The following is a 288358-nucleotide window of genomic DNA, read 5'->3' as shown; positions in this document are numbered from 1 at the left end:
TAAGTTTGAGTACGCTGTCTCACAAATTGAACAGCTGCATTTATGGACTGGACATAATCCGGATATTAACATACTAGGGAATTCTTTTGCTGACCTATGTTGGTAGTCCTGGAAATCACGAACATCAACATCATTGGAAAATCATGTGGAGAAGTTGTGCTGAGGGCATGCATATATAAAACCGAGCCTTGGCATTCTCCATTTCCCAGTTCCTCGTCAATACCTTAGGGGATCGCAGCTGTGGAACCCCGAATCTGGAGTAGACTGCCTCACCTTATACCCAACTCGGTCTAATCTCTTGGCTGGGGTAGGAGCCCTGTTGCCACACAGGTGGCGGCTTCACGGTAGGGCTTCTCTAGTCCTGATGACAAATCTCTCCTCGTATGATTTACAAAATTAACGTCCATTTCCTACGCCTCCGTCTCCTCATGGTTCCCGGTAAGGGGAATACACCTGAGGTCACCATTGAGAGGACATTGCTTTTCACGTAGCATAGACTCAGCATAACTAAGGATACTCAATTCCAGTCCCCCAGCATAAGCCCACCGCCTTGTAATCACCGTTAATCAGATTACAGGAAAAAGTAATTAAAAAATAACAAATATTCTCTTTGAAGACAGTCTCTAAATACTAAAATTCTTCTTAAATTCTAATCTTTATTTTTTTATCTATTCACTAGGTACCAATTATGTGCCATTTACCAGCATAAGACTCAGTCCTCAGAATGCGAATAGTGAGGAATAAGGAAGGAACGTTTAAAGCACCTGAGCAGCCCTCTTTCTTGCATTCTCCCCTCCTCATGGTCACTGGAGAGGCCGGGAGCCCACACTGTGAGCTCCTCCTAGCCCGCACAGTGCCTGGCTTACCCTGGGGCTACGGATACTATCCAGATGAAGTGAAAACCCCACATCCCTTCTGGTCTTCTAATACATCTTCCTGGGAGAGCTGCCAGCCACTGCATTCATCCACGTTCAACCAGGTCTTCAAGCACAGAGTTATTCACTGTCCCTTCAGGACACATGGGGACCTCTCATACCTGTGCAGCCTGCTCTATGAGCTCTGCCCTCCTGGCTACCCTGAATTTGACTGCTCAACTGAAAAAAAAAATGCAATGATTGACAGGGGTTGAGAGGGGAGGATCCTATCACCGTCTTCCCCACAGCATCCTCTGGTGTTCCTTCCCACTTCTTCCTTGAGAGAATCAATTCAGCCTAATACATGTAATAAAACACTTCTTAAAGGAGTGAGAGAATAAATGTTTATAAGCAAACACTTTTTTCCAGAAATCATAGCCACAAACCCTAGCTCACTGTTTTATAAATAGGCTCCTAGCAAAACATTTGCACCATATTTAAAAAAAAACAAAAACTTTAACTGAATAGGTTTTTGAAAGCAGAGCCATTTGGCTGAAGTCCAGACCATCCCCTGTGGCTTCCCTCCTGCTCTCTGCTCCCCTGAAGTGCCCCTGAAACAGCTGCACCAGCATGGCCAGTCTCACGTTGGGGCTCTGGGCCCACCGGTCACCAAGAGGATCCTGCCCATGCTCTCCGGCTCCATGAGGCAACCCAGCATCATAAGCCCTATTATGGGGAATAACAGTACACGGCGATGGCCATTCGTTTTACTTAAAAATAAATAAATTGCAATAATCTATTAAGTGAGTCAACATATGATATTTCCCAATCAAATATAATGTCTTTTAGAGTTTTATGAAGACTCTCAATGCAGTATTCTACCAAGAACTGTGGCCCCGTGTGCCTGGTAAAGCGGGACAATTCTTGTAGTACAAGTATTCTTACCGATAATTGAAGTTCCTACATGGGGAAGGATGCTTTCTTAGGTATAAAGCATCAAGATTGTTATGAGTTAGTTGTGGCTTTCCATTACTAGCACTCCTGCTTTTTAATTAAAAAGTGCTGTTAATTGTCCTCTGCTATTGTCAGTTTGTTGTGGGTTGTTTGATTATCTCCGTAAGGTACGGTGGTACTCATTTAAATAAACAATAATTTGACCTTCAATTTGTCTAATGACGCAATTTACAACACTACTTTCACTGTGATTTGTTCAATCACAAAATATTTCCCCAAGCATTTGCTTTGGGCCAGGCCCTGTTCTGAGTGTGAAGATCCAGCCTGGAGGGACACGGGCCAGAGTCACAGCTCTTGTGGGGCTACTGGGAGTCATCCTCACCCCATAGCTAAGGCAAATGTGTAACAACCTCTGCTAGTGTTTGCTTTTATTTTGCCGTCATTTTGATAACCGAGTTCCTTCTCAACTGGAAAAACACGATGGTATAGGTGATGTCCATGGAACTTTTCTCATCAAATTGAAATACAATCAAACCAGTTTGACGATTCAGTGCTAAATGATGTCAAAGTTCCTATGGTTCTTTTCTTCAGGGATGCCGCCCAGGGATCTCTTTTGGACAAGATACTAGAACCGCATTATTCAAATAGATGAATTAAAACCACAAAATTCTGCCTTATCACCTGCCTGGACCTGCTAATGCAGACCCAAAGCTCCCTTGATAAACTAAACTGAGCACAGCCATCACACGACCCTGCATCGGCAATCCAGCTTCCAAACTCCCTTTCAGGCCTGTGCCGCCTCCCTCTCTCCAAAACCCATCTGGGCTTTTGTTTCCCACTGGGCACTTTAGCTAAAGCCTCACTGCTTGTTCTCTGGGCAGCAAATGCAATTCCAATATGGGCAAGTCAGCTCGGTGGAAATTTACTCATATGGTTCAGCAAATATGGGTTGCACAACAGAGGAATAGGCTTTGCAATCATTCCATTCATTGGTCCGAGCTGAACTTCTGAGAGGTAGTGGTAATGAGGCTGTCTGAGTCACTGCTACTCCCCAAATTACCCAGGCATCTCAAGGTTGGGGAAGAAGAGAGGTTTTTCCAAAACTGATCCACTGTTTTGCATATATGCAAGTATGTTTTAATTCCCAGAATCCATTTTGTATTGACTGAAGCATCATTCTCACAACACAAGCTGGGAGGCTGGTAACATCTTTCCATCAACATTCCACTTTGGTCCATCTGACATGAGACATCCTTACTCTCTCTGCTTTGTCCTACGTAAAGTGGGGAAATTTATACCCATACTATAGATTTGGAAATGAGAGATAAACTAAAATTTCTAGCACTTAATTGGCACTTAAGTGGGTACTCACGACACATATTACTTGTTTGATAAATGGTAGTTTTCTGCCCCTTTGTTTCTGAATTTGAATAAGCTTCAAGTCTGTCCCATTTACAATAGATTAGTATTTAAATGTAATGTGCATATATTTATGTCAAAAACTCAGAAACAAAAGGAGCCTCATAGATTAGGTAATCTCATGGCTTAATTTGGCTAATGTACAGGATGTTTTCTTTAATTGAAAGCTCCTTCGATATTCTGATATGAATAAATAAAAGATGAGCTTTGCTGGTTGCAACAGGAAACAAAGCTTAAAATTGCATTTCCCCCAGAACTGAGCCAGAAGGACTTCCCTGAACTTCTCTGACTCCATGAAGCCTAATTTGAAGGCTAGTAACCACATTTTCTATTGTATAGATGAGGTAATTTAGAACCAGAGTAGACAAAAAGGATTTTCTCTGGATCAATAGACACTAGCTAGGATTAGAATCTAGGTGTACAGCTCAGGGGCCAAAGCTTTATATTCATCTTTACCTATTTCATTCCTTCAATAAATTGAGGGCAGACCATTGTGCCAGGCAATGTGCCATGTTTTGCAAGAATTAAAGGTGATAAAGTCTTAGCCCTGCTCTTGAGCAGATGAACTAAAGGAGAGGCCATCGACAACACGCTCAAATAAGTTCAAGGTGGAATAGGGGGCGATTCCGATAGAGGGAACACAAACTATCACAGAGAAAGAAAAAGAGGAGCAATTTGTGTTATGCTGGAACAGGACGGTGTGGAGGCCAAGAGCAATTGCTTTCAAGAGAGCCTTAAAAGAATAGAATAATCATCAGGCAGAAACGCAGAGAGAACATGCCAAGAGTAAGATGAAGGATGGCACAAAGGCATGGAGTCAGGAAAGTCTCTTCTAGGAATAATGAATACTTCAAGTTTGGTGGGAGTGTGAAAAATAAGAATTCAATTTTAATTTTGTTCAGTGTTGTGGAGGGTCTCAAATGTGTGGCCAAGAGGCTTGGACTAGATCCCACTCACGGTGAAGAGCCATTCAGAGATGACGAGGGCTTGAGGGAATTATTTGGGGCTGTGTTCCAGGAAGGCTGTTCCGATGCTAACTTGGAGCAAAATCTGCTTTTAACAACCTAAAAATAATTTTGATGACTCCGTTATCTGTTTGAAAGCATATAGTCTAATGAGTTCAGTTTTCAGTAGCCCGTATTTCTTGTTCTCTCCGCCAACTGATCACTGCATGTGCTTTAAAAAATAAAAGAAACATCTTAGGAGAAGAGAAAGATGCCACAATTTATTGACCATTGACTACCTAATAAGTGCTACTTTTTTTCAGTCTTCAAATATTTTTTTGGAAGGCCCTGCATTGCCTTCATTCATTGTATTTCAAATCTCTGTGCGTTCACTTTTGTGAAAACACTGCCTGCATTTTCTAGTACAACACACACACACACAAAAACCTCTAAAAATTGTTTTGGGAATGTAGAGAAATATCCAATGTAAATAGGGAAAAAGTACATCACAGTTACTGCTACACTGCAGTTGTCTCTGTATTTCCCATGTTTCTTCACTCTCTTGTCTGATAACATGCAACGTAAGGAGCAATTATGAAAAGCAGACATTTACATATACTTCTAAAGTCCTAACGAGAACGTCCTGTTGGCACTGGATAACCAGTCATGGGCACAGCTGCAGTGGCAGGAGATGCACATACCTGCTGGTTCATACCATCGCACACGCCATCACTGCCATATTGCTGGGTGCTATCATAACCATTCTGGTGCGTCCCTATTGCATGACCAGTCCTGAAACTGGTCTGTATACCAGCAGACACTTACTCTATCAGCTCTCAAAGCAAGAATCATACCCGCAGTTTTCAGATAAGCTGGTGATGAAACGTGTTGTCCAAGTCCCATGGTTAGTAAGGGACAAAGGTGAGGGTCTGTGTAATTCCAAACTGAGTACCTCTGCTCTGTGAGTTTCTAGAACAGGCCAGCAGTCAGAGTCACAGCTGTATCAAGCAGTGTGTGGATGCTGATAACTACCTGGAGGTGGGGGGACAGATACTCTCTTGATACGGAAAAGGTTTCTTTACCAAAGGGTAACAGGAGCGCTCAACAGTTAGTCACTGAAGATTCACACCCTTCTAATCCTGTCTTGAGGTTGCATCGAGACCTGGAAATCGATGCAAGGCCTTGAAAATAACCTCCAACTAGCCAAATGGATGGAGCCGAAGGCAAGGGAGGCTTGAGAGCAAAACAGAAGATACCCTTGAGGACATGCACGCAGGGAGACTGGCCCCCTAACAAGTTTGACGATACTTGAGTCTGGACCACGGGGTGTGCCAACATGGCCTGAGTTAGTCTGTTCAGGGATTGGGTGAAAGCATGGGGTGGGAGTTACTTGCACTTAAACCCCTGAAAAGAGAAACATACAAGCTCATGATCCAGGACCACTTCTTTCTCAGCTCATTCATGTCTCCTGCAAACAAAATTTCATCTATATAAACAACCTGAAACACTGAAATGTAAAATTTTCCACGTCAATATATACACTCACACTATACCAGCATGGGATATTCGTGAGACCAAGGGCTTGTTATTCTGATTGCCTGAGTTCCAAATCGGCTCTCATACTTTCAAGTTACATGATTTGGGGCTTATTAATTAACTTCTTTTGTCCTCATTTTCCTCATCTGTAAAATGGGATGCTAAAACCATTTACCTCATGGAGGAGAATTAAATAAATACATATAAAGGCTCCTAAAGCATTTCCTGGCATGTAGTAGGCACTATATAAAATATATGTTATTATTTTACTATTATCATTGCCACAAACAATGTTAGGATGATAATGACGCTGACGCTGATGATGTATTCTCAATGCCCAGAACACTACTGCATACGGTAGACACTAAACATTTGTTGAGTAAATGGATGGATTAATGGAAGTTCTACCAAAGTAATTTCTACCAAATTAATTTCTAGCAGAAATTTAATTTCTACCAAAGTAATACCAAACCACAAAGATTTGAGGATTGACTGTTCACTGAGCAAAGCTAAGCATTCGGTAAATTCAGATTCTTGGTACCCAAGATGCATGGTGATTAGGATCCATGTTCTCCAGGCACTTCGTAGAGCAGTTAAATAAAAAGTGATGTTTGAGATTAGCACCACAAACAATGGTGCGCTCTACGCAACTTCTGAAGGTATTCTATGATGACCAGAATTTTTTTTAAAAAGTGTAGTGTTGATTTAGCACTGTTAATTAGCAACAAAATCCTTAAACGGCCTTTTTCCTTTGATCCAGTCGTTCCATTTATGAGATAAAATACACCCACAAAGCAAAAGAAGTTTTATGCACAAAGATGTGCGTAATGTTATTTGTAACGGGAAAAACTCAACTCGCTAATGATCTACACACAGCCAAATGAATAAATAAGTTGGCAAACACACCGAAAGAGGAATGTCAGCCAGACGTAGGCTAACAACGCTGGTCACGTCACTCAAAGTTCTCTTAGAAGATATTTGTATCAATATGTAAGAATGATGGCCAGGTTCCTGAGGGGGATTGAAACAAAACATACATCTAGATCATGTTTGTTTAACCTAAGGTTTATGAAAAGATCCATAAGTTCTTTGAAACATCTGAATTTCATATGAAATTCTATGTAAGTGTAGCGTCCATGGTTTACATTAGATTCTATGTCAACAAAGATGTTCCCCCAACGAGGTAAGCACAGTGCTTGGGAATGCCTCTGAGTCAGCCATAGATCCATGCATGTATTAAGAGAAGACAAAACATATCTGATATCGAATCTAGAGGCACACCTCTCAGGGGCTCATACAGATAGAAGCAAAGTACAACCGGCAGGGTGAACCTGGTCCATGCCTTCTTCTGTATGGCCCATCGGCTAAGAATGGGTTTTACATTTTGAAGGGTGATGATGGGTGGAAGGGAGTAAAACAGAAAAATATAGGAGATTATGCGTGGCCTACGAAACCTGAATATTTATTCTGACCCCTTAGAGAAAACATTGGCCAATCTCTGTGATTTCAACAATGCCAGGATGCAGATGAATTTCAACAGACAAACCCAATTCTGTCCTTTAGTTTTGCACATAGAGTGAAAATTAAAATAATGTTTCTCAAAGTGGTTTGAACTTGTTAATTTGGCAATTTGTAAACCAGAACTTCAGTAATGATATTAAAGGCTGCTGAATGGAATTTTCTGAAGTTAAAATTTCCCAACATAAAGTTCATTGAATTTTAAAATAGAAAACAAATGGGAGAAGATAAAGAATAGCGATTATTTACATAAATATAAATCTTCCATGGACGATGAAATTGGGTCTTTGGTGTAGGCCTAGTACAATCTTCATTAGGTAACATTGCAAGGATGCTGAAGGTTAGTGACTATGTACAGTTGAAAAAGTAAGAATTTTACTTATATTTAAACATTGAGCCCTGATTGGTGTAGCTCAGTGGGTTAGGCGTCATCCTGCAAACTGAACGATCACCAGTTCTATTCCCAACTGGGGGCACATGCCTGGGTTGCAGGCCAGGTCCCTGGCTGGGAGTGTGTGAGAGGCAACTAATTGGTGTTTCTCTCACACATCAATGTTTCTCTCCTCTTTTTCCTTCTCTTCCCCACTCTCCAAAAACAAATACATAAAATATGGACTAATTCAGTCTAATTTATTACTTATCAAGAAATTTGAGCCTTTTCCAAGAAAATAAAAAGCTAAAGGAGTTCATCACTACCCAACTTGTATTACCAGAAATGTTAAAGGGACTTTTTTAAGAAGAAGAAGAAAAGATCCAAACTATAAATAATAAAATAGCAAATAACAATGATATATACCTATCAAGACTACTTTAAATGGAAATGAAGTAAGTGCTCCAGTCAAAAGACACAGGGTGGCTGAATGAATATGCAAGACCCTTACACATGCTGTAAGAGACCCACTTCAGATCAGAAGACACAGACCAAAAGTAAAGGAAAAGACATACTATGCAAATGGAAACAACAAAAATAGCTGAGGTAGCAATACTTGTATCAGACAAAACAGACTTTAAAACAAGGCTACACCATGAGACAAAGAAGGACCCAGCCACCATTCCACTTCTGGGTGTTCACCCAAAGAAACCCACAACATTAGTTAGAAAATACATATGCACCCCTATGTTCACTGCAGCATTATTTACAATAGCCAAGATATAGAATCAACCTAAGTGTCCATCAATACATGGACAGATGAAGAAGTGGCACATCTAAACAATGGAATATTACTCAGTCACAAAAAAGAATGAAATGTTGCCATCTGCAACAATATGAATGGACTGACAGTGTATTATGCTCAGTGAAATGAGTCCGACAGAGAAAGACAAATACTGTATGATTTCATTTCTCTGCAGAGTCTAAAAAAAAAATAAATGAACAAACAAAACAGAAACACACTCACAGAGGCAGAGAACATTTTGATGGCTATCAGACGGGAGGGGGTTTAGAGGGATGAGTGAAAAAGGAGATGGGCTTAAGATGTGCAAAGTACCAGTTATAAGAACAGTCACAAGGATATCAAGTGCAGCATACGGATACGGCCAATAATACGGTAGTGACTATGTGTGGTGTTGGATGGGCACTAGACACGTTGGGGCATCGCTTAGTCGGTTATACAAATGTCCGATCACTGCGTCTCGCAATGTAATAGTGCATGCCAACTGCAATTTAAAATGTAAAACTTACTTTAGAAAAGAAGTATGACCCTACTATTTGAGAACACATTGGTGCTACAGTTCAATAGATCGCTATTTGTGTCTTTCACACTGAAGGGTCCTCTCCTGATTCTAGGATCAAGCTTTAGTTTGGCTCAAATATCTTATCTTGATAGGCCTTCACTGATTCACTCAAATTAAGGCAGCTTTCCTGAATTTGGCTAATGAAAGTCTATGCAGCCTTGGCACAGCCTATGAGTTCTGGTCTACTTGTCAAATGTGACCGGAGGATTCCTACAGACTTCAAGAGGGAGAACATCATCACCCGATGGTACAATCTGAAGGGTATTTCAGTAGAAGGCAGAGTAGTAAGTACTGGGGAAGCTCTGAGACTGGTTTCTCTGGCTTCGAGGCGGTCTGAGCTCCTCATGCCGCACATCAGTGCTGTGGGCATTCCTTCAACAAGCTGGCCTCCCCCAAACTGACCCTGGAAAATGTCATATTTGGCCATACTCCCTGAGGTCTCTCCTCTTCAGTCCCCTCCAGCCCACATCCATTCTCTGTTTAGACTTTTCCTGAATTGTTTTATAGATGTTAAAAATACAGTCGATCAATCATTTATTCACTCAATTGAATACTTTTGAAATACCAAATCATCAGCACAGTGTAACCGACATTCATTTTTGTCTCCACACCAGGCGTCTAAAGACTCGAGATCTGCCCTGACGCTGGCCTCGGGGCGACAGGACCCATCCCACCTACTCAGAGTTCAGTTCCACGCTAACCTTGGCTGCAGCTGACCAGCACACTGTGCCAGGTGGGGTTCCCTCACCGCACACTGAATTAACATCGCATCACAGTACCCTATAACAAAACACCACCTGAACTTCAAGAGTAGTTGCTCTACTTCATGACGGTCATCCAAGGTCACCCCACATATGTTTGGTTCTTCCAGTCAAATACTCTCTCTTCACATTGTTCTTTACTTCCCCAAACCTGCTTCTTGGGCTCATTCTGCTGTTTCATTTGAATGTCCACTTTTCCAGTCAACAAGCTCGCCAACGTAAGAAATTAGTTGGCTACGCATGTCCTCTGAGTTACCACAGTGTGGCTGGTCCTGAGCATGTCACTGTCCCCACAGCTCTCCCTAACACAGGACAGCAAGGACTGTGCTCTCCCCCATGCATACTGCTCCAGATCTTTCTTCCTCACCCGTAGGTAAAGCCTCGTCTCAGCTGCAAATCATACATGTTTTTCCAAATAGATCCCACAAAATAACAACTAGAGTTTAGTTGCTCTTAACTGGAGAGTCACACTGGTTATTGCAGTTTTACCAGAAGCTCAGATTAATAATTTAATATCTCTCTGTTAACACAAATACAGGAATACAAATCATTACATGAATAATAAACTTCGCTTGGCAGAGCTTTAAAAAAATTCATGAGGGGAACGACTTAACAAAAACAGTTCTTAGTGGTGAAAATTTGGGCACCAGAAACTTCCACTTCAGCGTATTTACCTATTGCAAGACCACCTGGTGCATAAAGATCTATTCACCCACACGGGCAGAGTGCTTCAGTTCTGGAAGGGCTGCCAGGGAGCTTGGGCAGGAGCCAAGCAGGGGCGGAGCTGAGATTCTAGGCCAGGAAAGATACCAATCAGGCCAAACCTGCCTGGCGGGTCTGACTTCTGAAAACCTCCAGGGCCGATGGTCAGCACAGATACAGGCACCGCACTTTTCTTTTTTAATCCAGAACTTTGAGCGCTGGTGAAATGGTAACACAGAGTCAAAGTAACTGGCTTTTTACAGAAGAGAGATTTGATGCTGAGAGAGGAGACATGATGTGTTCTATGTCACCAAGTCAGTGTGTGGGCGAGGAGAACTGGAACTCAAGTCCCTTGTCATCCTGTCTATTTCTGCTCTGCAATGTGGTGATGGGTGAAAACAGAAAGTTTAAGACGACCGCCATGGAAGAGGCGAAAATAAGTCACTCAATCATTAATTAAATAATGACTAATATCATAGAGTCTACCTAAGTGTTTATCACATACAAAATATATATGGTATAAAATATATGGTATATAAAATAACAAGTTCAGTTATATATAAATAATAAACAGTAAATTTATTAACCATAACAGATTCTTTGCAAAGATAATTAAAAATACATGTGTAAAATTCTCATAAGGGGGTATGCCCAAAACCCAGAATTAATTTATAGAAAATTGTATACTTATTCTTACATGTTTAAACTTCTGTCACCTCCCAAGAATTCTCCGTCTGATGCAATGCAGCCAGCATGATGTTTTTTCCACTGTTCAGACCAGACTTTAAACTCATCAATTCTGATGCCCTTTAGTTCTTCTGCCATTTTTTTGTTGTTGTTTTACCTCTTCCACATCAGCAAAATGTTTCCCTCTGAGGACTTTGTTATTATGGGAAACAAAAAGAAGTTGCTTGGGGTGAGATCAAGTGAATAGGGAGGGTGGGGGATGGGAGTCAGACCATTTTTGGTCAAAAACTGCTGAACACTCAGCACAGTGTGGGCAGGTGCGCTCATAAATCCCCCATCATGAAATGGGCAAACGTGTTGCAAGAGACCTCAAAGAAAATTCACTGGAGCAAATGCAGCCTCTCACAACAACGCCAGCTGGTACACTGTATGGGTTCCTAGAACACTCACCTAGCAGAGGAAGCCTGGACTACAAGGGGCCCATCCTTTAGAAGATAATTCTGTTTGGGGAGTCTCCCCCCTCATACATAGGTCTGAAATTTTCTGGTAAACACAAATGATTTCCTGTCAGTATTGTATTTGTAGCCTATCTATCACAGTAAGTAAACACTAAGCCTTCACAACAGGAAATCATCCACATTAAATCTACATGTCCACCTGTTTAATCATTGTGGATAATGGAATCCACTGATTTGCTGCCTTAAAAATTGGAAAATGCCTAGTTGTTCATCATGCTATAGATGCCATCAGAGTTCTTAACTTATACAGTGGAACCTCAGTTCTCCAACATAATTCGTTACAGAAAACTGTCCAAGAGCCAGTTTGTTGGAAAACCATGTCTTTGTCGCCTGAGAGACGTGTGGCTGATCGTACAGGTATCAGCATGAAAGGGTTGTTGGGTACAGAATCGAGATCCCAAGTTTTGTTAGACAACAGAGGCGTTTTTTCCATGAACAACTTGGTTGAGAACCAAGTGGTTCAAGAAGTAAGATAGTTGAGACCAGAGGTTTGACTGTCTTTCAACTGAGTTAGGTAAACGAAGACCTTATATCAGGATCTAGAACTTAGGGAAAATATGTTCTAAAAAGCTCTCCCAAAGAGTTCTCAATCTGGTGGTCTGGTGTGGGAGAAGGCACAGCAGACCACTCCACAGTCAGGTGTCCTTGCTGGGACAGTGACATGTACAGGACATAGGACAGAAACGGCTCTGGTTGCACATGTGAGAATAGATGACATCAAGGCAAAATAATGAATTTAATTATAACCTGCCTTTCAAAGTTCCAAGGGAAAATACTATGAATCATATCTTCCCCAGAGTACCCAAAAAAGGAGAGAAGTTGCACACGTGTATTAGATCATGGGAATCGCAGCAGCAGAATCCAGTGAGGGGGGACTGCAATTAACAAATAAGAGGAGAAGTCTCTTCTTCCCACTGAGAGGATGTATCACAACTCCATACTCCGACTCCCTTTCCCAGCCTACTGGGGAAAGTGGAGGTGGATGGTGCGACTGTGTGTGCCTGGGAGGAGGGTGTCGGCTCTGTTACTGGCACTTGAGATGCGGGGGTTGAACCAGGACATGCAGTGACTTAGTGCTCATGATCGCCCAGCAGCCTGGCGAAGTGGAAAGAACAGGGGGTGCAGAGCCAAGAAAAGCTCTACAAAAATAGTAGCCTTTTGACTTGAAGGACATTATCATGCTCACCCAAGCTTCAGTTTGTCTTTAAAGTAAGGCTGATGGTGTCTACTATGCAGAATCTCCAGAAGTTAAAAACAGGATCATACATGTAAGGTGTCTGGCACCTCATTGGCTCTCCTGCTCTCTTCCCTCATCTCTCATTAGTGAACCAATGAAACAGCCCTCCCAGCTGGGCACTATTCCCTGCTCCTCCATCACCCATGACCAGTGTTCCTCAGCCAATGCTGCCAACTGCCATTACCCTGACTAGGAAGGAAGGAAGGAAAGAGGGACAGAAGAAAGGAAAGAGGAAAGGAAGGAAGGAAGGAGGGAGGGAAGGAAGAAAAGAAGGAAGGGAGGGAGGGCAGGAGGGGGAAAGAGGGAGAGAGAGAGAGAGAGAGAGAGAGAGAGAGAAAGAAAAGAAAAAGAAAGCAGGACCAGGTGTAAATGCTTATGAAAGCACTTACGGCCCTGCTGATCTGCCTTTTCCACCCCTTTCTCACTCTTCCCTTAAAAGGCCTCAACTGAATCCAAACCTACTTAGGGACCGATGTGGACAGGTATGCAGTACCTGTTACCTAGAATACCCTTCTTTTCCTCCTCGCCCCCTTCAAATTCTCCCAATGTCTTTAAAGTTCAGCTTATACATTCACTGCTTTCTAGAACATTCCCAAGGTAACTGTGGCACATAGTGATAGCACCATCTTTGGAAATATTAGGGCATCTACTGTCCAAGCCATGAGTTTAGCAAATTCTCTTTTACAGCCAAATAATATCAACTTCTTTAATGTCTTAAGCCACTGTGGTAGATGCCTTAAATAGCCCTGGATTTCTCAACACGAAAAAGTGCCTTCTGCCCAATTAGACGGTAAGTTTCTCAAGGACAGGAACTAGTTAGCAAACATGTCTAATATCATCCATAGAATGTATGAAGTGGTATGGTCTAGAGGGGAAAAAAAACAGTATTCTTTTTGAAACAGTAAGCACGTGTTTGAGAATGCTGGTTATATTTAATTTAAATGGTGTCTATTAATAAATAAAGCAAGCATGGATTTTCTCACCTCCAGCTTCTTGGAGATAAAGTGGATGGGTCACTCAGAAAGGACAGGAATCTGTCATTTACGGGGTCATTGCTCACCATCTTCCCTTCCAGTTGAGCATGCACAGCAGCTGAAGGAAAAGCGAAAACAGAGCCAACCACTTATTTCAGTAAAGCCTGGACAAGCGGGTGTGGGGACCAACCTTGTCAGTTCCCAGCACAGTGTCAATGGACTTGAAACACAATTGAAACTGCGGAGATGGTGAATTTCTGGTCTGACTACTCACAAACCTATTCTTTGATGCTTCCCAGGCCTCCTGAAACTTACCATCACACCTCCCACGCTCTATAGCTTTTCCCAATGCCTCCCAGGAACGCCAGCACGTCTCGCCTGCCCCCTGGAGCTCTCTGTGACTGTGTGGGCCTTTCATTTCACAGCCCTCTTGGAAGTGTTATTTGTGAAGCTTCAAGAATGTGAGCTTGCAGCGGGAGGAGACAAGTGCTTTGGAGAAAAGAGCACGCCAGGAAGGCCGCATCGCATTGTTTCTTCTGGGACACATTTTGTTCTGGGAAAATGTCCTAATAGCCTCTGATTGCAGTGCTCCTGCCTATCACAGCACTGTGCCTGGGAACACACCATGACATTTTATATGATGATACTGTAGTGAAATAATAGACCTTCAGTACCACAAGCAGCAGATTGACATACAACATCGATTAGAAGCAGTGAGCAGCGAATATCGAATCTACCAAATAGCCCCGTGCACAGGATGGGTCTCATGCAGGGCAGGGGGCGGATTTCCTACACTGAGGCCATACACACAGCAGCATGACGTCAGCTGCTTTCTTAGTCCAACCCAAGCACAGAGGTGCGGCCTGGCAGGGAGATGACAGGACAAGGTGCACAAAGCACAGGCTTAGGTGGCAGAGACCTAACCAGGGACAGAGGCGACATGATTTCTGGGTGCTGCACCTCTGGGTAAGTCACTGGGCTCCCTCATGGTTCAGTTCCCTAATTTTTGAAATAGATCTAACACCTACTTCCTACCATTTTTTTCTTTCTGGGGAAGATTTGAAATACTACTGCACAGCTCCTGAAGTGTACTCAACAATGAACAATCAGTATTATCACTGATGAACTGCAGCCGCTCTCCTCTCCCTCACCACGGTCACCGACCCTCACCCACAGGGAAAGCGGCCCTGCGACAGGCCCCGTGCACTGTCGTGATGACTGAGGGCTCTTTGGCTCTTGCTGCAGCCTGCTGATAAGATCAAGGTAAAGGAGAGGACACAAACAGGCTCAGGGGACTTTAGGAGCGTCTCCAGAGACCCGGCCCCTTACCTCACAGGCAATTTTGTGTAACTACCCACACAATGCCTTGTAGCCAGAACGCCAGACTCCTGGCCACCATAAACCCAATTCGCATGTGTATGAATTTTCTATTGCTTCTGTACCAAATTACCACTGCTTAGTGGCTAAGGACAATTTACTATTAAGACAACATGTGTCACTGTGCAGTTCTGTCCATGAGAAGTCTGACAAGGGTCTGAACAGACCATGGACAGGGTGTCAGGAGGGTCGCATTCCTCCTAGAGGCTCCAGAGGGGACACATTTCCTTGCCTTTTAAAGTCTCTAAGAAGTCACTCACATCCCTTGGCTCGTGGCCCCCTCTTCCACCTTCAAAACGAGTGACACTCCGTCCCTCTGCCCCTGCTGCTGCGGTCCTGCTTGTTGCTCTGGCCCTCTTCTGCCTGCTCTTCCACTTTTAAGGAAACCGTGGTTACATGGAGTCCACTGGCATACCCCGGGGTAATCTATTTTAAGGTCATCTCATTAGCAGCCTTAATTGTACCGCCCCCTTCATTTCCCTGTGCCACGTACACTAACAAATTCCCAGGGTCTGAGGACCAGGACTCGGCACCTTGGGGGCAGCTGTTACTCTGCCCAACGCTCCGCTCCAGAAAGGAAACAGCCTCCAAGCACCAAGTGTTTCCATCCTCCTCGAAAAGGCAGCCCAAACATTTCCTGAGCTTATTATGTGTTGTTCACTTTACATGTGTCAACTCATTTACACCTCAGGACAACCCTCTTGGGTGGGCTTCTAAAGGGGGAAGCGTTTACAGGAACAATTATAAAGGACACGTGGGCAATAACAAGGGGGTTGGAAACAGGGGAGGGAGGTGGGGAGGGTAGGGGTGGGGGGGAGAGGTGGGGGAAAGGTGGAAAACTGTACTTGAACAACAATTTTTAAAAATTTTTAAATTAAAAATTTTAAAAAATAAAAGAACCTGCTTATCTCTCCCTCCCCATTCCTGCAACCTTGGCAGAGATCTTCACATGTACAAGTTCTAAAATCCCAGCACAAAAGAAAATTCTATGAGAGAACAGAAATCAGTGAGTCTGTGACTGAGGTGGTCAAAAAATATTCGTAAATGAGAAGTATTACTTCTAATATTTATTAATCAAGATATATTTACTATTTCCTAGGCTAAATACTTCTCATTTATCCTTAATTGGCAGTATTATCTGTATGTTAAAGAATAAACAAGAGTTCGGTAGTTAGAAAAATTGTTTAAGGATACATACTAGTAATTGGCAAAATTATCATTTGAACCCAATTAGCCTGACTTGAAAATATGTGTGTTAAACCATTATGCTCACTGTCTCCGGTATGGTGGGACACAGGACATCTGGTACAGACGAAAGCTTGAAAGGATTTTAATTTGAATTTAAAGCAACGGAGTGAAGCTATTTCTGAATCCGTGACTATCTTCCAATGATGTTTCTTTGAAGGAAGAACCACTCCTTGGGAAGGGTGAACCCAGGATGTTCACGGGGGGGAAAAGGGCCCGTGGCCCAGATGAGGGGAGAGGCAAGCACTTGGGAAGGGGTGATGACTGAACGACCAGGAGCAGCAAGGACAAGTGTGCAGACAGAGTAGCATGTATACAAGCAGCAAGGACAAGTGTGCAGAGTCGCAGAGTAAGAAAACATGCATATTCTGTGGACATTGGCATCTCTGTGCCTGCAGGGAACTGGAATGCTAGTCCTCATGGAACATAAAATGTGAGAAAGGCAGTAAAAGAGGACAGGCAGACAGAGACCAAACCCTTTAGGTCTGTGTAGGCCATGCTAGGGTTTGCAAGATTCTGCCAGAGAATTACCTTGACCAGATTTGTAGTTAGAAAGAATGTCAGACGACTGTGACAGAGGGAGCTGGGGCTAGATGTCAGGCAGGGACCTGTTAGGTTGATGTCAGAGCCTAGGGAAGAAACATTAAGGTTTGAGCAAACACTAGTTGGTAATGGTAGCAAGAAACACCAAGCCATGAAACATTCAAGAAGCTCTAGAATCGCAGCTCCTGAGTCAAGCAGGCACTCCCTGAAATCGGTGGGCTGCTCTGATTCTGCGCAAGGCCCAGTGCCTGCATCAAGGCACACCGAGGGGACCACGGAGGTCGTCCCCTTTTCTCCGAGACTCAAATTGACTTGCTTTGAAATGCCAAGCCTCCTCTGGGAGGGCATAATCGAGAGCCTGTCTCGTGTCCACGGGTGCTGCGCTCAGCCCTTCTGGAGGAAGCTTACACTTTCCAACTGCAATCGGTCAGCAACGTTTAGGGTTTTACAGTAGATGCATCACGGAAACCCTGGTGATGTGCCTGCCCTCTCCGTGGGCCGCACACGGTACACACTGTGCTTTTGTTTGTGTGTTCAGGGAGAAGCGCATCCTTGGGCTTCCCTGTGGTGGGGAGGGGGGAGGCACACACAAGAGACTCACCTGTGTGTGTGTGTATGTGTGTGTGCGCGCACACATGTTCCCTTGCTAATGGCTTGGCGGTGCTGCACAGGTAGATAATAAAATGTGAACCAAAAAAAAATTTTTTTTTCACTGAAAACAAGAGGATAGGCTTTACCCTTCAGCTAAATAATCGTGCCAACCTACCACTTGAAAATTTCTCTGAACATGCAATTAATGTAATCACTGCCTAAGTTCACGGTAAATATTTGCCAAACAATTTCTTCAATAAACGAACATGTGTTGGCCCCCTCCATGAACCAAACTCTAGAAAGAGACTCAGTAGTTCCATGGCTACACCCCCCATGTGACTGGACCGCTCCAGGTTCCAGTTCCTCTTCCATCAAACGGGGATAGCAGGAACTGATGTAGCAAACAATGTCAGACAGACAAGACTAATCAGTGATGCACCTAAAGCAGCCACACAGGGCAGGTCAAGGTTGAAAGAGAAAGTTTGATTTAAATATTATTGTACAAGAAGGATCAAGGCATTAACTTGGTGCTCAGAGTTTATTTCTGTCTAAAAGAAGAATGAACCCCCTTTAGACCCAGAACACATAGCAGCAGATCATAGTGCAGAGCATTCAAAGACGAAGCGGGAGCTCGGGGACTTTGCCGTGGTGAGACTTCTTTCGTAAGTTAATGAACAATGAAAGACAAGCATTTATAATTCTCTTTGGAGAGGGTAGAAATAATGATGTGATTAGCAACACGCATATGTTGAGAGCTTTCTATATGCCAGGCACCATGCTAGATGCTCCTCCTACAATGACCTGAATTTCCAACTTCAAATGCTTAAAGTAATGAGGACTGGTTTCCCTACTTTATGGATAAGAAAACTGAAGCTTGGAGAGGCTGCCTGCTGGTCCGATGCTGCACAGCCAGTGTGCAGATAGGAGTCCAGCTCACGCAACCTTAGAGTCTGGTGCTCACCACATTCTGTCATGCGAGCCTTAGACCTGTCTTCGACTAGGCTACAAAGCCTACACATATTCTTCCAGTGATGCCCAAAGGTGAAAATAAGTTCACACAGAGCTACGTGGATTAGGAACTATATGAAATGCATGTAAGAGAGTCAGCACCACTGGACAACACCAAAAATAAAGAAAAAGAATTTTCTTAAGAGTTTTCTTCCATTCCTTAGCAAGGAGCTCTTTAGAAAGTGGTAACAGAATATAACTTCATAACAGATTGTGCGTCTCTGTGCAGTGTGTGATTATGGAGCAAGATAAATATTTCAAAGGAGATACGTGAAACCAGGCCGATTGCTGAAGCTTCCCCGTTGGACAATTTGGGAGTCAGTCTCTGAACAGTGAGAAAAGAGCATGGTCAATTTCACATCTTTGCATTCATGATGACTTATGGGGGAAGAAGAAGAGACACAGTCTTCCTAAGTTGCAGGTTAGCTAGGCTGCTGAAAGCTGAGGAAAGGGGTTGCAGAGCAGATTCATGAGCCATTTGGAGAACAGGGAAAGCTAAATTCTCTATGTAAAAAAAAATGATGCGGACTGAACTGCAAGACAGCTTTAACAAGAAGTGGGGACCCTGAGAGTGGCTGGGTCCTCCTACCCTGAGAAAGGCAGTGATGGGAAGGATGTCCAAGAGGTGAGGCACCAGGACAGGCAGCTCACACAGGATGCATTAAGGATAAAATATATGACACAAAGTGAAAGTCAACTTCAATTTTGATTCTACTTCTGTATTGTTTATAATGAACTCTAGCGACTATATTCTCCCTGTGATTAAGTTTACATGTTTAATTTTATGGTTACTAACTAATAATTAATTTTATGTTGTTCACACTGCTACAAATTAAAACCCAATCACTGCCCCCCAATCTTTAATAAAGTCTGGTTTAAACACACAAACATCTTGAAGAGAAACCACAGAGCACGAATTACACTTGACTCTTAGATGGAAGAGAACACAGACAGGGCACCTGAGAGTTCAGTACGAGCGGAAATCTGGGCCCACTGAGTCCATCTCTCAAAGGACAGATGAGCACAGTGAGATCCATTGTCCAGGGGAATCACACTAAAATATCTAAATTACATGATCACAAGGACAAAATCAAGGGGGAAGGTAGAGGTGAGGGAGGGATATGGGACTGGCTGGGGTGGGGTGGAGGGAAGGAAGAAAATGCAGACAATTGTAACTGAATATAAATAAATAAATAAATAAAAATAAATTACATGATCAAACTTCATAAGCACTGGGCAATTCCATGGTCCCATGCTCAAGATCCCAGGCAGAAGAAAACTCCCAGAAATTATTTTACTCGGGTATCTGGAAGACAGCCTACTTGAAGAAGTGAATGAGAGGCAGAACCTCTGAAGTCAGCCCAGAACTGAGCAGGTGCACTTGGCCGTCCTGGAACCTGGGGCTAGTTATTGAGCTGCTCGCCACGTCAGTCCTGGCGCTGGCACTTCCTTCACAGGGTCATCATGAGAGGTAAGTGACATAAGAATGTAAACTATGTAAACTTCAGAGTCAAACATATTCAAAGCACTCACCCTAGAGAAGCACCGCAGGGCAGTCTGACACAGAGATTGGAGAAAATCGAGGATCGGCCCTCAGAACAGAATAGAGCCCGAGCCAGCTGTGTGCCCAAGTAACACTAACTTCCAATGTGCACAAAGCACGTCATGCATGTAAATGCATTGTTGACTCTGAAATACTGTAACTGTTCATGTAGCTCTTTTCCAGACTGAACTGGGCTATACCATAAAATCCTTCGGACCTAGAGCCACATCTATGTTGTTAACCAGGAGATAGCCAGAAGTATGGACTACCCAGGAGGTACTTTTTAACTGAATAAAACTAAAAGGCAAGTATCTTCAGTGGGTAACGGTGGCTGAATTTAACATCTCTCCCAGGCTGTCGAAAAGGCCTGAGTGAAAGAAAAAATATCACAAAGCACTTAGAGCACCATCAACCCTATAGAGAAGAAATATGGGATGAGGTTTTCTGGAAGAATTGCCCTTCACGGTCCAGAATGATGAATGACAAGGCTTCAGGCAGATCAGATAACCTGAACCGAAGAGAGTGGGTGCAAGCCATGAGGGTTCATTAATGAGCCTGCGGTCCCATTGGCACAGCATCACATGTCATAGGGGACTTCACAGGTCACAAAATAGTGGCCCTTGTAATTTCCCACTGGGACTGTATTTATCTTGAATTATTTACCACCACATTTCCTGATAGTGGGAATAGACTCATTATGTGGGTTTCATATGGGGATGGGGGTCCTCGAATGGTAATTAATCCATCTCTAAGAGACCTAATGGGTCTCACAGAGCTACAGCCCATAAATTACTACAATTAGTGTCTTTATAGGATCATGCAAGTTTCATGGCACGAGAAACCACATTTCCAGAAAGAACAGTGAGTGGAAAACACTTTGGAATAGATTGCCTCTGGTTCCTGTAAGGTGGCATTTCTTTCAGGCTACATTAGGTCCAATCATTTCCATGAATACTATCTGCTGGGGGAAATGGATGACAGAATTTTAAAGCAGGCAAACGCGAGATGGCTTTTCATCAAAGGCTGCGTTCTAGCCCCAGCAACCACACATACCAAAAATGGCTACGTGAGAAGTAACTACGATTTGAATGTGCAGACTCAGTAACTGTGACCTTTCGAAGATTCCCCTTGTCACCTTTGGAAGGGGGTCCAAACCCTTCAGCATAGCAGAGAACGCAGTCCCCACAGTAAGCTGGCTCCTGCCTCCTTCTCCAGCCTCACCTCTTTGCAGCCTCCAAAACATGCCATGTTTTGTGTCTTGAGGCTGTTTTTCTCCCATCTCCTGCACCTGGAATTCTTTCTTTCCCTTCTGCCTGGCAGACCTGAATCCTCAGTGGTTCCACTGGGATGCTGCCTCCTCTGCAGGTTCCTCCCGCAGGCAGGGCCGCTCGCTCGCTCGCTCGCTCCTCCGTGCTTGCAGGTGCCTCCTCAGTTACCTCTCTTATAATGCCCAGTGCCCTGCACTGTGAGTGTCCTGTGTCTGCAATCAGGACACAGGCTCCTTTAGGACAAGGACAAAGTCTCCGTCTTCCGTTTTCCCCCCAAAGCCTGCCAGAGGGGGAGGCACATGATGGGCACCCTAACAATGTGGTTTTGATGGAGAGAGGGGAGGCCACACATCCAAGCCACTCGCAAAATCTGCATATCCGGTAAACCAGATATGCATTCCAAGCTGGGTGTGAAAACACAGGGTTGATTTTGCCACGACACAAAATGACAGCAGATGCCACAGAAATCTGATCTTGTCCCGTAGGGTTTGAGCTGGTCACTATAATGGACAACAGTGCAAAGTATTGTGTCCTGAACCAGTTACACATGTGTGGGTACCTTGCTCCTTCTACCTGGAATTTTCTCACCTCCAATGTCCAAATTTCATCCTTAAGTCAAGGTCTGATTCACCTACCAGCTCCCCCTGTCTCACCTATCTCTGAGTCCCTATAGTACGATAACTGCTTTTCCTCTGTGGCACATGTGATAGTCCCTCTTACATCGTAATTACTTAGGTAATTTATGTAAGTTATTAAAACAGATGTTTCTCACTAAATTAGAACTTGAAGGCAGAACTCCATGTGTTTGTTCTCGTTATCAATTTCTGTATAATAACCCCCACCCCAAGTATCTTAAAACCATCGTTTCTCTCTCGTGATATCGGGGGTCCAGAATTGAAATCGCTCGGTTGAGAAGTTCTGGCCTAGAGTTTCTCATGCTCTCATAGGCAGACGGCAGTGGTTGCAGCTGGGATTGTGGGGCGGGTGGGTGGTGGGGGGGATGTTTTCTCCATTGGAGTTAGTTTGGCCTTCCTCACAGGATGGAACCCTCAGACTTCTTGAGGATCAGGTCAATGCTCCCTAGTCAAGAGCACCAGAAGCTGAGTTGTATTTCCAGCCTACCCACAGAAGCCAGGATGGCTTCATCCTGTTAGTTAATGCAGTCACAAAGGCCTGAATAAGCTCAAGGGGGGAGGTTAGAGACTGTACCTCTTTACAAGGGAGAAGGAAAGTTGTGGGAAGAGCATGTGGAACAGGAAATATTGTGGTCATTTTTGGAATATGCAATCTGCATTATGCATATTTTCAGTCTCATTCCCTAACTCTGGCCCTGTGTGCCTGGACTTGAGCTCAGCAAATGTTTTTGGAATGCATGAATCCATGATTGCTGAATTACAATAACAATGACTGGTACTAAATATTTGAGCCAACATTCTTCCCTTATTGGATCCTTGCTGCCCATTGGCTGCTTGTCCAAAGGAGGGAGGAAAGCAGGAGATTCATGTTTCACTAGCCCTAATGATTAAGAAGAATTGAGCACATATTACTCTTTCCAAATAAACTCCAGTCAGACCAAGCACATGTCAGTTTTAATTACTTTAGTAGTTATCTGGGTCCTAATCAGAAAAGTACTTGGTTATTCTTCTGACTTCCCTAAGAGTTTTTTATTTACAGCTCTATGATCTACCCAGTTGGTACAAGGTTCTAAATATTTCAGTAATTTTTAATTACTTAAGGTGAGTATTGCTATAGCCCAGCATGTCTGGATGTGCATTAAGTACTTGTATGTGTATGTGTGTGTTTAGCGGTGGTCATTACTCTCAAGGCAGACTTTCTTCCCCTGTCTGTGGCAAGAGTAAAGTTCACTGAATTCAAGAATGTTCCACACGGCTGTTCTGCATTTTGAAACACACTTGCATGATGTGGTATGTGTGGGTGTATGTGCATTTGTGTTTCATTCTTGAGTCAAAGAAACATATTAATGCACACTGCGTACATTTTGAGCAGAAAACCCAAAATAACAACCTCTTGTATTGTTTACAAGTTCTCTGCCCAAGTCAAGTAGTTTGAGGAACTTACTACCTTTTACCAGAAATTTCACTCAAATGTTATCATCTCTCATAAAATGTGAGTATCTTGAGTGCAGGGATCATGTCTGATGTTTACTGTAGCCCAAGCGGAGCCCCCATACTTAATGAGGGATTAGCTGTAAAACAAGCATGAACAGTGGAGAGACCAGCAAAACCCCATGGGGCACACAGATGGGTACAGGCCACGAAATCCAGCCACGGGGTCCTGGTGAGTTATGACAGATGAAGCCTGCTTTACCATTGAGCTTTGGGGCTAGAAGGTAAATGCAAACACAATACTGTATTGCCTGAATTTTTAATGTATTGTAGATTTTTTCTTGCCATAAACATCATGAAAAACTATGTGAAATTTAGGGCATGAACATTTAGACCTACACAACCTGTTCCAGAAGATTCCAATTCCTTCTACAAGGAAGTAAAGGAGAGGCACCCTTCAGGATTCTGTAAGTTGACATTAAACTGAGCCTCGGTCTTCAGACTGGTAAAACTATCTTGCATATTCGACCTCTAAGGTAATCTTCAGAAATGAAAACATACAATAGCTGTGAGAGCACTTTAAATGTCATTAAGCATAACACAAATGTAAGAGATGACTGCGAAGGGTTAAAGTTTACAGTTGTCCTATACATATTTTAGGGACCGCTAGCTAACATTCAAGACCCTCCACAATGAGACCCAAATCAACCCACCTAATTTTATTTCCACTCCCTCCCAGCATAGGCTCTAACTTCAATTAAGCAAACTGAACTAACTATTCCCTCCCACATGTACCAAGTCCATATCCAAGTTCCAGCCCTCCCCTCCACCCTTTCCTCAGTTTTTACTATCTGGGATCTTCTCCCATGTATTCCACATGGATGGAAATTGTATTAATTTTACCAGTTTGTTAAGTCCCAACTGCAATTTCATTTCCTCCCACATATTCTCCTCTTATGGATTGTAGAGTATAAATAAGTGGTATAGTGTAAATAACTAGGTATCAGGGCACACAGAGTTAACTGTACTGGGGCAGTTTGCTAGTTAGAGTCTTTGGTCAGAACACCAAGCCTCCCTCATGTAAAATGGGGCTAAGAAGCATCCCTCACTGGGTCTCCTCTAACCAGATCAGTCAGTCGTCAGTCAGTCAGTCAGTCCACCCAGATACTATAGTAGAAACTGTGGGAGATAAAGATAAATATGACAAAGTCTGTGCTCACCGAGATAAGCCTCCTAGGAGAGACAGATAATGAAATGAACAAGGACGCCATTGAGTCCTGGGTATCCCAGGCTCTGGAAGGACAGATTGACCTGCCAGATATTTTCAGCAAAAATATTTATCCTCCTAAGATCCACACACACAGGAATGTTTAGATAAACATGGAAGGTCTGAGTCCACTTGCCCTCGGCAGAATACCTGCCGCAGGCGGAATGCAAAAACAAAGGGGAAGCTCTCTCCGCTCAGGGTGGCACATCAGTGTGCCTCTCGTCTCCTGCATCAGGCCTCGAAGGGGGTGAGCTGCGGATTCTGGAGGAGGAGGTGGGGGGCGGTCAAGATCATGTGTCTTCTGAATGATGAAGACAAAAATCACGCCAACTTCCCACTTGGAAAAAGTGGAAGCAAAGTGAGTGATGTACCTTGTTGTAATGCGAGCAGATGGCAAGGTCATGGGAACTCGTTTAAAGTATTAGTGAATTGTCTCTTCACATTAAGGACTTTTGAGAATTCAAACAGTTCTGAGAAACTCCCATGACTCAGAAGATTGTATGTTCTCACTGAATGAGCAGCCATCTAAGCCCATGAACATGAAACCACAAGGAATATACAAAAGCATGGTTGATTGCCTTGAGGAAGTGCAGGTACTCAGATTCACGGTAGCATGTGGTGACAGGGCTACAATGAGAGACAGTGACAATTCCCATTGAGCTGTCGTTCACTTAATGGAATCACAGGCTTCGGGGACTCACGGAGCTAGCTGGTAGAAATACGGTAAGAACTCAAAGTGAAAAGAGTTTGAGTTATGTTTCAAAGTTTCCTGAACTTATACAATACATTTGGAATTGCAGCATCCTGAGATATTGAAATGATTAAGCATCCACCCCAGAAAGTACAACTTAGCTCTAAAAGGAATTAATTGATCTAAAATCTCCTGAGCTCTGTGCATATATATATATATGTATATATATATGTATATATGTATATATATACACACACACACATAAATATATGTATTGAAAAAATAAAAATATAGATTTACACATAAATACACATGTGTTTGTATACAGATATCTATTTGAGTCATTATTAAACAGACAAATACAATAAAATGGCAAATTATACCTTTGTTTGGACTACAGAAGCCACTGTTTACCCTGTTAGAAAAGTAACTTTACATTGTGGTCTTTTATAGTAACCACAAAAAGATAAGAGAGATCCAAGATATTTACATTAAGTCATTGTGTTTTGCATATTTTATACAAGAAACTTTTAGATTGGCAATTTGGAGTTAACATGAAAAATAATGTTAGACCTGAACAGGCCATTGACCATTAACTAATTCAAATTCGGTTTGTTACAGATGAGAAAACAGGAGGTCAGACAAAGGAAGGAAGTCTTTAGGCTATGCAGCAATGGCTGATAGAAAACGTAACAGAAGTTAATATCATAGAACAGATGATTTCAAATCCAGGTCTGTTATTACCTAACTCAAATTACACAGCTTTTGCAACCCTTCATATCCTTATAAGATAGGCATTTTGTATCTGTTAATGTGTCTATTAATACACAATCCACTAGTTTAGATTTTTAAAAAACATTGTGACTAACAAAGAGAAAGAAAAGAAATCTAAACTCAATTGGTTTTCTTTACTGAATACAGTAAACCAAAAACTGGCTTCAATTATTCAGAAGCTAAAAGAATCCTCTACATGAATAATATAAAAATTAAATTCTGGTCTAATTCTAATTATTATCACAATCTTACCATCTGGAAACCCATGTTCTCTAAGAGAATTTTAGCATGAAATTGAAAAGTCTATAGAAAACACAATAGCTACTTTCTTAGTCTAAAAGTTAAGATCAATAGCATAATTTCATAACATTTCAAAGGAAAAATAATCCTCAATCTTAAAATAATTCAAGTCATTTCATGGATCCTAATACCCTGTACTTTAAGACTGAGCCACAGAAGTTGGGTATGTTCCACTCCTCCCGAAAGCCTCCTTGGTTAGAATACAGAACTACACAGAGAGAAAGAGACAGCACACCCTCCCTTCGAAGGGTCTTCCTCGGCAATGGGAACCCAGGTAGATGGGAGGACAGAGCCCGAGGAAAGGGCCACCTTCAGCTGGCAGAAAGCCCAAAACGGAAACTTCAAGCATCAATTCAAATGATGACCGAGGGGCATGTTCCACAGAGAACCTAAGTGCCAATAAAGAACCACAGAAAATGGGTAGGGGCTTCAGGTTGTGAGTTGTTTCCTCTTTCCCACAGGTCCAGTGGCGGCTGGGGACCTGCACCCAGTGCCTTGGGAGAGGAAGTCGAATGAACACAGAAGAGTGTGTGGGTTCCAGTTTAGCAGCCCAAGGCTCAGAATATAAAGCTCTAGCTCAATCAAGTCAGGGAAAGGCTTCCCTTGGGAAAAGCAGGGCGGTGCTCCAGAATTACACATGCACTGGGGGATCTAAGAGGCTCTCCCTAAAGAAAGTTACCAGATTTGTTACAGAAAGAGGGTAAAGGGAGCAGGTTATGAAGAAAGCCAAAGAAAGAATGCAAGCAAGTGAAGGAAGGAGGGAGAGAAAGAAATCCTTAGGGAGGGAGGAGAGCAGAAAGAACAGACCTTAGAAGTTCAAATACTCCTGCAGCAGATTGGACAAGATTATGAGACTCTCAAGATCTATGGGGCGCTCGGTTCCCACTCCAGGAGTGAGGTGGTGCGTGCAACTTTCAGGGAAGATGGAGTCCTCGCTCAGGCACTTACTCCATGGATACCTCGGAGGGTATCCCTCTGTGCCTCAGTTTTCTCTTCTGCAAAACTCAAATAAAAATACTGCATTCACAGGCTTCCAGTGGACACTGAGAAGTAATGCATATGAAAGCATGTGGTAAATCCACAGGGCCATCATTATGCCCCTTGCAGATCGCAGGTTTATTCACACTTTCCTTCAGGGTGCTTCTTTCCAAAGCAGTTACTAAGAGGGGGTGGTGAACGGACAGCCGAGAACCGAGGGAGCTTCTCACAAATCTGTGGCTGGTGCTGGTTAAACATAAGACAGCTGTGAACTTCAGCTGCCCTGAGCCAAACCTTCCCAGCAGGGATGATCGTGGGAAGAACATGGGCTTCTGCACCGCATCCCAAAGGGCTGTTTCTCGGGAAACATCAGACCAGGACACACAGTTTTGCTTCAGAGTTTGTTCCACTTTGTTCTGGTGACTACCCAGATGCCAAGATTTCATGGCACCTGTCCGTCCACATCACCCTGGCCTAACTTCTTCCAGGAGAACCTGATGTCCAGCCCCCAGGTTTCATTTCCTGGACCCTCCAAAACCAGCCTGAAGGAGGATGGAGAATATATAGGGTAAGAAATGGCTCTCTAATAATAGTTGTTTTAGGGTTGTTTGTATAAACAGTAGCCCAAGAACAAATTCTCAGAGGTCTTGAAGTTCCTTGTAAGACTTTAAAGAGTTTCCACATCACTGATAAACACATAAAAATTAAAAATACCATCTTCTGCCGTTACCAGTATGACTGCTTTATTTCCAGATCTTTTCTCATAGTTCAGGTATCCAACTCTGAATTGCATTTGCAAATGAACCATCACCAGTCCTACAGGGCTACTTTAACTGTCTCAGGCTAATGAGAGGAGAACAGAGACAGATATGGTAGCAAATGATGAATTCCTGCCACATGAACACCAAGTGACATCTGTGTGAAGGGCAGGGACGAAGGTTCTGAAGTGGCGAGGAAAGTGACTTCTGCCCTACAGAGTAAGAAAGGCGAGCTAAAAGCAGTCCCTACCACAGCCCTGATGCAAGCAACTATTTGAGTTAGCCAAATTGATTCCTCTTCACAATTTGCGTCTGCTTTTGTAATGTGTTTGGCTTCAGTTTGTTAATTTGTTTGACTTCAGAGTAGCATGCATTAAAAGCATAAGGTGTTTAGACCTAGTTCTAATGTAGGGTATTATTTAGACCCTTAAATAATGCGAGGATGAAATGTGTGCTCTAATTCCATATGGCAGTGTCAGTGAGAATGTTTACCTTGAAAGGACCTGCATGCACTGGAGTCGGATTCCGACCCACACGGCCGCTGGGCCCCCATGGTTCGGGGTGGCTCCCAGTCTGGGAGAGACAGCCAGCATCTGCTCCCAGGGGCCACGGAGGAGAAATACATGGCAGGTACCACCTCGCACAACTCCACTGGCATTTGAGAGATTTGTTTTAAGTTGTTAATCTAATTTTTTTATTCTCAGACTACTGTGAATGTTCCAATTAAGTAGAAAATGAGGAAATGAAACAGAGATGTGTTTTTAGTAAATTGAATTTCCATTTGGGCTTTATTAAAATCACCATGGAAATTATCATGGAAAAGTTTGTCTCAGAATATAATATCCATTGTTTCTCTTCTTGTGATTAGAAAAAGCAGCAATATTAGGTGTGGTGCTGGTCCCCGTGCAGACAAAACACTGAGCGGCGCCACTCAGTTGGGCACAATCCGAGGACGGGAATGATTTTGTTCCACTATGAGCTGCTGTCACCCCAGACAGGTCCTAACACGTGACAGGTATGTGCTTGTTAACTTCATTATGCTGCCGTCGGGACTCTCAGCTGGAATGCTCCCACAGGCTCAGCCCCGCCCAGAAGTTTAGGGCCCAGTGAAGCAACCCTAATACAAGAATTCACAGCTCAGTTTCAAGTTGGCCTAAGATGTGTATCCTGGTGACTTGTCTCCGGGATTCTGAGCCCCCAGTTCAAGAAAAGGGGCCCTACACTGAACTGTCCAGTGTGGCCAGAGGCCAGTCAGTGCTCTTCCCCTGAATCTAGCCCCCCGTGGAGAATCCCCACAGCCAGGTCGTTGGGTGCCAGTCACCTCCTGCCTCTACCTCTGCCCACTCTGCCACCAGATCAGCCATCACTTGTGGAGGAGGTGGTAGACAGAGAGGTTAAGACTGTGGGCTGAGCCGCCACACAATGCATTGTTCAGCTATGGAGACAGCTTTACACCAGTCTCGTCCTGGCCGAGTTTTTCACCACTCTACGGCTCAGGTATTTCATCGGTAAGATGAATACAGAATACAATTTATAGAACAGTTAGGAAGAAGAAATGAATTGATTTTTATAAAACCTTTGGAACAATGCCTGACTCAGTAAATATTCAAAATGCTGGCTGTACTTATTTATTTGTTTCGGTCTCTCATACCCCAGCACCCATGCCAATACCCCTGGCACTGACACGCTTTCCCCTTGCAGGGCTCTTCAGCCACCAAATTGTGGTTTTCTTACTGACTTTCTCCTACTTCCTTGGGTTAACCTTTACATGCTTCCCTACCAGGGGGTCCCTCCAGTCATCCACAGCATCACTGAACAACATCTAAGTACTATTTTTTAGTCTTTAATCCTCACAGGGCCCTAGGGCAGGCTGGCTCTCCCCTGAACAAGATTCACTCCGACACTAACCAGTTCAGGTGCAGAAGTCACGACTTCCCTACAACGGATGCACCCCTACCTGGTGTGCAGGCTCGAGTCCGCTAGGCCCTAAGTACGAATCCTCATCTCCTTGTAGGCGATCCACTGGGCATGAGGATATAGTCACAGACACCACACGGCCTTCCTGTGAGACATTGGCATTGAGTGGAAAATCACAGGTGAAGGTTTGGAGCAAAAGACAAGAGCAGCACAAGAGAAGGCTAAGAAAACATCGTAACGACAGCGGCAATAGGAGAAGCTCGCCTTCCTCCTTTCACAGAGCTTTACGTTTTACAAAGGACTAGATTCTCTCCTTTCAGCCTCGTGGAAACACAATGAAGTGACAAAATGTGTTCAAATGACTGGGACAGTGCTTGATACAATTTCACCTTTACAAGTAGCTGATATGCCAACAAAAATGAGGTTCAAAGAAAAAAATCACAGAAAAGCAGCTGCAGCTTTCTGCACTTTTGCTCCTGAGTTTAGCCCTCGGGGCCCTTGCTGATGACTTGAATACACTATAATCTTCTCCACCAATAATTTTTTTACTGTAGAATTCAGTTCTTGCTTTTCTGTCTGATTCTTTCAATTCAGCAGTCTCCTTTTTGGAGACTTTTTCTACAATAGCCCCTTTGATTCCTTCTATCTCGACTTGCGATCCTCCTCTGGAGCCCTGCGATGTGAATTTCATTTAAAATTTCTCTGGATAGACTCTAAGGTGACCCCCCCAAAATCACCAACCCCTTAATGTTTGCATGTGTATGAAAATGTCCCTTGGGCGTGGGAGGGGCCTGTGATTTGCTTCCAGCAATAGCAAAGGGCACAGGTAATGGATTTTGAAAATGTAATTAAGGCCTCCAATGGGTTGATTTTCAGTTACTGAACAGTGAGTATTTTCTGGGTCAGCCTGATATATGTAAAAGCCCTTACTGAAGCGACTGGGCCGCCCTCAAGGTGAGAGCTTTATCTTCCCCTGCTCTTTGATGAGAGGGATGAGGTTGAAGAAGTCCATCTGGAAGAAACTGCAGGCAGCTCTAAGATCTAAGGTGGCTGGCTGCCTTCCCTCAGTGAAAAGCTCAGGTCCTCACTCATACAGCCACAGGGAAATTAATTTTGCCAATAATCTGAACGAGCCTGGAAAGAAGATCCTTCTCCAGTTGATTTGATGAGAACACAGCCTGGCCAACACCTTGAGCACAGCCTTATGAAAACCAGACCCAAGGATGAGGCTCAGCCATGCTGGACACCTGACCCACAGAATCGACCGCAGTCATAGCAGCTGATCGACCACATCACGCTTCTTTACAGAAACTACAAAATTCTACCAAACTGAAACAACCGAGGTGACAAGCCTTAGGGGAAAACCATAATAACAAAATCACCAAATTCAAACTGAATATAGAGTGGCCAGTTCAATAAAATCATGTTGAATTTAACTTGAGGTTAAGAACATGTGACATTTTGAGTGAGTTCTCAAATTCCTCACCAAAATGTATGACTCTGTGCAGCTTATTAGAAAAACAAGTTGGAGCAGCAGCCGTTATTGACAGGCAGGCAAGTATTTTAAACTAATGGGATCCCAGTGGGCACACGAGAATTCACTGGGATGCAGAGAGTACAAAGGATAAGTGGGCGCGATCCCATGGTGGTTATCGGGAGAGCCAGGCATCTCCGTAGTCCCTGGGGGGGTCCAGAAGGGGACTGTTTGTGGAAAGGCAGAGACACTGGGGAAATATCACTGAAAGACCCTCTTTGCCTCTGCACACGTTGAAAGAACACACACACATACCTCAATACTGACAAGCTCCTCTTTGTTCTTTTGCGATGATTTCTCATGGCATTAAAAAAAATAGGGCTGAAATTAAGCAAATGTATGCAACTTTAGTAAACACAGCACATGAGAAACTCTGAGTTTGATGTTTATTAATATTTATAAGGTTGGAATTGAAAACTTAAGGACAAATTTACTTGAGGGGCCCCCATCAGTGGCCACTCCGGGGCTCCCCTCTGTGCCTCTGGGACAGACAGAGAAGCAGCAGCAAGGCAGAAGCTGCGTGCAGCCCAGCGCCTGTCTATCACAGCAGAGCTATATGTATACAGTCACCATAGACAGAGAATTCAATGCCAGGTGGGATCTTGTGTTCTGTCCTCCAGTTTTTATTACTGAGCAAGAAAATCTACCTACTTCAAACCCTTGCAACGGCAGCTTATGTCACGGTTGCTCTTGTTCTTAGAATGTTTATTCCTCTTGTTTGTTTAATCACTCTCATTCCAGACCTATATTCTGGAATGATTGGGAACTATTCACCACCAACTTCCACAGAGCAAGCATTCCACTGTGTAAAGATAGTTGTCCTTGTCACTGAGTATTCTAATGTCCTCTTGGGGTAGAGAACAGAGTTGGAAACCTACTGCCTGAGGTCATAACCCTGTCATTAGGCTAAATGCTTCTCAAGGTTCTCCTGCTTCTTCATCCTGATTCTGATCCTGAAGATCAGTATCTTCTGCTCCTAGTGGCTGAATCAACTCAGGATAACACATGAGAGCCATGATGCTCAAGCTATGCTCTGAGGAAAAGAGGGAGCCGTGGGCAAGGCGCGTATGCAGAATTCAAAAGAGAAACTCTGCTTTTACGTGTTTACAGATTGAACTTCTATGCAAAGTTTCTTTTGAAGAAAGTGTTCACCTATAAAAAAATATGTTGGAAAACTACCACCTTAGTCCATTTGTAAATTCTTTATCCTTATTAAATGTCATCTAATTTGTACCACCCTATTGCAAACTGGACTCAAGCCAGGAAATGTGCATACTTGATTAGAATGCGAAGATTTAGATGAGCTATATATAGAATAAAGAAGTCACACCTAAAAGTGACAGACAAATCAAAATTAAAACCATGGGCAGAGATTAAAAAAAAAAAGGCAGAAATCACATGTGTAAGCTTGAATATAAAGAACTACTTGATAGAATTCCATTCACTAAAACCAGAAAACACATCTGATATTGTATTGTCTATGATTTTATTTACATGATATTCTTGAAAAATCAAAAATTTATGGACAGAAAAATAGATTGATAGTAGTCTAAGGGATTTTGTTAGGATAAAAAAATTGTTCTACTTATATGTGTGACCCATGGACATGAACTATAGGGGGGGGAATGTGGGAGGGAGGGGGTGGACAGGATGGAGTGGACTGAAGGGGGGAAAATGGGACAACTGTAATAGCATAATCAATAAATATATTTAAAAAATTGTTCTATTTCTCGATTATGGTGGTAAATACAGGACAATATGCATTTGTCAAAACTTACAGTACTGTACACTAAAAGGCTGAATTGTGTTGCATACCTACCACATGATACGATTTTGTGTATAAAAACATAACATTAATTTCATCAAATTTAAAAACTTTGTGCTACAAATACCACCACCCAGAAGTGAAGATATATGCACAATACAAGAAAGTATTTGCAAATCATTTGCATGATAATGGACCATATCATGATTACATAAAAAGTGCTTTCACCTCATTAATAATAAGATAAAAAGCCCAATTAATAAAGTATATGACTAGACATTTATCCAAAGGTACACAAATGGCTAATAAGCACATAAGACAATAACCATAATTAGACATTAGAGAAATGCAAATTTTAAAAATGAGACAACTGTAATAACATAATCAATAAAATATATTAAAATTAAAAAAAAGAAAATGAATGAGAGAATTATATTTAAAAAAAACCCACAATGAGACAGTATTTTATATCCATAAGGGTGCCTACATTAAAAAAAAGAAAATAACGTGTTGATGAGGATTTGAAGAAATTGTAATCTTCATACATTGCTGGTAAGAATATAAAATGATACAACTGCTGCTTTGAAAGATGGTTCGGCAGTTCCTTAAAGCGTTACATACAGCGTTTCCATATGACTCAGCAATTCCACTCCTGGGAACGTACCCAACAGAAATAGAAATACGTGTATACACAGAACTTGTGCATGATTTTTTTTCTGTTTTTATTGAGGTAAAATGCACATAACATAAAATTTACCATGTTAACCACATGTAAGGGTACACAGTCCTGTAATATAAAATATAATGCTATGCAACGTAACCACTATTCATCTTCAGAATTCTTTCTAATCTTGTGCAACTAAAACTATACCTAGTAAATGATCTTCCCCATTTCTCCCTCTCCCCAGTCCCTGGAAGCCACTGTTCTACTTTCTGTCTCCACGATTCTGATGTTGCTCAGTGTAAGTGAGTAAAGTTCCAAGAGCTTGCTGCCAAAGTCGAGGAATAAGGAGCTGGGGCAAGGACAGTGACTTCATTTGGAAAGCCAGCAAGCCAAGCAGATGGGACACTAGTGTCCTCAAGAACCATCTTGAGAAAGTACAGAATTCCAGCTTTTTTTTTTTTTTTTTAAATCTCAGGGGAGGGGGAGTGGGAAGGGTTGGGGGTCAGGAGATGATGATGACAGGGACATCTGGAGGTCAGCAAGTGTCCCTGTGGGACAGTGAAACTTCTTTTGATAACCCCTCATGCATTTTGTACATACCTTCCTTATCTGCTTGGGGCAAGGAGGTGGTTTCAGTCACTCCGAGGCTAAAGGGCAGATTTCTTGCATGATTTGCATATCTAACTGCAGGACTGAGCAAGAGTTGCTAACTGATGTGTTAGGGGAACAGGGCAGGCTTGCGAATGATGGAGTCAGAAAGAGTGATTATCTTATTCCATTATGTATCACACAGAAGTGGAATCATACCATGTTTGTCTTTTAGTGACTGACTTATTTCATTTAGCATAACGTCCTCAGCGCTTATTCATGTTGTAGTGTGTATCAGAATTTCCCCCCTTTTTAAGGCTGAATAATCATTCCGTTGTATGTATATACCATGTGTGGCTTATGCATCCATCCTTCAGTGGGCGCTTGGGTGGTTTCCACCTTTTAGCTATTGTGAGTAATGTCGCTATAAACATGATGTGCAAATATCTTTCCAGGACCCTGTTTGTAATTCTTCTGGGTATTTACTCAAGTGGAATTGTTGGGCCATGCATGTGAATGTTTATAGCAGTGTTGTTCATACTGAACCCTTATTAGCCATGAGTAGAAATAATCCAAATTCCATCAACGGATAAATAAAATGTGGCATATTCATAAAATGGAATATGATTCCACAATAGAAAAGAATGAAGTACTCCCACACACTACAACATGGACAAACCTCGAAAGCATTAAGCTAAGTTAAAGTAGTCAGCCACAAAAGACTGTATGATTCTATTCATACGAAAATTTCATAGTTGTCAAGCTTATAGAAACGGAAAGCAGATTAACGCTTGCCGGGGACCAGGGTGGGGAGAGAATAAGGAGTGATTGCTAATGGTTACGGAGTTTCTTTTTGGAGTGATGAGAATGTGCTAAAATTAGATCATGGTAATGATTGAATTAATCTGTGAATGTACTAAAATTTATCCAATTGCACATTTTTAGTAGTGGCTTGTATGGCATGTGAATTATATATCAATAAAGCTGTTAAAATAATTATACTTCAATAAGCCTAACTTAAGAAAAACAAAATTTAAAACTCCCACATCCCAAAGAAAAGAGGGAAGAACACATCAGCAGGAAGTTTCTCTTAAATAGCAATATAAATTACCAACAACCACATAAAAGGATGTTCAATGTACCAACTGTCAAACAAATGCAAAAAAACTCAAAGTGAGATAATATTTTCCCCAATAAAATTAATAAAAATTAAAGATTGGCAATACCCAGTGTCGGTGAAGTTATGGTTCCATAACCTTCCCACCCTTGGGATTTACAGATGTTCAACTGAAGAAGATTTTCTAGAAAGAGCTTTTGCAACGTATCAAAATGAATAGCATACATCACTTTTTTATCCAACTTGAAGACCCTAGTAGAAACGGTTTTGTAATCAAACATTCAGAACTGTTAACAGCAGTGCATGGCATTCAAGTGAGCCGCATGGTGACCTGAGGGGACCCAGCTAAGTCAGTCATTGACCTTGGTTCCAGGCTGTGAGGCAGGTCTGAGGGGTCCTGGAACAGAAGCACAGACAGCCCAACGGGCTGAGACTTGAGGCACACAGTGGTCTTACTGTAGTACCAACTGGTCAGTTGTGTACAATCTGGTATAAACCGTCTGTGTTCTAACAAGCAGTATGGCCTTACTGTGAATACTGACCAACAATTAGTCCTATGAAAACATGCATGTTGAAAAATGCATGCAGCAGACATTACCAGTGTGTTCAACTTTAGGGGACTGGTTAAGAAAAATTCACGGTATATCCAGAAAATATGATGGTCTGTAGCCATTGCACACGATTTGAAACTATATACTTGTTCACATGCAAAAGTATTTGCAATCTAATAGTGAATGAAAAATTATGGAACTAGAGGGATAGTGAAAGTATAAAAGTGTAAAAGCATGCACACATATGTGCCTCTGTGAAAGCATAAAGAACTACCGCCCATGAGGCTCAGTGTACCTCGTCCACAAAGCCTTTCCTAATCAAGACCAAGCCCTCGGCCATCACATGGCTCCCATCCCACTGTTGTGGGAAGGAAAGTGGAGAGAGTGCGTTTGTGGAAAGGCCAAGCAATAACAAAATAAGATGATTCAGAAAATAAAAAGTTATGTGACTAAAATTGAGGTAAAAAAGGAAGGGATCTAGGAGTGATATTTAGCAAAGATAGTTGAGGTAGAACTCCCTGAGGAGGTGACATTTAAACTGAGGTCACAATGATAAGAAAGAGCCAGTCATGTGAAAATGTGGAGCAAGGGGTTCATGCAGAAGGAACAGTAATTCTACAAAGTTTCAGATATGGGGACGTGGGCGGTGTGGTCCAGCCACAGAAGGGCAGGCCAGGGAAGCAGGGGGGCAATGCACCAGGCAGGAGAGGCCGACAGAGACCCAGCCACAGGGACTCGGGTAGGTCTTGTCAACCGCAGCAGAGAAATTTGTTTTTTTTTTTTTTTTTTAAATAGATGAAAATCCATTGCAGAGAAAGAAATGTCAGATTTACTTTTGAAAAGATCACTAGGCTGCTGGTTATTGCTTTTCTGTAGGGAGGCATGGGCAGAGAGTAGAAGTGAGGAAAACAGCCGGCGTCATTCCATGAGTAGGGGCAGAGGTGCCGATGCAAAGGGAGGTGGCAGCTGCAGCTACAAGAAGAGAGCGAGAATTGTTCAGGTTTGGGTGCATTTTAGCAGCGGTGCTTACCGGGCTGCTGGTGGGTTGGATGTGGGGGTGAAGGAAGAGAGAAACCAAGGCATTCTGCCACACGTTTGACTAAGAACACCACAGTAAACAAGGACAGTACCAACCAGTGGGAAGCGGATTGGGGTGGCAGGTGGAGTTTAAAAGTTCCCGCACGGAATCACTAAATTTGGGGCACCTATTATTTATCCAAGGGGAGAGGCTGAGGATGCCGTTTGATGTTTGTATCTGGAACTCACAGGGAAGGGGTTGGAACTGGTCACATAAATTTGAGTGTCATCGGCAGGGAGATGGCAGCTAAAGCCAGGAGACTGGCTAAGATCACTTAAACAATGTGGCTAGAAAGAAGATGAATCAAGATTGAATTCCGGGGCCGCTAAAGCCAGGAGGAAAAGGATCTGGTGAAGTAGACCAGCAATGCGGAAAACTTTCTTTCTATAAAAAGCCAGGCAATCGACATTTTCACCTCTGAAGGCCACGCCGTTTCACCCGTGGCTACTCGACTCTGCCATGGTATTGTGAAAGTGGCCATAGACCACAGGTGGCAAACACAGGGCCCCCAGCCCGAATCCGGCCCTTCACTTTGTTTTATCCGGACCAGCTCCTTGTTTCTACTGGGTGGCAGCACCGAGCTCTTGCCTCACTGTTAAGGAGTAGTTACATTCATACAGTCCTAAAGTTACATTCGGCCCTTTGAAGGCAACTGCGAGGCTGATGTGGCCCCCTGTGCAAATGAGTTTGACAACCCTGGCACAGAAAATGTAGAAATGAGTGGGTGTGGCTGCATGCCAAGGGAACCTTATTTACAGGAGACAGCTGCAGAATCCAGCCAGCCGCAGGGGTTCCGCCTCTGGAGCAGCTGAGAGGAAACAGTAACGCAGGCTGACAGAAAACAGGCGGTCTGTTGTGTTGCAGGAAGCTGGAGAAGGTGCTTTAAGACAGAGAGAAGGGCCCATCAGGTCACATGGAGCAAACGCAGCCTGAGCATGGAAGGTTTCCAGCTGCACAGTTCTGTGTGATCTGCTGAAGGCACTACTCTTTGCCACAGTGTCCTGGGATACAGCGCCTTCTGCCTGTACTACCCTCCACCGTAAAGCACCCCCATTTCATGACCATTCCCTCACCCCATAGGTGTCGGTAACACCTGACTCCAGCAGCCTTCTGTAGTAGCCAGAATAACAGTCCCCCCGCCCAGAGAATTCCACATCCTCATCTACGGAACCTGTGGCTATGCCACCTGTCACCGTGCAGACACAACTACACAAAGGGCCCTACAAAGGGCGAGCATCCTGGATTACCTGGATCGGTCCTATGTCATCGGGGTCCTGTTATAGTTTGCACCGTGTCCCTCAGAATCCATACATTGAAATCCTAACCCAAAGTACTGCTGAATATAACCTTATTTGGAAATGGAGTGATTACAGCTATAATCAGTTCAGATGAGGTCATACTAGAGTACGGTGGTCCCCTAATCCAGTAGGACTGGTGCCCTCATTGAAAGGGGGTCTCGACATGAGCGAACAGATGCAGGGAGAACACTACGTGAAGATGAAGGCAGAGTTGGAGTGGTGCTTCTACAAGGCAAGGAATGCCAGAGATTGCCAATTAACCACCCGAAGCCAGAACGAGAGCCCGGGACAGCCCCTCCACCACAGCCTCAGAAGGAGCCAACCCTGCTGAGACCCTGATCTCTGGCTTCCAGCACCCAGAACTGTAAAACAGTAAGTTGCTGTTGTTTAGTCCACCTGGTTTGTGACTCGGCACTGTGTTAGTGCAGCCTAAGCCAATTAATACAGGTTCTTAAAAGTGAAAGAAGGAGGCAGGAGGAGAGGCAACCGTGGCCGAGAGGGAGGAGGACCCAGGCCCAACTTTGAAGACGGAGGAAGGGTCCAGGAGCCGGGCAAGGTGGGCGGTCTCCAGAAGCTGGATTTCTCCCCTAGAGCCTCCAGAAGGAATGCCCCACAGCTGGCACCCTGATTTTAACTCGGTGGGGCCCAGGTTGGACTTCTGACCTGCAGACCTTCATTATAAAAAATCCACATGGTTTGAAGTCACTAAGCCAGTGGCAATGTGTTACAGCAGCCACAGGAAAAAGAGTACGCCTCTGCAGTTTCCAATCCTTCGCACACACTCGCCGCTCAATGTTAATTCCTGTCACTCCAGCTGAACAAGGGGTGTGTCAAAGACAAGTGCCGGGCTTTATTCATATTCTGACCTCCAACACGCAGTAGACGGTCAGTCAATAAACGTAGGTTAATGTGTGTTGAGTGAGTATGTCTCTCGCTGCGCTCTTCACTGCCTTTCTAGCTGACTGTAAGCACACTCTAGGTTTAACTTTCTGGCCTTGAAGCTCATTTTCTTTACATTCCTTAATGAATTATATTGCATTTAATTGGACTACTGTAAACGGCCTTAAGCTCTTCTGAAATTCAAGAACAAAAACAAAAGGAGACTTTGAAGACCCAGCAAGAAACAGGAGCCATCAGGAAAGTGTCTTGAGCAGAAGGCCGGAATGTGAAGTCGCTGGAGCTAATCTGCTGAAAATCAGTCCTGAGTGATTGCAGTGGGCAGCCCTGGATGGGCAATTTCATAGGAGGAGACGAGCTAAGCTGATCTTGGCCATCTGCAAATCTATTTAGTTTTATAGGTGGAATAATAATACATTTCATTAAGGTTTATTGGAAACATCTTTTCAACAAGTATAGATATATTTATGAAGTCATTGATTTTTTTTTCTTATGTTGGAACTGAAAGTCTAGTTATTCATGTCCTTGTGCTAACTATTCCAAAGAATAAAGGAGATTCTACTAAACACTGAGTTAATTATGGATACTCCAGGATGCCCCTAAACACAGACTCAGCAGCAGCCTTGCCGCTGAGTTAAAATGTGTTTAGAGTCAAACTCGGTAACAAAAGGACCCCTTGTTTCAGACAATGGAGAATGGGCTGACAGTTACAATTATGTCAAATCCAACCAGATAAAACCTCAATTGTAACAAGTGCTGAACTCCTTCATGTGGCTGTAGCTCAAACACATTTTAAAGTTATCACATGGGCTGCACTGCACCTTTATACTGTATCTCATTGAATCTTCCCACAGTATATGAAGTAGACATTCTTATCACTAATATGCAGATGAGGAAACCCAGGCTAAGCATGTTGAAAAGACTCATCCAAGGTCACACAGAAAGTAAACAGTAGTCTGAACCCCTTGCCGGCACCTCGGATGAGAGAGCCACTCACTTCTAATTAAGGGGAGGAGAGCACAGATTCCAAGAGAAATAGTGACCTCATTCCCCTATTCTGAAATGACTGCACTCTATCAAAATCGTAGGCTCTTGCTTTTCAGATTCGGAGGAGACCTTTGATAGATCCTCCCACACCCTGGGCAGTGAGCTACCTCGCCAAGGAGAACCCTGGAGCGTGCCATAGGTTATTGAAAAGGAGAACTGAAGGCAGCACTCAGATTTTCTGTAACCTCACCTGATGGCACGCACAGATGACCGGGTCTGCAAAGAGTGACAGCAACCTCACCACCCAGGCAGAAATCGCAGGATTGCAGTGTGCTCAGAGCTGGCTGCGGTAGACCCAGGAAGGACTCCTGGAAACAGCAGGCTCAGCAGCAACCAAGCAACCAAAACAAACAAACGGAAGGGAAGTCACAGATGCAGATGACAACGTGTGTTTATGACCTGTATATGGTGCCGGGCCAGCCACATCCTGGCACAGTGCCGCAAGGGGGGAATGGCAGGAGTCGAAGTGGGTACGACAGAAGGAATCTAGTGCCAACTCCCAATTTAAGACTGACCCAAAGCCATCTGGGATGCCCCTGTCCTCTGTTCTCACAGCCCCTTCTTTTCGCCCCGTTAATCCTTGGTACCATGGCAACCCTGCATTTTCTTGGGGGGCGGTGCAGGGATGGGGATGGTGTGAAAACCTCTGATGAACTTACTCTTGAAAACAGTATAGGTACTTAAAATAGGCTCCATCTCTGCCCATTGCAATGTTAAAAGATCCTCATGGGGGTGGGGGCAGGAGGGAGTGATTAACCCCAATGAATTCATCCCCAATGATGACATGTCACTCATCAGTGAGAGCAGTGGTTTCTTTCCTGGGCCTCTCAGATGACAGAGCAAAGGGCACCCTTAAACCTCATCCGTGAATAAGGTGGCAGAACCCCCGGGATGCGGGAGTGTGTGCATGACCCCTGCTGAGAGGCCCGTGGGGAACCTGGAGGCATGGGACCGGACTCCAGTCTCAGCCCCACTGTAAGTTTTCTGGAGGCTGCAGACAGAGTGCATCTCCTCGCCAGGCTTTGGTTTTCTGTCTCATCTAATGGGAAGGCTGTGCAGGGCCGCTACGGCTCCTTGAGGTCCTGGCTACGTGATCCCAATGCTCCTCCCTAATTTGGGAAATTTCATTTGTTTGTAAAACTAAAATAATAATAGCACTACACTGATGGCCTCGTTGTGAGAATGAAACAAGGTGCTCACAATATAAAGGGCTTAGATGAGTTCCTGGCACGTAGCCAGTGCCACTGGATGTTGAATCTGCATCAATTTAAATGATGATGAATGATGAATCTCCCAGTTTTCCACTCCCCTGGTTTTCTCTATCGGGGATGACCCATGAGATTATTGTTTGCAAAGTGCATATTAAGTCAACGGATAGTTAAATTGGGAAGAGTAATTCCCTTGAAACAAATTGATCATATACAACATCCCCTCCAATTATGTTAAAAATCTTTAGACCACTCTCCACTGCCCCTGAGATAAAGTCCATGCTCCTGGGTTGTCTTGGGGTCTGGAGCTTCCCTTCCTGCACACAGCCCCTGAAACACACCCTATATTTTATACACACATGTATTTGTACAAGCAGCTCCTTCTGCATAGAACGCACTTGCCCAATCCTCACGCCTTCTGCCTACTGCAATGTCATTCATCCTTCAAGACCCAAACTGAAGGTCATGTTCTACATGAGCCTCTACTATCTGCCCTTGGCAGAGAGAAGTCTTCCTCCTCCTCATCCAAACTGTTTGCTTCTCCAGCAGAGCAAGCATCTCAGTGTCCCTCAACTTGTATCAATGAGTGAGACAGGTGTTCTCTTCATGCAGGACTCTTGAGGGCAGAGATTCTGACTTACTCATGCCCTGTGATCACCTGCAGGGACAGGAGGAGGCAGGATGAGAGGTGACCCTGGAGGCAGTGAGCGGGGAAGTCTCTGAAGAAGCGGAGGAGCAGACAGGGTATTCATAAGAAAGAAAGTCCTTGATCGACTCACCAAGCTGGGGAAAAAAGGTGGAAGTTGGAGCCAGGTGAGATAGTGATGGAGAGGAGATTGTGGTTCAGCTTAACCATGTGGGGCAGAAGGACAGTGTTAGGAAGACTGACCTGGAGCAAGTCGTGTGGTTGGTGAGGCCAGGTGGCCAAGAACAGAAACACATAGAAAATGGGCCTAGGTTGACAGCTCTGTGATGTTTCTGAGATATGCAGCTCAGACATAGTAGGAGCAAGACAGATACTTAAGAGATAGGTAGCGACCTAGTCACTACCTATTACCTAGTCACCTTGAATCTCCCCAGCACCCAGCAGGAGATGTTTTCAGTACATGCTCTAGTACCTTCAGTCCGTGGATATCTTCCGTCCCTCCTTCCTAAACCCCCAGTGAGCCCAGCAGACACAGGCACTCACTCAATGTCCGTCTTTCCTCTGTTTCTGATGCGTCCCCATTTCGGTCATCTCAAACATGCCCATCCCACCTCCACCCCAAAGCCTTTCTGGTCCTTGCTCCATTACCTGCAACACTCCTAGCAGGTACCACATGGCTTGCACCTCCAGTTCCTTTGTGGTTTTCCTCAAACACACCCCTTTCAACAAAGTCTTCCCAAATATTAAAACGAAAAAGCAAATCTTCCCTGTATCCACGTCCCACCTCTCATTTCCCTTACCCTGATTTATTTCTCAACCTAGTCATTGTATCACATGACTTTCTACATATTTACTTACTTAGTAACCCACGTCTGTCTCTTGCCCACTAACATGTATGTTTTCTAAGGGCAAGGACCTGTCCACTTTGGGGTCTAATGTGTCCACAGGCCTACAGTATGGCTTGGGTCATGGCACTAAGTCAGCAGAAGCGGGGTAAGGAAACCAGCATGCTATATACTACATACTTCTAGCTACAAAAAGTTATCGTACAGGAAACTGATGCTTCCTGGCTCCACCTACACCCGTTCCTCTAACACCCCCTTGAATCTAGATGAAATTCCCTGCCTATCTGAATACAGAGCATGCTCAAATGCTGACATTTCAACCCTTCAGCCACTTCCAAAGCCCTGATTCAAACTGAATCATAGATTCCACCCCCCCTTCTGTATAAATTAGTCCCAGCGTATACTGCTGCTGGGCCGTCCAAGTGATTACAAAATGTGTGTGAAGCTCCCAGTATCTTTCTTGGTCCAAAGGAATTGAAAGGAAACAGCAGAAAGCCCCGGTTGGAAACCTCTCGTGGCATTCCTGTAGGCATTCCAGCTCCTTTTGAGTGGAAGCTGATAAAGAATGACTACCTTTATGTGGTAGCAATTCATCATACTTAAGAGTCTCCCTTTTGAACATCAATCTTATAAATTTACCTGGAGACGTAATAGTGTAAATATATTATTCATAAACTAGTGTGAATCCCCACTCACCACCATAACAATTTCAACAATAAATCATAACATGTAAACATATTTTTCTTCTTTTATTTTTTTCTCATTTGGAGACTCAACAAAATACATCTATTAGCAGAACAAAGAGCAGCAGAAAGAATTCTCTGAGCAGGAGCAGAAACTCATAAAGAGGAACTTGGATTAAATGCACAAACATGAGGGAACATAGCTGAGCTGCAATGTTTGTTTCTTTTCAGAGTCACTAAACCATTGCAGAATCTTTCTCATTGTACCTTTTAGTCGTAGGAAAAGCTGCAGTTATTCTATGCCACTGAGCATTCTGGGTAAAAGCTAAGTGCCTAATAATTCTCAAATGGTTAGAAGATACGTCCGCTGTTTATAAAAGCAGCCAGAGAAGTGGCATTTTAAAGTAGATATCGTGTATGTAGTGTGGGGAAGAAAAACAGCCCTGTGTGAGTCCTGGAGTTCGCAGAACTGAGTTCACAGTAGTCAATTTCTCAAGTTTCTTACTACTATTAGCAACAATCTTACAACTTACTTGTTTCTATGTGTACAGGAGAATCGTGCTATGTTTTATTCTTATCACAAGGTATATGGGAGTTAAATTAAGTGCACATAGACAGTTTTATGAGAAGGTATAATACAAATATGATAGATCACTAATACATTTTGGTGGAAGAATATAAGAAATTAATAGAGAAACTCTGACTTCATTAGTGACATATTTTGAGAAAGCTTGGAGGGAAACACGACAAACCAAGAACTGAAAATGTTAGGATGAACTGATTTACAACAATAAGAGACAAGTGGGGGGGAAGTGTGGATGGACCCAGGATAGAGATAGCTAATGTGAACGTTTAGTTTATTTTTGTAACTTATCTTGGAATATAGCAGCCATCCTAGAAATCAGATCAACAACTTTTTTAACACCTAGAGTTCACGTGCAAGTCAGAATATCAGATTCGTGTAATTTGACACTCTGTGGGGGTGATCCTGATAGGAGGCTCAGAAGTCACCTGTACTTAAAGACTTAATTTGGTGACATGTAGGCTGGGGAACTATGCTTTGTCATTGAAGGGAACTGAACTTTAAGAATCTGTTGGATGCATGAGATACTCTCTCTCTTGGTATGTGCGATGCTTCCAAGAAGAACAAAATCAGTACAAACTGGGCAGCCTCTCTGCCTTGTGTCCACCTTCTGTCAATTCCATTACATAATTCCCTCAGGGAAGATTACAAGTCTATGGAAATACAGAAGTAATTAAAGAAACTGTTAATATAATTCTCAAGGCATTAAAGAAAGACTCGAGAATTGAATTGTTGAATCCACTACTTACTATTTTCAATAAGTTGGGTGAACAATTTATTCTCTCTGAAACTGGGTTTCTTCAACTGTAAAATGGGCTGTAAAAAAGCTAAAATGTTAAAGTCCATTTCAGTGTGTTGGTTTTGGCAACATGACGTTCCCCAGAAAGTGTTTTGAACATTGACCGTACACATCATTAGTATACATACATCATACTAATAATGGTCAGTGTTTTACAAGCACTCAGCAGGTAGAGCAGGTAGACTAGTCATTTAAACTCTCTGTGCCCGAGGTGCATCCTGAGCAAAGGTGGAAACAACCCATGCCTGGCCCATTCTCAGGTAGCTGGAAAGGTCAAGTCCTATCCTATTTCTGAAAGTACTTTGTAACTCTAATAGCTCACAGGGTGGTTAATATTCCAGTACCTTCTCAGAGGCACTTTTTAAGAAGCTAAATTTTCCAGACCTTTCAGAGCCAGAGTGTCTGATCACAGCTTTGCCTGTCTCTCCGTTCATTACATATTTACTCGTCACCCACTCTGTATAATTAATTAAAAGCAAAACAGGCAGGAAGTAGACCACAAGTCAATGTTGCTTTTAGATGCACAGAACATTGTGATTTGGAGAGGAAAACAGATGGGAATTAACGGACTCGGTGCCATTTCATTTGCATAAGCCCAGAAGTAAAAGCTGAGGCCAGAATTCAAGCCCAAATTAGTCTCTCGGGAATCCGCACTTTGGAAAACATGAAGGGCCACCGTATCCTATCACCTTCTTTTGCGGGTCAGTCAATTGAAGATCAGAGGGAGAGACTGACTTGCCCAAGGTCACACAGCTGTGAAGAGCAGAGACTAAACCCCTAATGTGCTGACCTCGTCCCCTACCCTCAGTTGGTGTGCCTTCCTGTATGTACAGGTCTAACCCCGCTCCATGCCTTCTCGTGACTCACAATCTAGCTGCCTCCAGGTGAAAATACACCTCACGAGTGCCACTGAGGGAGGTCTCTTTCAACCACACCCCTTTCTGTATCATTTTTACCCATTGTCTGGGAGTGTGGGGTGGAGACAGTGGAAGCGAGGGCGAGATGACTCACTAAGTCTGAGGGGGAACCTGGTTATTGGTGATTTTTCAAACTCAACACATGATTCTGATGCGCACTGTCAGGGGTAATAATCACAAACGTGATTCTTTTTCACATATACTCTCCATACTTATTTCTTTTTTTAAGGAACTTTACATTTTATTTTTCAATTACAGTTTACATTCAGTGCTATTTTGGATTTGTTTCAAATGTATAGCACGGTGGTTAGACAATCATATACTTTCCAAAGTGTTCACCCCAATATTTCCAGTACCCAACTGACACCACACACAGTTATTACGGTAGTATTGACTGTATTCCCTATGCTGTACTCTCTGCATCCCTGTGACTAATTTGTAACTACCAATTCGGATTTTTTAACCCTTTCCCTTGTTCACCCAGCCTCCTAAGTCCCTTCCTTCCCCTCTGACAACCATCAGTTTTTCCTCTGTATCTATGAGTCTGTTTCAATTTTGTTTATTTTGTTCTTTAGATTCCACATATAAATGAAGTCATAAAGTATTTGTCTTTCTCTGACTACCTTATTTCACCAAGCACCGCACCCTCTAGGTCCATCCATACTGTCACACATGGTAAGATTTCATTCCTTTTTTTTTTTTTTTTTTTTTTTGGCTGAGTATTTTATTGTATATGTGTACCACAATTTTCTGTACTTATTTTTTTATGAATTAGTCTTATATTCTTAGCAAAAGCCTGGTCTAGGACTAGATGTCACCTTTTTTTTTTTTAACAGATCTGGAGAACAGTTGCATGATGTTTTTAAGCCACTTGCCAAGAATCACCCTGTGAGTCTGGATCAGAAAGGAGCTAGGACACCTTCTCCCACGGTGCCACCCCCCATTTCTTCCCACTCTGCCCCTGCTCAGGCCCCCGTCTTCAGTTCCTCGGAGAATAGTGCTCCAGATGTTAAAAGCTATTTCCTATTGTATAGCCATAGTATGCATTTCCCTCACCATTTCAGGGTCAGCTCTTGATTTATTTTACCCACAATGCAAAAAGAGAATCCATCTGTCATAGATAAACCTACACCACGTCATTTGGTTAATTTACAACAAAAAAACACAAGCATCCAAAAGAGCAACAGCTCACGTCTTCTGACAAATACTTTTTATCCTTGTAGAAAAGTTATGTGGTGACTCTAGTTTTAGCCAGGACACTTTTTTTTCTTTTTAATGAAGATTCAGAAGGAGAGGAAGTATTAATAACTGTCTAATCTAAGGTGTAAGTAGCATTAAATGATGACGGCCTGCTACAGCTGTGTCTACTACGTCAGGGACAGGCCGGACCAGGTGAACCCCTGACCTAGATCCCGGATAAGGCCGGCATGGGCACAGCCAGTGGCCAGACTGCTTGAGGGAAAGAATGGTCTCACGTTGCATCTTGCTCTACAGGAATACTCGGTCAAAGCCTGTCGATTGCTAGGGTGAAAAACTCCTTCTCAGGCATCCGGCCTCCACGTTTGGAAACCCTCTACACCACTTCCCTCTGAGTCACACACCCTGGCCCCAAGTCTGCTTCTTCCACCTGGCCTCAGTCAGTCCAGGCTTCTATGACAACAGACTGGCTGGCTGAAACGAAGGTATTTTTCCCATGTCTGGAGGCTGGAGGTCAGAGATCATGGTGATCACATGCCCAGGTTCTGGTGAGGGCAGAAAGCTGTCCTCTTGCTGTGTTCACATGGCAGGAAGGGGAGAGGTAAGCACTCTCGTTTCTCTTCTTAGAAGGGCACGAAAGTCCTCATGAGGACTTCACCTTCATGACCTAATTCCCACGATGTTGGGGGACAGAGTTTCAAAAGAGGATTTGAGAGGAGACACGAATACCCCCTCCACAGCACGCTCCTCTCCTCCTTCTTTCTCGCCCTTCACGTGATTTCACAGTTTCCACCGAAGCACTGCTACCTCCTTAGGTCAACAGCGGCTTCCAGGTTCAATGTCTCCCTTCTGAGTGTGCCATTTCCTCCACAACATACCCAAAGGATCCAACCTTTAGCTTTGCCGGTGGGGACTGTTTTGGAAAAGACTCAGTGGAACCAAGAAGTCAGAGAAGAGGAATCACACAGTCTTGCCAGGTAGTAGTTACTTCACTGTTTGTTAAGTAAAATAATGCTGGGGTGACTTAATGGAGCCTCATTTTAAATGAGAAAAGCTGCAATCCTTCAATAAAAAAAATCAGGGAATTTTTTTTTTCAGCAAATAATACACTACCTTTTATTTTCTAAGATCTCTATAAACAATGGACATATGACATGGCTATATTATTTGTAAGAAAATAATAAGCTATAGACATACATACATATGTGCACATATATGTTGCATTCAAATAAGTGAATCATTCAGTCATGACTCATTGAAGTATCTGAACGCTTTATATAGTTTCTAAAATAAAAAACATATCAGAAGCTATATGTTTTAAATTATTAATTTAAGGTATCCCTTAAGTGACTATTTCCTAATGCAGTACAAGAAATTGGTTAATATTTTAATAGAAAAAAGTAACTTCTAATTGACCTACATCTCATAGCTGAAGACCTCGAAGGGTGTCACGAGGTTGAATAAATGAATGAATAGTATATGAGGAACGTGGGGGGTAGGGCTGGCCTTCAGGGCAGGCTGTGAAATGACTGAAGTGGAAATACTCCGTTCGGGACTGGGTATGGCAGCTTCCCTGACATGGAAGAAAAGGCACCCTGGCGAGGCAGACATCAGTGAATATGCTAAAAGTCTGGAGCAAAAACTAACATTCGTTTAGCATCTACTATCCTGCTTGATCTCACAGCAACCCAGTGAGTAAGCAATATCACGTCCCTTTAAAAATGAGATATTTCACACAGCAGTATTTTCACTGATATGTCCCCTAGAGCAAGGGACATAAAGGAAAGAATAAACAAATGGGATCTCATCAAAATAAAAAGCTTCTGCACAGCTAAAGAAAACAGTATTAAAATAAAAAGAGAACCAACCGTATGGGAAAACATATTTGCCACTGATACCTCAGACAAGGGTTTAATCTCCAAAATATATAAAGAACTCACACAACTCCATTCTAAGAAGACAAGCAACCCAATTAAAAAATGGGCAAAGGGCTTGACAGACACTTCTCCAAGGAGGACATACAAAGGGCCCAGAGACATATGAAAAGATGCTCAGCATCACTATCCATCAGAGAGATGCAAATTAAAACCACAATGAGATACTACCTCACACCTGTCAGAATGCCCATCATAAACAACACAACAAACAACAAGTGTTGGAGAGGATGCGGAGAAAAGGGAACCCTAGTGCACTGTTTGTGGGAATGCAGACTGGTGCAGCCAGCGTGGAAAACAGTATGAAATTTCCTCAGAAAACTAAAAATGGAACTACTTTTTGACCCGGCAATTCCACTGCTAGGATTATATCCTAAGAACCCTGAAACACCAATCCAAAAGAGCCTATGCACCCCAATGTTCACAGCAGCACAATTTACAATAGCCACATACTGGAAGCAACTTAAGTGCCCATCAGTAAATGAATGGATCAAAAAACTATGGTACATTTACACAATGGAATTCTATGCAGCAGAGAAAAAGAAGGAACTCCTACCCTTCACAGCAGCATGGATGGAACTGGAAAGCATTATGCTAAGCAAAATAAGCCAGGTGGTGAGAGACAAATAGCATGTGATCTCACCTTTAACAGGAACCTAATCAACAAAACAAACGAACAAACAAAATGTAACCAAAGACACTGAAATTGAGAGTGGGTTGGCAGTAACTAGAGGGGAGAGGGGAAGGAATTTCAGGGGGAAAGGGTGAAGGGTTTGCAGGAACAATTATGGAGGACACATGGACAATAACGGGGGCTGGGGTGGTGGAAACGGGAGGGAAGTAGGGAGGGCTGGGGGGGGTGGGCTGGAGTGGGGAGAAAAGGCAGAAAACTGTACATGAACAACAATATAAAAAAAGTAAAAGGACTCATAAAAAAATTAAAAAATAAAAATGAGGAAATTGGGACATAGAGTAGAAGGAACTTGCTGCTTACTTAGAAAAGAAAACAACTAATCTTGGGCTTGAATCAACCCATCTGTCTGTTTCCCAATCTCACGGTGTTAAATACTTTGTTGACTACTGTTGTCTGTTTTCTGCTTACCCCCCAGGAACTACGTAGGACACTGCAGCTGGAGTGACTTGTTTTACAAGAAGATTCCCGACAGGGAAAGGAAATCAGTTCTCATAATTATATCTGGTTAATCCAGGAATGGAGAAACTCAGGTGGTGAGTAAGGATACTGACTGGTTATACCCCCTTCTAAGGCCACAAGCTGTCAGCATTTGCACTGTGATTACTTGGAGATTATAACTGTATTTAAAAACCTGGTTGTGACCTATTCAGAGAGATCAAAGGCAGCCTTTGTGATTGAGTGTTGTTTCAGAAATGTTAAGGGAGTGGCCCCTAATTAAGGAGCGAACTCTAAGCACCCAAGAAAGAACTAACAATAATAATGAGACCTTTGAAGTCTCTACAACATTCTTCATGCTTCATATCATTTGTGAGGGTCTCCCATGTTTCTGGAACCATGAGGGATACTGTGCAGGTGCTATGTCCTGGCTGTTCAGGGAGAGCAGCCAGTCCACGTCAGGATGTCTGTCGTGCCAACAATGATGTTGAGGATCAGAGAGAGAGTAGAGTGATGTACCTGCTCCCCACCCCATTCACTGCCCTTCCATGGACCAGCTGCCAAGAGCTGCCTACTCTTCTCTGTGCCTTCCCTAACTCATTTCTAATTCTAGAACTGATTGAAAACATGCCAGTTTTCAAAATCTAAAAACTGAACTTATGTCTCGCAAGTCTGTTTTGTTTCAACATGACTGGAATCAGTCTAAAACTGAGAAATTACCTAGGAACAGTTGGACACATTTCATAGGCAAGACTCCAGTGTGGAAATCAAAGGCAAAAGGCTGTCATGAATTCGGGAAGCTATGCAAAATCGGGGGAGAGGGGAATCTGTTCTCCATCCTAAGAGATCTAAGCCATATATGGAAGCAGGGAATGGGAAAGTAAATTAACTACTCAAAACAAACAAAATGGAAAAAATAAAAAATCATGCAATGCATGCTGGCTATGGGAAGAGATTGTACACAGTACAGGATTGATTTTAGAGACACAAAGAACTATCCCACTTCCCCCCAAAATGTCCTTGCCACCCACAAACATAGTCACAGGTGCAAGACATTGCTTTAATGTGGAAAACACATTTGATGATGCAGCATCATCAAAAACAAAACTGACTTTGAATGATATAGACCAACATGCCGCCTAAAATCTCTCCCTTACCGGTTGTGTGGATGTCTGTGAGTCAAGTAGCCTCATTCAGCCTTGATTTCCTCATTGGCAGCAACATTGCCCGCACTGCCTCTTCCATGAGGTTGTTATGACATTAAGAAGGGATAATACCTAATCACTAATCATCCAAAGGAAAGCAAAACCGGAGAGACTGTTCATTTTACAAGTGGTTCTCCAAGGCCTGCAACAAGCTCCAATTTTTAAAAGACTTGATTAGCTGATGGCACCATAAAACAAACACAATAGAAGAGGGTCAAGGAAGTGAAGAAGATGTCAAGATGTTTTTTGAGAAAAACATTTCTGGCCTAAGAATAAAGAATTTAAGTTTGGGAATAAGATAAACAAAGCTGAAGAGGGAACAGGCTGACTTAGGCAGAGGGTACTGTGTGAAAAATGACCAAGAGAAAGCAGAACGACTTAGAGCCCTTCCTGGGTCTTTGCCCCTGGGATTATTAAAGAAAACTTGATGTTTACCCATTAGAGATGTTGTCAAGAAAATTCCCACACTGTGTGAGATGTTAAGGACTATCACTTTTAAGTTGGCTCTAATTTTAACAGTCCATGGAAAAAGGAAGGTGGAATCAATTTCCAAAAGTGTGTATCAGTGACTCAGAAGTTTATGAAAAACCTCAAGTTCACATTAAATATATAGATGGGTTAATAATGTTCCTCATGATACTGAGAAATGATTGCTTGTATAGTACACAGTACAACATGGGGGAAAGGCAAGATCGTCATTAATTGGTTGCACCATCCTGGGAAGTGAATTAACCTAATAAAGCCTTGGTCTTCTGATCTCTAAGAAGGGGTTGGACTCTTCGGGATCATCTCTAAGTCACTCTAGCTCTGACATTCTATGTAGAATTCTATTATTCCACAAAGGAAAGCTGGCCAGAAAACAGAACTATTCCTTTGAAAGAAAAATGTTCTCTATCTGTTGAAGGAAGGTCACCCTAACTTTGAAGCCAAAAAAGGATGATCAAATCTCTCTTTGAAAATAACAACAAAAAGTTGGGCATAGAGGGAAAACAAAAGAGCTAAAAAGGAAGAGATCAACATTTATAGCTTTGTTGCCCTTATACAAAAGCAAATCATGTTAACTATCATTACTTTTAATGCTACCTTTAAAATTATAAGTCCCTAAATTATAGTGTTTAATACCCATCATTACCTACAAATATTACAAGACTCATTTTTTAACCATTGTCTTTTCATGTAAGACTCTGAGCTCCTCACCTATACTGACCCCAAAGTTTGATTTCCCCTGTCTTTCCCACGCATTTCTTTCTTTCCAAAATGTCCTTTCAGAAACCCCGAGTTCACCATTTGTATTTCAGCAAATCAGCCAATATGCTTCTACTCTGCCATGAGAGTCACACTTTTTCACTCCAACCCAAAGAGAGGGTTTTCTCTTCTCATGGCCTTTGAGCAAATGGACGATGACAATTCCAAGGCCTTATTGTCTAGACCAGGTGAGGATGGCTCCAGGGAATGTCTCTGCTCCCTGCCCTCTTCCCAACCCTGGGCCCTTCCCTTTCTGATCTTTAGCATCATGAAACCCAGTGCCTTCTCCTGTCCTGCGTCTACCTGCAGACAGGTAGCCCAGTGCAAGGTTCAGACAGGACACCAAGAGAGGAGCTGATCAATGTGTTCATGGATATCTAGTCAGTAAGGAAAGATCTGTCACTGAATTTCCTGGTGGTGATGAAAGAGTATCAAGGGAAGAGTGGGTAAAAAGGAAGGAAAGCAAATTTCTGTTGAATTCCTACTATGTGCCAGGCACCGTGTTAAGTAGTTTAGTCGTTATTCCATATTCTATTCACTCTAAAGTCAAGGTCCCACTGAATCAGAATAAAAACCCAGCGACCACTATGTGAGAACATGGTTTTAGGCACTTTAAACTCTATCCATTGATTCCTCACAATGCCCATTTCAAAAATGTAAAAGCACATTAGCCATTTGACTAATACCATACAGCTGATGACTGGCTAAAGCAAGACTCAAACCTTTTGTTTTTTTAATCCTCACCTGAGGATATGATTTGAGAATGAAAGAAGGGAGAGGGGGCAGGGGGTGGGGGAGAGAAAGAGAGAGACAGAAACATAGATGTGAGAGAGAAACATCAATCAGTTGCCTCCCATGCATGCCCCAGCCGGGGATTGAACCCATGACCTAGGTATGTGCCCTGACTGGGAATCAAACCCACAACCTTTTGGTGTACAAACAGCACTCCAACCAACTGAGCCACCTGGCCAGGGTTAAAATTGGGTCTTTCAAACTCATGTCCAATGTTACTGTCTCTCCATCCTAGTTGTCTCCAAATCAGGGCATTAAAGCAAAATTGATGTTTCATGGCTGCCCAGTAGTAAATGTGATCAACCTCCCACCCAAAATTGGTTTTGATGTTGAGACTGACGATGCTACACAAAAACCAAGATGGTATGAAAAAGTTTATTACTCACATAATGGAACTTTCTAGGGAGAGCAGGACAGGCCCCCAAGCTGCTGGGGAATAATTACTCCAGTGAAGGAGAGACAAATGGCTCCTGATTCTATGTGATTAGAGGCTAGAGGAAGGTGTAGGTCCTCTGTGTAGATGGCTCAGGAACTGCATGGTTTGACCCTCTCATAGAGTAGATGGAGGGTACATCAGGCTTTTTCACCAACGTGTCCAGACATGGAGCAAGGGGGACGAGGGCAGTGTAGAGCCTGAGAGTTGGCAGGGGTCAGATACCAAGCACTGAGTCAGACTCCATCTTTGCTATGGTAAATGAGTTCATTGGGTAGGCGATGCTCTCCAAGTCAAGATTAGGAAAGATCACCAAGGCATTGGTGTTTACCCCGGAACACTCTTTCCCTCATGCCTGAGGCAGAGTGACAGGGCAGAAAGGCTGTGTGCCTGCTGACACTCCACTGAACAGCCCCTATTTTGTGCTCCATGTCTCATGAGTCTACTCAGGTGGCAGCACCACTCTCAATGGAGAGTGTTAATCAACCCCAACCCATCAGGGGGCAAACTACGTGCTTGTGTGTAGTGGAAAGGTCTTAAAGAACCATTTAACATGAGGCTGTATAAAAACGCTGTCAGCCCAGAGGACTTGGAAACATCTCAACAACTAGCTTTAAGCCGAAAAAGTGAACTATTAATTGTGACTCTAATAGATGGCAAGTTAAATGCATTATCGTCCATTCACCTCCAATAACTAGCACGTGTGGCAGTTGTTCAAATCACAATTACAGCACAGTGATGCTTAGATGGGCTGCTGCAGTGCACAACTCTAGGGGGCACTGTTTTCACCGTGCTCTATGGACCAGTCTCCACTGAGTTTGTGCAGTGAGCTGCTGGGAAAGCTGTGCCCAGAGCCCCTGCTCAGAAAGATGAAGGAGCTTGTTCTAGATCAAGCTATATCTAGATGGCTGCCCTATAATTTGAACCCAAGTCTTTCTGACTCCAAAGTCCACATAATCAGTTCTACAATAAGGCATCAGAAATGGATCTTTAAAATAGTTACCTTGAGACAGTAGATCAGGGACTTCCCTTATGGGGTAGGGGGACTCTGGGTGCAAAATGGGTAGAGTAGCTGTAGCTCATCAGCAGGAACAGACTGGAAGGGGACTGCACTTAAAAACAAACTACTCCCTCGGGCAAGTCACTTCTCAGTCTTATCTGTGAAATGGGAATTGCAGCTCTGCCCCTGCTTCCCTAGCAGACTGCTGAGAAGATCAAAGGCGGTGACATAAGTGGAAGAACTTTGTAAGCAGAGAAGCGCAGACATTTGCCTTCGGCCCTCATTGGTCCACAGGCTCCCGACATCTCGGAGAGGGATCGCTGAGAAGGCGGCAGTCCTCCCGACGCCGCGGCGCTGTCTGGTTGCAGGCTTGATCACAAGCACACACACCATGCGTCCTCCCCTCCATTTGTGCCTCTTATCTCCAAATGTTGTCTATCCCCCTTCTCATCAACTGAACACTTTGATCAGTCTTTTGCCTTCTTGTTGAACAGATCTCTGAATTCATTTATTTGCAAACTGGTTTTACAGCCCAAATGACTCATGCATAATGTGCAAGCGTGTCAAAGCAAGCCTTGGGGGTGTGTTCACCTGGGAAGTAGCAGCAGGCAGCAAGACTATTCTTTGAAAACAGGATGTTTTCCTTGAATAAATATTCATTTTGGATTTGAGTCTCTCAAGAAGTGGGGAGGGGGGCCTCAAAGCATTAAAAGATCATTTCATTGGTTACAGATCCATTAATAATTTCATAATTAATCCAGAGGATGTTTGTTCCTCAAGTTAAATGTTCCAAGCAAGTTTCAAGGCTTTGCTTTTTACTGAGGTGTCAGTTGGCTATTTGCAGATGACAAAAATACACATTGCTTTCACCATGAAATTGTGTCTGCCACATAGAAATGAGAGGCTTTCCTTGCAAACAGTGCCTCCTCTATTTTCCAATCTGGGGCCCTGAGCAAATGGAACGTTGGCCCCCTCTCAGTGGGACCAGGCAAGTGAATTGTTCCAGAGGGAAAGTGAGAAAGCACAGGATCTGCCCACTGGCACAAGACACACCGGGAAGACTGACCTGTTGCAGAGATGAATTCTGGAAGCACATCCAGGCAAGGATATGGCAGTCTCCAAAGTGTGTAGGCACAAAGGGGAGTTTAAGTATGACACAGATGTCTGCACATGACATTGCACTATTTCATCATTTCTGTGTCTTTTTTTTTTTTTGGACGAAAAATGATCTTGGTCTGGGGAAAGAAGAATGACTTCAAGCCGCTCTATCGGTGTGGACCCAGAGCACAGTCTAGTGTCCGTTCTGGAACTGGGCCATAGCCCATTTCCAAATCCACTGTACATCTGGTCTTTGGACATGACGAGAGTTCTGTCGTCCTCTAGAGGAGGTAGGAATTGTAGGAAGGTAGAAGGGGAATTTCTAAAGAACGTTGGGGTGAGGACCCTTCACCTACAACCACAGAGGAGGAAGAAGAAATCCAGACTTCTTGTTTCTAAACTATGCCAGAACGAGACCTCATTTTCCCCAGGTGTCCTCAAGGGTCAGCATGAGTCTTCTTGGAGAATCCTCTATCATGTCACTGTTTAAACCTGAACCCCGCCTGTGCACCTCGCATCTGTAACAGGATGACCTCTACGCCATTTCTCTCTTAAGCGGGTTAGAAACCATCTTTGCTCGAACATCCTCCTGGGGACAATGAAAGATGACTGCATGATGCGAGGAGGCAGCGGAGAGTACGTGCACTTGCTTGTGGTTTCTAAACATTCTCACATCTTTTATCTCATTTGACTTTCACAACAACCCAGTGAGGACTCTCAAGTCAAGCACGGAGTTTGTCCAAGGTCAAAGTACTAATGAGACAGGGAAACCTGACTTCAAATTTCCGGGTGTCGGTTCCAATGCCCCAGCATGTTTTCTGACCCCCTCTTAGAAGAGGCTAATGCTGTAAGAATGACCAGATCTGAAGGATACATCTGTCCTAAAGTTCAAATAAGGGGACGTTGGAGCTACGGCCAGCTCTGCTCTCAAGCTCTCTCCTAGTCCATCCTTTTTCATCCTGAAAAGCTGTGTAAACAATTTACACTCAAATAGCCTTTCTTTAAAAGCTAGTAATCACTAGCTGCCATGAAGGCAGTTAGTTGTAATTAACTCCTCATTAATATACAAATAAGATGCCTGTCTCTCCACAACTAGCCAATAGCCAGAAATAAATGAGAACAGAAGCGATGAACCTACTCAAACCTCCAGGGTCAGGATTAGGAACCTCTACCTGAGACTTGTTAAAATGCTCTGAGCGCCTGACTCATAGACTTTTTTAAAATCACAAGGAGAACGCTTTGTGTGTAAGTGTATATGGTTAGTCTGCTTCCCATGGACATGGATGCAACAGGCAACTGTCAAGAATTTCAGGTGAAGCACTTTTGCTCCCATAGACTTCAGGACAGGGTCCAACCTATAAGGGCTATAGCCTGGTTTGGTCCTTCAGCACCATCTAATCCCTCAGGCACAGAGCCATGTCTTGACCAGAGATGATAAGTCATTTAGTGGTGCAACTCGGATGGGAGCTCCAGGCTCCACATTCCAAACTCATCATCTTTGTGCTCCACTCAGATAACACTCAGATGAACTCTCTAAAATCAAAGCACTTTTACCTGAATGTATCTTAAATCGAGAACCTGTGGTTGAAGCCTTTGTCTCTCTCCAAATCCTTATTTGTGTCATGATTTGCTCTGGAACTCGGGACAATCACAAGTCGGGACAATCACAAGTCAGGACAAGGAGGCAGAAAATTTAGGGGTTGGGGGAAATAAATGCTGAATTTCATTGGCATGTGTTTTATACGAATTCAATTCAAATACAAGTGAGCTTCTAAGGTCAAAGCATCATTAGGCAATTACAAGAGTGAAAGAGACCTCTTCCCCAGAAGCTTAGCGACACCAAAAAATGAACAGGAAACCTTACTGGAGAACAGAACTCAAGAAATTTCATGATGTTGCTAAAGCTGGACCAGGAGAAGAGGAAGGGCAAAGCATCACAGTGCCCTTGAACCCCAGGAAGACTGTAAATGACCATCTCTGGTGTGGGAGGGTCCATGAGATCTATTCACAAAGACCAGTATAGGGATGCTAATATTGCTTCATATTAGTTTAGTTCTATGCACCTTTCTCAGTACTTACTTATCTGTTTGCATCATGTGATTTTCCAGCCCGCTGAGACCCAGACAAGACTACCAGGACTGTCCATTTTGAAAAAGTGAGAAGCTTTGGGAAAGAATGAGCTGAGTTGGAGAGAACACTCCGATAGAAGCCCAGAGACATGGCTGCCAAATCATGGGGTTCGATCTGCACTGGATTTGGGGCAATGGCCTAATTTCACATGCTCATCTGTAAGTCCTCCTCCAAGGCTCAGTGTCTCTGAGTACACAGGCATGACAGGATTCAGGAGAAAGTAACAGTCATCTTCCAAGCAAAATGAATGTGCTTGTAGTGCAAACTTCGAGATGCAAGCATTTCCTAGGACAGTGAATGATAATTAAAAGAAAGAAAAAGACAGGTTTGGCCCTGGCTGGGCGTCTCAGTTGGTAGGAGCCGTGTCCCACACACCAAAATGTTGTGGGTCCAATCTCCCATTGGGGCACATACAGGAGGCAATTGGTCAATGTTTCTCTCTCACATCCACATTGCTTTCTCTCTCTCGTCAATAACATATTCTTGGGTGAGAATTTTAAAAAAAAGGACAGGTTTGCAGTTTTTTGAATCTGGAGTCATGACACTAGTTTCCATTCCACTTGACCCAGCACCCTGAGCGAGCTCCTTGACGATTCTGCATCTCACTCCTCCCACCTGTAATTAAGCCACCTTCCCACAGGCATGGTTTGAAACACTGGCTGGAAATGTTTTGTAAAATATTACTGCATCATACAAACATAAGGGATTATTTCTAATTTCTTACTGTTCGATTTTTGTTGTGCCTTATAAGTACCATCTGCAGAAATGGTAGGCATCAGAGATAACATCTGTTCCCATCATCAGCCCCTGAAATGCCTGCTTTCTGGAGATCCTGAGCACATTTAATGTAGGCCAAAGGAGTTCGTTCCCCCTTAGGTCCAGTTAATTTGCCAACTGCAGCTGCTGTACCCTGCCTTTTGCTGTATTGATAACACATTGCTTTGTGGGACGCAAACGTGCAGGCTCTTTGCACACTGGCAGCAATGAAAGACTAAACATCACTGCAGTGATCCTGTCTCTTGCAAACATACCACATCAGGAGCTTAGCTACTGACCTTTCATTTGCCTGAACAAATAAGAAAAGCCTGGATTTCGTTTTTTAAATATTTACTTGCCTCCCTTTCAAGACAAATTACATAAATAAAAACATCAGGCGCTTGTTTTCATAGTGTGTTTTGGAATCTCACCCTACTCAAGGCTATTTCCCTTCCTAGACTCCAGCTGTTTAACAGTTTTTCTGCCACCGGGGAATGAAATTTGTATTTAAGGTGCGATCTTCTGTAGGCTCAATGCCGGAGAGTGAATCTACTTAAAATTACCATTAAAGTAATTCCCCCCACCCTCATGAATTTCCCACAATTCTCCTGTCAAGACTGGGCTGGTTTTATTTACCTTCATTTGCAATGCTCTAATAATTTTTAAATAAACTTTCCTTCCTATGCACTACAGTGCCCAGATGGACCTTATCAATAAGTTGGAAATGCATGTAATAAGGGTTATTAATCGACTCTGTTGTGATTAGATAATTAATAAAAGGAAAGGTACTTGACAAAAAGAGATAGATTTTTAATTTTTAATGCCTTATGAATGAGTGAGTAGAATTTTAATGGGCAAGTCGGCTTCCCACTGCTGGATCTGCCTCCAAAAAAGGAAAGGCTGCTATCCACGCTGTCTCAGGCTGCACAGTGAGCTGGGACAGACCTGGCCTGGCAGTCAGGGGACCCGGGACCCAGGGCATCACCTGGAGCAAGTTATCTATCACCTATGGCCCTTGACTTACACATCTATGCTTTATTTTTTTTAATTTTATTTATTGATTTGAGGGAGAGAGAGAGAGAGAGAGAGAGAGAGAGAAGATTTATTTGTTGTTCCACTTATTGAAGAATTCATTAGTTGCTTCTTGTATGTGCCCTGACCAAAGGTTGAACCCGCACCTTGGCATGTCAGGAAGATGTTCTAAGTAACCAAATTGAGCTACCTGGCCAGGGCGCACCCATCTATGCTTCAGAAGGTACCAACAGTGGCTAATATCCCTTAGTTTCAAATTGCTTGATATCACTGGCCTGCGAACCAAGGGGTTGCTGGTTCGATTCCCAGCCAGGGCACATGCCTGGGTTGCAGGTCAGGCCTGAAGTAGGGGATGTGTGAGAGGCAACCACACAAATTGCTTGATATCACAAACTAATAAAATTCCATAACACAACCAGAGAAGGGGAAGGAGTCTGAGATAGGGTTAACAATTTTTATCTCTCCAAATAAACATAAGAAAATATTATTTGAATTCTAGATTCATAGAAAAATCAAAATATTCAGTTGCCCACAAACTCCATTTGGTTTTTTCCATAAAAGATACATTTTTCATTTTCACCAATAACTATTGATTTGGATATTTTGAGTATGTCAGCTATCTCCCACGTGGTATAACATTGATTCTTCTCAGTTAATGTCTTGATTTTAGAGCTATCAACTTCAACTGGTCAACCTGACTGTGGAGCATCATCCAGCGAGAAATCTCCAGCATGAAACTTTACAAACCATTTTTGACACATTTGATTGGTCACAGCACCTTCTTCATATACTGCACAAATCCTTTTTGCCTTCCAGTTGTGTCTTTACCTTTCTTGAAATAATAAAGCATGATATGCCAAAACATTGCATAGTTTTTTCCATCTTCAATATTAAAATGGCTACACAAAAGTTCACCAATTTTGATAAGCTTTATTTAAATGCATGCTGATATCTCAGCTGTCACAACACAGTCTAACAAAATTCTTCCAAATGAAGTTAAAAACAACTAAGTGTTGCCAGAGCTATTTATAGAAAAAAAACCAAATGAACTCTTTGGCCAACCCAATAGTAGTAAAATCTTTAAATTTAATATAATTGAGTTTATGAAATACTTAGTAGTTGATTTTTTTTCTCATTTATTGATGATTGATGAAAACTTCTTCATGCATCAGAACCAAAATATGACATCCTACTTGAAAACTCCTAGCCTAGAGATTTTCTAAACACCATTAGAGTACTTTGAAATTTTACAATATTAACAGATCTGAAAGAGTGTTTTTGACCTAAAAATCCATGGAGCTGTATACTTTGAGATGCTGACAACCCATATATATTTTTATTAGTATAGAGCCATTAAAAAATGGATTCCCTTAACTGAATGTTCTGTTTACAGAAGGTTGATAACACCACCTTCCGATGTGAAGGTCAGCTCATGTTTTTGCCAATGATTAGTCAAACAATCACCTGGGTCTTCAGTCGCTGCACTGCAATTGCTCTGCTATCGTCCCCAAGTGTCATTTCTCCTGTTACCAGATGCTTAACAAAACTTTATTCTCTTAAGAGTTCAGTTATTTTAATCTCTATTTTTAACGTGATAGTTGTGTGGAACTACAATTGATTAGCAAGCCATGAAATGTCACCTATTTCCCACAAAGTCAAAGAAAGACAGTTATCACCGTGAGCCATGCATCCGGTTCCATATTCCTGTGCTTCCCGGGAATGGGGTGAGGGGGCTGCACCCCCTATGGCTGCAGGTGGCTGTGAGGCTCACGGGAGACGGTTTCCTGAAATACACCTGTGATCTAAGGTGTTTTAAGTTATCTCCATTTTATAAAAATTGCTTAAAATCATAGGTAATTGCACAGCAAAAAAAAAAAAAAGGAAAAAAATCATAGCTAACTTTTAACTTTTATTTCAAAATGTACATGATATTATGATAAAATAGTCTATAAATACTTACTAAATAAATTTTAAAATGACATCTTTTTGGAAGAAAAATGGGGCTGAGGATCTTTTATCCTCAAGTTTATAGAAAATAAATATGTTGCATAAGGGGAATGACTTAACTTTATTGAATAAAGAATATTTCAAGAGTTGAAGGAAAATAAGATACAAATGACCCTCCCCCCCCCCCCCAGTAGGCAGATGGAACAGAAAGTGTGTGTTCCATGGGTTTGCCCAATAATGGGACTAGCAATCTGGCTATTTCTTAGTGCCTACCTTAAATCAGGACGCTCTAGAAGAATGATGGAAATCTAATAAGGGAACCTAAATCTGTCTTCATTTTTCTTGTAAGCTCTAAGAAATAGTACCATTTCTTGTTTGTTTTACTCTTGGAAAAAAAAAATGACCTAAGATCACAGAGTATTAGTACAGCAGGGATGGGCAAGAAATCATCTAGTCTTAGAGGTAAGTATGGTCTAGCCTGAGTGACTGGCTTCAAAACTGGTGAAGGATGGTGAAGCTCCCTCGGACCCTCTCAGAAGAAAGCCATGAACTTGTTTTTCATTTGCATGGCAGTTGTTTTTTGATCTTTATAGTGTACCAGGCACTGGGCCTAACCCAAAGTTGTCTGTGATGAAGAGGACACAGCCCCAGCCCTCACAGAGCAGGCAATTCATTGCAGCAAAATGTGACACTTTCCAAGGTAAGGGAAACACAGCGCCCTTTGAAAGCACATGTCACAAGCATGTGACCTAATCCAAAGCATCAGCGAAGCCTGGTTGGAAGAATTAAGATTAAAATACGACATTTTGGAAGTATTCACTAGGAAAACCACTGGTGTAAGGTATCCCAAAAAGCAGAGAAGAACAAAAGCAAAGGCAGAGAGGATCACGGAAGTGAAAATGCTATATGCCACTTAAAACACCCAAAGTAGAGAATAAGAGCCAGGGCCACCCATAGAGGGAATTTTTAAAATGCTACTTAGTAAACAAGATGTCTTCTATAGCTTCTACTTCCTTATTCTCCCTTATTCCTTGGGGAATAACACAACTGACCTGTGGAGCAATTGGGGTTTTTGTTTAGGAAAACATCTTGATGGATGTGTTGCTTCGGAAAGGGGAAGAACGAGGACTGCAGCCCAATGTGGGGAGGGAACACGAGCAAAGACAGCTGCACTGCTCTCTCTAGGAGATGGAACTTCCAGTGTCCATGCACAGCCCAGGTGAAGGAGTGGAGGAAGGCAATTGAAACACAGAATAAGGCAGCGAGACGTGAGGAGAGAAAGGGGTGGAGAAATGGAGAACGAGGCCAAATTACCTTTATGACAGGGACATAACATGCAATTTCAAGTCGTTCCACATACTACATGTAATCCCTAAGTGCCACCCGCCCCAACTTCAGTAAATACCAGTCACAGTCTTGTATTATAGTTCCTTTTAGAGGATAAAATTAAGTAAAAAGGAGAAGGCTGTCCAGAATAAAGCTGAATGTATAGGAAATAGTCCACAATCATAGGAAGTGAGCTGAAGATCAATCAGGAATTCAATAGGGAAAAAGAATCAGAGGACCAGAAAAATCCTCAGCCTCCCAAGAACTGTCAGAGGTATAAGGGAGAAAGATAAGTTTTCTGTGGACTAGGGGTTTGACATTTGTTGTGCAAATACTAAATTGACAGCGGGCTCTGGAATGTTACATGCCTTGGGCCCCCATGAGACAGTCACTGATGTTTCCCATAGTAAGGTTTTGGAGTGAATGGGGTGGGAAACATGAAGCCAGTAAGAGATTTCTAGTAGGTCAGAAACATGACCATTCTAAGTAAATTATAGGCACAGAAGAATCAGGTAGGAACCATTGAAGAGAATGGATGGGCGGTGGCAAGACTAGAGGTAGGGGGACCTGTCTTAAATTTATTGCAGTAACCCAAACAAAGGTTGGTAACGGCAAAATCCGTGTGTGTTGGGAGAAGGGAGGTGATAGGTATAGATGATGGAGCAGTCTGATTATAGAGAAATGTGGCCTTATGAATCTGCATTCATTGAACAATCAAGAATGGTGCCTACATGTGTGTTTAGGACAGCTGGGTGGATGTTGGTGCTAGTCGCTAAATCAGGAAGCAGGAAACAGCAGGTTCAGGAAGTACTAAGAAATCCCATTTTAGACATGTTGGCTTATGATGCTATGAGACATTCAAATGAGATATCTAGCAAGTGAAGTGACTAGGTGGATATGTAAGTCAGGAGCTCAGAAAGACAGGATGGTATTATAAATACAGACCTGAGAGTTTCAGCAGATAGAAGCCAAAAATATATAAGTAAATTAAAAAAATAAGCCAAGGAAATGTTTGAGATTACTCAAAAGGGTATGTAGAATATTAAGGGGGAAAGGTCTAGAAGATATAACTCTGGAAGTTAAAATACAAAAGCATAGAGAGAATGCCTGAATAAGACACTGAGAGTGAGGGGCCAAAGAAAAGAAGAAAACAACATAAATTCAAGGCAAGGGACTTGAAAGTCTGAAACGTAAGTGAATGGGCTTCTCTGTCAAATACTGCTAAGAGATCAAATAATAAAAGGTATCAGAAATATACATGTGAGTTTTATGTGAAAAAGATGACCGATGGATGACTTTGGCAAGAATACTTCCTATTAGCCTGATGCTGAACACAGACACGAGTGAAGAAGGGAGTTGAGTGACCCTAGAAAACTCTAGAGACACTTGGCTTGAGGGGGAGGAGAAACCCAAGGCAGTGGAGAGATGAAAAGATGACCTGAGGAGGAAGGTGCGAGCCTACTGAAGAGGTGATGAGAAGGTACAGCAAAGAGGAAGGTTTGAGGGGTGAGATGATGAGACACTAAATAAGGGAGAGTCCAGAGGAGAACTTTAAGGACAAAAGAGACATAGACAGGACAGACTGAAAAGTGGCTGGGTCCCTACCTTTCAGATGAAAGAAACAAACCCCCAGCCCATAGAAAAGCAGGACACCCCCCCCTCTCTTCTTAGCTTTTGTTGTGAAGAGCACATAAAACCAACCTTAATGGGTCACACCGGTGGCCGCTACGTGGCCAGCACCTTAGAAGCCATCTGGGAGCCTCTCCCCATCACAGTCCCCCTCCCTTAACTGTCTGTTTGTCCACCTGCTCTATGCTTATGTTTGCTTTCTTAGCCATTTCCTTTGGGTTAAATTATTTTCAATGTTATTTTTATTTACCCACAGTGTTTTTTAATACATCGCTCTGAGTAGGGTATTTAGTGGCCACTGGAGGCATCACAACATGTATACACAACAGTCGGAATCTGATATTGACATTTTACCCCCTCGAGTAGAAATACTTTTCTAAAATGCCTGTGTGTTCTATGACTGTGACCAAAAAAAAAAAAAAAAAAAAGGGAAAAGGAACACAAAAGCATGCTTGAATTGAATGGCGCTGACATGCCCGATATAGAGAAGCGTGAGCCTTACAATTGTCTCATGAGATAACTAGTTAAAATTAGCACTGCTATATGGCTTAATCACAATATGATTAAGGTAGTAGACGGTCAAAGCTGTCCAGTTACACCTGGACAAGTGAGGCGAGTGGGATGCAAATGTGAATAGAAAGTGCTACTCAAGCGTAGATGGATGGCCACCATGGCTTCCTCGCCATCTCCCCGATCTGTCTTACTCCCTCCCAGTTCTGAACCCTCACGACGCTGTCACGCGGAGGAGAAGCACTAAAATTCCCCGGCCTCCCATCCTGACTGCATACTACACGCAGTGCAACCAGAAGCAGGTTACTGGACCTCTCTCAGCATCAGTTACCTCTTAGATGGGGCTGCCGCAAGGATTAAATGAGATAATGTATGTAAACCGCTGAGCAGAAGTGGCCGCCATATGGCGATCTCTCAGTAATTAGCAGCGATTAATATCGCCTGATATTCTTCGTGATTTTTCCCACTGCGTCACACTTGCTTGCACATCTGTGATGGTCTTAGCCCCCTCTCACCACCTGGAACCCAGTGCCACTTCCCAAGCTGGGCTGAGATCGTGGTTAGACTCGTAAGTACAGGGTCCAGTTTTCACTTCCTGATGAGGTCAGCCTCACACAGGGTAGCCATAATAAATATTTGCAGAGGAAAGGCAGAGAAGAGGAAAAGAGACAAAAACCAATATTAAAACAGGTGAACACTTTAAAGTTATAAGAAATATGTCCATCAGGGGTTCTATGGATTATCAAAGACCTGGGTTGAGGAAAAGCTGCAGGAGCTCATACACAGATGTGTCAGCCCTCATCATTCAGGCATCACAATATGTAGATTAAAGTTACAATGTGTATTTTCCATCGAAGAGGAATTCAAAAACAATGAAAATCTATGGGCAATACTTTCAGCCTCTGCAATGTGGTCTGCTGAGTATGTTTTTTTTAACCCTCACCTGAGGATATGTTTACTGATTTTTAGAGAGAGACAGACAGACATCGATGTGAGATGATTGGTTGCCTCCTGTACACTCCCCGACCGGGGATCGACCCCACAACCTACATATGTGCCCTGATCGGGAATTGAACCCTCAACTTTTTGATGTACAGACAATGCTCCAACCAATTGAGCCACCTGGCCAGGACTCTACTGTGTAGTCTTGATCAACCCCAAAAAACTAAAGACAGCAGATAATGGGTGTCTGTACAGTTTTCAACAATAACAGAGACATACATGATAAGCAGGAAAAGCAATGAAATATATACATCATTGTCTGCACTAGAGTTTACAGTTCTAATTTACCACCTCACCATAGGACTTAAAGAACAAATATATATTCCTTTCTGATTTGAAAGCTAATTTATTTTGAATTTATCTGATACAAAATAAAAGCAATTTCAATTTTCACTTGGAACGAGTTTCTTGGACCTGCAATCTAAGTAAGCAATTTTTAAGATAAGCCAGTGTGGATGGTGGTGTAAAGAAGAGCTTTTGGAGGCAGACAGACTGATGTTAAAATCTTGAATCTACTGCTCTGGCCATTGTGGCTCAGTGGATTGAGCTCCAGCCTGTGAACCGAAAGGTCACTGGTTTGATTCCCAGTCTGGGCACGTGCCTGGGTTGGGGGCTAGGTCCCCAGCTGGGGGTGTGCAAGAGGCAGCTGATTGTTTCTCTCTTTCTCCCTCCCTCCCCCTCTGTCTTCAAAAAATTCCTGAATCTACTATATACTAATTATGCAGAGTGAAAGATGATAATGCCAGCCGGTAGATGGGTGGTTACGAGGGTTACATGAGATAATGCATGACTTGCTTAGATGGCGCCTGGCATGTTGTAAGCATCCAGTAAACAGTAACGATTTTTCTGCCACCGCAATTATCAATTATAGTGAAAGCATTCAGATAAATGGTGCTAAAGTCAGGCTTAAACAGGAATATTAACAAAAATAAAATACTAAGACGATTGTTAAAATGTGAGCTCCGGGAGGCAGAGCTATTTGTTCTGTTCACTGCTTTATCTCCTGAACTAGAACAGCCTCTGCCACACAGCAAAGCACTTAATAAATATTTGTCAGATTAATTAATAATGAGCTCTAGGAAATTACTTCCCAACAGAGGACCCTCCAGACCTGGGAAAGCATTATGGTGTCCGCTGTTCCCCGCCAGCCCCCCAGCGTGGTCTCTGCTGGGGGACTGGCCGGCTTGGTCATGGCTGTAAGGAGACAACACTGGAAAAAGGGATTCCTTAGGCTCTCTGGTCAAGGACCTCCGATGTCTTAAAACGACTGAATGATCTTTGTCCCTTGGATAGAAAGGGATGGGAGTGGCGAGAGCCAAGGACTCCATAAAGGATGTGGCTCTGGTCTCCCTTCAGTGTGCCATTCCCTGGCTCTGTGACCCTGAGGTCACCACAACCCACCAGTGAAACTCAAGCACTGATGCGCATTCCAAGGAGCCAGACATCTACTCAACGAGACAGGAAATGAAGTTATAAAACATTCTCCGAGTTGGGTGTTTTCTTCCCGCTAACGAGCAAAAAACCCTGACTTGTCTATACCCCAAGATTCCTGAAAAGATCCACGTAAAGCACTCGAAATGGATCACTCTACAAAAATATTTTTCTTTGTCCAGGAAAATACTACTTTACGCTTGCACTAGCTACAGCTTATTGTCAAGACTTTTTTTAAACTATTGGGGAAAGAAAAAAAGAGATTGAAATACCTGGCTAACTAGTAAAGAAGCAAACTGAAGAAAGCAACAATGGCTTCTACTGAAGACAAGAAGGTTTTAAAACGTATTTCCTTTCAAAACACTTTCTCAGGAACATAATTTGGCAATTGGGTTGTTGCAGCAACTAATTTTTTACATGGGGACCTGCAAGCAACACACAGGTGATCTTTCTGCTCACTTGTTAAACTAGAGTGAAGAAAAAAATAGGATGGGAGAAGAGAGGAGGGGGTCAGGCTATTCTGATTCTGAGTTTTGTCTAGAAAAAGGATTATAGGCATAGGCTGTTCCCATTAATCTTTTGTCTCTAAAAACAAAAACAAAATAAATGATTTGTAGAGGGAGTTCAAAACACCTTGTGTTATCAGAGGAAAAACTGGCTGACAAATATGCTGGAGTCAGAAAATAACAAACACTCGGCAGATGAGCACGGCTGGCCTCTCCTCCCCGATCTCTCCCTTCCGAGCACACCGTGCCTCCTGCCTGCAAGGTCGCCTGGCCCAAGAGATGCAACAAAATTGGAACAAATGTTCTGAAATACTGAGATTTGGTTTTTTAAAAGAAGGGAGGCGGGACTCACAGCGTGGCCAGTGCAAGCAGCCTGTATCAGGGAAGGTACCACGGCAGGGAAGCCCTGGGTGCCTTCCAAAAGACCCCTGGGTATCACGGGAGAGGTTTGAAGACAGTCATCCCAGCGAAAGGGCTAGACTGAAGATAACTCATTCACACTCACCACAGTCCTCAACAGCCATCTTTCTGGGGGAGTGGGAATCCAATACGTGTGTGTTTGATTTCCACATTTTCCAAATCTGTAACAAACTGGAAGTTCTTATAACATGACTAGCAAACAACAACATCATAGTTCAAAAATTTATCCCAATGACACTGATGAGATTTCAGTAGAAAGTGTTCTTTTTTAGCAATTTCATAAATGCTTTGTCTTCTTAGCGCGGATGTAAATGTCTTAGATCTGTTCACTAAATAAACTCCCTGCCCTCCAGCTTCCGCTGTAGCTCCTCGAAAACTTGATTAGGCCGCTTGACAGTTTTCCCAGGAAGTATTTAAACATGGCCTCAATGCATAAGCTACACTTCGCTGCTATCCGACTCCAAGGCAGATGATGATGATAATGAAGATCACAGCTTTGTGGGTTAGGACTCTGTAAAAGTGCGCACGTGTTTACAAAGCTGTGGGTGTTAATTTCGGCTGCAGCTCTGGTAGAATGAGAGACGTGTTTTATCACCATCCTTAGGCTTCTGCTTTTAAGGATTTCTATTTCCTTCCTAGGTGTGCTATGGGCTGTTGTGCCAATCACACTCCCCTTCCCCTCTATCCCAACGGGGTTTAACCCTTGAATGTAATTTCAAAGAACCAACAATCAACAGGGATCAATGTAACAGCTTTATTAACTTTAGAAAATGCTTAAGAGCCATTAGTATAGGGCTTCTTCATAAAGTTGGTTTGGAGAATACTACTTGGCCCTGAAAACAAGTAGGACCCCCCACATACACTTCACCCCATTTCATGGCCATGGACCTACAGGCTGCCTTTATCAGATCTTCCCATCCAATCATGAGCTGCAAAGCTGCATTGGGACAGTGGATTGATGTGGTTTTATTACACTGAGTCAGGAAGCAGAAAGGAATTCACTTTCTTTTATGGATCCACAAGGCAAGCAAAGACAGACAGAGAATGACTCAGTCTCCAAAATAGTGGAGACCCAAGAAGACTTGAGAGAGAATGTGAGACTGCTCACTGCAAGATCCCCACTCATAGGGAAGGGAGCAGAGTCCTCTTAGGCATGGGAAGAGAAGGTTGACTGTTTCTCCCCCTTCTCCCCGCCCCTGCCTTGCATGCTCATTAAGCTGTTGGGTTCAAAGGCCAAGACTTTGGTCAGCCAAGAGCATTGTTTACTTGGGGGGGGAAAGGTCATCAGGACACTGAGGGTCCTGCCTCTGGCGGTGAGCACAGGCCCACAGCCACCCCTCCTATAACCCCAAGGGCATTCTGCCCTTGTCCCCAAAGGCCCTTGGCGAGTGTCAGAACAGGACATCACAGGCATACAGGCACGCTGCATCCTGAGCCGAAAATCCTTCACCTGCTCTGTATTTCTCATTTCACAGTATGCCCGCCCACATCACCCAAATATTGCCTAACAAGATATACAACAAACAATAACATAAGTGCTTCAAATTTGAATGTGGGTCCCCCCTCCCATTACGTTCCGAGAAAGAATAAAAAAAATTAATCTCTGCCTTTTTTATTACGTTTAGAGGACGGAAGTCAAAGCTCCCTGCTCCTGTGTTAGTCAGAATAATGACCACCCCCCAGGCCCCCAAAGACATCCATGTCCGAATCCCTGGGACTTGTGAATATGTTACCTTGCATAGCAAAGGGTGGTACGGTTGCCGATGGTGGAATTCAGGTTGCTAATCAGTTGACCTTAAAAAAGGGAGATGATTCCGGATTATCTGGGTGGGTCCTGTGTAATCTTAAGGGTCCATCAAGGATGAAGGAGAGGCAGAAGGGGTGGTCAGAACCAGAGAGATGGTGGCGTGAAAAGGACTCGGCCTAACACTGCTGGCTCTGAGGATGGAGGACAGGGGCCGGGATCCCTGAATTGTGGGAAGTTTCTGGAAGCTGCAAAAGGCTCTTAGACCTCAAGAATGCAACACGGGCCCTCCAAGACGTTAGCTTTAGCCCAGTGAAGTCAATGAATTAATGTCTATACAGAACCATAAGATAATACATTTGTGCTGGTTTAAGTCATCCCATTTGTGGTGATTTCTTATAATAGTCTAGAAACAAACATGTCCCCTACTTCCTCACCTTGTTCTCCCTCAGTCAGCTGTGCCACTTGGAGGGCATTTGGGTTCCTTGTCAGAAGCTACACCTGAGCAACCTTCTCCCAGAATGGGTGCAGCTTTTAGCACCTCCAAAATTGAACATGGGCAACTCCAAGTTTCCCGTGGTTGCCATTTTTCCAGTCAGTCTGAAGGACACCTAAGATGATCACAGTACCGAATTCATGCCAACAAAATTTAGATAGCACCAGGAAATGCCCCAGGCTTGGGAGCACCTACGCACACAGAACTGGGTTTCCAGGTCCCAGTACATGGGCCAGAGACTAGTGCAGGCTCCCAGACTGTCTCCAGCCACCACCGAACAGAGGCCTGGGGCTGGCTGAGCAAAGGAAGAAATACTCGGGGCTTCAGTTCTGCCAGAGTACTGGTCTGTCTACTCCAGGGGTCCCAATCTAAAGTCAGCAAGGACAGATCCTCTACTGAGAAGTTAACTGTAACCTTGTAAGTCTGCGGGGGGAAGAATTCCATCTATCATGCAGCCTCTGTTCTCTAAGAGTGGCATTCGGAAATATCTAGCTTTTTATACGATTTAGACAATTACACTTAGACCCTTCCTCGTAGGAGCTGGCCCTCTGAAATTCTATCTCCCCTGTGAATTGTTACATTCCACAACTCAACCTTGGACTGCGTAGACTCTGTCTAGTGACATCGTTTCTCACGAGGTTTCCTCACATGTGTAAGGTTTTTAACAGGCAGCTCAGCAAACCAACTTCAGTGCCTTACTTTCTCTGTTCTGCTATCCCCTGCCCTGCCCCAGCAAGACCGGGGCGCCTTATTTCTGCATTGTTAATGGCCGCTGTTTCCACCTCCTGCTCTTCAGTCACACGGACTCAGGAAGCTTAGCACTGAGGGGCAGGCAGTCTTCTGGTTCTCTGCACTGGTCTCATTTCGAAATCACCTGCAGCAAATTCATGAATTTCCAAAAGCACATGCACCTCGGGGGGCCAAACAAGTATCAACATGCCCTGGACCCTGCATTCTCCCTGGAAAGCTTCCTATCCCTCTTCTTGTGAATCGGCCAGGGCTTGACCAACCTGTTCCATTTCCCTAGCAGCAACATTTCCCTCCTTCCTCATTTTTCTATCACACAAGGATACGTCTCTGAGTGCTCTCGTTCCTCTGGGTTCTTTCCTTCTCAGCCGGCCAAGTTTCAAAAAGTTTAACGTTACTAAGTTAGTTCTCTTTGTTCTCAAGCCCAGGAGGAGCTAGCCCTGTTTGCTGGATCACTGTTGGGCCAAGCACACACTTCCAGATCCGACCCTGTGCTGTCCCCAGCCCGATATGAATGCAGTCAATTGCAGTCTGCTAGAAATAAACACAGCTCAGCCCCCAGGGGGATCTGTTCCCAGCATTCCATAGGCCTAAGTTTCAAGTGTGTGGACCTTTCTGGCTGAAACTGAGGATGTCATCTGTCCTGAAGGTCCCCTCCTGGTACCTACCACACCCATTTTCACAAGTACCTGTGTTATCAACTAAGTAAATATGCTGAAAATCCCCAAGCAGTTCAGACAAATCTCCTGTAACCTCAAGTGACTGTCCCAGGTTTAAGGGTGGCTCTCGTTTACTTTTGTGATTGACCCCAGTCCCTCCATGCAGCTAAGAGGTTTCTCAGTACTGCCCCAGCCCGCCTTCCTGTGGGGAGCATGCTGGCTCCCCACCCCCAAGAGTGTATATTGCACTTTCTAATGCGGCTAAACTTCAGGGGGGAAGTCCAGTCTCTGATCTAGTAACCACTAAGGCATCTCCTTTGCTTTGTTTTTTCCTTAAAAGCAGGTAAATGTGGGTGTACACCCTCATGCAGTCCTTATCCGTAATGAGTCCTCAGTCTCCTGGTTAAGAAAAGTCCTTTTTGTTGCATTGCAGTCATCACAGTTTCCTTCAGGTTTTCATCGACTTTTCCGCTACTCCTCTCTGACTTGACAATAAAAACTTATTTTTTTAAAACTTATTCTGCTCCAACATAACTGACCAAACTTGAAAACAGCCTGTTCCAGACACAGGATGTTTTGATATTTGGTGGGTTTTTTTTTTTAATTTAATAGGCTTTCTGTCTCAACCCTCCGAGACAATATGTTGCTGATAAAGAAGGCAATCTCTATTTCATTGACTTAAAATGCCACATTTCTCCATAATCAATAAAAATGCAACATTGTCCTGTAATTGTAATATGGGTCTCTGAAACCCACACTTAGGCAGCGAACAATCTAGAAGAAACCTGAGACTCTCTGAATAACGATGACTCCACAGTGTCTGGACGCAGAATGAATCTAAGTCTCTCCAGTTCCTTCTTTCCCTGAATGAAATTAAAGACCAAACCGAGACAGGACTTGGGAAAGCTGACCTAGCACTCTCTGTCGGAGCCCTAGCATTAACGATCTGACTGCCAACATATCACACACCCGTGTGCTGGTGTACAATTTAGCAGCTTTTTGTTTTTTGTCATTTAAAGTCCCAGAAACTTGTCACTGCAATCCACACACAACCTACTGCAACCTTGTAGGCCAACGCTTGGCTGATCAGCTCACACCAGCAAATGCTCAGTTTCTCCTCAAGGTAACTTTCTTCCCAAATGGCATGAAAAGTAGAATGAGTGATGATGCCCAAGACCTAGTACTCACCCCTCTTACTGTCTTTCTTTCCAGAAATCCAGTGACTAGAAGCACCAAATGGCAAACTCAGAGTGGAGATGGCTGCGTGGGCCTCCCCCACTGAGGCCAAGCAGCTGGATTCACTCGCAGGCCCTGCTTATTTACACACGTGGTCTTAGGCCAAAAAGCAGGAGCAGGCAGCCTCCCCGCAAAGAAAATAGAACCAGCACAGCTGATATTAATTCATTGGACAAGAAAGCAAAGAACTCACCGAGTCCACCACCTGGAAGACTCTGGGGCAGCAGCTGAACACAGAGCTCAGGGGCAGTGGTTGGCGCCGACACGGTGGTTCTGGTCCCCGCGTCCCCTTGTTCCAGTCCCTCCCCCAACAGCATAGGCCTCCCGGAAGACCCTTGCTTGGGCCCCAGCATGCAAGAAAGGCCCCAGTGGCCGCAGCACTCCCCTCTCTGTCCTCGAGCACAGGCCAAAGCTGGAAGCATCTCCGCCTCCTAGCGCAGGATCTAGTCTTGGAGCCCACCTTTGCCTCGGCTTTGCCACAGAGCCCCCTAGCCGGGACCAGAGCCCACCCCACCCAGACACAGACACAGACCAAATAGGCAGTGGTGCCAACCCCTGACCCTCAGGTCCTGGTCTGCTGCATGACGTTGTTTTATTTAAAAACTCAAAGCAAAATAAAAACTTACTGTTTCATGAGGCTGCCAGGGAAAGGGAATTTCGTGGTCCCTGAAGGTACAGTACCAGCATCAGCATCAACTGGGAACTTGGAGGAAACACAAATTTATTGGGCCGCAATCCTTGCCCACCCAATCAGAGTTGGGGGCGGGGCCTAGCAGTAGGGCTCTCAAGCCATCAGGTGATTGCACTCAAACTAGGGAACCCCGGACTCAACAAGGTCATGACACTTTCTGTCGCTGGCTGCTTTTCCACCAGGGCAGAGAGGCAAACAAGCAGAGAAAGAGCAACCCACCCCGACCCTTCCCTTCCTGGAGCCAGAAAGAGAAGCCTGTCTTGTGTTCAGGGCATCCTAAGGTTTCCTCCCTACTGATGATTTCCCAGCAAAATTAAAAGATGAGAAATAGTCATGGAGAACCAATTCTGAGTTATTGACTTGCTCTTCTCACAGCTGCCTACCCTCCCCATTGCTACCAGGGTGATTTTTCTAAAAACCAAGTCTAGTATTCATTCCATTTTGCCTTAAGAGTGTGGTTAGCTACCTATTTCCTATGGAGTAAGCCTAAGCTAATTCGGCATAAAAACAAGGTCAGCCACAGACAGGCCTCACACCATTTTTCCAGTCTAATTTAAGCTCATATTAAATTCTCTGCATTAAAGGGAGTAAGCAGCTTCGAGTAAAGAAACAGAAGAGTCTCTCTCCTCTACAGCAGTTTCTGGTATCAGAGCCCCCAGGAAGCAGGTCAATGATGCACAGGTTCAGATCCACCCTCAGAGGATCAGCTACAGGCCCCGGACCTGGGCTTTTATGTCTGCATTTGTCAAGGGCCTCAGATGAGTCCACTGCAGCTGTCTGTGGAAACATCCTGGGCTACGTATTTGTAACACGTGCTGCCTGTCGAGTGCCTAGACTTGAAGCAAGAACCTATTAAGCGAGTGCCCCTTACCTGCTGAGTGGTGCCACAGTTAACAGTTTCTATTATTTTATTTTCCGATATTTCCATTTTAAGAAATGCTCTAGTCTCCCTTATCAAACCGTTCTGACATCTTACAGCATGCAAACAGTGTTTTGCCCATTTAAAACACACAATACATTCAAATAGATTCCACCTCCTTGTGACAGAGGTGTCCGGTACTTAAATGTCTTAAAACTTAAAAGGCAGGGACACCAGAGACAGGCCAGCGCGGCACGCGAAGGAGCCGTTGCGGACCTAGGTCTGCTCGCAGGAGTATCTCCTCCGGGCTGGGTGGCCAGCGAGGACGCCCATGCTTCCATGTCTGACTTGAGACAGCTGCTAGGGTGGCCCTGCCGAAATGCTGCCGTGGTCACTCCTTCTCTTAACTTGGCCATTAACCTTTTTGTTTTATCTGCAAAGTCCCAGAACAAATAGGTTATGTGCGTGAATAATGCACTGTGTTCCCAGATACAAAGGGGCAGTCGGAGTCACCCAGTTGCAAATGCCATTGAATCAAAATCCATTGCCACTGCTTTGCCTGCATCAGAGAGCTTTGGGCCCATTGGGGAAAAGCTTTCTCTTTTCCTGGTTAATCTTCTGAAATTCTTTCACTTCCACTCCCAGAATTTTAAATTCCACTTCAGCAGACCAAGCACACACTTTCTGGTGACGGGTTGGGAGGCAAAAGCCGGGAGTCCAGTTCTAGCTTTGCGACTAGTGACTGCATGACGGTGGGTGAAACATGTGACCCCTCTGAGACTCGCTTCTCCTCCCAGAAAACAGGGCCAGGTGAGGAGGATGGGGTGGTCCCTAGAGCCCTTTTGCTCTAGTTAGTGAAGAAAGAGACACTAAATGCTACAGCCCGGTCCAGGCAGTGTGAAGCCTTCTACTCGAACAGGGGCGGTCAGACGCCTACCTGTATGACCTGTCGATGGTAACTTCAGGCAGAGACTGGTGCAGATGCAAGATGTGAGGAGGTGAGGAAGAGGAGTGTCACAGTAGCAGAGCTATTTACTTGCCTGGGTCAAGGTTTTTAAGAATCGCCATGTCACCTGCTGAGCAGGAGTGGGTGGAGCACTTGGGACTGCGTCCTTGTGCTTCCCACATTCTCCTTTCAAGGGGGAACATGCAGGCTTTTCCCAAAGCCGGAAACTGTCAGCCTGGGATGGAAATATTACCATGAATTACAGCCCAGGGAGTCCGTGGTCACTGACCAATATTTGAATATTTGAATATTTGACTCTGTTTCTGCAGTTAATGGCAGATTGGAAGACCATGTGCAGGAACTGTTTTATTTTATTTTACCAGGCTAAACTAATGTCAGTAATTAAGAATCACTGCCTAATTAACTTCAAATGGCTATACAGAGAGTAGCATAATTCTGTTACTTTCTGAATATAGAGGTTTATCCATATAGTTAAAACAAAATTATGCGGAATCAAAGGTCTCACTATGCGTTCGTGTTATATCATTAATGATATAGCATTTTTTAAGCATTGCAGAATATTTATGCTGTGGCCTCTGTTTACTGAGAGAGGACAAGAGGGCCCAGAGGTTAATGACTCTGATAGGTCTCACAGCTAGTTGGTGACAAGGACAGGTCTCAAAAGAGCTCTCATGGTAGATTAGCGCTCTTCCAAATTAGTCATTGAAAGGATTCATTTTTAGTAAGAGAAATAATTTCTACTTCATTGTTCATGGTTTATTGAGCAATTTGGAACGAAGGGCATTTTTGACATTAGGCAGTGGGGAAGTAGGATGAAAAGAAAGGAAGGAGAGTCTTAGTTTTTTATTTGTTTGTCTGCTTGTTTGTTTCAAATTTACTCGAGTGCCATTTATTTATTTTTCATGATCTACCAACAAAACCCCAGCCCCATTCCTCATGAAAAGATGACTTTAAAAAGTCACACTTTAGAAATAAAGTCAGAAAATACACTGCCCAGGGTTTATTGGTTCTGAACAATTTATCACACAGCAAGACACAGTCAGCAGTGGCCCCTCTGGGATGCTGAGGGGGGGGGCTGGCCAGCCCCAGAGCGAAACTGCAGGACCCAGGGTTACACATGCACAGGAACTTCCAGAGGGACCCGGAGTGCAGAAGGACAAAGGGATCCGGTGCAAGCCTGGGTGTGCCCAGCATCAAGCTGGAGAAGCTTCAGTCACCAGCTGTGATAGATATGCTCCAGCCAGTAAGGGAAGACCCCGTCCAAATACCAGATCGTGGGAAATGTCGGAAATGGGGGGGGGGGGGGGGAATCAAGTTTATCAGATCCCAGGTCTCGAATGTCCATGGTTTATTTACAACCCCCTGGCCCTTGGGGTTTGGCATATGAATGAGTGGATAGATGGTGGCCGATGGTGGCTATGTGAATAGTGTTTCTTTTTCTTCTTTCCCACGAGAGTGTGACAAATCATGTCACAATATCAGCAGAATCAGAATGACCACGGAGTCCCTGGAGTGGCCTATTCACAGGGGTGTTCATGAGACTCATCCTCCTGAGAAAGAATGTCTGATGGGACCCTCGGGCCTTTCATGGATGGGAATGAAAAGCTCCTCCCTGGGAAGGGAAAGTGGGGGAAGATCTGGGTCCCTGAAGTAACAAATGCCTAACCGTGACTTTGCTCAGACACGTGGGAAGATAGCTGTGTTTGAAAACTAAGTTCACTCGTAGAGCTAAATTGCTTGCCTTCTGACCCAATAGCATGAGAGAGCAGCACATAATCGCCCCAGCAGTGGGCCTGTCTGTGACCTGGGTCAGCCATCGCTGCCTCCCCTCCTCACCGCTCAAGCCTTCTGTGGGAGAGACCTACCCCCCCCCACACACACACACTGTCTAACATTTCCAACTCCTCGTCCCAGTAAATGACAGTGTTACCACTGACCTGCCTCAGCCCAAAGCTCTGCTGAGTGACCTTTAAAATCCAAGTGCCCTTGAGAGTTTGATGGTCACCTCTCCCGTAAGCACAGCACTGGGATGTGGGCAGGCCCAAACTAAAGACAGGAAATGAGGATGTCCTGTTTCTGCAGCCACTGTGGAAGGGGACTTGAACCAGTTCCTGTGCTTAGATGCAGCTCACCAAGGTCACCTCCTTCTTGGCCACCAGCACCTCTTTGCCATGCATAAAGGAACCCCCCCTCACCTCCCACCCTTGCCCCCAAGACCCAGGACAAGGAGGAAGAAGATGCTATATGGGAGGACTGACGAGTTGTCAGAGCTTCTACTCATTATTAGTGGGAGAGTGTGTTAGAGGTAGGGGAGGATTGAACATCTGTATTCCAGAGACAGAAGGGGCATAGCTACCACTCCTCATGGTAGGGGGCACTCCTTTACCATGTAGGGAGCACTCCTATTTCACAATGAACAAATTAATTAATGGGTAACCCGATTAATTGTTTATAGGAGATTTGTCCTGCTTTAAAGGCCCTATCAGGACACAGTGGCCTTGACTTCAACCATTCCTGTTTCTGCAAGAAGTAACTTCAGCAGCACTAGCTACTGTCAGCCTTCACTATGACCTAAGAGACATTCAATCAGATGCAAGCTGATTTGGTCAGAGCCACCCCCCCAGCAAGGCAGAAGGCCAGACCTGTAGCCCCCAGTCCCTGTGAGCCTCAGACAAGCTCTTCTGAGGCTGGGACCGGTGAGGGCAGTCCAGCAGCCACTGGGAAAGGGAGTGTTGAACAAAGAGCATGTCCTCAATTGGCCATCAGAGGACCCAGGTCCTAAGGCACAACCCTGTTTACTGACCATGAGAGCTCAGTGGGGAGGTGGGAGAAACCTGTCTTTTGGTTTTTAAATCCTGAACACTTATACTAGGGCAGGAACTCTGTAAAGCAAAGCGGAGGGAAGAGAGAGCCAGGGACAGGGAAAGACCTGCGGGGTTCCCTCACAGCCTTGCTATGGTGAAGCAAACGCTTTGTAAACTGCACACTGCTTGTAAGTCTAAGAGTGCAGTGGGATAATAGTTAGCCCCCAAATGCCACAAGTCAAAGTTTGATGAAACATCTGACAGTCTCCTCTGGAAGGGCCCACCCAGGGCGTTTCTGTGCCAAGCAGGACGCAGTTTATGCTGCCCACACGCTGGGTCACAGCCCCCTTCTCTGGCTCTGGAACTGGAACAGTTGACTCCCTCAGGTGCCTAAGCCAGGCCCCACCGAGAAGCAGAGCTCTTTATGCTGCAGCATGTCCACAGGGGACCTGTTTGCACTGTCACGAGTAAACAAAGCCAGTGGCACAGGAGTGACAGCCGGTTGGGGGGACTGTGACTGGCAGTGGGAGGCAGGACCAGGCCGGGGGACCCATGACTAACTGCACTTACATCTTCAAGAGATCCGTATTCGTAACCATCTGTTTGGGTTCAGGAAGTGTGGCTAGGTGAACAGGAAACAGTTTCTACAACCAGGTGGCCTGAGTTCAAACCACGGCTTTCATCCTTTCTAGCTCTAAAGCCAGACAAGTCTCGGAACTTTTTGGCAGGCAGAGGTTTGATCACAGCACCTACCTTGTCATTTTACAGAGAAGGCACTCAGTACAGTAACGGCCACATACCATGTGCTTAGTAATCATTTGCTCTATGACTTCCTCCAGGTGTGCCCAGGTCAAATGCTTAATCTAAATGGAATGGTTGTCATGGAACAGGCTTTTGGTCAATGCTATCTCATGCAATCACGTATAGCTCAGACTTGACAATGACATCACAAGGAAGGAAATTTTCCTCATGAAAACCAATGTCGGCAATGCAGCTGACAGGTGCTGGAGTCTGGAGTCGACCCAGGTCTGCTGCTCGGAAAATGACACAAGCAAGAGCCCTGTTTGCTCACACAGACGTCACTCGAAATGGGAGGCTCTGTGTAGAGAACTCTGTGGTTTTGAAGGAGGTTCGAGCCTGGCTCCAACAGCAGGTAATGTAATAGTCAGTAGATCGAGACAAAACCTAATACGTAACCACAGAGGCACACAGAAGAGGCCAAGCCTTGGTCACGAGGTCTGGAAACTGCAGGCAGGGGGTTCTTAGGGGAAATTGAAATTGCTCCTAATCTTTAACAAAAGGCAGATGCTGAATACTCAAAGAGCCTGCAGTTTGAAATGTCCTTAGACTTTTGCCCAGCTGAGTGGGAAAATGGCAAATTCAGAGCCCTCGAAACATCTGGGGATGTCAGATTCTACTGTTTTTGCTGGAATCCAGGAAATGAGGGATCCCATCTTTGAGGAAGTTTGATGAAGTCTCTGAACCCCAGGCCCACAGGAGCATGTCCCAGCCAGGACTCTCTCCTTCTTGGACCAATGAGATGGCCAGAGACGGCCTCAGGAGCTTAAGAAAGAGAAGAAGGATTCACGCTCCCCCTTCTCTGTGTTCCACACCAGTTTCTCTGTGAAGCTCCCTGTGTGCCAAAGGGAGACGACACTTTCATTCTGTGTTCTACAGGCTTCTTCGACTCATAGAGAGCTGATGCAGGGAACCCCACTCCCCTGCCTTCCAGCTCTGCTAGACATGCACCAATTACTCTATGCTTCAATTCTATTTCTTTAATAGGAGGTAGATCGTTGCCAATAATGTAAATGAAAGCGCTTGGCAATAAACAGCAGTAAAGCATGATACAAATGTATAAGGAATAACGATATTCATTGTTATAAAAGAGATAAATGTTATGCAGCAAAGAAAAACAAGACCTAAATTTTAACAACAAAGAATAGTTAAGTCAACTGTGGCTTATCTATATGCTAGCAGGCCAAAGAGCAACCAAAAGTGATTTTATGAAGAACTCTTCATGATGAAAGATAACGTCTCTGACATAATATTAAATGGAAATTTACATTTTGTGCCTGCAGGTATTCTTGATGGGGGAGTGAACAGATGGATGGATGAATGGAGATACAGGCGATGAGAGGGAAGGGGGAGAAGGAAGAACATTATAGCAATATATAAACAGGATGTACCTCAGAGTAGCTGCACCTTGGATGTTTTATTTTCTCTTTAATTTTCATTTCTTTAGTTCTACCCTGCCTTGTTCTAAAAGCAATTTAAAGTTGTTCACAATGTATATACAAGATAAAATTAAGTTTGGGGAGAGCAGGCAAGGAATACGTAGAAGAAAGATCAGTTATCGCCGGCAGGTGGCTGGGATGTGGCGCGCGCTCCCTGACACCCTGCAGGTTGGAGAGAGATCAAGCACAAGGTCATCTGTAGGCTTTCTAACCACCAGAACACAGAGGGAAGCACAGTCGAGGGTGTGACTCCTGTAAACAAAGCAGAGCATTCACCGGAAAATAAAGCAAAAATGATTCCACTCAAGGAAACAGGAAAGTTCTCCCATGGGTCTCTGCTCAGGAGGACACTGTAGAAGCTGGTAGATCTGGCGGGGCAACATTTGTTATGTCTTTGGCCCATCAAGTCACCTACAGAAGATCCTGGGAGCCTCTGCATAAGCTGAGGGCAGAATGCCCACACACAAGAAGAACACCTACCATGTAGGGATGGGCAGTAATTCCCAGGCTCCGTGCTCAGTGACTCACATGCTGTGTCATCTCATCCCCATACAACCCTGCAATGTATCATCATCTCGCTTTACAGTCTCAGAAATGGCCTTGGAGAATAGCTCTACTTCACTTAGCTACCGAACGGTCCGGCCAGAACTCTGACCCCACATACCCGACATGGGTCACCGTCACAAATTTTGCTCACAGATCCAGACAAAAAGCAATGCTTGGTACAGTCCAATGGCACACAGGCAAAACGCAGTGCATTGTAAACAGCTCCAGAGAGGGTAATTTTTCTCTTGATACTTTTTAGTGTCCCCAAGGATTTGCCGAGGGTTAGGGTGACTTTTAAGTGATCCACTCTTTAGGGCTCCCTGCACCACTCAAGTCCACCTGTCCCCTACTACTTCCAATCAATTTTAAGAGTTCTTGAGGCACCTCTTTCTCTCTACCTGATGAGGGACAGCCCTCGGGATGTAGAGAATCACCTTGGCTTATAAGTCATCTCATCCTTTTCCTGCAGCTTCTAACAGTTCCAATGCCAAGGCCACCAATGAGCTACTTGTAGGAGGTGGGTTCTCAGAACTTAAATGAGCTGTGAACCCCGTACTGCACTCCCCCTGCACAGCCTGCCTCTTCCTCTCTCCCCTCATGAATCCTCACCCCCCCTCCCTGCATATGTTCTAGTAGACCCCATGGGCAGAGGAAGGCATTGAGGCCCAGGAGTTTTAAATGACATTACACTGACCAAAACAGCATTTGCTCGAGCTGGGAATGTTGATTGGAATAAGTGCACTTGTATATTCACATCTGGAGTATAGACAAGAAGGCTTCCGTCTTGAGAACAGCTTTATGAAGCACACCAACAGAGGTGACTATGTGCAGAGCTCTTGACCCAGAAATTCCACTTGAGTAGACTTTTCTAAGGAAATGTGTATAAATGAGAGCAAAATAGAGCTAGTGGGACATTTCTTAGCACTGTTTATAGTGGGGCAAGACTGGAAACCAAGTGTCCAAATATAATAGTGTCTTTAAATAACAGGAGCCTACCCTGTACCATGAAATAGCATGTATCCAGGTAAAACTATGCTGTGGAATGAACTATATTTATTGACTTTAATTTTTTTTTGGTTTTGATGTATTTAAATTGAGAAAATTGGGTTACAAACCAATTCGTGTAACATAATCTCATTTCTTAAATAAAAATTGTAATATGTGTGTGTAAGGAAAAAAAACCCGACATAAGGATCTAAGGCCCAGCTCCAAAATGTGAATAATCACTATTTCTAGGAGTAAGGTATCACCAGAGGCTTTTCATTTCTTCTTTATAACTACATGTATTTTTTAAAACACAGTGAAGATGTAGGACTCTGTGAAAAAGAAAAAAAGAATTTAAAAGCAAAACAAGCAAAACATACCAAAGCCTCAGTTTTGCATTGCTCTCTATCTGGGAGCAAAGCATCAAGATGCGGATGATAAGCCTGATAAGCCAGGCCAAAACACTCTTCTGTGTTTGGCTGTGGCGTCACCACCGTCAGAGCTAAAGAGTTAAGAATGCTTCACATCAGCTGCCCCTTGAGGCATGCCGAGCAGGGATGCCAAAAAAAAGTAACCAAAGCTTTTTCTCTCTAACGCTTTAAAGTTTCAGTGTAGAGCCATGGCTACCCAGAGAGATGGGAGTCAACCCAATTGTTATGTTTGTAAGAAAACTCCGTTTCCCCCAAACGCTCCCCATCATTGACTTCCCAAGAGCACACTTACCCCAGTGGGCCCAGCAGTGGTTTATTATTTATTGTAGCTTTCATGCCAGCAGAAAGCACATGGTATTTGAAGCTAATTCTGCTCCCACACGAATAAACACAGTCCAGACTTGTCTGTCACTAAAAGGCCTCGAAGGACGAGGAGACATAAATATCATTTTAGTCCTAAACACTTTTTAAAATATGTTCCAGAACGTTTAATAGCAGAAGGAGCTAACATCCATCAGCACTTCTTTTTCTGGAAGGCCGCTTCCCTGAGTTCCTGAATAGAAGGATAGGTCCAGGCCTTTCACCTGGAGTAGCATCCCATAAAGGGAACATTTTCACCCGCCCCTTCCCTTTTCCCCAACTCGGGGAAGCTTTCTTCCTCTTACACAGAGTTGTCAAGTGCCCACTAGAACACACAAGCATGACCTTCGCCTTGTGTCTGCTAAACAAGCCACCAAGTAGATTCTAAGCTTCCGTGTAAAATGTCAAGGAGTTTCAAAGCTTAAAAATGTTAGAAAGCCATTGTCCAAAGGGCAGGGGAGATACCAGGCCCCTCATAACCGAGCCTTCAATTCCCGCTCTCCATATTTTCTATTACTGACACAAATGATTGGATTGCTCCAGCAGGTACCTTGCTCTCTCGTGCCTCGCTGGCTTTCCACACTCTGCCCCCTCTCCCAGAACCACCTTCCCATCCTGACTGCCTAGGGACTGCTGACTCACTTGCTCAGACATCTCCCACAGCATGAAGCATGCAGTGAACCCGGCCCTTCCCACCTTCCCCAGCAAGGCCAATTATTCTGTGCTACTTCCTACACCTTGGAGAGAATCCCATTATTACGTAAGTCACACTCAGCTAGCACTGTCTGTTACATGTGCATCCTCTCCACCAGAAAGTAGAATTTTTGAGAGTGACGTGGAGACCATTTCTCTGTTTGATCCCAGAATTAGCTGAGTGCTCTTCTCAAAAGTAAGAACTCAGAAAACTTGGTCAACCTGGATGAAAAGACCACATCAGGTCATCAGATTAACTAAAGGAAAAGGGAAGAGGGAAGTGGGGGCAGGAAGAGAAGATGGAAAGAGGGGGGGAGGAAGGAGAGAAAGGAGAGCCAGGGGGAGTATGGGGTGAAATACTCAAGGATGTGAAGGTTTTAGGAACTTAAAATCTGAATTTTTAGGGCCCATTTTTTTTCTTGTATAACACCTATTATTTCATCCATGCCAAAAGTAAATAAGCAAATAAGACAGTGATATTAACATTTGTACGTTTGACAGCTACTGAGAAGGGCTTTTGAACCTTAGTGAGACAGTAAAGGACAAGGGGTTAGGGAAGAGAAAACAGCAGGAAGGCCAGGCTCATACCTGGTTCCCCGCCTTCCATCTCACATCCATCCCCCTCAAACCTCATATTAAGCCCCCTGGGCAAACTGTCAACAGAAGGCTTCATGGAACAAAGAAGCATTGCAAATAAATGTGAAAATAAAGGGCATTTTAGCTCAGTGAAGGACACTTCAACTCAGAAGGGAAATGCTTCCCATGATCGTTCCCTTTGAAAAAATAAAAATAAAGAAAAAGGAACCTAGAGTCAGTTCACCTGACACTAAAAGCAACCACCACGAGAGAGCGAAGCGATTTCATATATTTTATCACTCGGTAATTGCAGACAAGAGCCTGCGATATCCTGAAATGATTTCGGAGAAGTCTGAAAAAGGGAAGATGGGAAACTCACGAATAGGCACTCTGAGTTCTCATTCTAAAGCTGTCCCTCCAGGATAAGGACAAGGTTTGGGGCGGGGCTGTGGCGGGCAGATTGTGAAATTGCTAGGAAAAGGCAGAAAAGCTTCAGTGTGAGTCTGTTTAAGAATACCATTCCCGGGGGTGGCAGGGGTGGGGGAGAAACATTAGAGCTCCTTTGTTGGTGTTTCTCTGGAGGAAAAGGGCTCAGGAGCATTTGGGTTGGTAAAATTCTTCTGTTGTGAAAAATTTAAGAAAACGTACCTGGCCTCCAGCTCTCCCACTGCCTTTAGTCATTGTGACAGCCAGAAACACCTTCCTAATCCCCCAGAGCTCCTGGGAGAGTGGCTTAGTTCCCATTCGGCTCCCCCTTGAGACCCACTGAAGCCATGTCCTGGCCCTCCCCCCTTAAAGCCTATCTCATGTCTACAGATAAGATGAAGTCAGGTCCAGAGAAGAAACGTGATTCTGGACAGTCGTTGAATTGGTTGACAGTACAGCCTGGCTACAGTCCAAACTTCCCGACTCTCAATCCATTGCATATCATCTGGTGCTTGTTAGGAAGGGCAGCTCAGGACTGTAATACATCTCGGAGAAGCTGTGTAGATGACCGAGCCCAGCCCATGCGCTGGCCACTGCAGGGAGCTCCCAGCAATCTCCTTAACAGATGAACATCAGTGTCTCTGTCGGTCACAGGGGGTGGAGGTCAAAATTTTATTTCTGATGTTCAAAGGCCACTTAAAAATGTCCAGAAAAAAGTAAAGATAAAGCTCAATATGATCTCCAAAATAAATGATCGTTTTCAAGCATTAGAATATGTATTATTCAGTGTCTGCTTCATCTGACCAGTTAATCACGGAATCAACTTAGCCTTGAAGTCTAAGTCAACTTTGGATTAGCCTTGGATGAATGAAGCTTTGTTCAGCTGTGACTCCCAGCTGCAATACCCTCAGTAAGTTTCTGAAGTGAATCTTGCCATACATAACAGAATAAAAGAGAATCATGAAGATTTTCTGTATTAGGGCTGCACCACTACAGTTCTGCTACGTTTGAGAAGTTCTAGAAAATGCAGAAGCCTAGAGGAGGGGGAAGCATTATACTCACTGATATGGAATTTTTAAAGAGTACGTTTGGTTTTGCAAGCTGATTGATTGAGAAGTGCATTGGAGGGGATGTAAATCTCAAAAGTAAACCTTATGTCGCTAGCAGAGTCATTTTGGAGGTGAGCATACTGAGGGTCATTCTGGAAAAGTTAAGTCGCCCTTACAAAATGATGCCAACGGTCTGTATAGCAAAGTTGAGCAGTATTACAGTTAAGAAATGGGTCTTGACAGACTAAGAAAAGCAGGAAAGCTTTTTTTCGATCAAAGCACTATTCAGTAGCATATTTTTTCCCCTTCGTTTCTTTCGGATGTTTTTACATCATTGGTGAAACAGGTGGTGGTTGGTGTCCAGTCTTGTTTTTCCCTCTTAAAAATGGAGCAGGGAAGAAATCTAAATGAGTTGTTCAATGCTATATAAATAATGTCATGTGCTATTTGTTTTAGAAATATCCAGTTAGCCACATAGTAACTGGTAGTAAAATCTTGGCACCCCCCCACCCAAAGTTGTTTGTTTTATTTTGTTTTGTTTTTTGATGGGTTGGTTGTTTCTGCCCAATACGGCCCAACAATGTTTTCAGGTAATAATGTTGGGTCTCTACCTGAAGCAAATTTGAACATATATTTTGAGGACCTGTATTTCTGAGGAAGAGGGAGATCTTTAAGATACAGCAATTATTTCACCAAAACAATCAGGAAAGCAAGTTAAAGTAAAATAAACAAACATGTATTTCAAAGGATCAGAAAAGCAATGAGGAACCAGCTGTAAACCCCCAGAGGTGCGAGCCCCTTGCAGGTGGGCACTGAAGAAGGACTTCCCACTTCCAGCAGGAGGCACCTGCCAATCATGGGTGAGGGCTGAAGGCAAGAAGCTCTGCTATGAGAGCAACGCCAGCAGAGCTGACCATAGGGCAAAGGACTGCAGTGACAGAAGTGGGTGTGTGGCCTCAAAGAGATGGGTGTCACTCATGAAAGATACCCCAAATTCCAAGGGCAGGAGATTAAAGGGTTAAGTCAAATCTTTCAAAGAGCAGAGTGGGATTTCCTGAAGGCTCAAACAGCTGAGGTAACAAAACCCACAGAGGGAAGAGCCATGAGAAACACAGAGAAGAACCAAGGAGGGGCCCAGTCACTGATGTACCCACTGCTTTTTCTGGGGACAGTGGCCAATCCAGGAAGTCAGAGGCTGAGAGTCCATTCTGAAGGAGTTGATGAGACCAAGTACCTACCCAGGGTGACAGAAGCAGGAGCAGGCAGAGGGCTTGGGCCCCTCGGCCACCCTTCCAAACTTAGGCCATGCCATGTCTACTCGCCGGCCTTCCACGCCCAGCGGCTGCTCTGGTCCTCATCAAAGGAAGCAAGTCTTTCCTTTTCAGTCTCTTCAGTCATTTGTACCTTCTTTGTTTGTAACACCTGCCACACTATAGCGTCCTCTGCCCTGTGTCTTTCTCTCTTAACGGACTGCGAGCGACTTGAAAGTGGGTGTTCCATCTCCTTCATGTCTGCGCAGCCGAGGCTTAGTATGAATGCTACTAAATGTTTGCCCAGTGAATACAAGAAATGAAGAAAGATGAAAATATAACCTCTGTCCAAAAGGAGTACGAAGAGTCAAAATAGAGACCGCAAACATTGGTTGCAAACGGAAGCAAAACAGGAAAACAAGAGACAGGTATCCAAGGAGATGAACGAGCAGAGAGGTAAGTGGGGGATGAGAATGCGAGAGGATGAAGCCGTTTCACTGAGAAGAAAGCTCCATTACATTCCTGATCTGGGTACAGGTGGCACAGTGTGGGGAAGGGAGGCAGCTGACGGGGGGGGGGGGGGGGGGCAAGGAGAAAATGGGGGGTGGGCCACCCCAAACCATTGAATAGGGCCACTCTGGATGTATCCCCTTTTTCTTCCCATCATACTCTGACCTCACCAAACCCTCTGGTCTTCCAGCCCCCACACACAGTGGGCTCCTCAGGGGCCTGCTAGGGGCAGTGCCCAGGCCCACACGCACAGCTACAAGGCCGGTTCTGCACGACTCGGGGTTGCCCAGCCACGTGGCGTACAGGGGGATACCCAACCAGGCTAATGGAAGCTAATCCTTTAGGGCTTCTCACAGCAGCAGAGATTCTTTGAAACGCTCTTCCAAAACACTTCGTTCTACGTCGGGGAGGGCTCTCGTGTAATCGGGTCCACTCACTAATTTTTTAACTTTCAGGACTCCCTGTGGCACATACCAGATTGACCATAGGATCACAAAGCTGGATTAAGATAATAGTCTCTTGAGTGTGAGGATAAATCCTAGGTGCACTGTTCATGAGGGTTTATCCTTAGACAGAGTGAGTTTTCTGGGCCTCTGTGACTTTATCTACAAAATGAGTACAGTGATAACTACATGGCCGTATCAACCAAAGAGGGTTGTTATGAGGATCCAATGAAATGATATTCGTAAATCACTTAGTATCCTGCCCACCAAAGGTCAGCTGAGTCTCCAAGATGTACTTGGCCCAATCTCAGAGCAACATCACACTAAAGAAAATAAACAACCCAACTTACCGCGACCACCAACTACATATCACCGAGTACAGTACTTAAATCTCTACAACCTCTGAGAAAACGCCTCATGCCAAGTAAGTGTCTTCCACCTTCTCCTTCTCAATATGTGTCACAATAACGGCAATGCATTTTCAAAACTCCCTCGATTCTCCTCCTCAAAATACTCCCGACACCCACCACTGTGGCTGCTCTGTCTCTTTCCCCTGCTCCACCAACTCATTATCCATTCATTGATGTAGCAAATAACTGAGTATCTTATGCCGAGTGTAGGGTATGAATTGCTGAATCAAACATCCATGGTCTCTGCTTTTCCAAGTCTTCTAGTAATTTCTTTATTTTTCAGGTTCTCTTCACCCCTCTGTTCACTCTCCCAAAGGAGATGCTCATCTCTGGAAACTCTACAAACAAAGAACCATCAGCCTTTTTCTCATCCTAGTGCACCTGCCTGGACCTTCTGTCCAGGTGAATCGTTGCCGTGCTTGTGCTGCTTATTACACAGACAAAGTAACACACGTGGGAAATGATAGGCAGCACCATCATCACCGAAGATCAAAGCCACCGTGTGGCAGGCATGGGCCATGGAGCTGGAGAGGAAATGCAAGGTGTGTGCTGGGGGACATGAGAAGAGAGGGGAGGGAGAGAAAGATGGCTATGGAGCCGATGAGCCAAAGGACTGTATAGACCTCATTAAATGCCCCACGAATTAGCTGCAAAGGTTATATCATCTCATCATTAGTCGATTTCTCATGGGCCTATCTTATTTCTCAAACTCCCAGTAAACTGTAACCTTTTCAAAGGCAAGGTCTGAAACATCTCATATCACTGAGCCCTGCTGTGAAGGCCAGAAAAGTTTACAGAAAGAGAACGGAGTCGAGAAGGGGAGTCCTTGAAGGAAGGGAGAGAACAGCGAGGAATCAAAAGCAGAATGATACAAAAAGTTTATCCAGGCGTTCTTTTATCAAGGAGATGGGCCAAAGGCCATTTGAGATCTGGTGTGTCCACCGCGTACATGGCCTTCCAGGGCCTATCCTTTGATGATTGCCTTGAAAATGAGCCAGACACTCTCGGAGTTCCAGGAGGGCCTCAGCCCTGTGCCATCTGCAGCGCTTTTGTTTAGGGCCCCAAACCGGCCCCCATCCTTGTGAAAAGGCTGTGAGACTCCTGGGAAGATTGCTACACCTCAACAAGAAGAGAAATAGAAAGGACCTATTTGATGTAAAATAAAAGGCTCTTATGTATTCATCTGCATGTGTTGTTTTTCTTTCTCCTTATGCATTTGTTACAATGTTTCCTAAACTAATTACCTAATTACACAGGGTGAAAGCATTTAAAGGATTAAAGTGAGATCCCTCACATGCAATGTGGCAGAAGAGATGTTTATTAATTGCTCCACTGGAAAGTGTTCCCACCCTTTTCCCAGCGGCTGAATCATTCATGAATCTGCCCCCTTCACCCAGGTGTTTAACCAGCATTAGTCCACCCCCACCCCAGATACCACTGAACACCGCCAGTCATTTATTCCAAGCCCTTTGATTAATCACGTTAGCGGTCACATGTTGACCCTCTTCTCTCCCACATGCCATTCATGCAATTTCCTGGGGAAAGAACCAACTGGAACACACATTTCTAGCAATGGCTGCAAGGCACTTTGTAAGCAATTATTTCTTTAAAATTGTAGTTACTGATGTTTCAGGCAAGAGAGGTCAAAGTGTGGCTATTTTTATTGAGGCCTACAGATGTGGTTGACATTTATGATCTGCACTAAGTACAGGAGAACCAGAGGGAACCACAGGGAAAAACCGGCTGCTCCGAACTGCGGACTCTGCAAATCAGAGATCTACATAAACGAGCATGCCCATCTTTTTCAGCACCGGTGCCCTTGGGAGATGCATTTGCTGAGGGAAACCAGGTCATACCGCAGCAACAGACAACTCCCCAGACCTCCACAGTGTAACGTAAGGGGTGGTATGTCATCCGCCCAAATTGCAGAGGGGGTCTGAATGATACTCTCGAGGCTGCTCAGCAAGGCGATCTGCTTCCATCATGCGCGTGTGTGGCTTCACCATCCCAACACAAACCCTCCTGCCCGATGGGAGAAGAATTGCAGGCTGGGGAATTGCAAGTGGGCTCTTACTGTCTCAGCCTGGGTGACAGATGTCAGGTCCAAAACTCATCATATAGTCCTATTCAATTGCAAGGAGATGAAGCCATACAGTCTTTGTGTGCCGAGAAGGGAAGGGGAAGCTGATGACGGTAACACCATTCACATCTATCAAAGCAGAGTAAGCTCACCAGTCTTTATTTCAACTACTTATTGGGTATTGGTAATAATACTTTGCTCTGTTAGGGTGAAAGCTAGTTTACAAAGAATATTCCAATGCCTTATCTCATTTTTTTTTATTTTATCTTTTCCGTCTGTCACATTTTCCGCTGTCACATAACTGACAGACTAGAGCCTGAGCGAACAGGAATTTAGTTGGGAGGAGCCTCAGCTCTAGCACTCACACCTTTCTGCGTATCAGTTCTCACAAGGCTTCTTAACCTGGGTGCCATGATCCAGAGCCTATGAGCACTTCCTGAGGTGTTGTGTGTGAGCGACTTTCTTGTAGAGAGGGTCCATACTTTTCAGCGGACTCCACAATGTTTCCCTTCTACTGCTCTACTGACTTTTATAGAACAGACACAGTCTTAGCAATCTTCCAATTTTCTAGAGCCTTCGTCGAGTGTGTGGCGTGGCCGGATGGATGAAATAGATGATTGAGGAAGGAATGAAGGGATGGAAATTGGGGAGGAACGGGGTCCTGCCAGAGAAAATGCACAGATGGGGTTCAGCAACTGGAGGGATGAGATCTGGAGAGTAAGTCCAACAGGAGGTGACTGATGACTGGCAGAGGGGGAGGGAGGGACCCTGGAGCAGAGAGAAAGCACTACTGAGAGGAGGCAGATCCAGAAGACAGCCATTTGTACACTTTGCATTTAGCAAACAGCTAGGAAAGTCACCTTGCCTACCCCTGGATAAGGATGCTCCGCCACCACAGCCTGCTTGTCCCTGAGCTCCTGGTCTGGCTGTGCATCCAGACACATTAAGTGAATTTTCTGGAATGAAGGATTAGCATATACATGTAAGGTTTTTAATTGAGTCCCATGATTTACTTAGCATGTTGACTCAAATAAATACTAACTTTTAAGAAATAATCCCCCACGTTATCACTGTATTTTAAGCTGGAGCTGCTGTCTCTTGGTGGGATGAAAGGGTGAAGCTCTAATGTAGAAAGAGTTCACAATGTACATAGCAAACCAAATAAAACCGGTAAAGAGGAAATTATGTTAAAACAAATGCTACCCACAAAAGATAAAAAATCCACCACCAATTATTAAAGCTGTAGCATATCTCAATGTTTGGGGGAGGCTGGACTAACATTACATTTTTGATTCTAAAAACAAGAGTGTTGGTTTACTCTGAAATTCCAGGGGGTTCTCTGTAAAGCAACAGTGTTCTTGGTTTAAAGGAGACATGGTAGACTGAGCAGGTAAGCACACCTTTTCCCACGCATAGTAATATTGCCCTAAGTCTAAGCCACTGGCCTTCCCCTTTGTACTTCTGGGAACAGGTATTTGAAATGTTCTCCCCACTCTGCTTTGTCAATTAACATCCCACCTCTCCTTCAGGAGCCAGGTTAGAAACCCCCTGCCCTGTAGGCTTGCCGACTAGGACCTGCTGATAGCCCTGTTTATGACACCAACTTCTGCCATTTCTGAGGATGTGCCATGTGCATCCAAACTGCACCTCCAGGACTACAGAGGAGCAAAATCGGAGGCTGGACTTCTAGCACACTAAGGTACTGATCTGTCTGCATGTCCGTTACTCATGGCAGGTTTCTCATCCCCCCAAAGGGGGTAAACCCTCGCCATTTCATCCTTGGTTTTACACCCAGGGGTGCCGGCCACATGGCAAGGACCTAACAATGTCTGTTAAAGGGAACATGTGGGAGAGAAAGAGAAGGGAGGGAGGGAGGGAGGGAGGGAGGGAGGGAGGGAGGGAGGGAGGAAGGAAAAGAGAAAGGAAAGGAAAGGGAAAAAAGGAAGGAGAAGGGAAGGGAAAAACAAAGAAAGAGAGGATATTTTCCAAACCAGACCAAAGGGGAAGGCCCCTTCCTTCCCTCTTACCCAGCAGAAACTACTGTGCTATTATTACAATAATAATGCTCTTGTTTTTGTTTAGGTTTTATCTCCTGTACCCATGCATTACCTTACCTAATTATCCAAGTGCCTTAACTGGTAGGTGTGCATATGGACAGGGCATCTACAGCACAGAGCTCAATGGCCTTGCTGCCCCCAGGGGTACAAGAGCCAGAGCAGCCTTCCTGGAGGCAGGCAGGGTGCAGGGGGGAGGGTGCCAGAGCTCCAGCAACTGCCCGACTGTCCCATCTCACTTTATAGCCCATTTGGACCTGACTCCAATCATTGCCCAGAGCTCTGTGCTTCGCAGCTGCTAAAGAGCTCACATTCAAGATTTCTGAGTTCCGTGTCATCTCGCAGAGAGCACAGCGGGACTCACACTTACATCTGGCAACAGGCCTGTGTTCCAATCAAGGCCATTCAGCCGAGCTAGGGAGAGAAAAGAAGGCAGTGCCAGGCCACCCTGTATGCCCTCCCCTGAAGCACTGGCTTAAAGCACAGTTACTGGAGTGGCCCTGATGCTGCTTTATATGTGAACTAACTCATCATTTAAAAAGCTTCTTAAATCACAAGGTCAGACAGAATCTAGAAATCATCCTGTCAAATTTCTAAAACAGGAAAGGGCCAGAAGTTCCAGCTCAGAAAGGGAAGTGACTTGTTCACGGTCACATGCAGTGATAACAGCACAGGGTGGTAATAAGGGCAGGAAAACAAAACTCCTTTAATCGCGTTAAGCACCCGGTAGAGATGAGGGCCTAATGTTTTCACTCTCCATTCTGCCTGGCCAACCCAGTTGGTGCATACTCGGTTTTGATGAGCTTCTGGGAAGCTAGCCAGCTAACTAGGGATTTAGAGAAAGTCAACAGAAAGAGTTTCACTTTTTCCCCTAAGCCCAACTTTGAGGCCAGAGTCAAGTGATCCAGGCAAGGGTTGTGGGTCACTGTCCCCATAGCCACATGGTTGATCAGAGGCCATAAGAACTTACTAACTTACACTTATTGAAGTCTTCACACAGAGCTCCGTGGCTTACGAAACACTCTCCCACAGACGACCTCACGTGGTCCTCATAAGACTTCTCTGGGAAGAGCCAAGGCCGGTCATCTTAGTCCTAATTTTAAAAGAAGAAACTGGGCGTTTATCTGAGATCAAGCTAGGGGAGCCTAGGTGACCAGCCCCTATTCCATCACCGCACTCGGTGACAGGAGAGAAGAGAGGCTGGGCTCAGTGGCGCATGCTTCCTCCTTCACTCCCTGATTGTGCGACACTGAGAACTATTCCAAACAGCCCCAATTAGTAACTCTTTGTCTCAGTCACCTTTCAGGCATCTTTATATGCCCCCATCGTTGAAGGATCTTGGGGGGCATAATTTGACATAAACACAATTTTACCTGTAAAGAATGTTTTGAATCATAAACATCAGTCAAGTACGGCATTTTCCTAAAATGCCTGTCCTTGTCTTCCATCTACGTGAGTCAGCATGTTTGAGCTACAAGAAACTACAAATAAACTAGCCCGTTTCTCTCCCTCTGTGGGTAAAGAAAATGAGACTGAGGCCAAGGGGAAGACAACCTTCCCCAGTGACATAAATCTGTGGGAGAATGCCCAGACCTCCTGAGCTCTACTTCCATGTTCCTTCCACCCCACCAGTCGGTCCCAACTCTGCCCCCACCCACCTTACGTATTCTGGAGCAGTTCACAGTGAGTATTCTGTCAGGACCTATCAGTGGTTATGAATGTGTCTTGTTTATTGTAGCACTATCTCACAAAGCCACTATCTCCTTCATTAACCTTCCGCCTGACGCTTCCCCTCTCAGAGCCTGAAGTCCTCCTCTGGAAAATGCAAATAAGCCATGGACCTCTTCCTCATACTGTTGGGAACTATACACTGATATGCAAATAGTTTACTCCACCCTTCACTACTGCTGGGAAACTGTGGAAAGGGCCAAAAAAACCCCTGTCTTTTAAAAATAATCATCATCACTCCGAACAGACACGCGCATGCACACTATAGAACACACACACGGAGCCTGGTCAAGATGATGGAGGAGGTGTGGCCTTAGCTCTAGTGCGCCCATGCCCTGCGCTGACCCGTTTCTGCAGCCATCAGCCTCTCTCTAGTCCCCTGCCGAAGACTTTGTACTCTGGCCCCAGGATCCGCCCTCCCCCTCCCATCCATCACCAAAACTTTATGAAATGCCTGCACCCACAGGATGCTGGTTTATGGATTCATGCCAACCTGGTCTCCTGAAAAGCTCTTTAAAAGTGCCAATGTCTTAGGCCTCCCTCCTAGGTACTCCAATTCAGTAGGTCTGGAATGGAGTCCAGGAATGTGGGCTTTAAGGATGTTCTCTGATTGATTCTCATGTGTACTCCTCCTGGTTGATACCCAAAAAGAGTCCCAGATCTTACCTAATCCACACGATAAACAGAGGTCCCATAAGAAGTCATGTGCTAACTCAAAGCCACCCAGAGATTTCATGGCTAAGAAAGAATTCAAGTCTCTTGATTCCCACTCCAGGTGCAGGGTCCCTTCATTTGTTACAATAGTGTTGACAACAGGAAGGAAAACAAACTTTCTTGTTAGTTATCCTCCTTTCCTCTTTCCTTCCAGAAAGAACCCTCAGGAGGAAAAAATAAAAGAAGAAAATTGCAAATCCGTATAAGCATACACTTTCCAAAATCAGAAGAAAGAATTCAGTTTCAACATGCAACTTGCATTTAAACATGAAAAAACAAAAACAGAAAAACAGACAGTGTTCGGTTCACATTTTCTGTTGAAACAAGCCCTGTGAATTATTTGAGAGATTCTGCCTGTGCTTCAGCCTGGGAGAAGACAGCTTGAGGAGTTTATAAATAGCGACTGTCACACAGATGAAATTTCTCCTTTGCTTTTCAATCGTGTATTATTATTTGTAATATTTCTAAAATCACTTTTGAGATAATATACTTGAAAAATCACAGTCTCATGCTTGCATGGGATTTTATGACAAAATAAACACAGGGCAGGAGGAAATTGTTAGTGTCTCATTTTGGTTAAAATATCTCATTTTGATAAAGGTCCTCAAGGGCAGGGAGCAATATATACACATTTCAAATTGGTGGCATTACATCAAAACAGAGATGTTAAGGAAAAATGCAATAAAGATGTGCCATACACAAGTGGGCCAAGTGGGCCCAGTCTCATCGGTAGCATAGCAACACCTAACAACACTTTAGCTGAGGTCAGCATCCCTATGTCCCTCAAAAAAAAAAGTAATAATACAAGTACATGTTACTCCTTCTACCAAAGGTCTTCGGTAATCAGAAGGAGACAAGTTTAACTTTCTTTATCTCTCTTCTACTCATAAACACAAAGGGTAATTTAGTGGACTGTAAGTAAGAGAGATTCTCAAATTCTGATCAATTGAGACGATTCATTTTCTAACATGAGGAAACAGATTCAGGTACACAAGGCATTAAATGAAGAGAGGTATTTTTTTTTAAAGTGGAGAAAACAAGAGTGGCTATAAATACTGGATTATTACTTTATCTTCCACCTGAGAGTCTTTTTTTCATTAAATCATCAAACAAATGTTCAATTTCATTCTAAAGATATTTATTAAGAACAAAGAAAAGCACAGCATGAAATGACAAAGGGATCCCTGATGTGTTCCGACACCAAATATTAGTGGTCGCGTTGCCCGGGATAGACCACGCTTCACTGGGCTAACAAATTAATCCCCGAATCTTAGTAGTTTACCACGAGGAAGCTTTTGTTGTTTTTGTTCTTTCTGGTCACTCACAGAAAGTCTCAGTTAATGTCAATTTTCTCTCCTTGGCAAATTAACGTCAATTTATCTCTTCTCTACCCTTTTGGAATTCCTCCTTCAAAAGTAAAGACAGAAGAGACAACACCGGGAGACCTCCCAAAACTCTCAGCTGTCTCTGCATGAATTCCTATCGGTGAGGACTGGGGCCCATGGGGTTTGACCAGTAACTACAAGGAAGCTGGAGATAAGTAATCTCCCTACGTAGCCAGGACAAGATGCTGATGAGCACATAGCGTTGTATGTGCCACAGAAAACCAATGGAACGCGTTGAAAGATCAGACGGGGCAGTGGCAGAGCAACATCATTTTGTGCGGCTGGGAACGATTTCTAAAGCAGGTAAGATCAGAGTCACCTTCGAGGAGAGATTAGATGGGAGAATATAGAGCACACGTCATGTGGAACGGACCCTGTGATCAAACTCCACAGGCAGGTGGTGAGGTTGAGGGTTGGGAGGGCAGAAAGAAAACGACCCCTGCTGAACAATCCTTAGTGAATAATGGAAGACAGGTTTTGAGAAGCAGCTGGGGGTGGATCACATTTGGAAGAGTTGTGAGCTATTGCGAAAGGAACTAAAATACTTTTTCATGGAGCGGCACTGTGGTCTGTGAAGCCAGGCTATATAGGTAACCCCAGGTGGGACCCGGGTGCCCAGTCCAGAAAGCTGGAAGTCACTCAACTCCTCTCATTGTCCCAATTATCCAAGCGGTCACTAAGTCCTGTTGAGTCTACCTCCTATGGGTATCTCAAAGCTCCAGGTCCCTCTATGTCCCCACTACCTCTGCCTTATCCCAGGCCCTTGGGATCACTTACCTGGTGCTAGCAAATGAATGTTTGTGTCACCCTAAAATCCTTATGTTGAAACCCTAATCCCAGTGTGACAGTATTTGGAGATAGGGCCTTGGGGAGGTGGCGCCCTCATGATAGAATTAGTACCCTTCATGGGAAGAGACAGAAAGTTGTCTGTTCTCTCCTCCCACTCCTCCTCTTTGCCTCCTACTCTTCCTCCTCCTCTTCCTTCTTTCTCTTGCTCTCTCTCCCTGCCCCCTCTCCCTCCTCTTCCCCGCCACAATGTGCACAGAAAGAGGCAGTTGTCTGCACACCAGAACCTGATGCTGCCAGCACCTTGATCTCGGACTTTCAACCTCCAGAACTGTGAGATACAAGTGTCTGCTACTGAAGCCTCCAGTCTGGGGTACTTGCTCTAGCAGCTCAGGCTAAGGTTCCTGTGCTCTTGCGGCATCCTTGTCAATGATCGCCGCCTCTGGCCTCTTTTCCCTCCCGTAATACTGACACCACGGGGCAGAATGTCCTTCCTAAAACCAATTTCTAAAACGGTGTAACATAAGGACCCCTTTCTGACCTGGCCATGTATGTCTGTGTTACAATTTACCGCTACCAAGCTGCTTGCCTAAAAATATCATATTTTTCATGACTCTTGAGCATTTTATATATCTGCTCCTTTTAACTGAAAGGCCTGTACTCTCTCCTGCTAGAAAAATTGTATTCATTCTGCAAAGCCCCTCTGTAAGATAGCCTCCTCCTGAGTCCTCCCCTAGTTAGTAATTCCCTCCTCGCTACTAACTTTTACATGCTTTCTTATTGCTTCTATGTGTTTGCATTGGATCATGTCCTGGCCAACTCTCCACATACAACATGAGCCCCACTGAGAACAGACCAGCGTCCTCTTCACCTTCGACTCCCCAGGCCCAAGTCCCATGTCTGGTTCAGAGTACAAGCTCAATAAACTGTGAAGTCATTAACTTCAATCAAATGTGACATTCGTACTAATATAATGGACATTAGCTAAGGTATATTCTGAATCTATTCTGCAGGCTTAGCAATATGTGCTCCAGTGTAATAATAAATAATAATAATAGAATAATACAGAATATAATAGAGGAGGAATATGGAGAAGGAAAATGCTATGCACCCAGTAGGACAGAATTCTTTAATGATACCTAGTAGTTATGAAGACTTATTTTGGGCCAGATGCTGTGCTAGGTGCTATTAATATGTTACCTCACTTACTACTCACCAAATACCCTTGAAGAAAAATATTGTGAGTTTTCACATTTTAAACATGAACAAATCAAGCATCTTGCCCAAGGCCATGCAGCTGGCAATAGCGGAGCCAGGACCTGAGTGAATCCAGAAGCTCTCAAACAGAACCGATGCAGGAAGGCTACTCTATGATATGACAGCAAGCTTGGGTCTTAGGATCAAAGGCAAAGACACAGACAGCAATTAGGACAATGCTAAAGCAAGAGGGATGATGGAATGGGAACATGAGGATGTGCACACCTTAAGCGCCTTGCCCTTGGTAATTTAGAAGTAGGCTGAGTATGCATTAGTAGGAGTGGTAGTTAAGTACATGTTTTTAAATAGAAACCATACTTCGTCAACTATGTGCGATGCCTGTATTTAGATCTAAACATTTGACAACTGGAAAATAAATAAGTACCTCATTGTGATAAATACAATGACTGGACAAGAAAAACAAAATGAATCAGCAAAAAATGCACCGTGATACAAGAAGGAAACACCTTGAAGAACAAGGAAAAATGTAAATCAAAGTGACCATTTTACTCTTTACTGTTTTTAAATAAGCACTTTTCATTGTTTACTAAATTCTGAAGTATCTCTATTAATTATTATTATATATGTACCATAGATGTCCTGCCCTGTGGTGTAGGTTGTAGGAGAATTTCAGTGGGAGGAGGAAGGATGAGTAGAGGAAAGAAAGAGAGAAGAAGACAGAGAGAAAATGCCTCTGATTCCTGAGAGCTATTGCTATCAAGCCAATTGCATTCAACACCACGTATTCAAGTTCTGCCTTTCAGCCTGAAAAGAGCTGAGTGATGGGGATAATGGTGGGAATGTTGCAGTCCCCTCTCCTAAAGAGCTCACAGTTTTGTAGTGGATATCAACAAAGAACTAGGTGATGCCAATGTGGTCCAAAGGAACAGGGTGCAGAGGGAGCTCTGGGAAAGGCACCTAGGGCAGCTGTGGTGAGCCAGAGAAGGCTGCCTGGAGGAAATGAAATAGAAATGAAATCTCCCAGGGGAAGATTGGAGGAAAGAAACAGCAGAGGGAACAGAGCAGTAACACAAGAAAGAACATGGGCTGTCGAAGAAGCAGAGGAATGGGTAAAAACAAACCAATAAGCATTATCAGTAAGGCGGAAGCCAAGTAGTAAGCCCTTGAGTAGCCAAAGGGCGTAAGCAAGGGCTTGGTCGTGAACCAGCACATGGACCTTGGATGTTTTCCTAAAGTCAGTAGAGCGTGACTGAGGAGAGTGTAGAGAGTCAGGCATGGAAAGCACCCCTAGAATGTACATTTTAGAAATCGCTCTGGTTACAGTGTGGGAGATGGCCCTGGGAGCAACACTGGGGTCAGGGGTCACGATGAGTAAGCTCCTGCAGCAATTTCAGCGGGAGTTCCTGGCACCTGGGACTCAGGTGGCCACAGTAGGAATCAACTACAATGAACAGACAAGAAAGATATTTATGAGGGAGAAACAACAAGAGGTGGGCATGGTGATACTGGGCCTGAGGATGACAGAAAAGTGACAGAGAATGCCCAGGCACTGGCTCACAAAACCAGGAGGGTAGTGGAGCCTGTCCACACAAGGAAAGACCCAAAGGGCAGCATGTTTCCAAATCAAAGAAGACTTCGGCTTGGGACCTCCTGCCCTTGTGTCTGTGGAACAGCCACAAAGACAGGGCTTCCAGGCTGTTGGACGTTTGCGTTTGCAACTCAGGAGAGAAGTGGGGCCTGAAGATTCCCGCCAGGGAGTCACCACATGGAAACACAATGAAAGACAAAGAAGCAGACAAGATCTCACCATGGCAACCCATCAGGAAGAGAACCCGGAAACGGAACCCGAAGAAACCCAATATGGAAGGGACTCATTGCAGGAAATGAGCCCATGAAACATGGTAAGAGGAACATCCAGGGAAGCTGAAGGGAAAGCAGGAGAGTGCAGTACCATGGAAGGGGAGAGGAGAACTTATCTCAACATGGAATGAGCTGTCAGCTGCGCAATGTGCTTCTGAGAAGTCAAGTAAGGTGAGAACCCAAAAGCATCCATCAGGTTCAATACCAATGGCCTGCTGGTGCCTGCAGTAAGAGCTGTGCAGTGGGGCGACGGGTGCAGAAGCCAGGCTGCAATGTGCACAGGCACAGCGCACTTGACCGCGTTTAGCTGTGCTGTGCTTCCCAGACAGTGCGGTTTTCTACAAAGTGAAGGCTCCTGGCAACCCTTCATTGGGGAAGTCTATTGACGCCATTTCTCCAGCAGGCTTAGATGATAGTTAGCAAGTTTTGGCAGTGGAATATTTTTTAATTGATGTGTATACATTGTTTCTTTAGACATAGTGCTATTGCATACTTAATAGAGCAAAGCATAGTGTGCACACACCTTTATACGCGGTGGGAAGCGAAGAAATTTGTGTGACTCACTTCATTTAGGTGGTCTGGAACTGACCCCTCAGGATCTCCAAGGTATGCCTCTATGACTATTCTTTCAAGATAAGAGTGTATCGCAAAAGAGACGTATAGTCAAGATGTGAGAAGCTCAAACGTGTTTACATACAGCTGGCCAGCAGCAAGTTGAATGGGTAGAGTTATACATGAGGGTGAGGAAAGGGGAAATCGAGAGGACACCAGGAGATGGCATTTGGAGCACAGGGGGTGGGCTGGTCTTCGGCAGAAAGGAGGTCAGAAAAAGACCTGCAATGGGAGGAGAATTCAGAAGCGACACTAAGAGCAAAGAAGTTACATTGTGCAGAGCTAAACCTAGGATTTTCATTATCAATCAATCAACAAATGAGGAATTCACCACCTGGGAGCAGAGAGCTTCCTGTTCGCGCAGGTATTTGTTCTAATTATTATCAGCACAGCAGACTGGGGCACAGGAGTTTAAATAAGAGAAAAGAAAGGAAAATCCCCAGCCCTGTCGCACACCTAAAATGTGGCTTTTAAAAACCCTTGACCCTGCACACCTTTGAATGCAAACAGATACAATCACCAGCTTATATGAGCAAATCTAAAATGAGGCTTTTAGAGAGGAACCACATAACTCCCAGTATTTATTAGGGGCCACCCTACTCTTCCTGGACTGTCACTGTACCCCAGAAAATAAAAATAGTTTCTTACACTTCAGTAGCACTCGATCAACCATTACCACGCTGCATCTAGAATGCTTGGGGAGACTGTTCAACACGCAGGACCCTAGAACCAACCCATCCTGAGGTTACAGTCAATTACATCTAGGATAGAGCCTGGGATCTGCATTTCTAGCAGGGTCCCTGGTGATGCCAGAGGACCATCTGGAAGCCCAGTACTGTGTATCGCATAGCAAACCTCCTCACACGTCATCTCATGTAGCCTCAGGCTTGGTGTGGGAACAGCAAGTTGGCGAAAGCTGAAACAAGGACACGTGCTGACAGCTCAGTAAATAAGACCGTGTCCACACGTGCGGTGAACCAGACACAATGTATCTAATGAGTGCACACCACACAACAAACCCTGTTCTCCGCAAAGGACCTTACAGATTGGAACTCGATTGAAGGCTTTCCTCGGATGGTTCTTAGTCTGTTAAGAAAGGGAAGAATCAACCAATGATGCCTGTTCAGCTGATAAGTAGAACATCTGACGCATCTTACGACCAATATATATATGGTGCTTTGGGACCATAAAGGATGGTCTCAATTAGAATGGGTGAGGGGACAGACATGTGGAAGGGGTTATACATTTTGAGTCGAAATTGGTGAGGAAGGCAGGGAAAGACATTCAGACAGAAGGAAGAGCCAGCGGCATGTGTGATCATGACCCCAGACTGCCCAGAGCTCTCCTATCACTGTCATGTGGAAGTGGACCCACACAAAAGGCAGGCACTCTCCTGAAATCTGAAGGGAACACAGTGGGACAATTCATACTGGGCTGAGACACCTTTGTATAATCCACATCCAGGACAACATTCAACCAAGTGCCGAAGGTTATGCCCAGAACAGCCATAGGTCTGTTAGGTAGGATAGGCAGTCGACTAAGGCAGGGAGGAGGAGGGAGACATGCCTCACTCGTCAATCCAGCAGTCCTGAGCCAGGTCTAATAAGGTTGCCAGGCATTCCGACCATCACAAGCAAGATAGTGCAGGAGGAAGGGAGTCCTTGAAACTCTGTGGGAAAGAAAGTCTCTGTAGCAATTTCATTAACTGAGACAGAAGAGCCTTTACTGGCTGAGAAAGGAAGCCTTTGAAGCTGTACATTATTCCCAAGGTCTAGAAAGGGGAGAAGGAGGGGGAACCTAGAAGCTGACTGAAGTATGTAACTACTGGAATCCTAAGGGTCAGTGCACTCAGATTAGCTGAGTGCCCAACTGCAGCCAGGTGCTCAAGTGCATAGAACAAACTCACTAACAACTTTATTCCCTCTTTACATGGGGCATTCAGACTAGCCGGGTGCCTGCTTGCAGCTTTGTTTTATAAATAAACCTGCGATCTCATTTTCACTTAGATGTGTTGTCTCGCACTTGAATTTTTCTCTTACGAGCAAGACAACAACCAAGGAAAGGAGCCTCCTGACTCGGGTCTCCTGGTAGCAGGTCTTTAATGGCAAAATGATAAGAAGCCGCTAAAGCTCCTTTAATAAGAACATCCAGCTGTAGGAAAGAACTCAGAAAATGTGGACATGTGGAGGCCAAACTTGGAAGAGGGCAATTAAGAAATAGAAAGTTCAGGGCAAGCAGAGAGATTAAGGGGAAGCAGGGGGCAGGACTCTTTGATCTTAGCTGCCAGGAGTTGTCCCTGGCATTTTCGTGGTCTAGAAAAAGTAGAAGGCAGGTAAGATATTTAAAGAGCAGGGTAAGCTAGACACATGGAGGCTAATGGAAAATTACTGGAAAAACTAGGCAGGAGATATGGGTAGTTCCTAGTGGGGACATGCACGCATTGTTGTTTCTTTAATTTCCGGTGATGTAAATAGGTTGAGACACTGCAGGAGTTGCATCAATGGAAAGTCAACCTTAACAGTGAGAACAAACGCTAAAAGGGAAAGCGAGGGAGATAGCATATTGTTTGCTCCGAGTTCGTTCTAAAACAAAGGACAGGCTAACTGCTGTAACAAGTAGCCACAGAATGTTTTGGTGGCTTCACCCAACTGGATTGATTTCTTCCTCACATCACAGTCCAACAAAGCCTGCTTGGAAGGAAGAAACTTCTGCTCTACATGGTTATTCAGGAACCCCTGTCTCCTCCCATCCAGTGGCTCCTCATCTGGAATTCTACCATGGGTCCCTACCTATGGCCAGGTGGGAAAAGGGGGTGCATGGAAAATCATCACATGGAGTGTCCACCGAAAATCCTGTCAAGGGTTTCAGGGGCCAGCCTGGCAGCAGCTTACGAACCTTCCACCCACATTCCATTGGCCAGGCTCGGTCAGCTGTTGCTTACCAACTGCGTGTTGGCAGGGTCATGCAATTTAGCTGTGTGCCCAAAAGGGAAGGAAATGGGGTTGGTGAAGCCATTGCACGGTCTCTGCCTCAGATGGGTACAGAGTAGCCTTTGTCAGGGGTCAGGGTGAGTATATTGACCGCTGAAGGCAGTCAGGGATAGGAAAAGGGACAGTTTGGTAAAGGCTAAACGGTAAAGCAGGTCATGTAGTTAAAGGCAGCAAAATATTTTTGGCAAGCAATGATGTAAAGCGGTACTGAAAGAGAATGGATATTCATTTTGAACCCCTACCTTCAGGGACAGTTTTAAAGGATGACAGTTTGAGTCAAGGACTATTGAAATTTGGGAGAAAGCCTTTCTTATGGTGCTAAAGAAATAACCAAGAAGAAAAGAAGGAAGATGATACAACAGCTGGCACCAATAAAAAAACATAACATACATATAATTGACTCCCAATCACTTCTCTGCTAACCCTCCTCTGTACATGTTCCTTACACCAGAGAACTGTTGATTTTAAAATAATTCAAAATACTGTGGGACACAGAATGTGATCGGCCCCAAGCACTCACACACAAAAATCTACACCGAGTTTGAGACCTTGAATTAGTCTTAGGATAGACAGGGCTCTCACCACCTTAAGACAGAAGCAGTCGCACACTCCAGCCGGGGACAGCCTTGGACACCTCATCTAGGGCAAAGGAGAAACAGAACTGCAGGGCTGTCTTAACAAGTAGAACACGGGACCCTCTCTCCTCTCCCCTCTTCCACCAACACTAATAACAGGTCACACTGATTGAAAGCTCACTATGTTCCAGGTACTCTGCATGCACAAACTTATAACAACTCAGTGAGATCGATAGTATTTTATCCATATTTTACAGATGAAGAAACTGATGTCCAGAAAGGTTAAGTAATTTACCAGAGTTACCCTGATTAAAAATGTTGAAGTAGAATTTGAACTAGTTGGCTCCCAGAGTTTGCTTTTGATGAATATATTCTGCTTTTAGCAAAGTTGTGTTTCTTCAGTTCAAAGCCAGGTAGGACAGGGTGAGAAATAACAGACAAATAAAATAATTAGCAAACAATACTTTTGTGATGAAAATAAAAGTTAGGTTTTGCTAATATCACCACCCTTCCAGTTGATTGGCCTATGTCTTACTTTCTAATCTGTAACTGCCAAAAGCCTACAAAGAGTAGGTGTGTTTTCCTTAGTTTATGTTTAGCTCCTCTTTCCAGTGCTCCGTCAAGGCATTTTTTACCTCGTAGTTCAAAGGGAGGGAGGGGCAGCCCTCAGGTCATTTATTCTCCCTTGTGAGTACTCAAGCAGTAAAGCTTTTATTCTGGTAGGTAGGGGAGGGGATGGAAAGGAGATTCAAAAAGTTGCAAGTTGATATTTTAAACTTTGAGCACTGTGTTTTGAAGCCCAGAAAATATTTTATGGTAATTATCCTTTAGAATGTTGAGGAACAGCCTGTTTATTCTGTTGCCTGGAGCAACAGTACAGGCTAGGACAGGTAGGAGAGAACACAACATTCCAAGCAAACGCACCGTAAATGTGCACCAGATGGGGTCTGGAGATGCACAGAGGGGGTTTTCTTAAGGGCTATTCAACAGTGAAGCGCAGAACAGCTTGCAATGAGCTCCTCTCAGACCTCAGCAACCAACTCTTCCGATCCTCCCTCCCCGAGATTCCAGAAGTCGTGGTGGTAACCAGAGCAGTAATTCACTCCTTAATCTTTGAAACCATTTCTTCAAGGCTCTTGACTTCAAGGCCAAAATCTGTTTATTATTTAAAGCAAGTGTTTAAAAAAAAAAAAAAAAGATCATCACAACCAGTGGTCAGTTCCAAGAATGGCAACTTGCGTTCTCCCAAGTGGCATAAAGACTAAATCATCTCCTCAACTCTGAACATAGCTCCCAGCCACCTGTTTGTGGTCAACCCATGTTGACTGTTTCCATGTTTATTTCTGCCCGTGGAATCAGTTGGAATCAGTTGTCCCCTGGGGAACTGTGAAAAGAGGCCCAGAATGCAAAGCTGTGTAACACACAAGCCAATCCTCAAAGCGTTCACTTTGCAAAGAGGAATAAAGTCGACACAGCTTTATAATAAAACAGGGTAAGAGACCTAAGAGTGTGTACCAGCTGCCAAAGGGACACAAACAGGAGGAGGCCCCGTTCTCTCTGGGGAAAGAGTAGCCTTCACAGCAAAGCTGCTGGGGCATCTTGAAAGGGCAATCAGAACTCTAAGAACTCTTCAAAGCTGAATGTTATAAGCTTTATAAAACTGCAAATCTAGAATTTCATGTGTGCAAAAGTTACCTTTCTGCATCCAGTATCCAGTATCCAGTATCCAGTATTCATGCATGAACTTTCCATCCAGAAATGCAATCGTTAATTACCACTGGACACACTTCTCCCGCACAAGCAAACGAACCTCCTTTAGCACAGATAGTGCTGGGGCTTAGAAAACACTGTAATATACTACTAGTGGCATTTGTGATGCACCCCTTTTATAGACCCCTATTATAGACAAAAAATTGGAGGCTAAAAGCATTGGCCCAGTCAAGCAGCCAGGGCTCAGACTTTTAAACCCAGCACAAGCGCTTGGACAGAAATGAGCCTAACATACTAGAAACAATTTCAAAGGCGAACGTGCCTGGTAGAAAAAGGTGTGGAGAACCAGGGCCAGCCCAGGGGCCGCAGGGAACCCAGCTTCTGGGTGCCCCAGCAGGAACCTCCATGTGCCCGCCTCCGACAACGTTGCTCCCAGCCCCTGGCTGCCCTCAGTGCCTAGAGTACATTGGGGTTTCTTCTCTATCCCCAGATTCAGCTTCAATAGGCGGAGCCACACTCCCTGAACACAGACCACGGGCCAACGGTGCTCTTAATTACAGTCCGCCTGGAGGAACTCGGGGGTACCGGTGCCAGAGGGCAGCGGCACAGTGCAGAAGCGCCCCGCCTCTCACAGGGTACCCAACGCACTCACATGTCGCTCTTGGAGCAGCAAGGCGCGTGTCCGTGAGTCTGGGTGCGCGGGGCTGAGCGGGGAGGGGCGAGCGTGCGCTGGAAACCCCGCCCCTACTCACCTCCCCTCCCAGCGAGATTGACGGGGCTTGGCCACCTGCCCCAACCAATGAACGTGTTCCAGGGCGGGCCCTGGAACCAGCGACTCCAGCTACTTAGAGTCCTTGTCTCAGCCGTTGGAAACCAGAATCCAGTCGGGACCGTGCAGGTGGATCAGCCTCCCCAGCCAGCCTGGACGCAGACGCACCGGCACCTCACCTCACCAAGCGCTGCACCGCACCATTCTGCGCGGGCAGAGCGGAGCCGCAGCCCCACACGGCGCCCAGGACCCACTTGCCTCCACTGCCTCCGCAGCACCCATGGGGACCAGCAGACTTTAAAGGAGTTTGGGGTTTCGGGAGCAGGGCAATCACTGGTACGGAAAGGCCGCTTTCTTTGCCTTGGAGACGTTTTTTCTTCGACTGTTTGGACCTTGTGCCTGGTAGGAGGGAGATGGTTTGGGGGTTGAAAGTGGACCTTCCTACATAGTCCATACGCACACCCTCTCCCGCACACATGCACCGCACTGGCTTTCCCCGTCCTTCCCTTGCCTCTTTGTTAGGTTATTTTAGACAGAGCAGCCTCGCCCTGGCGCAGCCCGATTGACTCTGCTGGGGAGAAGGCAAGAGAAGTGAGGGGCAGAGCGCACCTGCCTGTGTGGCCAGGTGTGCCCGGGTGCGTGGGAGAAGGTGCATCGGCGTGTGTGCAAGTGTGGGGCTGGGATTCTGCGTGGATGTGGGGGCCTGCGTGTGTCATCGCGAAGGCTTGCCATTGTGTGCATATGTGACATTGTCACACCAGTGTACCAGCCTGTGTCTGGACTCCAAGTGTGCAAAAGGTTGCTGGTAGCAACTGAGTGCCTGGGAATGTGCCCGATTGTCATTGTGCGAGGCGCTTCAGGGCAGGAGTGCGACCTCGTGTAGAACTGAGAGGTGGGCGGGAGAGGGTGGGGACAGAAATGGGAGCGAAGCTCGCTCCGAGCTCTAGGGCCTGAGGCTCCTCTCCTCCCTTCCAAGGGACCCCTCCGCCCTCTCCTAGGAGTCGGTCTCCCACGCGTCTGCAACCAGTACTGTCCTCCCCGCTGGGACCCCGCACGCCTTCCAGCCCGCCTGCCTTTTCTCTTTGTGGGAGTTGGAGCGGGTCCCCGAAAAGGGTCCGTGGTGAGGCTGCGCGGTGTCTGCTCTCGCTTGTCGGACGGATAGGTAGCTTCTGTTCTTGTCCTGCCCCAGGGGAGGCATGGGAAAGTCAGCCGGCGAGGTGACTCCAGTGAGGTCTCGTGGGCGAGCGGGCGGGCAGGTCCCAGGGGCACTACACGTCCTGGGGAGGGGCAGCCTGAGTGTGATCGCGTCTCTGCCTTTCCTCTGACTCCGCAGATCCCCGCTCCTGGCCCTTGCCTCGCCGCGTCATTGATGGGCAACCAACTGGACCGCATCACCCACCTCAACTACAGCGAGCTGCCCACAGGGGACCCGTCTGGGATCGAGAAGGACGAGCTGCGGGTCGGGGTCGCCTACTTCTTCTCGGATGAGGAGGAGGACCTGGATGAACGCGGCCAGCCCGACAAGTTTGGTGTGAAGGCCTCCCCGGGCTGCACGCCCTGCCCAGAGAGCCCCAGCCACCGCCACCACCACCACCTGCTGCACCAGCTGGTCCTTAACGAAATTCAGTTCTCCGCCTTTCGGGGCCAGGAATGCATCTTTTCCAAAGTGAGCAGTGGCCCTCAGGGCGCCGACCTGAGCGTCTACGCGGTCACCTCGCTGCCCGCACTCTGCGAGCCCGGCGACCTGCTGGAGTTGCTGTGGCTACAGCCGGAGCCCCAGCCGCCGGCGCCCGCCCCGCACTGGGCGGTCTACGTGGGCGGCGGGCAGATCATCCACCTGCACCAAGGCGAGATCCGTCAGGACAGCCTGTACGAGGCGGGCGCGGCCAACGTGGGCCGCGTGGTGAATAGCTGGTACCGCTACCGCCCGCTGGTGGCCGAGCTGGTGGTGCAGAACGCCTGCGGCCACCTGGGCCTCAAGAGCGAGGAGATCTGCTGGACGAACTCTGAGAGCTTCGCCGCCTGGTGCCGCTTTGGCAAGCGGGAATTCAAGGCGGGAGGGGAGGTGCCGGCTGGGACGCAGCCTCCGCAGCAGCAGTACTATCTCAAGGTGCACCTGGGTGACAACAAGGTGCACACGGCCAGGTTTCACAGCCTGGAAGACCTGATCCGCGAGAAGCGCCGCATTGACGCCAGTGGTCGCCTGAGAGTGCTCCAGGAGCTCGCCGACCTGGTGGACGACAAAGAGTAGCCTGGGGGCGCCGCCCGCCCCTCCTGTCTCCCCGCGCGCCCCACTCCCTTCCCAGCACCAGGGTTCTCCGGTTGACAATTAACTGCCCTGGTCCCCTCGCCAGCGTCTGCCGCAGCGGGGTCCAGTGCCCAGCTGCACCCCAGCACCCCTCCAGCAAGTGGCAGGAAGTCTCAGGAACTGGCCTCGGGACTGGGACTGAAAGGGCAGCTGTTTGCGCCTGGCTGAGACCCCCAGGGGGCGGTAATCCTGTTGGGAAACCCAGCGTGCGCGTTCCCTTTTGAGTTATTACAGGGAAAGGAGGATGGCCTGAAGGGAGCAGGGACTCGACTCTCCTTGTGAGTCACTGCCCGGACGGAGACTATCACCCCACACTAGAAAGGCACCATCACCGCCCCAAACGCGCACACAAAGACGGGTCTGAGGTGAGAATTGATATTTTCAGGGCACAGTTCAGCTCCTGTATGGATGTGTCCCCAGACTGCAGGATTTCCAAGAAATCGAGCCTGTCCCTTATGCACTTGTGACTCATTCCATAAGGGAGCACCTTGGCGCTCCGGGTTATCCCAAGGCTGCCCACGACTGTTCCAGCTCTCCAGCCCCAGGTCTCCCTACGTTGTATCCCAGGCTCCAGGCTAAGCTAGATAGTGTATGCTTCCCCTTCTTTCCAGCGAGGGAAGAACGCCACCCCCTACCTCCCAGGCACAAGGGAAGCCTTGTCCTCCGGGAGGGAAATGGCACAGCTAATTCGGTGAGGAGCCCAGGCCCTGCCCCCTGCTTGGAGAAGGTTGCCCTGGTCTCTGGGAACTTGAATTTGTGGAGAAGGGCACTTGCTGTTCTTAACCCTAATTGTTCCCTCCTTGGGCTGCATTTCAAAAATAATCACATTTCTAAAGGGGTTGGAGGAGAAGGAGGGGAAGCTATGGCAACATTCCAGAAACCAGCACTAGTATAGCACCATAGCCAGTATGTTTAGTTTGGCTTTTCCTAACATAGAAATCTTGGAAGGTGGGGAAGTGGTAATAAAGTTTTAAAAATGGTGGGGCAGTTCCCCAACTATGTCAACAAGGCCTATCATGTTGATGTTTTTATTGACCAGTTTAGCAACATGCTAATAAAATTTCAAATTGAAATTTTTATTTTCATGGCTTTAATCCATGATAGTTTAAATACTGGGGGCCATTCAGGGTGGACTTAGCTACCAGCTTAGCTAACATTGCCTTTTCGCTCTGTTTTCTTCTCAAATATGTTTGAGAATTCTGTTTGTGAATATCGTAGTTAATTTGTCTGGCTTTGAACTGGCAGCCCTAGGCATGGTGGAGTTGTTAATGGGTGTGTATATTGTACTGAATCGCTGTCCGTGAAGGGGTTTACTGCTACGGTGGAAGGTGCTAGCAGGTTCCATGGTGTTTGTTTTTCTCTGTGTTGTAAACCATTACCATCCCACATTTCCATTTCTCGTTTTCTTCCTTTCTCCTTGAGCTTCTTACAAAATGAAGCTAGAGTTGGTGGCTTTTCCCCCTTCTCTGTGGCCAGTCCCACAATTCATTCCTGAACACCAGAAAGGACTTGTAAGATCCGGATAAGCGTGTATATTTCAAAAAATTAAGGGTGTTTGAAACCCCTTGCTTGGGCTGGGATCTACCAGCTTCTTTCCTTGGGCTGCAGCCCCAGCGTGACCGTAAATTCAGTGAGTGTCAGACATCGAGAGCATCGACACCCCTTTCCAGGGAATTTGTCAAATGATGGTATTTAGCTAATCATTGCAAGCAATTGCCAATCGACAGCTGTGATTTAGTTGGACAGCAAATATTATGGCCAAAGCCAGTCTCTTGGCATTTCAAAAATAATGCAATAAAAACTAGTCGAGGTTAGCTGAGACTGGAAATGCCTTTTTCATGGTAAATGATTCATTTCTGTTTTGTGTTTTGGTTTTCATCCTGGATTCATTCCCTGATCTTGAATCAAAATGTCAGATCAATGGAATATGAAGTAGAGTATTTTTCTTAAGCCTATTGAGTGATTTATTTTTTAAAAAAATGTTTAAATGCATAATGCTTTTCTTTCAGCACATAAAATGGCAAAACTTTTGTAATAACTAACTCACCTTTGCATGTATGGACGACTGAAAGTCATAGATTTCCCTCACTTACTTCCCTTTCAAATCGCAGATGGCAGATCACCAGCCATGATCCCTAATTGTGTCTGCACACCCCACATTCTTTACTGTGCCCTCCTACTGTATCTTGGCTCTCTGCTGTATTAAACACCATCCTAAGCAATTGTTCCAACAGGACTCCTTCTTGACATTTTGTCTTCCACCTGTCACTCAGAGGATGGGACTTCAGCAAACGAAATGAGTCTGTCTCTATCATACCTAGTACGACAATTTATTTCCTCTGATGGCACATAATCTGATTTGCCTCTTATGAACAGGGTCAGGATAACAGAGGAATGGCTTATCAGCTTTACACTTGCCCAAACTAGACTGGCAATAAAAATGAGTTTGGCAGCCAAAGGAGCATTCGTTACTATATCGTTCTATTAAGAATTGGGTTGATGATGATACTTCTACAAATTCACAACAGTAAATACTGCTTACAAAGGGAACTTAAAGATCTGGTGAGGTTTCTCATATTGCTATTGACATAATCACTGATTATCTGTCAGTCAATGTTAATAATAGCCAGTGGCAGACTAATTCTAATCATTATCAAAATATTATCTAATAACTTTATCCTGAAAAGTGTGTACATTTTAGGGTGTTATTCACAATGTGAGTGAAACCAAGAAGGTAGACGTTCCCTTTGGAGAAAGCAGGGGCACACTCGATTTTCGTAAGGAGTAACTAGAACGCCTCTGCGTTTCACCAGGGTCACCGGCATTGAGCCTAAAGCCTCCTCGCTGAATAGAAGTCAGGAGTGCAGTTTTGGTTTGAGTTGTCCTCAGGAAAAGAAAAAGGCGGTTCCTGGTAACTCTAACGATGCACTGAGTGTGGCTGAGCTGCAGGCTGGTCCTGCCTCCTCTCCAGAGGAGAGGAGAACTATCCTTGCACCTCCATCCTCTCTCTCCACTTTCAGAGCATGATTGGGAAAAGCAAACTGCTAAAAAATACATAAATATCTTGCTCCAAGGAGTGCTTGGCTATCTATTTTGTTATTAAAAATGGTGGGGGGAAGGAGGGCGGCTGGGGAAACTGAGTAAATCAGCCCTGAATGCTGTTGTTCCCAAAGTGTATTCCTTTGTTTCAGAAAGAAATCTGATAGAAGTAACATGCACTGCATTTATTTTACCAAAAAAGTTAAAATATGTCAATAAGCCAAGTATATATGAACATATATATACTTTTAAAGTTCCTCAATATTTAAAAATTCAAATACCTGTCAAGACTGTTTCATTTAAAGCAAGAGTAATGTACATTCACTCAGGGTTGGCAAACGCTTGTGCGATCAGAACATCCAACGCAGAAGCAGCTGGATGTCCAATGTTGTTGGTGACTTTACCAGATGCTAAAACTTTCGATGTTTATCGCCCTCTTTGTGTCCTCTTTCTAAGAGGGACACTTTTGCTGAATAATCTTTTTTTCCAGAAAAGCATGCCATTGGTGTTTACAAAATAATGCATTACCTGAATAATTAGGATACCCTAACAGTCTTCAAACAGTACCTTATCGACTTCGTTTAGTGTGTGCCTTCAGCACGGCCGGAGGTCCCGTCTCAGTCATCTTCACATGGGCAGGGTCAGAGGTCACTGCAGCTATGGCACCGACACCACAGAGCAGCAGACCCCTTTTCATCTACATGCGTATTGTCAAAGCTTTCTGCTTTCCCTTTTTGAAACAAATGAAGAGGACCTGGTTAGGTGTGCCTTTCATAAATGATTCGCCACGTGCATAGGGGCTGCAGGTGAGAAGGGCAGGCTCTCCGGTTTCTGGAAACACTAAGAAGTGTGTTTAGAAAGTGAACCCAGCTCAGTTTGGGTTGATAATTATTAACTAGTGGCAGTATGTGTATATCTATCTATCTGTACACGTAAACATTTATATATATGTCTATATGTGTACAATTTCTACCTGTAAAATTGTGATTTCATTCAGAAATATATAGATATATATATGGATATATAGATATGTACATGCCTACATACAGACTATTTTAAAACTAAATAGAAAATGCCTTGGGGTGCCCAAAAATGGGAGGAAAGATTTTAGGGGTCAAATAGCTGAGGAGGAAGTGGGGCAGCAAAGCAGCTCTGCCTGAAACTAAGCATAAACAACAAGAAGAAAATGTGGGACTCACAGGTAGTCTTAGTCTCAGTTTAAACAAATATGTTCCTTGTTTCTCTAAAAAGACATAAGATTCCAACAAAAGCTATAAAGATTAGGAAGTAATTGAAAACTAAGATGCAAGATGAAGTACGGAGGTGAGGAGACGATAGAATAAGCGTTTCAACAGGGAAACAGCTTTTCAACCTGTTTTCCCTTCTACCCAAAGACAGTAAAGCCCTTATTGCCCCAATATTTAATAATTTGTAAAATCCCCTCATTATCACAGCTCATACCTTGAGTGTTCACCTCATCGGAGCTTGCAATATAAGACATTTAAATATTCAAAAATGTTGGGGAAAAGGGAAAATGGTCGTGCCTATTGTTGCTGAGGGTGGGTTTTGTGACGGTTCATTCTCCAGTAGCACCCAGGTGAACAGTTCGCCAGGCTGTGGGCTTTAATCCGTGTCTGGCACATAGCAGGTGCTCACTGAGTATAAACTGTGGAATCCCTCTATTACACATGGTTCCCAGTGACACTTGATCACCAGGAAAACCAGAAATCCTACAACTCGGCTTATCTGTGAAGGGGGCCCTAAATTTCTCTAACTGAAATTGTTAGAATTTTCCCACCTCAGGGGGCTCCTGCACATATAACTTATAAGGCTTAAGGCTAATTTCAGTTAAAGGGTTATTGTGAATACCCTGCTTGCTTCTAGAAAAAAAAAATACTATCAAAGAATCCAAAGAGAAAATGTTCTCTTGTTATTTGGCCAAAAAAGGGACAGAAAACTAACAATTCTGAGTAGAACTTCTCACGACTTCATTTCTCATTTACCTCAAGGAGAGATATTCTTGCATGAAATCACAAAATTATTCATTCAGAAGGAAGATTATGGAAGCTCTTGCTAAAAATTTTCCTCAGTTATGTAGGGGAAAAGCTACTAGAATATGAGCTTAACTCTCCGGGAAAATTAGATTTGATGGAATTTAGTCAGGGGTGTTTTTCTAAATAAAAATTATTCATTCATGTATTAAAATATCCAAATAAGTGCTATGCCCATTGGCTGTGATAATCTAATTATTGTTCCTGTGAACATGGGCTCTGAACTTAATTGTGTCCAATGGGGGGAGGCTTATAAAATATTAGGTGTGAGTAGAGCCAAGGTCCTAAATTTCAAGCACAAAATAAATGTTTAACAAGTTACTGTGATCCACAGTTAGTGTTAAAAAGGATTAAAAAGAAAAAGAAAAAGATCATATAAGGCCTCTGTACTTCCTAAGGAAATGCTTGCCCTCAGTCTGTGGCAAAGACATTAATGCGCTACTCATGCTGGGAAACTTGAGGGCTTCTTTATTTCATGTATACTGGTATTTGCTTGAACAAATATGTTATTATTCTAAATTCGGTTATTTTCCCCTCCAGCAGTCCTGCAATATGCCAGCTCTTTGTTCAGTGCCAAGCCTGTTGTTTTCAGATTCCAGACTCTCCTGAGGAATGAGCGGATAGGGGGAAACCATACTGACAATGATTTTGTAAAGCATCCCCCAACTCCCAATAGCACAAGTTTGTCTCCTCTGGTCCTGCCTTCTGTTGCTCAGATGCAGTGCCTTCTGGGGGTCTGAGTCAGAGGCAGGCAAGACCCACGGGTAGGGTTGCCCGATTTGGCAAATAAACATACAGTACAGGTCACTCAATCACATTTGAATTTCAGATAAACAAGGAATAATCGTTTTCGTATATGCCACACAACACTTGAATCATAGATCACTTATACTAAAAGTAATCTGTTTCTCTGAAATTCAAATGAAAGTGCATGTCCAGTGTATTATCTGCAACCCAACTCAGGGAGAACCTTACTGTTTCTAAGACGCCAGAGACCTGTGATTTTGTAGAGCTGACAAATTAAGGACACACTCCCTACCCACAATGTACAAGTCTTATCAGATTGCTCATGTGTCTTCCAAGGCTAAAGCCAGATTCAGGCCCAAGGATGAGCACGTCCCAGGAGAAGCTTCAGAAGGAAGACTTCACAGGCTCCCTGGTCATTGAGAGAGTTGGTTAACTGTGTGTGTTAGTGGGGATGGGTGAGTGTTTCATGTGGCTCTATTCTTAAGCTCTTTTGATTATATTTTATAGGCCATGCCTTTCTCTACTCTGGGTTATAATGAATACTTTCCCAAGTATAATCAGAAAGACTCTATGCCACTGTTTTTAGTGCCTCCTATTATTTATCCCAGTCTGGGTTCTCACTTCACACCTGGCCATTCCACAATTTCCTCACCCATCTATGTCCCGTTGGCTGTTCTATCCAGACACATGCAGCCATAGGGATCTTTCTAAAAACAGACCTAACACTCACAAGATAAAGGCCAAGCTCCTTATAGGGGCAGTCAGGGTGCTCCATGGTCTGACCCCTGTCTATGACCAGCTGCATTTCTCTCAACCCTCAGCTGGTACCCAGACCACACGGAGCATTTTGTAGAACGTGTAGTTTTCATTCATGCTTCCATGACTTTCTACATGGTCCCCTTTATCCAACTGCCATTCTTGATTCCTGCGTGTAAAACCCTCATGTATCTACCCTTCATGGCCTAGCTCCAAGCTACCCCTAGCATGGTTTTAGTAATTCTCTTCTATATATTCACACTGAATTTGTTTACACCTCCCCCAGAATCTCTCATCTATACTAGAAATGTTATTCACATCTGTCTCTCCCTAAACTGAGTTGTTAGGAAAAGCCCTATGACTTACTCATGTTTGCGGCTACAAAGTTTAGCAATTGCAATAGGTGCTCGATTAGAGTCTATTGTACGAACAGAAAAAGACGTAGGGAAGGGAGAAGAATTGAGTCCTCTGTAGGTATGAGGCATGCTGCCCGTGAGCTCTCTCTGAGCCAAACCAGGCTAGAAACAGGCTAAAAGTGTCTATCAATGTACCTGTGATTCTCCCTAAGACCCACAGAGTAGAAAATTAGTTCCTATTTAGAACATAAGGCACAATTAGGAAGACTCTATATGCATTCTATCCCACTAGAAATGATGGGAGATTAGCCACATGCAATATTAAAGTTTTCTCTGTCCTGGTTCTACCAGTAGAAGCATTTCTTCATTAGAGAACTTGATGAATTTCATTACAGTGGAAATACAGATTTCTCTCGTCTTGGTAATTTAATTTCTACCTAGCCGAAATAGCTTTGAGAGAGAGCTGAGAATTTAGAAGGCAGCTGAGGGTGGACTTGCCGGAAGTGAGGGTGAGACAAGACATTTCCCATATGGGCCACTTTAGTAAATGGGTCCTTGGGATCCAGAGATGTTCAGTCAGTGCAGAAAGAGTCCACTGAAAACCCAAGTCCTGTTCACCTTTTGGAAGATAAAATGTCTCCCAATGTCACTACGAAGCAAATACACCTATGGCACATGTGGAGGAAGGAAGGAACCGCCTTGCCTGACATTCGGGGGGCGGGGGGGCATGCAGAAGAAAACCTGTCTCCTTTGCTTGGTGACATTTGGACCTCAGGCTGGGTGAACGGCCAGAATAATTTGAAATGCAATTGAGCACTAAAAATGTATCTAGATTAATGTCATAAAATATATATACTTTTATATTTAATATTTTCCCTGAAATGTCTAAGAAGACTATGCCATGCTTTTCCAGGAGGTTGTGATACTCTTAGTACCTCTGGACATTTAATAGAATTTAATCTGGTTTTGGTCATGGTTATGGTTGTCTGAACTTAAGAAAAGTCCGTTGAATTTGGGATTTTAAACCATAACATCCTGTTGAGAAAAAAAAATGTGTCAAAACTCAAGAATAGAGTGCTTTTTTTCTTTAGAACAAAGTATTATAACTAATTTGGGATGTATAATCCAGGTAAATATGGGCTATGGGAAAATATTGCTTTTAACCAGAGAGCAATTTCCAGAGGAGGTACCAGATTTTCATTATGCAGCCTCACCATTCTGATTTCAGAAACCAGTGCCCCTTGTGTACATGTGCCTTATTGGTGTGTAACTTTATGAGACAGTCTCTACACAAGGAAATGGGGGGAGAGGTAGCCACTCAGTCCTCTACAGACCAACACTTGTGCTTGACAGCCCAGCTCTGTTTTGCCTGTATTACTTCCTTGAAGCCCTTAGGAGCTTTCCATAAGTTGCGAGATAAAATCCAGACTCCATGGCATCACTCAAGTTCTGTCCCTTCTGGCCCCTGTTCCCCAACCTCTGAAGCTTCATCCCCTGACCCAATATTCTCACTGTGTGATCTGTACTAGACCACTGACCTCTCTCCAAAAGCCGTGTCATTAAGCTGTTTCATTGGTGTGGAACATCCTTCGTCCCTCCTCGGCCTATGTCAAAAGCATCCTCATCCTTTAGGACCCAGTCTATTTATCAGCTGTTCTCTGAAAGGTCTCCTCCTATGACACCTTCTACTTCAACAATATCAACAGGCCGAACTGATCCTTTCCCACAGAGCTTCTGTAGGTCTTTAACCAAATGCTTCACATTCACTCTCCTGGCTTAATATGTTAATTTTCAGCCCCTAAACCATGTCAAACACAAAGTTAATGGGAATCAGATTGTCCTCTGAAATGGGTTTTAGCCTGGAGGCAGGGACCTGCATTTTCAACTTTGGTTCCATAGTAGCTAGTGTCTGGTCATATCACATGGTCAACTAATGCTGACTTAATTCAATTCCATTAATTCCAAAGCAACTATCTTTCTACAAGAACAGTAAGTCCTATTTTTAAATTAATGTTCTAATGACAGATCAAATCCTTAAACATTTGTTTGGTCCCTATTAAAGCCCAGCCTTTGTTTTAGATCACAGAGGTACAAAGCACGGCGTAGACTTTAAGAACCCAATATGGTAAAGAAGACAGGTGCACTATTAGCCAAAGTTCACTACAGCCTGCAACATGAGTCATTACCAAGGTATAATTTTCAAAAATACTGTAAAGATCAAAGGAAGTAGCGCTTGGAAATGACATCCGCTTCAAGAAATGAAAGTCGTTGACTGGCATAAAAGAACTGAATGATGTTTTTAAGACAAATACACAATTTTGTTGGGAAAATAGACAATTTTTCATGTTATTTAAACGTAATAGCTTATCTTCTGTCATTTATATGCAGAATTTTTTAGAGTGAGTTTTGTTCTGTAAATTCTGTAGAAGTGATATTTAAATATATAATGTAGCAAAACCTTTTTGCCACGGAACTGTCAAGACTGGCAGGTCGTTAGCATTTAGTTTACCAATTAATTCACCTCCCAATATAGGCAAGATCTTTGATTGATAGATGCAGTGATTGCCTATGATTCTGTTCACAGGTTAAGGCAAGTTCTCTTCTAGGATGCTGTGCAGATTAGGGGCTTCTTGGAGTAGGGTTGGGCCCAAAGCAGGGATGGTCTTAGGTTATCAGAGAGAAGGTGCTCTCACTCAAGGAAAGAGGCCAAGGCCACAGACAGACTGCCAGGGACACAGGTCATTTCTGAGGGGCAAGATAAGATATAAAATAGCACAACCAAAAGTCAGAATCCATGAGGACAGGGGTCAGATGCTGGGGGCAAACTGTTTCCAGATTAAGATCACCTTGCCAAGGCAGAATTAGTAGTTGAGGTGGAAGTATTGCAAAGAGGAAATGGCAACTCTTATCTGATACTGGCTCACTGTCTGTATAAATATTTCAATTTTAAAGCATGTTGTGCTTAATTGCAAATGGCCTTTGGTAAAAAAAAAAAAAACAGGAAATCTATTGACTTTGACAATATTCCTTCAATACAAATTAGAGTATTTCTTTGAAGAACAACAAATCTAAGCCTCTTGTCTAAGGAAACCTTGAATTTGCCCAGACATCTGTAATGGCCTCTGGCATGATACATCAGCTTTCTAAAATCTGCTAATAATTTTACTAAATGCCTCAATGAAATGTAGCGTATAATGCAGACAAAATGTTCCTTTTTATGTGGTATTCCCATTTGCTTTAAAAAGGAGAAATCCTAGATTGTATGCAAAGACTGAGAAATAGTTTAACTATCCAGGTATACAGATGTCAGTTAGTGGATTGCAATTTCTAAGTGCTGAATCTCATTTTAATGAATTCCAAAGAAAAACAACTGACTTTATGAATTTATTTTAATAAGACTGTGAAAACAGTCCATTTACATTAAAAAATCCCCTTGTCTTTTAAAAACACTAGATAGAATATTTTAATAAATTTAATCTGTCTGCCTGTCAAATCTGTCAAATTGACGAGAACTCTCAAGGAGTATTGCTGATGCTGTAGTTCTGTTCCAATAAGACTGTATTTGGCATTTAATATGGGCTACTTAGAGGAAGACTCTACCCATCAGAGTAATTTTAAGTAACACATACTAATAATATCCTAAGTCTCCAACCTTACAGGGCCAGGGTGATTTTGTTTCCTTTGCAAAACTCTTTTATTACCTTTAATAGTGCCCTGAATATTAGATTTGTCTGTAATGATGAACTAATCTAAGGGACAAATGAGTCCACATCATCCGAAGAATAACTGCTGACATTTGCTCAGACATGGGTAGTTTATGGAGCCCTTGTCATCCTCACATCTAACCCGTTTCTGTCAGGTCTGACTGTCCCTTGTACAGATGGGGACACTGAGGCTTGGCAAGAGCAAACAAACACCCAGCTCAGTATTACATGTCTTGCATTTGGTAGAACCAACATTTAATTCAGGTGTTCTCATTCTGGGCCATTATATTTGTTTGCTTCTCATAATATTTTCCTTGAATAAGCAAATGTCTCTTTCCACCCTTTACTCATGGAGAAAATCCACTTAATGTTTCTAGCCAACATGCAAGAGTATTTCTATCGAAAATATGGTAGCAGTTGATGAATGAAGATGAACTCTTAAGTTTTCCAAATAATGTACCTAATAGAAGTAGATGTTAGGGTATTCAAAAACACACACCTCTTCAAACTCTGGGCCAGCTGTGTAACACATGCACTAAACACCTAGATTTAATATTCTGGCTCTGGGAATGAAAGTCTCAGAAGTGTGTCTACAAGTCAAAATGGAACCCAGCTTCAATGCTGACATTCTTCTGTTTTTCATTCTGAACTTTAGAAACAGATGCACTTGTTGGATGATATTCAAGAAATCTGGGTCTGTCACCAGGCGTCTAATCCAGTGCTCACAGGATTTTTTATTTATTGATTCAGTTGATTCAGATGAATCTAAATTGGGGCATTAAGTGAATTTTCTTTTGCCCTCAAGATTACAGATTTCCTAATTCTTGAAAGGGTTTGCTTTGTCTCCACTTAAATGGTAAATCTTTGAAGAGAATGGATCTTGTCTTACTCGTTATTTATCTTCCCTCACAGCACTTCAAATATGGAGTAATTGTTCAAAGACTTTTTGATAAAAATTAAAGTAGTACTGAAATTTCATCCAAATGGAGGTTCTCTAAGGAAGATGCAAATGGGTATTTATTTAAGTGAAAACAGGAAGTATTCTATTAAAGGAAGGACATACTGTGCTGCTTATAAAGATTGGGTGAAATGTCCTTTAAAAATAAGCAAAACAAAAAAATAATAATTCATACATACCATTTGCTTCTAATTGCTTACAAACAACCTTAAAATTCTGGATTAAAAATATATGTGTGAATTCAATTAATTTGTTTTTCTAGCAACAACATGCAATAATTATACAAAATAATGTGTGCTGAGTGGCTGGCCAGCCCTAACAACAGGGTAAGGACATGTAGCAGAGCCTGCCCACATCTGGCTGTGGGACATATTTCCGCACGTAAAGAGACCTGTTCACTTGGCTAAAAGCGCTACCATGAGATGCTGCAGGGAATCAATGTTTCCCCAAGGCCAGTCTCATGAAAAAGTATCTTACCCCTCGATCCATGGAATTGCCATTTCTGAATGAGATTAGTTATTCCTCACACACCATGAACTCACTAGAGATTGAAATAGACCTGCGTAAACCAATTTCAATGAGTAAATCATCTCGCAGAAGAATGGCATAATGAAAAGGACATTGGATTTTGAAAACCGTGTGGCTACAAATCTGACTCCTCGCTTTCTGGCTGTGTGATCTTGGGCAAATTATTGTCCTGGGCTCTTGTCCCCTCACCTGTGAAACGGAGTCCATGAACTCACCTAACTCACAGGGTTAAGGTGAAGTCAGGTTTTACAATGGCTGTAAAACTATCCACCCACAGTGCTTTGTACATAAAAGGCAACTCAAATCAGATGAGCCTAAGTTAAGGCGTTCGGTGAATTTTCTTTTACCATCAAGATTACAGATTTCCTAATTCTTGAAAGGGTTTGCTCTGCCTGCACTTAAATGGTAAGTCTTTGGAGAGAACGGATCTTGCCTTACTCATTCTTTATCTTCCGTCACAGAATTTCGAGTATGGAACAGTTGTTAAAAAAACTTTTTGATAAAAATCAAAGAGCTACTGAAATTTCATCCAAACAGAGGTGTTCTAAAGACGATAAAATGGCTGTTTTTTAAATGAAAATAGGAACTACTCTATTAAAGGAAGGACAAATACCTCCTCCTAATGTTCTATTCAATGATTTCATCTAAGCTGAATTGGAGCCCCATAGAGAGTGCCTGTGGGTGTGTTTCTATGGCCAGAGAATTCTCCAGCCATTATCCTCCCACCCTTCCCTGAGAAACACTCACTCATCTCTGGATCCCCTGCTTAAAGGGGCCCGAGGCCTGCACCTACCATCTTTACCCTTTGGACTGAGAACTATATAGCATGGTTTACCTCAGGCGCATATTGGAGGGACATCTGACACAGACAATTATTGTAGCAGGTTTGTTTTCATCTGTGTGTTTATTCAGACTTTTCAAAGCAAGAGGAAACTTTTATAGATTTTGTATTCCTCAGTCTGGTCCTCAGAGACTCAATCTCTCCTGTGGAGTCCCTGCCTCCTACAGAGGCACAGAAGTTCTCAACATTCTTGGTCTTTGGGCTCCTGAAAATGATTGGGAGCCCGAAGAGCTTTTGTTTATGTTAGTTATACCTATCAGTGTTTGCTGTGACAGGACTAAATTGACACTGACATTTAAAATATTATTTCTCTAAAATACCAACAGTAAACCCATTACATGTTCCGTAAATGATAATTTTCATGAAAATAACTATGTTTTCCAAAAGAAAAAGAAAAGAGTGGCATTGTTCTACCTTTTGGCACATTTCTTTAATGTCTGGCTAAGTAGCAGACAATTGGATCCTCGAGTCTGTTTTTGTATTCACTGTTTCTACCCCACGTCATGTAACCTCTGCAAAACTCTGCAGAGCACTCATGAAAGAATCACAGTAGAAAAGACAAAGTCTTAGTGCAATGAGCATAATTTTGACTTTGTCCTGCCCTGAAATGGCCTCAGTGAACCACAAACTCAAGGACCCACTTTGTGGAACCGCTGCAATTGGACCTCGCCCCAGCTTCCGAGCAGTGTTCACACTGAGAAAACCATCTACCAAATCACCAAATTGCCAGGGAGGTACCCAAGGCACTGGCATAAGTAATAAAATCAAAAGCATCTTTATCCTATATGTCCTCAAGAAGGGTCATTTCTCTCCTGTCACTGGACAAAGTCAGGCAGGTCCCTGAACTTTTCTCCTATCTCCCAGGTCACAGACAGTCCTAACGGTCACTCAAAGCTGCCAAACTGTGTCTCAGTTGGTGCTTGGAAACCCAAAGAAATGAAAGAGCCGATTTCCAGCTTTTATCAAATTTACCAAGTATCCCTCTACTAGATAAACCCTGAGAGTGGGCCCATCTCTTGTCTTCCGGATGTTCTGGGAGGGGATCCTAGTAGCCAGGGACATGAAACTCTCCAGTGGTTCTTGAAGCCCTTCTTGCTAGGCTGGAGGAAAGACAGGTTGGCTCCACCCACCTCTCTGAGGAGTCGGGAGAGGGGAGTGCACTTACAGTGTCCCAGAATCCCCTCAAAAATCCTCTTCTGGTGTATCCTCAGTGTGGGTTTAAGAGGTGTCTAAACTAGTTCTCTACCATCTCCAGTGGATTTTTCTAGTTCTTACTATAGTGGTCCATCTCTTTCTACCTCAGCGGCTTCATCAAAGCATCCAGTTTAGCGTCCTGTTACTCACTGGAAAGACACCAGCACCACTAGCTGCTCCCCAGTCCCAGAAGCTGAGGAGCCCTCATAATTTGTTCTGTTTCCTTGCACTCAGGAGAGGTAATGACAGCTCATAATTGGTCATATTTCTTTGGAAATTTGCATTTAAACTGGAAGCAATGCTTGCTTTTCTTGCTATAATTTGTCTTACATGTTTGAAAGTAGTAACTATTCATTAAATTACATTTGAAAAATGCAGGGAGAAAGATAAAAATTGTCTCATCCTACCACCCATATAAAACCACTATTCATTTGCATGTATATTCCTCTAATAATATTTCAGTGCCGGTCTCCACTTCAGCTATATTCATATATATATGAAATTTTATATCATGCATTTTACTTATTAATATGCTATAATATCACCAATGTCAATACAAACTCCATGTAAACATCAATTTAATAGTTGCAAGGTATTATATTAAATGACTGTGCCATGGTTTACTTAATAATTATCTTCATTGTTATGTTTTTGCCTTGTTTATACTGTCTAGTATTAAAAACTATGCTGCAATAAATATCTTTGGGTAGACATTTTTTCTATATTTTGTAAGTCTCTTAGAATAGACTTATGGTTCAGAGTTACTAGGTAAATGGACATGAAGATTTGGGGATACAGACATGATACGGATAGATGATATAGATTAGATATAGATGATATAGATAAGGTATAGATACAGACATGTATAGGTACCCACACACACAATTTCATAAAGGAGCTGGGAACGAAGGATGCTCAGCTGTGGAGGGTGAGTTTATCACGCGCCTGTGTTCATGGTACCTCCTCATGATTGATCCATGCCACCTCCCATTCTGAGCTCACTGATTTCCTTTCGATTTCCAGTCTTCATCCCTTTCCCATCCCCCTCACCATAGGAGACCAGCCTGATATGACTGATAAATACTTCTGTATTTGTACCTGGTCATGTAAGCATGCATGTTTATTTTGTGTGCACACATGTTAAGTGCATGTAAATGGTATTGTGCTGTGGACCTCATATTGTTTTTCACTTTTTCCACCCAGCACTAAGGTTTTAAGATTTTGCATCTTACTCTGTACAGATGCAGTCTATGACTTCTGAGTGTTTCACGGTATTTTATTCTGTCCATCCATCATATTATCTTCTCGATTCTGTAACTAGTGGACTCCCCTAGACTGTCTCCAGTTCTGCACACAACCATGCTGGGAGGAACTTCCCTGGTCATGCTTTTCACAGAACTGTACACCCAGAAGAGAGAATACTAGGTCCCAGGCCAGACATATGAGGTCTGTCTAGAAAAGGTCCAGCCATTATTAATATAATGAGAATGGTTTGTGTAACATCAGTGTAACCTGGCAGCCAAGGAGAGTGGACTGGAATGTGCATGTATGAACAATGATGAGTTCACTATACTAGTCAGTGGGGGTGGTAGAGGCCATTGAGTGAGCACGTGTACTGTGTGGCCATTGCATTCAAAATGACTGAGTGAGTAGAGAAACAAATCTGCATCAAATTTTGTGTTAGGCTTGAACATTCCTCTGGGGAAAATGCCTGGATGATTCAGAAGGCTTTCTACGACAATGCAATGAGTGCAGCACAAATAAAAGTGTGGCACAAAGGCTTCAAAGATGGTTGAGAATCTGTTGAAAGGGATCCACATTCTGGAAGGCCTGCAGCAAGCAGAATGTTGAACGTGTATGGGTTGCAATCAACAAAGATCAGTGACTGTCAGTGCAAGAACTAGGAGCTGATCTGGGGATTCCAAAAACTACTGTGTCTGAGGTTTTGATGAAGAATTTGGTGTGAAAAATGTGTTGTGGCCAAATTCATTCCACAGCTTCTGCTACTGGAGAAGAAGCAACATCATACTGCAGTTGCTAATGACTTGATTCAAATTGCTACCAATGAACCAGATTTCCTCAAGAAGCTCATAACTGGAGATGAATGGTGGGTCTACAGCTATGATCCAGAAATGAAGGCCCAGTCATCCCAATGGAAGTTGCCTGGTTCTCCATGCCTGAAATAGTTGCAGCAAAGTCACAGCAAGATGAAGACCCTGTTAACTGTATTTTTTGATTGGTAAGGTGTTGTCCCTCAGGAGTATGCCCCTCCAGGCCAAACAGTTAATAAGGAGTACTACCTCAGTGTTCTTCATTGGTTGAAAGATGCAAAACAATATAAACAGCCACAGCTACGGGCAACTGGTGATTGGCAGCTTCATCACGACAACGTGCCTGCAGAGTTTTTTAGTGAAACATCAAATGACCCAGGTGACCCAGCCCCCCCCACAGCCCAGATTTGGTGCCCATGACTTCTGGCTTTTCCCAAAACTAAAATCACCTTTGAAAGGAAGAGATTTTAGACGGTCCGTGAGATGCAGGAAAATGCAACAGGGCAGCTGGTGGCAATTCCAACAAAGGATTTCGCAGTGTTTTGAACAGTGGAAGAGATGCTGGGAGAACTGTGTGAGGTTCCAAGGTACCTACTTTGAAGGGGACTGAGGCATCATTGTCCTATGTACAATGATTCTTGTATCTTGTATCTTCAATAAATGTCTCTATTTTTCACAGTACATGGATGGATACTTTCTGGACAGACCACTATGTCTGATTGGACCAAGTACCACCTGGTTGTTTTCCAGAGTGATGGCTTCCGTCTGCACTCTGAGCAGCAGACCATGTCAGCTCCTACATCCACAGTTTCCACCAACACTTGGCATTATCCAACCTGACAAACTTCCCACTCTGACTGCGGTAGCAAAGTGGTATCTCACAGTTGTGTTTATTTGTATTTTCCTAAACACCAATGAGTTTGTGAGAATCTCTTCATATGCTTGTTAGTCACTTGTGTTTCTCTAACCTGATTTACCTGTTTATGTCTTTTCCCATATGTCTGATAAGGGTTCTAGGTCTTCTTTTTTCAGTAATCTATACAGTATAAATATTAGTAATGTCATATTTTAATATAATTTTAGATTTTTCTCTGAAAAATCTTGTGGGTTTGTTTGCAAGATTGATTCTTGGATCTTTTAATTCATTATATCAACATGAATATAACTATTTCACATTGGTGATAGATCCAATTTTTTTAATAAATGCTTTTCATTTTTAGACATGGATATTATATCCAACAATCTTGAACATTTCTTTTTATTTGTAAACTTTGCCAGTTATACTCACTTTTCTAAATAAGGTTGTCTGTTTCTCCCCCTAGAAATGCACAGGTGCTTTTTACACCTTGGGGAAATTAGCCCTTTGCCTGTGAGCCCTTTGTCTATGAATGAGTTGTGAATATTTTTGCCTATGGTGTGAAGATTTTGCCAAACTATTATGAAATAGAGTGTACCAATCTTTATTTTACTTAGGAAGGTCCTCCTTTTATAAAAAATTCTTTTCTTCATTTTTCTGGTAGGTTTATATTTTCATTACTTTAGATTCAAGTATTTTATTTACTTGCAACTTATTCTGGTGTAAGGTGTGAGGTGTGAATGCAAGCTTATTATCATAATGGCTATGCAGTTGAATAAACCAGGCATTTTCCCCTGTTGATTTGAAATGCTCCCTCTATCTTTGAAATTCCAGCCCATAATCCTATTTTTAGATTGTTGATTTCCCAGTGTCACTGATACTGTCTGTGCTGCGTGTGATTGGAAGAAGTTGAGGGCCAGGAAAATCTCATTGTCAAGGATACCTCATTTAGTCACTTATTAAAATATTTACTCTTTGCTATTGCTGTATGTCAGGTCCTCTGCTAAGCTATAGGATTAAGAATACAATATTTCATTACCTCTTAAACCAGAAAGACATGAAAGAAAAATCATTACAATACAGTGAAGTGACTACACTGAGAACTCTAGAATATTTTCCATGCCTAATTTACAGGGCATTGGGCATTGTTAGGACAGGTATCATGGCGACAGAGGAAAGCCAAAGGATTTAGGGGCAAAGAGGGACTTATATTCTGTTCCAGCTGTGCCATTTTTTTTTTGGCTCACTGTGTGACCTTTGTGGAATTTAGCTAATTTCTGTGAACCTTGGATAACACCTGTCCGTCAAGCCGTCATGAAATATAAAGGAGATGCTGTAAGTAGAGCACGTGGTCTAGCACATGGTCGACACTCAATAAACAGTAGTTTTATGTTACGGAAAATTTGAAATAGGAGATGGCCTTTGTGTTAACTGCCAAGATTTCAGGTCATCACTTGTGCAAAATAGAGAGAAAGAGGCAAGACAGAATTCTATGTGGCTATTCAGAGACAGGAAAGAAAGCATGCCATCTATGGGGATTACATTATTATTGTGGGTACAACAAGGCAAAGAGAATATGCCAACTAGTGTATGATTCTATTGATCATAAAACATGTCCCAATATCAGAGATGCTGAAATATGAAAAATGTTTACACTTTAGAATCAGTAAAATGTGATAGTTACATATTTTGGTTGTACAGCTAGAACAAAAGATATAGAAGAGAATGGAAATAAAAGAGGCTGGATAAGTAAGCAAGAAACAGGTCGTGAAGTGTATATATTTTTTTCAAATTAAGAAACAATACATTACCTTGTGGGCAAACTAGAGCCTTTAAAGATTTGAAGTCAGGAAGATAGAGGAGCAGATTGGAGCTTTGGAGGTGAATTAGAGAAATGGCCCAACACCAGTCATTTATGAATACGTGGCCTTCTTCAACCAGAGATTATCAGGTTGGCTGTGCATTTTAATCACCCCTGAAGATTTTCAAGGAATATGCCCATTTTGGTAAGCTATTAACTTCATCGTAATAAGGTTTTTATAATGTATACTTATTATCTCGGAATGTCCATAGACTCTGTAGTGATGTGCTCCCTGTCACTCCTGATCATTTGTGTTTTCTGTCCTTTTTTGCCTTAATGAGTCTAGTAAGAAATTTGTTGGGTTCATTATTCTTTTTCTTTGACCAAAGTGATATTTAGAATTATGTGTTTTGATTTTCAGATATTCTTGAGATATCTTACTGTTTCTGATTTCTAGTTCTATTCCAGTATGGAAAGAGAATATATTCTGCATTATTCCAATCACTTGAAATGCATTGAGACTTAAGCGATGGCCAGTATAGTGTGCCTTGGGGAATGTGTCATGTGCACTTCAAAACAATGTTTGCACTTGACTAAGAGTTGACTGCTACCCTAAATGGGAAATGCTGACTCAAGGTACAAGTCCAAGTGTAGAAGCTGAGAATTCACTAGACTGGAGTTTTTTCTGCTGTTGTTTTTGTTGATTTGTTTTTCTTGTCTACTGTAACAACTGTTTAAAAGTGTTTACTATTAAGCCATCCTAAAACCATATACATGAAAACAAAGGAACTCATTTTGACTCCTACTTTCACAATATTTATTATTCTTCCCTATTTTTGATCCTTCTGCTTTTACACTTTGTACAACTATACTCATAAGAGGCACAGTACTTTTACCTCACAGGGCAATTCCTCTTATTTCTAATAAAACTGAAAAGTCTTTTTTATTTTACAATACTTGTTTTAGTCCATAGTGTTCTGAATAGCTGGACTTTGAGATTATGTCTCATATTTTAATATTAGAAACCCTGCTACCAATAGCTTTGCACATCTTGGAATTTTATGTTCTTCTTTTTCATTGCTTACTTAAAACAGTCCTTAGGAATAATTCTAGAAGATAAAAGGGTTTGGACACCTTTTGGATGTTGATGTATTTTGCTGAGTGGCCCTTCAAGAGTCTGTGCTTATTACTATCAATGACCCCAATAAGTCTCCTTCTTTCTGGCCTTTCTTCCATCGCTCCGGCCACTTCTGCTCACCAGCATTCCCATCTCTCATCAGCAAACTCCTTTGTTGTATTCTCTGGGCAGACTTCAGCTCTGCATCCAAACTCAAACGTCATCTCTAAACCTCTGCAGAATCCCCAGAAGTGTTGGTCACCACCTCCTCCATTCCGATGACACTCTATGTCCATCTCAACTGTAACAGTTACCGCATTTAAATTCTACCTGCTCTTTCTCCCCCAATATGTTGGCAGTAGTCTTATTAATACCCTTCATGCTCACAGTGAGTGACACAGAGGAGATATTTGACCATTTTTTATTGAATGAACTTATATGCCTTTAGCAATAATGAATAGACCCTGTCACTGCACAGTCTGGCTGGCTGCAAATTGTTGTTATCAATTTGTTTTCTTGTTTAATGGCTTCTATTAAGTTTACTTGGTAAAAATCTAGGTAAACACAAATCTGGGCTACACAAATTATGATTGTGATATATGAGAACTTTACTAAAGTAAGAAGCAGCTGATTTTCACCAGGTATTTTTTTAAATATTTATTTATTTATTTATTTTGCATTTAAGAAAGTAAGTCACCTCTCTAAGGGATTGCTATTTTATCTGGACCTCTAAAGTGGTCAATCTTCAGATAAATATCCAACTGCCCCTCTCCCCCAGGACAGCCAATACAACACTTCAGAAAGGCCACTCGAGGTGCTCAATTGAGAAAGTCAAGATTCCTGCCTGGCTATAACTTGCCATTTAATCTAACACATTCAGTATCTCTTCGAACCTTGTTTTGATTTCTACAGGGAATTAATCATTACAAAATGACCCATATTAAGTGGAGCTACCATGGGGAATATTAAGGGGATAGTAAACGTGCCTTTGCCATTTTTTCTCCATTTAAAGACAACTCAGATTTTACTCAAAATTTAGAGAAAAGGTAGGAAGTTTCAAAATTGCTAAGATAATAACTCACAAAATCCATTGATTTATAAACAAGAAGGGAGAAATTTAACTTCCCTGGAGCAGGTGGGATTCAAAAATATTTGAGGAGAATAGTCGTCACCTAAAAAGGTTAGAGAGACATTATAGAAAATATAAAGAAATCACATTTTTGGAAGAGGTCAACAAGGGACAGCATAAAAGTGATTTAATCACATACAACAACATCAGATGAAAAGAAAACAGTATTCAGCATGGAAGAAGCCTCGCTGGTTATGCTTATTCTCAAAGCTATGTGTTAGTTTTTGCATTTGGCAAAAATTAATTCACTTCAGATCTAGCGTGAGGGCTGTTCGAATATCTTTGACTAACATGAAAAGGTGGGTGGAGAGGGAGGGAGAGGAAGTCAGCTTGCTGGGTGGGACCAGCATCTGAGGACAAGGGTGTGTGGCTGTGGGTGGAGAAAGGGAGAGGACCTCATTCTGAGATTGAAGGAGACATCGGGAAACCAGAGCACTGGGGGTCTAGGATAGGGCAAGAGGTCAAATCTAAGCTGAAAACCAGAGATGCCTGAACAGTCTGGCATAACTGAGGGTTCAAATTTGGGGGTTCAAAAAGCTCTTGAACCCCAAGTTGGTGTTTGGGACTAAGATTCAGCGACCAGGCAGAGCTGCTGAGAAAAACAGTCAGAATAGTCCATGAGTGGCTGTGGGCAGTTGCCTGAAATAGATTTTGTTTTTAAGCTGTTTTCTATGTACCAGCCACAGCTTGAAGCATGGTTGAGTGGCCTGCTTTTAATGTCAGGAATAGGATGCATAAAGCCTCAGTAAATTTTACCAAATTGCCCTCCAGAACGATTTTACCAATTTATATTCCCACCGACAGGGAATGAGTGTATTTCCTTGTACCTCGTTGTCAGAATAAGGATAAATGCTTCTTTGCCAATTCAGCAAAGAAGAAAAATGATACCTTGCTTTAACTTGCATTTTTAAGTTACCAGTAAATGCGTTTTATATATTGTATTTGTCATGATATAAATTATTTGATTGTATCTTTAGATTTATTTTATTGCTGCTTAAATATTTTATAATACTTTATATAAGCTCTAATACGTTAACTGTATGACCATTGTCATATTTGTTAAAATCTTCTTGGCCTCCTATATGAATTTTAATTCTAGTTATGATCTTTAACATAAAACTTTGTGGTCAGATCTCTCAAGATAGTCTTCCAGGGTCTTTATATTTTAAAAGATTTATTTTTTCAAGCTGAAGTCATTTATTTTTTTCAAGCTGAGCTCACATCTATTTTATGATTATTTTTAAATGGTTATACTTTTTACAATTAAACACTTAATTACCTGAGTTTTGTTTTAACATGAAGCAAAGATCTGTACTGGTCAAACAATAGATTTAGTTTAGCGGGCTTAAGTAGAGAGATTTACCGAGTTTATGCTAATTTACTGAATTATCAGGAAAGGAGGACCAGGGTGCCAAAAAGTCAATAGCAACATAGGCAGACAGACAAAAAAAAAAAAAAATCCCAATCACATTACGGGAGTTATCTAGGGGAAATACAGTGCTGTTGCATACTGGGGACCAGAGAGCAGAAACCCCAAAACAGCCCCAGAATCAATATCTCTGCCACAAGAACAAGCTCCTTAAGGCACCGTTGCCACTTCATGGTGCCCATTTCTGCCCTCCAAATGATATATGGTTGTAGCTCCTGGACAACCCCTATGTCGCATGCTAAATGGTAGCTGCAAGGGAGTCTGAGAAGTAGAATGATAACAGCTAACACTATGCAAATTTTATTGTGTACCAGGCATTGTTCTAAGATATTAATTAATTTTTACAACATCCTCTGAGTTAGGTATTGTACCCCCCATTTAATATAGGAGGAAACACACAGAAAATAATTGTCTAATACCAAACAGCCAATGGATGGCAGAGCCAGTACCCAGGCTCTGGCTCCAGAATCTGTGTACTTAGGTTCCTATTAAAATTAGGGTCTAGTCAATTACTGTTCTATATAGCCTGTGGTTTTAGGTTTTCCAGCCTCTGTGGTACAAGAAACCAAACTAGAAAGAGGTGGGAATGGGTGCTGAATGAGTCCTTTTGCACAGTCCTCCCCAGGCACTGATCTGATCTAATTTTTCCAAAAGGTGACTCAATTTTCTAGTGTCACTTATTGAATAATTTTGCTTTCCTTATTGACTTATACTAGTGTCCTTGTGCATTGAGTAGGTACTCAATGAGTATTTGTTGAATGAATGAATATCTTAGAGTCTACTTTTAAACTATCTATTTTGGTCCATTGTCAATATTGGCATTTAGTGTGATATTTTCAGTTGCCATTTAAGATGTTCTCTCTGGATCTATTTACTATATCCCACTCTGACCTGTCCCCTACCTGTTGACCTTTGTGGACCACATGAATAGGACCCTGGACACTCTAGCTTCTGGCTGGGACATATCACAGAAGATAAAGGAAGGAAGAGTTAGGTCAAAGTATACATTGCCTTGGCTTCTTCCTGGTCACATGACCTTGGGCTAGCCTGTCCTGCTGAAGGGTTCAGCTCCTACCAGGGGTCCCTCTTCCCACTGCTCTTCTCTCATTGGTTTTGTGACTGCTCTCTCCCCTCCCCTTATGTCCTAAGAACTCTTCACTCTTCCTGGTGGGAATATTGCACAATCCTTTTCAGTTTCTCTAAACTCTGCCCACACCTTTGTCAGTAGTCCCTTTATTAAACTGTCCTCAATTTACCCAGTTTCTGTGTGGCATCTGTTTGTGTCAATAAGAGTGTGCTGTTTTAATCATTTGCCATTTTCTGACATCTGGTAGAAAAAAACCTTCAAGTTTTCCTCCAGTCTCAATTGCCTTTGCTATTTACTTGTTCTCCCAGATCAAGAGCCATTTTTAATTTGAAATATAACCCATTGAATTTTTAAAGTTTCAATATAATTAAACCTAAAATTAATTAAAATATTTTTATTCTGAGCTGAGGGCATGAGTTATCTTTCCATTTATTCATGTCTCCTTTACATTGTGTTGTAAATATTTTTGGTTTTCTCATGTAGATTTGCATATTTCTGGTTATTCCTGGGGTGTTAGAGTCTCAATAATTTTTTTCTATTGTAATTTTATTATTCTCCCTTGCCATTTCTACCTAGTCATATCTGATCCCTACTTAAGCAGCTCATTGTGTTTTTCAAATCCAGCCACATTACTAAGTGCATGTTCATTTGAAATGGTTCTGATTTTCTTGTATGTCCTAGATAATTAATTCTCTTTGGTTGACTATATGAGCAATCATATTATCTACCAATGATAATTTTACTTCCCTTTCTAATCACTGAAACTTTTGTATCTATTGCTTATATTCCTGAATTATGTAAAGCTTTGGAAGGGTGTGATAATGGGCTTTTTTTTTTTTATCTAGACTTGTTCCTAATTTTAGCAGGAATGCCTATAATGGTTCAACACTAGTATTCAGTTAGTTATTGATTTTAGATATACTTAATAATGTTTAGAAAGCATCTTTATATTCCCAGTTTGCTGCATATGGTTGTGTGTGTGTTGCTTTATCTCATTAATCAGGAATGGGTGGGTGATAAATTTCACTAAATGACTCATCAGCACATTTTCAGAAGACTCAGTTATTCCTGTCTAATATATCAATAACATATATTAAAATAATACAACTAATTGTATAACAGGCTTCTGTTCTATGAATAAAACCTACACAGTCATGGCATACTAATGTTTAAATATAATTACGGGTTTCAATTGCTTGGCATTTTATAAAGGTTTCTTTTCCCCTTCTATTTTTAAAATTACAGGTGAGCCTGGTTCCTTTTTCTGTACTATTATAGTCAGGTGTTTATATAATAAATTGTGAATATTTCTGGCTTTTCTCTGCTTTGGAACCATCTTAATAGCATCGGAATTATTTCACAAAACATAAAATATGTAAAATTGTTTAAGCCTGGGATCACTTAGAGGCATAATTTTTCTAATGGGTGCAAATAAAGCTGTGTTACTAGTTCAGTGCTATGCAAATGTGGAAAGTTATTATCTAAAACTGAATTTGCTAATAATAATATCTAACTTTTTAAAGATTCTAATATATTTTTCCAAATGATTTTTAATAAGGAGAACAATTATTTCTTCTCACAACTATATGTTACTGGAGTTTTCCAAAGTATATATTCATCGGGTATTTCAAAACCATGGTGATGTAAGGATTTGCATCATTTGATAGATGAAATATTATATTAAGCATCAGACAACAGATGAAATATTGATGGAGTTCCTGGACCCCATTTCAACATGGGCAGGAGTGTTCCCCACACCAACAGACAATTCTCAGACACCAGCAGGATATCCGAGATTCAACTCAATTCTGACACTATCGACCAGAAGACAGCATCAGATTCCAGGGATGAAGGGTTCAGTCCTACAAGACTGGCCCACCACACACACATTTCAGACTCCAGACTCAAGCCTCTGTTGTGACCTGTGTTGTCAACTGACGGAGCATAGATGGCTTGTTCCAGTGTCACCTGGACTCCTAAATGACTGGCTATAAATCAGAGGTTCCCACACCCCCCTCCTTGGGTGCAATTAATTTACTAGAATGGCTCACAGAACTCAGAGAAACATGTTACTTACAAGAGCACAGGCTTATTGTAAGAGGATATAACTCAGGAACAGCCAGATGGAAGAGATGCATGGCGCAGCATACGTGGGAAAGGGAGCACAGCTTCCACACCCTCCCCAGGTGAGTCATTCTCCCCAAATCTCCGCATTTTCAACTACCTGGAAGCTCTCTGAACCCTGTCCTCTTGGGTTTTTATGGAGGCTTCATTACACAGGCTAATCACTGGCCATCAGTAATTAATTCAACCTCTAGCTCCTTTCCCCAAACTGGAGGTCATAGAGGAAGGGTAAGAATAAAAGTTCCAACCATCTAATTACTTAGGTGGTTCCACTGGCAACCAGCCCCATCTTTAGGTGCTTTCCCAAAGTGCCTCACTGACACCCCCAGTGTCTCCTTAAACACGCATCACACTTAGGGAATCCCAAGGGTCCTGAGAGCTGTTGGCCAGGAATTGTGTGTGGGTGAACACCAAATACATATTTCTGACAAACTGCAATACTGTGAATAGTAAGGACTGAGCAAGTCCATTCTGTGCTTAATTTCACAAAGATAACAGGAATGGTCAAAAGCGATGACATTGGCCTCAAGCTTTTGTAATATTCTTATGGAAGAACCCAGGACCTGCCTCCAGCCCAGATCCAACCATGGGTTATGCATTCTAGGACCAGTCTAGCCCTCACCATTCCACGTTTTACTTGTTACAACACTCCCATGGTTTTTCCTGTTTCCACTGGTATTTCCTGTCTCTTCAGCTAGAGAGTGAGCTTTATCGATGACATCTGTTCTCCGTTGGTGTTTAGATGAGGGTCTCTTTGGAGAACAATCTCCGCAGATGTATAGAACGATTCACTGACAGAAGCAAGGCAAGAAAATGGGTGGATCGATGCAAAGCTTGGTCCGCTAGGTGTAGACCATACGAAACAATGCAAACCTATTTCTTAGGTAACATAAGCCAAGAAAATATGGAGGACATTTCAGCCATTTCTACATATGAAAAAAATCCCAAAGTCTTAATGGCACATAAAAATAAGCCTTTATTTTTCACTCATAGTCAGATGTAAGTGGCCCTGTGGATCCCAGTTGAGTTTGCTTCTCACCCTCAAGTCAGCTGGGGCTGATCTAGGCTGGGCCTGTCTGAGCAGTGGGCTTCAGGCTGTGAGTCCAGGGTCTCCTTCTTGGGTGCAGGCTGAAGTGATGTAGCTATAGCTCTCTGATTGGAAGGGGGAAGGGCAGAGTGTTCTTCTCAAGACATAATGGAGAGGCAAGGGAGAAGGCCCCTGCACAAGCATATTTCAAGTCCTGGCTTCTGTCACATCTACTAACAGCTTACTGAGAGCTCCCAACCACTGAGTTGCTCAAGGTCATAAAGGTTGTTGGAATCAGAGCTGGAACTTCTCCTGTGTGGGGTGAGCAATCGAAGGGTGCTCATTTTCTCTGAGGCAGACCACACTTGGCCACTTCTCCCAGAACCCAGAGTTCCTCCAAGAGACACCAATCACAGGGCAGGCATTCTGCAGCAACTTCTGACTCAGACACAATTCCATTCATTTCCTGGAATGGAGCTTTCTGAAATAACTCTTTTTTTTTTCTCTGACACAGTCATATCTTCATGAGGCAGTATTCTGCCTTTTTGATTAAATCCATTAGCTATTCAGACACAGCTGCCCTTCAAAAAAGTGACAATCCTCCAAAAACCAACATTTCGCAGCTGAAAGATTCTGGGCCAAACCAGAGAGTTCTAACCCAGCAAATGGTGGTGGATGGGAGTGAAGCACACAGCATCAGAGTTGGAGGCAGCCTTGGAAATCATGAAAAGCACACAAATCCCTCATTTAACAGATGGGGAAACTGAGCCCTTAAATCAAGAAGAAGCAGCCCAAAGTCAGGCAATGATGGAGCCGGGGTCAGAAAGACCTTCTGAATCAGAAGTGAGTGTTTTTCCTATCGAATCATGGGGATCTCAACATCACAAAGTGAAATTCCATTATGAAGTGCTCTGGGAACTATTAAAAATTACAAGTACTACCCCTCAGTCTCACATAGGAATACACAAGGTTCAAGGCTCTTTTATGTACATTGTCTAATTGTACGAATACAACGATGGAGTTGTTTTTTGTTTTGCTACAGCAATAAATAATGTCTAAATCGGAGTGGCTTGTAACTGCAAAGATGTGCCTCTTGCTCACATGTGGGTCCAGAATGGATGGCGGTGACCATGGCCTGCAATACTTCCCCTGTAGGACTCATGCTGACAGAGCAGCCCTGAAGTGGGCCGTTGCTGGTTCTTAGGGATTGAATTATGTACCTCCCCCAAATGCTGAAGTCCTGACCCCTCAATCCTTGTGAATGGGATCTTATTTGGAAATTGTCTTTGTAGTTGATGAAGTTAAGATGAGGTCATTGGGAAGAGTCCTAATCCCATATGATAGGTGTCCTTATAAAACTAAGAAACTTGGACAGACATGCTCACAGGGGGGACATCATGTGAAGGTTGAGGGTGGGGTGATGGTTCTGCCAGCCTAGAAATGCCTCAGATGACCAGAAAACTACTAAGGGCTGGAGGAGAGTCATGGAACAGATTCACCTTCACAATCTAAAAAGAAACTAACCTTGCTGAAGCCTTGAGCTCAGACTTCCAGCCTCCAGAACTGTGAGATAAATACATTTCTGTTGTTTAAGCTGTGCAGTGTGTGATACTTCATTAATGCAGCCCAGCCCCCTTCCCCCCCCACCACAAAAAATACACTGGTCTTGTTACAGAAAGAAAAGAGATGATGAAAACAACATGCCACTTCCCAAAGCTTCTGCTCCTATCCCCTTGCTCAAAGGACATCACATGGCTAGGTCTGATGTCTACAAGTGGAAAGACAATTCTAACACAAAAAGTGTCCTCTTGGAGAGAAGGCCCCCCAGGGAGGTGCAGGGAATATTTTGAACAATAACGCCATCTACCACAGCACTGTCATCATTATGGATGGATGGAGAGTGAGGCATCTTGACCCCCAAAAGCAGCAAATGAGTGGTTCAGGCCTAGTAACTGGTGGAGTCAGTGTGGGGTTTTCTGACCCAAATCCTAGGCTGCTTTTACTGCACCCCAAGGAACTCTAAGCACAACCAACCCAGTTGGCCTGCATTGACCTCTGTTCTGGAAGCTCCAGTGCAACTTCCCTTCATAACATCAGCCACTCAGTTAAGGATCATGGAATTATCTTCCAAAAAGAAAAAAGGAATTCAACTCATGCCATAGTCCAGCTCCAATTCTCTTTCTTTTGAGCTTGCTTAAAGCCCCACTTTAGAAAGTCATGTGGGCTTATTTCCCATGCAAACGCATGCGTAAAATTGGGGCATTGGTTTGATTGCAGTCTTTATGAATAGTTCTGTAGAGATTTGCCTGGGAAGACAAACCTTTAAAGATCTCACCAGGAGCCACTAAACCCTCCAAGCTCAGCCCTGCCTACTCACAATGTATTGAGTCAGGGGATTAATCAGGCAGGTTGGATTGGGCCAGGCCTGCTTTAGCACCTGTGCCACAGAGCACCAGGTCAGAGTTGCAAGGGGCCTTCACCATAGGGTGACTAGCTGTCCTCCTTTGCACAGGACTGATGGCTTTCCCAGGACATGGGACTTTCTGTGCTAAGGCTGGAAATTGGGATGTTTAGTGACCCAAGACCTCAGATCCCCAGTGAATCCAAATCTAGGACTTTACAGGTAAAAATCCCAATTGCAAAGAGGGAGGGATTTAGTCTGAGATTTGAAGTGGAAGGGGGCATTGACCTCACATATCCTAATGTTAGGGAGATCAAGCATTCCAGTTCACCCAGGACTGAGGGGACTCCCAGGAAATGGGACTTTCAGTTTTAAAACTGTGACAGTCCTGAGAAAACTGAGAGGAGTTGGTCACACTGCCTAATAACATCTTGTTTTACAAAGGAGCAGCTGAGACCCAGAGGAGTGAGTTGCCCAAGGTCATGGAAGTCGATGGCAGACTGGAAGCAGGAGAGGCTTCCTTAACCAGCCCGTGTTCTCTGCAATGCACTGCAGACTTTCATCTATCATTAATTGTCTGCTCATTCTCATTATTCAAGCAGGCTTTCAAATTTAGTCTGAACTGCTTGAAAAGCCTGGAAAATACATCACAGAAAGGTGGAGGGGCTCAAAGGAGGTTCTTTTTCTATAAGCAGGTGGCCGGCGCCAGAGGAGTGCAACCTGGCTCTGGGCCTCAGGGCCTCAGGGTCTCTCTTCTCTCGAATTTGCAAACCCAGGAGCCCACCTCTACACCGTGTCCTTGTGACATCAGTAACAGACAGAGAAGGAGCCACGCTCCTCCTCTGTCCTCCTCTAACCAAATCACGACCATTTTGATGGCAGTGTTTTGCCAGATGGCTCCAATGCCACTCACCGGACTGGACACCCATGCTATGTCCTCCTTATCTGATCCAAGTGCTGTGCCACAGTCATTGCTCCTGGATGCCCACATCGATGCCAACACCCCAGTCCCGAATGCACAAAGTGGGGTGTGTGACCTAGAATCCTATGAGGGGACCCTCATTTTGTACTGGAAATAGTACACATTTGGAGCTAGCAAGAGTTGGCTTTAAATTCCAGCTCTGCCACATACTGGCTATTCAGCTTTAATAACATGACTTGATCTCCATGGGCCACAGTTTTATTATCCACAACATTGTTCTTAGGATTTTTTAAAAAATCATTGTAAAGTACCTGCTATACTACTGGGCCTGCAATAATTATATAGCACATGGCCAGTTGCTTTGTTTGTTTTTCAATGATATACCGTTACAACGAGTCCTCAGATTTCAGAGTCATATCTGGGTTTGAATTCCAGGTCTGTCACTTATTACCCTTATGACCAGGACTGATGTGCCCTGACATTTCTGGGATTCCTGGTATCTTTGAAATAAAGATTTTTGGTGAGAGTTCCCTTCTCTGCAAGGTCGCTGTGTTTGCGTTACTACAAAATGTGTACTCAATAATGCAGCTATTATAGGCGTGTTTTCAAGATGGTGTTGGGTGAGAACATAAACTCTCTTATTCTTATTTTTACTACCCTTCCATCCAAGAAGTTCCCACATAAAAAGTCCACACTGAGAGTCAATGCCAAATAAATACCAACTCCTGGAATCCCCAGCAGGACCATGGAGAGCTCCTTGGGTCTGGCTCAGAAAGAGGAAGACTTGTTCTGTATTTTTCCTCTAAGAACTGGAGCACAGTGTTCTTTTGAGATAACACGTTTATGTGAATTATTTATTTTTTATATTGCCTCTCACTTTTTGTATGAACGGTTATGCATCAGTTCAGATTGGTTCAGCGGCATTTAACAAGAAAGCCTTATGAAACATTAAACAAGATGGAAATCTATAAAACAAGTTGAGACAGAGGCAGCCCACGACTGGTAAGACTGCCTGCCATCCTCAGAGACACTGGGCCTTTCCATCTCCCTTGGCTGCCATCTTTCGCACATGGCTTTGCAGCCTCCAGAATTTCGTGGTAGGAAGGTGGCTGCTGGACCTCCAGCTAGCACGTCTAGATTTCATGCAAGAAAAAGAAAAAAAGGGCAGGGCCAAGATGCTCATTCCTCCATCACCAGGTACGTAACCTCATCTTTTTCTAGCTACAAAGCAAGTCAAGAGATGAAACCCTTTTCTTTTTCTGGGTCCCAGTTTCTCAACTTCTAAAATAAAACATGCTGTGTGATCTCTATGTCCTCTTATAGTTCATAATATCTGGCCTAAAAGACTGTATTTTCTGGATTTTTTTTTTGTAGCTAAGGAAACATAACCTTTATGTGAGTGGCAACAGAAGAATGGGGCTTTTGAAGAATGCTTTAAAGAGGTTCCACTCAGATGAGAGGCCCTTTAGTTGCTAAGTCAGACGAAACAATAGACAGTGAATAAGCAACTCGTGGTTTCTGCCATGTAACCCTGCCATAACAATGTAAGTATATTTTATATTCAGTTGGTCTCCATAGGTAAATCGACCCCAGCCCCTACCTCCGTTGCATTTAGAATGCCACAATAGTGCCTACTATCGCCATAGCTGGTCACTGTACTCTCAGTCTCTGGTATGAAACCTCTGCAGGGTCAGTCGAATGATGCTCAGTTGAACTCTCTTTTGTGATCTATGTGGAGTCATATTCACTTGGAAAAGCACATTTCCTAGGTTATCTACTTTTGCACAGATGAAGAGCAGCAGGAGCTTATATTTCACATAGCACATAATTGTTTCCATTTGTTCTAAGTAATTATCATAGGAGGTTCACAATGATACGTTCTATAGTTGGAAAGCTCCATCTACAAACTCAATCTCTCCCTACCCCAAAATAACACTTTCCCCAGAGAAGCATGATCGCTCGCACAGCCTGGGCTAGGTCTAGTCTGGCTGGTTTCTTAAATTGTCTGCACTGTTCAGTATTATTCTACCAATATTAAAACATCCCATTTTTAACACTGGATAGATGATGTTCTTTTCTGGCAAAATATTTTTGAAGTACAATAATTTAAACTAACCATTAAAATAGCATAGACTGTACTAATAGGCTATTACATATCTATAAAACTTCAGAAACAGTAGAAAACAGTGTTATTTGTGACACCTGCAAATAACACTGCCCAATAACCATGAGATGTGAGATGGTTTCTGTGAAATTGGCTGCACAGCTATTAGGCTCCTATTATCCTCTTAATTTTAGACATGAAACAACTGAGATCTTAAAAAGCCAAGTGGCTTCTCCAAAGACAGTGATTCCCTGCCCCACCTCTTTGGGGAACATCTAAAAATTTTGTACTCATTCGTTTGGGGTTTTATTTTCTGTATTTGTTGTTATAATACGAATCAGGCACTTTTGACAACCCCTTTTTATGAAAAATGACTTATACTTTTCAGCAAAAATGCCAAGCTCAACTGTGTACAGCCCACTATTGAGAAGGGAGAGTTAATTTATTCCCTAAGCGAGGAAATGCAGAAAAAAACAAAAGCTACTCTCTCGAGTCCAGCATCAGTGCCTGGTGTAGTCTGTGCTCTAGAAATGAACTCAATGTATCTGTTACTGATGAAAGAAAATAAAACTCCTGTGCAATGAGGTACAAGACACAAATCCAATAGTGACCTATGCTGTAGACCTTTAATTTGAATCAAGTCCTCAATTCTATCAGGCCACTCTTCAATGACTCAGGAACATTTTGCTGTTGCTTCTGTGTGTGTGTGTGTGTGTGTGTGTGTGTGTTATTCTGAGTTATAGTTGTTATCTGCATATCAGTTTGCAAAGCTTTTTCACACATTCTCTCACCAAACCCATATGACTGGGCAATATTTCTTCTACTTTTCTCTAAAGGCCTCCTTAGCCTGAACTTGTTTCTTGGACTGATTGACTTTCACCCTAAGGAAGCACAGGGAGAAGGCAAGCATATAAGGCAGAAGTCCATTTTTTTCAAAAACGTAAACAGCCAAGTAATCAGGTGCATGGGGAAAGCGATGTGGTGGAAAGGGCAGGGACTGGCCAGTCTGGCCTCTGTGACAGAATTCTGGAGTCATCACTTGTCATCTTGGACAAGTCAGACTTCAAAGTCTCTTTCCAAAGCTGTAATGTAGAGATTGGATGAAGGGATAGACGTGAAAATGTTCTGAAAATCGCTCTGCACATGTCAGGGGTCACACTCATCAAAAACCAGTGTCCACTGCTGGTGGGGGGGCTCTTGGAAATCTTGGACTTTATTCATATACACAAGACCCAGCATAAAATAGGCCCAGTAAATTGTTTTGGATAAGTGATCAAATGTACAACTAACTTACGCATCAGTAGGTGGTGAGAGGGGTCTGAATTACTTATTGGGAGAAACAGTGTTTGACAGGCAGGTGGGGGGAGAAGTCAATGGTATAGTACTATCTCACAATTATAAAGGACTTTACAGTTTGGAGGGCAGCTTCCCACGCACTTTCTCATTTGATGTCATCCACTTTGGAGGTGATGGATATTCAGAGTGGTTACTAAGTAACTGGTCCAGGGCTAGATGGAAGAGGTGGAAGTTGAACCTGTGCCACCCTGACTCCAATTTTCTTGCTCACACTCTGCAATTCCCTGGACACATGGATGAGGAATTCTAGGCTCATGGCCCTAACTAGCTCCTGGTCCTGTTTCTCTCCCACACCTTACTTACTACATGTTTGCAGCTAGGATTAAGCATTCCCAGGCTCCCCATTAACATTTCCCAGTTTGGTTCCTTCATCTTTCTTAAAAACCCTCAGCTCTTCTGATGGAGAAAGACCTGCCCTACTTTCCCATGAGGTCCCCCATGGACTCCATGTCATACCCTTTTATCCATTGAAGATTTCCAGGTCTCTCTTTCTCTTTCTTCCTCTCTCTCTCTCTCTCTCTCTCTCTCTCTCTCTCTCTCTCCCCCCTCTATTCCTATTTTCATTCACTGTGATTTCAAAATCTACAAAACAAAAAGGCATACAACTGTAATTGAATAACAATAAAAATTTTTTAAAAATCTATAAGACAATACTTGGTCTCTCACTTTCTTATCTCTAAAACTCCATTTCTACTTCATTTATCGTTCACTCCCATTATTACACCCTTAGACCTTGTCGTTCTTGATAACACACTCCTTCCAAATTTCCATTTTAAGTTTTATGCTTTGCCCTCATACCCCCACCCCACCACACACATCCACTACTTCTGTTAGTAGCCTGACTCCAAAAGCTCCATGACCCTAGCGATTGACATTGTCACCTTTCACTGACTTCCTGTCCTCATACCCTTCTGTCCTCACCTCTGGCTTTGATTTATGGCCTGTCACTCTAGTTCTCTTGCATAAACCCTCAGCTCTCTTGTACCTCTCTAGACTGGAAACACAACAACCCTGGTTAAACTCAACTCTTGGTCTATTTACACTCATATTCAAGCAGCTAAACAAAACTGGATAGAAAAGAATCACAATTATATGAATGAATCTTAAATCCATGACTGCAGACTTCAAATGGGTCTTCCATGCTGCCCTTCCCACTAGCTCTCTTATTCTTCAAGGTCACTATTTCATACCTCATCCTCCTTTCTCAGACTTCAAAACACTTTATTCCTTCCTCCCTCTCAGCTGCTGACCTTTATATCTTATTTCACTAATACACTAGAACCAACACAAGAAGTATCCATATTGTCCCCCCACAAGATCTATAAACCTATCCAATATCTGTACCTTATTATGATTTCGCAGAACTTTACCAGTGATACAGCATGCGTGTTGCTCCACATGAACAGATGGCAGCTTTAAACACCCTGAACTGTAACAACAGTGGCAAGCACTGAAATCTCAGCCCAACCTACAGGCATGTGCAGTCCCCTCACGCCTGTGACTCTGAACATGAAGTCTGGCCCTTTGCCTCGGGCCCCCCTTTCTCTGAGGTTCTTGATCTCATTCCTCCTCATCAACTCAAGGATTTTACTTCTGAAACTCCAATGTTTCCTTCTACATCATCTTATTTTTCAATCATGGTTGGCATAGTCTCAGACACATACAAGCACCTTACAAGATCTATCAAAACAACATTTAATTCCATCTACCTTCTACTTTTTCTGCTCCCCTCTGCAGCAGTTGTCTGTTATAACTGTCTTCAGCTTTTTTTTTTCCATTCTTCCTTGAAATAATTCCTAGCAGACTTTCATATCCATCACTCCACGGAGACAGCTTTGCCAATATCTCCCTACAGCTAAACTCAGTGGTCAACTCTCAGTCTTTATCTCACTCAAAGTCTTAGCAGCTGTTGACACAATTGATCGTTTCCTCCTTTTGAAACATTTCTTATTGACTCTGTGGAGAAAATGTTCTCCTGGTCTATTTTTACCTGGTTGCCTCACTGGTGGCCGCATCCTCCTTATCTTCCCACTCTCGTTTAGATTAGACGAGGTTTGAGGTTTCCAGGGCTTATTCATCTTGCTCTTCTATTCTCAGTCTAAGGTCACATTCCTTAACTGACCTCATCTGGAATTATGGCTTTAAATGCCATTTCCCATATTCTGGCAACTCCCAGTTTTATATCTTCAACCAGATTTCTCCTCTGAACTCAAGACTCCTATATCAGACTGCCACCTCCATTTACTTATATAAGTGTCATCCTAAAACCAGTTTGTTAAAAAAAAATAGAATCATTTCATTTTCTCTCCAAATCAGCTACTCCCCCAATATTTCCCAGTTAGGGTAAACCGTATCTCCATTCACCCACTGCTCAGACTAACTCTCTCTCACTCTCCAAATCTAACCCAGCAACAAATCCCAGGAGAATGACCTTTAACATGCAGCCCAACCCACGACCCACCAGTCTTCCATGACTGTATAAAACTGTATCCCTCCCCCAGGCACTATCCCCTTTTACCTGGAATCTTGCAACAGACAACTAACTGGAATGTCCCTTTCCCAGCCTCACCCACAACACTCTATCACCAACCTAGCAGGCAGATTTTTTTTATGTTACTTTCAAAAACATAAATCTGATTGAATTTCTGTTTTGTTCAGAATGCTCCAAGTTTTCCCATCACATTTGGTGTAAAATCCAAAGTCCATACCTTCATGTCCTGGCCACTGGCTACCTCTCTCAGCTCTAGGACAAATCCAGACAGTGCCTTCAAATGACACACGGTCTGCTGCTTATTCTGACCCAGCAAGACTTAAGAAGCCTTCCCAGCCTCCAGCCTATGTGCAGCCTCTACTCTCAAACTCAGTAACTAAGGCTGTGCTGAGTACTCAGGCTATGCCCTTCTTAGGACTTCACTCATTTCTCTCTGTTTCATGAGGTCTCTTCCCTCCAGCTGGTAGGAATCCAATTATTTCCAGCCCTGTTTGCTCTGAGGATTGTTCGGCCTCATGGATTTTTACCCCGTCCATGAATACTTCAGTATTCAGACAGAGATTTGAGGGGATGCCTCTGCAGATCGTTCAGCTCCCTTCTTTTTGGTGCTTTGCCTCCAAGATTCCAGCGGCCTAGACTTTTGATCTCCGTCTTCCTGATTCAGGGAAACTCAGGACTCTGTGTAGGCTGAAATCTGGAGACTGCCTCCAGGCACAAAATTGATTGTGGGCTCGCTCGACTTGTTTTCCTTCTCTCAGAGATCACATAGTTCTTCATAGTCTGTTGTCCAATGTCATAAAGCGGTTGTTCCACATATTTTAACTGATTTTCTAGTTGTTTGCATGAAGGTATGGCCCTTCAGGGCAGAAGTGGGGCTGACTTCTTCTTATGTATCTCATTGAACCAATGAGTACAAGCGTCTCAGAACCGGTTCTCAACCATTCCACTTATAAATTTTGCACATGGTGATTTGGCTTTGACATTTTGTCTTTTATTTTAAGTTACTCTCTGTAGGGACATTTTAATTTTACTTTCCTCTTGTAAGAGCTCTGAAGTTAGTAGTATGGAAAAATTACATTTATTCACCTAATAGATGTAGGATTAAATTTGCTGTTATTATATGCTTGTTTTATGATCTTAGGCACATCACTGCTCAGATTCCCCATAAGAAAAATGAAGGTAATAATAATTAGGAATCAGGTAGCATTCAAATGAAGTAAGTAACATAGTACTTTGGAAAGGATAATGTTTTAAATTGAGGAAAGTAGGGAGAGAACATAGCCATCCCCGGACCCCCCACCAAGTATCCATAGCTGTACAGTGGTTAACAGTTATTATTTAATGTAGACCATGTAACTACCTCCTCAGGGATGGGCAATATTAACCCCCTTTGGCTTTGCCATTCTTCAGGCTGCAGCTGAGGCTATGAAAGCTGAAGCAAACCGCTCCGCTTCACAGAGTTACCAAAGGAAGGAGCAGAATCCAAGCCTGCATCAACCAAGCTGTGTGGTTGTAAAACTGATCTTTTTTGACATAAAATTCTTCCTTTCCTTTGCCCTCAAATGATCTCTTTTTTAGTCTTTTATGGACTTATTGACGTTCCTGCCATTCAATGGGCACTGTATATCCATAAGAATGCTTACAGATATGTTGCAGTTTATTCTGCATCTAACCTGTAATGTGTCTGTTGTCAGAATTTCATCTTCATTCCCCAGAAATACCAGTTTACAAATTACAGCCGTAACAACCCACATTCTTTTCAGTAGAAAACATATACTGCTTATCCTAAGTTTTAAGACCTCTGTAAACCTTTTCTTTGCCTAAAAACTATTTACCCTGTAAGAGACCTCCCACCAGTTAGTCAAACTCATATCTAGTATTTACAGATCCTTTCTAGGGAAGAGTAGCAAGGTTAGTGAGAAACACTAAATACCAGGTAAAATGAGAACTGGACAAATGCAGAGTGAATTTAATTCTGTTGTCAAATGTAGGGAAGAGGAATCAGTTCTTCTGTAAGAATATAAGAAGTAGAGAAAGTACATCTGCTAGAACTGAAGAGAGGCACATTTCAACTCCGTAAAAGGAAGAACCTTCTGAGGAGGAAGTCGAGAACAGAGGAGCTACCTGAGCAAGTCTTGGTTCTTTCTCACAGAAGAAAGAATGGGGGAGTGGGAACAGAATGACCATTTTGTGGGTGATTTGAAAACATGGAGACATCCTTCAGTTGTGACTTAAAGAAACCACAGGTGATCCAGAATAGGGACTGAGAGGCCCATGAATCCCTTAAAATTGTTTATATGAATGCAAATATCAGTTTTTCAGGGGAGAAGTTATATAGCTTTCCTTAAATCATCAAAAAATTCCAAGATTAAAGACCAGGTCATTAAGTTTAGGAAACATAAATATCACATTATAGTTTAATTCTCAGAGGAGATTCCTATTTTGGCAAAGAGATTAGATTGTCTGATCTCATATCCTTCTTACTTCTAACATTGTGTTTTCAAATTGAGTATAAGATGGACCAAATAAATTTTTAGGAAACATAACCTATAGTTCAGATCTATGGCAAATACAATAGCAAAAGGAAAAAAAATTAAACTATGCCTTGACCACTTTCTAGATCCATTTACAATACATCAAGGTGTTTTCTCCCAAATAGAAGAACAAAATTCAAGTCTGCTTCTGGCCATTGTCCCAAACACCTGATGACTCAAGAATCTGATTTTATCAAATATTAATTGACATAGAGACTTGGGTATATTTCTGAGTTCTCTGTTCTGTTCCATTGGTCTATGTGCCTGTTTTTATGCCAGTACCAGGCTGTTTTGATTACAGTGGCCTTGTAATACAGTTTTATATCAGGTATTGCAATCCCTCCTGCTTTGTTCTTCTTTCTCAAAATTGCTACAGCTACTTGGGGTTGTTTATGGTTCCATATAAATTTCTGAAATGTTTGCTCTATACCTGTGAAATATGTCATGTGTGGAATTCTACGCAGCAGAGAGAAAGAAGGAGCTTATACCCTTTGCAACAGCATGGATGGAACTGGAAAGCATTATGCTAAGTGAAATAAGCCAGGTGGTGAGGGACAAATACCATATGATCTCACCTTTAACTGGAACATAATCAACAAAAGAAAAAAGCAAACAAAATATAACCAGAGACATTGAAATTAAGAACAATCTAGCAATAGCCAGAGGGGAGGGGAGAGGGGACAGTGAGGAGAAGGGTTTTCAGGAACTGCTATAAAGGGCACATGGACGAAACCAAGGGGGAGGATGGAAGCAACGGAGGGAGGTGGATTTGGATGGGGTGGGGAGGAAATGCAGACAACTATAATTGAACAACAATAAAATAAGTTAAAAAAAAAAGAATGTGATCTTGAAAAAGTCAGCCAGAGAAGCAATACCTTAGAATCGAAGGAACCAACTGAAAAACAGTCCAAATTAGTATTTCCTTTGTGAAAGACTAGGGACTTTGAAATGCAACAGTCAAAGTATTTAGGAAACACAGGCATCAACTTTAAAAATATCTGAGAATGAAAGAACAGATTCCAATTGAAAATCCGAAATGTAGACACACAGACACTTTTCCCTGTTGGAGACCTAAGCTCTCATCAAACTGGGTCTTTAATTATTTCCCCTTCCCAGCGCACATCCCTTCCTACCCCAGCCCTCCTGTCTGGGCCCAGAGACAAGTTCCTCCAGGATTTTGATGTGAGTGCAGTGTGCCCACTGGTTTACTTACACTTACTGAGTCAAGACAGTAAGCCCAATCGCAGAATTTCCATGACAAAATGAAAGTAGATTTCCAGAGCTTTCAGCTTGTGCAGCATAAGATTTAAAAATACCCCACACATTTCAATTCCTCATTAAAATGATAAAACACCATTTACATTTAAAAAAAAAAAACCCTTCACTTCTATTCACCCAGGAGAATGACTCACTTCCCTAACCTAAGATTTTTTTAAGCTTTTGCATCTCAGTTATAATGCCTCACCACAAGCTGTCTTAAGTACTTTGATTTTTGCTCAAAATATCTAAAAATCTTACAGCAATAAATAATATAAAAAGTGAAATACTGAGCAATAAACAAAATAAAAATATAGGGTCATCCAGTTCTTCCTTTAACAAGTTATGTACACAGTCAAGTTTTTTTCAACTATAATTTACATTCAACATTATTATGCATTAGTTGCAGGTATACAGCCTAGTGGTTAGACAAGCACAGGCTTTACAAAGTGTTCCCCTGATATTTCCAGGACCCACCCGGCACCACACATAGTTGTTACATAATTATTGACTATTTTCCCTGTGCTGTACTTGACATCACAACTTTGTAACTGTTAATCTCTACTTCTCAATCCTTTCACCTTTTTCACCCAGTTCCTCACCACCATATACACATTTTTAAACTAAATTCTGTGTGAGATCTGGAAACTGAGACTTCAGAATCAGGATCTGGAATTTGGTGTCCAATGTTGCTGGACATTTCCTGACTACATCTAGAAAAAAAGTGAGTGGAACTGAATAGAAGTATAGAAAAATAAGTTGGGAAGAAAAAGAAAGTTTGTTCCTTAGGGAGTCAACTTAAATAGTTTAATGAGTGAGACCAAAATTTTAATGAGATTAAAATATAGAAATCACTAGTTAACACATCAGTCTTAGAAGAGAAACTAAAATAACTCAGTGGACTTTGGCACGTTGCAGTTCCATTTTATCATGCAAACAAGGACAAAGCATGCTTAGCTTTGCTCACAGCAAGTGTCCTGAAATGGAAAGTGGGTTAACAAACAAGACTCCAAAAAGGGAGAAATAAAATAAGACACCCAAGAGAACACACAAAAAACAAATTTTTCCATCAGTTTTTACTTCCAGGAAGGAGTGTTAAATATAAAAAAAAAGAGACAAACCAACTTGAGGATGCCCACTTCAGGAAAGAGATTGCTCAGAAGAAATCATTCATTAAGATTGATGCAGTCAGTTTGTAAATCACGAGATTCCTGGGGATTTGTATTAATATTCCAGATACTCCATTAATAATATCCAAACACCACACTCTCAACCACTAAGCTAAAAATTTTTGCAAATGAAATAAAACTGGCTTAGGTCTGCATTTGTTTTGATTTGAAAGATGCCCAAAGGATTTTTACTAAGAAAAGATAATTAATTTCTTGGAAGAAACAGTCTAGTTTGCCTTTTATCTTCAGTATTATTACCATTATCATTATTACACTCACATTATTGCTTTGCCTGTCTGTTTACTGCCTGTTTAATGAGAGACTAGAGAAAGGTTTCTTGACAAAGTGATGATATCTACAGTTTAACTATCTCCAGTAAGTTGCTTGTGATGGAAAACTGACTAGAAACTTCTAGCAATACAAAAAAAAAAAAAATTCCCTCAATGCACTTCAGCCAGTAAATGGAGTGTAAAAAGTAAATGGTAAAAGACAACATTGAAACTTTTCAAGGAAGCAGCAGCTTATAAGATTTGGCACCTTAAATTTCACTGATGAAGCATGCATGGGTTTCTTTTTCGTGCGGCCAAAGGAAGAAGGGCAATGAGTCCCTTTAGAAGCAGGGATGGGGGACAGAACAGCTTCATTACGGGCTGTCTGCAGGCCCAGCTTTCTAAGCAACAGAGGTAGTGTTAAGTGAGGTCCAGGGTGCAAAAGCTGTGATTCTCTGGGCTCTACTTCACCCTTGCTGTATGAGACACCTGCGTTCTTCTTTGACAGCCTAACTCAGGAGTAGCTGCCCATGCAGTCTGCCCAGGTGACCATCTCCACATCCCATGTCCTCCCTCAACTCGGTCACTCTCTGCTCAGTGTAACATTTGCCCTCTGTGTCAACGCAGTCAGTGATCTCTTCACACAGCTCCACAATCGTTTGTTCATGTCTTACTCCTTGATGAAGTCTTCGTCATTCATTCTATAAACATTTCTTGGACACCTGCAGCTCTAGCTATGGAATCCTTGAAAAGAGACACTACATTTTATCCATCCCTGTCTCTTCAAAACTTCCAGGTGCCCAGGAAACATTAGCTCTGTTGAATTCCTATGTCATCTCTGTTTGCTCTTCTAAGGACTTCCATCAGATCTATAGTGGGATCATTTATAAGGAGGTAACAGTTTGGCTGCTAAATTTCCACAAACATAAATCACTAAGAAAGGAAGGATTCTGAACATGGAATTTCACATATTAGCATGTTTTCTGAAGATAATGTTATTTAAAAACTCATGTGGCATATACTGGTAACCTTCCCTCACCTTCCGGTTTTTACCCATATTTATTTTTTAAAAACAGAGTTTAGAATACAAGGGCCATGATTTGGAGCACCATATTCATCGTGGTTCTTCGTTGATTCTTGGGTCGCAACAAGCTAAAGTGTGTCAGCCCTCTGGAGTGCTTTGCGACATACGGGTCATTTTTCTCTCCAAGAGTATTCCCCTGCCTCAGGCTACACAATGTGGAGTTCACTTCTATAGAGGTAGCAGGCCCATTGCCCTCTGCACTGATCAGAACATGGGTGAGCGGGCACGCATCTACTGTGGATCTGTTTAGAAATAGTCCACATTATTTTCCACCCCTCTACATTTGATAATAATATTTATGAAAGTAACTTGAGGGCATTTTCTATATACTTTCTGAAGGCCTTTTTAAAAAAATAACATAGTTTATGATTTTGAACAGAAATCTGATTTTGTTTCAAAATATGGAACTTCTTTATCATTCTAAGATCAGGACCTGAAATTTGGGGTCTAATGTTGCTAGTCATTTCCTGGCTACACCTAGAAAAGAGTTGGTAGACTCAAACAAAAGTGAATAAAGTTAAGAGTTCAGTCATTTAGACTACCAGAAAGTAGGTAAGAACCAAGGACCAAGTCAGGAATCCAGTCACTAATTTGTTGTATAACCTTAGGAAAATTCTTTCCTCTCTCTACAATTTCTTCCTTTTTGCTCCCTGATCAGTTGATTACTTTGGAGCACCCATTGGCATCACAGCTAGAATCTCAGTCCTAGCCTGAACTTAGACTATTCTTTACCAAAACACACACACACACACACACACACACACCAAACAAAACCCATGCCTCAGATAACAAATCAGTCAAGATTGTTTATTTTTTTAATACTTCCACTGCCTTATCTCACCCCCAAGTTAAAATACACCACAATAGGGGAAGGTTAAGAAAAATATAGGAAATGGAGAAGCCAAAGAACTTACATGTATGACCCATGGACATGAACTAAGGGAGGGGATTGCTGGGGGGAATGGCAGTACTGGGCAGAGGGGGACAAAGGGGAGAAAAACATGGGACAACTGTAATAGCATAATCAATAAAATACAATTAAAAGAAAATACATCAGGGAGGTGGGACTAGATGAAAGAAGGTGAAGGGATTAGCCAAAGAACATACATGCATAACCCATAGACACAGGCAACAGTGTGGTGACGGTCAGAGGGAAGTGGGGGCGGGGGCTGGGTGAGGGTGGGTAAAAGCGGGGAGGGAAATGAGGACATCTGCAATAGTGTCAACAGTAAAAATGAAGTTAAAAAAAGAAAACATATACCACAATCATTTTGTTTATTTTATAGTTGAGAGAGCTCATAAAGGGATCCTAGTGCAGGAGGTATGGGGAAGGCCTAGAGGGAAAAGAAGCAGGGGAGGAGGCTGAGGTTAGATCTTGGCGAGGTGCCATGTTCTGGTGAGTAAATCTGACCTTGAAAGAAGGGTGAGAACTTGAAGCTGTGTAAATGGAGAGGACTGTATGTGGGAAGGGGGAGGATAGGGTGGTGGTGGAGGCCCCTGAACAGGCAAGCAGGACTCCGACCACCAGCTCAGGGATCTGACACAGGAAACCAGTCACAGCCTGGCTGCCATTGAGGACCAGGATGCACACCTCATGCCCAGGCCTGAGGCTCCTAAAGTCACAGGTTCAAAGTTTCAGGCTCAGCCCCTGGGCTCTGAGAATAGAGGATGCCTGGAGCCTGAGGTCAACAATGTGTTCCCAGGTGTCTATACAGGCTGCCAGTGACAGGGGGTTGATGTTGAATCTACTCATGTTTTGGCTCTTAGAATATATTCTACCAACCAGCTTGATCTGCACATTGCTAGGTCTCAAGGGCAGATCTGTGGGCAAGGATGAAGGGCCAACTAGGATTAGAAAAGTTGGGCTGCATGGGTGGGGGGGTGCATTTGATCTTGACCTTGAAGACTTGGAATTAATTTTTGTACAGAGAGGAGAAAAAAGGACTTCCCAGGTAAAAACAAAATGTATATATGATGACAAAGAGATGATAGGACACGAAGCAAATTAGAAAAAGGACAAATCTGTTTTGCTGTAGAGCAGAACTCATGTATGGGAACAGTAGAAACGTGGCCTAGAAGTCACACTGGGAGGAAACTTGAACTTTGGCTATGAAGCCTGAGTTTCAGGTCGGAGGTAATAAGGAACAATTGACTGTTGGGGAACAGGCCAATGTATGAGTGTCCTCTAGCTTCTGTAACAAGCTACCATGAAGTTGGTGGCTTGAACAAGACAACTCTATGACTTATTACCTTACAGTTCCGGAGGTCAGAAGTCTCACTAGATCAGGGTGTCAGCGGGGCTGTGTTCTTTCTGGAGGATCTAGAGGAGAAGGAGCTTCCTGAGGCTGCCTGCTCTCCTTGGCTCACACTTTCTTCCATCTTCAATGCTAGCACTCTGACCCTCGCTTCCTTCTTCACATCTCCTTCTGGGACTGAACCTCCTGCATCTCTCATTCACTTTTTATTGTGACTACAGTGGGCCAACCCAGATACACAGGATAATGTCCCCATTCCAAAATCCTTAACCTAATCCCATCCACAAAGTCTCTTTTGCTGTGGAAGGGAACATTCATGGGATCCAGGAATTAGGATGTGAGTATCTTTAAGGGGCCATTATTTTGCCTATCACACCCAATTGCAGCCAATTAGACAGAGCTAAAATAATATTAATAGAAAATATTTGTTCAAAATAGAAAATATTATGTACAGGACATTATTCTAAATTCCTCACATATGTTAGCTCATTTAGTCCTCACAGAGACCTTCTGGTGTATCTGAGACACAGAGAAGTTTAAACAGGTTAGCCAGGGTCACCCAGTTAGGAAGGAGGGGGACAGAGACACACACACCCAGGCCACCTGCTGCCAGAAGCCACAGGTGTAATCACCCCATGATGTCACTTCTGAAATGATCTGAAAGAGACCCAGGGAACTGTTCGACAAAGGATCTTTGCTCCAATCTTATTTCTCTTCCTGTTACATACTTAAACCTCTGCCTTTATTAGTCATAAGGCATATCCAACACAATGTATGGGGACAACAGCCCAGAAAAAGCACCTTTTCAGTAGTGCAGCTCCCATTAGTGTCCTCAGTAACCCAGAGTTTTCTTACAGAGTGTTGGGAACCACCCTGCCTGGTTTCAGAGACTGTAACCCCCATGGCTAAGGCTGAGTGAGAGATCCTAAGACCCTAAGCCACTAAGGAAACAAAGCTTATCTCCCTGGCAGAAGCACTGCCTCTGCCCACTTTACTTCACCCTACCTGGCCCCCAGTGCATGACCAGTTAGCCAATGATGGGTAAGATTACTCAAGGGAGGGATGACCTAAGACAGGCATGGTCATGAGGGGGGCCCTCAGGGAAGGATTGGGGGGCTATGGAGAAAGGGGGTGATGGACCCTCGCCCCTTGGCTTTGACATGGCCTGAGTACTCATTCTGTCTGCAAGAAGTCTCTTAATCTCTTGGCTGCCTTACTTCCCCCACTCGACCTAAGCCTGAAGCAATGTTGGAGGTGGGTATAGCCCTGTGCTGGAAAGGGTGGGTTCCCTGGGGCAATCAGGCCTAAGAAAGAATGCATAAAATCCTGTGAAACCTGCTTTGCTAATACCCTTAATTTAAATGATAAGGGTCCAGGCATGAAATGAGTTTGTTTCCCCAAAGTTTTATGGTCTTTTAGCTATCTGACCCTGACTCAAAATAAGCCCTCAGAGTTCTTTGAATGTTATCTATTTGATTATTACTGCCTGACAATGATTGATGAGCTTTCCATATGTGCCCTGTATTCCTATGCAAATTAAGCCAACAAAAGCATGTCAAGGCAAGGGTCAGGTGCTCTCCCCTTGAGAGAGTGGCCATGCCGTCCCTTTTCCTCCACAGGACTCAGTAGTCTGTGTGAATTTGTCTCATCTCAGCCACAATGCCGCAAACACTATTTGCCAGTGACCACATCAATGGAGCAATAAGATAATGCTTGTCTCACAGCGAGTTAGGATCAGAAGCTCTGGCCCAATAACTGTTCCAACACTCAAATAGTGATATAGCTTCAAGTAGCTCTTGAAGGGAAATAGTACTTAATTGCATTCCATTTTGCTTCTCCCAAAATTAAACACTGGAAGAAAGGTCTTGATGGTTTCCTCCAAAAATGGGATTTCCTTCCATTTAGGGACGGTTTTGATATAAATTGACTGCCTATAGTTGCTAATGTTTGTTAAACACAGTGGATTCTGGAAGAAAATGAAACAGCAGAGAAAGTAGCCCAGAAGAAAATCCACAATGAGCTGCTGATAAAATGCAGAGAGTATTTCTGAATCTTTAGAGTTGGTGGAATTAAATTACTGCTCTGGGTATCTATTTTTTAAGGAAAATGTGTATTTGCCTAATCCAATTTCAGCATAATTCATATCCCTGTAACACTCCGAGAACACTGGCATATGGTTACATGAGATATAAATTGGGAGTATGATTAAAAATCATTGGCGTTTCGATTTCAATTATATTTCACAAAATAGACTCCAGGGGAAAAAAAATGCACAAGCAAGACCACAACCCACTGCAAAATGAGAGTGGAAAAGTACCACTCATGCATACACACACACATACACACGGCCCTCTGCAGACTTGACGAGGTACCGAGCGTACACATTCCCTGGTGAACTCCCAACACTGCAGGCTTCCTCTCGGTAGCCAGCCAGCCCTGCTCCGTTTGACCTGCAGCCAGGATCCGTGGGTTGAGAGAGGCTACCTGTGATGTCTGAGCCAAAGAGCAGCCCAATCTTCTAGAAACAAAGAATCAGAACTGGGATCCAGTCACGATGATCAGTCAGTCCCACCTTGGGTGATTTAGTCAGTCTTTCTTTAAAATGACTTTGAAGAATAATTTTGAAGACTGAGTGAGAAAGCGTCATAAATTTCTTGACACATAATAGGTGCAAAACCTAATGTATTTTAAGTGAGAGGAATGTCCCTTAGAACTTAGATCAGGCACCTTGTTTTATTCCTCTTTGTTTTCTAGAGCCTGGCAAGGTTCCCAACACACGCCCAATGAAGACAGTATTTGCAGAATTGAAAGGAGAGATTCAGGGTTTCCATTTTCCCACACCTCACCCCTCTTTAACTCTTCATGGGGATATTGCTCCCAAATGATGAGAAAGGGAGAGGTAAAAAGGAATCATTTTCGATAAGTACGATTTAAGGAGCAAAAATAAGTTCTTCCCTTCTTAATCTTGACAGATGGGAATTTCAAGTTTCATCATTTTGTTTTAAGGAACTAATAAGGAGTTCATAAATCTCAATTATTTCTGTGGAGTTAAAAGCAGCCGCAGGTCTGCTAAGCATGATTCCAATCTCTGATCGGCCCTAGTACCTCTATTAAAACCCTAGAGGAGAAGGACCCAGTCATATTTCAAGCTGAGCTGACGTGACAGCTGTGAAATCTTTTTTTTCCTTTTGCCATTCTGCTCAGAGTGAAGGAGGAGCACCAGTTAGGCTGGGTCACCTGCGAGATGCATGTCACACACTAAATCACCCATTGCTGGCAGCGTTAGAATCAGCCTCAACTGAGTACCTCGAATTGGCCAATCTCCGTGCAAAATCAATGGAGAAATCAATTAATAAATATTTAACAAAACGTTCTTCTTTCCCAGCCCAGCTACTCTCTTAAAACTATATATATATACATAATATATTTATGTATAATATATTATATATTTATATTTATATAATCTATACTTACATACATATGGGGCCTGGCACAAATAATGCCCATTTTATTATAAAATCTTTTATTACAAAATCATAAGCATGTAATTCTATAACACAAAAATACCACACTCAAATATACCATATGACATTTTAGGTGAAAAGTTGAAATTAAAACTATAAATTATTACACCCATATTTTTACCCTATCAATCACACTCAAGCAGGCATTACTTCTGCCAAACCATGTATATTTCAGTTGGCCAGAAAAATAAAGAGCGGAACCCTTCTCTCTATCCATCCTTGTATTAGTTTGCCAGGGTTGCCATAGCAAAGTGCTACAGACTGGGTGGCTTGAACACCTAAACAAGAGAAATTTATTTTCTCCCAGTTTGGGTTGCTAGAAGTCTGAGATCAAGGTGTAGACAGGTGGGTTTTTGCTGAGGACTCTCATGGTGGCTTGCATGTGGCCACCCTTCTGTGTCTCTACTCGGTCTTGCCTCTGTGTGTGCCCACACCCTAATTTCCTCTTCTCATAAGGACAACAGTCGTATTGGAGTAGGGCCCACCACAATGCCTTCATGTTAACTTAATCACCCCCTTAAAGACTCTACCTCCAAATACAGCCATATCCTGAGGTCCGGAGGGTTAGGGCTTCAACTCATGAATTTTCAGGAGGTATAATTAAGCCCTGAACACCCCGTAAAACTTAACCAGCCCCTAGTTCTGGTTTATTCTACTTCTCCCATGACTCAGAAGTTTGTTCATCCTCCGGTTGGCCGCTCTATACCTTCCTTTCCAGATTCACTTCGCATTTTAGTGATTGCCCCTTCTTCTCCCATATGCCCAGACTAGGCGCTTCCCCCGACAAGTCTCTCTTGTATAACATTATCTGTATGTCAGCCTCCAGCCCAAATCCCAGGTTCTTCTTTAGCCCCAAGTCCTACTGAACTTCCTATCCTCTGTTCTTCTCATCACTCAGTCTATACTGTGCTGCATTATTTGCATCTGAGAGACAGTATGGCATAGTGGAGAGAAAAGGCACCCCAGAGCCAGCTTAGAAGTGCAGCTCCGCCCCACACCAGCTGGGGAAGCTGGGCAAGTCAGTAAACCTCTCTGAACTCAGTTTCCTTACCCATATGGATGATATGGTGATGCCCATCTAATAGGATTATTGTAAGGATGGAAATAAATTAAACAAGTTAAATGCCCTAAAATGGCACATAGCAGGCACTCAGAAACACATGTCCTCACATTGTCGTTGTCGTCGTTATTATTACTACAGTGTTTTTATCACTTTCCTATGAGACTGCTAGCATTACGAGCAACAGTACTATAACTTGACCACCTTTCTATGCCCTACAGCAACATGAGCGGTGATTTTCATATTTTATTGCTCAACACATATTCATGAAATTCATTTGGAGCTCCTCTTCTGAGACACTTGCTATCCAGAAAGTATTACTTGGCACTATAAAGAAGGTATTAATCTCTATAATTGGGATGATGATGATAATAATTCATGACTGCTTTTGGGTTTAAATAGAACACTCTTTATTAATTATAAAAAACTATAAAAATTATAAAAATGGTAGCAATCCTTTAGAAATAAAGCTATTAAAAAAGAGATCTTAAGAAGTAGAGCTGTTTAAAGCTAAGGTGGGAAGGTGAGTGTTGGGGGGTGAGGCTGAGCACCTAGATGGGGGTCTCTGAGAGTACCACACACACAGAGGCAATGAGATCAGCTGAACAGACGCAGTCGGTATTCGAGCAAGTCAGCAGCCCAGTGCTGGACCAGCGAGGGAGAGCGATGACCCCTCCCCCCTGCAGGTGAGGGGTGGGCAATCCATGACAAGTTCCATACAAAAAGAACCAATGCAGAAGAAGGGTGAGGACACCCCAGTCTGTGGCTGAGAGCCCACAGGAGTTCTATCTAAATGGCAGGTGTGGTATGGAATAAGGTATCCAAGCTGTTAGAGACAGTGAGTGCAACAAAAACACACTCATTCATTAGTTAAAATTGATTAATTAAAATATTTATGGACCATGATGCTAGACCCTCGTGTAACAGAAATGAGCAAGTTCAGATTTCCTGTCTAGGGGAGAAAACAAATATTTAAGAGGACAAGGTGCAATGCAATTTTCTCAATGCCATAGAAATAAAATTCAACGTGGAGTGGAGTGGGGGATGGAGGAGCAAGTGTTGAGTAATACCTGGGAATAATGGCAGAGTTTTCTGGAGATAACCACCCCTATGCTGAGCCCTGGGTAATCAGCTTTGTGGTAAAGAGTAGACACGAGGACCTAACAGGCAAATAAGCAGCAGGAATGAAGGGTGGCAGGGTTGGGGGGCGGGGGGGAAGGTGCTGTGTTAACTGCACAGTTTGATGTAGCTGGGTTAGGCAGAAGCAGTGAGAGGTGACCTAAAGTGATTGGCAGCAACGAGATCATGGACAGCCTCTTATAACAAGAAATGCAGGCTGGGTTTTCAACATGAAGTTTTGGGAGCTACCAAAGGACTTAAATCAGGAGAATAAGGTGAGCAGACTTGTGTTTTAAAAAGATTACAATGAAATGGAGGTAGTATATCCTAAATCCTATTTTGACTAAATAATAAAACAACTGATATTAGAAAACGTATGTGTCCTTTAACATCCAATACAGCGCTAGGTACTATTGTCCACGTTAAAGGGAGTGTCTGTCTTCAAAACAGCTCCTCCGAGGTCAGTTAAGGCTGGGTGAGTCAGGTAAAGTTCCAGGAGGGAAGACAAAATTGAGTTGGGCTATAAAGAAACATTAAGGTATGGGAGAGAAGAAAATTCTGGATACTTTGCAATGTCTGATTTCTTGTCTGTAAAATGACATAGTCATAAAGCCCATCTGATGTGATTGTTAGGAATAAATGACCAAATGCATATAACAAAACTAACCAGTGTCCAGCACATAACAGATTCTTAATCAGTAGTATTTATTCAAATGGAGAGAGATTTAAGATACTGGAAAAAGGATAGAGTTTTAAATTAAATTGAGCCAGTGTTGTGTAGGTAGGATTTACTATGTTCTGGTCCTGGTGCGGAGTCCCTTTTATGCATTACGATATATTGTATAATACCTATAACAGCTCTGTGGGATCAGTACTATTATTATTTCCATTTCACTCATAAGAAAACGGAGCCTTAGTGATGTTATGTACCAGCTCTGATATTTAGGTGTTGAAACCTGCAGCCTTTCTAAACTGCAGAATCAGAGAAAGGAATAAACCTAAGCCACAGCAGCTGGAAAGTGAAGGGAAAATTCCAGATAGAGAAGAAGAGCCCTAAATTCTGTGTATAGACTCTTCCCCAGATCTCTGGCTGAACTGTAGAGTTTGAACACACAAGGGAGCATCCAAGTGCCCAAGTCTAGGACAAAGGAACTGAAATGCATTCTCAGCTGCCAAGAGGAAGATGGGTTAAGCCCATCTCAGTTAATTGCCAGCTAAAACCACCACCAAACAAAAAAGAAACTTTACATTTGTTAAAAGGCTATAATAGAATCTACCATTTCACAACATGAAAATTACAATACTGTGGATATTATCCAAAAATATTGGACACAGGAAAATATGACCCATTATTTAGAGTAGGGTTCAGAAAACTATGGTTCATGAGCCAAATCTAGCTCTCGACTATTCTGTTAATGGCCTGATTTCTAAGAATGGTTTTACCCATTTTAAGAGTTTACTGAAGAAGGATAAGAAGAAGGAGAAAGAGAAGTAAAAGGAGAAGCAGAAATATAACAGAGACAATATGAGGCCCATAGAATCTGAACACTTTATTATCTAGCCCTTTATAAAAAATGTTTGTTGAGCCCTGCTTTAGAGGAAAGACATCAATGGAAACAAGCCATTGTAAGTTAAAAACAATAAGAGCCAAAATAAATAAAAAATAAAATAGACACAGAACAGTAAAAATGAATAAAGCCAAAAGGTTTTCTGACCAAAGGTGAAAAAAATTGATACTTTCTCCAAACTGAAGAGTAGAAAAAAGAAAGCAAACATAAATGACCAATATCAAGAATAGGGTTCTTCACTATAGTTAATCAGAGAATATTAGGACAACTTTATGCAAAAAATTTAATGAACTATATGAAATGGAAAACATCCTTGAAAAACACAACTTATTAAAACTAACACAACATGAAATTTAAAAAAATGAAAGTCCCAGTATTGATTAAAGAAATTTTATTACTTATGAAAACCTTTCTCATAAAAGTAATCTTAGGCCCAGATGGTGTGACTGGTAAATTATTTCAAACAATGAAGAAATAAACATCAATCTTCCATGAACTCAGGAAATAGAAAGCAGGAAACACTTCTCAACTCATTTTATGAGTCTAGCATAACCCTAATGCTAAATTCCATCAAAGACCTTATAAAAATTATGAATCTCTTTCTTTATAAATACTGATGTAAAGATCCTTAGCATTTTTTTAAAAATTAAGTCTAGTGATATATAATACCTCATGGCCAAGTAGGATTTATCCTAGAATTGCTAATTTCATATAACAGTAGAAAGAAGGCAAGCCTATATATGATCAATAGATACAGGCAATTGACAACATGTATCACCATTGATAATATAAAGCTTATATTATAAACTCTCACCAAACTAAGAATGGATGGAAACTTCATCAGTATGATACAAGGCATCTTTGGAAAGCCTACTCATAACATTATACTTAATGATAAAATTTGAGATGCCTTCCCCTAGGACCTGTAACAAGACAAAGATGCCTACTCTCACCATGGTGTTCAATATTATGCTGAAAGTCTTAGAAATTGCAATAAGGGAAGAAAAATAAGTAAATGGCATACACATAGGAAGAAAATAGGTAAAACTTTCTATTTGTAGATATGATTTTTTATGTGGGGAATCCTAAGAAATAGACCACAGAGCTGGTTGCAGTGGAATTATCGAGGACACAGGAGTCCTGGGAAGCATTGGAAGACCAAGCCTTAGTGAGGGGCAGACTTCAAGTGTCTCTGTGAGCTCAGCAGTCCACGGACCTTCTCCTCAGATGATGTCAATCATATGATTCAGCCCCAGCAACTCATGTTCCTGCTCCTTTCTCTGCATTTTCTCTCAGAGGCTATCTGAATTCCCATCCATGAAATATTAATGTCCCGATGAACTGGGATCAGCTTGCTTCTCAATCCCTTGTCAATCCTGTCTCCCACCCGTACTGAGCTTTGGTCCAGTAGTCTCTATTTTGTCCTGTAGTATGCCCAACTCTTCCTGGCCCAGGGCCTTTGCACATGCTGTCTTTTCTGCTTTGAGGATAACGTCCCACTTCAATGTTTCACACAGTCAGTTCCTCTCATTTTTCAGCTTAAAAGTGCCCTCTCAGAGATAACTCCCCATCTTTCCCCAAATCTCTTTCTCAAGTCCAGCCTTTGGTTTTTCACCTCATGGTACTTATCATGATTCATAGTTCATTTTTAGTGTGTTAATTTTTAGGATGTGTCTTTTTTTGAGAGATAAGAGATCATATCTGTCATATTCCTTTTGAGTCACCAGAAAACAGCATAGTGCTTGGCACTTGATAGTTAATAAATATTGGTTGAATTACAGCTGACTGACTGGTGAGTTACGTAACCTCCAGTACTTCCCATGACTCCACACTCTACCACTTCAGCCACTGAGGAGGAAACAAAACAGGAAGCTAACCTGAGATGAATGAAGTGCTTGATCAACTCAGAGTGGTGAACCAAAACTCATCCTCCAAAGACTTGAATTAATGACATTTTATTTAAACTAATTAAATTACTACAGAGAAGTTCAGCAACAATACTCACTGGAAGCTGGTTTGACATTTTAAGATTTTTAACACCTTGAGCAGTGGCTTCCATCTTGAATTTAATCACATGGAGAAATGTGCTGCCCCCAGCATGAAGGGAATTTAGAGTATGTATGATTGTAGCCCTCATTGCCATGTGACCATCTTCAGGGAAAGTCATGAGAAGTTATACTGTATTCCCTAATATTTTTTTCAATTTTTGTTTGGAGAAAGAGGAAGAATTCCTTGGGAATTAAAATGTGTGTTTGTGGACACTGAGAACAGAAAAGATAGGAATTTGATAGATTTAATAAAAATATAATGCCTACACCTACCTTATTTCTTAGTGCTAAATCATCATTAATAACTAGCTCAGAGATTGGATTTGTATTGATCAGCCTTTCAGAGTAGTCAAAGGAAATAGCTTTCTAGAATTTTCCAGGAAGACAGCAGAGTACATTTGAAAAAAAAAAAAAAAAAAACATGACCGGATTTGAAATTAGATGAATAGTTGAATCCTAGCTATTTATTTACTAGCTGTGTGACTTAGAGACATTTCTTTAAGTACTCCGAGTCTCAGGGGTAATAGGAGTAAAGACACTTACCTACAGTTCTGTGTGTATGAGTGTGTGTGAGGGTCAAATAAAATAATGAGCTTGAAGGCGCTTTATGGGTACATGCCACATACCTAGAGTCCTAGGTGATGGAAGAGCAGGTAGCAAGACTATCAAGATCAGCTACACTGTGGGGAAAACGTGGTTGGGCTTGCAGCCCGACCCTTCTCATCTCTGTCCCTAGACAGGAATCAGAGTCATTTCAACAACCCATCCATCACATCCTCAACTCTCCCTCTATTCTGTATCTCTGTTCCAGGTCTGTCTGACCTCACAGAAAGTCTAAAGACAATTTCATGGGTTCCAATGACCTACTCCATGGACTTTTCACCCTTTTGCTCAGTGCCAGCCCCGAAACTATGCCACATTCTTCCTGGTCATTTATTTCCCAACATACCATCCTTTCACATAGTTTAAAGTGTCATGTATTTCCTGCTTGTCCAAGGTCTGAAGTTTTAAATGACTTCATTTTTTGTGTGCCCTCCACAGAGTCAAAAGGGACAAAGACTTAAAGTCCAGTAACAGGACAGTGGTTCTGATGAGAACCAACTGGTTGGGCCATTTTCTTGGTCATTCGTGGACCAGATAGGATTTAAACCTTAAGGACTGCCTTTACAACACGTCCACTCCTTTAAAATATTAGTCATAAATTGGAACACATTCAGCAAGAATGACTGGCCTTCACATCATGAATTGAATTTTTAAACCCCATTATTTTTGCTCAGTTCAATTCGGAACAAAGTTCAATTAAAAAACAAATGAAAGAAGACAACAGTCCAATGAAGACCTGAGGAGAAACTTCAGCTGGAAAGGCATGTTATGATAGCTTTCTAGTAACTGGCAATTTCCGTCCAGGAATTAATCCCTCTTCAAAGGTTTCTGTGGCACTGTTTTGTAGGGCAGGTATTCCGGCAGGTTAAAGAGAAGTGGTATTAGCTAGAAGATGACGGTGAATTTTGTTTGATCATTGGGTCTGTCCAGGTTCCACTGTTTCTGGTTTCAAAGCACCCCAGTAAAGGTTTACTGAGGCTTTATAAACAAGACATCTGTATTAGCTTACCAGGGCTGCTAAAATACATTATCACCAAGTGGGCGGCCATACTAACAGAAATTTACTGTTTCACAGTTTTGGATGTTTGAAGTATGAAACTAAGGTGTTGGCAGGATTTGAACCTTGTGGGCCCGCTGAAGGAGAAGCTGTACAAGGGTTCCCTCCCACCTGCCAGTGGTTTCCAGAAATCCTCGGCATTTGCTGGCTTGTAAATGCATCTCTCCAACCTCTGCTCTGCCTTCACATGTCCTTGTGTGTCTGTCTCCTTGTCTTATAAAGATGCCACTCAAATTGAATTTAGGGTCCATACTGCTTTTATATGACCTCACCTTAAATTACATCTTCAAAGACCCTATTTCCAAACAAGGTCACTTTCTGAGGTTCTGGGTGAACATGAATGAGGTGGTGTGGGGGCATGATTCTATCCTGCACAGTTTCTCTTGGGAAAAATAAAACCACCTCCTGTTAGAATATATGCACAGATGTGCACGAATTCCATCTACCTTGACTCACTGAGTATCTATTATATAGTAACAAGTAAGACCTTGCCTTTGTAACTGGAAAACACTCCCTGCAGCGGCTGTAATTTCATCAACTCCATGTGCTGACCAGAAGGCAATGCTTTTTAGCAGACTGGGGAATGTTTCCATCCTTATCCCTTTCCTCCCCACTGGCTCTTTCTAATGCTGTGGCAACAACAGGAGAGAGAAACTGATGTTAACTTCTTTCTCAGAAGATGCACTAAATTCTTGGGGATCAATAAGAGCCCTCAATTTTGTAGTCCTACTGGGAAGTATCTCCATGGGAAACCCTGAAATAAATGAGTGTCCAGCAGAGTACCTAATGTAGAAAAAAACTAGATTTATCTTTTATCAAATCTAAATGTGAAATATTTCCTTCAGGAATGAACTTAGGATGGGGACAAGGATTTGGATAAATTGGCAGGTGTTGCAATATAAACAAACAAAAAAAACAACTTAATTTACTAATTCAATTGAATAAGAATTTGCCAAACAACTCTCATGGTCAAGCCTTGTGAACCTGCAGAGCTGAAAAGACAGGCTGGGGAGTCAATGGAACCACGCTGACCCACATGAAACATGCTGGGGCTGAGCAACCCCATGTGTCATCACTCCACTCCCTTCCCTCTTTCCAGCTCTCGAGGCAGCAGAGATCGCACCTGCACCAAGAACACATAGCAATAATGAGAGCCACCATTGTTTTTTGAACTCCCACCACATTCCAGGCACTATAGTTTGCATTTCATGTACATTACAACATTCAAACTCTAAAGCAAGGATTATTACCTCAGTTTGGTAAGAGCAAAAAGTTAGGCTTATAAAGACCATGCTTTTACATCACGCTACACTGGCCGAGCAGTCCAGGTACACACACGGGCCAAACGTCTTATAAGGACCACTTGACTAACACCCTATCCCATCTCATTGGAACCATAAATGGAATAGTTTCCAACTTAAGATTACATCTTTGGTCAAGTTGTCATTATTCCCTTCCAAAAATCAAAGCAAACACTTAACCTCCCCAAGCCTCAGTTTCTTCATCCATCAAGTGAGAAGAAGAATATTCATCTTTCAGGGTTGTCATATAGAAAGCATGTAATAAGAGCTCAATGAATTGAGGTAATTATTTTCACTGTATTTCAACTTTTTTATCCTCACACAAGGATATTTTTTTCATTGCTTCTTAGAGAGAGAGGAAAGGAGAAAGACAGAGAGAGAAAGAAAGAAACATCAACCAACTGCCTTCCCATACATACCCCCACTGGGGACTGAGCCCACAACCCAGACATGTGCCCTGACTGGGAATCCAACCCAAAACCTTTTGGTCCCCTGGACAACACTCCAACCCACTGAGCCACACCGGCCAAGGCTATTTTCACTGTATTTTAGCGACTGGCTTACCCTGCAGAGGGGATGCTCTCCACGCTCTCAGTCTCCCCCACACAGCCCCCTGGCTTTGAGGGCAGGATGTAGTGGAGGCCTGGTGATGGGGCATCTGGAGAGTCTGCATGGGCAGAGGAGGGGCTGAGGGACACAGGGAGTCTTCAATGATTACAACGAGTTCTGGAAACCACATTGCCACCAAGCGAAGTATTCTGTCCTCTGATTAAACTTCCAGGTGGTCCTAAGGGTAACTAGGACTCATAGCTTCTGCAGCTGGGGAGAAGAGTGAAGAGACTGGAGGCAGAGAGCGGGACCTTCAGAAAAGTCATCTCAGCTGCATGCATTTAAGGCACCCCCAAGTGTCTATCTGAGTGAATCCTTTTTTATCCAAATGAAACGCTGCACAGAAAATCAACATATCACAGCATCAGCTGCCGCTGCAGGAAAATGCTGTTCTCTCATTTGTCTGTTGAAATCTACAGTTGAATACGTGGACTCACCATTTCTTAGATTTGGAAGATTTTATAGGCCATTTAATCTAAAAATAAATAATTTGCTTTATAAACAGGAGAATTAGAGCTCATGATTCATTCGTGTAGACAGAGCTAGACCCAGTAACTCAGTTTCCCTTTTTACATAGGGAGAGCATCTCAAGAGAGGGCTTCTCAGCTCGGTGTTATTGGCATGTTGGGCTCAACTGTTCTTTGCTGTGGGGGGCATCCCATGCACTATGGGGTGCTTAGCAGCACCTCTCTGCCCCACAGAAGCCAGAAACAACCTCCCAGCACCATAATGACAACCCAGAAAGTCTCCAGACGTTGCCAGATGTTGCCTGTGAGCAAAATCACCCCAGTCGAGCATCATGCTATAAGGCTTATTTAGAAAATCAAATGATTTTAACAATAATAAACATTGTTTAAAAAGACAATAAAATACTGGATTTGTACAAAATACTGGATTATAATCCACTAGTGTTATAATTAGACCCAGGAGTTCTGACCCCCAGCCTTGTTCCCACTCTCTTATGGCAGAAGTGCCTGGGCAAGAGTGAGGTAAACCCCCAGGGTAAATGGGGAAAAAGAAAGCACATACTGCCTTTGGAATGAAACCACGGATTCAACTCCGAACGAATGAGATCGTGTCTCCATTCTGTCTAGCGTGTCCTCTCTCCTCCATCGGAGGCCACTTCTCAGGCAGCCCCTCCTAGGAAGGCTCTCTGAAGCCCAATCTGGCTCTCAGGTTAGTTCCCACTCCCTATGTTCCCAAGTTTTCTCTACTGATGCACTCACCACAGAGTGACAATGGTCTGTTTACCTGCCTGCCTCCCCCAGAGATGTGGGGAACAGACTATGTTATTCCTCTTTATGTACTTAACTTGCACAGGCACAACCTGGAAGGTGTTCAGTGGCCATTTGCTGCACGGATGGATAAATGAGTGCTGGAATGATTTTTAAAAACAAACTGAAGGAATAGGCTTTACAGATAGGCAGAGTCTAGTTACTCTAAATCATAAATAAAGCAAAAGTTTCCCAAGCCAGGCAAAGACTTCTGTCTTTATTTAACTGGACTGAGGAACAAGCCAGCAGGTGCCCGTGTATAGCACTGATTCAAAAGTATTCTGAAACATCCCAGGGTAAAAAAAAAAAAAATGTGTGTATTAGAAGAAGATTAAATTCATCTGCAAGAATCTATTTCATGGAGGAATATATGGTTAGAAGGAAAATTATGTTACAGCGGGGTCAGCTAGATGGGCTTTGAGCTGCCTTCTTAGGAAGGTCGATGCAGTTTCTGTACAGCATGCTGTTGCCAAGAGGGAAGTGCAAGGTGGGCCCAGAGAAGACCAGCCTGGAGCAAGAGAGGCTGAGCATGGGACTCCTGCTTTCAAGCCTCACCCCTGGGCAGAGTTCAGCTTCTCCTCTAAAGAAGCATTGAGCAAATGCTTAAAGAAAATATCATTTTGAAGAGAAGCCAGATGATTGGCCTGGCCCCAATTTTAATGTAATTGGAAGCATTATCACAATTAAAGAAAGATGCAGGGCTTGGATTGGAAAGAAGGTCGACAATGGAGGGCCCAGGAAGGAAGAGCTGCTGAGGGAGACATTGGAGGGGCCATCCAAAGCCCCCAGGGTCCAGAGGCGGCCTGCTGGATGCTTCCAGCATTCCCTCAGGTCGACAGTGAGGCTATGGTTAGTGAAGGTGGGGCATGAGGCTGCGTGCAGTTTATAAACCGTCTGCCTTTCCCCGATTCCAACCTTACCCACAATCTTGACTTCCTGCGTAGTTTGCCTACAGGTCATGTACTGATTAAGCCAAAAAGAAGCCTGGCCTGCCTGACAGTTCTACTTCTCCTGGTAAATAGACAACACTGTTCCTGGTTTATACACCTGAGTTAACTCCGTGTGAATTGGCCTTCCCAAATATTATATAATCAGCTCTGGGACCCTGAAAAGGTTGACTTTCTAGACCTGTGAGACTCACGGCCGGACCTGGCACTTCTGTGGCTTCACCAAGGTGAATGCCAAGCAGCGAGGCCTCCTAGCAGCCAGCCCCACTCTGCCACCGCATCTGCCCTTGCCAAGGCCTTCCTTTCCAATCTCTCCATAGAGCATTAAAATATCCATCCTTGGGATTCAGTCCAACTGTTTCGTAACATATTGCAATTATAAACTCCTACGTTATGTCACAATAACATCAGTTCAATCATAATTTTCTTGCCAAGTAAGCTCTCCTGAATAAAACCATGATTGCTTTCCTACAGAAATCACTCTGTCTAGGAGGCACAGACTCAGGGAGAGCTGTGTGTCTCCAAATCTGACAGATACCAAGAGAGCTCACTTGAAATGTTGTTGTCGTTGGTTATTTTAAAGTGCCAGTTCTTCCCAGGATTCTGAGAAGTATTCTGGTTTTGTCATTTTAAATCTGCTCTTGCTCTACAAATAGGATCTATTCATTTGTAATTGACAAGCCTTTGAAAATACAAAGGAAAAACTTAAACTGACTAATGCATTTTTAATACTCACAGGCATAGACCATATGCGTCTATCTGGTCTACTGCCTAGTGCTTGCTGGAGCTCAGAACGTAAAATAATAGCCACCAGGAAAACCTCTCATGTGCAGGGGGCAGAGCACAGACTTTTCCCAGAATACCTTGCAAATAGCTCCTGATTTCACCCTATATATAGTAGAGTTGGAAGTGCTACATACGGCTGAAGTAAAATCATGACTTATGTATCCATACTGATAGGATCAAGGAGAAGGAGTGAATTGAATGTTGAGACCTAGAAACATAAGTTTTGACTTCCTCACTTGCCACCTCTCTCACATTCTCTCCTTCCAAACAGTGCTTACATTGGTTTTCTTCCAAACGGGGGTGGAAAAAAGGCTTCAGCAAACACCCTGCATCATTGCCAAAGCCCCATGACTAGTTGTGCCATGCTTTCCTTGTCACTGCTGCCTTCACTGTGAGGGCCTGTGGGCTCCCTTCTCCTCAGCTGTGCACACACCTCTGAATCCTGCAACCTCCACCCCTACCATTGGCTCAGCACCTATAATCCTCTGTAGGAAGTCTGTGTTACTGCGGATCAGCATGGAGTTGTCAGGGAAAATGGCCATCCTTAGGAAAAGTGAAGGTAATAAGACTTCAATAGGAGGGATTTCACTAAAGCACAGCCATATTTCAAAGCCAAACTACCTGAGATAAAGGGGGAGCAGCAGCTGCACCGCCCCAGTGATGGGACCCGGGAAGAGGCAGACACATCTGTTCGCTCCTGGTTGGCTTCTATATTAAACCTGCCAGAGTCCTCTGACGGCAGTTGGTAAGCGCTGCTAAAGCTGTCATTCCACTCGGCAACTACAGCAACTACGTTACCTAGGATGCTCCACATCTGACTTTGTTGGGGAAATGTCAAACTGTCGCAAGGGGTGTTTAAAATAGTTTTTCCCACAGAGGTCCCACCAAAGATTACATGTTTGAATTCTTAGATTTCTACTTTTGTAATAACACTTTCCTATACATTCTCTTTTACATTTGGTCACTAACCTATGAGAGGTGAGTATGATATCAATGCAGAAATAAAGGCTCGTCAGTGATGGCAGTGATGGCAGCAATTCAACACCAACAGGAATCTCCAGTTTGGGGTGTGGTGAAGAAGGAAACTTTATTCAGTGTAAAATAGCTCAGTGGTGACACAGCACAGCTTGGAAAAGAGCATGGCCACGAGGGGGCCACAGGGCAGGCTCCCCTTCAGCTAGGCAGCTCTGCTCTGCCTTGGTCTGGTCAGCTCTGTGCCCATCAGCTCTGCCCTGAGCTGGTCTGCTCTGCTCCAGCAAGACATCCTTAGCGGGGAAGGGCAGTCTTCAGTTTTGGGTAGAAAGAGAAAGTGTGTGCTCAGAGTCAGAGGGGAGCTGACTTATAAGGACAGAAGTCCCCACCCCTGGTCCCTGATTGGTCTGTCTTCATGCAAATGAGGATTCCAAATGCTCATAGCTTGATTGGTCCCAAAATTGTACTGGGTGGTGAGAATGGAGCTTCTCTGATTGGTCGATAAAGAAGCTGATAGAGATAGAGCTGTGCAACTCTCAATGGATGGGAAATGTCTCCATCCTATTGGTTGAAATAGGAATCCAGGAAGTGCTTTATTAGGGTTGACTCAGGAGGCAGGGACACAGTGAAGGCAGGCAGTTCAGTGCAGAGGAAGGCAGTCCAGTGCTGGCTTCTTCCTGAAGTGTGGTTTGTATGAGAGACCCCCGTGCATAAAGGGTTGCTGAGCTCTATTTTTTTTTTTTTTAATGTGCCCAGTTTGCTACCGAGAGGCCTCTCTAGCAGGTATTATCTTTCTCAGGCTCCACACCAAATACCAGACTCAAAGACCAAACCTGTGATTTCATATCTTACTCTCTTCAAATCTTTGAGTGTTTCAGGTTTAAGCAGGCAGATGTACATACAGCTCTATAATGGGGTTCCCTGGCTCTAGAATCTATTAGGCCTCTGTTCCAAAGATTCACCTGGAAATATACAATTTGGATCAGAGTAATTTTTGAAGATTGCTGATGTCTGTATATTATATAACTTCATGTAATTGTATAACTATATGTATACACACATACTTATATGTGTGTGGTAAGTATATATTAAACTATTGGGCTTTTTTATTTTCTCAGGCAAAACCATAATAAACTATTGCCCCAGCAAGTTTGGAATATGGATGGTCCTTATGAACGAAGACAGGGTATGCTTGGCTCCAAGAACTAGGAGGGATAGAAAAAACCAGGTCCACAGTAGCTGCTGATTGACCAGATCTACGCAATGATGTTGCCACATGCAGAGAAAGCATGTGCTATTTTAAATGAATGCTGAACACAGAAAGAGGAATTGAGAAAAGAAAATTGCCATAAACCCGGGGTGGGAAGGAGGCCAGTGCTTGTGATCACTAGAAGACTCTTTTTTTGTGGGGAGATAGAGCCTTTCTATGCCTCATTCAGCAAATAACTGGGGCAGGCCCGGTGTGGTATCTGAGCACCCAGGTGAACAAGCATGAGCTTGCTTTCCTTGTTTCCTCCATCAAGGAAGACAAGAGCAGCAAACTACTGGGGTGCAGTGTGGTAAGTCTGACAGTGGGGAGCACAGATTGCTGTGGGAGGCTAGACAAGGACACCAATTCCCCTGGGGCATCCCAGGGGGTTAAGAAGGAAACCAGGAGTCAGAAGTGTGCCAGATGAATTGGGATGGCAGACTAGTGTGAGAACAGCAAGCAGCATGCAATTCACAGAAGTGGCTAGGACTACACATTGACCTGAGCTCTGTGTTTGGAGTGATGGGTGTGTGTAAGGAAGTGATAAGAGAAAGAGTTGTGGAGATAATCAAGAGCTGGTCATGAGGCTTTCTTACTGGTCACCAGGCCATGGGGGGTGGGGGAGGAGCAAGACGGACATGATCTTGCATTTTAAGCTCATGTTTATGGACATGATCAGAATGCATTTAGAGAGATCCTCTAGCTGCAGTACCTAGGAGACCTAGAACTGGATGAGATTAGGAGACTATCTGCGATTGGTCTGAAGAGACATGTTGGGGGTCTGAAGGAAGAACCTTGGGGTGGAGATGGAAGAAAGCAGATATGAGTGATATTTGTGATATTCAGTGAGCAGTGTAGCTGCTCAGCCAGAGGCCCTGTATCTGCTCTCAGACCAGACTGAACCCATGAAGTTCCTCACTGCCTTCCACCCTTGGCCGCAGTGACTGATTCCAGGGATGCACACGTGACTAAAGCTGGACCAGTCAGAAGTTTCACTAAGACACTTTAACCTCGACCTGGGAAAAAGAAACCCCTCTACCTATAAAGACCCAATGGCAGCCAGCGGCCATTTCTCCCAACGAGAAGTAGCCTCTCTGCAGTAGGTGAGAATAAAAGTGACATAGAAAAAATATATAAAAATAGAAGTTCAGAGAATGAAAACAAACAGTGGTTCCAGAGTCTATAATTCTAGGTGTTTATAGAGTCTACTCAACCTTGGCTGTGGGTGATGGTCTAATTACCCCCTCTTTTTTTGGCTCACGGTTCTTTGATTTGGGGTTAGTCACTTGCAATTCTCCGAGGTTCTTAAATAAAACAGTGGGAATGAGCAGAAGAGGGACAGTTTGGGGGGATCTGGAGAAATGGAATTATAGGTCACGGAAATAACAAGGAAGATGCGAGTTTAATATGGACTACATCAGGGGTTGGCACAATTTTCCTGTAAAGAACAAGATATTTTTGTTCCTTGAGCTTTGCGGGCCTTATGGTCTCTCCTGCCACTACTCAGTTCTGCAGCTTTAACATGAAAGCATCTAGGAACACATGTAGATAAATGAGCATGGCTGTGTTCCAATAAAACTTTATTTACAAAAAGAGGTGGCAGGTCAGATTTAGCCTGCAAGTCACAATTTTTCAACCCTAGGCTATGTGGATCCCTCCTTTTGTTTGAGTTCCAAGTTCATCAAGCACTCCCTTGTGGCCAAACACATTTCCCAGATGATCTTGATATTGGGACAGGGCATACCCTGGACTGAGGACACAGTCACTTCTCACTTGGGAAAGAACATCTCTGATCATCAGTTAAAACTGGTTTCTATTTTGTTCACCACTCTTTCAGTATCAATGAGCAGCTGCAAGCATTAGCTATCTGCGGGTACATCAAAAAAGTCCAGGTTCTGGCCCCCAAAGCCTGGCACCAGACCTTGGGATGTCAAAGCCATTGAGGTGATGCCCCCCCAGTTGGGCAGCCTGCCCTCTCCCCCTGGTATCCCCTCTACCACACAGAAGACCACTTCCCCTCTTGCAAACTTTGTCAACAATTGCAGTGTCACAGAAACGGCACTCTCAGTAACTCTGTAGGAAGCGGCAGCATTAAGAAGTAGCCTGATACCCTATTTTCAACTGCAGTTGAATTTACCCCCTGCCTACACGTTTTTACACTTTCTGTTCTATCTGAATGTTTTTTTACCTTCAGTTCACCCTGTTTCAAACTGCTAAGAGGTACCAGATGCTTAAATTTTTCACTTTGGGCACATCTCTTTGTTCCCCTGAATACCACTGTCCTCATTTGCAAATATGGGAACTAATCTCTGTCTCACAAGTTCACTCAGACAGTGAAATTAGAAAACAAATATGACAATGTCCCTTGTGTATTTGGCCTACAGTAGGTGCTTAATGCAGCAACGTAGTCCTGGAGGGCAGAGGAGGTCCTGGCCTGTGGCCCGTGAGCTTCTGCCCCCCACAGAGAGTTGCTCACAAATTATTCATTCAGTTGGTTTTTCTGCATGTGTGGCTTGGGACCTGTGGAAAGAGGATGGATACCCTGCATGCCTCCGAAGGAGAGAATCTAGGGAAAACCAGGCATGGGTGTTTCGTAAATAACTGTAGCAACAGATGGGTGGAGTTAGATATTTTGTCAACATAGAAATCACTTTTCCAAAGTGAGTTTCCCCGTCTGAGGATAGTGCCCTTAATTTCTACAATTAAAATACCTGCCATATGTTAAACTCTCTTTGCAGCAGCTCTGAAGGGAAACTGCATATTCTCTGGAATCCTTTGCTATGTAGAGACAACTGGAATTAAACAAGTTAAGGGACTTGGATCCTACCACCAGGCCCTGGCTCTCCAGGGGCTTGGCAGGGCGCTCTGGACTCCACCTCCCTGGGCACAAATAAAGAGCGTGAGTCAGTGATTTCTCACACTCACTGCCTACTCAGTCGCCAACTAAACTATGTTGCATGCATAGAGATGGGGCTGAAGAAGGGAGTCACTCTCAGGGGAAGGCCCTCAGAATGGCGCCCAGCTGTGTGGTGCAGGGGGGTGGCTGTGAATGTTCAGGGGAGGTGGGGTTCAGAAGCTCATGCAGTTTGGGTTGGCAGTGACCCTCCAATGAATACAGCTCAGATGCCTTGTCAGGACCCATGTGACACGGTGGCCTTCAGAGTCAGGCAGATCTGGGTCCCAGTACCAGCTTAGCCACGAATGTGCTTTGTGAACCTTAGCAATTTATTTACTCTCTTTAGTGTCAGTAAACTCATCTTCAAAATGGGCATAATATAACGCATACTTTATAAAAATGTTTATGATGATCCATGAGTTTTGAATGATGTCTAACACACCACAACAGACATTCAACAATGATAATGAACCCACACCCTGGCCTTTCCAAGCCCTTCCCTCCCCAAGGAAGCCAGGCTCTCGGTAGTCGCTCCAAGTGTTCACAACTGAAATTTACTGCTGTCCTTTTTAGCTTGCAGAAATGATCAATCTCAACTGTCATTCACCCATTCACCACTCAGTTATACTAAACATGTAATGACTATCTACTGTGTCAGAAACAATGCTGGTTAACAGGAACATTGATTGGCAGTCCTGGCTTTTGAGGGTGCTCATTCTGATGGGAGACAGGAATATGTGGTCAACTCACTAAGTGCCACAAGGTAAATGCCACATTAGAAGAGAGAAGCATAGATGATCGCAGTGGGAGAAAACTCTGCCTGGGCTGTCTAAGGAAGGTGTCATTCCTTTCCTGTGGCATCTCGTAAGCTGTCTGGTAGCACCTACCTGGTTACTGTCACTGTGTATGCTCAAAGCTCTCACTCAGATATGGCACTCCTGGCATTTGCCTTCTGTTCCCAGGCCTCCCAGCACAGGACCTGAGATGGGGCAGAATGTTCTATCCTCAGTAGTCAAGAACTCCCTGCCGACCAACTACTAGCAGCCTGGTACTTGGCTGAAGCTTGGCTACAGCCCACTTCCTGGTCGACCTCAAAGCTGTCATGCTTGAATTAGCAACAGTAGTTAGCAAAATGAGCCAATGTCAATAACAGGAAGGAAGGAAATATGCCTTTTTTGTGTTTCAAGTGGCAAATCTGTGGGTATTGTTTTCATCATTAAGAAAGAAGACTGACCTGAATTCCAGCTTGGATGATTTCACGCCATGTTTGACGTGGACGACAATGAATCCACATGTCTACACAGCTCTGTGTCTGGTGCCAACAGGTACCCAGAACGACACCTTTTACAAACATGTCAGAGCAAAAGCAAGTTTGAGGAGACTCTTCGGGCTAGCAGCACTTTGAAATTCCTCTGGGACTGATTGAAAAAGAGAGAACCACAAAACGTTTTCAGCCATTGTCATTAGGAACACTATCGTGAGCACAAAGCTCCACAACTTACAAAGCACTTCACCCACACTTTTCCCTTTGAGCTTCACAAATTTAGGGAACATTATTATCCCCCTTCCATGGGGACACATAGATAGGTACCAGGTCACGCAGGTCCACACCCCATGTTCTTTCTGCCACCCAGGAAACCCTTTGTGGGCACGGGTGCATGCCGGGGGCATGGGTGCATGCAGGAGGCATGAAGGACCCCAGTTTCCAGGGATACCCAGTTCCACCCAATGTTACAGCCTCTCTAACTCTTCTTGCAACTCCGAGCACCAGTTTCTGCCAAGCCATCACAGAGACCCAGGGATGCTGAGATCAGGGGGAAATGACAGATGCCATCAAGATCTAAAAGGCCTCACATGAAGGGGGACATGGACTTATTAAATACTTAGAGTCAACACAGAGGTCGGAACAAGGACCCAGGAATGAGCGACAGGCAGAGAAGGCCAGGTTCCCCCTGGAGAAGGACTCTCCCCTGTTTGGATGCTCATAACTGATCTCTTTCAGGAGTGCTGAGCTCACCTCTGCTGGGGGCCAGGCAGCGGTGGAGAAGTGTCTCCCAGGCAGGGGACTCCAGTGTCAGCTGGGCCTGGACCAAATGACCCCTTTGGAATCAGCATAAACAATAAAAATGAAAATAAAAATAAATAAAAATTTAAAATCCTATTGTCTAGTGGGCTTCTGCAGTCTTTTTGTTAAACCCTATTGCCAGCAGAGCACGCCTACCCCAGCCCCCCTGGGCCTGTCAGTCTGAGCAGGTGCTATTGGCGAGTATTCTGCTTATCTCGGTGACACAGGGGCAGGTGGGCAGCAAGACTGTGCTCCCAGGTGCACATTCTCTCCCTTTCTCTCCCCCCCTCTCTCCCCGCTCCTATCTTTCCCCCAAGTAATTAAGTGCTGGATGATGGGTACCAACAGGCCCTACTGCTCACATGGAATAAGACAGCTCACCATCTCCGTCCAGAAGTGCCAAGTTCTGGTTCACACAGAATTCTCCTGCTTTTTAAAACTAATCTGTGTATCTGCTCTCAATGTGACCTGCATTTTATTTTACCAGCTCTGTACATTTTATAACATAAATCGAACAATAATCTATGTCTGTGTCTAAAAAGGAAATTGGTATTTGTCAACGTAAGAAATGTCCAAAGCTGTAAGAATTTTTATGTGTTTATTTGAGCCAAATGATGACAATTACTGGGGAGCAAAATCTCAACGGGTTGAGAAAATGCTCCAGAGAATGGTAGTTTTGCACCTTATTTTCCACATTCCAATCGAAGGAGAAGGCATAAGGGGATTACGTGACATTCATTGGTGATAGATCAGGGAGGCAGAAAAAAGCAAAACAGGGAAATCTCTGGAATTGGATAAAAAGTGAAAGGACTAGATGCGCACTTCTTTTACACAGGTGTGTGTAGGAGAGTTAACAGCTGGCAATTAACAGGAAAACAATAACAATGAGGGGATTTGTGGTCTCTGCTCTGGAACAGTGCTTGTGCTTTGAGGGGGGGGAAAAGGAAAGTACTTTGATATTCCAAAAGTATGTTACCATAGATGCAAACCAAAGAAGACAACAGGCTCAGAAAATATAAAGACTGACCTTTGTCAGGGAAGATATAGGCTGAGGTTTTGACTACCTACCATGATCTGCTTTTAGTCAGAAAGTTTTTATTTCAGACCATCCTATGGGGTCGCATTAGGTCTTTGAGTTTGTGAGGCCGCCATGTAGGGCTCCCCTGAGCTTATCAGGTTTAGCATGTGGCTCCTTTTCTTCTACATATTAATGATGTAACACTAGTTGCCCATTTACCAAAGGCCTGCTAGACATCAGGAACTATGCCAGACACTTCACAGATGTAATCCTGATTCTCACCCTGAAAGTTACCTTACAGATTTCCCAGATGCTCACAGAAGTTACCTTCTCTCACCAGGCTGGTCTGACTTCAAATCCCATGTAATTCAAACTCTCAAAATGAAGTGGTATTTTCCCCAATAACACTGGCTGATAATAGAGCTGGGATTCAACCCTCAGTCTGTCTGACCCCAACGTTGGTGTTATTTCCCATGGCAACCTGCTGCCACAGACATCCCTAAATGTGCCAAGACAAGTTTGGATTCTACATTTTATGTAAAAAAGGGTAACTTTTCTTTCAAAGTGTCTACAAGAAAAGTGTGGTGGAGGAAAGATGAGCAAAGACCGAGGTCTCAATGCCAGGTTGTATGGTCATTTATTACAAATGCTGGTTTCTCTCTCTTTCCATTATTTCCTTGTTCAGGGAGCTAGAAACAGGAAAGTAGCCCTGGCGACTCAGCAGTTATTTAAATAGAACTGTGCGGGGGTTGGGCACTGGGCCGGCTGTACTTGAAAACCATTCCTACCATGCACCAATATTTCAAAAGCAATACAACCCAATTCTCTGACCCATGAATCAGGGTTTTTCCCTCTAGCGGCATGAAAGATTGGGGCCAGGGAGGGCGCGAAGGAAGATTTCTCATCGGCACAGCTTTTGCAAAAGAAAGCTGACAAAGGAGAATCCAGTTGACTGGATTTTTAATTGTATATTTGAATAAATTAAATGCATGGCATCACTTTTTTTGTGCAGTGAGTAGCTGCTAGAAAACATACTCTGTACCCTGCACACTGAGTCACATTGCCTCTCTAAACACTTGTAATGGCCCCTGTAACTCTGTGTCTTGAAACGAACTCTCTTAGCTGTAATTATTTATGTTCAAGCAAGATCTGTTGCTAGCAAAGTCACTTCCTTTCAAATTCACATTCATCCCCTTGTAATTCAAATGCAATGATTTCAGTTCTGGAGTCCCTGGCCACAGATCTCTTTGGGGAAATTTATATCACAGGCTTTGAAAGTGAGCAAACCTGACATTACCATATGGCACTAGATGGAATACTTTCCTTGAACCTCAGTTATCTCATTGGAAAACTGGTCAGAAACAAACACCCACTTGGCATCGCGAGATGAAAGGGGGTGATGACTATGAAGGGGCTGACTCAGTGTCTGATGCTTAGTAGGTACTCAACAAATATGATCTCTGCTCTTCCTTTACTCTGTGATTAAAGGTACAGCCAACATCTTGGGGTCGTGATGTTGGTTCTTTCATCCATATCTGAATGCAAACAATGTTCCTGATGCTAGTGCCTTTTCCTGCCCTAGAGGAGGGCCATCATCCTCCTTTGCATAATGTGTCACAGGAATGGCTTTCCCACTCTGGGCTCCCATACGTTTGTTATCTTACTCAATCTGATCCACACAGCACACTGGGAGACTGTCGATATTCTGTCCATTTTACACAGGAAGAAATGAAGGCTTACCAAGGACAGGTAGCTTGTCTGCGATCAAAACACCTGGGAGACAGCAGAGCCAAGGCTCAAATCTGGGTCTGGTTGGCTATAAAGCCTGTGCTTACTCCTTTGAGACATCTTCGCTCTTGCACAGTGGTTTAAAATGCGGGTAATTTGGTTTGTCCTACAGAGGCCATTCAACAAGAGGTCCAGCTTGCTGCTAAACAGACTACATGCAACAGCCCCACACAACAGAGAATTCTCTGGGCCCAAACCTCCACAGTGTGGCTGGTGGGAAATCCTGTTCTAGCATTTATCAAAAATCTGTCTTATTTTAATTTAAGTGAATGTAATATCATCATATTTCTGAATTCTGACCTTCATTCTTATTAACGCGCAGGTGCCAAAAGTCTTCTGCAAGGCAGAAGTTTTCCCACAGCGTGTTACGTGTTCATGCTGTGGGTGTTACTCATTTCCACAGCACATCTATTGTCTCACGGTTTCCATGGTAAAAGGTCCATCTATTGTTTGCTTAGATTTTTTTTTTTTTGCTTGTTCATGTCATTTTGAAAACATTTCTAAAACCAAAACTGCCAAGGTCAAATCTGATATATACTTACCTCTTTTCCCCTTATTTATTTTTTCCTCCATCAACTATCTAGTGTGCCACAGAATTTAAAAAATTCACAATATCTCTAAAGTGTGTACCAGCTCTAAGATGTGATAGAAGGGATTATTTACAAAATAAAAATGTTGTGGCTGATAAGGTCCTTAGAAGTCTAGTTTACTTTCCACCTCCATCTGACACAGAAGGAAACAGAGTCCTAGGCAGGCTGTGATCTACCCAGAGTTAAGAAGCTAATTGGCTCAGGGCAAGAAAAAGACCACAGATGTTCTGCCTCCTGGGCTGGTGCTTGCTCCTCATGCACTTGGGAAGTCATGTTGCAAAATCCAGTCAGTGTGCATGTGTGTGGGCATGCACACGCAGGGCAGGCACATGTGCACCCACGCATGCATGCGGACACATACATACACACACAAATTGTATTTTCTTATCTTTTATAAGGTTCAAATAGTGAGGTTTACCAATATGTTCAATGAAAAATTAAAGCCATGACTTAGCCATTTCGTTCTATGGAGGGGTCTAGAGGGAATAGGGGCTTTAGACAACCTAGGGTCCAAAATGAGAGCTTGAGGTACACAAGCCAATCACTCCATACACCTAAAGCCCATATTGAGTTCCGGGCATTAATGAAGCCAGACACAGCATGCTAAGAGTACCAGTGGACTACGTACCCTCTCTCTTCCCCTGGGAAGAGAGAGGGTACGTAGTCCACTCCATCTCCACAGTGCCTCCAGAGTTTCCTTTATTAAATTTAAATATAACATTCTGCCACCCAATCAAAAGACTTTACCTGCCTCCCATTTCCTAAATGAAAGCTCCGATCTTCAGCATGTGCATGAGATGATATCACCTCTCTGAACATCGAGAGTGAGGTACATTCTCTCCCCTGTGATGTCTGTGAGTCTACCGGAGGACTGCCTCATGTGGACCTGGAACAGATTCTTCCAGATCTTCTCCCTTACCTCTTGGGCTAGTTTCCATGCTTCTTCCTCCATAGCCACTAACTTCTGCCTGCCTGACACCCAGTTTGTGTCTGTTCTGCTTAATTCCCCACTGCAGAACCCAGACCCGAGTCCTGACAAGAAGACATATTGAAGACCCAAGGATCTAAGCAAACAGGTAAAATAATTAAGCAGCTTCTGAAAATGGTAGCTCTTGGGCCCAATGACACAACCCAAACTCAGAATCCCCACCCAACTGCTGCCTAACTGCTGTCAGAACAACTCTGCCTTGTCCCAACACACTTTGTGGGCATCTCCATTCCCATGAGTTTAGACCTCAAGTAGACAAATGTCTCAGTCTGTTCAGGTTGCTCTAACAGAATACCATAGACTGGTGGCTGACAAGCAACCAAAATGCATTCCTCCTAGTTCTGAAGGCTAGGAACTCTAACATCACTGAAAGGGCAGAACCAGTGTCTGGTGAGGACCTCCTTCCTGGTTCACACAGGGCTGTCTTCCCACTGTGTCTTCACAAATCCCACTCATGAAGGCTCTGCCCCATAACCTAATCACCTCCCAAAGTTTCACCTTTTAATACCATCACACTGGGGTCTAGAACTTCAATGTGTAAATTCAGGGTGGGAGAGGGGGTACAGACATGCAGTCTACACCAATAAGAATGAAAACCTACTTCCAAGAACCATAACATTTCTCACTCCAGGGTGAGTGTGGCAGGATGATCCAATTCCTTCTCCAAAGGTGCCATTTGACCACCATCCTCACCCCAATAAGGAAAACGACACTCGGTTGTGGTATATTTTCTAAAGTCTGGATTGCTCAGTCCCAGTAGCCTGTCTCATCAGCTGAACTCTGTCAAGTTCCCATAGCTATCTATCTTTCTTCCAGCCCGGGAGGTGTGTGGCCTGGGCCTCCCCATGCTCTATAGGAAGCAGACCATCTGTTCCAAAGTTCTCATTTCACAGAGAAGATGAAGCTGCAAGAGGCCTGCCCAAGGCACCCAGCACGTCCACAGCAAAGCCAGGACTAGACCTTGGGCCATCCCAAGTCCAGGCAAGTACTTTTTCTTTTAATATGCTCATGAAATCTCAATAATGAGATATTTTAATTTTATATGAATATGGAGATACACATGAGTAGTCAGCAAGTGAACAGATAAGAAAACCCCGGAAAGCAGTGAACATATGGAAACTGAATCTGGGTCACAATACTCCTTGGGGACCCATCATTCCTGGCCACAAACATAATAACTAAAATAGGAAGGTAAATTTCAGTGGCAGGGGTACAATACACACTGTAATTGATTTAGAAGATGTATTTAGAGGCTGTTAATAATGCATGTAAGATGCTGAATATTACTTTTCTCATTATAAATATTTAAGAGGAGATAGTTTTTAATAGCGTTAAGATATCACGCAGTGATCAGCACATATAAATGACTCGACCCACTGATTACATGAAGCCCAAGAAAAGATGTCCTCACTTACACCCGGAATGACTGTAAGAGTGATATTCTGAAGTAGAAAAATAGTTTATTCTGAAAGGCCCCAGAGTGAAACAGTTTTATTTCAAGGTGAACTGTCATCCTTGCCTCAAGAAGCTGCGTAGACTCAGTTTATGCCAAGCAGACATAAATGTTCCTCCTGATCCCTGGGGTCGTTTTCTTGCTTAGCATCTTTAGTAGAGTTTTAATAGCAACAGTCAAGTTGGAAATTTCTTTTTCTTTTTCTTTTAAAGTCAAGGGAGCCTTTGATTTTTCTAGATACAAATTCAGCTGCAGGTTTAACAAAAGAAAAAGAAAAAAAGAAAAGAAGAATTAGCCACTACAGGAGTTCTAATTAGAGCTAATTATAAAATTTGATTGAGCAGTCTGGCCAATAAAGTTAGAGTAAATACTACTCTGTAATAGAGGAAACCACCTGCAACACTATTTAGGTGAACTCCTCTGTCACAGACAGTCACTGGTCCCAATGTCTAGTGGTTAATGAAATCAAAAGACACTGGTACCTAAATCAATATATAGCAATGCTTTCTCTAGAAATAAGTCCCACACTGTCAATCAGTGAAAAGAAATACAGAGGACACAGCAGGAAGCCAGACACAGAAGTCAAATACACTTGACTTAGGATCTAGAACCACTAGTTACCAGCTGTGTGGCCTGAGGCAAGTTACAAGTCTTTCCTGAACGTCAGTTTTCATACTTATGAACTGGACACAGTAATACCTATCTGTGCTCAATGGCTGTTGGGAGGATTGGAATCAACAGATGCCTTGTTGCCCATTGTCTGACATTGTCCAATCCTCTTAGCTAGATCCAGGGGAGATAAATAACTGCCCTAGCAACCAATGGGGTCATCGGGACAGTTATTTATATTACCTGATGCACTTTGGTACCATGTACAAAGAAAAGATTCAAATTTTTTATCAATCTAGAAGTTAGGGTTTCCATAACTAACAATCCTTCATTTTATTTAAAAAAAATCTTCTTCCCAGATGAGAAAAGCCATTGAGGACCAACCTACTTGTCATGTCCCAGATACCTAAAGCCATGGGTGGTCACACCTCGCCTGCCACAGCCTGTGGTGTACGAAGCCACAGAAGTGATCTGAAAAGTATCACGTACAGAAGCCAAATAAAAACACCAAGTACACCATCTACACACGTTGCCAATCTCAGAGTGGTGGTATCAACCCTAGAGAGCAAAGAGATGAGACTGAGGAGGAATACCTGAACTGGGGGCTAGATAAGAGTCAGAAGTTGAGAAAAGAAGTTCCAGCAACTTTATTTCAGGTACCCGCAACCTCCAAGCGAGTGTGAAGGGAGCAGCTAAAGAACCTCGGGTGACATGGACCAAAAAGATCTATTGTATTTTTCAGACTATAAGACGTACTTTGTTCCCCCAAATTTGGGAGGAAAATGGGGGTGCGTCTCATAGTCCAAATGTAGCTTACCTGGCTTGCTGAGGGGGGGAAGGGCTGCAGTGGAACAGGGTTTGTTTGGGTTTTTTCCTATTTTTCTCCTCTAAAACCTAGGTGCACCTTATAGTCTGAAAAATACAGCATTTGCTACTGGCTTCCTTTCAATATTTAGTTTCTCAAATTGAATGGAAATAATTGCTTTGTTTTTTATGTTTCAAGTTCAGAAACATTGAAATAACATGTGTTGCCAGTAGTCAGAAATGTGCCAGTCTTTTCTCCCTGCTCTTGAGAGGTGAAGACATCTCCAGATGCATGCCCAACTATGAATAGATTGCTCAGAACACAACATGTCACCCAGAAACGTGGCATCTACTCCTGGTTCAAATTCTGCTCTATAATTCTAATCCCAATGCTCAAATCCAGCCAGTTGCTCAATCAATAGAGACTTCTACACGCTGAGCACACCCAGGTGCATAGGGAGTTCAGATCCAAGTTCCTAGAAGGGAAGAGGCATTGTGGCAGATGGGTGCCTTCCACAGACCTAGCAAGTAAAGAGTTGTCTACTCTACGGTCACCCTGGATTCATAGTTAACAGCATGTGAGAAGACAGACTGTCAGCAATGCAAAGCTGTCACTGAGAATGTATCTAGCACAAATCTACCAAGTTCCCCTGTCCCCTTTCTCTGTGGGACAAAGTCCACACTCCTAAACCTGGCATTCTAGGCCCTTCATGATCTGTCCCAGCCTTTCTTTCTATTCCCTTTACTTCTGCCCAGAACTAGTCACTACCCCACAGGTAGATGTTCTTGTACCTCAGTGCCCTTGATCATAATGTGGTGTGTGCCAGAAGCTTCAGTCCAGGCTCTTTACCCATTTAAAACCCATTTCAAGTGTCCATTCAATCATAAATTCATTCAGCAAATGTCTATTGGCTGTCTAATGCATGCCACTGTCTGCTGTTCTGGGCACTGATAATATAGATATTAATCAGAAACAGGAAACAACTCATACACTAAAGAAGCTGAAGGAGGGCCCTGGCTGGTGTGGCTCAGTGGGTTGAGTGCCAGCCTGCAAACCAAAGGGTCACTGGTTCGATTCCCAGTCAGGACACATTCCTGGGTTGCAGGCTGGGTCCCCAGTGCGGGGCTCATGGAAGACAACCACACATTTCTGTGTCTTTCCCTCTCTTTCTCCCTCCCTTTCCCTCTCTAAAAATAAAATTAAAAAAGAAGCTGAAGGAGGGGAGTAAGGTTTCCTAAAGGAAGGGCTGCATCCTTCCCTGGCTCCCAGGAAGAAGACATGCTGAATTTGCTGCACTCTCAGAACACTTAATATGCGCAAACTTAAATTAGAAATATTGAGTCAATCACAGAGTTTCAAAGTAAAAATCGTCTTCTGGGTCATCTACTGCTTATGGGGAAGAGCCAATGGTCCATTCTCAAACAAATATAACTTCCTACAAAGAGGGATTAATCCTTGACTGTGGGTTCTATTTATTTAGGCACCATGTTTTAATCACAGCTCACTTCCTACTTATCTCAAAGTCAAATCTATATGAAATATTTTATGCATCACCTTTCTCTTATCCTTCTTTTGGGGTTCTTCCAAAGGTCTCTCAAGGTACCTCCTACCTGTCCTTGTTCTCTGCCTCTCTCTGCATTTCTGTCTCAGCTCATTGAAGGGGAGTGGCACCAATGCTTCCTGCTTCTTAAGGACCAGCATTGAGGCAAGTGAGGCATTCCCCTAGGGTGCAAAATAAATAGTCACCGAATGAGTCAGTAATGAAAATAAGTGATATTTGATGCAATGTTTTTAAAATAAAAATTAATGTAAAAAATCCATGATGAACAAAGAATCAACACTTTCAATAAAATCAGAAATGGTATCTCTGGTTTTCCTTTTGCCTCAAGCTCACCCATGGCTCAGCAAGGCTATGCCTTTGATGATAGAGCACAGGACAGACAGAGCCCAGCATGAACATGAGTAAACATGGCTCCTGGGAGATGTGGGACACACCTGTCAGCCAACTGCAGCTCAAGGACTCACTGCCAGCTTTGTGGTACCCTCCTCAGACAGCTGGGCAGTCTCTATCATTCCCGCCCAAATGTCTCTGGTCTATTTCATTCTGGGGCTGACTTGCTCGGAGGGCTGATGCTCTCTGAGCCTGCCTGGGCTCCACCCATGTCTCTATGCACATCTCCCAGAACAAAACTCTTGTGTATTTCATTGTACCTTGGTGTCTGCTTCTTAGGAAACCCAGAGTAACATTTTTTAAAAAAAGGATTTTTTTTTCTCTGAATGGCAAGATTAGGATAAAGTTGGTCTGGCAACCAGCTTGCCCCAAAGCTTCATCAATTTTCTTTTTTCCCCCTCATATAGAGAAGTAGGCATTCCTGGGTCAGGGCCTAAGTCAGGGCGTGTTAGGCATATAAGTTCCTATTGTGCATGTAAATTTCAAATGGTTATACCTTCTTGGTAATTAAACCTTTTTTCAAGCAGAGATTCTGTGTTTTATTTGCTGATGAATGGATCGAACTTCTCAGCCAACACTATAAACCATGAATATCTAGGTTAATTACTAGCTGATCATTAACACAAAAATTTTGCCTTTAAAATGCTAGTTCTAGAAGGAAGTTAGTGGCTCTAGATCAACAACTTCAAATGGATTCATACTTTTTTTTTAATGTTCAACTACTTCCAAGCTAAAAAGGGTATTTTGGGACTTCTTGTATGGCTATAGTTTGCCCATAGCCTCTTAAAAACAGCTGGCTGCTTCTTGGTGTCAAGTCAACCCTGGATATATTCCTGACCATGGTGATGGGCTTCAAAGTTCCAGGCTGTGGGTTCAGTCACAGTCAATCAATTCACTGATTTCATCAATGAATTGTTTTTAATGGAATGGAGTAGGAATTTTTGGTTATCCACCCACATCCAGTTCCTCCCTCTAGTTTAGTTATTTACCCCTCCCCACTGACCCCCTGTGCCTCAGGAGAAGGAAAGGCCACCCCAGCCCCTGGTGTGGTTCTTGTCATGATTGCTTCAGGAATGGACATGAGACTCGTGGATATGAGGCCAAAACTGCGAAAACAGGCTAAGAATACAAGCCACCCAAAGAGAAAGCAGAGCCAGGAGAGAAAGAATGAAGCTGGAATCTCTGATGGTATGAATTCGGAAGCCTATCTTTCCTCTGGATTTCCAGATATGTGAACCAAGGAATTTATTTAATCCAAATGAGTGGGGTTTTGCATTGCTTTTACCCAAGAGCATTCTACATATTACAAGGAACTTTATCATATAAAAGAATAAAAACCCATCATATTGGGCTGAGCTCTAGAAAACCCAGTGAAAGTAAATATTTGGAATTTTCAGTTTCTACCTATCAGATCTAATAAGGGACTCAAGGAGGAATGGCTCAGAAAGTAAAACGGGTTTGAATCTTTCCTTCAGAGGAATTACTGTGGGAGAGCCCATGAAAAATGAAGATGGACATCTGGACTGGCTGGAGGGAGAGGGGGCTTTCTGTAGCAGAAAGGTTGTGAGTTTGGAGGTCAGGCAAATCAGACATAAAAAGAGAGAAGAGCTATTTCTGGATGGCACTTCTTTTGGAGACCAGAAAGGAAGCATTTCGGCTGTTACACCACCTACCTGGGAGCCTCAGATCCAGAGATACCACACGGAGTCAAGGCTGCTGGGAGCTGAAGAGGTGACTATATCACACCTTTCTGCTTTTCTAAGTTCCAAACCTGACCGAGAAATTGAAACATAGGTTAGTTCAGGATGATATATATATATAAAAGCATTATTGTTAGTCTCTGATTTGAAGAACATAGCTTTAATCTTGGGGGAGGGGAGAGAGAGAGAGATGTTGGTCCTAAGTTAGGTTTTTGACTGAAGGACAAACAGGTCTGGAGTGGAGTCTTTGGACTCAGGAAGGTGAGAGTGAGTAAGATTTATGTAAAGAATAGGTATTTAACAGACACAGAATTTGTTAACACATCCCGCTGCAGAGAACCTGCCCACAAACAGAACCCAGAGGACTACGTTAGAAACCAGATACTCAGCCCAGAAACAAAGTCTAGTTCTATCTGCGGCAGAGGAACATGACCAATTTACAAAACAGGTGCACATGTATGAAACTCAGCAAAGCCTCTTGAAAGGAACAGGAATAAAACAAAGAAAAATGAAACAGCAGGGCAGAGAATGGCTGGGAAGACTGTTTATGCCACTATTGAAGGAGAAGAAGTCACTCAAATGTGAACAATTTAAAAGCTGAAGAAAGACAAAGTTCAGAGGAGCAGGTGGCAGAAGAACACATTTTACGGTCATTAGCAACAGTGTGAATCAAGGATCTGCTGAGTGCGACTCTCCAGCTGAGAAAAACATGAGAACGAGATATACCAGGGGAAGCTGAAGTCTGTCAGAGGGAAGCAGTGGTAGCAACCACCATGGCAAAGGGTTGCCACTGGATCGGGGCAATAAAGAGAAAAGGGCAAAAGTCAGACAGTGGGGGACATGCAGAACCTTGCCTGTGTGTGCTCAAAACAGGGCAGAGCCTGGTCTGCACCCAAACCCACAGTGAGTTTGCAGCTGGGGACTGAGGAGCTCAGGGCTCCTAGAGAAAGAGGGGGTTTAGGCAGTTGGATGTTTAAATGTGTTGGGTGAACCTTTATGGGGAGAGGAAAGACCTCATACAAGTCCCAATGACTGGAGGTGTCAATGAAGGAAGCTTCCAACTTTTGTGGGAAGTTGGAAATGTTTGCATTTCCAGTGTTACTCTCTGAAAGAGCAGGCTGTACACAGTAGGTATATTTTGCCCCAAATACAATTGTCCAGAAGGTATCCAGCTGTGTAATATGAAAAATAGAGACATTTATTGTCGAAGGTAACAATATAAAAAAAACATTGTACATAGGACAATGACGCCTCAGTCCCCTTCAAAGCCAGCACCTTGGGACCTCACACAGGTCTCCCAGTCACCATCAGCTGCCCCGTCATATTTTCCTGAATCTCACTGATGGTCTGAAATATCTTCCCTTTCAAAGGTGATTTTAGTTTGGGGAAAAGCCAGAAGTCACAGGGTGCCAAATCTGGGCTGTAGGGGCCTGAGTCACCTGGGTGATTTGATGTTTCTCAAAAAGACTCTGTATGAGACGTGATGCATGAGTGGGCACTTTGCCGTGATGAAGCTGCCAATCACCAGTTGCCCTTAGCTACAGCTTTCTGAATCATCCAAATAGTTTCCATGGAGGAATGTTCAAGCTTAACACAAAATTTAATGCAGATTTGTTGGTCTACTGGCTCAGTCGTTTTGAATGTGGTGGCCACACAGTACAGATGCTCACTCAATGGTGTCTACCGCCCCTACTGACTAGAATAGTGAAGTCATCATGGTTCACACATGTGCACTCCAGTCCACTCTCCTCGGCTGCCAGGTAACATCCATGTCATACAAACCATTCTTGTTATATTAACAATGGCTGGACTTTATCCGGACAGACATTGTATAAATAGTCACAACCCCTTGGTGGAATATCTCTTCCTATTGCATTTAAGATGAGTTCTGGACTTCCTGCCGAGTTAGGATGGTATCCCAACAAGATTGAAACATGCAGCTGTTCAGTTGTTGCTTTTGTTGTCTCTGTATCATTTTCTTCTAGATCCTGTTCCATATTTGCTATGGTCCTTGACTGGCAGAAGCTGTGTAGATCTGGTTTCTATTGTATAGTTTACTTTGGAAACATGATCTTGCTGGAGAATGCTTCTGGGGGGAGGTGTCTTTTCTAATACTCTCTAATTTTGTGTGTGTGTAGCTATTGTAATAACCTTATATGTTGTGTAGACTCATAGACTTTTCAAAAAGCGGGGAATAAGGAAGACTGGGCTGCTTTAATTCACCATCAAAAGTACTGAAGGAATTACCCTCATACACCCATCCCAGTAGAAAAAAAATACATCCTGGAGTGGCTGTAGGAACCCCAGTTCTACCCAGACATCTGAGTGAGACCACCGTCACCTAAAAGTAAATAGAATATACATTGGGGAAAAAGGATTTTAGACACAAATGCCTTTGATCTTGAGCTTCTGTATCTCAATGTCATCACTTGTGAAAGCAGGACAGTCATAACCTGTCTCAGAGGTTCCTGTGAAGGGAGAAGGGGTAATATTTGTAAAGCACAGAGTCAGTCCCTGGAAAATAGCAGGTCCTCTAAAATAATTGTCGTTGGTTAGTTCAGGTCTAAAACGTCAATGATCTCATGCTTGCTTGAATAAGCCTGGTTACAACTGTCCTTGGAAAAGTCCTTTCATTCATCTCCATTGAGGAAGTGAGAGTCTGGAGATTCTTGAAAGTGATTACCCATTCAAACCTATAGTGATTCATTCAGTGAAGGTTTTCCAGGTGACGAGGATATCCCAAGCACCATCCTAGGCTCTGGGACTTCAGCAGTTTAAAAAAAAAAAAAAAGTGCTCTCCTTCTTAGGGAAGAGACTAGAGCTCCATCAACTAACTTTTCTTCATCCCCTATTGACTGCAAACCTTGCCAAGACAGGGACCAAATATTATTGTTCTCATTTTCAATTCATATTCACTAGGCAGAAAATAGACACTGTTGAAGCTTGTTGAGTTCATTTGAGCTGCGTAGAGGGAGCGAAGCCTCCGTAAAGCACACAGAACCCGGAGGATTTTATCAGGGAGCTGAAAGAAGCCCGGCCGGGATGTGTGGTCATGATGGCCCCAGCAGGACCGACTTCTGGTGGGCTGTCAGGACCGCCTCTCCTTCCACTGCCTGCAACTGGTCTCTGTGAGATGGTCTCCCCAGGCTCTGCTACACTCATCCTGTGATGATTTTGTCCAACTTCCTGAGCCATCACCAACCATGCAGGGGCCAGGTGTGTCTGTCAATAAGCAACAGTTGCACAGATACTTATTGAGAACCTGCTGTGTGCTAGGCCCTATGCAAGTGCTTTCTTACGTCAATTTTATGCAATCACCTTCATAAGTCCATGAATAAGCTATCTTACAAATGAGGAAACAGACCCAGAGAGGATATGGGATACATTCAGAGTCACATTGACAAAGCTGGGCCTTGAACCCTGATTTCTAGACTTCAGATCCAGGGTTCTCTCTGCTTCATCACTTCAGTCTACCCCCAGACTCTTCAAATTGCAAGTGTAATCTCCTCTTCACCACACTTCCCCCCACTTTCAAATCATAAACACAACACACAAGTGGAAGTCTTGGCTTAGGTAAAATGTGATCCCAACTGTACGATTGTGTTCTCAGCTGGCCAAACACTTCCAAACTCATTACCCCATCTGGTCCTTCAAACCTTTCCCATTTGATGAGGGGAAACTGAGGATCAGAGAGAATGCTGGTTGTACACTATCACACAGGGAGTGAGAAGCCAACATAGAATTATTACTCAGATTTGTTTGCGTACTTCTGACCCCAGTCTAATGGGCACCCTATAGCCCAGCATTGTCTATGCAGAGTTACTCCTATAAACTGGAACTTGCTTATGACAATGTATCGCATCATGTACAATGCAGATCTTTAGAATGAGAACCTCTACAGAAATCTGAGCCAATAACAGGAGAGGCTGTGGCAAAGAATGAGAAAACCATAACTGGGCACCCAGTTGGGTATTCTTTATGAACAGTAGAAGGTTGTTCACAGGCTCTCAGAAGCTTTGTAAGGGTGGAGTTGAGGACAGAGCTATGGGGTGGCTGATGCTGGAGCATGTGGCAAGCCACATCAGTGTCTGTACAAATCCATTCCTGTCCCCACCTTCCCTTCCCGTGGAGCCACGATTTGTTCCCATAAATGGGGTCACCCATTGATCTTCAGGAGTGTGGGCATAGTCCATCCCAGTAGGCAATGAGTCATGATTAGTTACATCAGTGGTAGATTTCTCATTCCCCTTGATTACTGGTCCGTTCACATGACAAATTCTGGGCAGTGACATGTAACCAGAAGTTAACTGGGTCAACCTTCTAGAAAAACTTTGTTTTCCTTCTAAAGGGGGACAGATTTGTGTGACATGGTCCCATTACTTATTTGTCCTTCCCTTCTTCTTTCTGGGAATGCAGATGTGATGCCATGAGGCACAGTGGCCAGTTTAGCATCATGAGGCAGTACACGGAAGAAGAAAAGTCAATATTCCCAGGATGGCGGAGAAGAAAGACAGAAATCCTGCATTGCTGAAGACTCATGAGGCAGGTCCCGGGCCCAGATTTCGCACTGTGCAAGGGAAATGAACATTTTTATGGCAATGAAGTCTTTCCTTTGTTTTTGTACCTTGCAGCCCAGTACATGTCTGAATGGAGCCAAAATGCTGACTTTCTCGAGTGCCACCTATGGACAGCCCATGTCTCCATCCCCAGAACCAGGGCTGAGTGTGACAGTTGTCTTTTGGTCCTGGCTGCTCTTTCCCCAAAGTTTTCCTGTTTGTGTAAGAACATTCCTCACTTAGAAGCAGTGTTTTGTGCCGTCCCACTCAACAGTGGTGAGACTCCTCCTTCTTAGCCTCAAAGCATGGCCAGTTAAACTGGTTTCTAGACCAAAAGGCAGAGGAAACAGCATTGCCTGGGTGATTCATCACCATGTGTCTCAACCCTCCCTGTCCTGGGACAGCCAGATAACCAAGAATAGAATAGAAGGTGTCATCCTAACATCTCAGCAAAGGTGTGACAAAGGCAAGGAAATACCAATTATTAAATGCCTACTACATTCTGGGTTTGGTATTTTCATACCATGCCAATTATGTGCCAAGCATTCTTATAGCCAAGAAGGTCAAGGGCAACACATGAACAAACAAAACCCTTTGTTCTCATGGAGTTCACATCCTAGGCAGGGGAGGTAAACAATAAATAACCAAATAAGTTATATATTCACATACATGGATGTGTGTATACACTCACACACATGCACGCATACCCATAGGCATACATATTAGAGGATGTAGGGGGTGGTAACGTTGAAAGGAAAAATGTCATCTGGGAGGGATATAAGAAGTGTTGGATGGCACTTCCCATGTCAGTGGGCACACACATGCATGCACACACATGAACACATATACAGACTTCCGCTATAATTTATAAGGGGAGGGTGTGTGCTGATGCCAGGTTTATGTTCTGCCTCAGGCACTGGGCTGTCTTTCTGCAGCCTCTGGGCATCCCTCTGCAGGCCCTGCTACACAGACTGTATCATCGTGAGGACTGTCCTGAAATGTAGATGCCCAGCCTGTAGGGAAACAATGTTTCCATAAAAACAATGGCAAGTATTAAGTGGCAAGAGATGGCTGGGTTGCGGGGAAGAATGACACATGGGGAGAAGTAACAAAAGACTGGTCATGTGGCAACTGTGGCCATATGAACATCTAGTCAAAATCCTTTAGGCCTACACAGTTGTATATTATTTACAAACCTTTTAGAAAATCCTTGATCATTTATGTAATTATGTATGTGCCAAAGTAGTATATATATATGCCTCTCATTCCACAATATGGGTCTGGCCGTTTTCAACCAATTCTACAATCATTCAGAAGACTGACGGGCCACGTTGGATGTTGTTCTATTGAGGTGTCCAGACTTCGTATCCCTTTCTTGGCTATCAGAGTCAAGTTCTGGTACCCTGGAGCAGTGGGGCACAATATCATAGGTTGACTTAACCCAACCCTCTTGTAAGATGATGTTTTTATTATGACAGGTGGGCTGTAATACTATAGCAACTAGCATCACACCTGGTAGAGTGTAGAAACTCACACCCTTGAGGTTTTCTGACAACAAAGGAAAAATTCAAACAACCATAAAAGCCCCAAATTGTCATTGTTATCAGTCCCTGCTAACAAGAAAAACAGGGTGACAGGAAAGACAAACCTTTTCCTATCAGCAACATTTACAAGGCAGGCATCATAGAGAGCCTGACGTGAGGAACCTGGGACAATGGAAGGGATACACTTTTCAGTAGCATTTTTATGGACGATATAGAAGCATGCTTTATTCAGCCATTTCTTATATGGCTTCTCAATAAAAGAAAAGGACATCCTCTTAAATAGCCCTTCTCCAGAGACATTTTTACAGGGGTGAGAGTAATGGTAGAGACACCTACAGCTTTTGGTGATCTGACTTGATACAGGATAAGTTTGCTCACCAAACACTGAGGCGGAAAGGATGAGGCCATAGTGCCCATCTCAAACATTGTTTGCTTCCTTGGTGGGGCTGGTAACAGGAGTTGGTTCCAGACAGAGGACTTAGGTGGGGGTCAGAGCCTTCCCACCCCACTAACTTTTCTTCCTTTTCCCTTATTTAGCCTTTTAACTCTTCCAGCATCATTTATTTAAGCCTCTCCTTTGTCTAGGCACAAAACTGCTCCTGAATGCATCAGCAGGGAAAGAAAGTCAATGCCATGGGTGCTGAAATCTTGCTCCAAAGCCAGCATCTTCCAAGGCCTGACCCAGCTCTCATTTTGGAGACTGTTAACCTGCATTACTGGGTCAAAGACACCAAGTTTCTCACATTTATTGCAATCACCGACTCTCTCAAATTGTCACAGAGACAAGTCTGCCATGATTGAGTCTCAGGAGATCAGATAGTCCCAGAAGTGGGGAATTGTGTCCCCTAAAATGACACATTAAATTCCCAACACCTGGTTCCTGTGAAGGTGACCTTATTTGGAGATAGGATATTTGCAGATGTAATCAAGTCAGATGAGGTTATATTGAATTAAGTGAGACTCTAATGCAATCACTGGTGTCCTTAGCAGAACAGGGAAATATGGCCGCACATACACAGGGAGTATGCCCTTTGAGGGTGGAAGCGAAGATTGCAGGGATGCAGCTACAAGTCAAGGAACACCAAAGACTGCTTGCAGCCACCAGACACTAGAAAGAGGCAAGGAAGGATCCTCCCCAGGGCCTTCAAAGGAAGCGTGGCTTTGCAGACACTTTGATTTCAGACTTGTAGACTCCTGACCTGAGCGAACGTTCTCCCGAGAGAATACATTTCAGTTGTGTTAAGCCATCGAGTTGGTGGTACTTTGTTCCAGCCGTCCTGGTGAGCCACACTCCCCCAAGAGTTCTCTAAGCACAACCAGAGAGACATGTCAGTGTGAAAACTGGGGGCGTCTGACATTGGGCAAGATTTGTTTTGTCCAAGCCCATGAATGTCTGGAACCCTGTACTGTTCAGTGAGTAGAATATTGTTAATAGTAGCAATGACATAACTTCACCGAATACATGAGGTGCCGGTGCCCTGAGGCAGGGACACTGTCACCGATCAGAGGCCTGTCCTTCTCAGGTTTGCCTCAGAAAGGGTGACCTCCTCACGCTTCCCTTCCTCAGAAAAAAAAAAAAAACAGGACGGCGTTCCCTCCCACTTACCTTCCAAGGGCATCATGAAGACCTGCATCCCATAATGTTTGTCTAAGAAATCAGAGCTTCTTGGAGGACTGTCGCTGGATACATCCCAGGTATGTTATTATTCCCCAAAGCTTGGCAATTCTTTGTCATGTTCCCTTTGAAAAGAGACTTATACTTACCCAAAGCATTTCATTACCACCTGGACTGTCAGTTTGATATAAATTTAGAAACCTAAATTTATATAACCCCACAGCCAAATGTGTTGGAGTGAGGCGCCCAGGGCGCCTGTAACACTGTCTTACAGAAAATAAGTTTTGGCGTGTGGTCTTGCACAACCCTGCAGTCGGAACTCTGAAACATCTCTTGTCAGAGGGGCCGCTGCAGACTATTTTGTGGGACAGTTTGTCTACATTTGCCCACACTGCTTTCAACTGTTTATGCCAGGTTGATCCTAGAGACTTGCTGAGAATTATACTGCCAACTATCTTGAGTATTTGGGATGTCTTCTTTAATGCGCCTATGAAAAACAAAGTCTCATGTAAAGGAGACATAGTTCCCCCAGATCAGATCTCGACTAGCTGAGGCTGTACACTGAATCCATGCTACACGGCTGGAAAACCCCACGAGAGCGCAAGTAATCCATTACCGGCACTTGGGAGGAGTGAGCAGAACCATTTTAGTCCAGTTGTGTTGTTCCTTTCTTCTAGCTCACGTGTTAGTCTTCCCCAGGCTGTGATCCCTTTGGATGGAGAGACGGGCCTTGATGATGATGTCAGCTCTGTGCTGGGCACATGAATTATTGCCTCAGCTTCCTCATACATAAAATGGGGAACTAATACTTAGCTCACAGGATTGCTGTGGTTGGAGAGCTAATTCTGTTAAAGAAAAGGTAACATTCCTGACACATGGGGTGTGTTTGATAAATGTTAGGTGTTAGAAGAAAGAGGAGGTAATGGAGGAGAAGAGGAACCAAGTATTGTTAGTAGTAGTAGTAGTAGTAGTAGTAGTAGTAGTAGTAGTAGTAGTACTAGTCTCAAGGTTACCACAGGACACCAGTGAGACATGGCTAGTAGAAAAGAATGCATCAGAGCTAACAAATCGGACTTAGCATTAAAGCTATTCTGCTGAATTCTCTGGACTGTTCAAGAAAGCCAGTCAGCTGATCAACAAGCCAGACAAACACTCGTCGAACTGTGACCACTGTCCCAAGTGAAACACCAAATGGCAGCAGGCCACGTGGTTCAAACCACGCCGCAGCTGCTAGCCCACCACCCTCTAGAGCAGGCAGAAGGAGGTCCTCCCCAAGGTGGCCATGCCCTCGTTCCAAGAACTTGTGCATACCTTACACGGCAAAGGGGGGTTAAAGTAGCACATAGAATTAACATCGATGACATCTGCCATCTCCCAAAATAGGGAGAGTATCCTGAGTTATCCAGGTAGGCCCACGGTAATCGCAGGGTCCTCAAACATGGAAGAGAGAGGTATAAAAGTCAGTGTCATGGTGACACAATGTGACAAAGGTTTGATCAGCATTTGCTGACTTTAAAGATGGAAGAAGCCATTGGCCAAGGAAAGTGGGCAGCCTTTAGAAGTTGGAAAAGGTAAGGGAGATGGTCTAAGGGGGTGTCCAACCAGCGGCCTGTGGGCCATGTGCAGTGCAGGATGGCTGAGTATGTGGCCCAATACAAAATCATAAATTTACTTAAAACATTGTAAGATTTTTTTTTGTGGTTACATGTTGCAATGTATTTAATGTGTGGCCCAGGACAAGTCTTCTTCTTTCAGTGTGGCCCAGATATGCCCAAAGATTGGACACCCTGCACCTAGAGCCTCTGCAAAGGAACTCAGTCCTACTGATGTCTTAATTTTAGTACAGTGAGACCCATAGTGGGCCTCTGGTTTCCAGAACTGAAAGATAGTTCTGTGTTGCTTTAAGGCATTAAACTTGCAGTAATTTGTTACAGGAGTCACAGGAAACAAATACATCCATCCATTAACAGACGGAACTACATCTCAGCCATCTGCAACCCCAAGGCTCTGCTCCCTCAGCATACCCAAGAATAGTTCATCAGAGAATTAGCCTCTTAAATAAGCAGAGAGCAACCTTCTAAGAGGAGCAGGGTTCTTGAGCGGGTGAGCCCTCGAGGGGCAGAAGCTTGAACTCAGGAGAATGAGCACCTCACCCTCTCCCTCTGGACTCCAGAGCCCCTTACTCCCTGCTGACTCCCTGGAACTCCCCTCTGCCCCTCTCCTGGAGGCTGCTCATGCTTGTTTGAGTGATCCTCCTCACCCTCCAGTAGCTGGCACTCATTCTGGGAATGTCAGCAGCAGGAGAGTCCATGGGGATAAGCTTAACTCCATACCTGGGCACTTGCATGTCATGGAAAGGCTCATAGAGGGCTCTATCTTATTGAAGATTTCAGGGGACGTTTGAGGATATTCCCATTAATGCCACATGCTTGTTTCGGATACTAAATGGGGAAACATTCTACAATTTGCCATGCAGATGTAGGTGCCGTCACTGTTGCTGAAGGCTTCAGTCCTCCTTAGTGGTATTTCTATTACAATAGTAGCATAGAATGTGGGGGGAATTAAGAGGATCATGCATTATATTAATTAACAACAACTTATGCTTTTAGTAATACCCTTAATTATTAAAATCTCTGATTGGGGGCAAACAGCTAACACTCAGCATGCCCCTCATTCTGTACGCAATCCTTCTGTTTTAGAAGCAAGCCTATCTCACTTGATACTGGGATTCTACATAATTAATTGTGATTGACTTCCAGGGAACATTTTAGAATATTAAGTAAGGGAAGGGCTAGTCTTGCAGGGAATTCAGGAGAAGGTACTTCCATAGAAGCGAGATGAACTCGAATTCCTCTGTAATGAGCATTCTCAGAACCTCTCCCTCCCTCCCACCCCTCACCCCTTATCCGTACCCCCACCCCACCCCACTACTTTTGCAAACTTTATCATGACTTTACATGATTTTTGAGAGTTTTACACACAACATATCAAGATACTGCTTGAATAAATCAACACACATTGGCAGAGTGTTTACCTTCAGATTGCCATTACACGGACAATTCCTACTGAACTACTACATGTCATACTGAACATGAAAATTACATGTGTGTGACCCACTGGGGTCAAAGTCAAGGTAGCTCCCAGAGAAAGGGGACCAGGCAGAGCTCTGACTGCCCGCAGCCCCACCCAGCTGTCCCTGGGCTGAAGGGATTAATATCTTAGACCACTTCTAACCACCCGAGGCACGCCACACACCTTGGTTGGGAAGGTCTGGGATAAACAGCAAAAGGTAAGACAATGGACAGGCAGCAAGGCACAAGAGTTAAGCAGTGTCTTCTGGGGTCCCATCTAATCTCTGCCATTTCTACCTCTGTGGCCTTGGACAAGTTACCCACGGCCTCTACCTCAGTTTATTATTTGTAAAATGAGCATGAGAGTAATAGTCTCTCCTTTATGGAGTTCTGATGACAATTACAGTTGTAAAATATTTAGAACAGTGCCTGTGAGACCTAAATGAATGTTTGAGGTCAAAAGGCCTAGGTTCACAAGCTCATATGCTGCACCACCTTGAGAAAGTCGCTTTTGTCTCTCTCTAGGATACAGGTTCACTGTAAGTGAACAATAATTTGTTGAACAGTTTTGTTGTTAGAGGTCCCCTACCCCAGTTCTTCTGGGAGAGTCACATTATCTGTGTTGGGTCAAAGCCCAGCCCCATGTGCTCTGAAAGAGGTTCTGTAAAGTGTTCCAATTTGAGGATAATTGTATTGTCATCTAAATATTTTTAGCATTTTAATGCCAATGAATCTGGCAACCAGGAGGTCATGGTGGCCCCTCGTGAGAGCTGTGTGGGACAGGGGTCAGGACAGAAACCCAGCGCAGGCAGGTCTGAGTGAAGGTGCAGAATCGGAGGCGCTGAACCTAGCGTCTAGGTCCAGATGCTCTCTATGGATTTTTGAAGAGATATAAATGAGGAAAACAAGGCACAAACCAAAGAGAAATGGGTTTTGTGTTTGCTGAGATGGAGGCGTGAGTGTGTTTATATTCTGAAAGCAAAGCACCAGTACAGAACACAGGGCTCAGAAACAGGAGAGAAAAGGGATGATTAATGGGGCAAGATGCCAGAGGTTGGGGTAGGGAAGTGTAGGATCTCGAATCCTCTCTCCAGGAACCAGTGAATTGTATATTGGCAACTGGATGACTTAATTGAGCTCTCTGATTTCAATGATGCCCACGAAGCGATAAGCACATGCTAAATTCGAGGCCATCCCCAGTTGATTTCTGTGCTGCAGTTGGTGATGAAATTAAAGCAAAATGATAGAGATTGATTTCAGGTTCCTCAGGAGGCCTGGCTGGCACTGATAATGCAGTTGATGCTCTAATTACTCTGGAAGTCCTTGGGCCAGAGCCCCGGGAACAGACGCCTGAGTTGCCTTTGGGACTGTCCCTCTTCCCAGGGCATGAGCCATGGCACCATTTCCAGGAAAACACACTCTCCAGGCAGATCTGCAATCCCTCCAGCCTGCAAGTCTCTCGATGCAGCATTGTTAAAGAAGGATTTGGTTAACAGGCACTCCTTCTACAAATATGAAATAAAAGGTTGCTCTTCTGAATGCACGTCCCATGAGGCCCCAACTTTTATAGGGTCTCCCCAGGTTACTCTGTCACCAGAAGGAGGCCTGATACATCTCACTCTGGCTGCTAATGTCTTGAATTTGGCAACTGGTTGCCCCAATGTCTCTCATTGCTACCATTTCTCAGCCTTTCCTGTACCAGCCAATCCATGTGGCCTAGAGCAACAAGAGGCCCATTCATTCATTGATTAATTACTTTATGGATTCGTTTACCGACAAACTATGTGCCAGGCATGGTGCTGGGCACTAGGGACTCATGGAGGAAGAAGACAGGGAGTCGTCAAGGAACTCAGTATACAGACCACTTCCCCTGGAGGGACTGGAGCTACCCAGACCTGTAGGTCACTGGCAATTTCCCAGAGCACACTGGGCACTCTAGGTCCAGTCCCCTTCCTTGCCTTTCACATGCTTTGTTCTCTGCTGTGAACTCCTTCCAGTCCTTAGGCAGCCTCACCACAAGGAAGTCTTGCCTTTTACCTGTTCTCCCACCAAGTGTATAACCCCTTCCCTATGTCAGTTAGTTTGCTTTATGTTGCAAATAATAGAGAAACCAATCTAGCTAATTTAAATAATAAATAAGTGATTTGGTTCACATACTTGCAAGTCCAGAGGTAGAGTGGGCTTGCTGGTTGCCTGAACCCAGTTCCTCAGGCTGCTTCTGTGCTGGTAACCTCAGCTGTGTTCTCCTCCAGGTATTGAGTCCATTTTAATGCTCACAGAGGTGAAATGGCTCTGCTGTTTTTCAGACGATCAGAGAGAGTGGGAGCTACTCCCCAGGTTTTCTGAGACATTTTCTCTCACATCCTGGAATAGACCACGAGGCCATTTCAAAACCAATCCCCATGTCCAGGAGACAGCCACGTATTGATCAAGGTAGGCCTGTGTGGTCCACACCAATTATTGTGGCAAAGCAATAAGATTTCTCTGATTAATTAGGCCAATCAGGGCCCATTCCTGGTGCTGAAGGTGAAGGCCTTCTTGAAATTTCACGGTTGCACTATAAATGGAGGAGAGTGAATGGATCATTGGATGATGACGTGACCACAACCTGGGAATGGGAACATCCACTGTGGCTCTGACCTTGACATTCAAGGCTCCAGTCCCTGACCAGAGGGTCTCAGGATGCTAGACCTGCCCTTGGGATATCCCCTTCTATTGCATAATCTTGTTCTCAAAGGTATCTGGGATATTTGTTCCAAGCAATGTGAGCATAACTGAATTCTTTGTAAGCTGTTCCTTTTTTTTTTTTTTTGCTGGTGATGGAAACAAATATTTTCCACATTTCCTCAGTTGCAGACCTCACTTTTAATCCATGTCATACACTATTTTTCACAGGACAAGGAGATAATCTCAGAATCATCCACGATTGTTGACTTATTTTCATGTAAAGATTAAAGGAAAGGCTCCTTCTTAGAAAGTGACATTTTCTCATTATGATGGCTGAAGCCAGGATTATGGGATTTCCTGGAAAGAATCTGTGAATAATTAGTCAGAGAGCAAGACTCCAGGTGTGCCGTCCAGCCTCACCCCAAGACTGGGAGAGGGGAAGGAACACCACGGCACAAAGCAAAGAGGATTCTGGGGGAAGACATTTTGCCTCAGCTCATTTTCCAAGCTAATAGCATTTGCTCTGATCCTAGAAGGAGCTTCCTGTGTGAAAAGGCCTTCAAGGGGTGGGATGAAAATTCAGTCCCAGGTTTTCAGAACAGGAAGAACTTTTGAAAAACTAAAGCCAAGCAAAGTTAGGCAGCTCCTCTAAGATGATTCTTCAAAGGAAATAATCATTTAGAGAGTCATAGATGAAAAGAAAATAGAAATGTGATTTGGCAGAACCAGAACGCAGTGGTAGGCCAGGCCCACAACAGACCTTTGAACCAAGGTTGGCACCAAGAATGAGTAATGAGGCTCAAACAACAGGTCGTTGAAGGTTATTCCTGCAGGAGTCAAAAATCTTAGGTTCAGACACAAGGCCAGTTCTGGAAGCAATGTGGGTAGCAGAGATCCAAGGAATCTTGCCAAGTGGCTTGTCTGCTGCCCCTGCCAGGTTTTATTTCAGTTCTGCATCTCTCCTGAATCTACTATTGCAATAAAGGTATCTTCGGGGCACTTTGCACGTGCAGTCTTTAAAGATTCCGCCCAGAAAGGGGAGGAAGAAATAGATGCTGTAAGTACTGGGTGCTTATTTTGTGCTCAGTACTGCATGGCTTATTGTATGTTTCCTACATGCACACATACGCACACACACCCTTCGATTTGTTACGTCCATTCCCTTATTGCTGAGTCTGCCTGGGTACCTGTATCATGTTCCCAAATATCCTGAGGAAGTCAGAAATCTTAGCAAAAAGGAATTAAAAGGATGATTCTCCCTGATTGTTCCACTGAAGAAGGGTAGCCATGGTCTTTGGTGCCCAGACATGCTAGCCTCGTATTTCTCTCTTGTTCATGTCAAGAAGAATTCTGAGCATCTTATACAGTCAAGTATTCTGGCTGATTGGGACTATATAGAGTGAGACGCAAAAGTGATTCCCAAGCAAGGAATGGATAAACTGTGTGCCTAGCTGACTCACACTCGTGAACAAACACAATACTTGCTTTAACATTAGCTTTGAGGATACCAAAGAGAGAGAGAGGACACTTCTGACTTTTCCAAAAAGGGAGCATTTGAACTTCACCTTTAAGCACAACCTTGACTGTGGGTCCCTGGAGGCCATGGGAAGGGTGGGCGCAAAGGCTCCTGGGTAGAATGCGCTGAGCACGCCTACCCGCTGAGGAATGGCGGTGAGTCTGTCTGTCTGGGACACGCAGGAGAATGCTGAGAAGGAAGGAGACATGCTGGTCTCAGACAGCTCAGGTACACACCGTGCCAGAGTTTCACACTTGGGTCCAAAACTCTTCAGCAAAGATAAGATCAAGTGTCTTTGCTTCATTTGTTGAGAACTTTCACAGCCAGACTATCTGTCAGTAGGAATCCCCTAAAGGTCCTTTGTCCCATCCCAACTGTGGTCATTCTGGACTTCCTGCAAGTGTCCAGCCAGCCCTTGCACCCTGCGCTGCCTCAGAACGATGCCAGTCTTCCTCTGACATCCTCCCTGCCAGCGTTCACCCCTCCCAGGCTGTGTCCCGAGTGTCTGCTCTAGAAGCCACACTTCCTAAGATGCCAGCAGACCGATCTTTGAAAGTCTGGGCATGTCATTGTTCAACATAAAGCCCTTGCAGGACTCCCTGCAGAACACAAATAACTAATTCATAAAATTCAGTGTGTTCTCATAGCCAAAGGCACAAAAGTGGAACATCCCAACAGGCTGGAAGTCCCAGAACATTTCCAGTCAGTGGATGTCTGGTCTACACAATAAAGAATTGCTGGGCAAAGGACAACCAGGAAGGGCATTCTAAACAGGGGCTAGCACATGGAAGGGCCTGGGGGCCTGGAGCACCCATGGTCGGGACTCCCTGCAGCAGAGACCATGAGGGCAAAGGTGAGCAGAGCTCCAGGAGGGAAGCTGGGCTCCAGAACTTTCTCTCATTCCATGGTTCCCAGATTGCAGGGTTACAGCGGTCACAACTATCGTAAGAAAGGCCCTGTGAGAGTGCCTCCCAGCTCCTCCAGCCTCCCGTCCCCAGGGGCCTCCCTGAGGCAGGAGACAGCATAGAAGAACTCTGAGTCTGCAATACTGTTACTGGCCAGCATCTAGCACCCTGGTTGCCAGGAAAGCCTTTTACCAATTAGGTAGAATCAGTAGTAAACTGAGGCAGGGAGGAGGAAGGAGACAGGTCTCCCATGCTAACTCAGCAGTCCTGAGCCTGGTCTGATAATATCGCTAGGTGTTCCAATATCACAAGAAACACTATGTTGGCAAGAAAGAAGGGAAGTCCTTGAAATTCTGTGTGGCATTTCCACTATCCGGGAAAGAAAGCCTGGAAACTGTGCTTTCATCCCAAGGCCTGAATGCAGGAGAGGGTCCCCGGCGCCCAAAGAAGAAGACCATAAAACAACTTTGGTGAACTGCCTGCCTCTGGTCACTCTCTGTTTTACGAGGGAGTCCCTGATGCTTACAGAAAGAGCCCGTAAATAACTTTGGAAAGTGCCTCAATTTTAATTAACTGCCTCCTGTCACGTATTTGTTTTACAACAAGATGAACAAATGGAGTCTGGAGCGAGATAAGGATTCGGGCTAACAGATCGCCACACATACCTAAGTCTGGGTAGTCACGTTCCCCCAGGAAAGCTGGCACCACATTTACCCGTTAATCAATATGTAACTCTTTTCTCCTATCCCACCAACTATGTCCATCCTCAGAACAAAGGACTTGTTCTCTCACTTGGGGCCACTGGGCCTCTGGCCACCTGGCCTCACACTTCCCAGGGGCTTGCCACCTGGTCTTCAGCTGCTCTTACTTTTGTCGCCCTGCTTTACCCTGAAACTTTGCCTTTCACCCCCTACTCTACCCAGTCCTGTTCTCTTCCATGGGAACAGGCCACTAATAAACTGATTACACGCTAATAGATTTGCTGATCTGTAATTCTTTACATGCATCAGCAAGAAGAACCCGGTCTCTCCCGTCAACCCCCCCACTTCGTATTACTTGACTCCCCCATTCTTAGGATCATACTCTTGCCCTACTTCAGTGAGATTCGCAGCTGCAGTGTTTCCAGTTTCTGTCTTTGGCCCTTTCTGTATCTGATTACACATCCCTCTACAACAGCAGGGGCAGGGAGAAGGCTTTGGAGAAAGCACCTTCCGTGAAGAGAAGGGCATGCAGAGTGCAGAAAGAGGAAGTAAGTTCTATTTCTTGCTGGACCCAGGCAGGTAAAAACACTTCGGAAGAGCCTGAAGCAGAAATGCTTGTGATTCATGGAGTAAAGTCAGAGCCGCCTGGCCAGCCTCCCTTGAAAAGAATTGTAAGGGAACTGGAGCTCCAAGGACAATTGCTCTATAATGGGTTTCAGCACTCAACGCCAGGGGCTTTCCAGATTCAAAAGAAAAGATTAGGCCCCAAGGGGCTAGGAAAACAGTCTCCATCCATCTATTCCTCAGAGAGAATAAGCCTGCCTGCCCCTCCCACCCCACCCACAACAGCCTTCAAGAAAGACCTTACCAGGGCTTGGTGGGGCTTTTGTTATTGTCTGGTCTGGCAGTTGTCTTGCTGTTCTAGCGATTCGGTTCAGTGGATTTTCATGAAGTCCCTACTCTGCGCAGGGTGCTATGCTCGGGGTTGAGGAGACAGGAATGGATAAGACATCCGTTTGAACCCTCTAGGAGTTCAAATGCTAATTTAAAAAGAGACAGACACATTCACTAGGTTTCAGATAAATGGCTTTCTCTTAAGAATTTTCAAATCTGGTATGTGGGAAACATCTTCGCTCCTGTATTCCTGGCCAGCCCAGACACCCAAACCTCCATGCCTGGCGTGGGGACAGCGAGGCAGACCTCCATGGCCTGGCGTCTCCATGGGGATAGGTAGGCTAGGGAGCTGTGCCAGCAGGGACATGCCAGACTACCAGGAACGAGAGGGACGGGAAGATTTGAGGGCACAAAGACCCTTTTGGGGGGCCACCAACATGTCTCCATACCACAGCCTAGAACCCGACCTTTCGGGAGCACTGTCCAAGTTTTTCCAGCTTTGTAGAAAAACCCTCAGAACTCAGCAAGGATCATCAACACCACTCTACAAACAAGGACACGGAAGGGGGTGACTGACCCAGAGTCACACAGCCAGGTGTGTGGAGGCAGTAAGGTGACAGGGGCCTCTTTCTGGAGCCTCATAGTTGCTGCCCCAGCTGATCCCTGGAGTTGTCCTAGACCACAAGTGTTGTCCCTGGGACGGGGCCTGGAACACACAGGGCACACAGTACGTGGCAGCCGGCCATCGTCCCAGATGAAGCTTCGCAAAGGGTGCTGCACTTAAGGTCACAGGCACCCTTGATACAGGTCAGTTCTCTGCCCATGCGCCTTCCCCAGACACCACAGGCATGGCCTTCTGGGCTGCTAGAGATCTGACATCACCAGCCAGGTAGCATTCTCTGCTTTTGGATAGCTGCTCTTCCAGCATAGAAAGGAAACTCTCTCTTCACTGTTAATGAAGTATCAGTTAGAAAAAAAATCGCATCTCAGAGCATCTGGCTTGGAAAGTGAGGGCTTGCCCAATTTCCACAGGAAGAGAAGCCCCCAAGTACAGACCCCCTGATGCTTGGCTGTCTAGCATCGCTGCACCTCTGGTTTGCAGCCCTTGGAGGCCTCCCGCATAGGTACTGGACCTCCAGTGTTCAACCTTCACGAACCCTTCCTGTGTGTCAGGCACCTGAGCAGGTGCTGTAGCTACAGAGATGAGCAGCTCCCAGCCCCACCCAACCATCTGGAAAGGCAGCTGGCTGGCAAGTGCCTTGAGAGCAGGTGTCACGTCACGCCTCCTTCCTCCCTGGAAGGTGCTAGAGCCAGGCACCACCCTGGGCACAGAGCCTTGGCTGGCAAATACCAGGGGACTCTGTAAACCTCAGGAGTGAGCACCATTCTCCTCCCTTACTCTGCTGACAGAGGCTGGGAACCAACATCAGTGACATGGAAACTGCGAGACCAAGTCAGAAATGCAAGCTCCCTGAGCCTGCTGGCTGCAAGCTTCTCTAGAGAGTCTCTTCAGTTTGGAAACTTATTTCCCTGAATGCCTGCCAGCCAAAGCTCAACAGACAGCAGCCCCTGTTCCCTGATCCTGCACTCGTGGCACTCCCCTTTACTCCAGTCTGGGCCTTTTGGCAAAAATACGAAGGCTACGCTAAGGACAGGGCTTCCTTGTCCTGGTGTAGACAGCTGCTCAGCCTGAAAGGAGGTCTTTTTCCAAGTTTTCCCGCATACCTGGGACTATCCAGACACTAGTTGTTTTTCTCCCATTATAGCACAATCAGCTACGTAATCACGTTTGCTTTTACTTATTGGTTTCTATGTACCCACTTTTAATCTTAACAAAATATCTTCACCAAGACCCTATGAATACTGGATCACACAATTGGCCAGGTACACTTACATCCACCGTTTTGTTTAACCCTCACAACCCCTTGGTAAGATAGACGGAAATATTCCTATTTTGTGAACATGAAATAAGGGCTGAGGAGTCCTGCTGCATGTCACACCTAGGAAAGGGCAGATGGGAATTTGAACCTTAGGCTTGAGGCCAGCGTGTAACACTCACTGCCTGCATTTGTGCAGCTGAGCCCACGTTCACATGCACAGACAGATCGGCATAGTCTGGGGCAATGCACGGGGAATCAATCCCACCCTGGGGTAAATGAATGACAATGAACTTTCTGCAGATCCCCCCTGGCATGCACCATGGACAGTGGAGCCCAGCAGTGAAAGCACAGAATTTGGAGCCAGGCTGTTGCCACCTATTCGTGGCCAAAATACCATCCTCCCTGTGCTCAGTTTCCTCATTCCTCAAACTGGACAACAGTGATCTCACCTCATAGTGTTGTGGTGAAATATAAAGGACCTGCAACAGGTGAACTGAGGAGAACGGTGCCCAGAACAGGGTTTGACTCACTGAATAGAGGGCACTTCCCAGGCAGCAGGCACAGTGCCAGCACCTTATGTGCAACAGCCTCCCCCTTATTTTTAGGTGAGGAAGCTACCACTCTGAAAGTTTAAGTCACTCGTCAAAGGTTGCAAGCCTTGGAAAAGAAAGGAGGAGCATTTCAACCTGATCTGTGCTAGAGAAGCCACTTTCAAAGCAGCCAAGCCAAGGTGCTTGCACCAGTTCTGACTGTCAGCTGAGTGGACGGTGTGTTTCTGGGAGGAGCCTGGGGCAAGGGCCTTGGCCTATCTTATACTGAAGCCTCCATGTCCTACACTTTTGCTTTTGAGGCTTCTTCTGCAAATCTGAGTTCAAAAAGAAAAAAAAAAGACACTATTCTTCCAGCAGAAAAGGGCCTCAGGAAGAATTTCCCAAGAGCCTCTGCTTCTCTATGACTGTTTTCTTGAAAGCCTCAGAGAGTTTGGGTAACTCAGCTCGAAACACTCCCTGTGTTCATTCCCCACATTAACACTCTTTCCAATGATCCGATATTTATTCTTCATTAGAAATGAAAGTGTTAGCAAGCCCCATTCGGCATGCTTACCTGAACATCTGGAACTAAAAGCATGTCAAATGCATTCATTTTAATGTGCACATTTCAAATTATGGGCTTATGGCTATCTGTCTTGTAATGCCTCAAGCTGGTGTGCATCAAATAATACAACCTCGGGAAATTGCTTCAAACTTCTGCTACCTTCCATCTGCTTCATTATCATCATCATCATCATCATCATCATTGTTGTCATCATCGAAACAGTGGCTATTAAGGACCTATTCTTCTACCTATTGAGGTATAATTTACAGACTATGAAATTTACTTTTTGAAGCATACAGGTGCAATACTACTGATGACTCAATATATCACATACTTTTACCCCAAACATTTCTCTGTGCCCATCTGCAGTAATCTCCTTCCCTGTCTCCCTGTTCTGAACAATCACTGATCTGATTCCTGTCTCTATGGTTTTGCCTTTTCTAGAATATCATAGAAGAGGAGTCAGACTGTATGTGGCCTTTTGTGCTGGCTTCGTTCACTAAACATAATGCTTCTGAAGTCCATCTCTGTTAGACCCACTGGTTCTTAACCCTCCCTGGGTTTCCCCGTGTCCTGCAGCACTTAAAAACTCTCCAGACATGAAGTCTCACCCACCAGAGAACCCAATTCATTTTCTTAGGATGTGGCCCACTTTTGTTTTAAAAGCTCTTGGGTTATTCAAATGAGCACCCAGATTTGAGAACCACCAGTCTCTACATACTATACTGTCTTACAAGAAAACACCTACCCACACCATGAACTTGAAAGGTCCTATTTTATAGGTGAAGAAAACAAGTCTTGGGCAAAGAAAAGGGAGGTATCTTACCCAAGATCACACACAAATGGTGGTTGGAAAAGGGTGATTCAAACTTGAAGCTTTTTCCAGCCCACGCTCCCTCTCCAGCATCACTTCAGGCAAAGGAGAAAACCTCCCACTGTGACAAAGAATCAGTTCTAGCACTCAAAAGAGCCCGTGGAAAATTCTTACTTAAAAAAATAAAAAAGAAAAGAAAAAGAAAACAAACCTAGCTCCTCTTATTTGGCTGGAGGTGGATGCAAGCATCGAAACAATTTTCAGAGTATGATAACTATGCTTCATGCTTCAATGGTATAAAAATGGCTGAGCACAAATTCACCCAACTTTCAGGAGGAAAGAAAGAAATCACCTTGGAGCTCAGAAAAAGTCTCGCATATTCCAACCCAAAGGGAGAGCTGAAGAATGCCACAGGTTTCTGAGACATGGGTTTGTAAAAAGACTTCATTACCTGGGATGATCACCCCAGGGAAAGCAGGGCAGCCAGACAAGCAGCCTGGTCCTGGAGGTCAGAGTGGCCGGAAGAAACAAGATCTCTACAGCCTTTGGTTTCCAGATTCACACCGTTCATGGCGCTTGTCTGGGAAGGGGCTTCTGTGGGTTGCCAGGGATAATACTGGTCCCATGGACATCTCAGAATGAAGAGCAATCCCCGTCTAGCTAGCAAAGAGTCCAGGGACCATAGTTTTCAAAGTATGTTATTCAAATTCTTGGAAATGAGAAACGCTGCCATCTTTAAGGACCTTTACATTAGTGTGTCAGTGGTGCAAGGCCAACTGCTAATACAGTTGTAGTTTTGCCTATCTTGGATGTGGTACCATCTGCTAAGATGATATACTGGCAATTTTTTTTAACCGGAGAAATGTCAACAAATGTCTGTTTCAGTAAGTGAACAGTCCTGTCTTGACTGACTCATTGGTGGTGGCAGCATGTCCACACTTCCCACGAGAGCCCTGAGAGTCACTGAGCACATGGGCGACAGAGGCAGGAGCTGAGATGCCGGGGTGAATGCGGAGGCCCAGGCTCAGCCAGGAGGCCCTGAGGCTCCGGTGAAGTCCAGACCTCAGGGCCTTCCCCTAGAGATCCTGTTCACTGGGCACTGGACGGGGCTATGTATTAGTTTCCTAGGGGGGCTGTAACAAACTACCACCAACTGTGAGGCTGGAACAACAGAAACTTACTATCTCAGTGCTGTGGAAGCTGGAAGTCCAAGGTCAAGGTGTCAGCAGGCTTGGCTCCTCCTGAGACCTTGAGTGAAAGCCCTTTCCAGGCTTTTCCCCCACTACTGATGGTTTACAAGTGATCTTTGGAGCTCCTTGACTTCTGCTGCATCCCCTCAATCTCTGCTTTATCCTCACAGGGTGGTCTCCCTCAATGTGTCCCAATTTCCCCTTTTTATATGGACATTAGTCGCATTGGTTTAGAGGCCACCCTAATCCAGGATGACCCTATTCTCAACTAACCACATGTAAGGTACTAGGTATGAAGATGTCAACATGGGAATTTGGGGTGGGCACAGTTCAGCTCCAAACAGGCTGGGACTGCCCTTTCAACCATTTGCCTAGGGGAGCTCATCAGCCTGATTAGAGGAAGCAGCCCCCTCTGCTACGCTCATGCCCTTCCCCAGGAAGAAATGCAAAATGCAAATGCCTCTCTTCCCCTTATCTCCATTCTTACTTCTGACTACCTCACCTTTGTTTCCCTAGGCCCACTCTCTCAGGCAGAAGGAGGAAAATTGATGCAGAGGGAGGTGGAGGAATCTACAGAAGGTTCTGACAAAAGGGGACCATGCTAGCCTGGGCATCAGGGGCTACCATTGCCACCTGCCCCCCACCACAGGTGACCGAGCACAGTGGGGGCCAGAGATTATTTTTACCAAGAAGGTGTCTCATATTAGATGATGTTCAATGTCTGTGAGAGTTTGTTCTTGTCCTGAAAGACATTTGCTATTCCAAATACCAAATAAAATTGGACATCAGTAAATAACGTGTTCTTTTCTGTGACAAATTCAAAGAAATTGTATCTGCTCCTTCCAGCCACTTGCCTTACATTCACTTTCCTTGGAAAAGGGCATGGGCAAAACTCCAGCATATATTGTACACAAAGTAAACTGCATAGGGATATTGCAGACTCAGTGACAAAGGAGGAGGAAAGGATAATTTAGAACTATTATGAAGAGTACCATAAGTATTTGATCCAATCAAAAGCATTCTATATGTTTCGGACCTCTGTGCTTTGTCTGGTGTGGCATATGGTGTGTTGTGTGTGCTTGTGTGGGGGGTGTGATGTGTGCTTGTGTGCATTTTTGAGAGGTTTGTGTGTGTGTTGTTTATGTAACATGTACTTGTGTAGTTCCCTGGGTGGGTGGCTCTGTGAAATTCAAGGCTCTTAGTGACCCAGCCTGCTCAGAAGCCCTCACTCTGCCCCCGCAGTCTCCTTGGCAGTGTCATCCAATCCTCAGGTCTCAGCATAGCTGTCATCACCCTGGAGGACGTTCCCATCCCATAGCCCCATCCTCAGGCCTTCACTTTCCTACCCTGTTTATTTTATTCACGTACACATGTACAACTTACCATGGTCTTGTTCAAGGACAGTGTCCTGGTCCACTCTGCCTCCTCTCTGTAGAATGGAAGAAGTATGGAGACAGGGACCATATTGGCCTCATCTCCTGAGGTATCCAGACCAAAGCCTTGTGCTGTCAAATGAATAAACAAATGAGTGGATGAATGAATGAATTCACCCATCCCTTAAAGAGAGAACTCCACCAAATATTCTAACCTGTTTTCATGGTATAAGCATTCTAATCTTTAAAGCATTTAACAATTCTATTTAAACGCTCTGATCTGACATCACAACCCAAATAGGACATCTTTGTAAAATCCACACATGTCCTGGTGATCTCCTCTTTTGTAGTCTCTGAGAACTTGATCTTCACCTGCCATGGGGTGAGGAGAAGGGGAGAATAGGATGGCCTGGAAAAAGGGGCCCAGAGCAGCTCCGTGATCCGTGACTTGTCGAGTGGATTGGAGCCAAGGCTGGAAGGACTCAGAAGGCAGAGAGACTGGAGGAAACTCTGCAGGATCCAACAGAAGGGGCTGATGAAGGGCCAGACAGGGCACTAAGGATGCGTGAGCATGGGGACATGCAGTTGACAACTGCAAGTCCATCAGTAGAGGACTGGGGTAAGAAGGGAACACTAACCTACTGATGATAACAATCCTGATCATAGAAGACTAAACTGTCTTCACCGAAGTGATCCAGGAAGTGCCTCTTCATGAGAGACCTCTATTCTTCTCCGAGTCCATTCACCAAGGCCAGGACTCGCGTAAGGTGAGAGAAGGGCCCAGGGCACCCACTTTCAGGAGAGACTTGTTCTAGGATCCCACAGGCACCTCTCTGAATTTTGCAGGCTAGGGAACCTCTCTTGGCTCACACTAGTCCCAGCTCCATCACACATGATAGAGACCCCAAAGTTAATTCTACTTCCTTGGATCTACTGCCCCATCACGCACGCAGCTGGCTTCTGATGCACTGGAGTGACCCCTGATCACACCATCACGGGTTCCAAAACCCACCTCATTTGACTACTAAGTCACTGGTCTTCTGACTCCAGCAGCCCTAATAGTAAACACTTATTGGGTATCCACCATAGTTTTTAAGTGTGTCCTTGGGGTTCAAGGGTGAGGAGAATATAGTCCTTGTCTTAAAGGACTTTCTAGTCTAAGGCTCTGTCAAGGGAACAGAGGTGACTGAAGACCGCAGGCTGCATGGACACGCTTATGGCTTCCTAAGGAATGTGATGCCATTCGCTGAATCCTCAGGAGACTGATGAGTTCTCTAACAGAGGGGCCGGCAGTACCTGGAGTTATGCAAGAAAGGAAGAGCCCTATGACCTTTGATGTGACTTCTTACAGAATATCAACTGGGAGCGACAGTGAGGGGTAAGGTTTTAACAGATGAAGCTGGAAGTGGGATGATTCCCAGCAGAAAGAGAAATGTGGGAGAGGAAAAAAAAAACTAGTGGAAAGGCAGGGTGTAAGGCAAAATTATGCACCACGTCTGAATGAGAAGGATTAAAGGGCATTTTGTTCTTAGCCTGTGAAAGTCTGGGCGCCATCAAAGCCAACTCTGCTCTTCGAGCCTGACAGTTTGCCTGTCATTTTCTTTCTAATTAGTACAGGAGCTCAGCTCTCCAACCTTCATCTTACTCCTATGCCTGTGTTAATGGTAGGATTGGCTACCGGCTGATATCAAAGGCGATTTGCCTCCACACAGACCATTGGAACTGTGCTCGGGTTAATTCCTTCATCATCTACTGAAGAAGCGCTTCCCCCTCCGTCCTAATGAGACTGCCGAGAAAGGTAAGGGGCACCACATGGGAGCCAGGGGATTAAATGCACTAATTAAAATGCAAGGCCGCCCAAGCCGCCCACTTTCCAAAGATCAGCGGTGCCAAGAAGTCAATGAGGCTCAAAGTTCAAGTTGGCTAGCGGGAGCGAGAAGCAGGGCTCCCAGGCGGGAAGCCCAGAGGCGCAGTGCCAGCCAACCAGGCGGTGCCCGCTTGCGGAGACGAAACACTTTCTGATGGTTGCGTGAAACTCAAAATAACATAATTTTATTCCTAGAAGTAATTTCCATTACTGGACCTGTTTATTATCACATTATTTTCTCAATAGCAGCAATTAACACACTGAATTCTGTCCCTGCTTGCTCACATTTCCATTACTGCTCACAGTCATCAGAAAAGGGGAAGCTGGGAGGAATGAGCTCACTGTCCCAGGGTCCCTGGTTGCTGTGCTCCCTGCCAGCCTCAGGAACCCACAAAAACCTAAGACTGGGCCATGAGGCCAGTGGAAACCAGGGGAGTACCTGGCTCAAGTGCCTGAGCTGCTCAGTACAAGGCTGACCACCAAGACATTTGTTTGAAGCTCTCCATTGTGGTTTGGACCTAGAAGATGTGAATAAATACCACCAGCAAACTCTTGAGCACTCTGAAGGGTGTTTCTCAAACTGTGGGCTGTGTCCTCAAGATGGGTTACAAAAGGAATTCAATGATCATTAGCAGCCTGTTAGAATAAAGGAGAAAATAGATGGATGGCAGCTGTGTATTAGTTTTGAAAACTTTTAGTGTTGCATGGATGTGTGTACATGAGTGTGTGTGTGCAGACATGCACATCAACAATAATTTCTTATTGTAGGTTGATGTCGAAACTCTTTGCTAAACACTATTGATGATTCAAGCACTCAGGGGAAATAAAGAGCCGGGAGCAGTTGGCTTTAGAGTTGAAGAGAACTGGGTTTGACTCCCCACCTGGCCACTTCTGAGCTCACCCCTCCTACTTCAGCTCTGCTGTCAAACAGTGGGAATAAGGCACGCCCTGCACGGGGCTGTTGTGAGAAGGTGATGGGCTACCGTGTGCAGCAGGAAGAGCAGTGGGCCTGCAGAGAGAGCCCCTGGGCTGTCTGCAGGCCTCTGTCACTCATGCACCATGGGTGAGCAGGGTGCTCTGTCTCTCTCAGCTGCCATCCCATCATCTGCAGCACGTGGGCGAGGATATCCACAGCTCAGGTTGTTGAAAGGATCCATGAGATAAAAAAAAAAAAAGACGTGAATGTGCTTGGTAAGTGGAAAAGGGCTATAAAATATGAGGGCGCGTTATTTCTGTCTCCACCTGATGCTGTCTGTGGGGAGCGGACACAGTTCTGACAGGCATGGGGGTCCTATCCCAGAAAATACTGGCTTGAGGCCACACCGGCAAGGAGCCCATGCCCCCTAAGGGGGGAGCATGACATGAGTGACAAGGCCTGAGACTGAAAACTCCAGGAAACTCCCCCTGAGGTTAGGTGTGCTCTGGGTCACTGTATCTCTGAGAGGCAGAGGCCTCTCCAGAGGAGACAAATGGGGAGGTAGGCAGAGAGTCCTGGAAGGGACCCCGTTTGAAATGCCTCAGGTTGTCCAGTGTCAAACTTTGTCTCCATCGACTACAGCCTTGTAAACTTATTCCAGTCTGGTTTCTTCTTAGCCATAGGACAACAAACAGTCCCTTAGCCCTGATGCATAATCTACACAACTATTTAAAAATAAAGGTTCCCAGTCCACTCCATGGAGGATCTGTGTCTCTTGGCCTACTGTGTCACTTGGTGATGTGACCTTTCTTAAAAGCTCCTCAGGTGACTATGGAATGGAACCCAGTGTCCAGGCCCTTGCCTGGAAAAGGGAGGCAAGACAGTCAGTCATCGTGAGGCTTGGATTTGTTCTCCATGGGGACAGAGGACATTTCCTCTCAAGGTCGTTCTCATACTTCTGCGTACTTAAGAATGTCCCAGGGGATTGTCAAATTGGCAGACTTCTGGACCTCACACCCCAGAGATTTTGGCTGGGGTGGGGGTTGGGGGCCAGAACTTCTCAAGGCTGGTGAGTGCCCCCAGGTGCTTCTGAGGCAGATGAACCAGAAACCTGTCCTCTGAAAAACACTGCAAATTACTGGCAAATCACTTCACCTCTGAGCCTCCCCCATCAGCTCCAAACTGGGTTAATCCTGGTCCCTGTAAGTCACCCTCCGGGGCTTGTTGGGGGGGGGGTGCTGAATGAGAACGGTAATGGGTAAACTGCAAGAGGCTGTGAGGGTGCTTATTGTGGTTGACCAGATGGCCATGTAAGTCAGAGCAGAAAGAGCTGCAGGGCAAAGACCACCAGTTTCCAATTTATCCCAAACTATATCCTTCAGGGACAAAAAGATTCCAATTCCCTTGAAAATCAAGAAGGTCATGGAAACACCGAGCCAACTTTATTTGGATTCTCACTCATTCACCAGCCTGATTCTCATTGAATTCACCCTTATTTCTTTCAGCTTCAGGTCTATAGGGCAGTGCTTGTTTTCAAGGACAAGACAAAATGTGTATTTAAAGCCCACTTGAAACAAGTAGAAAAGTGCCTCATGTGTGCAAACTGTGGTTTGTGAAACACGTGAGAGCTGAAGACTCTATCTTCCAAGCCAATTAAAACTGCATCCTAATGAAGCCCTAGACTCAGACTATCAGAGCTGGAAGGTACCTAAAGTCCTTTATACCCACGAAAACTGAGACCCAGAGAAGGTCACACCATCAGGGTTTACAAAATCCACCTCATTTGACTACCAACTCACTGGTCTTCTGACTCCAGCAGCCTTGATAATAAACACTTATTGGGTGCCCACCATAGTTTTCAAGTGTCCCCCATAGTTTTTAAGCAAGGTTCAAGGGTGAAGAGGATATAGTCCTCATCTTAAAGGACCTTCCAGTCTATGTAGGGATGTAAGAAAAAGAAATCCAATATTAACAACCCAAGGTACCTGAGGCAATTCACAAATCAGAGCAGAAGGCTCTGTGAAATATGGTGGGCTGGGCAAGCCCACATCTGTCTGGACTTGGGAAAGTGCCAGCCAGGCAGAACCACCAAGCACTGCTTAGGGGTCAATGAGAAAACAGGGGTCTCTAGAGATCAGAACACACAAAGGAGGGAATGGTTGGAGAGCAGGCTGGGTTAGATTATGAACCTCAAACACCAGGTTGAAGAATTTAGATTGCATGGGAAGCAATTGAAGGTTTTTGAGCAAGGAAGCAACCCAATATTATAGAATCATGAAATAAGAGCTAAAAGGAATCTCAAAGGTGCTTCAAACTTCATGGTACATTAAAGTTCTTGCAGATTCTGATTCTGCGTGTCTCATCAGACCCCAGGTTATGTGATGCTTCAGGTCAGTGGGACACACTTTGAGCAGCAAGATTTGCGCTCACGATAGCCAGGCGCACCCCAACTCTGGCTGAAGATGAGCATTGCCTAGGCCCTTCACAAAACTTCCCATGCATGTGCCCTGCACTGACAATCGTTAAAATCAAATTGTCAGTGGAGCAGACACTGACCGTTGTGAGTGCCCTTCCACAATCCCAACATGCAACAAGAGCTAAAATCCAAAATCCAGAGCAACCTCTCCTGATGGCATAAAAAAGGGCACCAGAGAAAGAAAGTGACCTGTATGATGTCACTCATTTCACAGAAGAGACGCAAAGAGCCTTTCCACATGGACACACAGCCTCTTGTGCAGCGATCTTTAAAAGTTGTTCAAAAAAATGGCAAAAGGCTGAAAATCATATTTGTGGTAAGTATTTTTCTGGTAATAGTTTTGGGTGCCATTCTGTGAGGTTATTCTCATACAGTGGCCTTTAATCTTCTTGATTAATGAGTGAAGGGAAGCCCCTCTGAACTCATCTTCCCATTCTGTCATCTGCAGGATCTTATAACAAAGTGTGTAGAAAGCTTAATAAGAAAAACTGGCAATGTGTTACAATTATGCTTGGCTGGATGGAAATTGAATTCCAAAGTGCAAATAATTTAAAATTTAAAGAAGTTGGTGACAGGGGTTCTCACTCGGGAAAAAATAAAAGTGAAAATGTGTCCCTTCAGCTTTTTTTCCTCACCCTCAGAGGCAGCCTTGTCCTGGGGGCAGAGCTCTGAGCTGGGCTCTGCCTGAGGCTTCTGTGTAACTCACTGAGGGACTGTGAGCAAATTACTGTACTTTTGAGCCTCAGTTTTCTCATCAACGAAACAAAGAGGTGGAAGTAGAGGATCCTAGTCCTCGTACTCAGAAATGCTACAGTTCTGAGTAAAACATACCCCAGTGGGGAAACAAGGGAGCAGTGACTTAAAAAGAAATCCAGAAAAATAATAAATTTAAATGTAAGTAGAAAAGGCAGTGAGGAAGGAAAACTTTGATTCTGGACAATAGACCCTGCTAATTGCTTTTCCAATATCCAAGTTCTCTTTCTTCCTCCAGTTATGTCTGAGGGAGCAATGGGTTAAGGTAAAAATTACATTTCCCAGGCTCTCTTGCAGCTAAGATGGGCCACGTGACACAATTCTGACTAATGAGACATCAGCAGACGTCAGTGGAAATTTTCTGGAAAAGTTTTGCTTTCCCAATGCAGGTGCTATCTCTTTTTTCTTTTTGTTTCTTAGTTCTTCTTTCTGCATGAAACATTTTTAAATTTCCAATCTATGTTATCCACAAATGCTTTCAAGTAGTATTACCTGCCAGTGTGTATAAACAACTAGGAAACATACAACTAAACTGTTTCCAGCAAGACTACTGTGGCATTGCTTATAGTGATCACCCAGCAAAATCTCCAAGCCAACTAATTCACCAATAGTCATTATCTCACAGATTCCTCAAACGATCAATTTGTTACATTAGTGATTCACTGACAAAAAAGGTTTCTACCAACCAGTTATAAAATTTGTACCCATTCCTGTTCCTTTGAGGATGGCTAACATTAAGTATACTTTTTGGTTTTCAATTTTTTATATTTTCAATTTTACCTGTCAGGCAGGTCACAAATGTTAAATATTTTATAAATATACAATAGATTTCTTTGCCTCCATATATTTTCAACCCAGGTTACTACCATTTCTGTTTAGTTGATTTACTGGCTTATTTTCATGATGGAGAGAAAAGAGATTGCACTTGAGTAGTGGACCAGGATTGGGCTATTCCTATCCGTTACCTGTACGTATCACACATCCACCAAATCAGTACGCTTACACTCATCAGACATACTCAAGGCCATGCACACACAGACCTGATTTGCTTGGTCAGACAAATACATATGAGGACACTGTAGCCTTTGTGTAAGGAAGAGCCCATTCAGAAATCATACAGTACCGATGGAAACAGAGATGGAGACACAACACGTTAGTGTCCTGTCTTGGTAGGTGGGCATCATTCGAGATGAGAAGCACAGTACTGCAACCCTCTGTGAAGAATTTGCAAAGACACTATCCAAGAATGAAGAAGAGCCTCAGTGTCTGTCTGGGCGCGTGTGTCTGAGTGATGCATGCACAGTAAGGTGAGTGTGCAAAGGCACTTGTGCAAAATCCTGCCCAAGTACAAAATCCTGGTACACTCTGCACAAACCTGTCATTTTTCTCCTACTCAGGAAAGTAAATTCATGGACTGAGGAAAGTAGAAAGGGCAGAAGACTGGATTTAAAGTGAACGTGGGGATAAAGCCCATGCATTCATTAACACCCTGGACATTCATGCTCCATATTACAGTGAGATTCCAAATCGACGAAACATAATAGAAAAAATGCACAGAACACTATCACGGCCTCAGAGAAACACCAATCATTGTCTTAAACTTTCTAAGTGAATAAAAGAAGTGTGGGTTTTTTCAGAGGTGTGGTTAACTAAGTATTAGGTGAACAGGTTCTTCAGCAACTTGCTCTATTGGTCATTGGCTGTCATAGAATTGGGGTTGGGTCGATTGATCACTCCAAGGTGAACAGTAAACTATTCAGTAAAGGAGTGTATGACCGATTGATTGACCATGAAATCACCTGCCCCCCCCCATATCTTGAGATTAGCATTACTAACAGGTTATTTTTAAGCATAATAAGCATTTTAATGATAATGAATGGCATTATTTTTAAAAGATGGCTAGTTAATAAACCCAATTCCATTGTCTGATAGGGCTCGTGTTAAGGCTTCTAGCCGTGTGATCCCAACATTAGCTTAACAATACTCCTAAGTTACGTGGAAAACCCTTAACTGGACAAAAACACCTTCTCCCCTTTCATTTTTTGGACCCTGCAAGGGATCTGCGTGTTACACACCGTTCTGGTCCCACGTAACTCCATCGGAAATGTAGTTCTCCTTTGAAAGGCAATGAATCACAATGGAAATAATTTTGTTTCTAGCCGTAATTGTTTCAAATTGTCACTTTCATGTCGAGTTGTTGAGGACATTTATTTGAAAATGATCTTTGATGCAGTAGGGGTGTTAGCCGGGTGGAGAGATCAAGCCAAAAAAGAAAAGAAGAAAAGGACTCACGGACATGGACAACAGTGTTGTGATTTCCGGGGCAGAGGGTGGGTGGAGGTCGAAGAGGGAATAAGGGGTATAATTGGTAATGGTGGAATACAAAATAAGTAAAGAAAGAAAGAACCAAAAAAATGAAAATGATCTTTGAAATGCTAGGCACATTCACTTATTTTAGAGAGTCCTGAAGGTGTTCTGCCTTGGGCATGGATGTGTGTGGGTGGGAGTGTGCACGTGTGTCTGTGCACGTGTGTCTGTGTGCACGTGTGTCTGTGCACACATGGAAGAACACAATGATAAGTCACATTCTTTCTGGTAGGACAGGTAACATCACAGTTGATTCCAAACTGGAAATGAACCTCTGATGGTCAAAAACAAGGTGTCCCTCACCTCAGCCTTGGCCCTGTCGGTCCCCTTACCAGTTGTAGCCCTTCCAGGTGTTTAAAATGTACACCCACTTCCTTCAGGCTACACAATTACATAAACACAAAGGAGACTGCAAGTCCTCAGTCACCTCTTCATTTATCCACCAATGTTCCAACTACCCTGCAGGACTCTCTGCATCAGGTCTTACCCCTTTACAGTCACTCCTCAGGGCTTATCTGATTTAGAATCCAAATTTGTCATCACCTACTTAAAAACCTCTGATGAATCCCCGTCTCTGACAGGACAGAGAGAGGACTCCTTCAAATTGCACGCCAGCATCACATGGATGCACTTGTGTGCCCTACCTGGTGGCGGCCATCACTGTGTCTTTACCCAAAAGGGTCCCGAGCCCTGGTATGGCCCTTCCCATCCCTGCAGGGTGCCTCATCATCCTTCATAGTTTCTGGAAGAAGTCACCTCCCAGGTGGACCTTCCCAAAGCAGAGTGTGATGCTTTCAACTTTCCCTTCAAATTGCGTAAGGCTGTATGAACTTACACACTTCACTTAATGTCCCTGAGCCTCTAGGTATGGCCTTTAAAAAGAAAATAATAATAGCAGCCAATATACAGTTTGTTGTAGAAATTAATGATAATACCCAACCCCACCCCTGAACACATGTTTTTCCCAGAGCTGAATCAATCACCAACCCAACAGCATTTAACCCAAACGCTGACATATGTGGATTCTAGACTGAGATATCCAGTTTCTAAAGAATCTTAGATGAGAAATTATTTTCGAGAAGCCACTGTGATCTCTCCCTTGCTAAGGCCCAAGACTTAGCCGCCCTATCACAGCCTCTGCCTCTGGCTGTGCAGACTTTGTGCTGCCTACAGACCATGCTTGGAGGTCACTGGAAGTTTCGGCTGCACTACGGTCCGGCTACAGCCAGGAAGACCCAGAGGTCGATGTGGCGTGGCTCTGAAACATACAGGAGCAGCCAGCAGGACAGGTGTTGTTGAGGAGTCCATGCCATAGATCCTCGCTAGGCTCCATCCTTAGTGAAAAAAGAAGTATTATTCTTACATCTTTAGGGCTTCCTGAAGCTTCCACCAAAATTCACCAGGACCTTGGTAGGTCCAGATTCAAACTTAGCTCTTATAATCAGCCTACACCAAGGCTCTCTTGCATGAGGTTCCTTTTTATGCCTGTTTATTATTTTTAATTATGCTTTACCCAGTGTTCGCATCCTCTAAATGCAAACCATTAATATTTCTATGGGGTGCAAGCTTCCTGAAAGCAGAATTTGTGTCTTTTTCACCTTTTTTATTCTGACACAGTGCTTAACACAATACCTGGTGCCCACAAAAGCCTCAGTTAATATTGGCTGAACAAATAAATTCTGACTATAATTAGCAATTGTAATTTATAATACCTACAGAACTTACATATTCACTCCCTTAATTATCTTCAAAATGATGCTGTTACTTAAAACTTGCCCATTTTCTAGGAAAGACCCTGAGACTCGGGTTAGGTATATGGCTGGCCGGGCCATAGAACTAAGGACACATCCAAGACTCAGACGCATTTGCTGTTTTGCTTTCTATTTGTTGTTGTCACTTGGATTTTAAACTTGATAGTCTCTCACTGCATAATGATAAATTCATTAACTAATTCTGGCATGGCAGTGCTATTCAGGTCCATGTGCAGTCCAAAGAAAGGCTTCTGGTTCTTCCCTCTCCTGGGCAACTCAGTTGGAGTTCTCTTCGGCTGCAGAAATCCCATATAACAATGACTCAGATTTATAACCAACCCGTAAGCTGTGCTAGCAAGTGAAAGGAAACAGAGAAGTCATTGCCTGCAGTGGGGAATAGTCTGAAATCACTTCTATCAAGTGCAATGCCAGTAATCTCAGCTGAACTTCTGGGGGAACATAATGTAATTGGATAGATAGTTTCCAAGAAGATGCCAAGTTATAACGCTCCCAGCATTTAATATATACTAGTATGTTGTTCTTTCAGTAAATCCTGACTGTATTAAGGTTTCAGATGATAAATGGATACAATGAAAGCATCTCTGAACACCTCTTGTCATTTTTACTACTTACCCCCTCAAAGAAGTGCCAGTCAAGTTATTCTTTGTGGTTAAAACACCCACAGATACTAAAGGTTCCCCAAACACACCCATCATTCTCAACAATACTCTCATAATTTAGACACAAGCTTTTTCATTAAATATATAAAGTGCAAAATTTATACACCTCATAAAAGCTTTCCCCTGTCTGCTCCCTGTGTGTGTGACCTGCCACTGCCTCCTCCCTGCCACACGATCGCTGATGCCCTGTCACATAATGGAACCACACAGAAGACAACCTGGCTGATTGAAATATCTTTAAAGCCTCCTTTTCCAGTGGCAGTGCATCCTTTTATTCACCTAGCCATGACCTTCTAAGAAGTAAACTAAGGCTGTCAGCTCACTGCCCTGTTCTATCTATGTGGCTCCCAAGGAGAGCATACCAGCCCACTGCACAGAATGAAAAGGGGGCTGTTTTCTCCAGGAAAAGCCTTGATTCTCCCATGAGCCCCTTAGCAGCATATGGATTAGAGATCACTGAGATGCACAGCTGTAAGGTCAAGTCAAAACGGCCAATAACGGGACCGACAACTTGATGGGACTGTCCTCAAAAGGGCTGGGAAAGACCGTGACCCTGCAAACCTTCTCCACGAGGACACACTCCAAACCCCTGAGATGACTCTTCTCAGGCCCTTTGGGAGGAGAGTTTCCGGTGCTCCTGAGATCCCCGCTCATTCACTAAATGAGACAATGTGTTAACCTATGAGATCACTTTGTTGTTTTTAAAAGTTTTGTTTGTTTTGTTGCCTTTTAAAATTATTTTATTGTTGTTCAATTACTGTTGTCTGCATTTTCTCCCCACCCCTCTACCCCACCCCAGCCAAACCCACGTGGACAAAACCAAGGGGGAGGGTGGAAGCAGGGGAGGGACATGTGGTTTGTTGTTTTTTTAGATTTCAGGTACAGAGGGCTGTCAATGTTCCCTGTAAATTATACACATTTAGATGAATTAAGGTGAAATTACTGGTATAATCAGAAGAGAGTTTCTGCTCCCCATGCTCCCTAAGAAATTCTATAGATGGGGAATATATCAGTATACCTCTCCCTTCCATTCAGAGAAGGCCACACTAAGAATTTGGTCTGGCCCAAGAAAATGGTAAAACTATACATTGAAAGCATGCTCCGCATCTTTGCAAAGCTAATTGGAGGTGAATGGAAATGAATGAGAGCCCTTTGGAACGACTCTGTTATGAGCCCCATTTCACATGTCTGAGTGGGTCCCTTGCTGTGAAACAATGCATGATGGGAAAAGGAGAAGGTGAGAGGAGAAAGGAAAGCTGTTTTCTAATGTGAAATACTCTCCCCATTGGGCACAGGGAAAATCCTTGCAGACTGTAGATACTGTAGAAAAATGTTCTCTTTTATTGATTTGGTCCGTAGTGTCTCTGAGATTTATTATCTGTCCTGGGGTAATGTGTGTACATGCCATGGGTGGAGGGGGCTGGCGGTGAGGTGTTCAGCCCTAGGTTTATCCACATGGGACCAAAGACCAAAGAAGAATAGGGCATGTATACTTTTTCATTCTGGTGGAGAGATGGGAAAAGGGACCTTGGGATTCAAGCACCTATCTTGAACTGTTCTACGGAAGTCCCACATGCATTGGTCTTGAGAGGACAATTCAGTCTTTGAGAAGTGTATACAGTTGTGCATAATTGTGGCTGCTGTTTGCTAAGGCACGGGGGAAAGGATGGATCTAGAATGAAATGAACCCCTGCAGATGGATACTGGTTTTCTGAAGAGGAAACTGAAAGCACTCTGAAGGATTCAGGGAATGGTCATGGCTCTCAGATACCCACCCACAACAGGACCCCGGCGAGTGACGTGGCTTTGCTTGTTCCTTCGTTACTGAAAACAATCTTTTTAGCATCCAATATTAAGAGTCTTGGTCCCAATGCTCTAATTCCCTTTTGTTACCTCCCAAACCTTAGTAAAAATTCTTAGGCAATACAACAGAATTACCTATATTAATAGAGTTACATAAAATTAGGGGCCCAGGCAGTCAGGGTGGCCTGCCCCACACGAGAGCAGTATGATAGCAGCCATGCCAGATGGGAAGAAAACCAGGCCCAGAGTTCCAGCCCATGAGCAGGAGAGAGTGAGCACAGGTGCAAAGTGACAAGAACAAGATGGATTTATATTTCCACAAAGCAGCAGCTGCCTCGTAGATAGACTCCTGAACAGATACTGCGGCAAACCCCTCTTTTCACAAATATTCTAGTGGAAGTTTTCCCTTCTTTACATTATTATTACTTATTATGATTGTAATTACCACTAAACTATTCCATAAATATTTATGGAATTGAACAAATGGAATAATTTATTCGCTGTGCAAATATTTACTAAGTGCTGACTCTTGGCATGCATAACACTTTCCCAAAAGCGTGTAATACATCCTCACATCTGCATAGCCAAGCATGGGTATTACTGTACCCACCCATGTAGAAGTGTGTTTGTACGTATTCATGCATACACACATGTACACAGAGGCACCTAATGTTCACGTATATGAGGTCTGTCTGGAAAAAGCCCGGCCATTGTTAATATAACAAGAATGGTTTGTGCAATATTGATGTAACCTGGCAGCCAAGGAGAGTGGACTGGAATGTGCATGTGTGAACAATGACGGCTTCACTGTACTAGTCAGTGGGGGGCAGTAGATGCCATTGAAAGAACATGTGTACTGTGTAGCCATTGCATTCAAAATGACTGAGCAAGTAGAGTAACATATCTGCATCTAATTTTGCATTAAGCTTGAACATTCCTCTGCAGAAACTATTCAGATGATTCATAATGTCACAGCTATGGGTAAATGGTGATGGGCAGCCTCATCACAACAATGTGCCCACTCATGCATCACATCTCATGCAGAATTTTTGGCAAAACATCAAATCACCCAGGTGACTCAGCCCCCCTACACTCCAGATTTGGCACCCTGTGACTTCTGGCTTTTCCTAAAATTAAAATTACCTTTGAAAGGGAAGAGATTTCAGACCATCAAAAAGGTTCAGGAAAATACAATGGGGCAGCTGATGGTGATTAGGAGAACTGTGTGAGGTCCCAAGGTGTCTACTTTGAAGGGGACTGAGGTGTCATTGTCTTATGTACAGTGTTTCTTGTATCTTCTTCAATAAATGCCTCTATTGTTCATATTATATGTCTGGGTACCTTCTGGATAGGCCTCATATACATATAGATACACACAGAAGGGCACACATTTTGCACACTTGCAAGTTCGAACATCAGCTACAGTGTTCACGATCTAGACCCCAGACATTAGCCCAGACAAAGGCAGAACCCTCTGGTTTCCTCAGTGCTGGCTCTCTCCAGTTCTCTGCTCTGGCTGCAAGAATCCTCACAAAACAATAGCCCTAGTTGCCCCCTTTACTGATAGAGCTTGGTCCTCAGGAGGCTTTTGACTCTAAATAGTGAGAAAATGTTTTTCAAATACCTGCTCTTAGGCCAGAGATTGCTAGCTTGGTCCCAGTCCATGTGAAATGTCAGCCACTTCCTCTGCCAGCTGCCCTAACTCTGTTCCATGTTGCCCATCATTTGGCTGGCTGTGGGAGCATGCACAGGGGTGCACATCTTGGAGAGCTGCTAAGGTACAGCCAGAAGCCAAAGGAGATGAAATTGGAAGAGGAAAGACAAGGATAAAGGCAGGTAAAGAGTCCTATGGAAGAGTAAAAGGAAGATATAAACAGTAGATGAACAATAAGGTCAATTGTCAATGGACAAGATGGAATGGAGGCAGGATTAAAACATGGAATGAGTCAAATATGAAGGTTAGAATCAAGTGGATAAATGTTGAGAAGGCAATAGGGTTGTTTCTTGCATTCAAAACCTGAAGTGTCTTTGCAAGGTGGGAACAGCTCCTTGAGAACTTCAGTGAGCTGACCCAGGATTTAAAAATAAAAATAAGGAGTATAGGACAATTTTAAAATGTACATAAAAGCACACATTAACAATAAGCATTAAAAAATTAAAATATACATGTGTGGTCAACATGTTTCTTGTTCTCATTTATACAGATATTGAATATCTAACAGACTAGACTGGGTATCTGTCTAAAATACTGTTTTTCTGTAGGTCTAGGGTTTGCACAGGCCCAGTGCCCCTACACACTTGTGCACTAGAAGGACTTGGTAAATGGTAAACCAGAACGATCAGCCAGAAGTAGAATGGATGGGGCTTCTAAAAGGGAAGCACAAATGACAAAACTGCAGCTTTCTCGTGGAAAATGCAAAAGTGAATACACTACAAGTCTGGGTCCTTTATTCAGTATTTGTTCTATTTCAGGGAACAGCAACATTTTACCTAAGACATTTTTATAGGTACAGACCAATTGGTTCTCGCTCAGCTGCTCTATATTTGGGGAATTTTCACATTGACGAAATCATTATTTCTCTGACTCATCCTTCTTTTGTAGAGTGAAAATACTGGTGAGCCTACTGAGGTTATGAATATGATCAAAGATGCTGTAAATATGATAGTGATAAAAAGTTGTTTTATTACCTTTAAATAGTCTGTATTCACTGTTGTATAATTAGCAAAGAAAATACTCATCTGAATTTAATATTCTTAAGGAATAAAAATGAGCATTTTTATATTACTTACCAATGTGACTCAGTCTCAGACACTTCTAATTAACCTCTTGAGAACCTTTTTAAGGTACATACTATCCATTACCAGAGATAGTTGAGCCCTAACCATTTAACTCAGTCAACATAGCTATGTAACAACTACTTATTGATTTTAGAATATGTTAGAGGCTGTTGTAAATATTTTTCAGATTAAAAGAAAAACACCCAAGGATGTACTCCCTACTCTTTTATTCCCTACTCTTTTGAAGTGTGGTGTTATAGGCCATGGTGGGAGGACAATTCCAGCGTTTACAGAATCAAATACCACTGAGAGTTCAAGTGGGATAATTCCTGAAAAACTCTCCAGGATCTGGAAAATAGGAGATCATTAGTATCCTGTGAGACATTTCAAAGGAATGAAGAAAGTCAGATCTAGGTTACAGAAGGTTGAGAACAATTTCCTTCTAGCTGTATTAGTTAGTATAGTCTAGGCTACACTGTGTAACAAACAGTCCCAAACTGTGGGTGGTTTAATGTATCACGTCTGTTTCTCACTTATGCCACATGTCCAGCCTGGGTCAGGAGGAGAATCTGCTAGTTGTACACAGGCATCCTGGCCCTCTGAACCTACATCTCAACAAATGCATCCATGTCTCCATGTAGGGACAGAGGAAATGAAGTGTAAAAAAAAAAAAAAGCAATTAACAGCTTCAATTTGGGAAAGACAACTCTGCTCTTCCTGTGTAAAATAAGCATGCCCTGCCCTGTGTGTTTTGTGCCCAAATTAGAGTAGTTATCTCATTCGGCCTTAGGTGTATGCATATGTATTCACAGGAGTATTACCCACTAGATTACATTTCCTTGAGGGTAAGAAGTCTGCAAATCTTCAACTTTTTATCATTCCAGTGCCTAGCAAGATGCTTGTCCAACAGCATCTGTCTAAGTTTATTTCAATGCAAAGTTCTTACTTTTTTGCAAAAAAAGTTTTTACTTCAATGCAAAAGTTTTACTTTTTTCCTCTTTAAGTCATCTCACATAGACTGGTGCCCAGCTACAGAGCTGACAGATGGCATTGTACATAATGCCAGACAGCACAGAATTTGGAATGTCAAGAATTGCCTTCACATAATCAATGGACTGAGTCAGGCCTTAGTGGATAAAATTGTGACAGTTGCTTAACTGGCATGTCCCATCCCCATCTTCAATGCACCCCTCACTGCCAGTGCTTCTCCAAACTCCCAAGAGTCTTGGTTTCTTGCCCTAGAGGAGAGCAATCTTTGAATCAGAGAATGCCGATACTGGCAGAGATCTTAAGATCCATCTAATCCTTTGGTTCTCAAACTTTATTCCTAAAGAATTCAGAGCTAAACAGAGATGATCTGCCTCTAAAATCAAATGGGGTAACTCTAAGGGAGCTTCTACTACATGTAAGCAATAAATTAGATATTCTACACACATTATCACATTATATTCTATTAACAACCTATGAGGTCTTTCCCCAATCCTCATGGAAAAAAAGAAATGCTACTGAATATAATTTCTAAATTATAACATTTCCTTGCACTAATTTTCATGAACTTTAAGCTCTTTCTATCGCTTTTCTGCTGGCAGGCAATTACAAAAATTAGTTAATAGCACACCTGATATCAAGCCTCTTTGCTCAGCTTGACAGGTTCACCCTTTACTATATATGTGGGAGGTCGACCTAGATTATTTTTATCCTGCTCAGATATAGATTTTAAAATATTTTACATAGTATTCCCATTTGAGATTATGAAGAGTGAAAAAATAGACTACTTTAGGCTAGAAAAACCTTTCCAGGTGATATATAAGAATTACAATGATTTCACTACACATGGGAAAAGAGAACCCAAACTTCCTGTTGCTCTGCTCTCTAAACAACTTTGAGAACCATGCTGTGTCCCTTGCCCTTCATTTATAGATGAGAAAAGCGATGCTCAGAGAGGGGGAACATACCCGAAGTTGCACAGTAATTTAGCACCAGAAACAAGATTAGATCTCAACGTAGTCCTTCTTTTGAATCTGAGTCCAGTCCTCCTCACCCCTACAACACAGAAATGGTTTACTCATGCTAATGAAGATAAATGGGTTCTTTTCATTAGTTTTGAGTGGCAAAAATCTATTATTTAGTTATGAATTCTAAAAAAGCCACCAGGAGAGAAAGGTAGATAAATAGAACAGTATCTTTCAAATTGCACATTTAGATTTGCAAAGGAAAAATAATGCCCAAGGGGTAGAAAATTCCCATTAGTCTTTAGGGGGAATATACACAGAATAAATCCATGGATTTTTCTGTTATTATTGTTATTATGTATATATGTGGACCAATATCAAGAACCATCACTACCAACTGGTAAGGTGAAGTGCTATAGCAGGAAATGCAAGTATAAATAGCTAGGACCAGGAGTAAGAAGGCAGAGCAATGGGCCACTTCAGGATGAAGGTCCTATCCAAGACTTTTCTCATTCATCTAAAGTCCCTTACATCGGAGAACCTAGCAATCCAGCACCCGTCACTGAGAACAAACATGCATGCACTAAAACAGTTATAGGAAAATATATAGGATTTTCAATGATCCTGGGAAAAAATCCCAGCTGCATTACCCACTTGTATCAACATGGGCCAAATATTTGAACTCCGTGCATTTCAATTCTAATTTGGAAAGTATAGGATTTAAATGAAACAACACAGGTCAAGCTCTGGCACTTGGCAGGTGCTTCATGACTATAAACCTCCAACTTCCCAGCCCTGCTCCAAAGTCCTCGAGTGCATCCTGAGTATCTAATCCGCCCCCCAGCTCTTACATTGTTATTTTGGAATGCCCTATTCTCTAAGCAACACCATTCCTTCCACCAAGGATGTCTACCTCAGACCCTCACGGATACCTCCTTTTCTATTAATTCCTTCCAGGCCGTCCAGTCAAGGTGCAGTGCTCATTAATATAACAGAGATGGAAGGCTGACTCAGCAAACCTCAAGAGCTCCCTCTTGGGTGCAAAAGCTAGAACAAAACTGTCTGTTGGCGAACCCTTTATTTGTCAAAGCCCAGAAACCTCGCCTTCTGGGGCCAGCTGAAAAACTGATGATAAATCAATAGCATTTGATTGTAAATCTGTCAAAATGATAGTGACGGTAGCACATTAATGGTGGCTTCTGAGTATTGATTCCTCCCCATTCGTTTCTCCATCATTGCACATCACCTTCACACTAGTCACAGATCCTTTTTTCTAAATTAATCTCTGGACAAGGGGAATCGATCGTGTTTAATGTGTAAATTTTCCTACCCACTAGAGCCAACGGTTCCTGTTGCTTTGAACTTGAGGAGTGAAGCCGTCCATTGCACACGCGACAAAAGAGGATGTTTGACTATCCAAACGTGTGCTGATTCTTTTTTAGCGTAAGGGCCAAACCCATCCAGCAAATAACAGGGAGAAAGAAAGACACGCCATGAGCCCCCCGATGTATGTTTAAGTGACAGAAATATGACTTTTAAGTACAAAGAGATTTTGGAGATGTAAGAGAGGCCAGGCAAGCAAAGTCTGGTACCATTTCTTGACAGAAAAAGTAGACAGAGGTGAGGGTCTCCCACTCAAAACCTCAGAATGAGGCCAAACAGTAGATCTGGAGGAGACCTGAGAGGGCACCATCTTTGGGACGTCATTTGATAATAGAGAATCATTTTGCCCCAATGACTGCACGGTTTTTTAAAAAAAAATCAAATTTTTATCATTTTAAATGATGCTAAAGAAAAATGTGAAATTTTATAAGAGATGTAGAGGAAACATGGTTTTAAAGCATTTGAAGTATGTTGACCTAGATCAGCTCCCTCAACTGAAGCTGAGCCCAGCAGGGTGAGCCCTGAAGTTCACATGGATGAACAGTGACAATTAGTTTATGACAATACCAGTAATGCTTATAACAATAGCTATAATTTATTAAGAATTTACTTCTGTGGTCAGTCTCAGTAGGGACTTTACAACCATTTTAAAGCTGAGAAAATGAGGCTCAGAAATGTTTAATGATTTTCCCTAGATCACACAGCGAACGCTCAGAGGATCTAGAATTTAAAGCCTCGCCTGCTTAGTTCCCGGTCTCCTGTTTGTCTTTTAGGGGTCATGCTGACCTTGCAGGTACTTACTGCTCACACCACAAGTCTTGTACTGCACTCAGGACCGAGACTGTCTAAAGATGGTCTTGTTAGGAGGTAAGACATGAATACATATGGAGGTCAGTAATATTATACGGCAGAAATACTTAGTTGCTCAGTGAGTGAGGAATTGGGTAGGTCAGAGTAGTAGGAAAGGTGTTAGGAAAGATTGCAGAGTTTGGAATAGGAGGAAAGAAGGGGAAACTATTTCTTATAGAAATGATTCATCCAATCCACAGAAATTACCATATTTTTCAGACTATAAAATGCACTTCCTCCCCAAAATTTGGGAGGAAATGTGGGTGCATCTTATAGTCCAAATGTAGCTTCCCTGGCTCTCTGTGGGGAGGGGTGGGGCAGCAGTGGAGCAGGTTTTTTTCCTATTTTCCTCCTTTAAAACCTAGGTGCATCTTATGGTCTGGTGCATCTTATAGTCCAAAAAATAAGGTAGAATGACTCGATAGGGGATTGTAAAGAAATTCTGGAACCATCGGGTTCCTGTAACAGAATCAGACAACATGGGATGGAAGAAAAGGATGAGATTGCATTGGGAAGGAGGCCAACTGTTCAGACAAGGACTTATGGTGTAGGGAAGAGTGTGGAACATGACCTACAAAGATAATAGAAGAGGCAGGGAAGTTCCCCAAAAGGTTATTTCAATTGCCTCAATATCACCCTACAAGGACTCAGACTCCAGGGGCTAAAACAGAATGACAAATGGGAAAGACATAAGGGGAGAAAAACTTGGGCAAAATTGGGAAACAGCAGGATTTGGGTGACAAAGGAAAAGCAACAGTGGAGGCATTTCACATTGGTGTGCATGGAATGAGGATCATTGTAAAAACATTAGCAAAATAACTCATGGTATGACGTACATGAGACTCCCCTAATTTACATAGTTGTTTTCCATTAATAAGTTTCTTTCCTGCACATCTCTTGGAGTGTTTCTAAAAGATGAGCAAATGAGATGGTTCTCTGATAATTCTAAAATGAGCACTCAGGAGCCCAGGGTGGTCAAGTGGCTTGCCCAAGGCTATTGGATCTTTTGGTTTGAAATCTCTTACAGAGTTCAAGTGATCAACACTGTGAAATCAGTAAGAGCATAACACCAAATTCAGAGACTGAAGATGGAACAGGAGGCACTGGGCACCTTCTGCCCAGAGGAGCTGGTGTCCCTACAGGATCACACGCCTTGTCTTGAGAATTAAGTTCCATTGCATCATATCCCTTCTTTCCCATCCTTCTGGACTTTCACAGTGGCCTTCTAACAAGTCTGCCTACTTCCACCCTGGGTTCCCACAGCCCACTTTCAATGGAGTAATCAAAAAAGTCAGCTGAATATCTTGGTTCCCATCAGTCCTCTGCTCCAAACTTTCACCACTTTTCCTCTGAGCAAAGTCCAAAGTCCAAAGTCACCATGCGATCCACCCTGTGACCCCTCCAACATCATCTCCTTAGCTCCCCACTGTGTTCACTCTGCCCTGCAAACTGGCCTCCTTGTTATGTCTCAACCCACCGGGCTGGTCCCTACCTCAGGGATTTGCTCCAACAGCTCCCTCTGCCCAGAGCAGTTCCCCCTGGACCATCAGCAGTCTCCCTTCTCCATGCCCTTGAGTTCTCAGCTGATCAGCCCTTCCCTGGCTGCTCTCTGCAAAGTAGCAGACTCCTGCCACCCTGATCAGCTTCATTTTTCTTCACAAAACTAACTTCCACCTTATATATTATACATTATATTTATTTGTTGTTGTCTGGCACCCAATTCTAGAATATTCCCTGAGGAAAAGCAGACTTTATGTTGTTGTTTTACCACTGTAGGCCCAGTGCCTAGAAGGGTTTGTTGCATATAATAGAAACTCAAAAAGTATTTGTTGAAAGACTAGGTGGATGGATTCTACAGCATTGTGAAGTTATGTTATTTGTTCATTTTAATATCTGATTAGTCCAGCTCTCGGGTGCCTCATTTGTTTGTCACTGTCACTAGCTGGCACCTAATGATTTGCCAGGGTATATTCACTGTGACCCCTGAACTTAACCCACTTCAGTCTTCCACATGCCATCTGGGGGAAGCAGGCGTGGAAGAAGGAGATTGGAATTTTCTTCACACTCAGACTGCGTGTCCTACTAGAGGGGTTACCTTACGCATTTAACCTCCCCACATCTCAGTAACCCCATCAGCGAAAGGACAAGAGTAGCTTCCTCATGCGCTTCAGAATTGAAGGGTTCCATGCTTAGATGAGATAAGAGAAATTATATTTAAAAATGAGTGCCACCCTTGGGCCCTGCACTGTAAGTTAAGCAGACAAACAAATGTCTCTTAAGCCAAAACTCTTAATTATGTAATTGTTATACATGCAGCAGAACTTAGCTGGGATTTGGGAGTCAGTCTGGAAGTTGATGCGCTGCCTAAAACACATAAGAAATGAAATGAAAGGAAATGCAGGAAATGACATTCTGTGAGAGGCGACCTAGCTAGACTCTTCTAAATTAGTCTGTCACTTGAATAGAAGAGCTAAGAACTCCTAGGATGGCACTGCCACATGCAAACACAAGTAGGAAAGGCCCATGAGAAGGTCAGATAGGGAGATTCAGTAATCATTGCTCTCCTGAATCAGCAAATTAGCTGTGCTTTTTGGAAAAATGGCTATTTGGACCTTCTTCACAAAGCTTGCTTTCATCAAACATTTACTAGAAGATAAACTGCTGTGTTTTAGGCTCCTAAACATCTTGGAAGGACTACTTAAGGTTGTTCTACCCCTCTTCCCCCCTCACCAGATAACTCAGAGAAACTCCTTTGGGCTGAAAATAACTAGAATCCAATCATTTCTCATGTTGCTTGTGATTATTTGCTTATGTGTTTTATGCATCTACTTCCTCCAAAAGACTAGAGTTCCTTAAAAATAGAACTTGAATTTTCCATCTTTGTAAACTTTGTCCCATATAGTAACTGACATATTACAGGAGCTCAATAAATGTTTGAGGAAGGAAAGGAAGAAGGAAGAACAAGAGTGGGGGGCGGGGAAGGTAGGACAAGAGGCTGAGAGGGAGGATATAAAAAAGGGAGGTAGAGAAGGAGAATGCTATAGACTTTAAATTCTTCACTTAGCCATCTTAGAAAGAAAAGTTCCACATTTTCCATAACTTACACATGCATTTTAGGAAATCTGCAACAGACAAAAAGGAAAACATTCTCTGCTTCCCCTCCCCCCTCTGCTGAGAGTGAAGTGATGTTGTTAACAGCACACTTATTTTAAATGAGGAGGCTTCCTTGGTATTCCAGGAGATGTGCTTTTCTCATTGGAACAGACATCAATACCACTGAAGTGTCTGTCCCTGTAGTGTCTTTACAATTTAGCACTTGTAAAAATGAGACTTTCCAGTTCATTAATTTGCTTACACAAACAGAGCCCAGAACCAGTTAATCCCAAAAAGCGACTACTCTGTTTTTATTTTGTAATGACTATTTCATGCCAGGACTCCAGCCTAAGCTAGATCGAGACTCCTCATTTCCCTCCTGGGCTGCTCGAAAGAATCTGCAGGAGGTTTCTCTTCTAAAACCTAAAGCAGCCTGGCAGGTCCTGGTCTTTTCCTGCAAAAGGCCAAAGACATGATTTTTCAATCAGAAGTCAAGGCCACCACAGCCAGGCCAACGTGGGCCTCGATCAACACGCAATAGCAGCAAAATGCTTTAGATGACATTTCTCAGAGCCATAGTCGGGCTGAGGTCCCTTGTTATACGTCCCTAACACCTTTCTGAAGGCATTTGATAAAGTAGTACTCTCTTTTTAAGTATGTATGTCTAATGGCTATCATGGAAAGAAAAATCTGCCGTTGTTTAAGTATGTTCAATGCCCTGTTCTTTAGAACGCAGAGGTGAAAAAAGCAGAGAATTTGCTGAAAATATAATAATTGCAAGATTACTCTTGCGATTCTCACTCTTATCACCCATTACTTCTCAATTTCCTGTAGCATGAAGTCCAGAGCCCATCCTCCCTAGTATGATATTCATGATCTTAAGGTTTAACCCCCAAGCCAGTCTCTGCCCCTCCTCCTCAAGTTCATGGCCCCAGTGCCAGCCTTCCACTGACAAAACCCCAGTCGTCTTTGATCGGGGTGTCTTTGTTCATCATAATGACCACCCCCATTTCCACCTTTCAATCCCAGCTCAAAAGTCTCCCATAGTCCTGGGCTAATAAATGAGATTAACGTCTGCATCTCCTGGTCTCCTACAGCACTTGGCATTTCTCTGCAATGCACGCTTCTGCCTCCAGAGCTGATCATTCAATAGTTAGACCTTACCCTTAAAACTGGGTTTCCCACATTCAGACTGATCATTAAGCAGCAAACTGACTCTGAAAAAAACTCCTAGTCACCTGGCTGTGACGAAAGGTACTATAAAAGGTGACTCTACCTGACTTCAGCCTGGCCAGACTACTGATGACTCAGAACTAGTTCCTCCAGCTTCTAGAATCTTGATCCCCTGAGTATCCAAGGCATATATTGATGGAAACATTTCTAACAGTAGAAATCTCAATTTCGAAAATCCATGGGCCAATTGCTTTGCAGCCGTTTGCTCCTTACAGCCAACACATTAGGCCTGGCCATCTTTCCGCAAACAGATAAAAATAAAATGACCCTTAAAGTAATTTCCCTAGCTCCTGTGCCCAGCACCCACCTCTGTCCCCATCCTTCGGTTAGTGGCCATCTCCCCATCAGAGAACAAGCCCCAGGAGGGCAACAGGGACTTTTGTATTCATCTTTGTCTCTCCAGTGCTGGTGTACACAGCAGATGCTCAGGAAATGCTTATAAATAAATGAGTGAAACAAGAAAGTGGACCCAAGAGGGAAAGTATAATTGGTTTGCCACATGGAGCAGGAAAGTCTCTGGGCTAAAGCTGGTGATGGTGGGTTGGGGGGGGTAGAGGGAGGGTTGTCTGGGATGGCTGGAATTATATTTATTGGGCTGTTATTATTTCCCCAGCACCGAACATCAATGATCTTACCAAGTTCTCACAATACCACTGAAGAAATAAAATTAGACAAGGTGAAGAACTTGTCCAAGGTCATAAAGCCAGGAAGTAGCCCAGCCATGATTCAAACCCAGGGCTCTCAAGAGCAAATACTTCACTGTTTCTGCCTACCTACTGTTAACTTCTCTGTGTCCTCAGCCAAACCAGTCCTTTAACCAAACTTCATTTCCTACATTGGTAACGTAAGAGGCTTGGGGCCAGCTTTTCTGTATTATCTCATTCATTTCTGATATTCTGTAATCCTATCAACCAAAATTAAGGAATGTGTGCTTTTAAGCCAGCCTCTGTGATGTGGGATAAAACAGTTACTCATTTACAAATTCTTCTCTTATCAATGAAATAGCCTGTTTCCAAATGTAAAAGCTTGAAACTTCTTTCCGAAATCCTTCAGATGTCTTATACAAAAGCCAAAGAGGGGAGGCAATGATTTTTCTTGCTTGCCTCTATGAAGGTCACTGAGTGATGAAAAGAAAAGCATCTCGAAAGATCAGCACGCTGTCTCCAAGCCAGGCCCCCACTCCCATGCAGGTAGACACTCCTCACAGGAAGGGCCCCATGCCCTGTAGCTAACCACTTTGAGAGGCTAATCCCTGGTGTACAGGTGTCTAGACAAACCCATGAGACTGGCATAAAAACAAACCCTCTCCACCAACACCAATGTCAAGTAAATTACTGGATGAGTAATTCAAGCGAAGTAACAGATGAGCATCTACTCTATACAAAACATTGCACTGAGTGCTAAAATGTAGGCAAGGAGAAGAGGAAATAAAATGGGTATGAAACAGGCAGGTGGAAAGAACTAGACACAACCTGGTGGGGGACATCTGTTTATACTCTTGGGTCCAAGACTCTCCCCCGCTACCTAGGGACACTGGGAAAGCCTGGTGGAAGGAGGGCTGGACAGGGCATCAGCAGGGGGAGCCTGCCATGTCCCCTCCCAGTAGAGACTCACCTGCTGGCCTGGCAGATCCAGCAGGGACCAAGGGAGTCCCAAGGTTACCTGTTGACCTAAGCAGATCCAAATAACACTACTCAGATGCCATTGAGACCATGGCACAAAGGTAGACCAGAACTCATATGCCAAACCTAGTCAGGGTGGCTGCCTAGGAAAATATAAAATTTAAATAGGACCCAGAGTCAGCAAACATACACAGAATATCAGAATACAATAAAAACTCATTCATCCTACCAAGAACCAAGAAAATCACACTTGAATGAGAAAAGGTAATCAACTAACACCAGCACCAAGAAGTACCCAATATTAGAATTATCAGGCATAGATTTTAAAGCAGTGTGATAAACTGAACTGTGTCTAATCCAAATTTATATGTCAAAGACCCACGTGACTGTACTGGGAGCCTGAGTGGGACTGTACTTGAAGACAGGGCCTTTACAGAAGTAATTAAAGTTAAATGAAATTATAAGAGTAAGACCCTCATCAGATGGGATTAGAGTCCTTATAAAAAAAAGACACCAGAGAGTTTGTTCTCTCACTCGCTGCCAAGTGAGGACACAGTGAGAAGGCAGCCAACTGCAAGCCAGGAAGAGGGCTCTGATCAGAAACAAAACCAGCTAGAACCTTGGCCTTGGACTTCTGGCCTCCAAAGTATTAGGAAGTTATAGTATTTTCTCTAGCAACCTGAGCAGACTAACAGGCAGCGGTCACACAAATGCTTCAATAGCCTATCACAAATTCTCTTAAAACAAATGAAAAAGTGGGAAATCTCAGAAAAGAAAAAGAAGTTATTTTTAAAAATCAGATGAAAATCATAAACTGAAAATACAGAAATGGAAACCTTATAAATTGAATGGGCACAACGGTAGAATGGAGATGACAGAACGTGGTGGCTTTAGTAAACCTGAGGACAGGACAATGCAATTTACCCAACCTGAACAGCAGAGAGGAACTAGACTTAAAAAAAAAATCTTGAGGATCAATGGGATAAAAAAAAAGCAATTCATCATCAGGGTTCAGGAAGGATTGGAGAAAAAGAGGGAAGTAGAAAGCATATGAGAAGAAACAATGCTTGAAAATTTTCCAGATAAGTCAAAGAAATTAATGCCAAGACACATCATAATTACACTTTTAAAAACTAATACTAAAAGACAAGTCTGGAAAAATAAATGAATCTCTACTGATAGGGGAACACTAATTCAAATAACAGTGGATTTCTCGTCGGAAACCATAGAGGGACAGAAAAAAGTGGCACAGTATTTTGCAAGTGTTGAGAGAGAAGCACTGTCAAACATGAATTCCGTACTTCAGAAATCATCCCTCAGGAATAAAGTAGAAATATCAACACTCTTAGATGATGAATAACTGCAAGAATGTGTGATTAGCAGACCCATTCTTAAAGACTGGCTAAGAGGAAGTTCTTCAAATGGGAAGGAAATGATAAAAGAATCATAAAAAATTAGGAAGGAAGAAGGAACAACAGAAAGATCATGAATATGGAGAAGTGCACCTCCTCCTCCTGAGCTGTATAAATCTTATCTGATGATTAAAACAATAACACCACCTGACACCCAAAACTATAGAAGACAGAGACCCGAATGGAAGTGAGGTCTGCTCTTTGCTCAAGCGGTCAAGTGTCGAGTCGAGATCAGTAGACTATTATGAGTGACGTACCTATATTGAGATACTCAGAGAAACCACTATGAAGTCTATTAACCCAGATATACTCAAGAACGTGATAAAAAAAATCAGAAATGAATCATAAGGAATTTTCAATACCCACAGGAAGGCAAGAAAAGAGAAATATAAGAATCATAATCGAAGGAAAATAATTTTTAAAATAGAATGGCAGACTTAAGCACTAGCATGTTGATCAATATCTTAAATGTCCAAATTCACCAACGAAAAGACAGATGATCTTTTCCTTAATTTTGAGCTACTGTGGTCCGTGTGGACATGTTTAGGGTCTGTATGTTTTCCTGGTGTATTTACCCTTCCATCATTATGTGATATCCTTGGTTTTAGGCACTTTCTTTCCTCCAACATCTACTTTATTAGATATTAATATAGCCACCCCTGCCTTAAAAACAATCTTTGCATGACATATTGTCTTCTGTCCCTCTGCTTTTAGTCTGCCTATGTCAGTGACTTTGAAGTGAGTTTCTGTTCAGCGACATAGAATTGAGTTGTATATTTTGTATCTACTTGGCCAATCTCTGTCCATGCCTTATGCCTCCTACCACACCCCCACCTACACTGTAGCATACAGGCCACATTATTGCACTGCTTGGGTGTTGTGGGTTTTATAAATGCAAGACAAGACCCTCCACCAGCAAAAAGATTAAGACTCACTTTTTTGTGATACTCGCTTTATTACAGTGGTGTGGACCCAAACCCCCCATCTCTCTGAGGTATGTATGCCTCTAATATGTGCCCTGGAATTATTTTCCTCCATTTTCTCCATTGCAATTGAAACTAATCACAAAGAGCTCCATTTTTAGCCAAAATAATCAATAATATGTATCAACTCATTTTTAAAATCTGAACCATTGTCTGGGTTACAAACATGTACAAAAGCTGATAATCTCGGGGGACGAAGAGGTCAGAAGGAAAGGGCTTCTCTAGGCAGATACTCTAAATGATGAAGAATCAGCTCAGATTTTTCCGTCCACGTGGGTGGTGCTGATCATTGCCTTCCCAAAGCAGTTTTCTTTACACAGTCTACTCCATTTCATTTTCAGTGTGTTGTCAGAGCTCCCGGGGGCACGTGTTCAACTCAATTCCTTTATTCTGTGGAATTCTGCATCACATTTTCTTCTGTTTTCTGGGCGGTCTCCTGATGTCTCCGGTTTCTCCATTTAAAAACAATAAGACAAACCCCGCCCTAACAGACAGAAACGACTTATGTGATCCTTTTCTTTACTCAACCCAGTGAGTGTCCCTGGGGCCCAACCGTGCAAATAGCCATGGGGCTTCCGACAGTCTCGCTAGTGTCCTGGGTTCAAGCAGAAGGTTTTACAGGGTCAGGACACGCTCTCTTTCATGTCTGAATTCTTCAATGAACTTTAAAATGATTATAAAATTAGCAATTATCTCAAGGAAATTTCTGTTTTTTAGGGAGCCTAATTTCCCCACAGGCACTCTTGTACAGTTGTTTCCATAAATGTTCAACCTTGTTTTTTCCAGATACTTCTAATACAAAGGCATTTTCCACAGCCTTTTACATTTTCTTGAAGACTTTACAGATCAGGCATGAGCACACACACCTGAGGGGGGCAGTGTGTGTGTGTGTGTGTGTGTGTGTTTGTGACAGAGAAGCAGAGAGAGACAGACAGAGACAGACCAAGACCCATGGTGAATACTTTAGGCCCCTCTATCTGCTTCCCTTTCTGGCATGTTAGGCCCTGGGGGCAGCTCTGCCATGCGGGTGCTAAGCTGTTAGGTTTATCAACCCTGAGGGACTTCATTGCAGAAAGAACATGAACACCTGTAGATATTTTTTTACATAATTGGGGTTTGACACTTACCTATTTTGAAATATATAACACAGCTAAGAAACTTAAAAATGCCACACAAAGGCCAAGTCACGTGTCTGAACCTGGCTTTCAAAACCAAGCAGACCTGAGTTTAAGTGACAGATAGCTCTGTCATTCACACACTATATGACATTGGGTAAGCTATGACTTTCCTTTGAGCCTCTGTTTTCTTAGAAATTAAATTCAGATGTTAACAGCTACTCTGAAGGTAATTAAATGTGATAATTCTTATAAGCCCTGGGCAGAAACTAGATGTTCTAGAAGACTAATGCTATCTATTTCTCTTTTTCTTCTCTGTCTCCTCATTCCCCCTCCCCCTTCCTCCCTCTCTCTCTCTCTCTCTCTCTCTCTCACACACACACACATACATGCACAAAACTACATCTCTCAAACAGTAAATATCTATACATTGGTTTACATTTTTAACAACAGTTACTATGCACATCTATTCCTAACTCATGGATGACATAGTTAGATCAAGTATTATAACTATTATACAAATATTACGAATGAATGATTCTTATTGTTTATCTACTTGGTACTAGACATTAGACTTTATTAATCCTGTAACAACCACCAGGTGATGGATAGGATAGGGTAGGATAGGATAGGATAGGAGAGGGATTATTTCCCCCATCTTTATTGAAAAATAAATTAAATTCAGGCAAGCAAATTCACGCAGCCAAGAACACGCAGCCCGCGAGTGGCAGAGCTAGCTCAGGAGCACACGTGTCTGCCTGCACCGCTGCGCCCACACACCGTTAGCGTGGTGACAAGCATGGCTGCAGAGGCCACCAGTCTGGGTTCAGACCTCACTCTGGCCTGGCTTAGTTGTGCTGTTAGAGGAAGTAATGCAATTTAAATTCATTCACCAGCAAAATAGGATTTAAAATTGTGTCATGTTCCCAGGGCTTTTGTGAGGATTAAATGTGTTAATTTCTCTGAAGCTCGGAGCACAATGACGCCTGGTACACAGCAAGCACCTGATAAGTAATATCCATTAGCGATTTCACAAAGTGGAAAGATAGTGTCTTCTGCAGGTCAGAGGGAATGTGACTCAGATTAAAACATAACTCTTGTACTTTTACATGAAGCACCTTTCTTTAGGTTTCTGACATCCCCTACCCAAAGCAGAGACAACCGAACAAGGCTCCCGACTTCAGCTCAGAACTGAGAGGGGTCATCCCATCATTATTCTACCTCCCCTCCCTTTCATTTCCCTGTCATGAGGTGGGACTTATCTGGGAAACATACTGAAGATAATGGGTAATTGTCAAAAGGATTTTGAACAGAGAAATCAAGGAATCTGGGTTTTAGATAGAGTTTTAGACAGTGGTTCTCAACTGGAGGCATTTTGGACCCACGGGGGATATTTGGCACTCAGGCTGCCCAGCATCCTGTAATGCACGGGGAAGCTCCCTGACTGCATCAAACAGCTATCCAGTTCAAAATTTCAAAATTAACAGGTCAGGAAGCCCTCATCTAAAAGACAGAGAAAGGCTGACTTCATAGAGGGGGACAGAAAGAGGAAGGGGACACAGTCACATGGCTGTTGCAGTGACCCTGGAAGAAAACAGTGAACACAGGAGTAGAAATGATGAGGTGCAGGAAGAGGACAACGGCAATGAACCAAGTAGAATTAGCCGGACTTGGTGAATGGTTTGCTGTGGTGGGTGTATTAGTTTTCTACAGCTGCCATGAGAAAATACCAGAGACTGGGTGGCTTAAACAACGGAAATGTATTTTCTCACAGTTCTAGAGGCAGGAGGTACAAGGTCAAGTTTCCTCTGAGACCTCTCTCTCCTGCGCTTGCAGACAGCTACCTTCTCATTGTGTCCTCCTGTGGTGTTTTCTGTTTACCTGTGTCCTCTATATCTAAATTCCCTCTTCTTATTCAGATTGGATTAGGGCCCACCCTAGTGGCCTTATTATAATTTAATCACTACTTTAAAGGCCCTATCTCCATATATGGTCATATTCGGAAGTACGAGGAGTTAGAGCCTCAACCCCATAAATTGGGAGGGAAGAGGGAACTATGGAGCCCAAAACAGCAGATACAGAAGGAAGAGCAGTTGAGTGAGTGGAGGAACCGCTATCAAAAAATTGCAAGCCCCGTTTCAGTTAGATAGTAGTAACAAACCAACCCGGAACTTAGTGGCTGAAAACAACATCCATTAATTATTTCTCCTGACTCAGTTTGATGGTCAAGTGATTCTTTTGCTCCATGACATTGGCTGAGACAGTGGGTTAGCTGGATAATAAAAATCTCATTCACATGGCTGGCATTTGGTACTAGCCACCAGGGGCGAGTCCCAACCGTAGAGGTCCTCTCTATGTGGCTAACTGACCTTTCTCACAGAAGAGTGACCAGAGTACAAAAAGGAGTAGTCCAAGAGGACAAGTGCTTATCGAGCCTCCACTGACATCATACTAGTCAATGTCAAAGCTAATCACGTGGACAAGCCCAGAGCCAATATGGGAAGGGATCCCATCAGGAGCGCTGGGAGGGACAGTTTATGGAAGACACCCAAGTAAGAGCACCATAAGCTCCCAGCACATCTGTTTTCTTCTCTATCACGTCACCCTTCACATTTCCCAACATGTATTTGCTTACATTACCATATTCCCTAATAGACCACCCTCCTCAAGGGCCAGGACTATGTTGTATTAATCAAATCCCCCACCATGGTACCTGGAACAAAATAGGTGTTATGTTAACATTCATCAAATCCTAGAAAAGGATGGAGGAAGGAAGGAAGAAATGGAAAGAGGGAGGAAGACAGGCTGGAAACCTCAAATATTCCCATGCCCTTTTTTTCTGAGTGAGAAGGTTAATTTTATGCATCAAGCTGATGGGATTGTGGAACGCCTACATATTTGGCTAAACATTATTTCCAGGTTAAATTAGCATTTGAATCAGTGGACTCAGAAAGTGGTTTGCTCTCCCCAGTGTGCATAGGCACCATCCAATCCTTTAAGGGCATGAATAAAAAAAAAGATGATGATAGAAGAATTCAGCCCTTCCCACCTGATTGAGCTGAGGCATGGATCTTCTCCTGCCCTTGGGGCTTCTGGTTCTCAGATCTTCAACCTGGACTGAATTACACCACCAGCTGGCCTGGGTCTCCCACATGCAGACAGCAATTTGGGGCTTTTCAGCCTCCATAATTTTTTGAGCAAATTCCTTTCAAATAAATATCTTCCTTTCCCTACATATATCTTATTGGTGGTTCCCTATTGAAGTCTTACTCATACATTGAGGTACAAAGAAAGAAAAAGTTATTTTGTCTTCTTCCTTTTAAAAGATAAAATCCCAATTTGTGTCATAAGAGAACCTGAAGATCAAACTTCCCAGCTGGTTCAGATCAAACGGGTGACTGTGAGGCTTAGAAATACTCGTCCACTTTCACTATCCAAAACTATTTCACTCAAAATACTAGTGTGAAAATATTGGCCCAAATGTGATCCAAATGACCAACTACCAAGAGTTGTTGGAAGCGGAGCACACACAGTCCCATAGTGAGAGCCAAAATTTCTTACTTTGGGAAGAATTTCTTTACAGAATAAATCCAACTCCTGGCACTCACACTTTGTTGTCAGCCAAAGCCTGCCCATTGGGACAAATATCTGAAGGTTGTGTCAACAATGACTAAGATCCAAAGCTTCTGATTTATAATTTCCAGTAGAGAAGTCATGTAATCCAACCCCCAGCCTCCATTCTCTCTCTGGTCATTTGTTCTTGGAAAGCTCAATCACACTCCCTCTCCACTTCTAACTACTTCTTATGTGCCTATGACACTCAGACCTTCATCTTAACCCCAGATAGCTCTTCTCAGCTCCGGACCTACCCTATCCTCTGTACCCTATCTTTTCCACAGGACATATTACCCCAAAGGATGCACAGGCACCTCAAATCTAGCAAAGCTAGAACTCAATTTATCACACACATACACACACAGACACACACACACACACACACCAGCACCCCAAACTCATTCCTTTTTCTGTATTAGTAATCTTATTCAGTAGCATGGCTATCTACCCAGGCAACCAAACTAGAAATCAATGAACCATATTAAGCTCCTCCCATACTTTACCGGTCCTCACACACTTGGTAATCAAATCCTACAATTTTCACAACTTCATTCAGTCCGTCTTTATCTCTTGCCAAGGTTGTTGCAAGAGCGAGACCACCAGTCTCCCTGCCTTTAATCTTGCCCCTCCTCATTCCTTCCTCTCTATTCCAGCCAGAATTATTCTTCTAAAACAAAAACCTACTTTGACTTCTCTCCACTTAAATTTTTCAATGGCTCTTCCAACCTCACAAAGAGGGTCTAAACTCCTTTAGGCCTAAAAGATTTCTTGGGACTGGCTGCTTCTTGCTTCAGTCACCACTTGACTCCCCCATCCATATTCTCTGAAAATCTCACACTGGTCTAGAGCTCCAAGAGTTTCTTTGTTTTTATTTCTTCTGTGATGGAGAGTTTCCTCTCCTATGTGATGGACTCCTCCTCATTCTTTAAGGCATACTACTCGGCTATAAGAAAGAAGAAAATTTTACCTTTTGCGGCAGCACAGATGGACCTGGGAAACCTTATGCTAAATGAAATAAGCCAGTCAAAGAAGACAAATACCATATGATTTCACACATATGTGGAATCTAATGAACAAACTGAACTAGCAAGCAAGGTAAAGACAGTATCATGGAGAGCAGGCTGACAGCTCTGAGGGTGGGGGTTGGGGGTAGAGGGATCCAGCAAAAAGGAAAAAGGACTCATGACCATGGACAACAGTGTGGCGATTGTGGAGGAAGAGGGGCAGGGAGAGGGTTATAAGGGGGATGGTTGGTGATGGAAAAAATACAGTAAAAATGAATTTAATAAAAAGAGTCAACCTTAGGAATAGAAGCCTCATTACAGCCCCTGTTGTCTTCTAAGCCCTCCGTCCCCGCCCCTGAGCCTGTTGCGTGTGTTTTACCACCTGTCTGTCATTCCCACCTGGCTGTTCACTCCCTGGAGACAGAGATCGTGTCATATTTATCCCTGTGTCTCCATAGCTTAATAAATATCACTTCATTTTTACAGAAACAGTGTCATTGTTGTGACACCAAACTCTGCAGGTGTGGAGCCTGACATAGCTGCCAAAGTTTAACAAGTGGGAAAAGAACTCATGGTATGAAATTCCTCTTCCAAGGCCTGGAGAGAGAAGTCCCACAGAATCCCATCTTGCAGGGGCTCATAAAGGGGAGGTGACTCCAACGCAGTAATTAGCCTCTTCCTGAGGGTAGAAGAGATGATGTGTTTTCCTGGATTTAAAAATACCTTTTATCCTTTTCATTAACACATGTTTACTTGGTTGAGACTTAAACTCTTCTTCCATGACTGACATTAGTGTAGGTCCCTCGTAATGTCATCACGTGTTATCAAAAGCTATTAGGGAAAGAGTATCTCTGCCCCACAGCCATGAAGACCTTCAAACCCACTTTTCTGGAGTATTCCTTACTCTTCACCTACCTCCACCCACTGCCTCCAACTGGCAAACGCTGGTTTTTCTCTAAGACCCAGTTCAAGGATCATTAGCCATGAGACACACTCCCTCACCCTTCAAACCTGACGTCATCGTTCCTTCCATCAGGCACGCTCACTACACAGTATTGTACGTGTCTGTCTGTTTTCCTTTTGAGACAATGAGCTCCTTGAGGTCAAGGACAGGGTCCTGTTCATCTTTGGATCCCCACTGCTGGGTGTGGTACCCAGAGTAGAGGACGCCCTAGTAAGCGTGTGCTTGAATTAATGAATAAATGGATCTGTGAGTAAATAATTTGATGAAAGAGGTGCAGAGAAAGATTCCCAATATATCTAAATGTTGGAGGGTTGAGCAAATATGATTAGTATAAGCAATAATATTTGTAAATATATTCATGTGTTAAATTTATTCTCTGAAGTTATTATCACAATTGAATAGCAACTCATTATTTCCTTCAGGAGAGTGTTAAGAAACGGTAAAAACAATAAAACTAAAAGACAGCACTCTCAAGGTGAACTTCCAGGTCTGTAGTGGTCTACGGCTATGACTCCGAGCAAATCACTAAACTTCTCAGGAACCTAATTTCCTCGCTGGCGGGAGGAGTTAGTGAAGCTTAGCATTATTCACCAGGATTCTTTCCTGCTCCAGACCTCCACGAGCCTGTGACCTTGCTGCTCTCCCCACCCACTTCATTTCTTCATTTCCCACCCACGGTGGCCCCTGCCCAGGCCGGCTCGTACCACTCCCCCACACATACCTCCTCTCACCCTCCCCACCTGTCTCTGCTCAGTCTGCTTGACAGGGTGCATCTCGGACCCCACTGGGCCCTGACCATTGGTACCACAGCTCCATGGTATTGTCTTACCATCACCTCCTACTTCATGTCCAGTGAGTTGTCTTCCCAACTCCTTCAAAAAGTTCCTCAGGACACTTTCCTCTGAGAAATTCAAACATATTATGAACCACTCTCTACGCGAATGTATGTGATATGTAATTTTACTCATCATTAATTAGTATACCCTAACCTTTCAAAATTCTATCTGCCCCATCATCTCATTTACTCAATAATCCTATAATGAAGTTAATATTAATAATTATAGTTTTACAGAAAGCTGAGACTGAAAGCATTTACATGGGTTGCCCAGAGTCACTGAGATAGGTTCTGGAAGAGTAACGATTTGTTCTTAGGTCCACTGGCCCCAGACTTTATGCTATTTTTGCTCTTCCCAGCATGCTTCTCACTACAGAAATTATTCGTACAGAACTGAAAACAAAACCTTTGCATATAATGAGTATGAAGTGCTCTTTAATCATTTGATCAATTTATGACAGTCTTTACAATGTCAAGGTAAGCCCTCTCTGAATGGCATGAGACATTCTGACTGCCAACCTCCTCAGAGCAGCCAGTGGAGAGAAATGAGCCCCGCTGAAGCAGCGAGGCCAGCTGGTGAGGATGCCCAGAGGTGACACCCGGAAGGATCTCCTGCTCCCTTGGTGCTAAAGCACAGTCTTGCATTTTTATGAACTTAAGATGTTCATCTATTTTTAGCTCTTTGAACAGCTACATCTTCTGCCTGAAATGCCCTTTCCTACCCTACCCTTTTTTATTGAACAGTTCCCACTTACTCTTCAAAACCAAGGTCAAGTTAACTCCCCTACAGAGTTTTCCCTGAACAGTCTAGACTGGGCCCTGAGCCATTGCTCTGGGCTCCTCTGATGTGTGTTTTATTCTCAGACCACCAAGCAATTAACTCAATTCTGATACTATCTGCCTGGAGATAGTGTGAGATCCTACAGGTTAAGGACCCAGTCCTACAGACTGCCCTGCCCCCCGCAGCTGCCAATGGCAAATCAAGGTTGTCACCTGTGCTTCTGATCAACCAGGAATTGATGTGAGGTTTCCACAACCCCCTCCTAGGCTTGATTAATTTGCTACAGTGGCTCCCAGATCTCAGAGAAACATGTTACTTACTAGAATCCTGGTTCATTATAAAAGGATGTAACTCAAGAACAGCCAGTTGAAAGAGATGCAGAGAGCAAGCTGTGTGGGTGTGGAGGGGAAAGGAAGTGGAGCTTCCATTCTTGGGCATACCACTTTCCCTGCATGTATCTCCATGTTCACCAACCTGGAAGCTCTCCGAACCCCATCCTCTGGGGGTTTTATGGAGGCTTCATTGCATAGCATGATTGACTGAATCATTGCCAGTGGTGATTGAACTCAGCCAGAAGCAAGATGTTCCAACCCTCTAATCATATGGTTGGTTCCCCTGACAACCAGCCCTCATCCTTAGGTTACCTAGAAGGTTTCCAAAAGTCACCTCATGAACCTAAGCTCAAAAGATACCTTTATCTTCTCCCATCTTTTAGGAAATTCAAGGGTGTTAGCTGTGCCAGGCATGGGGACGAAGACCAAATATACATTTCTTATGATAATTCACAGTATCACAGCTCCTACAGCTTCTGGTGCCTCCCTATTTTATAACACTTCTCATCCTGTGCTGTGTTATCTACTGTTCTCTTTTTTCCCTGGGACTCTGTGCTCCTTGAGAGCAGAGGTAATTTCAGGTTTAATTTTGTTTCCCCAGATGATGTCTGAATGCTTGGGACACATTAGGCACTCAAATATGTTATATGTTTGTGAATGAGTACACGAATGAATAAAAGACTTTTCTGGGTAGATCCCACACAGGAGTTGTTTTGTTTCTTTGCAAATCCTATGCTGCCTATAGAATCCTTCTAACCCCAATAGACCCAGAGAAAGAGTTCTGCAGCTGGCAAATTTGCACAGAGACTAGGGTGTCCTCCCAGACTTACAACAGAAAACAGCAATGTCAAGCGCAAAAGGTTAAATAATATGCCTGTCAATCAAGTATGTATCTATACTAGGCAGAGATAGACTTAGAGATAGAGACAGACAGAAAAATGGAGAAGAGTCTGAAATTATTGGCTATTTAAAAATGGTTTGGTAGAGATCATGACAAAGCATTAGGCACAGAAGTAACGGAGAGGATTTCAAAGACTTAAACCAGGTAAAGAAGTCGAAAACCCTAATAGAAGCAGATCCTAAACAAATGTCTCTCCAGCCAGTTCCCTAGTAAAGAGTGTTAATAGTTAACAATATCACCATACGCTAGGGAAAGCCATTATATTACTTGCAATATTCTTTAAACATGTATACATATGATAATTTGATCATTATAGATGGTGCATACCATTCTGTTAAGTAAGTTCTTCTCTACTTATTTCTTAGTGCCTTTTTAAAACCTTGATTCAAAGAACTCTTCAGGAATTTATAAGAAGAACAGCATGGAAGGATTGAACACAATGATGCTGGTCATTCTCTTCTTACTCGGAGAAATAACAGAAGGAAGTAGCAACTTTCAAAGGATGGAGCCTGAGAGTCAACCCCCATTGTAATGGGTCCCTTATAGCAGTGCCCTGTGGCCCAGGTAGCCAGGCCATGTCAGTTACATGCACAGCTTCTCTGGGGCCTGGAATTTGGACATTCTTTCAAGCCACTGGAGCTGCGATAGTGAGTTGGGAGCTCGGTTGCCAGAAAGAGAGCATGCAACGTGAAAGAGGCCTGATGATGTTCACTGCATGAAAGGCCACTCTCATTCCCACTTTGCAGAGCATATCATTTGCTCTGATTGATACCGTCACCTGACTTCAATCTCAAGAGGTTCCTCTTGTTCCTGACGTCAATCCAACCCCTCTAGTTCTGGTGTTATCACTCTGCTCAGCTCAGGAGTGCTTCCCCTCTGCTTCCTTAAAGGATGGTCTTGTCCCTCTTTACAGCTCCAAGTTTATGGAATCTCAAATTCCCTGCTCTTTGTCCTTGCCTAGAACCTAGCCCCAACCCTGCCAGATCCCAGTTCCCAGATCCTTCCACAGGGAAAGGGTTCAGCCACAGCACAGATGATTAAGAGAACTTGACCTAAATAATGTAGAGTGACTTGTGGTAGGACTTAAGCAAAAATCATGTACTCTTCTGTCTTGTTAGAAAAATCAAGAGTGACACCCCAAGGTGCCAGTGTGATCATTATACATGTAGCAAACAGCTCAGAGTCTTGGACGAGAACACTCACAGGAAGACAAATGTTCCCAGAGAATGAGGCAGGTGGCATCTGCCTCACCACACCAGAGGCACAAGTTGGGTCACCCGGCAGTGGAAAATGTGTACTCCAATCTTCCTGGTTTTTACTATTTCAAGAAGGAACTGTCAGACTATCAGTTTTCTATTTGACCAGGAAATAGAATTTATCAGTTTCTCCAGAAAAATCTCTTCCCCTGAATGATCTCACCCAAATGTCAATGTCCTGTAGTTGTGGGACTTTAGAGCCAAAAGGCAGCTGAAGATCCTTGAGCCAGAGGCTCTCAATTCCCCCTGGACTATCTGAGAGGCTGTTGAATGGAACAGAGCAGACCTTCACACCAGAAAACGGCACCTACACACGTCTTTTCAATACAACTTTCGCATACACATCAGCCCTCCACGGGCCATGAAGCCCCTGTCGAGCGGGTCTAATCTAATGACGGAATCCAACCCATTATCTTATTTATGGGTGACGATAGCCTGATCCCTCATAGAGGTGACTTGCCTAAGTGACACTTAGCTTGTCTCCCTGTCCCCTTTCTTTCCGTCACATGGTGTGACCTCCCAGTGAACACTGCAACAGTGTGAGCAATTTGAATGCACTATGGACACGTAAAGGATACAATTTCACTTAGGAATATAAGACTGTAATTTGATATAAGATTATAGATCACATTTAAAGTAAATCAGTAAAATGAAGCTATCATAATAACATAATTATTCAACATACATCAGGCAGTATTCAAACTAGAACACCTGATTGACCTTCGTCACTGCCCTACTACAGGTGTGAAGCTTCTTGTACAAAGGGGCTCAATGACTTGCCCAAGGTCATATAGGCCCTCGGCGACAGAGCCAGGGTTCAAGCCCTGACTCTCACACCAGGGCCTGTGTCCTGCCACTGTGTCATGCTGCTCTGTCACCAGCTGAATTAGCAAAGCCCGCATACATTGTGGGTAGAATGCTTTTTCAACAAAGTATACTTCTGTTCCTGTCAAGAATCTATAGGGATTCAATTTAAGCAAAGCATGGTTCTCTAGTATGTATTAATTAGTAGTTAAGAATGGTTTGCAATTAGCCAATCAATTTTTTGTGTCTAAGTCCATGCTCTTCAAGGGCTTCAAATTATTTAAACGTGTTCTCTCAAGCATTTTAAACATTTCTTCTTATACTTTATTCCCACTATTCATTTGTAAAACTTACAAGGAAATTGTTTTACTTGACTGAAGTTTTCATTTCCCCAATACTTGTAACTAAGTAAATAGGAATCATAGTTGGCTTATTTATTTAACAGCAAAAAAGCATCTTACGGATCATTTCGTCTGGCCCACTCATTTTACAGCGAGGAAAGAGAGCCCAGAAACATTGAGAGTAACTTTTATGAGAGTATCACAGTAAGTTGCTGGAGGAGAGCTGGACTAACACACAGCTCTGCATTTCCGTAGCCCGCAGGGTCCTAGCGCCTGTCCCACTACACTGCCTAAGGCTCTCAATATTTTTCCCCCAAAGATTACTTCATTCTTTTCCAATGAAAAGCAAATGCCAGTAACATTAGAATTTTTAAAGGAGTTAAAATTGTTGCTGACTTGAGTGGTAAAGGCACTGGCAATAAAAAATATACTAGCTTTTACTTATTGTTTATAATATATAAAACGCATAGTTTTTCTTAAAGCCTAGTGACCCTATCAACCATCTTTACTTGTTGTTTAAAATGAGAATTTCAAAACATCACCTTAACTAAAATTTTAAAACAACAAAAATGTAAATATTTTCCAGCACACCATGGCACCTTTCCACTGAAGTTCAAAACGAGAACCAGAGCAGAAGGAAACCAAACCTCCCTCGGGCACAGCTTCCCTGACACTCTGCCCAACCTACCCAGAACTTGGAACGGCCTGGGTGTCCGGAGCCAACGGTGTCAAGCAGGTGGGGAGGGAATGAGCTCGTCTCAGAGCCAGAGGAGCCCAGCGCTGTGCCAGACGCTTCGCAAGCGGCGGCATCTCGTTCCACGGCAACCATTCTGCCTGCTTTGCAGGTGATCGCACTGTGGCTCAGAGGCGAAGGAGCTTGCCCAGATCTCACCTGCAGTGAGTGGGAAGTAAAACTGGGACTCGAGCTCAGATTTGTTGATTTCAGTGTGTGTGCTCTTTGCATAAAAATACCACTTCAATGTCATAGGCCTCGGTCTGCCTTCAAGGTCATTACAATTGGCTGAGGCAGAAATACTATAAATGTCAATGTGCACAGTACAAATCTATAGGTAAATAAAATGAAAAGAGGCAAACAAAAATATGAAGTTATTAAGAGGTGATTTTCACTTCTTAAATGACAACACATAACACTAATTACACGTTATAGAAGGAACCCAGTAAACAGATACAGAGAGGGGAAAGGGAGGGGGAGAGGGGGACAAATACTCCAGCCCCAGTGTCTACACCCAGGTTATTCAAAGCCTGGTGTGTGGAACCCTGCAAGGACATCACCCAAAGCTTGTTGGAAATGCAAGACTCTCAGGCTCTCGTCCAGACCTACAAAGCAGAATCTGCATCCTAACGAGTCTCCCGGGTGATGTGAAGCATGGTCTCTACTAAGCACCAAATGACAAATACCATTGAAATTCCAAAAATGGGGGGGAGCAGTGGGGAACAGAGAGGACAACTTGGAGGCGGTAGGATTTGAGTTAATCTTCTATGAGATCACATGTAGGATTCCTATGAGGAGGACATGTTTCAATTCTCCTGGGCAGCGAGGAGCAAGAACAAGGCAGGGGAAAGGGGAGGTACACAGGAAGTAAGTGGGTATAGGAGAAGGAAGCAGGTCATTCTGCCCAAGGTGAAGGGTGCCTGCAGAAGAACATTTGGAATTTTCCTTTTGTGTTCTTACTATGCTGCGGGTTCACACATTCCACAAGGAGTGTTTCCATTTACAGAAAGAAAATTGTTAAAATAAAATGTGCACATTTGGAAGAGATGGGTGTTCTTGGGGGATAACCGACAGTTGGATTCTCCTAACAAAGGTGCTCATTCTGCCACCTGAGGCCTGTCTCCCGAACAAGCCACGTCGGCGTGCACCACTATGCGGTAGACAGCCACAGGGAGGGGCTCTGGCTGCTTGAAGGTGAACACACTCGATAAAGCTGTGGTATGTTACAGGCTTTATTTGCATAAAGAGGTTTGAGTGCAGTAGCAATCTGCTGAATGTGATTACTATCCTTAGAAAGTAGGCTGCGTAGGGTCACTGGTTTGCCAAGGGTTAACAAGGCCCAGCAGCCTCCTCTAGATATAACGAATTTCACCGGAAAAAGAGCTGAGTTGCTGTGCCCCAATGATTCACTGTGATCATTAAGTAAATGCTAATCATCCAGAAATCCAGTGGGCACATGGCCTTCAAAATGAGCACTTCCTCTCCGAATCCAGGGCAACACGTTTATTCATGCGACAGACGTTTACTGGGGTCGCCTCATTTTGGGGTCTTGCCACCTGCTGTGGAGTTAGGGATAGAAAAAATGGTCCCTCCATTCAAGCACCTGATGGCCTACCTTGCAGGCTGCTAAGCAATGAAGATCTTATGAGAAGCTTGCTTAATGGGGGAAAGGCAGGGTTTAGGAGTTTAGAGGAAGGAAAACCCCAGTCATCCCAGAGAACGGAACAAGGCTCCACCGTGGGTGCAGACATCAGGCTGAGTGCTGGTGGGCATTTGCCAAGTAGGGTGATATGACAGCCGAAATGGTGAAGGCTGTGAGGTCATGGACGAGACTACAGATGTTGGAATTGAATAGTCCAGGGTTCAAATAGACTTTGCAACTTAGTATCATCAGATGCTCAGAAACTGTGTGAGATAACAAGTATTTGTTTTAAGCAGCCAAATTCGGTGGTGGGGGAGGTCATTTGTTACACAGCTGCAAACAATGAAAACACTGTGAAACTAATGAAGCTTACGTTTCAGGGCTCTTCCCCCACCGACTGCTCCAAAGTCCTGGGGGTGGGGGGTGGGGGCGGGGACGTGGGGGCGGGGAGGGAAATCCAGAGTTCCCCAGCAATGTGCCCACAAGGTCACAAGATTTTGTCAATATGCAAATGTAAGGTATTGGATTTCATGGTGTTTGAGGGATTTGTTAGAATTTTTAATTATTTGTGCTTTTTTATTCATTCTAAATGAACATCAACTTTTAATAACACGCACACATGTATGTGAGACCTTGTGTTTAATGGTAGGTATATGGCGTGTGCTGCTGTGCCTGGCGAGATGTGGGTTTGTTACTGTAAACAGGGTATCATTTGGAGAACCAAATGAATTTCATTTCTTGCATGTGAATGAATGCAGAGTCATGCTAAGCAATCTCCATTCTTACATCTGTCTCTTCATTTCTTTTTCTTTTTAATTAAACTGGGGTGAAATTGGTTAATAAGATTATGTAAGTTGCAAGTACATTTCTATGACACATGATCTGTATATTGCACTGTGTCCACCATCCAAAGTCAAATCATCTTCTGTCACCGTGTATTTGACCCCTTACCCTTTACTGTCTCCCCATGCCCCTCCTCTCTGGTAACCACAACACCATTGTTTGTGTATATGAGTTCGTTTGGTTTTTTTTTCTTGTTTGTTCATTTGTGGCTTTCGGTTTTATATCCCACGTATGAGTGACATCATATGGTTCTTAACTTTTTCCATCTGCCTCATTTCATTTAGCATGATATTCTCAAGATCCATCTATGTTGTTGCAAATGGCAGCGTTGCATCGTTTTCTGTGGCCGAGTAGTTTCCATCCCTCTCTCAGGAGCCCTCCGTGCAGATCTCTACCCTTCACCCTCTTCTCCACATAATCCACCCTCACCAAACAACACACGATTTTCTAGTTTCAGGAGGGTTGGTTGAGTCGTGAGGAAGGGATCACGTGGCTCCCCCCGAAGGCATTCCATCACCGTCTGGCCGACCTTTTCTTACAGCCCATCTGTTCCCCATTTGACCCCACTCCAAAGCCTACAGTCCCAAAACGTGACTTCGATGTGACCTGCTTCTACTTTTCTTCTAGAGATGTCTCTCTGGATTCTAGGGAGCAACGTGTCCCAACTCACTATAAACCTGTGCCAGAACACCTGGGTAAGTGTCTCCATAACAACAGGCCTGAAAGGTGATTCCACTGGCCTCATTTACTTCCAGTTAAAGATCACATCACACCCAGCAGCAGGACTTAATTGAGAAAGGTTAATGAGAAAACACCAGAGGTAAGAGTGTTTCCAGCACATAACACTCATTCCAAGTAAGTACAACTCACAGCATGACGTAAAAATGAAGGTTTTGAAACAGTTCAAAGAAGTCATGAGAAATACTGACTCATCAGAGAGCAATGGGCAGGGTAGGCCTCCGAACTCAGGAGAGAGTGCATTACAGCAATCAGCCTCTTATGCAGCCTATGGGTGGTGATTTCGTTTCCTCACAATATCATCTATTGCATTAAGTCAATATTGTCCATTTGAATTGTATCTGTTTTGTAGCAGTGTATGTGGTTCGTAAATATATTTTGACTTTAGATTCACATAGGCATTATAAGCATGAGAAACTTAAATGCATGTCATCTTTGTTCATGTATAAGTCAACGCTTGGAGCGGGGGATCTGTGGGCATTTTTTCAGATTGAGGAAACACTGGCTTAACATTTTAGAGAGTAAAAAAGAAACACGCAAAAAGGTTTAGTCACTATAATCTTAGTTATTTATTCATTTGTTCATTTACTCATTCAATACACATTTATTAGAAAGTGTGGTGGTTCCCACACTTTCAAAAAATTTGGACAAATTTTAAAATACAGATTCCCAGTGCTCATCTAAGACATATTGAATCAATTGCTTTCAATCGCAAGTAACTGAAAATATATATTCAAATTGTCTTAAACAATTAATAGAAAGTTTAGAGGTTGGTCAGTTCAAATATGGATCAAATCAGCAGCTCCAATTTTTATTTTCCCACAATTCCATTCTGAGTGTAGCCGCTTTGCCTCAGGCTTCCCTCCTTGTTCAAACAAGTCTGCCGCACTTGCAGGTATTAAAATAACTCGTTATACAATGTCCAGCAATGTGCAGAGGAACAATGACATCTCCTTGCACAGAGGACCTTCCTCAGAAGCCTCACCGCACACCAAGTCTCATGAAATGAGCTCCTCATACTTGACATAGTTAGCCTCTTATAATGAACCACAACTGGGTCATGTGCCTGCCTTTAAACCCGTGAGTAGCAAAGGTCAGTTTATTATCCTGACAGGTTTATAACACTCAGGATTAATGCCCAAAGGCAGATACGATTACCCCCCTGAGTCGGTAAACACCAAAATTGGATTTTGCCAGTTAGGAAGAAGAGTGGTTAGGCAACCATTATTGGATGCTACATAAACCAAACCAAAGCCCTTGAAAAATCTCTATTTTTTAAAAACTTTAAGATGATTATGATATCAACCAGGCTCAGGAACCACTGTGTTAAACTCGGGGTAGCTGCTCACCCATTTGTTGCTTTAGTGTAAATTAGCGGAGCACGCTGCCCCATCCCCAGGAGACACAGCCTTGTGAATGACCGTTATGAGCAGAGGGAGCTTTAAGAAAACAGCCTCTTCCAGCTCCTCTCCACATCAGGGTATAGGAGAGCCAAACTTTCCACATCTCCGGGCCACACTGGAAGAAGAAGAGTTGTCTTGGGCCACCCATTAAATACACTGAGACACGTAGCCACAAAAAAGTCTCATAATGTTTTCAGTAAATTTATGGTTTTGTGTTGGGCTGCATTCAGAGCCATTCTGGGCTGCATACGGCCCGTGGGCCACAGGTTGGACACTCCTGGTAGGGCCTGGTCATTTTAGTCCCTCAGTCCCGTTCCCTTATCTGTGCCCACTGGTGTGCAGGTAAAGGCGTAACAGCCGGCTCCCTGACTTGGAGAGTTTGGCAATGTATGTGCTGTAAATGTGCCACCATGGCCTATTTTAAGCAACTGATGCAATACCAGTGGACATGGAGTTGGGAAGAGATGTTTGTAGTCAGCTCTCCCAAGACATTTGAGTCGGTGTCCACACACCTTGGCCGTGGAAGGACCCATGTGAAGAAGGCAACCTACACAGCCAGGTACAGCTGGCCTGCCTGGAACCCCGTGGCTCCCCATGGGGAAAACTACCAAAATAAAGCTAGGATGATGGAAACTTCATGTATTTTAAGTGACATAATGATCATGACTATAAATTATTACCCATTAGTGGGAAAGAACATCTTCCATTTAAAAAGTAGAATAAAAAAAAGGCTAAGTAAAGAATTAACCATTTTTATAAATAACGTCAAAGGAGATAATTATACCTTTGAATTTTGTTGAAAGCTCAAAATGTTAGAAACTTCCTATCCCTGGTACTACTTAATAATATAAAAGAGCCTTAAGCAGTCTATTACATAGTCATGAAATGTTTCCTTTGTCTCAGATACTTACTTAAAGTTGTGTTTCATATAAATGTTGGCATGCCCCCTTTTACAATATTGGCATGGGGACCAACACGGAGGAGGTTGGCTAGCCCATGGTGAAAAGTATCTCTACATCAGCCCACCTGTGCTGAAGCCCCAGCCCCACCATCTACCTGCCCATGGGATCATCCTGGTCCAGTCATGTGGCCTGTCCTAACTCCAGTCTCCTCACGGGTAACGTGGAGGTAAGAACAGTACCTGTATCATAGGGTTCCTAAGAATCACAGATGAAATAACTCATGTCTGTGCTCAGCACATACCAGTTACTGCACAGACATTAGTTGCAGGGCACTCGGTCGCAGGGTGGGGGCAAAATCACCCTGGACAAGTACCACTGCTCTGTGCAATAACCTCATGGGACAGTTATGATCCCCATGGCATGGAAGAGACTGAAATACAGGTCACTGGTAGGTCCCAGAACGAGGGAGTGACATGCCGTGTTGGAAGCATGTGTTTATGAACATCCTGCCTCTAGGTCAGTGACTTCAAATCTAGCTCAGAATCTTTGACATTGAAGGCCTTTCATAAATAGTTGTTAAATCAATCAATAGATGAAGGAACATAACTTTCCATGGTTTTGTTCTCTAGGTTCTAGTCCTTCATCAAAGTATTATCGCTTCTTGGCCTTTTGACTAAGATCAAGTGTAGTCCTTCATCAAAGTAAATAATCCAGAAGCTCGCACTTTGTACCAGTATTCACAGAGACTGATGGGCTATTCAGCCAAGTTCACACCAGGGTACAATGTACTGTACTCATCTGAAGGGACCCAGTTTGCATGAGGTGATTCTGAGGCTCCTCCTAACAAATCAGAGAGATCCCGTGAGCTGTCAGGCAGACCTGGGATAAGGTGCTTAACTTCTCTAACCCTCAGGATTCTCATTCATGAAACAGTCTCACTTCACTCTCTTGCTGGGAGGCCCAGAGGTGCGCTGGGTGAGATGTTGGTGGTAGAGCCTGGCACATGGCCGATCCACGAGAACAAACACCTCCTGCTGTCATTGTCACTACTCACCTGATTCACAGTCTGCATATCTGGACCAGAGGAAACAAAGAACAGCTGGATGTTGTCCCCTTCTCCCTCGTATGAGCTGAGATTCTGAATCGTTTATGCATGTGTTGCAGTTCTTAAAAAGAGTAAGAAAGAGTCTTGAACTGGGAGTCAGGAGACCTGGATTCTAGTCCTGCCCCTAATTAGCTATGTGACTGTGTCACTTGACCCCCTGAGACTACGTTGTCATCTGATATTTAGAAGATTGAGCTGCATGACTGCCCGGATCATTTCTAAATTGCTTGTTCTTTGTGCCTACGTACAGAAGATGACCACCTACGGCAGTGTGGAAACAAGCTCCTTGGAGCCATTTCAGGGAATTGCTATAGAATGTAAATTTGAGCTGTAAAGATCAATAATCAAGTCACCAAACATGTAAGTTGGCTCTCATGACTTGATTATGTCTGTGCATGGCAAATAACTGGATTTAAATATTTATGACTTTGCAGCCAGTTCAGGAATATGGTCTTTCTGTCATGCATCGAATAAAAATAATCAATGGAAAATTATGCCTCCCATCAAGCCCCAGTCAAATTGAATGTTGAATTAGCCTAACTGCAGACACAGCATTTTTTTTAAATCGATCTTCCAACAAGAGACCCAAACTTGTAAATACTGAACAATCCAATCTTTCCTGTGGAACCACTTGAATTTTGGTCTCTGCTCCGGTGTTTGTGACATCGTCTCTATTTTGAATGCTCGATCAGCTTTCAAGGCCTAGTGCAAAAGGACAATGAAGTCTCTTGAATCTTCTTGTAAGAAGTGACACATCCTGCCTCTGAATTCACTCATTCAAAAACACTCATTGCACATTTATTGAGTACTAGTTCTGTCATAGTCCTTGGAGCTCAGAGGAGGGGAGATTCTTACAAAACCATGCAGAGGTATATACGAGGTGCTGCAAGAGTGCCTTACACACTGAAAAATAAAGGTGAGGTTTCCATGAGCAAATCTGGGCACATGGAACAGAGAAGGGTGAGGGGGTAGCAGAGAGGGAGTATTGATGCCTTTGTTCTTGAATTACTGCATCTTTAGTAAATAAGACACTGTTTCAGAAGCTGAAACTGTAAGAGAGCATAATTAATAAGCCCCAAGAGAAAGGTTAAGGATGATTTGTGTAAGCTGACATAAAGCAGTGCAAGTTTAATGAGGGGTGGACATGATCAGATTAGTATTTCATGAGAGAACTCTGACAACAGCATGGAGGATGGAACAGAGAAAGGCCAGCCCAGGCAGCAGAAAAGAGGGACTGTTCCAAGGCTGTTGAAGTCGTATAGACCAGATACCATGGTGGCAAGCACAAAGGCAGAAGTTAACATCAAAAAAAAGTTCACAAATATTAAGGGGTACCATCAACAGAACTTTATCAGAAGTAGTGATTAGGGGAAAGGGAGGAGTCGATGATATATTGATTGCTGGCATGGAAAATGAAGTCAATCAATTCATCCATTTGAGAAATTCAGAAAGCAGAGCACAGTTAGGGAGAGGGGCTATTTACATTCAACCGGCGGGATGTTGAGTTTGCTGTGCCGGTAGACCATAATAGTGGAGATGTCCATTAGTCGTTTAAATATATGAAGTCAGAAGCTTATGAAAGTGATATGTGCTGAAGATGTAGATTTTTAAAATCTTTTAAAATTAAACATGTATTTAAAAATAAATGTACAGCTTTATAAATTATTATAAATTAAACATCCATGTGACTACCAACCAAGTCAAGAAATAGAATATTCCAGATTCACAGAAAGCACCTCAACACCTGTTCCTAATCACAGCCATGTCCCTCCTTCCTGCGAGAACCATCTTGATGTTATGGTAATCACTTCCTTATTTTCCTTTTATTTTTAGCAGCTAATTATGCATTTTTAATCACTCCAGTTTAATTCTGCTTGTTTTGACCTTTATATGAATAGAATGATATGGGTACATTCTTTTATATCTATCTTCACCATATTTGCAAAATATATCCATGTGGCTTGCTCTAGTTCATTTGTTTTCATCAGACTATAGTATTCACTTTTATTTGTTGCTGGTGGGTCTTTGAATTGTTTGGGGCTATTATGACTAAAGCTGTTCTAAGCACACATCACTTGGTAGACATTTCTGTTGAGTAAATAACTTGGAATGGAACTGCTAGGGCAAGAGATTTCATAGACCATCACCTAGAGTAGAAAATATCAAGCTGTGTTCTTAGTCACTGTACCAATTTACATAACCATCAGCAGCAAATGAGAGTTCCAGTTGCTACACAATGGTGGCAATCAACACTTGATAAAGGGTGTCTCTTTAAGTCCAGGCTTTATGGCGGCTCTGTAGGGTATGCAGGGGTACCACGTGTGGCATTTCCCTGAGAAGCAGGGAGGTGGAACAGCATTCCATCTAAATGGAATCAATGACGTTTTAATCAAACATCCTATTCTGTGGCATGTTGGTGCCGACATCTTACCAGTTTTTTTCCACTGCCTTTCTATTACTGATATATAAATCTCTGTATTTTCTAGCAAAAGCCATTTATTAGTTGTGACTATTGAAAATATGTTTTCTCACTCTGGATTTTTAAAAATTTCTTTCAATGGAGACTATTGATAAACTGAAGATATTAATTTTATTGTATTTTATCTAGTTTTTGTTATAATTAATGCTTTTTTTGCTTAGTGTTAGACAAAGTTATCTACTCCAAAGACATCAAGATACTCTTTTACATTTTCGTGAAGAAATTGGATTGTTTTGGCTTTCACATTTAAGTCTCTAATTAACCTGTAATTGATTTTGCATATGGCTTGAGGCTGGATCAAATTCTCTTTTTTCCATATAGCTACCCCATCATTGCAGCATCGTAAACCAGGTGCTCTCATATGTGTGTACATGTGTGTGTGTGTCTGTTCATTGGAATCTCTAGTCTGTTCCATTTGACTATTTGTGTATCCTCTAACTACTCCCTTGCTACCTTAATCACTCTGTTTTAAAACAAATCTTTATATTTAGTACAGCAAGTTCTCTTTTTCAAGGATGTATTGGCTATTTGGGGCCCTTTACTATTCCATATAAATAGAATTATTCTGCACACAGGTTCACAAACCACTGGGTTCTGTGGAAATCACACTGAATTTGTAGACAGATATAGGAAGAATTGATAGCTTTATTACATCAAGTCTTTGAATCTATGGACATGGAATTCTTCTACTTTTATTTCAGTTTTCATTAATTTCTCCCAAATTTTCTCTATAGAGGTCTTGCAAATCTTTGGTTAGATTTATTTCTAGAAATTTGTTCTCTGATTTTAAGTAGTGAATTTTTAAACTTTATTTTCCATGTGTTACTAAAATGAATATATAAAAATGAATTTATATATAAAAATGAATTGCTTTTTATCATATTGATCTTATAGCTAACAACCTCCCTAAACTCCCTTTTTAATTTTGTTAATTTATCTGTATATCCGCTTAGATTCACTACATAAAAAATCATATCATTAGCAAATAATGATAGTTTTATTTCCTTATTTCCATTCTTATAACTTTGTTCTTTTTGCCTTATTGCCCTGGATAAACATCTCAAGGTTAAGTAAAAGTGGTGAGCATGGATATTATTCTCCTTCCCAATCTCAAGTAGAAAATCTTTGTCAAATATATAAAATCCTTAACAAAATGGGAATAAATTGAACTCTATAATATATCAAAAAGGGCAATGTATCATGCCCAAATTGGATATTTCAGGAATGCAAGTCCTTGAGTGAGATTGCCCTTTAGTGCTTCTTTTCTGTAATTGCCTTGTCAGATTTTGCCATCCAAGTTATGCTAGACTCACGAAACTAATAGGGAATGCAGTTTCTCTTTCTTTTCTCAGGAGGATTTTATATAACATTTCTCCCTTAATTATCTGGAAGAATTTGCTGGAGAATCCATATAAGCCTCGAGTTTTCTTGGTGGGAAAGCTTTTGTTTATGGAGGTGTATCATTAACAGCTATAGGCCATACACAAATTTGTACCTCTTCTTATAGCTACGCATTGCCCCTGGAAGGCTCCCCTCCCCTCCAAGTGCATACTCTTCTGCAAGGCCAGAATTGTCTCTTCTCCTCGCCTGCAGCCCCAGTGCCTATCTTGGAAGCTTGCACACTGCAGATGCATAATGATTGTAACTGAAATAACGACATCATTCACTTGCGAGTCATCCTGGTCTTTATTTATCTCATTGACATCTATGGAAAGGTTAGCCTATTCTCTGAGGGCTAATAAGTGCCACAAGAATTTATGAGCATTTTAGCACATGGACATCAGCCGTCTGGGTGTGGGGTGAGAGACCAAAGAAGAGACCTTGGTGATCAATCTGGAGGAGCTTCCAGTCCAGTACAGGAGACAAAAATGCACAGGGCAGTTGTAAGAACCAAAACATTTTCCTTTCTCGTTGTTGGAAAACACGGACTTTGGATCACATTATTGCTTTCAAGGGTTGCACTGAGCAGACATAGCTCTTCCACAAGCACTCCTTTGAGAAATCTTGGGATGATGCTATCCCCTCAATAATTTAAGGGTTCTATTATGTGGTAACTTATACTTTACTACTGGGCTTAAAATTTTATATTGCATTCTTTAAGATCCTGGCAATGGACTGCAAAACAGGCAATGTGAAACACCTCAGAAACACGCCCATAATATCAGCATCGCTCTTGTTCCCAGGTGGGAAGGGAGGTGAAGTAGGGCTGTCTTGGCAAGTACAGGTCTTAGACAGTGTGAGTGGGACATGGGGCTGTCACATGCATTGTTCTCTGTGCCTAGAACCAGAGGCTAGGATCACAGAGCAGGCCTAGAACAGCATGACTAACCCACCAGAAAGCAACACTGCCCTGCTAGGGATTAGGGTCGGAACTCAGAACCAACAATGGTTAAATGGGTAAAACAAGGAGCAGTAGATCAAAACACAATTCAGAAAGGGAATCAGATGAATGCTGGAGGTGACTAGCTTTTGTTCTCAGTGATTCCTGGCATCCTGAGTATGAACCGGATTAATTTAAAGACTCTAATGAAATCCTTACTTTCAGAGGGAGGGGCAGCCAAATCTCCACAGCCAGAGACCAGGTTTCAACCCTTCCTCAGCCTCTCACTAGTTGTGTGATCTTGTGAGAAAAGCAAACAAACCAAAAACAGGTCATCTTCCTAAGTTTCAGGTTCTTCATCTGTAAAATTAAAAATAACTAAATTTCATGGTTGTCGCCACAGTTAATGAGATAATGCAGGTGAAATTTCCTGCCACAATGTGAGACATATAAAAGGCAGTAAGTGCTATTTCCACATTACAGCTTGTATTAGTTAAGGTACTGTTAGGAGCTGTAGTAAATATACCTTGAATTCTAAGTGCTACAATTCTAATTTTAACCCAATAAGGATCCTTTGCTCCTTCCCATCACAGTCGGACATGAGCATGTGTGGCTGGGCAGGCTCCCACAGGGCAATGCAGGGACTTGGGCTTCTGTGTCTCAGCGAGCTGCCTCTCCGGGATTATCAGTGTCCGCTCCATTCAGTCCACAAGGGCAAAGGGAATACTGGGAGGAAGGGAACTCTTATCCATTTTGGTCCAGAAGTGACACATCAGTGGCAGGTTCCAGGATCCCCCAGGTTAGGAAACTCGGTTCTTACATAAGGGTTCTGGGCTAAGAGGTTCTTACACAAAGGGTTCTTTCCCATCTTCCTCACTGGAGACCCATTGTCCTCATAATCCTGAAGTGTAGGCGCCACTTTTTATCATCCCAAATATGATCAACTTCGGTTTTAAAAAGTCACTATTTCTTTCCAAGGCCATTTGTTAATGTAAATATTCTCAGAAAGATATCTGGAAACAATTTGGCTATCAATGGGTAGAAACCTGAGCTATTCCAGGAGAATCGCACCCCACCACTTACAATGCCTGTATTTGTAGACAAGGAAACTGAGATTTTAAAAGCACACTCCTGGAGGTCACTTGTTGGCAAGCAGTGAGTGGAGAAACTGGAGGCACAACCTTGGTCTCCTTGGTCTCAAAGCTGTATATTCCTTCCAGTGAGGAGTGGCATTGGAGGTCAAAGGCCAATTTTTTACAAATGAGAAAGCTGCCATGGCAACAGAGTGCCTTAGCTGTGACACTGAGTTACTAAATGATAGAACCAAGACTGGAGCCTGAGTCCTCCTTAGCCTCAGACCATAGATACCATAACACAGGGTTCAAAAGCTACACTCCCGGGGTGACTAGCATGGGTGGGGAAACAATCACATAGAAATCCCATTCTCCTGTCTTAATACAGGCTTGGGTCTCAGTCAGCTACTTACCCTTTCTGAGAGCCAGATCCCTTTTCTACTAACTGGAAAAGAGACTTCATTATGAGGTTGCAGTGAGAATAAAAATAAAATTGCATGTTGTAAAGCAGCAAACACAGTGTCCAGCACGATACTGACCCAAAGCATTGTGAAGAACAAGAGCTTCAGAGTCAGACTGCTGGGTGGATTGAGCTGTTATTTACTACCTGTGTGACTGGGCTATTTACTGTCCCCTTGACTCAGCTACTAAAGTATCTGTACAATGGGGATGGTAACAGAACCTATGTCCTAGGATTGGTGGGAGGATTCAGTAAGGTAGTACATATAAAGCACTTAGAATGATGCCTCAGATGGAGCAAGGACTCGGAACGTACTAGTACTTACTACTAGTGGTATAGATAGTCTAACTGTTACAAAGTATAACAATTGTCCTTGTTGTAGTTGTGACATCAATATCTATACCACTGCTGCAAGGGGACCCAGCTGCTCAGGGCACCTCCTCAAGGACCTCCTCTGGGAGCAGGGCACATAACACATGGATCTTTTGGTCCCTCACCCCACTTCAATCAGAACAGCTCAACTTTTATCTGTCTTCTTCATCATCTCTCTATAGCTGGGTTTCTTCCAACAAGGCTCTCGGTGTCAAAAATAAAGTACAACTACTTCCTATGTTTTTCGGCTTCTTATCTGTAATAGATATGAGATAAGTCCCTCCCACCTCCCTGTAAAATGGTGGGAGGTGAGGTTGGGGTGGGGAACCATAACAGCTCTGTTTCCCCCCTCTCACTTTCTATGATGCCAAATTGTGCATCCTTTCACTTGTTCTTAGTGCCTTTCACTGCCGGTGAGCGGAGGCTGGGAAACCAGTGTGAAGGTGGGTCTGGAAGAAAAGAAGCAGGAGGGAGCAAGGAACCCATGGGTCCACTTAACCTACTGTGCTCCACCCTTGAACTGAAAACCACTGGTTCTGGGAGTTGAGCCAAGTAGATGATAATAGGAAGGTTGACTCTGGATGTAGATCAACCCATGTTCTCCAATGTTCTCCTACTGACACTAGCAATATTTTTACCTCCCACTATCAGTCTTCTCTGTCTGTTTCTCAACTGACTCCTATGGCAGCAGGGCAGAAACTGTTTAGTAACTGGTTTGCTGTGTATTGCTAGTGCAAATAAACCCAAAACATAGTAGCAAGAACGATAACATTACACATATGTGCATTAATCTAGAATTTTCCCTTATGTTTAGTTTTTAAATGCAGAAGTCCAATTCCAGAGATATTCAATGATGTGCCAAAGAGCTCTTTTCTCTGAGGTGGTAAGGGGTACAAGGACAATTCATGTTTCCGTGTACCTGCTCCAATTTTCTTCTCACTCACCGCACTGCACTTGGTTCTGTTTAAAATACAACTGTCAAGTGAGGTTATGTGGCTGAAAATTGACCACTGGGGCCATAGAACTTCCACTTGAGATGCCAGGATCTTTTTGAAAAATACTGCTAAGCACATTATTGACAATCAACAACTAGTCGATATTCATTTGAACCACAAAAAGTAAAATGAATTATCTGAGATGGGAATTGACTTAGCATTTCAGAAATAGCCACACAATTCAGAAATGGTTTTGGAGAACTCTGATGCGGAGAGACTCCTAACAAGTCACAGAGGCGGCTGGGACACTACAGGCAACAATCCTAATAATATACACTTGACTGTTTTAGTCATAGAAACATCATAGAATTTTATGCCAAAAGGATCTTTGAATGGTTTATAATCTAGCCAGAGAAAGGAACAGCAAACAGAATAGACTGCGTTTAAGAGTAGCAAATAAAGCCTTCTGTCGGGTAAATGAAACAAGTTGATATATCACTAAGTGGCCTTTACAGACTTGCGTGTGGCTACATCAGGAAGCCAGCCTTGCTGGCTGTGTTCCAGGAGTCAATAAAATCTGCACTGAGCCATAGCAGTTTTCTGAATAGAAAGCAGCCCCAAACAGATCCTGACAGCTTTGCCTCTACGTCGTGGCTCAGGAGAGCTGAGGGGTTGCAGATTGGCAGATTAACTATAATACGCTGGCAAACAACGGGAAAAGTCCAGGGAGGCATGGAGGCAGGCATCTCTTGTGGAAGACCTGAGCAACTGGCCTAGAAGAATAAAAATATTAAATGTTCTACCTCAAGACCCAGCCAAGGGCCAACATCTTCTTTCGGCGGGGTCTGTACTTTGAATGTGATGTTTTGAGATGCCTGCCGTGGCTTCTCCACTGAGCAGTTCAGCCAGCACCCTCGAGCTCCGGTGTGACCATGGACAGGTACCTTGTGGAGTGCCTGCCACAAGCCAGGCACTGCTGTGCGTTTTATGGAACATTTCTCAACTACTAACTGCACTTTACAGTTAACTGAACTGGAGGTCAGAGAGGTTTAGTAACTTGCATAGTGACATAGCTCCCGAGTAGCAAAGCCGCAAGCTAAATCCACGTGGCTCTGGTCCCAAAGCCTTTCTCATCTGTCTCCACACCATGCATCCCATCTGGTCGATATAGTCGGGGGCCCAGCTTAATGACGGCGTTTGTGCTTCAGGGCACCTTCATCGGTATGCATGTTGTTTTTTTAATATTGGAAGTAGTTATTTTAATTTTGAATTTTAACAGAGTAATGGTAGGATTTGTTCATAATGACTATGGGAAGACCCACCTGTAAATTACTAATGATGACTTGAAAATAAGGGTCTATAGGAAACTACAATATCTTCATATAACTGATAGGTGGTATTACCTGCAAATCCTTTCTCCCTAATGTGGCTGTCCCAAGACTCACCTTGGCATTCTACAGCTTAGGCGTAGGCATGGACAGAATATTGTCCTGGGGTGTTACAGCCCAGGACTCAGAAGCCCTCAGTGGTTTCTATAGAGATTTCGCTACATGTGTCTTCCTCCCTCTCTTTGAGCTTAGTCTAACCAATAAAACAGGGGCTTTGCTACTAAACTGTTTGCGTGTGATTGATCTCCGTAGCTTTATCTTCCCAGCAGCCTTTTCTGTCTTTCTTCCTTTGGAAAACTATTCCTTCCCACGTCCATTGGGTTCTGATGAGGCTGCAAGCTATAAAAATATACTTTGCCTTATAGCAGCGAGTAGGGGAGAGAGAGATTTCTGGCAGGTGATGTTCTGGAACCAGTCCATGCCTTCACAGTTCTTACAGCCAGAGAAAGGAGACAGGAAATGAAACAAACAAGCAAACTACATAGTTTGTTCAATGCTGTTACTGTTCACTCCCAAGCCTGGTGAGAACTTCCTCTCACAAGTACCTGCCTCATTTTGCCTCTTCACCGAAGACATCCTGCTGTAGCTGAAAGGGCGCCCAGCCCTTGTACAGGGCTGCCTGGAAAGGCTAGAGAGGTAACGTTCTGACACTGTGGAAAATATGTCCAGCTCCCCACCCCTCGGTTGATTGTTTTGAGGCACTTTCGAAAGGGTCATCCACAGAGTCTCTAGAAGGGCTGAGCCACAGTCCCCCACAGTGGAATCCCCCTCATACGCTCACCCATCGCTGACTTAACCCCCCTCTGCCGCACTTTCCCCACTCTCCCACTTACGTTGTGAGTGCTTGGGGATTTGGGTCAGTTAATAAGACAAATGCAGTCCCTACTCTGCCCCTGATGACAGAGGGCCACAGTGTCACACCCCCCTGGAACCTCGCATTATTCCAGATTACTCTCGCCCTCCACAAGCACGGTCGCTGCTCTGGGTGGTGTAATGCGAGGGGTGACTCAACTCCTTGTCCTTGTTACACCTGGGCTCCCGGTGCCCACATCTGTCTCAGGTCGCTGCCCTTATCCGTCGTCTCCACCAACACTGGGTCACAGAGTAGGAAGATGCGAGTACCCCAATGTCAGACATGTTCTTCTGTGTATAACTGTAATGATCAGGGCCCATGAACACAGACAGGGGGGTGATTCCCTTCCTTGCCCATGGGTCCTCTGGCACAAAGGGTCCAAACTGTGGAGCGGAAAGGAGCTTCTGCTTCTGGCTGTAAGAGAGGAACACAGACTGAATTTATTTGCCTACTTTAAATAATTAAAAAGTTGAGAAAATTTCATAAAAACAATGGTTTTCAAACTTTGCCCTACAGGCAGGGCATAAGAGTGGTCCCAGAGAGAAGGAAAATGAATCAGGTGATTCCTGCAAACACTCCCAATTTACTGCCCAGAGAGAGCCCGCAGAGGAGGGTGGAGCAAGCCAAACCCAAACCCAGTCCCTGGTAGAGGTAGAGGTCATGTTTCAGAGAGACCACTGTGGCTGGAAGCCGAGGGCAGAGGACCTGAGGGGACAGAGCTGCACACAGAGGGAAGGAAGCCGGGCAGCTGCAAGCATCCCCCCCACCCCGCCCTGGCCTTTGGCTGCACACTGATCAGAGCACAGGTGTGAGAATAGCAGTGTGGGGAGAGCTGCCGGAGAGGGGCAGGCTGCACCATCCCAGGGCTCACACGGGCCAGAGGGCAGTTTGGGTCCTGTCAGCTAGAGAAGAGGGCCTCTGAACCTCCAGGCAGTGTGCAGCGTCTGGAGAAAGGCACGGCCCCATGGATGACCAAATCAGCACCGTACTGAGGCAGGGTAGGTCCTAACTATCGAAGCTGAAAATCAAGCCTGAAAAGGATAAAGCCATTTCTATGTAATTAACTGTGTACCAGGGGGAAAGAAGATAAAAAATATTTTTAAAAACACACACAAAAATATCCACCATAAAATATATAAATTTACCAATAAAAATTAAGTTGTTCAGTGAATTTGTAAAAATTAATACATGGAAAGAAGAAAAATCAATTCATAGGAACAAACCCAAAATTATAGATGATAGAAGCTAGCAAACAGAGATATTAAAGTATCTATAATTATTATATCCCTTATATTCCAAAAAGTAGAAGTATACAAGCACTTGATAAGGAAACAATAGAAGATATTTTTAAAAACACAAATCAAACTTATAGAAATGAGAAACACACTGTCAGAGATTTTTTTAAAGTACTCTAAATGGGATTAACAGCAGACTATACTACAGAACAATAAAGATTAGTGACTTTGAAGGCATAGTAACAGACACCATTCAAAGCAGTGTGAGAGTACATCGCCCTCCTAGTAACAGGAGTGTGTTTCCCCACTCTAAATGGGGAAACACCAGTAAAGTGTCTCAGTACAGGTAGGCCGACCATTGGAGAAGCTAAAGGATGCTGCTGCTCGAAAGCACACAGGTGTGAAGGTAGCAGTTGGTAAGCACTAGCTCTGGGGCAGAGAGAACTAATCTAGAAGAAGAGTCACTCCTTGAAGACTTGTAGTGAAGGGGGGAAAAGTCATTACAGAATTAGAAGACGCTATTGAACAGCATCCAAAGTCAAGGTGACATTGGATTTACAAAATTATACAGAGCAGGGACCCTTGATCAAAGAAATGTGGTAATTGTCCCAAATCCCTCTATCCTTTTATAGGTCTATTAATTATTGCTATTAAATAAAATCCAAGGCCCTTTAAAATGAACATAAATGATAGGAAAAGGCACATGAAATCACTATAAGAAGAAAATAAAAAGTGAGTACCAAAAATTTTCAGTTGATTAAATGTTCTCTAAACTCTACCCAAAGGAAAAGAAAACTCTAACACAATATATCAGCATGAAGTAAGTAAAATAAGCAATAGCAAAGTTAAAATCATACCATGAATTAAAAATTCAAAACTCAGGATAAAAGAAGACCTATCAAATATGTTGGAAAAAACTTAAGTTGAAAAAAAAGATAAAATCATATGAAAAAGAAAAAAATGTTATAAAGTAAAAAGGAGCATAGATCATGCTGAAAATATAACAAGAGATACTAAAAATAGTATCTAATGCAGAGAGTAATGCAAACAACCAAGAGAACAAAAAGAAAAGGTCAAAAAGGTGTTGAAGGAAAGAGATTTCAAAGATAATCAAAGAGGATTCAGCATATGTATAATATAGTTGCCAGGAAAAAATAAAAAGAAAGAAAACAATAGGGCAGAACTAATATTCAAGATTCTAATAAAAAAATCCAAAATAAAACAAGTCCTAAATATTCATATTAAAAAGAACCACAATGTACCAGGGAAATTTTATCCTGAATATTCAACTTCAAGGTATACCCCAATTTTAAAGCGCCCTGCTCCCAACAAAGGAAAAAAGTTATTTACAAAGAAGTATAGAGGTCAGGCTGCCATAAGACTTCTAAACAACAGCATAGATAGAAAAATAAGGCTGAAAAAATGTAAAACTCAGGAAGAAAACGTGTGAACCAAAGATTCTATACCCAGCCCAGGTGTCCTTCGATAATTAAGTCTAACAGAACAATTCAAACATATGAAAACTCAGGGGATCTAAACTGTGAGTTCTTTTCCAAGGCATCTACTAAATTGAGTTTGCCCAACTAGGGCCTATGGGGCAAAACCAGCCTGCCACCTGTTTCTCTCAGGGGGACACAGCCACGCCTACTACCTTATGTGGTGTGGGGGTGGGGGGGAGGTGGGGTTTGCATTGCAATGGCAGGGTTGAGCACTTACACCAGAGCCTGCGTGGTCCATAAGGCCTGAAGAATTTACTAGCTGGCCTTTTAATAGAGAATGGTTACCAATGCCACCACTAGAGAACGTGCTTTACGCACATGAGAAACAAACTGTCTGGAGGCAAATAGAGACTACGTATAATTGTGGATCGCGGAGAAGAACGAAGATGAGGACCAGGGTGGGAGAAGAATATGTAAATGTCCCAGGCTCTGAGAAAGTACGATGAGAGGAGAAATGAGGGGGGAAGAATGATGGCATTAATTGCTGCTCCCTCCTTTATCTTAGCATGTCCTCAACCCCACACTCAGGCGGCCACAGCACTGAGCTGCCTTTAGTGTGTGCTCAGTGGATTCGTTTTGATTACTAAAAACGATGGTTCTGATCCTAAATCCAAAGTTTGATTCTAATACCGCTGATCAGTCCTGTCTGTCGGAGAGCTGAACTACACTTGAGTGACCAAGATGCATTGTCCCCTTCTAGACTAAATCGCTACTGGGCAACCTCCTGGACCGTCTCCCCCACCCTCACCGGGATCTTCACTCCTGTAGTCTTACCATTATCATGATAAGAGAAGGCATGGACACATTAGGATGTTTCCCCAAAGCAGAGAGAAAAGCTGCCTAAGCTCTTCATGCCTCCTCTTCCAGGGTTCTATACTTGGCATTCCCAGCTGGGGTCATTGGGAAGATCCTCTCAAGGAGGATGTTACCTGCCAGCCTCCTGGAGAGAAAGGGAAAGACTCATAATCCTCAAAGAGAAATTACCAAGGGAACAACACAGTCCAAAATGGGTTCTTCTGCATAAGAAAGAACCTGAATTTACTCCTCCCAGCAAACTATTCACCCATTGTCTGCCATTATGGCCTAAATACTGTTCCTGAGGACCGGCTACATTTTGTCTGTAAGTCCCCTCACAGGGTTATGGGAGAGAGCAGCGCCTTTCCCGGGAAAGGAATGAGTCTGCCACAAATGACAGGCTCACAGCAGGAGCTTGACGATTTTTTGCGATAGTGTTAAAATATGCAACCATAGTCCACCTCTGCCCAGAGAGAGCCAGAGCAGTGTCATTCGTCTCTCTTCAGCGGCTCGTCCACACTTTCGTTACTTTATCGCTCCCGAGAACCAGTCTGCACCCCCTGGTGACAATATTTACCCACATAAAATCCAAAATTAGATTTCACAAGTGGGGGTCGTGGGCAGAAGCACAGCAGTGACAATGTATGTGACTGGGAAAATGAGCATGAAATATGGCAACCTAAGCGTTTGCCTAATTTCACATTTACATATTAAAGATTCTATTGAAAGATGGGGCACTTTTGTGCTTAGTCGGGAAAAGAAAATGAAAAGAAACTGCAAGGTGCATGCATGTCTGTATGTGATAAGCATTTTCTTTTCCTTTGCAAATTTATCCATATTTTCTCTGAAAAAAAACCAACCCTTCATTATATTTCTAACTAACACTGCAACGGGAGGATGATATTAAATATCTGCATCACAAAATTAGTATGAGCGTTGCAGTTTACACGGTGTTCATCCAACCTGAACAATGTATTTCGCATGTTTAACTGTTTTTCTCTGTTGTCTACTTGGAGCATGTAAGATTCAACAAGGAAATGCATCCACATAGATGCTTAAGCCAAAATCGCTCTGAACATCTCCTTCACTCCACACGTAGATGGGCATCGTGCCATCGAGAAAAGAACAGGTGTTACTAATGTTTTCTAAAAATACTCGGAGCGGAAACATTTGGCTGAACCAACTAACTCAACACATCTCTGAGCCTAAAAGTCCAAACTGAAAGCCTTCAGAGCCAAGGTGCACACACTGGGGAAGCTCAGGGACTAAAGAATTTTTTGACACCAATATGAGTCTTTGCCACTGAGGCACAGAGTTTTCCTATCATTTCCTGAAATCCAGAAGAGACAGCCAGACTCCCCACAGTCTTACACACATGGAGCTTTGAGCAATAGGGGCCTGTGGCCGGGAGAAGACGGGTTTCCAGGCGCAAGTTCCAAAGCTTGTCAGGAAAGGAGCAGTGACATATATAGGAAATTAAAAATGCAACTCTTCCTATTGCAAGGACTGTGAACTTGACTGTGCTACACAGTCCTTCAGAGGTTCCAAATTTGGCAACGGAGACCTTGGAAACTCCCTGACAGGCTCGGTCGTAAGGAAAACACATGCATGAAATCAAACCACCTGTACCAAGTAGATGGCCCAATAAGCTTACGAGTCACTTCACTAAGAAAACTGTATACGACACTTAACTGAACTAATATTTTAAAATTCGAAGATGGCAGCATAATGTATGTATGTACTTGTGTGTGAGTTATATGGGTTCTAAATAAACTAAACTCATTCCAGAATATGTGCTTTGAAGTAATTAACTACCTTAAGTAATTTTCTTGAAATGTAAGAGTTTACAAACTCCTAATGTAATCTGCCAAAAAAAATTATAAACTATTTTTTTTCCTTTGAAAACATACTGTTTGCAAATGCTAATACCTATCTTTCCTGAATCATTTCCCCATGTTTGGAGAGACTATGAAAAGAAAAATTTATCCTTTATTCATAGTTCCTGAGGATTTTTTTCTCCAGAGCCCAGAGATTCATTTTTAAAAAGAGATAATGAAAGATTTTTAGCCAAGGAAGTGGAATGTATCATGATGTAAGATATAAATTTCCATATCTTTCACACAGAAAAAAAAACCCTATTTTAATGCCAGCAAATGGCCTTAAGAAAAAAAATAAACATAATGCTTAGCATATGGCATATTTCACAATTTTTAACTTTTATTAGCAATCTCCAGCACTTTTTTCTGATAAGGGTATTACCTATGTATTATCTGTAAAAACCTGAAAATTACTTTGCTGAAAGTTGCAAAGTTAAGACTTATTAAAGGTACTTGGTAGTCATGTTCTCTTAAAATAACAGGCACTACAATCAAAATGTAAAATGCCTTAGACTTCAGCTTCAAAAATGCCTATTTGTAAATGAAAGATCATTAGTAGCAAATCTTTTTTAGAATAAAAGGATTAGATTTACTAATTTCTATGAAAATTAACACTTTCTTTCTGGCCAACTTATTCCTTGAGAGATTTGAAGGGGAAAGGAAAGAAGGGTTCTGAAATAGCTGTATTGGAGTAAGGATGCCACATCTAAATATTTTGTCAGTTGCTCACAGACACTGGAACAGAGGAGCAAACAGGCAGTGCTACTCCCCAGGCGGAGCCCAGGGCTGGCGTGGGGGCAGGAGCCCCACTTCTACACCCAGGCACACCGGATGGGAAAATGCATCCCACGGAACCGATATCACAGAAATGAAATGTAGAGATAAAAATGAGACCGTTGAGGGGAAAGTACTTTAAACTGTTCAATTCTATCCCCTAAAATGAAAAGAAATTGTTTTGACATGAGTACATTTTAATTTCTCACATTTCCCCCCAGGTACAGGTACCAAGCTCTGACCCAGGAAAGCCCCTTGACAAATGTTTGCAGGAAGAGTGGACCATCCCAGCCTGAAGGGAATGGCCATTTATTGAAGATATTCCCTGAATGCAGGCGTTTGGCAGACTCTTTACCTAAACGGTGTGACTCAGTCCTCGGAACTCCCTGTGACATTTATGCTGTCGTCCCGTTTAAACAAAAGGAAATATGAGAGCGCAGAGGGAGGAACCCAAACTCTCCTACCTGGAAAGCAGCAGAACAAAAGGATGTGAGTGGGAAATCCCAAAGCCACACTGTCCTGTCACTGGGAAAACACCATGGCCCTTTCCTAGAGGCCAGTCCTGGAAGAAGGACGCAGACCACCACAGCGCGTTGTCAACCCAGAGAACCTGGGGCTTTACCTATTTACCTCCCCACATTCTACAATTTCCTGTTATCCTCAGGGAGGCAAGAGGCCGCAGTCATATGGTATGAAAAGTACTGATTTAGGGATCAAGTTGTGTAGATTCAAATACAGGTCTGATAATTACGTGCTGGCCTATATCACTGACCCACCATTTCATTAAACCTCAGTTTTCTCTTCTGTAAAATGGGGCAGATACTTCCTCCCAGTTCCACAATGAGACAAATTGATCAGTGTGTGCTAAGACTGCCTGAGGCCACACAGGACCCAGCAGATACCCAATTCAACCATTTTTTAAGACAATGAACTCAGAATTGGTAGTCGGTCCTCAGGCATGAGCAATGACTTTATGGTAAGTAGCCCTCCTGTCCCACCATAAAGCCCTCAGCATTTACAATGGTCACACAGAGACGTGAAGGAAACAGGAAGGAGAGGTGGACAGGGCAGTGACGATCACATGACTCACCCAGAGGGAGTCACAGACTTTGCATCTCCTCTGATGGTGAAAGCAAAGAAATGAATAAAATGCCTCAAGGTCACATGGGAAAAGTGTTGCAAGCTGAGACTTAAGCACAGAAGAAATGAGGCCCTACAACTGTGGTGAAGGCGGCTGTCACAGAGGCACAAGGTCAAGGCCATGCAGGAGGACACCTGTGGACTACTCCCTGCTCCGCTCAAATCGCTGCCTAACTTTCAAGGCTCTTCCTTGGAACTCCATTGCACTTTCTACATAATGAAGCCTTTGGACTCTTCTGTCTTTATGTTTATTTTATTTATGTAGATGTCTTCTAGGCCTAGTTAACTTAGTTTTAATTAGGAAGTTCTGCTGACTTGAGCAAATTTCTTTTCAGCAACTATTGATTTGATAATATGATCTCTTTTCTCCTTTAGTTTGTGTATGTAAAAAATTATGTTACGGCTGGCATCAAGCCATCTTTGCTTTTTTTTTTGGAATAAATCCTGCTTGCCACAGTGCATTCTTCTTTAGAAAGTCTGTTTGGATTCTAGTTTGATCAGTTTAGACTTCCAGCTATTTTATTCCTAATGCTGGTCTAACATTAACTTTTTTGTCCCTTTTTTAAATGTGGATTAAGACTGGCCACTTCTTGAAATGAATTGGAGAGATCTTTTCCTAAGGCCTGGGAAACACCAATTCAGAAGAACCTATGCACCCCAATATTCATAGTAGCGTTATTTACAATAGTCAAGTGCTGGAAGCAACCCAAGTGCCCATCAGTAAATTAGTGGATCAGAAAACTGTGGTACATTTACACAATGGAATGCTATGCAGCAGAATGAATAAAGGAACTCCTACCCTTCATGACAGCATAAATGGAACTGGAGAGTATTATGCCAAGTGGAATGAGCCAGGAGGTGAAAAACAAATACCATATGACCTCACCTATATGTGGAACCTAATCGACAAAACAAACAAGTGAGCAAAATAGAACCAGAGACATGGAAATAAAGAACAAACTGACAGTGATCAGAGGGGAAATGGGAGGGGATAACGGGGGAAAGAAGGGGAAGGGTCAAGGAACATGTATAAAGGACCCATGAGCCAATGCAACAGGGAGGGAGGATTGAATGGGGGAGGTTGGTGGGTGGGTATGGCAGGGAAGAGTAATGGGGGGGGGAAAGGAGGACAACTTTAATTGAACAACAATAAAAAATAAAATAGAAATAGAAATAGAAAAGCAAAAAAAAGTGTCTGGAAGATCAAAAGCAGTAGTTGCTCTAAAAGTTGGAATTATTGATTTCCCCATAAATCACCCTTTGATTTCTAATAAATCTTCCAACACCAAAACCAAAAACAAACAAACAAAAAAAAACAGCCCTGGCTGGTGTGTGGCTCAGTGGACTGAGGGATAGCCTGTGAACCAGAGGGTCACTAGTTCAATTCCCAGTCAGGGCACATGCGTAGATTGTGGGCCAGGTTCCCAGTAGGGAGCATGTGAGAGGCAACCACACATTGATGTTTCTCTACTTCTCCTTCTCTCTCCCTCCCCCTCTCTCTAAAAGAAAATAAATAAAATATTTAAAAAACAACAAAAAAACATTAGGGTAATCTGTCCTCTAAAGGCCAGACAAAACTCAGTTGTGAAACCATGTTCTCCTGAATTTTTTCATAATTGTTAATCATTAATCTTCTTTCTGCCATTGTTTAATAGTAGTTGGATTCTTCAAATTTCCTACTTCTTGGCTCAGTTTGGGTATTTTGAACTTTGTAAGGAAATAAAGTTGTGTGTACAAGGAAACAGTTGCATGTAATCATCCCTCTTACTGTGTTCCATACATGCGTCTATCACCTCCTGATTCCTCATGTTAACTATTTTTATTCTCTTCTTTTCATCAAATTTCTAAGGCCTTTACTCTTTGTTTTTGTTTTGGTTTTTTTTTTGCCTTTTCAAGAAAACTGCTTTTGGATTTACACACCCTATCTGCTATTGTTTTGCTTTCTATATCATTTATTCTAGAGTTTATCTCTTATATACTCTTCTTCCTAGTTTCCTCTGTTACATTTTATAACTTTTAATATGGTCAATAATTCCTGTATTTCTGTCTTTTTTCTTTAAAACGAATATATTTGAGGCTATAAATTTTCCTTTGAGTTCAGCCTTAGCTGTGACTCATCCTTTTGGTAGGAAGCATGTGCTACCTACCTCCATTTGAACTCAGCAGATTCGTTTTTCCCCTTTCTCTGCTCTACACAGTGCTCCTGGAACCCTGCAGCACTGGGTTGTTTCACCCAGGCTCTGTCGCTGGGTGGGCTTCAGTTGAGTTTGGCCAATGAGAGGCATCAACAGGAAGTTAGGAGGAGGAAAGAGAATTCCTGCTCTGCTCCCTCCCTGCCCCGTCCTAGCAGCTCTTACAGTGGCAGTTACCCCACCCCTCCCAAGCAGAGTACCCTAACATTATTTCTGCACTTTGTCTCTTCAAGCCCAAGTGTGAGAACAGCTTCCCATTGTGGCTGGCCTTTGGGCGACCCAATTTTTCCTGATTCTCTTAACTTTTGTAAAAGCTTTTTAAAAATCACTTTATAGTTGAACAATCTGAGTGGAGTACTGTTTCCCGCCGAGACTCTGAAAAGTACAAAGTAGTCATTGTTCTCTAAACAGTGTATTAATTCAAAGTTATTTTTTATTTTTTCTTTTATCCAATATCCAGATATCACTTAGGAGAGAGTTTCCTAATTTTCAAATGTTGACTCTATGAGTTTCATCTTTTTTAGAAATATATTTTAGAAATCTAGAGACTCAAAAAATATGTAGCTCTCATATATGCCTATTTAGTAAGCTGCTAAAGGATGTGTTCCACCAAGATGAGAAAGTAAACCAAGAAAGACTATATGGGACCCATAAAACAGAGGATCTAATGGGTAGGAGACAAAGAGACTTCCCCCATGATTGGAAAAAAGGCCTCGGCTGCCAGTGACGCACTCCAGACTGGGGCAGGGGTGTTGGGGCCACCAGAAGGATGTTTCCAACAGAAAGAGAAATTTGGAATTGATATCTTTTATGCTTCACTGCACTGACAAAAGATTTAAAGTTATTTTAAAGAGTTTGGGGGTAATTAGTGATAAATACCTTGATAATTAAGCAAATGGAAGAAATAAGAAAAGTGAAAAATTATACAAAAAAGGAAATAGCTCATCAGTGAGCTAATGTCTAAATGACCAAAATAATATAAACACTGAATACCGATTTAACCAAAAACAGGCATATTGCCATGTTGGGAGGGAGGAAGGTAAGGGAGTATAGGCATGGAGATAAATTATAAGGACATTAAATCCTTAGTTCCACAATAAAATGTCAATTCACAATATGTAAATAGATCAACCAAACATGGCATAGTGAGTATATTTTATGGGTTTCGGGAGGTAAACACCAAGAATAGCTCACAAGATTGAAAGACATTAATTCTGAGATGCAAGTCACAAGTGTAGGTGAGAGCAAAAGAGGAATGATATTTTATTGTTATTGTTACAAGCCTTCTTGCTCTATTTGCCATTTTAAACTATGTAAATATATCACTTGGATAAGAAGCTGTATGTTTAAAATGGAGAAATAAGGAAGCTAAGAAATTTAGGTTTCCCTCACCCAGGCAACCTGGAAAAAATTATGAAGTTACTCTAGAAAAAGTGAAGCCATTAACACCATAGTATGAATTACCTTAATCAACTATGTCTGAATCTCAGCAACCCAATGACTCAGGGTTTCCTAGGAGTCCCTTTAGGGCATGTGGAAAAGGGGTGTAGCCTACCTCCGTTCCTCAAAAATAGCAAAGGCCTTGCTTCAGCTAGGCCAAGACACTACTTTATATTTACAATATCACAAATCATTATATACTAAATACCAAACTAGTCTATGCCTTATGAAATATTTTCAAATTTCATAATTTACTACTTGAAACTTAAGAGCAGTTTTGTTGTTTTTCATAGCAATTTAATTTTTTCCCTTAGTCATTATCCCTCCTACACTCTTGCACTTAACAAATCTTGCTTCAGTGTGAAGGGGGATGGAGGATTCCACAGCATAAATCGGGAGCCTATCTATCCTAAGCACAGCAAACCAATTAGCTTCTAAGAACAACACTGCAGAGTTCTCTTGCTGTTTATTTTGACTTAATGTTTGTGTTTTAATAATAGCTCTACAAAACAGGGAGTGTTGCCAGCGGACCGTTACTGCAGCTGTGGAAGCTTCGTTCTAGATGTCCTTGTTAAAGGTGCAGGAGACGGAGAACCCCAAGACCTGCAGACCATTTAGATGGAAGTCTGCAGACCTTTCAGAAGCTGAAGCTGATATTTTCAAACACCTGAGGTATGGATGTCAGTAGGCAACTATAGTTCATTTACCAAGATGAGTCTGTGGATGATTTGTAATCTTTTTAAATATAAATATTCTATTTTTAACAAAAAGTCACATGAAATGTGACCACATGATGTGAAAGAAAAAGAAGGATATCTCATTCAGAGAGTTCCAAGTCCTACTCTGAGGACCCCTGGCTGTGGGGAAATGCACTGGGGCAGTCAGAGTGGATGAGATGCGGGACCACCTGGCTCCCGAGGCCCCCAAAGCCTGCACAGTCCCCCTCCAGCAATCACTTCACACAGGGAACATCCAGGCCTCCAGGAAGGGGGAGAAACCCATCGAATATCACACAGCCAACCAGGTGACAACACTGGAACCAAGCTGGGGTCTTCGGATCCCCGGTTCCATGTTTTCACCACAGTCCTTTTCTGCCTCTCTCATTTTAGGTGCTTTTCTACTTATAGAAACTAAAAATGCATCCCTTTCTAGAGAGCTATGGAGATGTTACCACTATGCATTTTCCCTAAGGAAAGAAGTCTGATAAATTATTTAAATATCCACTTTTCTCTGCTAAAATGTACACTATGTTTTTCTCTCAGTAAAATGTGAAAACACTTATTTTACTCAGCCATTTATACGCACCATTTTTCTTCCTAAAAGCTTCCCTTCTCCTATATCCATTGCTTTGGAAACCTCTGGGGATATTATAATGAAATATTGATTGCTCGCTCTTTCATCCTTACCCTATTCCTGTTCTAATGATCCTGCATCTCCAGAATAATTCTTGTTGAGGAAGCACTAATTCAGAAACTCATTTCTATATATTTTAAAGATAAAATATTTCATTGACCAGGGAGCGCCCCAGCATTTCAGCACATTCGGAGACTCCTATTTGGGACCTGTCTGTTGGGGCATCGCGGTGCATTAGCAGCAAGACGTCTGAATCCCTGGCTTTGGAAGGGATCTTTCAGTTCCCGAGAGATGAAAGGTTCAGTAACATGGCTGTGGTTAAAAAGCAGGTTGGGCTTTGGAATCAAGGAGGAACCATTTGAGGCTCCACTGTAAGGGGTTCAAGTTCAGTTTCTACAAAAGACTGGCCCTGTGCTCCACAACACACCCCTCGGCTCCGAGGTCTTGAATTGGTTTTGATCTGGTGACACGTTTTTCGGATTTAGAATCAGAAGAATCTAGGTTCCATGTCCATTCCATGGCATCCTGACTCAAGTGATAATTTAGTTAGCTTGTTCTCAGTTCTCCCATTTGGAGACTGTTGATAAAGACCACCTTTTTACAGATGTTGGGAAAATTTAAACAGGTAACTCACATTTAATGCCGACGTATGCCTGTAAATCTGTGAGAAATACAAAGCCTCTTTCTTCCTTGAGAAGAAAAGGTAAAAACCATGTTAGGGCTTCTAAGGAAGCACTGCAGGGTAGTTTTTCCCAGATTGTGGAGGTGCTAAGAAATCAGTCTCCCAGGGACAGTCATTAGGGAATGGATCCATCCATGAAATTCCTCCAGTAAAACCCTGAGGTCACACAAAGCAGAGGGGGTTTCGGATGGGAGGAGCTGTTTTGCTTTCCTACAGCTGCATAATAAAACATCAACCACATTTTTCTCATGGTTCTATAGTGTGAGTTCAAGTGGGAAGTTCTACGGGTCTTGCTTAGGCTCCAATAGGGTTCTAGTCACAAGGTAGCTAATGGGGAGTCATCTGGAAACTGGAACAGCTGGCCCTTCTCCCTCTTTACGTGATCTCAGGCCCTCTCCTGCCCATCTGGTCTCTCCAGCACGGGAGCTGGACTTCTTACATGTCTGCTCAGTGCTTCCAAAAGCACGTGTTCCAAGAGGGAAGAAGCAGGGGCTTTTAGACCTTAATGCCTGAACTCAAGGCATTGCTTCTTCCATATTCTATGGCAAAGTCATGCCAGGCCCAGGCCAGGTGCAAGAGGAGGGGACAAAAGATCCACCGCCTCGAAAGCTCACATCCCTGAGTAGTACTTGTCCTGCACACAGAATGTATTCATTAAATAAATTTCGGATGACTAAAAGAACACACAGTTCTCTTAGTCCACTTAGAACGTCATCAGGCTCATCTCCCCACAGGCTCTTCAGCGAGATTATTGTCCAGGCCCATTGAACTAGAACCTGTGTTGAATGACCATTCAGGAGCCTCCGGTAGAAACACTGCCAATTTTACCACCCACATTCTTAAAAGTGAATATGCCCTGATGTGATCATAACCAAGTGAACGTGGAACTGGCTGTGTGGTTGCTGTTTTCAAAACACTTCTGCTTGTTTCTCCAGGGCCCTTTGAAAAGCAGGATCACACTTGTTTTTTTTTTCTCCAGTCCCAAGTATCACGCCAAGGTTTACTTTGGCAAGGAGGACAGTTAGAGCCTGTGATGTCAGGGGCCTGGGAAAAGAGACACACCCTCAGACCTGGGGCTCTCTCCCCTGCTGATGGTTTTCTGGGAGCAAAGCATCTCATTGCATAAAGATCTGGTTTAGAGGGAGGGCAGGGGGTGGGATCCTCAGCCTATTGTCAGTGACTGCTATTAAGTGCCCCAGGGGAACAAGTTATTAAAGGGTCGGGGGATAATATTGGGACAAAACAGTGCCCTAAAATGTAGAGAGAAAATGGGAATGAGAGTTTTCAGGCAAAATTTCAGGTATATCCTTCCTTCCCACCACAACCTCCTACAAAAGCTGAGCCTCCTCCAAACTCAAGTTAATAAGGAAATTTGACTGTGTAAGTAAACCCAACCAATTCTTCAGAAAAGACAAACCTCCCAGGCATTTTCTTCCTTTCTTCTCTCCCACTTCTTGGGACTTTTGAACCTAATATTCAAGAGGTTCTCCATGATCCATCCTATCTTTCTAGACTTCTGTTATAAGATACATAGGAGCACCAAGAAATATTTGTGGGAGGAACAAGAAGGTATGGATGACACCATCTCTTTTCCCAATAAACGTGCCCATGCCTTCTTCAGCTTCACTAACAGGTGGTCAAAAAAAAAAAAACAAAAAACAAACAAATAAAAAAACCCCCAGCATTTTACCACTTTGGCCTTTCTTTGCCCAGAAAATCCCTTTTTCTTGCATGTTCTACCCCAATGAAGTTTTACAGATAAAATTCTGCTCATCCTTCATGGTTTGGCTATAAACACCATGTCCTCCAGGAAGTCTCCTGAATCTTTATAAAGAACTTCTTCTAAAATAATAACTCTAATTACATCCAGTATTATCATTAATTTGACAAAATTTTCTAAATGGCGAATGGGGCCTACAGATCTGAATAAGGTGAAGAAGTCTTATTATCGAGGACCTCAGACTCTAGTACAGAGACAGAAACTTGCCACCATCTGGTATGATAAGAACAAAAGCACACGTAAAGTACAGGAAGGAGAACACAGGAAAGGAAGAGGAACTTTGGAGGAGTATTTCACAAGACTGAGAGGAAGCAGGACAGGACTAAAGAAATGGAAAGAAGGCATTCCATCCTTTCTTTTCAAGCAACATCTTGAAAATCTGGATCTCCATGCCAGGTCTGTGATTCCATAGGGCTGTGGGGATGGTCACTGATGCTAGAGGTCAAAAGGAAGGCAGGGTCAGGTCATGTACAACCTTTGCTTACGTCTCCAGGACTTGAACCTCCACCAGAGGGGCAGGAAAGTCACTGCCAGATTTTGAGCAGGGACATGGACTATTTCTTGCCCATCTTTGTAACCAAAGGTCAACAAGCACTGGAAATAACAATAACCCTAGGGGCATATTTTGAGTGCTCATTTTGTGTGTGGCACTGTCTCTTTGTGTGCATTAGTTAGCAGGTACACCATACAAGTCTATGCCACTGAATTAAATAGAATTGCAGTTCTATCCCATCCAAAGTAAAAATAGAAACTGTCATTCTAGCTTTAGCAGAGAGAGTTGGGAGATTATAAGTTTAAAGAAGTTTAGTAATGAAAAGGGATAAGAATAAAAGAGAGAATATAATTATTCCTCAGCTAAAGGCCAAACCAGAAAGATTCAGGTAATAAAAAAAGATAAGTAAATTGTTTAAGTGGTAAAAGAGCTAGAGAGGATTTATAAACACTTTAGGGAAGAAATATATAAACCACAAAAAAATGAGTATTCTAATAAATGAGTAGGAAAAGAGAATTAACAATAAATGAGAACAGCTGAAATATTGAACTCATCCTTTGCAAGAAAAATGAGAGGAAATAACTTAGATTCTTAGCAAGTAATAAAAATCTCGCAAAATACTTAATAGGGATAGAAATCTAGTGAGGAAATAGTCATTAAATTTAATTCATCATTTTTAAATAGACAGCTCACGGCCTTGACACAGTGTGTTTCCACCAGGAATCAGATCAGAGTTAGCTCTCTCCTTCTTCAGTTATACCTTCTGAAGACCTTGACCCTGAGGAAAGACTAGATGCACGTGAAGCAGGATGGACTGCACATGGGTATGGACCCTGGAGGACAAGGCCAAGGAGAGTGGATGATGGGGAGAGCAGTGGCATTGGGAGAGCAGGGAAATGCAGGAGCGAGTTGGCTGAGTTCTCACCGCCATTCCCTCCACACAACAACAGTGCCACAGAGCTCTTGTAAGACCTTCAAATTCTGGGCTGTAAGGCTTCTTCTTCCCCCGCCTCTCTGAATCAGTTTTGTTCTTTTTCCTGCAGATTGGGAGTGCCTGATTAGTACAGCAATAATTTCTTTGTCCTTTCTAACCTTCACTTTTTCACATTTTCTGCCTGGTATTTTCTGTAAGAGGCAGTAGGGAGAAAGGGGAGGGGAAAGAGAAACTATGTGTTCTGGATCTGAACACATAGATCTGCCTGGATCTGTCCTTGGGATGATATCTGTGTGCACTTTGGACAATGTTCCTATACATTGCTTCCTGGCATAACTGTCCATCTGAAACGGAGGCTTCCAAAAAATTGGGTAATGGGGGGGACGATAGGAGACACAGCACCAGGAGGTTATAAGGAGGGTAATCCAGGTTAAATTGGTGGGTAATTAATCAAACAATCATGATCTCAAAGCCAGAAAGTCTGAGAGGAAGGAGGCCCAGCCAATATCAACAAACAGAATTCCTGTTGGAGCAAGTTAGCTGTTCCAAGGAAGAGACATAAGGCAGGAATGTTGTGTCAGAGAACCAAAGGGAGAGGCGGCCACATGGTGAAGATACCATGAAAAAAGCTTGGCCAAAAGATGGAAGGCAAGGAAACCACAGTTTGAACCAGTAATAATAGTCAATACAATGGAAGGTAGTTTGTGCCAACAAGGATCTCATTGAATGAACAAATGAATAAGAGCATAAAAAACTATGGTATATTTACACAATGGAATTCTATGCAGCAGAGAGAAAGAAGGAGCTTATACCCTTTGCAACAGCATGGATGGAACTGGAGAGCATTATGCTAAGTGAAATAAGCCAGAAGGTGAGGGACAAATACCATATGATCTCACCTTTAACTGGAAGATAATCAACAGAAGAAAAAAGCAAACAAAATATAACCAGAGACATTGAAGTTAAGAACAATCTAACAATGGCCAGGGGGGGAGTGGGGAGGGGACAGTGAGGAGAGGGGATTACAGGAACTACTATAAAGGACACATGGACAAAATCAAAAGGGAGGGGGGAGGGGAGGAGGGAGGAGGAAGGTGGGTTCAGCTGGGGTGGGGTGGAGAGATGGGGAGAAAAGGCATACAACTGTAATTCAATAACAATAAAAAAATTTTTTTAAATTCATTCTCCAAAAAAAGAAAAGAGAGAACAAAGCAAGGTCTTCTTAACATAGTATCTAGGTATCTTGGGTGCCCTAGAAGAGAACAGCCAATCACAGTATTCTATGAGCCCCTTTGTAGTGGTGGCCATGACTTTGAGGATACAAGCAATTCTAGCTGCACATTCTGAATATATCTAGTAGCAGAACCTCAAAATCCTAAATCCAGACTTTCTTCTGATTTGTGAAATTGAGAGAAAAAAGTCGAAAACTGGTAAAGAAAAGCCTAAGGAAAAATATATACAAAGTATTCTCCCAAAACATTGGTAAGAGCCTACTGTGTTTGGAAGACAAGCACCAGGGGAGAAAACGGGTGTTTCCTGCTTTTTACTGCTGGGAGAAATCAAGATTCAGAGAAGAGGAAGGACTGTCACATGAAGACAGAGCCACGTCTGGTGGGGTGTTAAACATGGGATAGCCTCACCCAGGGGCATGGAGGGCAGGTGCCCAGAAAAGCAGTGACAGAGAACAGTTGCAAGAGGAGATCCAGGTGAGGTTACCACCTGCCGGAACCTCCCAAGCCTCCCTTCATCCACTGCCCCATTGGGCTGGGTCAGGTGCCCCTTCTGGAGACTCAGAAATACATGGACATTTCTCAATCAGTTTTCACATTGTTTCAGAATTATTTATAATTTTCTCTTTTCCCTCTAGATCAGGAGCCCTGTCAGGACAAGGTCTGCTTCCTATGAAATGGTGTGACTTTGGTGCCTTACTCAATAACAGTTTGTTGAGTGAACAAATGGTTACATGAACTAAGTGAAGACTCCAAAAGCAGATTGTCAAAGACCCTAGAGGTGAATCTGTGAAACCAGAACTGAGAGTCTGTAACCAGGAAGGCATGCATTGCTCCCACAATGACCAGCACTCACCTCTCTCACCAAGTGGCTGCTGGAGGCTGGACCAAGGACTCAGCTGTCTTTGGTGCCTCTGCCTCACTCTCTGGGGCCTCCTCCTTAGGGGATAACTGACTAACCAAATAGCCTGGCCGGCAAAGAAATAAATGAGATCAGTGTCCTGCCACTAACCTATTTATTTACCTCCTTGATGTGTCTTGAAGTGAATGCCCGTTGAAAAAGCGACCCAGTTGAAATGTTTGAAATCTGGGAAGATTGAAATGCATCCCAATAAATGCAGTGCAGACGACACCTAAGTCGGGTGTGTGCAGGATGGTGTGAGTAGACAGTGATTGCTAAGCAGATGGCCTGCCTCCCTCACTCAAGCCTGAAGCCCACCAGGCCCAAAGTCCACTTTCCCAAGGAGGCTCGGCTGATGCCCCAGTCAGAAGCACCTTCTATCTCTAAACTCCCCAGGCATTTCTTTGTCTCTGTATTCACAGCCTTTGTCACAGTCGGCACACTGATGAGCATGCATGTTTGTGTGGTGCT

General features: G+C 43.4%; 1 protein-coding gene across 2 annotated transcripts; it reads left to right on the top strand.

The window, feature by feature from the left end:
- Positions 1–107783: 107783 nt before the first annotated feature.
- On the top strand, positions 107784–113337 carry LRATD1 (LRAT domain containing 1). 2 transcript variants are annotated; one of them, XM_045189607.3, is made up of 2 exons: positions 107784–108107; positions 109039–113337. In XM_045189607.3, the coding sequence occupies exon 2, from the start codon at positions 109075–109077 to the stop codon at positions 109954–109956; it is 882 nt and encodes a 293-aa protein (XP_045045542.2). In that variant the 5' UTR covers positions 107784–108107; positions 109039–109074; the 3' UTR covers positions 109957–113337. The 2 variants fall into 2 exon arrangements, with proteins under 2 accessions (XP_045045542.2, XP_024408835.2); XM_024553067.4 differs by having other exon boundaries at positions 107813–108041; positions 109039–113333.
- Positions 113338–288358: the final 175021 nt, after the last annotated feature.

Source organism: Desmodus rotundus, chromosome 5, assembly GCF_022682495.2.
Source record: "Desmodus rotundus isolate HL8 chromosome 5, HLdesRot8A.1, whole genome shotgun sequence".
Lineage (NCBI taxonomy): Eukaryota > Metazoa > Chordata > Mammalia > Chiroptera > Phyllostomidae > Desmodus > Desmodus rotundus.
The sequence above is the reverse complement of the archived record's forward strand: the minus strand, read 5'-3'. Positions and strand labels throughout refer to the sequence as shown.

Bases quoted from the DNA above. Each gene is read 5' to 3' on its own strand.
- LRATD1 (XM_045189607.3), top strand. From the start codon at position 109,075: ATGGGCAACCAACTGGACCGCATCACCCACCTCAACTACAGCGAGCTG.